Source organism: Suncus etruscus, chromosome 12 (genome assembly GCF_024139225.1).
Source record: "Suncus etruscus isolate mSunEtr1 chromosome 12, mSunEtr1.pri.cur, whole genome shotgun sequence".
Classification (NCBI taxonomy): Eukaryota; Metazoa; Chordata; class Mammalia; order Eulipotyphla; family Soricidae; genus Suncus; species Suncus etruscus.
The window spans coordinates 71,860,557-72,105,556 of NC_064859.1; the positions used below are offsets into that span (position 1 = coordinate 71,860,557).

The 245,000-nt window shown below is 38.7% G+C and overlaps 3 protein-coding genes and 1 non-coding gene across 4 annotated transcripts; 2 read left to right on the top strand and 2 right to left on the bottom strand.

Annotated features, from left to right (window-relative positions):
• Positions 1–3,644: 3,644 nt before the first annotated feature.
• On the bottom strand, positions 3,645–19,682 carry CMPK2 (cytidine/uridine monophosphate kinase 2). Its single transcript, XM_049784528.1, is given in 6 exon segments — positions 3,645–3,823; positions 5,570–5,803; positions 11,893–12,094; positions 16,821–16,935; positions 18,644–18,682; positions 18,684–19,682. Coding segments are annotated over 6 exon segments (1,356 nt in total). The 5' UTR covers positions 19,332–19,682; the 3' UTR covers positions 3,645–3,705.
• Positions 19,683–27,115: 7,433 nt separating this feature from the next.
• RSAD2 (radical S-adenosyl methionine domain containing 2) lies at positions 27,116–48,126 on the top strand. Its single transcript, XM_049784534.1, has 6 exons — positions 27,116–27,458; positions 35,985–36,146; positions 41,758–41,987; positions 45,245–45,394; positions 46,695–46,727; positions 47,841–48,126. Exons 1-6 carry the CDS (start codon positions 27,116–27,118, stop codon positions 48,003–48,005), a joined length of 1,083 nt encoding a protein of 360 aa, XP_049640491.1. The 3' UTR covers positions 48,006–48,126.
• LOC126024857 (small nucleolar RNA SNORA51) lies at positions 32,523–32,653 on the bottom strand. The gene has a single exon (XR_007500955.1). It is a non-coding gene; the product is annotated as a small nucleolar RNA SNORA51 (small nucleolar RNA).
• An 18,735-nt stretch (positions 48,127–66,861) lies between the features above and the next one.
• Positions 66,862–204,985, top strand: RNF144A (ring finger protein 144A). Its single transcript, XM_049784555.1, has 9 exons — positions 66,862–67,011; positions 97,649–97,851; positions 162,590–162,735; positions 173,930–174,034; positions 174,181–174,241; positions 180,787–180,994; positions 187,125–187,272; positions 192,841–192,930; positions 204,620–204,985. Exons 3-9 carry the CDS (start codon positions 162,601–162,603, stop codon positions 204,749–204,751), a joined length of 879 nt encoding a protein of 292 aa, XP_049640512.1. The 5' UTR covers positions 66,862–67,011; positions 97,649–97,851; positions 162,590–162,600; the 3' UTR covers positions 204,752–204,985.
• Positions 204,986–245,000: the final 40,015 nt, after the last annotated feature.

The following is a 245,000-nucleotide window of genomic DNA, read 5'->3' on the forward strand; positions in this document are numbered from 1 at the left end:
AGGCGTAAACCCCTGAGCGTTACCGGGTGTGGCCAAAAACCAAAAAAAAAAAAAAAAGAGTGGAATATGGAAGGTACAAAGAAATATTACAAACAATCAGAGCACTTTCCATGTATACACCCCAACCCAGGATGGATCCTTGTCGTTCTGTTGGGCACCCAACTGCCAAGGTGCAATTCCTTGAGCATCACTGTGTGTGGCTCAAGAAAAATAACAAAAAAGAGGAAAAGGTATAAAGGGAGAGTTGGAATGAGAAATGTCATAGACTGTTGGAAGGAAAATGACTAATTTGTGGTTTTGATGTCGCTAACATACACTTTAACAAGGTATAAAATTGTACCTCTACAATTATATGCATTTCCTGTGATATAAAATAGATCTATGCTTTAACTTTTAAAAATAGATATATGTTACCATTTTTGAGCAACAACAAATAGATATTTGAGGTTTTATAAACTCAATATTTTTTTGAATCCTCCAAATTTTCAAACACCTCTTTTCCATTGTTACTAACACTTTAAAATGCCTACTGAACCCAGGGCCTGAGAAATAGTACATAGGGTATATAAGTAGGGCATTTGTATGAGGTTGACTGGGGTCTCAATTCCTGACAAGCAATATGGTCCTAGAGTTCATCAGAGGTCGTATGGCTGTGGTCCCAAACAATAAGTAAATGATAATGTACACTAAAAATATAATAAACAGACAAGAACTAAAAGAGGGAGAAGATCACAAACCCTTTCAATAAATAAACTTGTGACATTTTTCATGACTCTTCTCACAAAACTGTGGTTTATATTCTGCTTTAGAAATGGCATATTGGGCTGGAGAGAATGTGCCAGAGTAGAATACCTCTACCTTGCCATATAGAAAACTGAGTTTGGTCTCCAGCACCTTATGGTCCGTAATGTACTGCTAGGAGTAACTCTAAGCATATACACAGGAGTAAATACTAAAGCACTGTCATTTGTTTCCCCAAATCCCCCAAAATAAAATATACCTCATTACATGACTATGTATCTTTACTTTTGCATGGAACTATATATATATATATATATATATATATATATATATATATATATATATATATCAGTATACAACCACAATAAAATCATTACATTAAATGTTGGAGACTGAAGAGCATCTAGCCTTTCATGTGGCCAACCTGACTCAATATCTGACACCCCATAGGGTCCATGAAGCATCACCAGGTGTGGTCCCTGAGAAAAGAACCAAAAGTAAAATTCTGAGCACTACCAGGGGTGTGGGCCCTCCCTCCAAAAGATATCATATTTGATTCTTTGAAAATTAAAGAATAACTCATTATTTATATTATTCTAATAAACAGTTAAAATTAGGTACTGCTTAACATAGGTTCACATATTTCTAAATGGGATGTGTGAATGCCTATATTGATGAAATTCAACTACTTGTTATGCACATGTTCTGACATCAAAGATGCAATGACAGTCTTGACGGAGCCTAAGATCAATGACTTTGGGGCCATTGAAACTGCATGGCAGCTGTGGAAGTCTACAAATCAAGTATAGAACATGTCCTTCTTATTTCTAAAAAAATTAATTGGTTATTAGCTAGCAGTTTTTATTAAAATATGTATTAGGATCATTCAATGTACCTTGTTAGAACACAATTGTAAAGATTTAACAATAAGGAACAAGATCAGAACATACACCTCACATGTTGCTGATTCCAACTTGATCCCCTGTGTACCACATAGTCCCCTGAGTATCATCATGAAGATCCCTAAGCACTAATTGGTCAATACATCCCCCCCCCCCCAAGTACCACAGAAATGGTCTGGGAAGTCGCTGGCACTGCAAGGCCTGAACAATACCACATCCTTGGGTCCCTTGAATTGAATACCAGGCACAGGTGTCCAAGGTACGTCACTTGTAATAGAATAAAGTCAAGTAGGTGCTTTTCTTAAATAGGAACAGATGTCTTATCTCATACTCAGATCTTAGAACTACCAGAATATGAAAAGTCCCAGTGCTAAGCAGGAAAATTCATGCTGGCTTAGGGAAAAAGGTCTACCACTGAGAAAGAGACTGGTAAAGTGATGTTTGACACTCCCCTTCCTCTGAAAGTACTTTGTCCACAAATTCCATTGTTCCAACAAACATTATCGCTAATTTCCAAAATATCCTTCTGTTTTAACGAATCAAGCTGGAAGGACACTTTTTTAGGAGAAAAAAATACACAGAAACACAGTAATATTAGAAAATCAAAATATTTTATTTATCCATGAGGTATTTTTTAAAAAGCATTAAGTTGTTTTTATTAAGCTGCCAAATAAGAATTTTAAAAGACTTGAAGTATATAACAACCAAAAATAATGCGATCTCACATTTTAAGGGAATCCTAACAATTAGCTTTTAAAATACTGTCAAATGAAACCAAATAGTTATTAATATGCAGATATTTATTTATAAATTAGACATAGTATTTTTAAATTAGTATTCTATAGTTGACAGCAAGCAATAATATTATTTAATATACCATATAATAATATGCTCAAGAAATTAAATTTATTTGGAGAGGAGAACATATTGGTGAGGAGAACAAATAAAGGGTAGACAAGAAGAAAATAATTCATAGATTTATCTTAGAACTAAAGAGTAATTTGTTCAAACAACTCCTCAAGAAGAATATATAGGGTCACATTTTCAGATAAAGCAAACAACTTATGTGGAATGACTCACCTAAGGTCACATAGCTAGTAAATTCCATCTTTTCTCAGCTTTTTTTTTTCTAGCCCACAACAGAAATTCAAAGATGGTTTTCTTTACAATCATAAGACCATTCACATACAAAATAATTTTACTTAGCAATCCCATTCCATGATCCACTTATTTAAATAAGATAAATTTGTGGGCTGGAAATGCCACAACCATTACATTTAGCTTCTTGACTTCCATTTCATTAGGGATTCAAATTCCCCTATATTAAGGAAGAATATAAAGTAAATATCCATATGAATAAATTTCTGAACTAGCTAAGTTCAGCATTATTTTTATCTAGCTGGATCATTCATTGTATCCAAAGTCATGGTTTCAAAGAAAAAATATATAAATAAGCAGAAAATAATCCAAGACTGATACATTTCTATTCATAACATTTTAGGTTGCCTATCTCTATATCTGACTCTCAAGGGTTAAAAGAGGTAACTCCCTTTATGCCTCAGATACAAGGCAGACATGTCTTATTTGTAGAAGTCCATTCTCTGTAGGGATGCCTGGGGCACAAAGGATACATAAATTCCAACTATAAGACAGCTTGGTTCTGAAATATTAAGACTGAGTGCATGATGATAAAATACAGATGAACTGGATCAAGAAGTCAGCTCCATGCATAACGAAGTCTCATCCATGAACCAGGCTTGCAGGGCCGAAGGTTAGAGGGCCTTTGGTTGGTTAGAAAATCTAACAGTGTCTACATTATCTCATGATTCTGGATATGACACACTTTGGAGAGATTTTGGAGGATGGAGTCAAAAACACGTCCTAAACAGTGGTAAAAGAATCTGATGTCCAATTTTCTGCTGTCTTATGTACCTATCCAATCGACATCTAAGGAAGTGTCATGACCAATAAAAGCTTTCATGTATCAAACAACAAAAAGTAAAACATGTCACCTGGTTTGGGTAACTCTATTACAATTACAATTACTGTTGCAATGTAATAATTAGTCACAATTATTTTGGATTATGTTTAATACATTCTGTAGAACTTTTTCTCTTGCAGGGCTGGCATCGACCACATGGCAGGCAGGGTTTTCCATCCGCCTGTAGGAGATTTCTACCCTGGGGATGGGCAGAATAAAGAGAACGGATACTTTTTAACATAGTTATTCAAGCAAATGTTATTTTTGTACAACAATATAAACATAATGAAGCCACATCTCCATTAAGTATGTCTTCTTGCTACCTTAGGAGGCAGCTTTGTTCTCAGGAGACCTTTAATACATTTTGTTTAATAAATGATAAACTAGAAATAGCATATAAGAGCTAACACTTATTGAATACCTGTTATGTGCCAAGCATTAATATTCTCTATGATTCCTCTCCTTTCTATTCAGAGAAACTTAGGAAGAGAGCCATTACATTATGTGTGTGTGTGTGTGTGTGTGTGTGTGTGTGTGTGTGTGTGTGTGTGTGTTAGGAAAAAAAAACAGCTGAAACCTAAAGACTAAAAAATAATTGCCAATGGTGAATTTCTCTCTTCTCTTTTCTAATGCAATATTTTTTCAACCTTTTTCTGACAGTGTCCATTTCTGACCTTGTTTTCTTCCTGTGTGCCTCTGCCCTGTCCTACTGGTCATTCCCCTACCCTAGTGCCATGACTCCTCATTTATGTGATTTTTCACCAGTGGACCTCTTGAATACCCTTGGGATCATAAGGGTGCAAAATAGTTGATTTGATCCCCAGATAGCAAACACTTCTCTATAAAGATTTGATATATTGCTTTCACTTAAGAATCTTAAAAAATCTCTCTGGGGGGCCGGAGAGATAGCATGGAGGTAAGGCATTTGCCTTTCATGCAGAAGGTCATCGGTTCGAATCCCGGCGTCCCATATGGTCCCCTGTGCTTGCCAGGAGCAATTTCTGAGCATGGAGCCAGGAGTAACCCCTGAGCACAGCCGGGTGAGACCTAAAAACCAAAAAAAAAAAAAAAATCTCTCTGGAATTCAACCTTTCCTTTACTTTCAAAAATTTTATTTTTATTGAAATTTACATTAGAACATCATATCACCTGAGTATTAGGTGTACCACATTATACTTTAATGTTTGCAGATAACATAATATGTTGATCATCAAGAGTCCAGTATCCTGAATCTCATTTAGAGTTACCAAACAGAAGTAATGCCAGGTGCTTATTTCATAATAAAAGCATTATGACACTGTGACCAAATTAGGAGACTGGGTATGTGGGCTTGATATATCAATACATTGCTTGCTAATTTCTTGATATATCAATACATAGAAGAGATGTCATATCATTATTTATATCCTAACAATTTTAGGATATGATAATAGTAGTGTCATTGTATAACTATCTTGCATTATTTCACAACCAAAAAGATCATAAATTTAATCATATACTATTTAGAAGCCATGTAAATTTAGATAAATCACTCAATTCTTTGAACCTCATTTTCTATACACTGTAAAATATGGTTAATGTCATCCTGGCAAGAATTAACAAAGCTTGCATGTGCGGACAGAGTATAACTTCATCAGACCATCCTCTGTGACCCTTATGTCAGATTAAGGAATCAGACCCAAGTTATTTCTGGCACAGTCAGACTAGAAGCAAGATGAGATCAGTGAGAGAGCATCCCTCCCACCCCCAACTTTTGAAAATAACATTGCTGCAGCCACTGAGGAATAAATCCATCACAAAGTTGACTAATTGAAGCATGCGGCTTCTTGGATTAGCAAAACAAGAAAGAGTCATTTTCTTCACATTCCTAAATTCATCAATGCTGATCTTTGTTGGCCAACATGGCCATGACCCTACCTACTCAAGTCACATCAGAGATACCTACTTTTGCCGAAATATGCTGTTGGTCTCCAGTTCAGCTTCCTCTTTGGTCTTCTCCATGCCTCGGCCCTCTAGCCTCTGCAATCGCTCCTCAGGACTCACAGTGAGCAATAGCACCAGGTCAGGTTTGAGTAGGTCTCTGGGCCATTGGTATATTGGGTGATGGGGTGGAGGCAGGTGCTGGACACCTCCACTCACCTCAGTGGCAATGGCATAAGTGGCTGTGCTATGCCAATACCTGCAAAGAACAACAGTGAGTCAAATCCCCAGCCTCAAAAGAGTTCTAAAGCAGCACCTGAGGAACAGCTAGAAGACACAAAACTAGAGCAGATTCTATTAAAGCTTTCTTATTATTGTACAAATTAGGAAGTTAATGGTTAGAGCAATAGTACAGAGGGTATTGTCTTGTCTTGCCTGTCTTGCACACAGTCAACCCATGTTGACTTGTTAATACTTGACACCATACACATTGCCCCTGACCTTTGCTCTGAATGACTCCTGAGTGCAAAGGCCTGGGCAACAAAAAATGTGACCCCCTACCAAACACAAAACAAATTACATTTTAAAAATTATATTGAATAGATTCTTGTAAAATTAAAAAAAAGGTATGAATTCAGTGAGTACTTCATGAAGCTACATTTGTTCATTTTAAACATTTTATCTTGAGATTATACTGTCATCTATTTTTGCCCACAAAGTATCTGCCTTTTTTATATTTTCCTCTTGTTTTATTTTGGTCCCACATCCTGAAGTACTTAAGCCTTACTCCAGTTTCTGCACTCAGGGAATCTCTCTTGACATGGTCATAGGGACCATTTGAGTTGCTGGAAATCAAACCCCAGTTGGCCAACTGAAAGGCAAATACCTTCTCTCTACTCCTAGATTCTTTCTCTCTTTCTCTCTCACTACTTCTCTCTCTCTCTCTCTCTCTCTCTCTCTCTCTCTCTCTCTCTCTCTCACTCACAAACATACACAAAGATGTTGACATAAATGATAGATGTGTTTATGAGCCATAATATGGTTTATTTATATTTAATGCTGTGTCTTACACAAGTTTAAAAAAGTATGTAAACTCAATTGTCACATGATTCAAAACTGAACTTGCTAACAACTTTCTGGGAACTGGTGAGGAGGCCTCTTGGTCAATGCCAACTTTCCCATCCTCTAATTATGCTTGGCAATCAAGTCAGAGAACAGAAAACCCCACACTTTACTGAAACAGTTCCTCCAGGTCTTGACATGTTGTATCCTTTTTTGGGAGAACAGCTCAAGTGAGATTTTTGCCTGCAAAATTTCACTTCTTCCTTCTAAGTTCAATACCTATGAAACCCTGAGGAAATGCATGATTTCCTCCTCTACGTCTCAATGCTTTTCATAGTTATTTTACAGATAAATTATAACTAACATATTTGATTTTTGCCTTATCTTTTAGATATTTAACTCAGTTTAGTCATATATGACTACTGAAACACAAAATGTAAGCCCTGTGAATTATCTATATATGTGAATATGTAAAATAACTGATCAAACTATTTTGCTTTTTATTGTGATCTAAAGTGTCTAAGCACTGAACATTAAATCCACAATAAAAGGATTAAAATCTACACCAAATATTTATAAAAGAATTACAATATTCCAAAGTAGGAAGGTGCCCATGGACTCATTGTTGTCTGAATTTTCAATTTATTGAAATTATTCAAATTATTTCAACTCATAAAAGCTTAAAAATCTTAAATTCTTCAACGTTTTTTTCTTTTTTTTTCCCTTCTTTTTTCTAAGCCACAATGCTAAGCAAAACTCAGGGGTTATTGCCGGCTCTGCACTCGGAAGTTACTCCTGGTGATGTTCAAGATTGCAGGGAGATAGAACCAAGGTCAGCCGCATGCAAAACAAGCCCCCTAACCTGATATACTATCTCTTCAGCCTTTTAAAACTAATTTTCATAGTGAAAATGTAATGCAGGTATTTAATTAATAAATTCAATGTGCTCTCTGGACTGCGTATTGTTTTATCTCCTGTTATGTACTTTCTTGATGGATATAGATAGGTAAGTCATTTAACTCAGTACTGCTCCAATTATTTCATCTAAAAACTAAAAAATAATAATCAAGCTTCCTCTCTCTTCTTTAAGTTAAAAAATACACTGACAAGCACTTTAAAAAACTGTCTCACAGTTAGTGACCAAGGAAGACCAAGTTAAGAAAGGAAAGAATTAAATATCCAAGCTACAGCAACAATAAACTCATGAGACCAAAATGGGCCTGTTATGATGGCTGGCTGGGTCAGGGGGTGATGGCATGGAATGGACTCTGCGATCATTGGTGGAGGAAGGTTGTCACTGGTGATGGGATTGGTGATGGGATCGGTGCTAAAACATTATTGTCCAAAACCGAAGTATGAATAATCTTGTAAATCACAATTATTTAGATTAAAAAATAGAAACTTTTCACAGTCTTTATATGACAACCTTTAATTCTTCTTCCATTGTTAATAAGTAAACCTACATGGCTCCAAAGTACAACACAATTGAGACAGTACTGAAAATGACTAATATCAGAAATTACTTTGGGATTTAGTTATAATACTGAGTTATAATGCTAATATAAGCTCTCCTTCATAGTCCTTTGCCCCTCTAAAAGTGATCATTGGAAACTGCAGATAAGTACTCGGTTAGTTCCTTGGATTAAGCCTGTTATCATTGCTATATCGTTCCATGCCATCACTAACAAGCCTGAATTTTTACTTTCCCATTCAGATATATCTTGTCACTCAAGCTCAGAAATACATGGGGGAATCTATATTTTCTTTCTTTATTTTTTTAGCAGTCAATTTGCAGAACCTTCCCAAGTAATCCCTGTTTGGAGCAGAAACTAAACTCATCTTTTTTTTTTTTCTCCTTTTCCCCATTGTAAAAGAACCAAAAGCAAGAATAGACTTTTAAAAGTAAAGAGTGTGATTAAGCTGCCACCTCACCCACAGTTACCATCACAAATTACTGTCTCCTTCTTTCTCTCAGTTAGATGATGGTGTTGTCTAAAATGGATTTCATTAAAAATCTTTAAACATGAACAAAACCCACCCAGACAACAAATAACCCCTCTTTCTCCTCATCTGACGAGGTGATACAGTGTCTCTTTAAAGAACAAAATTGCAGACAATTCACAAACACAAAGAAGAAAAATCAAGGGAAAAATTAGGGCTCTATTTTCAATAGTTTTCATTGACAACACTGTGGCTCATTTTAAATAATCATACCCTCTGGCCATCAATTTCAGACTCTTTCCACTACTTAGTACTCTCCAATCCTGCCATCAGAGAAACCACATTAGTCCAAAGCAAATGTAATTTCCCAACACATTATTCACAGCTTATATAATGATGCTTTATTATTTTAACAGCCAATTGTGATATTCAAAGCATTTTCATTTGCTTCAAACCATTGGCTATTCTTCACAAGTTTTGCTGGCAGGCAGAGCAAAAAAAGTGAATATCCCCATTTTACAGATTAGATCTCTGGAAAGGATAAGCTAGAGCTGCTACAGAAATTTTGTACTTCTTGGCAAATAAGGTGCCTCATGACATTAGACTCTATTGGAAAAACAAGTCTATTCTCTTTAAAAATAAATGGACTGAATACAAAAAAAGATGCAGACATCTCAGTAGTGGGGCAAAGCATCCCAGAGGGTAAGTGCCATAAAGGAATGTGATTTCCTATCCTTTTCTAGCTGTCTTTATAACTTGCAAGTTTCGAAATAACTTTCCTGAAACCCCATCAATAAAATTACCAGCAGGTTAATAGTGTAGGTGAGAATCCCAGCTTTCTAATAAACTTCTAATCTTTCCATCGTGCTTATTCCCCTCAATCCTTACTTTTGATAACAAAACACATGAGTTCTTTGTGGGATATTTCAGATCAATAGAGAAAAAGACCCAAATAAAGGGTATTAATTTTATATAGGTATTTGAAGAGAAGATATTCTGTTTCTAGGTAATGGCAAACTTGCTTTTAACTGGCCATCTTAATCACTGGGAATAAGGGGGATGAGCACAGAGAAGCTGGAATGGGTAAAATTAAAGGCTGGTAATGCTGTATCTTGGCTAGGACATGCATCTAAGGGATTCTTCAAACACTACTGGAGTGAAGGATAGGGATGGTAAACATCAGAATATGTTTTGACAACTTCGGAAAACTTTGCAATAACTACAAAACAGAACACCTTTCAGGTATGTGTTTCCCAACATCTGCTCCCAGGAAGTGAGGCAATTGAAGTGCATTCATATTTAATAAGAGTTAAACAAAGAGAAGTTCATAAAATAAGAACTAAATCTCAAATACACAATGTAACACAGAGTAATTCGGATGCTTAACTGCATGTAGAAGAGTTCAAGAACAGGAAGGACTAAACAATGGTGACCAAAGGGGCAGGAATGCCTGGAAGGATTGATAATGCTTAAGAATGAGGAGGCTGATTTTTTTCCCCAGCTCAGTCAGGTTCTAAATTTTCATCTGAAGCAGTTTAAACTTGGTTCAAAATTTTAAAAAACTTTTTGAAATTCCTTTAGATTTATATCTATAATTTCTTCTTTTCTGATGTCATCATATTTCAAAAGAATGACTTCCCTTTCCAAATATATAACATTACATAAAAGAACAACACAATTGACACTGGAGAATTCAAAAAACTCCTCTGGCAACAACAACAAAATGTACCAGTACTCCCGATCAATGGCATTTCTCTCATCCTAAAGCAGAACACACTATTAAATGAGAATTTTAATATCCTCGAATTCATCCTCTATACTCAGCAGCAAGAATTCTATTGAACATCTCTCTAAAACTTGGCCTTTTTCATTCAAAAGAGTAGCTTCATTACTGATCCACATTGATGCATTGCCCCAACTTAGACTATGGGTTGCTGCTCCATTTATAAAATGTGGTAGGACTCATTTTCCTGTTCTTCTATGAATGGCATTTTAGGTTTACAATTTTTCAGTACTACAAACAAAGATAAACAATCCTATTTTCTTCAATACAGTGTCCATTCAATATATCATAGTCCATAAAGAAAATCTTTTTCTTCAGTATAATGTGTAGAAAGCTTCACTATTTCTACCTGCTTTCAGATTGTCTTTTGTATCAGTGGGTTAGTGTTTCTGCCACCTAGCACCATGGAATGAGAGTTTCTGTTCATCCTTAGCATTTCCACTCTATTAAGATATTTTAGGTTAGTTTTCACCAATGTGATGAACAAATTTACATTCTGATTAATTTCCTTATCATAAAGCTATATTGATGATCATGAACCTTCGTCTAACTTGCTTGCCAAAATCATCCTATACTACTGTAGGATTTACATGTATTTCATATATGTGGAACTTCAAGAATCAGCTTATGACACTCTATATCCCAAAGCCTTCCAATGGCTCCCTGCTGAGCTCAGAATAATGTCTGAGCTTTTTCTACTTCAAAAAGAAGCACATGTCAGTTCTGGGCTTTCTCTGTTCAGTGAACAAGAAAGTATTCTCTCATCTTCCAGGTTTTTCATAAACAGACCAGGTCTGTTTCAGTTCCTTGAACATGTTAATCTCTTTCTGTCTCTAGATTTTCTATTGCTGAGCCCTCACTCCATAATGGTGTTAATGTAAGTTTCATGTCTGTCTCATTTTGTCATCCAAAGCTCCAATCAATGGTACCTCCTTAAATAAGTCTTCCAAATCTATTGACTGGAAGCTTTGCCATTCTTTATTATACCTAGATTTATTAACTTCAAAGTAGTTTTTATTCTCTGATATCATCAGATGGATTTATGCACTTGATTATCCTATTCTTCAATATTAAATTTAATTCATAAAAGCAGACCACTGTCTACTTCACTTAGGACTATATCCCCTAAATTGAAAATAGTCTTAATCACACACTAGATATTCAATAAATGTATATTGATTAAGCCAATGAATAAATGAGCACTGAAAGCATCACTTTGAAGCAGACTTTCACTCATATGTTCAATATTCCATTTTTTACATCAGTCACTTTGACAACTTACTTCATTTTTTAAAGACCTGTGTTTCTCATTAGCAAATTAGAGATAACATTAGAGTCCATGTAGCCAAGTAATTGTTTTAGATATTAAGATAATATATGCAATGTTCTTAGTAAAGTGCTAGTGTGGGTAACTATAAACCACAGAGGCATAACTCTCATGCCATTATAGAACAGTATTACTTAATACACAATTATATACTTGCAAAAAAGAGCACACATTAATGTACACACATTAATATATTAGGAAGAAAATGCCAAAGTCTAGACATTTTTATACTTACCTGTCTACAATCACAGGAGATTTGGTAGATGCTTTAGCTATTTCAGAAGCCACAATATAATTGCCCAATGAGTAGAAAGCTCTTCTAATGATTGTTGGCTCATCATCAAAGATTTTCCTCCACTGGCCAATGTAAGCCGGTGGTGACTTTAGGAGAACAGCCTTGAGTGAATCTGAAACTGACTGGGTTACAGTGGTTTTACCTGTGGATTATAGACAAACTACAGCACATCTTAACACAGCAGCCATATCACTCCCCCAAATAATTACTGATTCAAAACCAGAAAATTCACTTCTTCATTATGTGAACTAAAGAAGTTTATTAAACAGCTTGATCCCTTTTATTCAAAAATAAGTTGTAGACTCTTAGGAAGTTTACATACTAGCCTGAGATCAAAATATATAAAAGAAAAATGGAAGGATCCACTTCGGTTTTAAAATTAATGAGCAACTTTAGTATTGGGCCTCCACACTCTATGATAAGTTCGGCATCATACCTCAGGGTATTTTTCAATTAACAGGAAAAGTAAGCTTCTAAATCATGTGATCCTGAATCAACTTTGTCCTTAGATCTCTCCTGCAGCCTTCAGGGCTGCAATTCCACTCTGTGTTTTGGCAAAGTATGGGCATCTTCCTGGTATAATATCTTCTGAGTGTGGATATGTTTGGGTATGTTGTCCACCATTGGGCAACCTGAAAGACTTCTCTCCATTTTGGCTTTATTTTGTTCCTAAAGGCACCAGAATGGCTGAGTCTCCACATCTTGTCCACTGCTGTCTCCTGTATATGGAGATTTGGCCCCACTTCCTCGTCTGACTAGTTTCTGTCTGTACAGGACACTGAAGTCAGAAGTTATCTCTTTCAGAGCTGTCCTTGACCATGAGCTCAAACCTGCGGCCTCTCTGGCCAAGGCTCCACACAATACCTGCTGCATTCACTGCATTTGCCTGAGACACCAGCTCTTCTTAAAACTATTTCCTGACTATTGTACTGTACAAGATACAGCCTTTTCTATGAGTCATACCTTTGCTTTCAGGCTTCTCTGAGTCAAAAAACTGTCGATCTGGATCCTGTGGCCATAGGCCCAATAGATATCCATTGTATCTGTGTTTAACCAGCAGTGGGTGTCTGAGGAGATATTGTATCTTGCAGGCAAGAGTAAGAGGCCCAACATGTGTGCAGAATTTGGCATATGTGATGACATTGCTCCTCAGCATTCCCATCCCTGTGGATGTCTTTGCATCAGAGTAAATTGCACAGAGAGGAATTCTGGTGGGGAAAGTGCTCAAATTCACCTTTGAAAAATCTACCAAAAGCTTGAAATCTATTCAAATTACATGGGATGTATTGATTGGAAATGAGAGATGAAACAAAGGGAGGCAACTGAAGAGGAATAGACAATTATGTCAAAGAATGCAAGCTGCCACTCCAAACCAAGAAATGTCATTCTGCCAGACCCTCAGTCATATGGTGACATTCAGTAAATTGAAGGCCCAGGAGGTCCATAACTTCTAGGGAAGCCAGACAACTTCTGGGAAGAAGAAGAACAGATTCCTTCCTCTGCCCTGCTCCCAGAGACCTATTGGGTATAGTCTACCCTCTGTGATCAGAAGTTCCAAGGAACAGGCTTCAATCAGTAGTGTGGAGAGGGTGAGACATGGAGGGCAGGGGCAGCTGACACCACTATATCTACATCACAGGTCCAGATCCAAAGTATCACCCCCTTATGCTTTTTTTTGTGAGGATTAAGAGGCAGGATAGCATAGTATCTCCAACTACAATGTCCAAATATACTTGAGGGCTTTATTTTTGGAGGGTGGGTTCTTTTCCAGCAGTCTATATCTCCATTTTCCACATTTTAACTTATAAAAATGCTCTGGACACAGTTTTTATTTTAAAAATATTTATATAAAGACCTTTAAAAACTGTGTACTGTAGTGGTTAGGGCATTTGTCTTGCAATCGAAATAACAGCAAAAGTTTGGATCCCAAGCATTGCACACGACTCACTGAACACTTCCAGGGGGTTTTATGACCTTGATTAAAGCCTATGTACATTCCTATCACCCTCCCAAAGAAAGGCTATGAGATAGAAGGCCAGAGAAATAGGCCAGATGATGCAGTCCCACAAGGCTGAGTACCACCAGGAGCAACCCCAGAGCACAGAATAAGAAGTAACCCATAGCTATGCTGGTTGTGGTCTCCCAAAGACCCTGAAAACAAAAACATGCACCAAAAAAAATAACCCCCCAAAATAATGAGGCTCTGCCTCATTTCATCTCCCTATATCACTCTTGGGATAAGGTCTACTGAAAACTGTCCCAAACAATAGATTGTGATGAAAGACAGTAAGGTTGCAGTTGGGATCACATAATGCTCTACTCCCAAGTTTGTGTCCCATTCTGGACCAATAAAATCATTTTGCTCCCTTAGATAATTGCAACTTGATTTCCAACCTTTAATTAATTTAGTTTGGTTCGAAGGCCATGCTTGGTGGTACTCAGGGCTCAGTTTTAGATCCTCACCCAGGATCACTGCTGGCAGGCTCAGAGAACCATTTAGCATGTTGGAAATCAAATCTGGGTCCCTTTCTAATATGTGTAGCATATTTTTTTATTTTTCTTATTTTTATCTAAGTCCTCATTCCTCATCAGGAATATACATTGGCAGCAGCTCAGGTCTGTGTAGCAAAAACATTTTATTGTTTTATGGTGGTTGATGGTTGAGGAAGAGGGTCCTCTGTAGTGTGTAGCCTATTGAACTACCCTATTTTCCGGCATATAAGACGATTCCCTAATTTTGCAGTTAAAACATAGGTTTAGGCCTATATTCGCTATATCAGGCAGAACATTCCTGGGCTGCATGAGCTGCATGTGTTCCTGTGCTCATGTACCACAGTGAGCCAATCACAACAAGCAAAGGTTCAAAGGTTATACTGTAATAGACTTCCTCTCTAACTCTCGCCAATCTGAGCAGGCTTTTTACAGTGTAGATTCAGGTCCAGAACATTGTCTAATAATTTGCATGCATAAAAAGCCTGCTTGGACTGGATGAGTCAGAGAGGCAGTCCGAGCAGCCTTGCAGTGATTGGTGCAGGATCAAGTTGGAAAATTCGTTTTGTGGCAATATTCAGACAATTTTTGTTTAGTGGCATATTGAAACATTTTTCGGGATATACTCGGCATATATGACGACCCCCGATTTTCGGTTGACTTTTTTTTTTTTGTTTCAAAAGTCGTCTTATATGCCGGAAAATATGATACCTCCTTTTTGTCAATTTTCTACTATTAAAACCCCTTTTCCTTGAATGATGTTGTAGGAGACTAGGCTTTAGAAGATGGGAAATTGCTCTGAACAGAAAAACAGTGCAGAGAGGTTAGGAGAAAGACACTGAGAAAGAGATGAAAGGCACAAGAGGAAGATTTTTGTTTGTTTTTGCATACATCCCAGCAGTGCCCAAGGCTTGCTCCTGGCTCTGTATGCAGGGATCACTCCAGCAGGCTCAGGAGATCATCCCTGGTGCTGGGGATTAAATCTGGGTTGGTTTTGTATAAGACAAGTGCCCTACCCAGAAGTCCTACTCAGATCTTTTGTCACTTAATCTTCTACCATTTCTTCAGTTTCTCTCATATGTCCTTGACTCTCCTGGCACCCACTCAAAGCCCTTACAGAAGTTTGTGGTGTGTCTCCACAAATCTTGAAATAAATATTTCCCAAAAAATATTTTTAGAAGTTGAATATAATCTATTTGTCGTTTCCAATCTTCATAATGAGGACTATCACTTGTTATTTTCCACAACAAACATAAACTTGATGTTATTATTTTAATTTTATTCCTATCATAGAAATAAAGAAAAGGGGAGCTGGAGCAGTGGCGTGGAGCAGTAAGGCATCTGCCTTGCCTGCACTAGCCTAGGACAGACCACGGTTCAATTCCCTGGCATCCCATATGTTCCCCCAAGCCAGGAGCAATTTCTAAGCACATAGAGTAACCCCTGAGCATCACTGGGTGTGGTCAATGACCAAAAAGAAAAAATAAAATAAATTAAAAAAAAAAATAAAGAGAAAGATGGAAAAGGAAAAGAAAAAGGGAACTTCCAAATGGGATAGGAGACCAAGAAATGGAAAATGAAAGCAGATTCAAGCCATTCAGGTTCCCCTTAATTTTTTTTTTTTTTTTACAAATGAAAGGAACTTAAGTTAAAGCAACATAAGATTATTCAATGAGAGACAGATAAATGAAACTACATCATTCCTGCTAGAAACAAGAGCTTTATGTGAAAACTTTAATTTATAAGAAAGTATGGAAGGAGGACAGGAGAGTAAGAAACCACATGCCTGCAGTTCTTTCCCTACTGTCCTCCCCTCATTCCTGAATTTCCAAGGACTAGAGACCCCTTGGACTACGATGCTCTCATCACTCAGAAATATTCATTTGATGGTTGATTTTACTGTGTTGAGTATTTTATTTCACATTTGCAATCATTTTGTTTTACACATGCTGAGTCTTTTTCCATTCCTTCTATTTCCCCTGGGAAAATGTGTGAATAAATACTTACTGGTACTGGGAATACAAAAAGCTCCTTCATTTCTGTGTGTGCCAAAGTTTGTGTTACAGGTGTCTGCATATGTTAGAAACTCACATGAAACTTATGAATTGAGAATAAATGAAGTTTGATTTATCAATATTGGAGCTCAAGTCAAAGAAGTGGAATGTGTGACTTACATGCTAGAGACCCAGTTTCTTTTCCCCATTTCATATAGTCTGCTGAGTACAGTCTATGCACTATACCAACGGTATTCCTAGACCATTACCTGGTCTGACACCCACCACACAAATCTCGAGTTCAAAGTGGCACCTTAGCCCGTTCTTGCAAGTGATTAAGTAATAAGTGTCTTTGCTTGCAACTAAAAGGAGATATTTTCATACCTGTGGCATCCAGTCCTTCGATAACAATGACAGGGAACCTTCCTTTCTGGGTCTGATCTGGGCACATATCCACCAGGTCAAGCACAGCTCGAGCTTCAGGAATGAAGGATGTGCACTGTAAGACAGGGCTGTGTATATAAGCAAGAAGCAATGGATCCTTCACAAAAGCCATACACATTTACTAAGAACAAGATTTCCCAGAGTGACTTGAGTACCCTGCCACAATTCATCTGAACTAGAGAAAGGTTGGATTGCTCTCATTAATGCTGTGTTTTTAGACTCCAAAATCCAGTAGCCTGCACTCTTCACGAACTGACTAGCCCGAGAGGAAAAATAAAAATAGTCAAGATACATTACAGCGTCTTGCAACACAGCAGCAACAAAATTATGCACCAAAAGTGTCAGTAAATTAAGAGTTGGAGGGATTATACAGCAGGTAAAGCTTTTGCCTCCCATGTGCATTACTTGGGTCTGATCCTAGCACCACATATACTGCCCGAGCACTGACAGGAGTGATCCAAGAGCACAGAGCCAGGAGTAAACCATGAGCACCACTGGGTGAGACCTAAAAGCAAAGCAAAAAATGGAAGTAAATCAGCTATACTTTATACTCTAAAAAGAGCAGTCTGCTTCCTGTTTTATTATTTTGTTTCGTCTTTTTTCCCAGATGGCTCCAGTGGCAGAGAGAGGACAGATGAAAATGCTAAGGACTGTATAAACGCAATAGCAAAGCCAGGGCTTCCTGGGAATTCAAAGTTCTTAACTCTGCAATAAATACTTTCTGCCTGCTTGCTCACGACACAGCCACAGGGAGGCTCAGACTCTAAGTGCTTTTCATCTTCATGGTAATCCAGTGAAGGTTGTACTATTAGTTCCAATTTACGAAGCAAGAAAACTGAAGTGCAAAAACCACTTAAGATACTTAGTGAAAGAAACACTACTAATGGATACTAGGCTTTGTCTCTCTAGTTTTTATTTGTTTGCTTGCTTTGGGGCCACACTCAGCTGTACTCAGAGCTTACTCCTGGCTCTGTGTTCAATTTACTGCTAGCAGGCTAGAAGAACTATATGAAGTGACAGGGATTGAACCTATGCCAGTTGAGGGCAAGGTCTTGCCTTGCCAGCTGTACTATCTTTCCAGTCCCAAATTCCAGAAGGCTGATTGGATGTTTTAGCCAGTTCTGAATAGTATGCTCTTAAGTTTGTAAACTGTATCTGAATCCAAAGTATGGGGACAGTGAATACCCACCCCCCATGTCCCCTTTTCCCCTTAGAGCCCCCTCCCTCACTGAGCATCTGTGCTTCCTTTAGCATGATACCCTTGTACAACAGGAGATCTTGGGGCTAAAAAAAAAGAATGAGGAGCACAGAAGTAGATAGGCACTGTTTAAGCCTGTTTCTAGGTACACCACGAAACGATGATGCCCCTTTTTCTACACCCCATCTCTCCAATCAGGTGTCTTTTTTCTAATGTAGCAATATCTCCAACCATTACTAAGTGGCCTCTTTTTCTTGCACTGTGGCACCTTCGTTTCCAGCTGCCATTGCTGGAATCTCAGTACTGAGGTATCAGTGCCCACAGTAGGTTGAAAATTCCAGAAAAGCAAAAGTTCAAAACAAAGTTGGTTGGGGGGCAGGTGAGTACAAATTGTCCAGCTTATCCTTGCCTCCTTCAGCATTCATCTTGCTAATTAGTTTCTCAACTATCCGGGCAAGTAAGTTCTCAATGGTCAGGTTTAGAACCATTTCAGTAAACTGGGGGGGTGGGGTGGAGAGGAGGGGGGTGTTCATCCCTGAATGCTGGGCAGAGAGGGGACGCTTACCGCCTCCAAAACGGCACACGCGGCTTCACGGTCGGGAAAAAACCCCCGAACTGGGCAGGTCGGGCACCACGGGGTGCAGCGCGGGCTCCGGGACAGGCAGGACACGTTGGCCATCCGCCAGATGCCAGCCCTGGCCATCCCGCAGCTCCCACAGGCGCTGCCACACTTGATGGCTTGAATCACCAGTGAATTCTCCCAGGCGAGGAGGGCTGGGGGCCTCCTGGCACGTGTCCAAGAGCGCGTGGAGCGCACGCCGGGTGTCGGGACTGTCGCGTGGGTCGTGCAGTAGGACTCCGTGCTGCACGCCGCCGCCCTCCGGGCAGTAGCCCAGCAGCCGGCGCAGTTGGCACCGCTGGAAGGGTCCGTCGTGGCGCAGCTGGTGCAGCAGGCGCTGGTGCAATTTGGCCGCCCGCACCCGGGCCGCGCAACTCCCGTCCGGTGCCACCGGGACGCACAGCGAGTAGCTGCGCCCGGGAGGCTCCAGGAGCGCGGCCAAGCGGGGGTCACCGCGCGAGTCCTGGACGTTGGAGAGGTGGGGGGCGACGTCCCCGCCCAAGGCAAAGTGAGCCAGCGTGCACCCGGGAAGCTCCAGCACGAAGCAGGGGAGCGCCATGGTTCGAGAGCAGACCCGGCGCAGCGGTCCCGAGTCGCGTCCGAGCAGGCAGCCGGGGCGGCGGGCGAAGGCCATGGGCACCTCCTGGGCCCGCCCTCCGAGACAGCCAGAGCGAAACCACCTTGGAGAGGCCGGGTAGGGCGATCAGGAAACGAAAGCTAAGCGGCGGGCTTGGCCCTGGCATTCGGGGTGGGGGGACTCCTCGACCTCCTTATCTTCCTGCTCCTTCCCCTCCTGCGCCTTCTACAGCTCCAGCGCGCCGAGGTCAGCGCCGTAAACAGGCGGCGGCTTGGAGGAGGAGGAACCGCCCGCAGGTGCGCGCCAACGCCGCCGGCCTGCGCGGTCCCCAAGGCGCACCAAGGCGAGCCCCACCGGGATGCTCTGAGTCTATTCAAATGACAACCAAGCGGATCAAACGTTGATTACTCGAGGAGAGGGGTTCAACCTGCAGAATTTCTCTACCCGTATAAAAGTGAAAGTGCGCACATTTTACGCTTTATTTATTTATTTATTTATTTATTTATTTATTTATTTATTTAGGTTTTGGGGCCACACCCGGTGACGCTCAGGGATTACTAATGGCTATGCGCTCAAAAATCGCACCTGGCTTGGGGAGGGGACACCATATGGGACGCCGGGGAGATAGCACCGCCGGTCCGTCCGGTTGTATTGTCCAGTTCAGCTGTAGAATTTGTTGAGTTGGAGGATCTAAACAATTTTTTGTTTGTTTGTTTGTTTTGGGGTCACACCCGGCAGCTTTCAGGGCTTATTCCTGGCTCTACGCTCAGAAATCGCTCCTGGCAGGCTCCTGGTACCATATGGGATGTCGGAATTCGAACCAATGTCCTTCTGCATGCAAGGCAAACGGCCTACCTCCATGCTATCTCTCCCCCCCCCCAACTTTTTTGATCTAGACAAATTTTTAGGGATTGCTGTCTTCTGGGTTGTAGAGCAGAATCAGTTTCATCCTCTCAATAGAGTGCAAAGCACAGAGTTGGAGAGAGTCCTGTGGGTCTGTGATAGCACTTGCCCCACTTGGTCCCTCAATGTGGCCAGGCAGAGACCCTGGACCTACAACAATCCACTCCCAGTATAGGGAAAGGAATAGTTATCAGCACTGCTGGGTGTGTCTATCTCCTGAGCACTGCATGGTGTGGCCCCCAAAATAATCATGGATAGATGAAAATTAATTAATTGAGTGAGTGAAAAGCCAGCTGAGAGTCATTTCATTTTGGGACATTTTTAGTTTACAGTGTGGTGAAATAGTCTGCTTAATTGCTTCATAATTCAGCACAAGGTGCATCTTCTCATAAGCGCTTTCTGCCTTTCTCTCCATGACCCATCACATACTGTTATTAGTCAGCGAAGGCTGACACAGCCAAATATTACAGCTCAGATTTCAACAACAATTAATTTTATTAATGCCCATAAACTCAAATAAGGCTTTCTTTGAGGTATCGCTCATTGGCAATAGGCCCCCTTTCTCTGTGTCTTCAGTTGACCTTCCATTTGGGTAGGCATTTCTGGGTGTCTTCTAGGTATACAAATATTCTTTTCTGATAGGGACACTAGTTAGATTAGAATCTACCATAACTTGGATTATTTTTTTTACCTTAATCACCTTAATAAAGAACCAAAGATAGTGAAATTCTGAAATACAGTAGATTAGATCTTCAACATGTAATTGGGAGATCCAATTTAACCCATAACCCTTCACCCCAAATATCTGAACAGCTGTCTGTCCTCTAATTGCCAGGTTATTCTTTTTATACTATGATACTCACATTCCATCATGCCCATTCATACATGGATCAATGTTCCTCCACTGATATTTAAGTGCACATGCATAACAATAACAACTCTGCAAATGAGTCAAACAGTATTAATTAAATAAATTATTTTACATTCAATGAACCAATCACTGAAGAAGAAAACCAAAGATAGACATTTACAGTCAATGTAACAAAAAAAAAGTGTGTGATATATAAATTATTGTTAGCAATTAAAAATGAAAATGCAAATCTAAAAATACAAAAATGGGCAAGGGTTTGAATAGGCATTTTACAAAAAGACTATCCAAGACTGGAGTGATAGTACATTATTTGTCTTGCATAGAGTCAACATATATTATGTAGGTCCACACTCTTTTTGACCTCTGCGTACCCATCAGGGATACTTGTGATCACAGAGCCATTAGTTTTCTCACACAACCTCTCACCACCCCCCAAATTAAAGTGATCAATAATCACATAAAAATAACATCACTAGACATCAGGCAACTGGAAATTTAAAACAGAGTGAGAACATGGTACAGTGGGTAGTGGATTTGCCTTGCATGCCTCAAAAATGGTTGGATTCCCCAGCATTCTCCATAGCATAGAGCCAAGAGTAACCTCTGATCATTGTTGGGTGCGTCCCCAAATTAAATTGTAATAATAATAAATTTAGATAAATAAAACCAGAGTGAGGTATCACTGTACATCTACTGGGATTACTAAAATTAAACAATACAAAAATTTAAAGTGGCAACACTATTTGAGAAGAAAAATATGGAGATAATACAAGATCCCGCAAGGAATGTGAATTGATTCAGTCATTATTGGAAAATCTAAATATATACATTTAAGGAAGCAGAAATTCCACTCCTGGGTACAGACTTAACATATATGTAACCAGAGGCCACAAGAAAACCCACATCATAATAACAAAATAATACCCCATATCCTAAGAATAGGGTCATTTAAAAACCATAGTATATTAAATTAATGGAATGTTATATAAGTATGAAAATGAACTAATGGCAGTATACAGAAGAGTAGTATCTCAGTATATAATTAGAACAGTAGAGAAAAAAAAAAACTAGAGACAGAAGTCCCTGCATACAAGATTTGAAAGATAATTTAAAGGACTAAACAAAGCACATCATTTGCAAGCAAGAAAACAAAGTTAGATACCTATAGCATCAAGGCAAGTACCACATATGATTCAATAAGATAAAAAGAAAAGTTGTGAAGGAATGTATCTATGTTCAAAAAACACCAGTCCTTTTTGACTCTGTGAATTCATTGTTAGAAGGGACTTTGACTTTTTTTTTTTCATCTTATTTTACTTATATTAATGTTTACACAAGAGGTTCTCAATAAAAATAACTCATGGAAAAAGGAAAACAAAGAATACCCAAATGAAGATTATTTAGAAGAATATAAAGAAATAACATAAGAGGGTCAGAACAATATTCCTACAGGTAGGGTGCTTGCCTTTCACAAGGTTAATTTAAGTTCAATACTTGCCAAGTGGGGCAAGTGATAGCACAGACCCACAGGACTCTCTCCAACTCTGTGCTTTGCACTCTATTGAGAGAATGAAACAGATTCTGCTCTCTACAACCCAGAAGACAGCAATCCCTAAAAATTTGTCTAGATCAAAATGACTTATCAGGTTTGGCCCAAAAATAACAAAAGAAAAAAAAAAAGAAAATGACTTTTTAAATGCCATGAAAAAAAGATTTGGGAAACAGTAATAAAATTAAGTGATATAAAATAAAGACCAATTATTGGGCAGTATCGTAAATGTCTCAATTCCAGTTCAACTTATCATTTGTTATGCAACAAAGTTTTTTCAGCAATAAAATAAGGTAATCCATGCCAAGTTTCATATGGCACCTGGCACAGTCTTATCTACTGGTTAGACATTTCAGATTTATTATGCCAAGTACAGCTCCCAGCAATTAACATAAAATGTTTCTTTCTCTTTCTTTCTTTCTTTCTTTCTTTCTTTCTTTCTTCTTTCTTTCTCTTTCTTTCTTCTTTCTTTCTCTTTCTTTCTTTCTTTCTTTCTTTCTTTCTTTCTCTCTCTCTCTCTTTCTTTCTTCTTTCTTTCTTTCGTTCGTTCTTTCTTTCTTTCTTTTCTTTCTTTCTTTCTCTCTCTTTCTTTCTTTCTTTCTTTCTTTCTTTCTCTTTCTTTTTCTTTCTTCTTTCTTTCTCTTTCTTTCTTCTTTCTTTCTTCTTTCTTTCTCTTTCTTTCTTCTTTCTTTCTTATTTCTCTCTCTCTTTCTTTCTCTCTCTCTTTCTTTCTTTCTTCTTTCTTTCTTTCTTTCTTTCTTTCTTTCTTTCTTTCTTTCTTTCTTTCTTTCTTTCTTTCTTTCTTTTTTTCTTTCTTTGTTGCACAGAAGTTACTTCAGCTCTGCAGTCAGGAATTACTCATAGTAGCTCAGAGGAATTATTAAGAAAATAACAAGTCAGTAAAATGAAATTTGTGAAAATTGTTATATCTCAATGGTGTTATTCAAGTTATATTCTGAGGATTCACTTAGCTATTTGCTGTTTGTTGAGTTTTCTCTTACTGAGTTTACTTGGCTTCTACTTTCCCCTCTTGTTTGTTGTGTTCCTACTGGGCTGTCAGTATTGTGGAATTTGGAGGTGTTGAACAGACACATATATGGCTTCACAATCAAGGATCTCCAACATCTATAGAATTGGGACAATTTATGGTTTTCCCCACTCCTATGGGTGCACCAGAGTTTTGGCCAAAAGAACATGTACCTATGAGTTTCATTGTCTTGGTGTCTCTTTAGAGATTAATCATGAAGCTGTGAAGCTAGATCATTTACATGGCAGAAATTGTGGGATAAGGGTATGGCTTCATTATGTTTCTTAATCCTTAAAAAAAAAAGTGTGTGTGTGTGTGTGTGTGGTGTGTGTGTGTGTGTGTGCGTGTGTGTGTGTGTGTGTGTGTGTGTGTAAGTGATAGCACAGCTGGTAGGGTATTTGCTTTGCATGCAGCCAACTTGGGTTTGATACCTGACAACTCATATGGTTCCCCAAGCCTGCCAGGAGTGATTTCTGAGTGCAGAGGCAGGATTAATTCCTGAGAACATTCAATGATGGCCTAAAAAATGTATGTAGGATAGACATTAATAAAAAAAAATTCGTAGTTAATAAGATCAGGTAAAAATGACCAACAATTACATAATTTTGGCTGAATAAGTACTTAAATCATAAAATGTTTGATTTCAAAAACCTCCATTGTTAACTTTTTGAAATGTAAACTGACTTTATTTTCGATTCTTCATACACTGATGACATTTTTTAATGAGTCAGATGCTGGTGAAAGTTTAAAATGCTCTGTCAAAGATTTCAAGGACTTGAATCATCTCCAATTACTACGTGATTGGTAATTATTAAACAATACTATTTGTTTGAATTTGCTTTCAGTTTCCTTTCTAAGTGAAATGAAAACCAGGGTGTTTTCCATTTCCATATAAAAATAGATGACCCTAACTGAACACATCAAGTATTCCAGGCACTATTCCAAAAGATTCACTTAAATTAGATTTTTAAGTTCACAAAAATTCCATGAGATAGCCTGTTTCACAGATGAGGAAATGAGGATCCAGAAAAGTAAGATAACTTACCCAGCTCAACACAACATGTACAAGTGAGGTAAATGGCTCCAGAGATATAACCACTAGGCTCTTTCAATTTTCTCTAAATCTCCTGAAAACATAAAACCACACATTCAAAACACAACTATGTTTAAGGAGGGAAAAAAATCAAGTTCTCTCTTCTTCCTCATGCAATGAAAATTGCCTCTTTTGGGCCAGTGCCAGCCATATCCCTGGCATAACAAATTTGGCCTTATTAGGCTTCTGGCTCCTGGATCTGCTTTGAACTTGGCAGAGTGGAAACTGGCAATCGATAATCCTATCTTTGACCTCAACTACATAGCCTACATGGTCCAGTATGATTTCATTCATGGCAAGTTTAATGGGATAGTCAAGAGGAAGCTGAGAACGGGCAACTTGTCATCAAGTGGAACTCATGAGTTAGAACCCTTGGCAGGTACAAAATCCTGAAAGGTTTAAATGCAGTAATATTGGTACTAAATATGTCCTGTTGTCTTCACTCCTATAGAGATGCTTAGAGCTTATCTGAAAAAGTAGCACCAAAAAGTAGTACTTTACCTCCACCCTTACAGGTAAAGTCTCCATGTTAGTGATTGGCATGAACTCTGAGAAGTATGGCAATACTCTTAAAATAGTCAGCAATTATTTCTGTATTAACAGCTATTTGGTCCCTCAGCCAAAGTCTCCCAGGACAACTTTGGCATTATGCCCACAGACCATGCCATCCCCTTCAACTCTATTCTGTGGATGGCCCCTCAGGGTATGATGTCCAAAGGTGGCCCAGAATATAATCCCTGTTATCATTGCACTGCCAAAGCTATGAGCAAAGTCATCTCAGACCTGAAAAAAGAAAATTATTGGTATGGCCTTCATGTCCCCAGAATCTCTTAAAAAAAAAAAGAAGTTTATCATTGTATAAAGTCTAATTTTGTCATAAAAAATGCACCCTATACTAAAAATGCACACTATACTGCTAAAATAAATGGAAGAAATAAGTATAAAATTTAATGATTCCAAGACAACTGCAGAAATATATATCAAACTCTAGTAGTTCAATAGCTTTTTTCTTTTTATACTAATATCTTTATTTAAACACCTTGATTACAAATATGATTGTAGTTGGGTTTCAGTCATGTAAAGAACAGCCCCCTTCACCAGTGCAACATTTCCATTACCACCGTCCCAAATCTCCTTCCTCCCCACCTCGCCCTCGCCTGTACTCTATAGCTTTTTTTTTTTGAGGGAGGTGGGTTTAGACTGTACCAAGGCTACTCCCAGTGGTGCTTAGGGGAACATGTAGTGTCAAGAGTCAACTGCATGAAATGCAAGTACTTTAACTCCTGGTCATCCCTGTTGTAATTCTTGCTAGTAAAGAAGCATGTTAGTAAAACATTTGACTTTTCTATATCCTATTAAAAATCTTACAGATTTTACTCACATATGGTAGATAAACAAATAAACTAGACAAGAAGATTTTCAGGGGTAAGGTGTCTGACATACAAGGGCTAGTCTAGGACAAACTGCAGTTTGATCCCCTGGTGTTCCATATGGTCCTCCCAAGCCAGGAGCAATTTTTGAGCACATAACCAGGAGTAAGCCCTGAATGCCAATGGGTGTGGCCACACACACAAAAAAAGAAAAGATACTCTCAGGAGTAAGGAGGTTAAAGGGGCAAGGTGAAACATGCTTTTGGCGGAGAACATACTATAGTATACATAGATGTGTGAACTCATAATAATTAATCATATTCACCAAAAGTTGTATAACAGTATGACTGTTAAAAATACATATCCATTGTTTAAAATGGTATAGATATTTAGAAAAATATATCCAAATGGCAGCATTACCATAATGCATAAAGCAAAATGAACAAGTAAAGGATGCAGGTGGATCAATATGTAAATATTACTATGCACTTAAAATTGTTTTGCATACCTGAACCAAGCCAAGGTCTTAGATTTGTGCAGCAAGTGCTTTGCCAGTCCCATACCTCAAGAATTTAACTGGGATCTGAGTAGGCTTTGAGGCTGGTGGGCTCTGCCCTCAACCCAGGAGCCATCCTTCTAGTTATTGACTTTTGTGACAAGTGTGGAAAGAATGCCACAAAGGGGAATGAAGAGGAGCAGAAGCATTTTCTACCTGTGATGTCACAAGTGTCCAGAATAGCCCTTGAGGCTGTAGCTATACCTCTTTTCTACCTAGACACTTTGAAAGGTTTCACTCTGTATCAGCATTCGCAAAGACTACACAAACACACCGAGGGCAGTAGCTAAGCAGAGGCATGAAACTTGCACTTTTGTTTTGGCTCTCTTCCAACTTTCATTTCCTTGAAAACAAAAAATCGAAACTCGAGCTCAGCTGAGAGATCGTCAAAGACGGTGTGTCTGTGCTCCTGTGACAGGTTGCTCAGGCACATATAAGGCGAGTTGCAAGGCACCGGCAAGCTGCTGCCAACATGTTGGTGCTCATGCCTGTAGTCCTTGCTGGGAAGCTGCTGGGAGTTCTGGAACAGCTAATGAGCTTCGTGTGGAGCAGCCTGATTTCTCTTTGCTTCCAGCTCAGAGCCACCCTTTGGCTGATAGGGACCAAGAGTAGAAAACAACAGTTGAGAAGGAGAAAAGAAGACACTGGAGAGGAAGAATGCTCACTTGCTGAGCCCATCACTCCCACCAGCGTCAATTATCACTTCACCCGCCAATGCAACTATAAATGTGGATTCTGCTTCCACACAGCCAAAACATCCTTTGTGCTGCCCCTGGAGGAGGCCAAGAGAGGGCTGACGCTGCTCAAAGAAGCAGGTGAGTCCCGGTCCCAAGCTGACCATGATGCTCAGCCACAGGGAGGTGGGATTCAGTGACTGAATTTTGGAGTAGCGGGGGAAGGAGAAGCCCTGCATTTCTCCAGGATGCAGTGATGACTTTTTTTGTGCTAGAAAATGTTGAAGTGGATGTGATGATGGAGGTTGTGACCCTGCAAAGTCAGATTATTTTGGCACAGTGGTAAGCAGGAAAGACCCATCCCTCCCCTGCTGCCTTTTGTCAGTGAACAAATGCCAACCATTTCATACAGAATTTGGACAGATAAAATTTAGTAAGTTTGTGCTGCTTTGGGGATGTGTGTGAAGCACTTGTTAAGTCTAGAACTCAGTATCTGCCACCCAAAAGACTACCAGGGAGACAGGCAGTAATGTACATACAAGGAAGTTTATTCCAGCATGCTGGGGTCCAACATCTCCTAAGATGCAAGGACCCCGAGAGTGGCTCACAGACCAAATTTAAAGGGTACCTAGAGCTCAGTTCAGGGGATTCCCACCTCTGGTTACTGATCTTTTAAAATTATTGGTCCTTAGTACAAGGTTGAGCTAGGATTGGTTGTAGTTCAACTGTAGCAGCATATAGCTTGGTGGGCTGCCCAGGGTGGTGCCATTTGGTTATAAGTCCATTGCTGTAAACCAAGGTGCAGTTACCATCTAGCCTTCTGTCAGCTGTTGTTTAGCCTTATATGAATGTATTTCCTGGCATTTACCCCAAGGATCTGTTTTTAGAACTGGCTTTTCTTATAGGCCCAGTCTTTTAATCTTGAAACTAGAGCCTGTTATGGCTGTACTTAGGCTCACAGTAAAGCCAGGTTTATAGCGGTTAACTTTCTTAAACAAGCAGGTTACAGAAGCAAAAGTAATGCTATCTCTAAGCAAGGGCACACCATATTCTAACATCAACATTTAGGTTACAGTTAATCTTTGATCCTAACACACTCAGGAGATGAAATCTTCCAGAAACCATAATTGATGGACTCTGAAAATAAATGGACTGAGGTACAAAGTGATAGGACAGTGGTTAGGGTGCTTACCTTACATGTGGCAGACCCTGGTTCAATTCTTAGCATCCCAGAGGCTCCCCTCAGCTTTGCTAGGAATTATTTCTGTCTGCAGAGCCAGAGTAATAGTTGAGTATGTCAGAATATGGCCTGCAAACAAGAATTAAAAAAATAATAACTTGGTCTGGGGGCCTGTAATATTTGAATTCCTTTTAGACCATGTCTGTGTGTTTCACAAAAAATTTTAAGTAGACCATGAGCAACACAGATATATTAATAACTTTGCACTGGAGTCTTGCTGACTGAACTTCACCATACCAGTGACTTGCAGGCACCTCAGAGACAATTCAGCACATTAATTCCAACACCAATAGTTTTCCCTTATTCTTGCCTTCCTTCCATGTCTTTGTATGATCAACACCTTCAAATCATGTGCCTGTAGCACTATGACTACCTTCCCCCTCACCTTATTTAACATGTTTGTGGAAGTATAGCTTATTATTATCATACATCTTGTGTAGCTTGTGTATTTCACATTGTGAGGATGTTTAGGTAAAGCATCATTTGGTTCAGAATGAAAACACCAACACACCCATAGCTACATGCTTTCATTAACCTATCACCTTCTTCCATTAGTTTGACCACTCCCTGTTTCCTGACACACAGATAAGTTTTGCCTAACTATGTACCTTCTAGCATGAAACATTATAGTATGCATCGTATTAGAAATGCCTCTTCTTGCTAGGATATTGGCTCAGTCATTCCCAGCTGAGGCCTTGCCTCTATTGGTGAGGTCTAGAGCACTTCATTTTTTATCAGAAATATTGCATTTTATCAGATTATCTTTGCTGTCGCTACTAAAAATATATGCTCAGACCAAAACATAGAGTTCATTACTTTTCCTCCCAAGTGATCTCTGCTGTATGGCAGACAGTGTTAGCCTTGTTAGCATGGCCCTCAAACCCAGTCCGACCATGTGGTGCCAAGGAGTGGACCCAGGCCTTCTTTATTCAGTGCTCAGCGACTTGTATTTCTCTCCTTTAAATAGAGACAATTGAATAACATTTTTTATTTTGTTTTGTTTTTGTTTGGGGGTGCCACATTCAGGGGTGCTCAGGAGTTACTTCTATCTGTGTTCAGAAATTAGTACTGGCAGGCTTGGGGGGACCATATGGAATACCAGAAATCGAACCTGGGTCCATCTGGGTCGGCTGCATGCAAGGCAAATGCCCTACCGCTGTGTTATCTCTCCAGCCCCAGAATTTTATATTTTTGTTTTGCTTTACAATCGGACTCAGTCATGTTCAGGGGCTATTCCTGGTTGGATGTTAAGGAGTCCTTTTGGCAGTGCTTCAGAGGATCTTATGGTGCTACAGATTAATCTCAGGCCTCCTGCTACAAAGCATGCACACCAATCCACTAAACTATCTTTCTGACACCAATAATTTTGCAATTCAGGGAACAGATTGTAAATTTAGTCTGTACTGTAATCCTTAGTCCATTTAGCATTATTGTGTACATTGCTTCTCATCTAAGTTCTTATTTGTTTCTTAAGCTGTTCATTTATTCAGTGTTTGGTGCTTTCATCACTACTAAACCTGCTCCTCAAACTCTTCCAGGGTGGAGCCATTGGCTAATATGCCATCTTCCTAACCTCACTCTTGAAGAAAAATGTTTTATATACTTATGATTATCACACAAGGTTTCTTACATGATAACTTATGAATAGTGAGTTATTTTATCAGTGTCTAATGGTAAACACATCTAAACATGAACAAAGTGCTAAAAAAGATTAGGAAATGTTTGGTGTGCCATAAGTAGGACTTTGTCTGGGCAAGGGAGGGGAAGGAAAGAGACACTGCCAGATTTACAAAGACCAAAGACTTTGGCGTTCGACCACATATGCTAGTGTTTTTCCTAGGTTTATGATCTCGAATAAGTCACTACTCATTGTTTTTACTGCTCAATTCAAGCAAATAGAAACAGAGTAATAATTTCTTCTTGCTATATTATTTTAAGAAATATGTGAGAATGTTTATCACCTTGTCTTAAGTGAAATATGGGAGGTCAAATGCAGATCAAGAAAAAAATGTAAAGAATTTCACAATTTTCTTACTGACAGTTTTTGGTCACACAAAAACATTCAAGGGATGTCAGCCAGCCACTAGATAGAAATGGGAATGGACTCTGCAGTTTACAAACCTTACTGTTATTTCCAAGGGGAGGAAAAAAACAGAGCAGAGCAAGTTGGAGACGTCTGGGTTTGTTCGAATAATTTCATAAAATTCTGGATAGAGCTCTTCCTCATTGTCCAGGATAATGTATGGTGGCCTAGAGAAATGCCTGGGTTTACACATGATTGAGACTTAAGAAGAGGAACTGAGCAGTCTCTAACTAGAACCTAAAAATTGGGTCCAAACAGCATTTTAGGCAGGGAGATTGTATAGAGATTAACACTCAAGTCTTATTAATGGCATTTTACAAACATGCCTTCTTGCTGTCAATCAGGAATGACTCCAGCCAAACATAGCTGTAAAGGGTAAATAGGACAAAACAATAATGCTGTTTCAGAAAGCCCAGCCAGTCCTCAATACAACCGCCAATATCACTCCAACCAATCATCTAATAACTCCACCAACCACTCTTCCCCAATTCTGCACAACCCTTATTCCCAGTATCCCAGCAAGGTGTTCTTATGTGTCCAGAGTAACTGCTTCTTTGTTTGTTTGGGGGCCACATCCTGCGGCGCTCAGGGGTTACTTCTGGCTCTACACTCAGAAATCGTTCCTGTCTCAGGGGACCATATGGGATGCAGGATTGAACCTGAGTCTGTCCTAGGTCAGCTGGGTGCAAGCACCCTACTGCTGTGCTACCACTCCTCCCTGCCCCACCAGTGCTTCTTAATTTGACACAGGAGTTTTTAATTGAGAGGATCCTTTGATCTTAAAGTGATAGACCTCTTTTTTGGGGGATTTGTCTCCATGAGTGGCCAACCCTGGTTTGATTCCTAGTGTCATATGTGACACTCTGAGCACAGAGCCAGGAGTAAACCCAGAGTACCACTGTATGTGGCCCACAAATAATAGCAGCAATAAAAAGATCAGAAAATTGACTGATATCTTAGAAAGCACTAAGACACATTTGTTTCTTACTAATCACACAGTTATTCCTTTGTGAGATGAAAAGAGCAGCAGAGAAATTCTCAGAGAAGATTGTGGCAGGTGTGTCTAAGACCTTTATCCCTTGGACTTCTTGCTGTTCACCTGATGTTTCTAATTATTTTTCCACTTGGTGGTTCTAATTACTTTATTCCTATGACCAACTCCCCTTGTAACTCTTGCTGGGACTAGTATGTGCTCCTCAGAGCACTGAATTGAGCATCCTTCCATTTCTCTGGCTTGCACCCCTTCCTCTTCATGTGTAAACAGGCTATGACTCTGCTTCCAGTCTGATCATACAGTTTGATGTGCTGATTCTTAGCATCATCAGGACATTAGAAGTGGGCATTTATATTTAGTGAAAACTGCTTATTAATTAAAGGCCTCTTCTGGAATCAGAAACACTAGCCTAGAGCAAGCAATAAAGATTCTTATTAAAGAGAATTGAATTTAACAAATAAATTTCTATTGTGATAAGTGCATCCATTGTCTCTGAGATAACCGGGGTCTACTAACCTAATCACAGTCTTTTTTAAAATCTTATTATCTCTGATCTTTCCTCTTTCCACTGCACCAAAAGGACTAAAACAAGATGGTATTGAGGAACCAACACTGAACTCTAACTGATGTAATGGTACCTAGATTGCTTCAGACCATGGGATATAAGAGACAGGAAGGACTTTATGGGGAAACACAGTAGAGTATCTCATGGGAGGAAAAACCTCTCAGACATGGGACTTATGGGTGTGGCAGAAATTAGACACGAAGTGGGAAGCAAGTGGCAGTTAATCCTGAAGACAGAAAGAGAAAGTTCCTCTCCACTGATGGCCCAAAGAGGCACTACTATAATCACTACTATAAGTCCATGTCTAAAGGTTGTTTTTTTTTTGTTGTCCCCCAAGTCATAATACAGACCAGGCAAAGGGCCTGGTTGAGGTGTATATGGGGTGCATTTACTGTACTCCTCTTTCTATACAGTCAGTGTAAAGAACACAGTCTGTGGTAAGAATTGGGAGGCCCTATCTTTTCTTTTTTAATATATATGTATGTGTATACACACACACACACACACACAAAATATCCTTCACCAGTGCAACATTCCCATGACCAATATTCAAGTGTCCTTCCTCCCACCCCACACAGGCCTGTACTCTAGACAGGCTTTCTACTTCCCTCATTTTCCAAAAGCTGGAAGTTGAGCTCCCATACAATCCAGCTATACCACTCCTAGGGATATATCCTAGGAACACAAAAATACAATACAAAAATCCCTTTCTCACACCTATATTCATTGCAGTGTTGTTTACAATAGCCAGACTCTGGAAACAGCCTAGATGCCCTTCAATAGATGAATGGTTAAAGAAACTATGGTACATATACACAATGGAATATTATGCAGTCATCAGAAGAGATGGTCATGAAATTTTCCTATAATGGATGTATATGGAATCTATTATGCTGAGTGAAATAAGTCAGAGGGAGAGAGATAAAGACAGAATGATCTCACTCATCTATGGGTTTTGAGAAAAAATGAAAAACATTTGTGTAATGATTCTCAGAGACAAAATAGAGGAGAACTGGAGGGTCCAGCTCCTGACATGAAGCTTACCACAGGGATCATTTATTGCAGTCACAGAAATAATTACACTGAGAACTATCATAACAAAATGTGACTAATGAGGGAACTTAAGGTTTATTATTCTACAGGATATAGGTTCAAGTGTTGTGTACTCAAGGACACAGAAAAGAAAGAAGAAGAAGAAAGTGCAATTTGTCCTATAAATTTGAAAACCCATTTCTGGATGAAGGCAGCTAGTGTATGTCCCAGAGGAAGAGAAAAGATTAATGCCTAGGAAAATAAAATACCCCAGAGGAAAGGCCAAGGACACTAAAATTTGAGTGCATTCTATAATGAATAAACTATTTGATCCTTCTGCCACTCAGTAGTGAATCTTCCATTTAGTCAATTATTTCTTTAACCAAAAAATTACCATCAGGTCTTTGTGCCTTATACAAATATGAATGAACTCATAGACACTCCAAAACAAAATGGCAGATGCCAAACAGAGAATACAGGGGAAAAAAATTAAAACCTGTTTAATAAATTTATAAATAAGAGAATTTAAAAAGATAAAATGAGGATAGAATTCTGCAAGAATAGCCTTTTGGCCGGAACCGCCATCTTCCAGTTTTTCTAGTAAATCACAGTCATGACGAAAGAGGAGGGGTACCCGCTACATGCTTTCTAGACTCTTTAGAAAAGGAATGGGCACTGTTCAAAAAGGAATGCCCCACAAATGTTACCATGGAAAAACTGGAAGAGTCTACAATGTTACCAACCATGCTGTTGGCATTGTTGTAAATAAACAAGTCAAAGGCAAGATTCTTTTTGTTTTTGTTTTTGTTTTTTTGTTTTTTGGGCCACACCTGGCGGTGCGCAGGGGTTACTCCTGGCTGTCTGCTCAGAAATAGCTCCTGGCAGGCACGGGGGACCATATGGGACACCGGGATTCGAACCAACCACCTTTGGTCCTGGATCGGCTGCTTGCAAGGCAAACCCAGCTGTGCTATCTCTCCGGGCCCCAAAGGCAAGATTCTTGCCAAGAGAAATAATGTTCGTATTGAACATATTAAGCACTCTAAAAGTCAAGACAGCTTCCTGAAGCGGGTGAAGGAAAATGATCAGAAAAAGAAAGAAGCCAAAGAGAAAGGAACTTGGGTTCAGTTGAAGCGCCAGCCTGCTCCACCCAGAGAAGCACACTTTGTGAGAACCAATGGAAAGGAACCTGAGCTGCTGGAACCCATTCCTTATGAATTCATGACATGTGAGACATTTTTTAAAAATAAAAGATCTCTGAACTATCAAAAAAAAAAAAAGAATTCTGCAAGAATAGATTATGAGAGTTTGGAAATCTAAATATCGATTTTTTTTTTTTTTTTTTTTTTTTGGTTTTTGGGTCACACCCGGCAGCACTCAGAGGTTACTCCTGGTTCCATTATCAGAAATCACTCCTGGCAGGCTCGGGGGACCATATGGGATGCCGGGATTCTAACCAATGACCTTCTGCATAAAAGGCAAACGCCTTACCTCCATGCTATCTCTCTGGCCCAAGAAAACTAAAAATGTATTTATATTGTTTAAAAATTTTACAGTACAAAACTTAGTCTTAAATAAATAAGACATGCAATAGAAATAGCAGCTAGACGTTAAATCCAGAAAGTTCAGCATGAAAATAACAGCGCACACACACACACATACACACACACACGCACATGCACACACACACACACACACACACACGAAACTTTTAGCTAGTTAAAAAGAGTTCCATTTTTTATATCAAATACCTTTAAGTGGTCAGAAAAATGACTTAAAAGAAATGCCCACTTGGATGTATTCATTTAAAATGTCAGGTTTTTAGAATCATTTTGCAAATGAAGAAAACTTTTGGAAGGGAAAACCACACACTCACAAAATACATAATGGGTCATAATTCTTTATAATCCTAGTCATCAAACAGAAAACAACAGATAATTTCCTAAAATTTAAGAGAGAATTCAAGTAAAATTCAAGTAAATCTGACCTAGAATATTAATTCTTGCCAAACTAATGTAGCCTGGCAAATAAAAATCCAAACTTTAATTCACATTTCACATTTGTTTAAGAAATCAATTTCCCTCCCCCAAATAAGGCATAAACGAATAGAATGGAAGGAAAACTTTTTAGGCAAGAGGTATCAGTGGAGAGTGAAAGGGAAATTGCAGGACTATGTATAATGAGATCTAGGGTTAAGAATTACCCAAGAAGGGGCCGGGCGGTGGCGCTAAAGGTAAGGTGCCTGCCTTACCTGCGCTACCCTAGGACGGACCACGGTTCGATCCCCCGGCGTCCCATATGGTCCCCCAAGCCAGGAGCGACTTCTGAGCGCATAGCCAGGAGTAACCCCTGAGCGTCACCGGGTGTGGCCCAAAAACCAAAAAAAAAAAAAAAAAAAAAAAGAATTACCCAAGAAAAACCTTCTAGGTTAGGTAAAAAGCAGTTTCCTGTTGTGCAAATCTCTAGGCCATTTTGTTGCTCCTTTGACTTCCTAGCAAGACTATTTATAATTTATACAATCAACCTTCTGCATTAAAGTACCTCTATTCTTAAAATTCTAATGAAAAGAAAATACTTCCAGTTTTGTATTTTTCTGATTAGAACCTGGAATACCCAGATCCATGGTTAATCTATAAAATATAGATGATGAGAAAACTCAGACTAAGAGGATAATGAAAGGCTTTTGCTTCTTTTCTGTTGTGTCTATTAAGATAATGAGAGATAACCATGTGCACACACCTTTCCTCTCACAGGTATGGAAAAGATTAACTTTTCTGGTGGAGAGCCATTTATTCATGATCGAGGGGAATATCTGGGTAAACTGGTGAAATTCTGCAAAGAGGAGCTTCAATTGCCCAGTGTGAGCATCGTAAGCAATGGGAGCCTGATCCGGGAAAAGTGGTTCAAGGACTACGGTGAGCTGCTTAACAGAATTTTCATTGCTACCACTGTAACTGTTGTGCATGCACTCCCTTCTGATCTGAGTGGTAGGCAAGACATGCTGGGGCCCGAACAGTTGGGGGCTGGATGTGAGGGGGAAGAATTGCTTTTTCTATTGTCTGTTCAAGAAGTGCATAAAGTTGTGGCAGTTTGAAATCCATAGTCTCTAAGTAACAAGAGAGGTAAAATAGCAGACACCATTAGTTAGAATAATTTTTGAAGTCACTGGTTAGAATAACTATTTCTAGTTATCTCATTGAGGCCTAAGATTATATTTTTAGCTTAACCACTAGCGGGGAACCTGGACAAGTTTGTAGTTTGACAAACCTAACATATTGTTTGCTTCCTGCTGTTTACTTTTTCAAAGGATATTAGAAGTAGAAATTTTTACAAGTCATACAAATTGAGGAATTTCACACCAATGATTTGTTAACCCATCTTATGTTTGCCCTGTGTTAAATACATCAGAAACTCATGGCACATGAACAAGACAATTTGATGGAGAGAATAGAGAGGATTTCAAGGAATTGAATTATTATGAATCATTGGATCCTAAGGTTATTAAGGTCCTTTTATAACCAAGTTTTAAATATATATAACAACCTTTTAGAGCTACATGACATTAGACATTATTACTCCCATCATCTCAGGAAGCAGTTATAATATGACTTTCAATCCACAATTTGCTTTACTTTTTTGCATTGTGTCAGGGTGTATTTTTGTGGGGTGTTTTGTTTTTTTTTTTTGTACTTTTTTTGTTTCTCTCATCAAAATCATTGCATAGCCAAGAGGAGTACCATACTTCAAGGTTTAAAGTTTTAGTGCATGTATGAGAAAGGAGGCTAAAGTAACAAATTTTTTTAAATTTTTTTTTATTTTTAATTATGAGAACAAAGATGCAAAGAAAGAGGACAAGGTAAAGTTACAGTGGAAGGACAATCACTCATAACATAATTCTCAGAAGAAGTCCCCTTGCTGATATCTTAACTTTGAACTTTCAGCCAAAGAACATTAAGATAAATAAAACAGAATCCATGTACAATTACTTTGTCCCTCAAGTCCCAGATTGTAACACATTATAATATTTCTTAACAGCACACAAGGCAATCTAAAGCCATAAAACTTATGTAACTCCTTAAACATTAGAGGCATAGTAATTTTTACATTTCCATGTACATGCATATTAGCTTAAGTTAACTTCAAATTTTAAGTGGTTTTTTTTTTAAGGATTAGAGTCAAATGAGCACAGTAAAAACGGTGTTAGAGTGGCAATTGTTGTTTGCATAGGCCCACCAAAATATGAGGGGAATGGAAAGGAATAACCTTGGCCTGAATACAAAGAGACCTGACCCCTGAAGTTTCCTGTCATAAGACCAACTCTAGGCTCCAGGCAAGCTAGATCATCCAATCCAAGACATTGTCTGTAGTACCAACACACTTATTTTTCACACAGTCTCTGTTGTTGGTATCATGTTTCTGTATTAAATATCCTGGAATCTGCATATCCTACATTGAAGTCAGGATGTGGAGCGTCCTCTCGTTTCACCTCACCATTAAAGGGCAATGCAGAGAGCCCTGTCCTGTAAGCAGGTCGTTGTTGTTAAGTCTTCTCAGTGTTAAGGGAAGTCTCTTTTGAGCAGGTCGATGTCTGAGCAGTGGTAGGGTCTTCCGTGGTAGAGAATTGCTTCCAGGTGATGTTATAGACAAACCTGGATGTTTCGTGGATGGCTTCCCTGGTTTAGGGGTGAATGGAAAATGCCCTTTCTTCTGAGGCCTGTGCCAGGTTGTTATGTCAATGTTCAGGGTGTAAGGTCCCTTTGCACTACAAGATTTGTGTGTTCCAATCTCTATTAGATAGGATCTTATTAGTATGCATAGTATTTTCCCATTTTAATGTGCCTATGCAAAAAAGGAGCAATGCCACATGGCGTTATTGGCACATATGGGGGCCATAAGAACAAGTCCAGCAATCCCCATGACATGGTTCAATCATAAGCATTAAACTGGGGGACTCTTTCAACAAAATTCCTTGTTGAACAGCTCATAAAGAGAAGATAAAATGTGGTTAGAATCGTCACTGTATAAGAGAATATTTAGTAAGACTTATAGCTGTCAGAGAAAAAAACACAAAATATTCTAAAGAAACACGTGTCCATTTTATGTCTTTTGAAACAGTTTGGGGTTGTCACACACAATGCATGGCTTTGGTCTGTGATTAGGATTGTGCAGTACTAAAGTTAAAAAGAGTAATGTGGGTTAGTGATGTTTGGGGGGGGGTGAGAGAGTTAAGGAGTAAAAATGAGCTTTGTAGGGGTGTGGGAAAGGGAAGAATACAAAATGGATATTCTGGATACGAAAAACAAACATAAAGATAAGGGATACTCTTAATACATGCAGTGCGCGCGGGGGCGCTATTCCCCGGGTGGTTTTCCATATGTGGACTAGTCAGAAATTGCCAGTGACAAACAGCGCAACCCAGCAAATCTCAGCATACCCCAAGTTAAGACCCACCATTTCTGGCCTCCTGGGCTGGAATCCCAGAAGGCCTGGAGGCTGAGGCAGAAGAGGGGAAGGCTGGGGGCCTATCAAGGCTCCCAGCACACCCAAGTTAGGGAGAAGGCCTTCCACATGGGTTCTCCCCCAACCCCATGTGGCTAGAGCTAGCCTCCAGCTCAAGAGAGGATGGATAGAGAGCCGGAAGCCAGCATCTGCCCGCCCTACACCCTGTGCCCTTCCCACCCTAGAGCTGGGGGAAGGGCGGGGAAAGCTTGAGACCCCATCCAGGAGGGACAACCCGACACCCACCTTGTCTGGCCGCCTGGGCTGCCACCCCAGAAGGCGTGGAGGCCAGGGGCAGAAAAGGGGAAGGCTGAGGGGCTATCAAGGCTCCCAACGCACCCAAGTTAGGGAGAAGGCCTTCCACATGGGGTCTCCCCCAACCCCATGAGGCTAGAGCTGAAGTAACAAATTTGAAAGTGTAGAATATACAGTGTGGAGGGAAAAAATGTGAAATCAGTGAAGATTAGGAAATCTCACAGTGGACAAGTAGACTACCAACAGTGAGTATCTCCTAATTTTATTCTACATGAGAATTGGGGGATAGTGTTGTAAATCCTTATAACTGTTTCAAGAATGTGCATTCTATATTAAAAATATTTTTAAAGTATTTGTAATACTTGGTGCAGGAGTGATAACGTGGCAGTAGGGCATTTGCCTTGCACATGCTGACCTAGGACAGACCTCAGTTTGATCTTTGACATGTCATATGGTTCCCCAAACCAGGGGCGATTTCTGAGTGCATAGCCAAGAGTAACCCCTTAGCTTCAATGACTGTGGCCCAAAAACAAACAAACAAAAAGTATTTTTAATACTTAAACAATTGAAAAATATTAGCAAATAAGTTAAAATGTTTTAGACATAATGAGAAACAGTTATCTACATGGTCCCTAGGCCTCTGGTTTTCCATTTCTTATGGATAGGATGAAAGTTGGTTTAAGGTTTTTGAGTGGATGATGGTCACTCTTTCAAAACTCCCAATACTGCTTGGGGTTTCGATATCAAGGAATAGTCTTAAGATTCAATTATTATTATACCCAGAGGTGAGATTTGGTAGAGTGACAGTCATAGGATGCAATATCAGGAAAATAAAATGCATTGCTAGTTAGAATGTGGAGCTATCTAGGCTCCACAGCACACATACTTAGGCACATCTGTTCAGGCATACAGTGAGCATTTTCTCTCTGAACTATGTTTGGAGTGTCTTCGTCCCAGAGAATCATTTTAAGCTGAAAGTCTAAAGATACTATGCTGAAATGATTACTTCTAGTTATGTAATCAGCCATAGAAAATTAAATTCAAGATCCCCAATAATGAAACCTGATACAACCAAAATTCTTGCCAGACAAATCTGACAAAACTTTACAGGCTGATTTGATATATTCTGTTACTTCAGCCACATACAGTATCAACTAGTAAAATCTAGCACATTGTGACTCAGGGGTAGGCCAGGTTTCCATTATGATTCCAGGATCTCTGTAGACAAACATGCAAGAAATGAATAATTGGTTCTGCTCTATTAAGCCTCTTTTTGTGAGACCACTGTTAAGAAAATCCAAGATCAGGAGTTATCAAAGTAAAACAGAAAATGTTAGAGAGGTGACAGAATAAAGCATATAATATAGAGTGTCAACTATCTTGAAAATCAACTAGTGCTTGAATATAACTAATAGGTTCCTGTGTTCCTGATCTTGAACTTCTATTTTGGTTTGATCAGAAGCTACTTACTCAAAAGGAGTATTAAGACTTTTTTCTCTCAATATGTTATGCCATTAGAAATTTACTAGAGATTAATTATTAGAACATTTTCAGTTGTTTTACATAATGGTCAATTTTCTTAATCTGGCTCCAATTGGTGTTAGATGCTTTGGAGTTTGTAAAGACAGGATTATGTGCTTATCCTTGAGAGAGCATGGAGACTATTGAAAACACTGGGATACCAAGTAATCTGTGAGCAGGTAACAAATGGCAACTAAGTAGAAGTGCATTAATATATAGTTCAGAACATGATGCATCAGTGTTTCTCCAGTTTCTATTGAGATGCACAAGTTATTTGCATGTCTAATATCGTTTTTGCCTCAGAGATTAAAATTATTCTTTAATTATAAAATTAGAAAAGTAATATAAAGAAGTTTTAGAATCCATGACATGGATATCTGAGTCATGACAATGTTACAGAAACCGATAGGAGAGAAAGCAAAATGAAGCTCTTTTATCACCATCTTCAGTGACAAATTCACTATCACAGTTCAAAATAAGTTCCATTACAAGGAGGAGCTGTTTCTCCACTAGCTGAGCAGCCAAATTTCTGCTTATCTTGGCTTTCTCTGCCTCTTATACAGTTATGCCTGACATCGAGTCTATAAATGTTTAGATGATGAATCAAACATGCAGATGTTATCATAAAGCAGCCAAAGAATTTGGCAAAAAATAGTATCGGGCTTTCTCTACAGAGTAATTTGATTTATACGATAAGAAATGAAGTAAATCTAAAAATGCTCCCAAATATGTTTGAGGCAGAAAAATATCCTCCTGCCTCAGATGTTTAGGATTCTATTCAAGAAATTAATTAAAAATGCAAATGTATTGACATAAAAACCACACACATATAGAATTTTGGAAAAGTCAATTGGTACTATTACATGATGATCAATTTTTTTCAGAATAATTTATACAAATATCAAATCCAATTCACAATTCAGTGACCTTGTGGGTCTTTTTAAAAACTTGTTTTAAGAAGCATGCCTCTTTATTTGTTTGTTTGTTTTTGGGTCACACCCTGCCATGCTCAGGGGTTACTCCTGGCTGGCTCCAGGGGACCATATGAAATTCAAACCACCATTCGTCCTGGGTCTGCTGCATGCAAGGCAAATGCCCTACCTCTGTGCTATCTCTTACGCCCCAAGAAACATGTTTTTTTTAAGCACAGAAACAGAGATAATAAAAGATGTTGCACCCTAAAGAGGAGCAAATGACTGTAAGTGCTAAGTGCTTGGGTGGTAAGATTAAAAGTTGGTCCTTTTCATTCAGGTGAATATTTGGATATTCTTGCCATCTCCTGTGACAGCTTTGATGAGCAAGTCAATATCCTGATTGGCCGTGCTCAAGGAAAGAAGAACCACGTGGAAAAACTTCAAAAACTGAGAAAGTGGTGTAGGGATTATAAAGTGGCTTTCAAAATTAATTCTGTCATTAACCGCTTTAATGTGGATGAGGATATGAATGAACACATCAAAGTCCTGAACCCTGTACGCTGGAAAGTAAGTATAGTGTACTTTTTCACACTACAATTAGAAAAGCCTGTGGGAGAGAGCTGCTGTAGTGAACCTTCATGAGATAAAAAAACAGAACACCATTTCTCGCTCCTTTCAACTCTATATATCTTTAAGTAACATGAAGTGACTTAAACAGTAATTGGTATTCATTATATAAGACTAAACTTTAGTTTTAGGAAAGAAAATACACATGCATATCTGTATATGATTTTACATATAATAGAGTCACTTATGATATAGATTTCATCTCTCATTTTTTTAAAATCTTTTTGGACCACACCTGGCAATATTCAGGGCATTGTATATTCACTGGCTCTGCATTCAGGAATCTCTCCTGGCAGGCTCTGGGAACCATATGGGAAACTGGGGATTGAACCCAGGTGGGCCACTTGCAAGGCAAGTGTCCAACCCACTGTACTAGCTGCTCCTGCCCCTACATTTCTTTGGGAAAGTTTTGTCTTATTTATAAATGTATGTTGGTTCTTTATAACTTCCATTATCAGTGAATTCTTCATTGAAATTTTTCATGAAATTTGATAGCAAAGCCATCCCCAGGTTGAAGCAAATTTTCTTTACCTAGACCCATTCACAAAGATCCTGCTTTGTGACAGACTCCACCACCAGTCACCAGATTCTGTAAGGTTTTAATATATACTTGCAGCTCAAGATATATTTATATATATATATGCTTGTGATAGTTATACAATTTTCAACCTTTGGCTATCCTTCAGAATTTTAGGGGACTGCTTAAAAGCAGCTCCTTGGACCTCCTTCCAGATTATTTTTCTGAAGCAGGACATGGCAAGAGAGGAAATCATCAGCAGAAGAAACTGCAAAACCATGCATTCTTAAAAAAAACTGATAGGGCCCGGAGAGATAGCACAGCAGTGTTTGCCTTGCAAGCAGCGGATCCAGGACCAAAGGTGGTTGGTTCGAATCCCAGTGTCCCATATGGTCCCCGTGCCTGCCAGGAGCTATTTCTGAGCAGACAACCAGGAGTAACCCCTGCGCACCACCGGGTGTGGCCCAAAAACAAAACAAAAAACAAACAAACAAACAAAAAAACTGACTGATAGCACCTCTGTCACTACCTAAAATTCTGAGTCAGGGCCCCAGGAAAGATGTAAACTCAATTTTATTAATAGTAAGACTTGTGTATATATACATGCATGAAATTTTCATATAATGTAATCACTGCATAGTATACTTGAAAAATAAGATAGTGAAACTTCATAATGCCAGAGAGCCTGGAAAGCTTCCTAGAAGAAGTAGACTTTCTGCTCTTACAGAAAGAGAGAACTCCATGGCTAGGAAGTGTCTGATGGAAAAGCATGCCACATAAATGTTTTAGATCCCATGTCATCATTTCAAATAGTTAGGGAGATCAAGCTTCTTATGAGTTGTGCTATTTTCCTGAAGATATATTTTAGTGTGTGGAATTAGGTGAAAAGCTAGAAATGTTAGTTGCTTAAAAATCCAGTTGCTTATTGACTTGCACATTTATTGAATATATAAAAAACTATAATATGAACATCAAGATTAGAAGTAGCTGAAAGAATAAATGTTAAAGAAAGAAGGTTAAAAGGAAGAACAGAAAATTTGACCCACTAGAAAAAGCAGACCATGACAAACTAGCTAAGCTCTCAGTTCTTAGAATTTCTCTCTAGGGCTACCTGCCTTCTCTCTCTTTTTTTCTGCAGTTCCATTCTTTTTCTTTACTTTTGCAATAGGTTTACTTCTTTCTGTCTTTTCCCCATGTTATTCTTGTTGATTTGGGGGTCACACCCAACAGTGTTCAGTGATCAATTTTAGCAGGACTCAGAAGACTATATGTATTGCTGAGGATCAAACCCAGTTCAAATGTGTGCAAAGGCAAGCCTCTTGCACACTATACTCTTTCTGACCCTTCTAAGTATATATTTTCACAGTATTTATCTTTTCTCATCATTTCTCGTCAATTCTGGTTTTTATCCAATTTTTCAACTCCTGCTCTGATATTCATTTACCAAATGCTTCTGAAATTACCTTTTTAAAATTCTGACTTCCTTAAAAGAAGAGAAATACTGAAGTCTACTTGGAAAATGTTTTCCTCATTAGCTCCTTGAGCTTGCAGATCATATATTAATGTAAAATGATGCTCCTTGATCAAATACTCCTTCTTCCTCTTTGTTTGATTACTCATATCTCTGCAAACACAATTCCTCCAGGCCATTTCCTTTCTGAGAGGCTACAGGTTTCCAAGTATCTTTAACAGTATCATTTTCAGAACACAGACCTGGACTAACAATTAAGAAACCACATAAGGGTTATCGATATAACTAAGAAGCAAATCAGTGTGCATTTTAAAGAAAGAAAAATAAAGAGGAAAACAAAGAAGGAAAGAATTGGAAGGAAGGAGGAGGAGAAGGAAGGAAGGAAGGAAGGAAGGAAGGAAGGAAGGAAGGAAGGAAGGAAGGAAGGAAGGAAGGAAGGAAGGAAGGAAGGAAGGGAGGGAGGGAGGGAGGGAGGAAGGAAGGAAGGAAGGAAGGGAGGGAGGGAGGGAGGGAGGGAGGGAGGGAGGGAGGGAGGGAGGGAGGGAGGGAGGGAGGGAGGAAACATTGAAGAAATATGGAAGGAAGGGACCCAATTGGCATCTGTCAACAGGGGAGTTTGCTTGGGATCCTGCTTCAAAGGGAGCAGAGTGGATGCTATCTCAGTCACTATATCTAAGCACATATCTCCCCTTCTTCGCCTCCTCCCAGTACTCCTTCATTTCCTCTCACACAGCTTTTTCAAGAGGTCCTGTCATACAAGCTAGAAAATTCTGGGATCAAAAGGAATGAGGGTAAAGCCCATGTGTCCTTCACTTGTCTGATATGAGAGTTAGTTTGTACAAAACCTCCTGAAAAATACCCTGGAAGAAAGTATTGAAAAGATCTTGTGACTGGATATGACTAGGCTGTATGTGAAGGATTTAAAGCAGCCAATGGGGCCAGGCCGGGGCACAGGTGAACTTTATATAAATGGAGTTCATAGTGTGAGATTTTCTAAAGAGCCCAGGGACAGAACAGGGAACCACAGAAAATGTAATATATAAATATATAATAATATGATATAATATATAATTATATATATATATATAATTTGAGAAATGCTTCTCCAAAGTCTTTTTTGCTTAAAAAGGAGAAATCTTGGCAAGAGGACAACAAGGGATCAGTAGACTAGGATTTTCTTCCAACACAGTGCCCTCACTTTTCTTCCAGGTCTTCCAGTGCCTCATCATTGAAGGGGAGAACTCTGGTGCAGATGCTCTGCGGGAAGTAGAAAGATTCCTCATCAGCGATGATGAATTTAAAGACTTCCTAGAGCGCCACAAAGACTTATCCTGTTTGGTGCCCGAATCTAACCAGAAGGTTGGTGAAAACTTCAAGTTGTTTTTTCCATTATTCCCCATTTAAATTGATCTAAGTGAGGCCTCTGTCAACTCAGGGCTCCAAACAATTAGACCAAATTCTAGATAGTAACTGACCTCCCCATTTCAGAAGTGGAGTCCAGAAGCAGGGACAGGTTTGAGGATACCTTACTCAGGACTTTTCTATCTTCCATGTGCCTATGTGCAGATTCGGATTCTGGTGCTGAGAAGGTCCCACAATTCTGCATCTTTAAAAAGCTCTCAAGAGAGTTTCAGTGCCTCTAGCTCACCTCTGTTACAGATTATCTGTTGCAGGCTGAAGACATGCCTGTCACAGAAATCAACAAACTATAACCAGAGGGACAAATTTAAAATGTAAACTATGAAGGGGATGTACACAGGAATAATATTCTTGACCAATACAAATAATTCACAATTTGAATTTTGGAATCATTCAAGCTTTAGTGGTACAAAATATAACCACTTTGTAAGATTTGGTGGCTTTAGGAGTAAATATATGGAGTGCATTAGGTGAAAGATATTCTCTAGCCTTTGACAAAATATAAGGTTGCAGATCTTTATCTATAGGGGAAGTTAAAATTGGTACGACTACCTGTAGAGAGTAAAGGCTTATCTTCTATATATTATAGAGGGTGTGACTTGATATTTGCTGTTAATAGAGTAGGAATAAAGTTCTTTGAGAAATTCCCAAAGTAGCATTAAAGTAGACTGTTTCTTTTTTTTTTTTTTTTTTGTGATTTTTGGGTCACACCCGGCAGTGCTCAGGGGTTATTCCTGGCTCCAGGCTCAGAAATTGCTCCTGGCAGGCACGGGAGGACCATATATGGGACGCCGGGATTCGAACCGATGACCTCCTGCATGAGAGGCAAACGCCTTACCTCCATGCTATCTCTCCGGCCCCAAAGTAGACTGTTTCTTATATTAAAAGGAATGCATGGATGGCAAACACAACCCTTGAGAAAACTAAATAATAAAAAAGAGCTCTCCTTAGCTTGACAAAAGAAGGAAATTGGTGAACATCATTGTTAGGAGAAGCTTTCAAAATGAACCTTTTAGTCTAAAGTAAAGAAGCACAGTAGCAGGGATTTGAATCTAGTTCCAGTGAATGTCTACTGGGTGTGTTGAAGAAGATAAATGCCTTTTAAGGGACATAAGGGACACAGGAATACAAGAAATGTAGAATTCACTATTGAAAGAACACAAATGCATCAATATTTTTTGTCATGCATATGAAAAAAATAAACTTTAAATTAAACTTGATTTTATTTCTTTCTCTGCAGATGAAAGATTCCTACCTTATTCTAGATGAATATGTGAGTATTTAAAATGATTCATAAAATTATAACTAAAAATAATTAAATAGTAATGTAGGGTTGAATTACTATGAACACAATGACAATATTTGTTTCTCTTTCATATTTTGTTTTCTGGTTGGGTTTTTTTTTTGTCATCAGAAGGGGTCACATCCAGTGATGCTTAGGTCTTAATCTTGCCCTGAGTACAGGGATAAATGTGATCATATTGTTACTGGTTAGCACTGTTGTAAAGCTATTACTTCACGGGTCAAATTCCCAGCTAAGCCTTTAGAAAAGTAATAGTATTTGCACATTTGTACTATAGCTCTTCCACCCTACCCCCCAGAACTGGATGGCTCTCCCCTGGTGACTAAGAATATCTGGAGGTGGCAATGAGGCTCAACTTACACAAAAAGATCCTCTATTAAACTATCTTGGTCTAAAAACCAGAGTAGGCAATGTATTTTAGAAGGTTACCAGGCTTTATATTAGCTTTTAGCTTTACTAATTCTAATGGCACAGGAGCCGCAGTGGTTTTGGTGAAGAGAGTTTCAGTCCCTTTCCAAAAGTCTTATATTAGCCCTTTGTTGTTTCCTTGCAAAGGAAAAGGAAAATCCACCCTTTTAAAAAATTTGAAAACTTAATTACTATTCTCTTCCACTGACTCCTCATAGTTTAGATTCATAACCCTTTGCCAATATTTGTGAACTGAACAATTCCACTCTAAATTCTATGGTAAAGACAGAAGCTCCAATAAGAATCATGAATTCAATATTTACTTTAGATCTGATGTTGTGCCCCTATTCTGAAATCTTATGGTGCAATACAGTTTATAATTTCAAAACATAACTTTGGTGTAAATATTTTTTTTATATCTTTCTCTCCTATCACTGCTTTGTCCCCCTCCATACCCATAGAATTATACGTACCTCATTATGTTGATCAAACAATCTAATATGGTATGTCAGAAAGAGAAGCTATTTGAGTAGAGAGAGGGGGCGGAAGTCAGTACTTTCTATGGGATGTGGCTCAGTTCTCAGAACATTACTGCCAAAACATCAAAAGTCATTGTGGAAGAATCTCCCCATAAAATGTGTGAAAACTTGCTAACTTTTGTATTGAATTTCCTAGATGCGCTTTCTCAACTGTCAAAATGGACGGAAGGATCCTTCTAAATCTATCCTGGATGTTGGAGTAGAAGAAGCTATAAAATTTAGTGGCTTTGATGAAAAGATGTTTCTGAAACGAGGAGGGAAATATGTATGGAGCAAGGCAGACCTGAAGCTGGATTGGTGATGCTGAAAGTGGAACACACCTTTAATACACCCTGGTGCTGACCTACTCAAAGGGTGGCACCTCTGTCAACCATGATTCCTGTTGTCATTTCTCTGGAAAGCAAAACCTGATGTTTCTATGACCATAACATCAATCTATGCTATAACTAAAGACAGTAGAACTTGGAGAGATAAACTCCAAAAAATAAGGCAAAAACTATTAACATTAGTGAATTTTTTTAATTTGGCATATTAGTTTTAAGTCATTTTCCATGGTTTCTGCACTTGCATTTTGAAGTTTTTTTTCCTAGTTCTTTTTTGCACTATATCAGGATGCCCAGGGGCTAATCTGGTAAAATTCCTAAATATCTCCCATATATCCCCCCTCCTTTGTGGTTGCATTTTTTTAAATTATCTACCTTTATACTATTGCAACCATTATAATCACAAGTTCAGAAGTAGGCAGTGAATGTTTAGAAGAATAAGAAATGATTATCTTACTAGTAAAAAAAAAAAATAGGAGATAATACTTCTTTTTTTTTTTTTTTTTGGTTTTTGGGCCACACCCTGTGACGCTCAGGGGTTACTCCTGGCTATGCGCTCAGAAGTTGCTCCTGGCTTCTTAGGGGACCATATGGGACACCGGGGGATCGAACCGTGGTCCGTCCTAGGCTAGCGCAGGCAAGGCAGGCACCTTACCTCCAGCGCCACCGCCCGGCCCCGGAGATAATACTTCTATTGAGAGTTTCACCTGGTCCCTGCCCTATGATTACTCCATGAATGTCAACTATTACCAGAACTTTCCATATTCTTCCTGAATCATCACAGCAAAACTAAGCTATGTTTTACATTTCACAACAAAGTTGACATGAAGTCAGTGCTTGGGTCATATAGTGACATTGTTATTCAGTCATTCATGTTATACACATGCATATATCAAACAAAAATGCCTGCATTTCTTTGAGTTTGTCTGAAAAGTGGCCCCTTGTTTGATTTTCATATGCTGTGATTTTTCATGTTTGAAAAAGGACTAGACTTTGTATGTAGTAGAGAGACAAAGAGTAGTTTAACTTAAAGGTAAAATTTCTGTAAGTAAAATTGTAGCATAAAAATATATTTTTCAGTAACTTTGAATCTCTTGAAACAAGGATTTTTACAAAATAGGTCAACACGAGGTCATTATGATCCTTTTTTTAGCACTAACAAAGAACTTGAGGAATTGTCACTAAAATTGGATCAAGCACAAAACCTTATCCTTGTCGACTTATCACATACAGTTTGTTTTTAACCTCGACAGTATTTCATTGTCTGGAAAATAATAATTTCCTATCATTGTTATTTCCAAAACGCAAAATTCATGGAAAATTTTTCTCTCTCCAGTCTAATCTAACTGCAATTCTAATGTAAGTCACTAGATGGCATTTCAATGTTGCCTGATTTCCGATTCCATTACCAACTGCAGTTATTTCATTTCATAATCTATTTTGTCAATTGTTGGTGCTTTTGAAAGGTTTGTTTTTTGGTGATTTTTCCTCAGAAAGTATTTTCTTTTTTTTTCTTTTTTTTTGTTTTTTTGAGTTGAAATAGTTTATTGCCCTAAAAATCACATTCTGTGCATAGAAAGTACCACACACAGCGTCTATTCAACATTTTAGTAGCTAAAAGTAGCTTGCAATACATAGAAGGGTACCAAATATGGGGTCACAGACTAAACTTGGGTTGGTCACAAACAAGAAAATATCTTACATTGTGTACTTATTTCTCTGACCTTTATACATTCATTCTTTTATCCCTAAAATACAGATGACAAATATTGGGTTCAGAGAAGTTTCAAAATTTGACAAAATGATATAACTAGTAAATCGTAAAATTTTTATTCATAATTTTTATATAATTACTCAAGATATATTCTAAAGGCAAACAGAATAAAAATACAGAATAAAATAAAAATGCAAAATTCAAAAGTTGTAAATAATAGGTATTTTTAAAAGACAGTCCCTATTTTCTAAATATTCAGACATGAATTATATGATTTAACACTATTTTTTAAAAATTTTCTTATCATTGGACCAATAAACAGTCAAACAATTGAAAATTTAAATATTTACTGATTTTTGGGGCCCAATTTTTCACTATATAGAGAGAAAATATTTTCTTAATTAAAATTTTAGATCACTATACTTCAACTGAAAAATATTTGAGCCCTATCTAAAACAGAACAGCGTCCTCTATTTTCTCGTTTTATTTTGTAAAAGCTTTTAAGAGAAAATAAAGTATCCTTATATATGGTTTTTGAGAAGATTTTAAGTGATTCTGATATCCAGATAATAAGAATAATCATAAATCATGTTTTCAATTCTTTTTAACCTCCATGAGCATATTTTGTGGATCTTTACATTGTCCAACAAGAAAAAGTTCAGAAAAGAAAGATCAATTATATAAAGGCTCTGAGTGCTGTATTCTCAACCACTGTTATTTCAAGAAAATCTAATTCTGAGCAAGAGTCACTGAATTAAAATGAATTTTTCTTCAAATGAGGAAAATCCATTTCCATTTCCCCAAAGAGAAATATAAAAATGAACAAAAACTTGAGTTATAAGCAAACTACGTTTGCTTGCTTTTGACTGCACTGGAAGTGTTCAGAGGCTTTTCCTAGCAATACTGGGGACCATATGCTATCAGGGATTAAACCTGGGCCTCACACATGCACTGAGCTATCTCTACTACCTAACATAAGCTATTTTAAATACATAGTTTAAACCTGATTTTATATTTCTTCCCATTGTCCTTCTATGTTATAAAATTGTGAAAAATCTTGATGTTTAAACTACTAAAATTTTTATTTGAGAAGCAAAGCAGGAAGTTTCAGCATTAAAGTAAAATTAAATTTAGTTGATATATTAATTTGATTTAGCTTTCTTTGGTTTAACTATGAGTGTCCATTTTATCAAATAATTTCCTTTTCATCAGGAAATCATGCAATCATGAAAATCAGGTATATCAATTTTAGGGTAAAAGGCAAATATCTTACGGTCTTTTATTATTTATTAAAATTTTATTTTATTAATAATATTTTATCATGAGACTAGAAAAGTTAAACATATAGAGATAGTATGTCTATGTATGAAATATCTATTGCCTAGTGATACATACTATAAAAATTACCTATTTTCTCTTACGTTTGAAGTAAGACCATTTTTCTGAATCATCTGAAGTTTTGAATTCATAGCTATTGATGAATAGAGAATCATGATACTAAAACAAGAAAACAAATAAGCAATAATGGTCTGTTAGTAATAATTCTTCTTGCATCTCACCTCTTATTTGGGAAGATATGTTTAATCAGCTGCAATTCTACAACGATTAATTGTGTTATAAAATTGTACGACTTTGTGTTGACTGTGTGTAGAAGAAGTTTCTCAGAGACTATGTATATTTTTTATATGTAATGCTCCTGAGCATTGATGTGATATAGAATTATATGATGATGTGATATATTAAAATGTCTTTTGTGCATTCATCTGACAGTGAGTCAATGTACTTGAGTCTCTCCTGGGTGTGTGTTTAAAATAATTGTGTGCATTTATGAACTGCCATTGCCAAAGGCAAGTACACTTTAAAAATCAACAAATTTATCAATTATTAATCAGCATGTTTCAGACAACTCACAGGGCACCATGATGCAGGGCAATTAGTCACAGGGGAAGATCCTCCGTGTTTTCAAACACAAAATCAGACATTTCTAAAACAATATTACTTTGCCCAAGTGAGAGATGGTTTGAATGTTAAAGCTCTTGCCTGCTTCTGAACCCGGTTTAACTCCTGTTACCACATAGTCCCCTGAGTGCTGCTGGGAATAAATACACAAGCACAGACCATGGAGTAACCACCAAGCACTGCAGGATTTGGATCATCACTACCACGTCCTCAAAAATAAAAGAATGAATTCTACTACTGGGAAAAGAGATAGTCCCTTTCTTCCATATAGCTGACTCAGCACCACAGCTCTTCTGGGTATAATCTGGCCAGCTGTTTAAGGGTAAAACTCTGGCATCACAGAATACCACGCATGAGCGAAACCATCCCCAGCTCCCTAATTGTAAGCTGTCCATTCTATTCCACCAACACAGATGTTTCAAACTCACCCTACATCTGTTCTACAACTTTAGAGTAAGTATGCCCAGACACTCAGAAAACAAAGGTTTTTACTGCCCTGGCCCCCTTGTCTACCTCAGTCTCTATAATTCTATTTTCCCCCTCATGACATGCAGCACTCTTTCAAGCATGTTCATTTACCTCATCTCCCTTAAAAGCAGATATTTCTGCAAAAGTTAGTAGTTTCATTATGTTTCATATCCTACTGCCTGACAACCTAAAATTCTAGCCCAGAAGAAAGGAATCAGAACCAGGGCCTCAAATATAATAAAAGAGACTCATATGGGCAACATCACGTGGGAATGGGCACAGTGAAGAGTGGACCATAGACAGACATAGCTGTAGTATGCAACTCAATTTCACATCCATTCTGACAAGTACCCCATTCAATCAAATAGGAAATACACCGAACAAGCTCCCTTCCTAAGCCAGCAAGATGAACATGAGATATCAAAATATTGGAAGATGAAAAATACTACCTTTTTGGAGTGGGCCTGGATAATAAAATATAGATTAAATTTTTTAAATGGCCCATAGTTGTATCACCCAGAGGTAACTGATAGCTTGTGTCCTCTCTACTCTTACATATTTTTAAAAGTTAATATGTATTTATTTATTGAGCTAATACTTTATTTCTTGCATAGTATCTTCCAGAGACTTTAAAATCAATTACATTATTATAGTTTCATGAGAACAGCCAGTTCTTAACAATTCACACTAATAAATGAGAAAGGTTTTTCTTTTAAAAAATAGTTAATTTTTAAAGTATTCCTTGATTTGCTTATTGAGTTGTTTCTTTATTCACTTGTATAGCTCACATTCTGGGAATTTATAGAAAATACACATTAATAACAAAATTTTTTGGATGAGCTTATTCTCCAGGAATCTGCCTCCAAATTGATTCTTTTTTAACTTCAATCATCAGCCTAGATTGCCTTCTTGATTCTCATCACTGAATACAAAAAAAGGTCCCAATGACCACCACCTCCTGGATTCAATTAATTGTTATAAGATTTCAGAGAACTAAAGAGAAAGCATTTTACTTCTTAGATTGCAAATTTATTTTAAAAATAACTTTTCCTCCAGGTGTCTATGAAATACACACATGAACACACATATCTTTTTAATGGGTAAGGATGATTTCTTTTTTCCTTCATTCAAAAGAAGAAAACTTTCTAAGCAAATTCCTTGAGCACGAAAGGGCTAAGGACTCTGCACTCTACCACCCTTCTACTTTACAGTAACTGCCCCACCCCATGGTGAACTATTTCTGGAGAATAAGCTGGAAATTAGTAACTGGGCCTTGGGATTTATTTAAAATATCTAATTGATGTTAGAATTCTTATCTTTTAAAAGATTTGCCTTTTACTTAGATGTAGGGTAAATTCCCCCAGTCCTGGGAAATGTAAACACAGACTTTGATCAACCAGAATTTTGGAATTAGCAGAAAACCAATGAAAGATAAATATTTTTTCTCTTACTTTTAAGTGTAAGTTTCCAATCTAATACAATTCAAGAGATCAGATCTTCAGCATTCAAAACATAAATTCAGCCCATAAAGCTATTTCTTCAGCCTGAATGCTCCTTCTTTTGGTCACAGTAAAGTTATTTATTATCTGAAATAATGTAAGTTGACCAGGGAAGGACTTTGAGCTCCCAATCCCTCTCTGAGAAGCCATTTTCTTAAATCTCAATGAGCTAAAAAGCACTCTGGAACTGGTCTTAGATTTTATGGAGAATTTAGTCTTGGTGTACTCACTCATTGGCCACCAATGTTGGATCTAACTTCCTGTTCCTAAACTCTTCAATGAGACTGAAACTATAGGACCCTCTAATCAAAGGTCTGCCCTCCCAGGCTTTCATCCCCCATTCCTAGGAATGTAGAGACATCCTAAAATTCTCCTGTTTAACATAACACAAAGGAATCCTTCCTAATTATTAAATCACCCTGTCACATCTGAAACTGTCTTCATTCAAATTGGAATAGACTGGGCCAAAGATGTTACACTGAGTAGGGCACTTACATTGCACTCAGTCGATTCAGGTTTGATCCCCAGCACTTCTTTTTTTATCTCCAGTACTTCTTGAGATACTACAAGCCCTTCCAGGAGTGATTCCTAAGTGCAGAGCTAGAAGTAAGCCCTGAATGTAGAATCCCTCTCAAAACAACAACAAAACAAATTGGAATAGACTGATCCCTCAGTTCTCTCTTGGTATTTAGATTTAGTCACCTTTTATGGGGGATTCACCTACAAGTGCTGGGCACTTGTATTTTTGGCTTCTAGGGATGTTCAAAAATTTATGTGTTGCCAGGGACTGACCTCCCCAAGCAAACCATGGGCTCAGTTCATTCATCTGTCTCTCCTAATCCTTGTAAGGAACTTTTAAGGAACTTTTGCCTACTCATTCATTGTTACTAAGGGTCCAGAGAGCTTGTGCCTTCCTGAAGTGGGGGCTGTGTGTTTTCATAAGGAAAATATAATTGATTACTCTTCTCTCAAATCATAGAGGTTATGAAACCTGACTGATAGTTGATCCTCAGATGCAAGTATGTTGAACTGTGTATAAATTCAGAAGAGCAGGGTGATATGGATTTTGACTATTTGTTAAAAAAAAAAAAAGATAGTCTTAAGCTAGAGAGATCATACAGGCTTTAAGAAGATTGCCTTTTATCACTCCCATCCGAATTCAGTTCCTGAACATCATATATTGCTCCCTGAGTACCATCAGAAGTCACTCCTGAGGACAAAGTCAGAAGTAGGCACTCACCATACCAGATGTGGCCATCACAAACAAAAAATAGCAGAATTAAAAAAAAAAACAAAAACAAAAATCTTGTGTCTCAGTTCTAAAATCTGGGAGTTAGGCATCAAGATGCTGGTAGATTCAGTTCTGGGCAGTGAATTTTGGCCAATGTCCAGTAATTGCAGAGATCAATATTCATGTCATCCTTCAGGAGAAAGGATTTGACCATGACCAATAAGCCTGGGTGAGAATAAGTTCATAGAAACATAGCCAAGTGAGGACATTTCAACAAAAATCAGAAATGAGACAGAAAAGAGGGCAGATATGTCAGTACAGATCTTTCTACAGGTACCTAGGGGAGTGCTTCTAAAAGTACCAGTAGAGGATGAGGATTAAAGTAATGGTGAAATTTACCAGACATTAAGGTAAGAGGCATTTATGTGTGTTGGCTATTTTGTGTATTTGCTTTTTCATTTTTGGTTTTTGGGTCATACTCAGATATGTTCAGGGCTCACTCTTGGTGGTGCTGGGGTAGGAAATAGAGCATATGTTAGGGGGACTGAACCCATGTCTTATACTTTTAACACCTGTGCTTACCTCATACTAGCCATTTATTTGGCCTGGAACAGATTTTAAGAGGATGGAATAATGCAAAATTAATATATTTAAATAAAAGCCAAATAAAAGTTTAATACAAACAAAACAAAACAAAACGTTCTTAGAAACAAAAGCAAAGACTAATGGGTTCTCCCATTAATTAATGGTTAATCCCACAAAGAATTTCTGTAGTAGCCCCCCCCCCCACACACACACACTTTGTTTCGTTTTGTTTTGGGCCACAACCAGCAATGCTCAGGGTTTACTTCTGACTCTGCATTCAGGAATTACTTCTGGGCATGCTTAGGAGACTGTAGAGTATTTTGTATTTATTTTATGTATTGCATTTATTTTGTATTTAGAAATAAAGGAGCTTGGAGGGGAGGCCAAAGGAGACAGTTGGGCAGAGGCAGTTGGTGAGAGGCAGTTGGACAGAGAGGATAAAAGAGGGAGAAGAGAGAAAGAGAGGGGGACACAGAAACAAAAGGACAGACAGAAGGACACACGGGGAGACACAGAAACAGAAGAGAAAGGGGACACACAGAAGGACACACACGAAGAGACACAGAAACAGAAAAGAAAGGGAGACACACAGAAGAAGAAGAAGAAGAAGAAGAAGAAGAAGAAGAAAGAAGAAGAGAAGAAGAAGAAGAAGAAGAAGAAGAAGAGAAGAAGAAGAAGAAGAAGAAAAAAGAAAGAAGAAAAGAAGAAGAAGAAGAAGAAGAAGAAGAAGAAGAAGAAGAAGAGAAGAAGAAAAGAAGAGAAGAAGAAGAAGGAAAAGAAGAAGAAGAAGAAGGAAGAAGAAGAAGAAGAAGAAGAAGAAGAAGAAGAAGAAGAAGAAAGAAGAAGAAGAAGAAGAAAAAGAAGAAGAAGAAGAAAGAAAAGAAGAAGAAAGAAGAAGAAGAAGAGAAGAAGAAGAAGAAGAAGAAGAAGAAGAAGAAGAAGAAGAAGAAGAAGAAGAGAGACACACAGAGGGAGCAGAGAGAGAAAGAGAGACACAAAGGAAGAAAGATAGAGGAGAAAGACAGAAAAGAAGACAGACAGAGAGAAGGACAGAAAAAGACAAGAGACACAGAGAGAGAAGACAGGAGAGAAAGACAGAGATACAGAGAGAGACAGGGAGACACAGAGAAAGAGACAGAGACGGAAAGAGAGGGAAACACAGAGAGGGACAAAGAGACAGAGAGAGACAGAGACAGAGAGAGAAGAGACAGGAGAGGAGAGGAGAGAAATCGTACCAGGGAGGATTAGGCTCTTTTGGCCAAACCTTTTGTCCCTCAAAACCTCTTTGTTTGGATCATTTATTGCGGACGATTATTGCCAAGGTCTCCCCAAGAATGGGAGTTCGTCTCTCAATTTGGGAGATATTTGGGGACCCTGGATATATCAGTAGTGGACTCAACTTCGTGTCACAGGAGACTAGACGGAATACGGTGATTGAATCCTGGTCTGCTAAGTGCAAGACGAGTGCTCTATCATCTATAGTATCTCTCCAGCTATGGTTCTATCTGTAGCCTTAAATTCATATTATCCTGCAGGTGGTATTTTAGGCCTGACAAAAACTGCTGCCCTCCTGAGAAGCTGCCCATAAAACCAAATGCCCATAGTCAGGTGTCATTCCTGATTCACTTCTTTGCAATGTTGATGAGGCACCTTTCTCTTCATCACTTTTTCTCCTATGGGCTCCTGGAAAACAAACCTTGAGGTGAATGTTTACATATTGTTGATACTCTGGGGAATACATCTTCAGAGAGTGTATATGGGAAGATGAAGGGCAGCAGGATCAGAGGAACTGGAAACTTTTTATTCCAATCACCACTGATGGAACTATAGGATTGGGTCCATGTAGAGACTAACTTCAAGCAAATGAAATAATGTCAAAATATCATTCCTGGTGGTAGTGTCAGAGATAGAACTTGGATTGGTGCAGGCAAGGTAAATGTATTAACCCTTTGATCCTTGCCTTCTTGGCTTAAAGTGCCCAATTATTGTAAGCAACTATCTCCAGAGAGAAAAGGAAATATAAACTTGCATCATTCCTTGGGCTAAGTATAAATCATGGAAGATGAGTCTTCACTACCACCAGCCTACTTCCTACAGTGAGATTTGTGTGAGGACCCAGTACCTTAGCTGTAAAGTGAGTCTGCATCGAGCATTCTTTCATCCTCTATGATTATTACTTAAACCTTTAAAACATTATATGGCCAATTCTATGAGGAATGAGAGCTGAGCACTTCCTATCCAGTACTAGTTCACTCCTGGTTTCTTTCTTTGTTTTCTTCTTGTTTATCCGACACCCTCATTCCTTCTAGATTTCTACATTCTCCTAACTCTTTGCTACCTGTCTCAATCGTGCTCTTATCTCTAAAACTTGAAGAGTTATTTCACTTACAGGCACAATGAAGTGCTTCTTTTAGAGATGCAGTATATATGAATTACTGCTACTCAAACCAAGCTATCGTGGAGGTCCACAACGATATCAGGCCACTACAAAATGTACTGAAGTAGCATATTAATTGCATCAAATGAAAGAAATAGTCAGTGATAAATGTTATCTGGAATTTTCTCTTACCCTCATTCTCTACATATCCTAAAGTGGGAAATAAATCTTTGTGACAAGGACAGGAAGCTATGTAAATAGCTTGCTTAGTGCCACAGGTTAGCCTCCAAACTTAAATTTTCCAGAATTTCTTTGCTTTATTCTTCTTAGATATCTGGCTTCTTTTTCTAAAAGTTACATAAACTTGGGACTAGAATTATAAAGCATTTGCCTTGCATGCATTGCTTTGATCACAATTTTAGTTTGATCCCAGAGCTCTGTAGGGAACTTTATGTCCAGGAATCTCTTGATCGCAAACGAGAATAGAATAACCCCTGAGCACCACTAGTGTGATCCAAAGATGCCCCCAAATTTTATGCAAATGTGTAATATATTTTTATAATTATAACAATTATAACATGTATATTATTTTATATAAAACTGATGTTAGTCATTAATGAATTTCTATATGTATAGGCCACCATGAACAAGATATTAAATTAGTCTCTACTGCGGCTAATCTCTTATGCGTCAAGTTATTGAGGGTCAAACAAAATGATCCAGAGATGGCATATAAAAGTTTGTATGCTTTTTTGAATTTTCCTTCCAACAGGCAGCACAAAGATGCAAAGATGTGTTTTCAGTCGGGCCCAGCCAGGTCTGTTCTGCAACTTAGGTAATTATTGTGATGACAGCAGGTTAAAATTCTTGAAGATGAGCCTGTCTCAGCTTAGAAGTGACACTGTAGCCACAGTCTCTCCTGGGGGCAGAGGGAAGAAGCATGTAGACGTTTTGTAAGCATTGGATGTCCGTCCACAACTCAATCCACCTGCTCGATGTAATTGAATCCTTTCCTTGGAACTAAAAGTACCTTTCAAAGTTCTGCCAAGTCACTTGGGACATATTCTACTGATGGCCTATAGAAAAACAATGTGGTAAGTCCAATAAGAATTCTGAATCAGCCAAGAGCCTGCATTAGAGCACCATTTATGTCACTAGCAGAAATTCTGGAAGTGGTACAAGGCCCTTTAAACCTCTCTTTCCATTTGCAAAATGAGACTCATTTTCTCTCTGATCGAAATGTCTAGTTAAAATTATGACATTAGCATTTGTAGACCAGTTAGTGAAGAGTGATAAGGACAAGATTAATATAAATCATTCAACAAGTATTTCTAAGTTTCAGATATTCTTTCTGTGCCAAGAATAATGGGGGGGGGGGGGGCAGAGTGATAGCACAATGGTAAAGAATTTGCCTTGCATGGTATCAACCCGGGAGGACTTAGATTCCATCACCAGCATCCTATATGGTCCCCTGAGCCAGCCATGAGAGATTTCTGAGCACAGAGCCAGAAGTGACCCCTGAGAAGCACTGGGTGTGGCACAAAACAAACAAAAATAATAATAAAAATGGAAACAGAATGGTGGTGACAGGAAAGACAATGTCCTAACTTTCTGGGAGAATGACAAAGGCATATTTTTACTTTTGTGTTAAAAAACTAAATATATTGTTATTTTTCTATCATAAGTATGGTATTTACTATTTATTATGACACATTATTTAAACTATAATCATACATGTAAGACTTCTAGTTGTACAAGTTTGCTAGGGCTTTTAGAACAAAGTACTATGGACTGTGTGATTTAAGCAAAAAAGAAAAAAAGAAAATATTGTCTCCTACATATAAAGGCTTGAGGCTGAGATTAAGGCAGGGCTGATCCTCTTTGAAAGTAGGGAAGGGAAACTGTTTCATTCAGTCTCTCAACTTCTGGCAGTTATATGGCAATTTTATCTGTGAAAACACCATTTATTTCTATTTTCATGTTCACATAGAAACTAGCTGTGCTCCTGTGGGGCTGCAAATTTGTTCTCATGTTAGAAATTCTTATATTGAATTATGGTCTACACTATCTGATGTGATTTGATTTGAACAATTACACATGCAATGACTATTTCTATATGTCATTTTGAAGGACAATGGGAGAGAGAACTTCAATGTCTGATTTTAGCAGAAGGTGGTGGGCAAGTGATGAGGATACAATTCAACCCAGTACTGGGCTACGTAAGGCAATAATTAAAATTTAAATCTTTCATCTTCTGAAAAGATTTGCTTTTCCTCCTTAAAGTAATGCTTTCCCTTTGACCATACTCCTTCGATCACACTTTGTTGTTGTTGCCATTGTTGTTTTATTTTTGAGCCATACCCAGCAGAGCTCAGAGGTTTTTCCTGGTCTGCACTCAGAAATCACTCCTGGCAGGCTTGTGGGACCATATGGATACCAGAGATCAAACCAGGGTCTGTCCCAGATCAGCCGTGTGCAAGGTAAATGCCCTACTGTTTCTAACCTGACCACACATTTTTTTTGGTGATAATCAGGTAGGCTTGCTTTAATCTGTGTTTCTCTCCAAATATTACAGAAAAAGAGCAAAGATATGCTAGTTCCAGGATGATCATGTGTAAAAGAGAATTTAAGATGACATATGGAAGAAAGAGAGGAGACAGTTGAGGGAATCAAAAGTGAACATAACTCTGGAAACAACCAAGATGCCCTTCAACAGACGAATGGCTAAAGAAACTGTGGTACATATACACAATGGAATATTATGCAGCTGTCAGGAGAGATGAAGTCATGAAATTTTCCTATACATGGATGTACACAGAATCTATTATGTTGAGTGAAATAAGTCAGAGAGAGAGAGAGAAAAACGCAGAATGGTCTCACTCATCTATGGGTTTTAAGAAAAATGAAAGACATTCTTGCAATAATAAATTTCAGACACAAAAGAGAAAAGAGCTGGAAGTTCCAGCTCACCTCAGGAAGCTCACCACAAAGAGTGATGAGTTTAGTTAGAGAAATAACTACATTTTGAACTGTCCTAATATTGAGAATGTATGAGGGAAATGCAGAGCCTGTTTAGAGTACAGGCAGGGGTCGGGTGGGGAGGAGGTAGATTTGGGACATGGGTGATGGGAATGTTGCACTGGTGATGGGTGGTGTTCCTTTTATGACTGAAACCCAAACACAATCATGTATGTAATCAAGGTGTTTAAATAAAAAAAAAAAAGAAAAAAAAAGTGAACATAAGAGAAGGTTCTTTTTTTTTTCCAGATGTGACCAGGGACAGGGAACTAGCTAAACCCAAGGAGCCTTGGAGAGCCCTGCAGGCCTTTTGGCCTACCTGAGGAGCTTTGTGAAGTCTAGAGAAGCTATAAGCAGTCTGTTTAGAGGGTTTGAAGTAGAACCACAGAGTGCACATTTGAGAGTCTGAAGATGTAGGTTATACATCCCCAGAAATATGGACACCCTCAGAGTGTTCCTGAGAGAACCAGAACAATTGAACTAAATTGTCCACTAATCTCAGGAAGCAAGAAGTTGAATTTCAGTCAGTTAAATATTCTTTTTCACATGAATTTTTTAACAATACATATGTAGAACTACAAACCCAGAATCCCTACTGTCTGAAAGTATTGAAACTGTGAGTATGTTGGGTAAAATCCTCAGTGCTATCCACAAAATGAGTTATTAAGTATGCTAGTCCCTCTACTATCACAAGGACTCTTTTTCTGCCTTTTTTTTTTTTTATCAACTAGCCTAGAACATTGCCCAATGCAGGTAATCAGAAAAAGAAAACTTGTTTGAATAGTTTTTAATAACTCAGGCATGAACCTAACAACAAAGGACTTTGTTTTGTTTTCCTTTGTTTGGGGACCAATTTCAGTGGTGTTCAAGGATTACTCTTTGCTCTGCACTCAAGAATCATTCCTGGTAGGCTCAGGGGACCATATAGGATCAGGGAAATTAAACCAGATTTGAAGTATGTAAGGCAAGCACTATCTCTCTGGCCCCAATAAGGAACTTAACAAAATAAACACGAAGGGCCCCATTGGTCCAGTGATGCTCAGCCTGATGCCGTGGGTCTGAAGGTCCTAAGTGGTGTACATTCTTGCTGTTCTAGACAGTGGTGTTCAGGAGATATTAATGCCACCATGGCAGTTCTGGGTGGGGTGGGAAATTGCTAAGGACTAATATTGGGACATGTGTCTACCTCATGTGTTGTCAATATTTGTTTATTTGTTTTACTAAAAAAAAAGAGGTAAGGGGAATATTTGGGTCACACTGAGAAGCGCTATGGAACTATTTCTGGCTCAGGAATGAACCTGATGGTCCTCAGAAGACCATATTTGATGCCAGGCATTTGACCCAGCTCTGGAAGGGTAGAAGTTTAACCCCTTAACACCTATATCCTTTTCAGTTCTCAATGGATATTGTACAGGTAAATTTAATGGGGGGGGACCCTATATCTTGGTGAGCCATTTAACAAAGTAAACTCCAATTATTTTTTTAATTTTAGTTTGTTTATTTTTTATTTTTTTCATTCTTTTTGTTCTCTGGCATATTTTTATTTCAGGACTGAGGCTATTATGTGGTTCCTGTCTTAATTGCTGTAGTGCTCACTGGATATTTTATTTGATATTTCTTTTTGTATTGTGGGGGTGTTTCAATTCTTTTTTTTTTTCCTTTTCTCTCTCAAACTAAGGTTGAGAGCCTCTAGAAGGACTCTGCCCATTTTCAGTTTATTTGATTCTTACCCCATTTTACTGCTTTTCTTTTCTTCAAACAAAGCCACATAACTTGAACTATCTAGTTCTGCCTCTCAAATAGAGGGGGAAATAAGGGAGAGTACTAGGACCAAACAGATGTATGATCACTAAGAAGTAAGCTAGACACAGAGGGGACGACTTATTCTAGCAGCAAGGGGGGTGAGAGTGGGGGATATGGGATGCAAGTTGGGAACGGGGGTGGAGGAAGGAAACATTTGGTGATGGGAATTCCCCTGACTCAATGTTAATATGTACCTAAAATGTTACTGTGAAAGATATGTAAGCCAAATATGGTTCAAAAATAAAATTTATCAAAAAAAATCATGACCTCAGCAAAAAGTTGGAATGAAACCCAAATAGTTATGGATAAAAATGCCCTTGAACAACAACAAGCTTCAAGGGACAGTTTCCATAGTAGCATAACACAGAGCATGTGATTTCACCATAACTACTGAGTACTGAATTTGTATGTTCAAAGATAAAACATAGAAAAAAGACTTAACCCTTCTATAAACTCCTTTTGTTTTTGTTTTTGGGCCACACCCAGTGATGCTTAGGTTACTCCTGGCTCTGAGTTCAGAAATCACTCCTGGCAGGAATGGGAGACCAGATGGAATGCAGAAATCAAACCCAGGTCAGCCACATCCAAGGCAAACACCCTACCCACTGTGCTATCATTCTAGCCTTCTTTTTTGTTTGTTTGTTTGTTTGTTTTTGTTTTGTTTTTGTGGGTCACACCCGGCAGCGCTCAGGGGTTACTTCTGGCTCCACACTCAGAAATCGCTCCTGGCAGGCTCAGGGGACTATATGGGATGCTGGGATTCGAACCAATGACCTTCTTTTTTTTTAATATAATTTTTATTTTGATCATAGTGGCTTACATATTGTTGGCAATATTTTGGATACATATTTACATAAAATTAGGGGGGATTCCCATCACCAATTTGTCCTCCCTACACCTCCGTTTTTGTCCTACCTCCCATATCCTCTTCCCTCACCCCCAGGGCTGCTAGAATATGTGGTCCCCTCTGTACCTAGCCTACTACTTAGTAGTCTTGCACCTGTTTAGTCTTGGTGCCTCCCTTTTTTCCCCCTCTAACTGGGAGGCAGGACTAGCTAGTTCAAGTTACGTGGTTTTGTTTGAAGAAGAGAAAAGTAATAAACTGGGGTAAAAGTCTAATACGCCGAAAATGGGCGGAATCCTTCTAGAGACTCTCATCATCCACTGAAGAGATGAAGGAGAAAAAGAAGGTGAAAGACTCCACCAGTACAAAAAGAAGTGTCAAATATCCAGTGAGGACTCCAACATTAATGATAAGCACCACAAAAAAAAAAAACAAAAAAAAACGCCATGGTCTTGAGATAAGAAACATGGCATAGCACATAAAGAAAGAAAAGAAAAGAAGAGAAAAAAATAAGTATAACTGGGGACAACTTCAATAACCACACCCAAGTAAAGAAATTGACCAAAAATAAATAGGTAAATAATAATAATAATTGAAGATAAAAAATAATATATAAAAATAAACAATGTTTCGTGCTTTTTTTTTCCTCCTGCTCTGGCACAGTAAATATTGGGGTCATTCGAAAAGGAATTCACTTGGCCTAAGAGATATGGGGTTTCTCCGTCCTTGGAGTATATTGTCATGGGATTAACTTTAGACTCTGTTCAGGATCATTTACTTCCCGGTGGTGCTTTTGTGGTGTTTGGAAGACTTCTGCTCCGTCCTGGGTGCTACAATCAGACCTCTGTATCTAGAGATCTCAGTATCTGCACAGGTCCAGGGGTGGGACTTATGATGAAGTCAGTCTTTGTGTCGAACCAATGACCTTCTGCTATCTCTCTGGCCCCTCATTCCAGCCTTCTATAGAATCTTAATATAGATTGTAAATATAATACAAACAGAGTGTAAATATCTCAAGCATGACATATACCACCAAATACACAATCAACATGAAAAGAAACTATACACAAGCTCAGATGTTTGGGGCTGTGGCAAGTGGTGATGGGCTGGGAAATTTCAAAGAAAAGAGTGACATCTGAGATTCACTGTATGGTCAGCTGACAACTGTATTATCTATGATGTTGTCTTTATTCTTCATCTCCACCACAAGCATGATATTAGCAAAGACAAGGAACACAGACGTGGGAATGAGGTCACACACCGTCACTACATAAACACTTAAAAGCCACAATTGCACAGTTGAGTAAGTTGCTGGTTTGCCCTCCTTTTTATCCCTGTCAGCTCTGACGTTTCTCCCCTCTCTTCTCATTGCCTCCAGTTAGATTCTTAGGTCCTGAGATACCAGTTTACCTAATGTCTGCAGCTCAGTGTGCACTACCACTTCACAAAGCACACCAAGCTACTTCTATCTGCATTCACTGTGTGAGTGCAGCCACCATCTTTCACATCCAGAATCAGACTAGCACTTCCTGGGGCTGCTATAGTCTCTGAATCTCAGGCTTTTGTGTAGAAGTATTTTCATCTCCCTAGTGAAAGACTGAAGTCATCACATTTTGTTAGAATTCTATTCTGTGCCTTTTTCTTGAATGATGACATTTTTATGAATAATTTGGTGGAAACATGCATCAGAAGGCAAATGCTCATTCATATCTTTGATGGAAAATATTTACCCAAATATGGTAATGCCTCAATGTAGATGAGACAGATTTGTGAATTTAAGAAAAACAGTGTATGTAGAGAGGATGACAAAGTGTGCAGAGTCAAGAGAGCTAAGACTTTGGAAGTCTCAAAAAGTGACAAAAAAAACTGCTAAGAATTATGGAATCTTAACAATTTTCAAGTTCTGTCAATATATTCTTCAGATCTCACCTAAGCTTGCTGAGCAATGCATAATATTACCACCTGCATTTTCTAGTTTAAGCAAAAAAAGTTATAATTATTGGGCCCGAGAGACAGTATAAAAATTAAGGTGCTTGCCTAGCAGATGGCATTAACATCTATTCTAGTGCCACATATAATTAATTAAACACTGCCAGGAATGGTTCCTGAGCACAGAGGATCCCGATCCTTGAGGACCACCACAGAGTTTGGCCTCAGGAAGAAAAGACAAGGAAAAAGAAGAAAAAAAAATTTAAAGCAAAAAGAATCAAATTCTTTTATTGGTCACAAGCTGATGGGTGATGACAGAGGTCAGATGAGCATTTATACAGCACAGAGGATCAAGTATTATGGAAAAGAATGTGTGATCAGTAAGTTTTGCTCAGATACACACGACTGACATAATTTATCATCTAGAGGAAGAGGCAAAAGGAAACCTTACAGGAATTCTTGCCTTCCCAGGTCTGACAAACAGGGTCTCCACCTCTGCTCCACATCTTCAAATCAACCAAACAGAAAAATGAAAACACTTTCAAAGCAGAGAGCAGTGCCCCCCCCACCACCAAATTTTTCTGATTTCCAATGCTAGTACAGGGTGCCCGGATTCAGAGAAAGGAACTTCTAAATGCTGATAGTTGAAGTCTGGTGGGGAGAAGAAAATTCCACCTTCTACTGAGAATAGGGCTAAGCATGGATTGATCATCTGGTGAAAAACAAGACTAAAAAATAACCTTTTATTATTATTTTTTCTAATTTTATTGTGGTTGAAGTGAATTACAAATCTTTCACAGTAGTATTAAGGTACATAGTGAAAATGAATCAGGGGCATTCCCATTGACCTCCCTCCACCCCTGTTGGCAGCATGCGTCCCATATCTCCCTCCTTTACCCCCAGAATACTAGTATAACTGGTCCCCACTTGCACAGCTTGCTGTGAATTGAGTATAGATTCTCTTGTCGTTGACTTTGGGTTTGATGTTCAGGTCCGATCTTTATATATATATATAGAAATAACTAATTTGAAGAGGATCAATATTTCCCAGCTGCAACTAGAAACTGGGGCATTACAACTCCAAAGTCTTAAAGACATCCTGATGCATCCCAATTCCGGGACCTTCCTATCTCCTTGTCTCAGAGCGTGCTGGCAGTCTGTCTCCTATTTTAATCCCTTCTTCTCTCTCATTGGAACCCAAGGGGTACACTCTCCTGGGGTCATCAGAACCAAGAACCCAGAATGACCCGCATCCCTTTTTCCCCAGCCAGTGCGTGCATTGGCCTGAGGGCGGGGCGCTGCACCGGCGACGGGCTGGCAGTAGGGGGCGCTACGAGCCGGGTTGGGGCGCTGGGGGCCGAGCCTTGGCGCCCCGAGTCTTTGTGCTGCTCGGCCGCCGCCGCCCACTCTCCCCCACCGTGGGGCCGTGCGTCCCGGCTAGAGGGCGGGCAGGGAATAAAGGGCGGGACAGAGGACACCGAGCGGCGAGCACTGGGCGGTGGGGCCGGGATCTGCACCCACCTCCGAGCCAGCGCCCGGGCGGCCGAGCAGGACCAGGTAGGTGACGCGCGCGCGTCTCTTTGTGTTGGCATCACAATCGCGGGGCGCGGCGGCCGCGGGAAAAGCTGGATGTGTTGGCCCGGCCTGATCCAGGGGTGCTCGAGCCCTGGGAGTGAGGGCGGCTGGTTGCTTCTTGCAAGCGCGCCCCTGCACCCTGCTCCCCTGGCACTACTTGGGTGGCCCTGGTAGAAGCATGGCCACTTGGGAAGCCCAGGACCTAATGCCCTCTGTAGCCGCTCTGCGTGTTTGCAGGGAGTCCCTCTGGGTTGGGGGGGTTTTGGGGGGCCGCATTGAGACCCGGAACAGAGCAAGCCTAGGAAAGGGGGGACCAACCGTTGGGGCGCTGGGAGGCTGCTGGAAGGTCAGCCTGGAGCGACTTGGCCCGGTGCCTTTCCAACCAACAGCTCCTGGGGTAACTGCTTTGCTTGCCTCTCCTCTTTTTCCTGCTAAGGGGTGCTGTGCAGGTGTGTGTGTGTGTGGGGTGCTGTGCAGGTGTGTGTGTGTGTGTGTGTGTGTGTGTGTGTGTGTGTGTGTGTGTGTGTGTGTGTAGAGTTCATTTCGGATCCCCCATTCTGTCCCTGGAGCAATGAGCTGGGACTTCCCAGCTGCATGGCACTGTGAGCCCAGCTTCAGTCTCTTGTGCAAGCCCTGGAGGCTGGCTGCTCAGTGGCCACTGCAAAAAAAAAAAAAAAAGCCTGGAGGATCCTAGTGGGAGGAAAGCCAGGGATTACTTTTGGTACCTTAATGATCTCTACAAACCGTTCTCAGTGGTCACTCTAGAAGTTTCTTGCCTGTTTTGCTCACCACCCCCTTATGGCTAATAATAATAACAAAAATTATTATGATTAATTATAATGCATTTAAATTCAAGGCTACTCCTAGTTTGGTTCATCTTAGGCCTAACCAAGGGATGAAATCAAGCCCCAGGGAATGTCTCTCAGTAGTCCTTGCTCCTCCTCACTTGCTTCCTCACAGAAGCTCCTTGCTTCTGGTTTGCACATTGGAGGGACCAGATCAAAACCAGCAGGGGATACTTTCCAGGGAAGGCCAACACATCACTGTGGCCCAACCAGCTAGTGGGTGGCAGAGATATCTGTGGTGCTTGGAGTGTGGAGGCAGAAGGGGAAGCTAGATGTCTGGAGTGCTTTAGGAGGGAGAAGTATTGAGTACAGGTTTGAGGTTGTTTGGAGATGGGGAGTCCTATGCCTGAAGAAACTGCTCAATCTAGCCAGAGGGGACCTTAAAGTGTACTTGGGGAACTTTCCCACAAGACTGTGGTCCAAATGGTCCTTTTGGGTTAATTCCTTCCACAAGTTCTTCTGAGAGACCTTGTCTAATTGATATCATCAACATCTTATTAATTCTCTTTCAATTATCATTTTAGAGAACGCAAAAAAATATATCTAGTGAGGTCAGTTTGGGACAAATAATGACAATTGTGATTTCTAGGCTAAGACTCTCTGATAGTAGGGAGTGATGATTGGGGAGGAGGATAATGAATGAGGAAATGCTGCTGTACAGGGATTAAGGGGTTTTCTGGGAAGAGGGAGTATGGTGTTTGGAGTTAGACACCCCCTTCCTTTCTTTCCCGATGGGTTTGTACCACCTTCTGCTTAGCAAAGGATTAAGCATGGATTGAGCATCTGGTGAGAGAATGGACTGCAAATAACTAATTTGAATGGGACCAACATTTCCCAGATGCAGCAAAACTGAACATTAAAGTTCATGTCTAAAAGGCCCTGATGCTAGTCAATTGTCTTGAACTGGGAACAAAGTGGGGATATTTTAAAAGCGTGGGGAGCAGAGATTTGTAGCCTGGTGCCTGAAATCAGCCAGACTCCCTGGGGTGGATTTTTGAACACTCAGGGACCACACTGAAATCCATTCACTTTATAAGAGTAAACAAGTACTCTGGTTGACTGGAGTGTGATCCCTCTGCCCAAATCTTCCCTGCATTGGGGTGCATCATTTCAAAGACCCCACACATTGTTCAGAGAAGCTGTTGACATACACAGGGTGACCACACTACCATCAGAGACAGCCACACAGAGGTGGCAGCCACGTCAGTACCCCCCTCCACCCCAGCCCTGTGGTTCATAATTAAACCCTTTTGCGTTCTTCGGTTGAAAATTGCTTCTCTCGAGAGAGATTTTTATCTCTGGAAGGAGACGGGGAGGTCTGTTTGTAGAAAACTAAAAATCACATGGTCATCATAGCTCACCTCCCTCCCCCCACCCCCAGCATTGTGACCTCAAGGACATTGTGGGCTCTGAAGAGAGAGAGGTCAGAGGTGCTAGGCACTTGGGGGGCCTGAAGCTGCTGGCCTGGCCTTGGTTCTTTCAAGGCCTGCCCTTCTCTTTCCACTGCTGTGCACAGGAACTAGAGAACATGGATTTGTCAGTTGTCCTGTTGTCTTATATTCTGGGACCCTTCAGGATGATGCTGGGACCTCAGACTCTTTTAGGACATCTGATCAAATGGAGGAACCCTTTGGATTCCAGGGGTGCTTTCCATCAAAGACAGCTCAGAGGCTATGAATAGAATGGAATGCTGTTCAGGAAGAGGGATCCTTTCCATATTCGCCTGGGGAGCTTCCCTACGGGGCAGAGTGAAGAGCTGAGTTAAAGGTGCCTTTCTTTAAGACGAGAAAGTCATTTGAGGTCATCACTTTCTGTACCAGTCTCCCCTTTGTTTCTGCATTACTGACACACACGAATACCTTTTCTTAATTAGATGAAGAAATTAAATTGAAGCAACTGTTCACTGGGGATGATATACCCACTGGGGATTAAGGCTGAAAGACAGTTTGTACAATGTGCAGTCCCCACTCTGTGACCTTGGATTGGCCTAAAAGACCTCCAAATTCCTGAAATTTAAAAAGGAATGTGCTGCTTTTATGGTATTTTCCAGGAAACTCGTCATTAGGGACTACTCATCAAATGCAAACGTGGTAATGATTTAAAAAATTTAGTCTTTACAAACTTTCCAAAGAGTAGCTTTCCTCAAAGATGATATCTTGAGTATTGAAGCTTTGAAGCAGGTGGTTCATTTTCTGCAAGTCCTAGGATCTAAGAGCTGAATTGAGTCCTGCTTCCCCAGAGGCTTATAAACAAGTGGAGCAGCACTTTCTTTTAGGAGTAAATTGACAAACTGAATGCACTGTTTGAGAAATAAGTTCCTGGGTGGCTCGAAGAAGTTGTCAACCCATATTTTATAGTCTCCTTTGGCAATGGTGAGTGGATACCTCTGTTAGCATTCACTTAGCATTTCTCCTCAGGAGATGCTGAGAGGATATGGGCCTGAGTAGCGCCTGTCCATGGATGGCTACACATGGCAGATAATGCCACTGCCTCCAACTTCCCAAGGAAGGTGAACCAAAAAAAATTACATTGTATGAGACCATGCGTGTGATGCATGATGAAACCTGCTGTTGAACTCACAGTCTCATAGAAGCGAATTTAGTCCATGATCTTGAAGAAGCTCTAAGCTGGGATAAAAGGAAGTTCATTCACGAGTGGTTCATATAGTGGGGTGTCTGTGCAAAGTAGGTCAGCAAAGGTGAGCAGTTGTACTGCTAAAGCAAACAAGGCACTTTTAGGTTGATTCTGAATTATCCAAGCAAATTGAAAAGTTAAGGTCAGATTTGGAGCAATTGTTCCCAAGGTGTGTATGGAGTTGCCAGTCAGCCCAGTTCTGCTGAGCCTATTCTTGCAGTTGGGTGATCCAACTGTCTTTACTTTGTTCTTACCACGATTCTGGGATATAACATAGTTGTTTTCAATTTTACTATTTCCTAAAGTTCCAGCAGTGACAGAGGTTTCATTGTGTTTTGGGTGAGACTGTCTATAAATATTCCCTTCACTACATCACTCATTACCTGCTTGGTAGAGGGATGATGGAAGGAAGTAGTCCTGTGTGGCAACCATTGATTTTGCCATCTAGGAAGGTCTTCAAAGTCTTATAAACTAGACTGGTAAATCCCCAGCTGACAGTAACCCACAACTTACAGTTGAGAAGTTCTGAGCTAGAAGCTAGGCCAAAGAGGGATGAGCTAGCACTATGTTTTCTAGTTTTTGTTCCCACAGGAAAGCTCTGTGGGTAAAAATTGGAATGCAGGGACATTGTGGCTTGGGATTGGACTCCTAATCCGGAAAGTGAAGACTGGCAGAATGTCTCCAAAGGGCAATTGGTTCAACGGGATTTTGTATCTGTCAAGAGAAGAGTTTCTAAAACATAGTTTGCCTAGGATGATTCTGGCTTCTCAGGATCCTCTTTTCAAGAAATCATTTGGAGTACCTTTGATTTGGGGAACACTGTCACTTTAAGGTGAGCTAGGAAGAGGAGGTAGTGTCTTTAGGAAGAAGTCTTTTTTAATGGTGAACTTGGAATGGAGTAGCTGCTATGTGGGTCCCTTGACTGGCCCAGAAGGGCTGGTTTACTTGCTCCTCTGAAGAAAAGACAGTCTACTGGCCCAATGTTCCCTGGCTTGAGGGTGGTGGACAGAGTCTCTCCACAGAAATAGATGCTATATAAAGAGACCTTTTGTCCTCAAGTTCAGATATTTTCTTGCACAGGTTTTATTATAAAGCCAAAATGAATGCAAATAAAAGCCAGAGTTTTCATAGGACACTTTTAATTCATTTATTTTTGATTTTAGGAGCCACCACCCTGCAATGTTCAGGAAATATACCCGGTTCTGCATTCAAGTATCTTTCCTAGCAGTGCTTGGGGACTGCATAAGATGCTGTGGATCAAGCCAGGGTCAGCTGCATGCAAGATAAATGCCTTTGTCTTGCTGTATTATTGCTCCAGCCCTTTCAAAGGACAATCCGGGCTCCTCATGTCTCTCACCGTTCTACCCACTGACCTTGTCCCTTCTGTACTGAGACACCAAGCTAAGGCAGAAGGGAAGGTGGGTGGGTGGGCTTTGAGCTTTCAAGAGCTTCATCCCTTGGCTCCAGCCTGTCTTTCCAGTGCTGATCTCTATAAACAATCTCTAAATTATGCCCTGCATCATACTCCCATCATCTCAGTGTGCCAAGTTCTTAATGATCCTTCCAGGCGCCACACAGATGTTGCCTTTGTCTTAAAGCTATAGGATCCTAAATGTGGGGATTGTGGAGGTCACCTTGCCTGGTGCTGGCGTCTTTGTTACAGATGAGCAAAGGAGACATGTGAAGGAAGGAGACAGGAAAGTACAACCTTGGCAGGCACTCCTCCTCAATGGCTGTGCTCTCTCTCTGTTCTCTCTAGGTAGAAAAGGATCTCTATAATGTGCTTCTCTTTTAGCTTTTCAAAACCTGCCATTCCATGTCAATGCTCCAATTTTAGTGATTTATGAACTGAATAATTTCCTCTTCTTAATTATAAGCACTACAAGGGCAGGAATGTGTTCATTTTTGTGTTCCCTCTGTGCATATCATGCTCTTGTTAAATGAAGTTTTGTTCAGTGGTTGAATATAAGAGGAAATATGGAGCAGGTTGTCATTAAGGAAATAGGAGTAGAGTTTAAACCTCACTTCTCCAGTGAGGTCAAGCACAGCCAAAGACACAAGTCTTGCTTTACAGGGTAAGATCATGGAGCAGTGCCATATGGAAATATAAGGTGTTGGATAAAAGGGATTGATGATGCTAGCTGGGCCTGGATTCTGGCTGGGGCTGGGGTGATAAAGACTGGTGTCTAAAGCCCAGGTGGCTTGGAAGAAGACCCTAACAGTTTGGGGTGGGAGTGAAGGATATGTACTCATAGTAGACCTGCTTTATGACAACTGGCTAGTGTGGTCATGAGATTGGGATGAAGCAGGAGAAGTGGACCTTGCATAGAGGTAATAATCAGGTATAGCAAGGGGTCTAATGGTAAGAAGCCATGTGGCAAAGTGTCCATCCAGCTGTTGTTATGACTCTGTTGAAAAAATGATATGAGCAAATGGAAAGACTTTGAAGATGATGCTGAGCCAGGAAGAGGAATCTAAGTGTGATGGAGAAGACAGACAGACACTGGCCAGCAGGAGTTCTTGGGGTGACTAAGGCTTAGGTTGGTGGTTTGGAGTGAAGTGAGCTAGCTCAGCCTTATGAATCTGGATTACTTTAGCAGCAATAAGACTAAGTTGTTCTAGCTAGGGAGGCTATCAGAACTTCTTGAATGAGTGTTTGCCGGGTAAGCACTTTGATACCATTGATTCAGGTGTATCGTATGTGGGAATTAAATAGTAGTTTCCAGGATACTACAACACACATGTTGAATAACTCATAGTGATTTGCATCTTCTCTATCTCTGAAAAATTGGGGACTTGAGAGATGGTACAAGGGCTAAGTCACTACCTAGAGTATAATGGTCCTTGTCCCCCAAACATTATCAGGTATGGCTCCCAGCAAGTCCTTAGTAGGATCTAAGTGATAGACAATGAAGGGAAGGGTTTCCAGTCCTCCTGAGATGTATTTGGGAAACCTCCTCGCCTGTCAGCAACCCCCACAAAATTTGTTAGAAGTGAGCAAAACTTGGGATCAAAGAGATAATACAGTTGGTAGTACATTTACCTTGCATTTGATTGACCTGGGCTCTATCCTCTGCACTTTATATGATTTCCAAACCGTTTTAAGTAGTCATCTCAAGTGCAGAACTAGAAACCGGTTCTGAACACCACAATATATGTCTCTAAAGCTCCCCATCCCCAAACCCACTGTTTGAGTACCTAGCACTCAGAGATGTTGGTTTGTATCATTAAAAAGCATCAATTAGGGCAAGTTTCCAAACTGTTTTGACCTACTACTCTCTTAAACATTTACTTTTCTCTAAGTGACCAAACAGAAAGGATCCCCAATTGCAACCACCAATTGCTACTACTACCACTCTTGATATTACTAGCACCAGGGAGCCTGTATCATTCTCTTTGGAAAACAATCATCTAATTGTCTGTTGTGTGAGCAGCAGACTTGCAGAGACCTGAGGGACTGGCTGTTTGCTGTTGAGTAAGTATGTCAAGAGACAAATAGTCCCATCACTCCATTTTTCTAGGTGGCCCCAGTGCTTTCAAAAGCTCATGCACTGGCAAATAATGCTCCCAGGACAATGAACTATAATAGCTTCCAGAAGACTTTCAGGATTTGAATTTGCAGGCTGAATGGTGTCTATTTCTTTCTCATCACTTACAGCCATTGAGAAGCTCCTTGGCCTGGCAGGGAGGACACAGAGCTGGCTCTGTGGTCCAGCTCAAAGCGCTACTTTCTTTGTGTGTGTCAATGATGAGTGAGCCCCAGGCTGTGAGAGCTAATGCAGTTTGGTGACTAGAAGCCACAGAAAATAGAGGCTGATGTAGGAGAAAAAAAAAGAAAAAATATAAGATATAGTTATATCTTTATTTTATCAGCAAGGGGGACTCTGAATCACCACGGTAAGATTTTTGTCTGCTTTTTCCCCTTGTCTGATCTTGTACCCTGATAACTTCACTTCCCTGTTCTTTTCTTGCTGATGTTATAGGCTGCACGTTTGTGTCTCTGGAAATCTTGTGTAATAATCAAATCTCTAAGAAGTTGTGGCCTTTTGGAGGTGACTAGATCACAAAGGGAAGGGAATTTGCCAAAATGAAGGATACCCGGAAAATCCCTTGCCCCTCTTTCCATGAGAGGAGACAGTGATGAATTTTATGGACCAGGAATCAGGCTTTCCCTACACACACAATCTGTTATTTTTTGTTGGCTTTAATTTGGGGGCCATACCTGGTAGTAGTAGTGTTACTCCTGACCAGATTTTCAGTTTTTCAGCATCACTGTTGGCTGTGCTCAGGGGAACAAACAATGCCAGAGATTGAAGCCAGTTATCTGGCATGCAAGGCACAGGTTTCAGCCTGTTGTGCTAGCTCAGTGGCTGCAAAAGTCTTGATCTTAGACTTTCTCCGTCTTAAAAAACAGTGATTCATGTTTGAATTTATAAGCCACCTAATCTATGCATTTTGGTCACATGTCTCAGTTGATTAAGAAAGGGTAAAAATGGTCTTTAACCACTTGATCATCTGAAAAATTCCTAATAAAGGATTAAATAAATTCCCATTCATGATTATGGGAATTAAGAGTTTAGCATAGTTTTTTTTGGGGGGATAGTTCACTCCACGGTGCATATCAGTGGTCCTGTGTATATCTTTTTATGTCACTGCATATTTGAGCCGGAACAGATGATGTGAAAAAGTCAACTTGGGAAATCAGCAGTGGGGAGAACTTTTGCTTCAGCTACTCTGAGATGTTCATATCTTGTAGGTATTGCCTCAGCACCCCAGGGACAATTCTCAATCAGCCAAAGTTAGGAATTTAATGCAGCTGTTGAGGCTATAGTCCTGGTTTGAATCCCCAATATCTCCACTGGGGTCATGCCTGAACATAGAGCTAGGAATATTCCTTGAGTACCACTGGTTCTATCCCTTGAACTTCTTCTAAAACTCAAATCTACTCCTATTTCACAAATAATGCATAGGTTCAAGGATGTGATTCTCCAGCCCTGTGGGACTGATAATTAACTGGGTCATTCCTGTGATGCTTAGAATTCCCCAGAGCTGACCCTAAAGATGCTCAAAGAGACATGTGGTGCTGATATAGTGAACCAAAATGGGTCACATGTAGCCATTCACCTTGACCCCTATTCTATTTCTTTGAGACTCTACCTGTACTTTGAGAGAAAAGAATTCTTGCAGGATGAGATCTACAACATTGTGCATGTGGTTTATATATTCTTTTTGTGGTGGTGATGTAATGTAAGCATAGCAGCACCTTCCTGAACCTTAGTAAGTTTGGGAGTGGTGAGAGGAAGTCACAATGCTGTTTTGCTCATGTTTTTAATCACTTGAGCACCTGGGATAGGGTGAAGCCCACAGTAGGTGTGTGATGAATGTTTGTTGAATTTAACTGCTATCTTTTTCTTTCAAAGACATTCAAATTCAGAAATGTCTCATCTGTTCACTTTTGTTCACTTATTAGTTTGTTTGCCACCATCCATTGGGTGAGGGAGTGAGGACATGGAAAGAGACAAAGAAGGTAGGTTGGAGAGTTCTAATATGACAAGGTAATGCCATGTTAAGGACAAGTATTAATCTTGGAGACTTGGTTCTTGAAATATGCATACATACTTTATTCTGGTCAAAAGCCTAAGTTGGAACAGAAAAATCCCTTTCATTCCAACAATATGGCTTACTTTCAGTTTCATCTGTTTGTAAAATAACTCACAATTTAAAGCACAGACATACTTAGGAGAGTTGGTTTGATCTCATCCTGTAGCACAATAAAGCACATCACATAATATTTTTCTGTTTCCCAGTGCGTGTAAAAATTATATGTACATGATTCTGTAATCTGTTAGGTGCGCAATAACTGTCGACAAAAACCAGCACTAATGCATATGCCTTAATTAAATGTAATAGAGACAAACAGGGACACATGCCTTTGGAAAAATGGCACCAAAGAAACACAGGCTTGCCACAGTTCTCAAATTTATAAACAGACACAGTGCATTTGAAAAGCACAATAAAGCAAATCACAGCCAAGCAAGCTATGTCTGCCCAACATTTTTCATATGCTGAATGGTGATTTATGGGGCTCCTACTCAGCCAGGTACCAGGCTATGGCATATGTAGTGGTGAATAAAAGTCTCAGGAGAAAGTGTTTTCACTCTTTTCAGTGAACATGCTATGCTGGCAGCCATGTGGCCATGACCAAACAGGTCTTTTCTGTGAAGACTATAATCGCTCCTGGGGACAATTTCCCTTTGGCCTGCAGCCCTGCTTCTTTGACAGTGACCTTGTTTTCCCTCAGTCTCTGGTTATGTGCAAGTGAATGAGCCCAGCCCATCTGCAAGAGGATTTGAAGGCCATGAATTTAGTCCTTGGGTTCTGTTCTGGCTTGGCTGATAAGACCTTTATTTCAAGGATTGTTTTATCTTCAGGAGCAGGATCAACTCCTTGCACTGCAGAAGCAGAGAGGACTGGGGTTCAGAGCTTGGCTGTCAGGAGATAATTCCTGCCCTACAGGGCTCATAAACCCTTGAACTACTGGTCTCCAGTGAGCACTGCTCGTAATGTAGAAAGCTTTGGGTTTTAAGGCTCCAGAACCCTCTTTTTGCAACTATATAGTGTCAGCCCTGAATTAAATTCAGTGCGATATTCTCAATGTGCTTACATGTTTTAGGAAGGTGCCTCTTGGATGTTCTTAGTAGGTCCAGAGGTCTGTGGGAGGGTGCTAGTCCCAGTGATACTCAGTGAGATGGACTGGATAGTTCAAGGGTAGGGCTCAGAGATAAGGTGTTGCTGGGTCTAGCAATGCTAGAGGGCCCTAGAGATGCCCTGGTGCTACTCAGAGGGCAACAGGATCATACTCAGTATTATCTGGAAGCTCCAAAGCTTTACTTGGGGGTACTGAGGCACATCTAGTATTGGGGACCTAACCAGATCTTTTGCATAGAAGGTATGCAGAATGTGGCATTTCCCCACTTGCCTTTGAAGATTAGTCGTATGTGTCCCTTTAATCATCTACACATCATGATTGGGTGAGACTCTGTGGCTATGCACTCTGTACCTGCATGCTGCTGCTCTGAGTCATCTGGTCTTGGTGGGGTCTGAGAACACTCACAAATTCATATCCAACTAGTCAGCCTCTTCGATTTTTCTAGCTCTCAAGTATTTTTGCTGCTCTTGTGAGAGTTTTATATATATATATATATAGTGTTTTGGTCCCTCCTGGTGGTGCTCGAGGGTTATTATTGGTTTCTGCCCAGGAATACCCTTGGTGGTGCTAAGGGGACATTATGCAGTGCTAGGAATTGAACTGGTATTAGCTGCATGCAAAACTAGTGCTTAGCTTCTTGCACTATCTTTCTGGCTCTTCATTCTTGAGCTTGACTAAGGCTATTTGTATCATTTATTTGTATTACCTACAGTCCTTGGTTCCCTCTTCTTAAGGTAGTTCTGGTTACCATTAACTGCATTCTAACCTCTGCTCAGTTTTTCTTGCGGGAATATAGCTATCTATGGCTCCTTATGCAACATTCCCTATATGGCCACTTACTTACCTGAGCTCTAAGTAATCTCTTCACCCTGTCCCTGGTCTGCTCTGGCATTTTGCAGATGATAAAGTGATGAAGCCAACATTCTTGTCCTCCCTGGACATACAGGCACAGTGCCTGGGCTTGTGGACTTGCCCAAGAGAGTGATTTCAAAATCCAGAGAAAAGCATCAGTGTTAAAGTCTTAAAAAACTGGAATTGATTTTAATTCATGGATCCTATTTTGTGTTGTGTAACCAGCTATCTAATTATATAGGAATGGAGTTTTATTAGCATAACATATAATCATATCCATTTCTCACTAATGTGTGATCTGATTTGTTATAACCTGAAATGTTTTTAAGTCTTTAACTACTTTTTGAAGAAAAGGGATGTGAAATAGATGGCAAACTGACTCTTGAAGAAAAGAGGCATGTGTTGTTCATTTTTGACTTCCCAATGCATGGAGCTTCTTGAGGAGAAGGGGCTTTGTAGTAGTGTTGAGCACCACTACAGATCAGTAGTAGACACATGGGGTCTTCATGTGGTGCTGAAGAGAGCCCAGTGCCCTGAATGCCAGGCACTATTGCCACATCTTGAGCCATCTCTCCAGCTTAGAAACATGGAACTGAATTCACTGCAATTTTGTTTTGCCTTGTTTTGGGGCCACAATCATGGTGCTCAGGGGTTATTCCTGGTGGGTTTTAGGGGCTGTATGGGATACTGGGGATTAAACTTGGGTTGGCCACATGCAAAGCAAGCACCCTACCCACTATGCTTTCTACTCCGGGCCCTGAATTAACTACAGCTTGAATGAAATAAAAAACATATATTAGATTGTGCCTGAAGTCTGATGCATTCATTTTCTGGAAGACCACCATATGGTAATTTTAAATATCACTGACATCTATAAACTGACCCCCATTTAAGTTTTTGACTTAAATGCTTTGCTCGGCTACTAAAAAGTCAAGTGTCTGGAAGTTATGTGCAGTTTGCACAATTTTAGCTTAAATTATATTCACATCATTCTTTATATTGACTTTATATGGCAGTGACAACACTCTTATCTAGAAACCATTCTGGTTGCTCCATAACTACCATTAAGTGATACTAAGTGTGTTGGGTGGTAAAGATAAAGATTTTCTCACCAGAAAGAAATTATTATGTTTTTTCTCCAAGAGAAATTAGTTAAGGAAGCATTTTCAAACATAATGAGATGGATTCTGCTACAGAATAGACAGCATTTAAATATAAACCATGTTGGTGCAGCAGGAGAGATGAGTAGCCATGAATTGTTTGGAGGTGGGAATGTGGGGGATGGTGTTTTAGGAAAAATGCATTATTTTTACATTCAACTGTGTGATTATTTCAGACAGTCTCACTTTGGGACTCTAGCTCAAGGATATGATGCTAAATGTGGAGGAAAAGTAATGTTTTATGCTCAAATGCTTTTCTTCATTAACAAAAAACCCTAATGGCCACATGGAAAACATCTAAATATGGTTAAGTAAATATGATGCTCTAATTAGATAAGATATTTGGAGACTGTGGGCATGGAAAATGTTTATAATACAACATTAAGTGAAAACAATTATGGTACAAAATTATAGTACAATATGGGTATAAACATGAAAAACATGTTGAGGAAAATAATTCTCACAAGGCTTGGGTCTTTTTCTTTGAATTTTTTATTGTGGTTATATATTTTTTATTGAAATAAATGTTTTTGTTTTAAAATTATAGTTGTAAATTCTACCCTTCAGACTTGACATTTTATTATTTCATCATACTGGATAAGCATCATCAAATTAATTAGAACCACCTGTGTCTCAAGTGAACATTTTGCTGTAGTGTGTTTGAAGAGAAATGCATGATGAGCAAGGAAACATTATCCTGTTATTAATAAACAAAACAAAATAATACATATATTTACTCCAAAGAAGTGCTCTTTCTGGTTTACTTTATTTCTGCAGATCTGAACAGTGCCAGAGAATGCCAGGATGGTGTTAGAATGTCCTGTAAAAAAATTTTTTTTAACCATGTCAGCCACCTTTTTCAAATTTGGTGAGCTGAATGCAGTCACCCTGCAGAGATAAGGGCTGGAATCCTGATTTAGACTTAGAGACCACCTGACATTTTTCTATACCTGTTTCTATTCTATTAATTCTAGACCATGAGAGCAGTAATGGGGTCACTTCCTTGGGGGAGGATTCTTGAGGATTAAATTAACCATGTCATAAGATGCTTTGACATTAAAACACTCAAGACCCACCCAAAAGGCAGATCCATAAATAACCCTATGGAATTGGCTAGGCAGGCAGCAGGTGTGAGCTGTGACCAAGTGGGGAGGGATCTAAAAACTGGGCCAAACACTGGGTGATGCACTCCAAGTCTGTCTTGAAATCATTTCCTACTGAATAAAAAAAAATTGGCTTTTCTGATCCACAAAAATGAGATGTGCTTGACTCTTCAGAGTTGTTATGCTTTTCTTAGATTCCAGATAAAGCACAACCTTAGTGAAATAATATTCTATATCCTCTTTTCCTTTCTTGTTTGATTGCAGTTTTGTTTTCAGTTGTCAGGGGAAATGCTAGCAAACTCAGCTATTGGACACAGTGCTTCACAGTTTGCAGTCTTTTGCTACATCTTATGTTCTGTTCTATGAGTACATCTTAACTTTCACAATTTTAAACTAACTGCATGTTTGTCAATTGTATTGAACTTTTAGAGAGCCACTTTTGTTGTTTTTGTTGTTTTTCAGTTTATGATTTTATTGGTTTCTCTCCCAGTTTGTGCCTTTTTTTCTGTATGATTCAGGCTTCAATGGCTCTTTTTCTTTTAGTTTCTGAATGAAGTTGAGTGCTAATTTTAACTCAGTTCCAATTATGTATTTATTGCTACACATTTTCTTCTGGGCAATGCTTTTAAATCTGCACATCTTAAATTGTTTAGAAGAATATTCTATTTATTTATGTATTTTGGGGTCTTCTTGTTCATTGTTAAACTTGTTTTGTTTTGTTTTATTTAGAACCATGATGTTTAATCTATAGATATTTGAGAATTTTCCAGTGATATTTCTGGTATTGAATTCTGGTTTGATCCAAATTTAACGTGAACGCATACTTTGTAAATTTTTCTATTTTGTATTTTATATTAATTGAGTTTTAAGACTTAGAAAGACCCATTGAAACTAGAGGACTCCCTTTATGTTGAATGGAATATTTCGCTTGCTAAGTAAGTATATCAAGTTGATTGTAATTGAGTCAGGCTACAACACAATTTTCTGCTTGCTGAATCTGTCATATTGAAAAGAGTGATGAAATACCCAGCTATAATTGTGCAGTTTGTTTATTTATTCACCAGATTTGTCAGTTTTACTTTCATATTTTTTTGAGGATAGAAAGTTTGGGCCACAGTAGACAGTATAGGGGTGCTTCAGGGACCAGCCATATGCAGTACTAGGGATCTAACTTGAGTTGTGTAAATACAAGAAAGCAAGTAGTGCTTTCCTCTCTGTGCTCTCTCCAGCCTCTGCTTCTGAATTTTGATGCTCTGTTGTTAGGCTTAAACACATTTATGAATTCAGGGGCCAGAGCAGTGGTGCAGTGGTAGGGCGTTTGCCTTGCATACAGCTGACCCAGGACGGACCTCCATTCGATCCCAGCATCACCAAAATTCCCCCCTAGTCAGGAGGGACTTCTGAGTGCATAGCCAGGAGTAAACCTAATCGTCACAGGGTATGCCCCCCAAAAAAAAATAATCAAAAAAAAAAAAAAAACCACCAAACCCCCCCAAAACACAAAAATAAACCCAACACAATATGAATTCTGCAGTCAAATGCTCTACCACTGAGCTATAACCCCTCTGGCAGATTTATGAATTCTGTATCTTTTTGGAGAGTTGTCCTGTTGTCTCTGTTATCACTCATCTTTTGTGAGTATATGTGGGTGGGTGGGAACATACTGTATGGTGAGTATGGATCTTCCTGTTCTGCATTCTGGGTTTGCTTTTTTTTTTTTTTTCTTTTTTTTTTTTTTTTGGTTTTTGGGCCACACCCGGCGGTGCTCAGGGGTTACTCCTGGCTGTCTGCTCAGAAATAGCTCCTGGCAGGCACAGGGGACCATATGGGACACCGGGATTCGAACCAACCACCTTAGGTCCTGGATCGACTGCTTGCAAGGCTAGCACCGCTGTGCTATCTCTCCGGGCCCTGGGTTTGCTTTTGATAGTGGTCAGGGGATCATGTGCCAAGGATTGAATTCTGGCCGCCTGCATGCAAAGCATGTGCTCCAGCCCATTGAGTTATCTCTCTATCTCTTTGGCTGTGCTTATTCTTTTGTGAGGGGAGGTCACACCGGCCGTGCTCAAGGGTTACTCCTGGCTCTATGCTCAGAAGTCACTCCTGGCAGGCTCGGGGGACTATATGGGATACCGGGATTCAAATCATCGACCTTCTTCATGCAAGACAAACACCTTACCTCCAAGCTATCTTTCTGGCCCCTGGCTGTGCTTATTTATATCTTTTAATTAACTAAGACCACTTTGAAGGAATGCAAGACTGCTTGTCATGTAAAATGTAACCTTTGAAGAGAGTATTTCCAATTCTGTCTTCCTTTCCTTGTTTTGTATGCTATTTTACCCAGTACATTTTCTGATTTAAACCATTTTCTTTTAAACCAGTATAAAGCAAGAACAAAATATTGTATTTAACACTTACCTCTAGTTTCTCTAATTAGCTTATCATGTTTACATTGAGGCGAATAAGAAAATAATTCACACCACGTCCCCTTTGCTTCATGATTGTTCATATTGTCGTGGTAAGTGGGGGTAGAACAAGTACCTAGTTGTGGCACACACCTTTTTTGTATCTGTGGGGGTCAGAGATCAGGTTGTGCTTATACACTGAGACCTTGCTCACCAAGGTTGGCACTGCCTTGTTGTGGTACTTGCACATATGCTTGCCAGAGATCATACTATTTATTTGGGGCAGACTGTTTTGACCATAGTGCTCACCAAGAGTCTTGCCTCTGACTTTGGTATTGTTATTCACACGTATTTTTGGACCTGCCAATGCTCAGATTTTATTTCTGGCTCTGTGCTCAGGGATCATTCCTGACGGTGACCAAGACACAATATACAGTGCCAGGGATCAAATCTGGTTGGGAACATGGAAGCAAGCCCCTACCCTGATGTCCTATTTCTCCAGTGGCCTCTAAAATACTTTTGGAAAAGAAATTTATGAATGATCTTGATGACATTTTGCCAGAAAATGGTTTAAAAAATTTAAGTTTAAACCGTTATTTTAAAATTTAAGTCATTTTAGTTTTTGTAAATAAAGTATAAAATAAGAAAGACACAAAAGGACACATTATATTGCAGTCATTAGATTAGGTAAAAACCATATAAATATGCCAAGGGGTACTGTTGGGAGGGTAACCGGATGTGTTCAACACATTAAAACTCTTAGGGAATCCCTGAGTACAGAGCCAAGAGTAAGCTCTGAGCACTATTGGATATTGTCCCCGAACAAACAAAAATAAAAAAAAAATGAAGATTGCTGGATTTTAGACACATAGAGTTGGTAAAACAAGATGAATGCCTTAATAAATAACAATTTTCTTTCCAGGTATTTAGGTATGTTTTAAAATGAGATAGAGTTGTAATTGAAAACATAGTGAATATACTAAATATGACTGAATGTTCTTTTATTGTGTGCACTTAACCTTAATGGAAAACCTATGCTGGAGAGGATTAGAGTGAGAGATAGTGGATAGGGTGCTTATCTTGCATGCAGCCAACTCAATCTTGGTTCCTGGCACCACATATGATTCTCTGAGTACTGCCAGGAATGACCCTTGATTTTAGAGGCAGGAATAAGCCCTGTGTACCATCATGTATTGCCCTAAACCCAAGGAAAAAAATGCAAGCTAAAGATACCCTTGGTAGGGGCTATGGAGATATCTCAAAGAGCTGGAGCATAGGCTTGGCATGTAGGAGGCTAATATCACAACCAACACCACTAAGGATGGCTTGTACGCATGATTAAAAAAAAACTCTTCTTTATTCCTTCCCTTTAAAGACTTTACAAAGAAATTGTTTTCTAAGTTGTTTGTTTATTAAATATGTTACATTTATTAAGTCTATTAATATGTCTATAAATTGTATGTTTCTTCTATTTCCACTATTCTAAGTAAACTAATAAATAATAAATAAATATTTGCTTCTTCTTTCCCAGGTTGTTCATTTCAGTGCTTCTTCCTGTATGCACAGTTAGGCAAATCAATTGACTCTTTGTGAGCAAGGTTGAGCCCAAGAATCAACTTCATTTTCATGAGTTATTTCTTAGAATTAAGAATGATGTTGGAATTAGCCAAATGACTTTTAATCAAGTAGCAGTTCATGAATGGATTTTCTTCTTGTCTATAATTTGAGGAATATCTCTTTGGCTGAAAAATGAATCTTAGTTTTCTGTTGAGAAGACAAATGTGAAATAAGTAACAGCAGGATAACTTTAAAGTGATGTCCACAGGGCTCTCTGTCCTCCAGTGTTCTGGATGATTAGTAGACAATAACTAAACAGAGATTGCTTTATGGAAGCTAGACAAGACCCCTATTCATATTAAAGTCAAGCAAGTCACACATGCAGAAAGACTCCTCCTAGAATGGCTGCAGAAGCCTCAATGCATGGAGCTATTTTGATGTATTAAATGACAACTTACAATTTCAGCAGGAACTCAAAGACAATTCTCCATTGGAAATAGAAAGATTGGGGAGAAGCAGTTTGCCTTTTGTACCCTTTTGAGTTCATGTGTGTAAAGTAATTATAGGTAAGTGGGTGGTTCTGTTCTGTTCTTTTTTTTTTAATAATATATTTAACACCTTGATTACAGACATGATTATTGTTGGGTTTCAGTCAAATAAAGAACACCCCCCCTTCACTACTGCAACATTTCCATCACCAATGCCCCCAATCTCCCTCCCCCTGCCTGTATTTGAGACAGACATTCTACTTCTCTCACTCATTGACATTGTTCTGCTTTGATAAGCAGTATTTTGCGTTCTTTACTTGACAGAGTGAATACCCATTCATTTGGAGGAGAGAGGCAAGGATATAGAGAAAACAGCAAAAGTCTCCACTAATCCTGTTTCTAAATGTATGTCATAGTAGGCCTTACTATAGGAATTGTCTTAAAGAAATAAAAAGCCATGGGACCTTTCTGTGAATTTTTAATTCAGAGTTGCAATCTATTTTTATGAGATTATTTTTGAACCAAAAGACTATCTATCTACATATATATATAGTTTTATGTCAATGTTTCTCATGAATGAAGTATATTACATCAAAATTTTGACAGTTCAGTTATAAAGTTATAATTGCAGAAATAAAAAAAAAGCAGTAAAGGAATAAGTAATCAGAAAAATGAAGTGATTATAGTGTATTATGTTTTACACTTGCCTAGAAAACTTGTGTTTTAGGGCTGACAGATTACAGAGGTCAGACTATTTGCCTTACACACAACCCACCTGAGTTAGAGCTCCAGCACTCTGTATATTCCCCTAAGCATCACCAGGAGTAATCTCTGAGTGAAGAGATAGGAGTAAGTCCTGAACACTGCTGTGTGTTTTCCAAAAACCAGAAAGTAAAAAGAAAAGAAAACAAGTGAGTTTATAAATTGTGTGTTTACAAATATAACTTGTGTGTTCTATACACTCTTTTGTCCAGGTCTTTATTTGCTCTTTTTTTTTTTTTTTTTTTGCACCCATCTCATTTTTTTTTTTTTTACTTGTTTGAATGGCACGATATTGTTTATTTAGCTAGCCTCCACATTAACATTTCTTAACTTTTCTCTGACTGTGGCCCTCTTCAAATCTTGATTTCTTTCTGTGGCCACTCTTTCCTACTGGTTCACCCCATTGTATTGTGCCATGGCCCCGACTTTTGCAGTTTGACCTGTGGCACCCTTGGATTATTCTGGATGACCGTATGGCATGTGGATGAGAAATACAGCTCTAACAGGACATATCAATAACTTTTTAGGTTTTACAAAGGATGGTGTTATGATTTTACATACATCCAAAATATATTCCCAACTAGTTTGTAAGTATTTAGGATAGCAGAGATGTCCACATTTTACTTTTCAGTCTATTCCCAAATCATTTTCTAAAATGTCCTCCATCATGATAAACACTAAAATAATAAATGAAGTTGCAGTCTTTACTGTGCAGGATCCAGAGTTGGGTTTTCAGCACTTTGTGTGTAGTTCTGGAAACCCTGAGACTAACGGCTGACTCTAGTGACACCAGTATTGCTGAACCCAACTATCTGCAGGAGTGACCATACTTTATTGAGAATTATGTGGGAGTGACTTCCATCCTGCATACCTTTAGTAAGTGAGACTTCTACAACTCTCAACCAGTTTTCAGGGTTTGTTTCAATTTTGTATTTTTTTGCACCATGTTCAGTAGTGTTCAAGGTGTAAGCTTGACTCAGAGTTCAAGGTTGTACCTCAGGTACTCCGTGAAAGCAAATTAGGTCCTCCTGCACACAGAACATGTATTCCAACCTCTTGATCTCTCTCAGCTCCAAGATATAATGATTTTCTTCTCAGTAGTATTTAATATTTAACTATTGCTGATAAAGATGAGAAAATGCTTTTTTTTTTTTTTGGTTTTTGGGTCACCTGGTAATAGTCCAGTGTTACTCCTAACTATGCACTCAGGAATCACTTCTGGCAATGCTCAGGGATATGGGATTTCAGGTATCTAATCTGGGTCAGTCATGTGCAAGACAAGTGCCTTATCCACTGTGCTATGTCTCTGGCATCTAGATTTTTTTCTTTTTTTATATATTTTTTCTTTATTTAAACATATTGATTACAAATATGATTGTGATTAGGTTTCAGTCATGTAAAGAACACCCCTCTTCACCAGTGCAACATTCCCACCACCAATGTCCCAAATCTCCCTCTATCCCACCCCACCCCCACCTGTACTCCAGACAGGCTTTTTAGTTCTCCATGTAGTATAACTGCACTCACCATTCTTTGTGGTGAGCTTCATGAAGTGAGCTGGAAGTTCCAGCCCTCCTCTCATTGTCTCTGAGGATTGTTGCAAAAATGACTTTTATTTTCTTAAAACCCATAGATGAGTGAGACTATTCTGCATCTCTCTCTCCCCCTCTGACTTATTTCACTCAGCATGATAGGTTCCATGTACATCCATGTATAGGAAAATGTTATGACTTCATCTCTCCTGATGGCTGCATTATATTCCATTGTGTATATGTACCACAGTTTCTTTAGCCATTCGTCTGTTGAAGGGCATCTTGTTTGTTTCCAGAGCCTGGCTATTGTGAATAGTGCTGCAATAAATATAGGTGTGAGGAAGGGTTTTTTGTGTTGTATTCTTGTGTTCTTAGGGTATGACCCTAGGAGTGGAATTGCTGGGTCTGATGGGAGCTCAATTTCCAGATTTTGGAGGAATCTCCATATCGCTTTCCATAGAGTTTGGACTAGATGGCATTCCCACCAGCAATGGATAAGGCATCTTTTACTCCATTTCCTTAATTTAAAGTGAGAGACAATGTTTTTTATATGTTAATTGTGATAGTCACATCATTTACCAATTTTACTACTGCAGATTTTCTTTTTAGATTAAATATTTAATCACACATTAGAGTTATTCAGTTATTCATTATTAAATTTCAAACTTAAAATGCCTTCAACAGTGTCCACTTCACTCAATCAATGTACCCAATTTCCCTCCCACCCCCAGCCTGCTTCTTGAATGGGCATTTTCCCCTCCATCATTGTACTGGTTTTCCCTTTCCTAATGTCTCTCCCCCCATCTCTAATCCAGTGGCAAGCTTTCCCCTGAAGAACAGTTCTTCTGCACTTTGTTTAGATTGCTTTTGATCTTTGTTATTCTCTTATGAAGTTTCTTTACATCCCACATAAGAAAGAGATCATTCTGTGTCCATCCCTTTCTCTCTGAATAGTTTCACTCAAATATGATACTCTCCTGATATATCCATATAATAGAAAATTACATGACTTTTTTTTCTTACTGTCCAGTAGTATTCCATTGTGTATATGTATTATAATTTCTTTATCCAGTCATCTGTTCTTAGGCACTTGACTAATTGACTTAACTACTGTGACTAGTGCTATAATGCATGTAAGAGTGTAGATGTCTTTTCTTTATAGTACTTATGGATCATAATAATATAATATGAAGAATGGGATTGCAGGGTTTTAATGGACTTCAACAAAAGGCTGAATTAGTTGACATTCCCACCAACAGTGAATGGGACACCCCTTTACCTGTCATCCTTGCTAACACTGGTTTTTATTGTCCTTTCTGATGAGTGTAAGGTTATTTAATTGTTTTGATTTTTATTTCCCTGATGATTTGTAATATAGAGTATTTTTAATGTACCTTGTTTTTTTTCTTTGAGGAAATTATGTTCATGTCTTTTACCCATTTTTTTTTGATGAGGCTAAGAGAAAGTTCTACCAGTGCTTTATGAATCTTGGTTGGTAATCCAGTTTAATGGATGGGTGGTGGCCAATAATTTCCCTAAATTTATGTGTTCATGTATTCTGGATTTTGCTTCCTTTGCGTTAACTCAGTGGGATTTTTTGGTTGTTATTTTGTTTGTTTTGGGGGGGCCCACATTTGGCATGCTCAGGGATTCCTCCTGTCTCTGCACTCAGGAATCATTCTTTGTGGCTTGGGAACCATATAGGTTGCCAGGGATTGAACCTGGCCAACACTCTGCTCCCTTCCCCCTGGTTCTATTCCTTTGGCCTGGTGTCACAGTATTTTATATTGATTTGTCCTATTTCAATTAGAGATACCGGTACTCTTTCTATTCTTTTTTTTTTTTTTTTTTTGAGGAGAGTTGGTAAATTAGCCACGAAATATCAGGAATTGAACATAAGTTGGCAACATGGAAGCCAAATCCCTCATCACCTTTATTATTCTTCCACCCGCCCGTTCATTCCACTCCTGTTTCTTCCTTGAGCTGCTTCTTTTTAATCATCTTGAATGTCTAGTTTTCATTCCCAGACTAAATTATCCCAGTTATTCTGAAGGTGGGATTGAAACACCCACCCTGTGGGCTCTTCTTTCTCAGGGTGGCCATCTCCCTCTGCTGGTTCCCCTCTAAACTTCTCTAAACCTCTACACTTCTCATTTGTGCTGACACACACTCTTCTTCCTGGAATATAGCCCCTTTTCCTCCCATCATTCCCACTTGGAGGAACCCAGGGCCAACTTAATCCAGCTTACACTGTGCACAGCCTTTGAGTGTGTATAGTTCCTTTTGGCCCTTCAATGACTGCCTGGTTTTAGGGTTTCCACGGTTGTCTGGCAAGCCATTATGCCCTAGGCTTTGAAAAAGCACATCTTGGGATTTATTTCTATCACTCACCTCTCACTCCCTGGACTGAGCCTGTGTATGCAGATGCTGAGATAGGCAAAGTATGAGGCCTAACACTTTATCATTGGTTCCCCTTTTTTGGCACCACACCCAGTTGTGTTCATATGTTCTTTAGACTGTTACCTGCTTGTATACACAGATGGCTTCTCACAATGTCACTCGATTATCTCCTGTGAATCCCTGTGGTCAGCAGAGCAGTATGTGCTGGGAGGCTGAGACATCTGTTACAGGAACAAACAACCTGGAAGCATCTTTTCTATTTTCTTCTCTCCTCTGTCCAGTTCCCTTTCATTCTGCCCCCAGATGCTTTGGAATCTCTGAAATGTAACTTCTTACTGAGATTGTCCCTGCTCCCCTTGACTGAGTCAGGCCCATTTCATTTCTTCTCCTCATTAGATTTCACTTAAATGTCACCTCTTCAGAGGAGGCTTGCTGAGCATGCCAAGATCATAGCATCTTTTAATTTTATTTTAGTGTTTACCTCTGATACATACATATCATATATGTGGATAAATACACAAAATTTGTCACAAAATGTGTCACAAAATTTGTAGTATTGTACATACTTAACCCTAATATTTTTTTCTCCTAACATATTTTAGTGAATCCAGATACTTTTAGTTTATTGAATTTATCAAGGATTAATCTTATCTAGGATTCACTGGTAGAAACTATCTTTGAATTGTTGTATATATAATTGTTGAAAACATCTTAGTACTTTTTATTGTTTGTTTTTGGATCATACTTGGTGGCACTCAGGAGTGACTTCTGACTCTCAGAAGTCACTCCTGGCAGCTTTAGAAAAGACCATATGGGATGTTGGGATTCAAACCGGGGTCCATCTTGTATTGGTCGAGTGCAAGGCAAAAACTCCTTACTGCTGTGCTATCGCTCTGGCCCCTTAGTAAATTTTTAATGTATTTTTTGCAATAGTTTAGCTTTTTTAGGTTACTGCAAATGATAGGAAACTGTATTAGTAATTGGATGTTATATTGCATCCTTGTTTATATAAGGTAATGAATTAATTAAATCACATTGAAATGGAATAAAAATTGATACTGAGGTATAGGTATAGGCTGATTAAACAAGAAACATCTCTGATACTTGAATATCATAATGATCAATAGTACTTTAAGAAATTACTCAAAGAGTGGGCCCGGAGAGATAGCACAGCGGCGTTTGCCTTGCAAGCAGCCGATCCAGGACCAAAGGTGGTTGGTTCGAATCCCGGTGTCCCATATGGTCCCCCGTGCCTGCCAGGAGCTATTTCTGAGCAGACAGCCAGGAGTAACCCCTGAGCACCGCCGGGTGTGGCCCAAAAATCCCCCCCCCCCAAAAAAGAAATTACTCAAAAAGTTTTGTGAAGCTGATGCATTTTTACTTAGTCTGGACGCCTTGAGAGCAGGTAGGTCCCAGTCTAGTTTTCTCTGTCACACTCAGCAACTGCTGGGTAGTGCAGAAAAGGGTTGGTTCAGGGAAGAATCATTGCTACAGATGTTTCTGCTAAAATCCAATACATGAATTCCAAAGCTCTGCAAAAAATACCAGACAGGGAACTGCACTGACTCTGCACAGCAGCCCATGCACTTTGTTTATGAGAGCACTCCCAAGTTTGGTGCTCAGTCCATCAAAAATGACTAGCAGCTGCCACAGCTTATGTGGAATATATAGATTTAAAAATCTCCTCGGAAATGCTGTCATACTTTATTCCTGTGTGTTTATGGTGCGGAGGCATTGCACATCAAAAATAGCTCCCTGATAGCGGGGCTCTGGGAAGGGGGCTCTGCAGACACACACAAAGCACACCCCCTCTGGAAGAGTTCTCTTTCTGTCTTTTTATAAAGCAGCTAAAAATGCTTCCTGTGGTCAGCGCACCAGCTGAGCAGAGAATTTTTCTTTCCTGTTAAAGATTATAATTCTATTCAGAGGCTCTTAATACCTGGGGGAAATGACAGAAGTATGTATTAAGGTAGACTATACTGTATTTGTCTTTTGTTTGAAGCCCCTAAATGTATTGCCAACAAAAAAATGGCAGAATAGATTGCAAAACGGAAAAACAAATGGATTGCATTTTCTAGCCTCTGAATCTTAATGCAGTCAGCATCCAAAAGGAGTTGCCTTCTGCAGGCAAAGAGGCTTGCTTTGGAGTGGGATCAAGATTTTCTCTCTGCCTTTCCATGAATCTCAGCTGCTGCCTTAAGAGCATTGCATGAGATGGAAACTTTCTCAACTGCACATAGCCAACACTTTCAAATTGATATGTGTGTTTATCCACCATAATCTCCGAGGTCTACTTGGATCTAAACAGTTTTTGCTCCCTTTGAAATATCTAAAGAGAATAATTGATTTTTTTTTTTTTTTTTTTTTTTTGCTCTCCAACCAGAGGCACTGGAAAAGCAGCTGATTGAGATGCTAGTGCCTGTGTCCCTGAGGACGAGATGCTGCATTCTAGAAAAGAGAAAATTGGGAAAATAATTATCCTTTTACTTTTTAGTTGCTATCATTTTTAGTAACAGATTTATTGAGATTCAATTCACAAATTAAAAATTCACTAATACACAGTGTATAGAGTTTAATTTTTTTGTTACCCTCACCAAGATGTGCGAATGCATTTCATTTCCAGAAATCTCTCTCTGGCACTCCTTATTCTCATCTGAAACCTACTAATTTACAGTATGTTTCCTTAGATTTGCCTTTTGTGCAGAGTACATATACATGCTTTTATGTCTTAAGTTTTCATGGCTAGTATGGTATGATGTGTAAGGTTTCTGCATGTAATAGCATGTAGCGATGCAATTTATTTTTAATTCCAAATTCATTGCATGAATAAACCATATTTTTTCACACTCATGAGTTAATAGCCATTCAGATTATTCTGTGGGATTCTTTTTTTCAGTAGCCATTTGGAATAATGCTTTTGTGACCAGTCAGGTGTGGTATTTTGTGTAGACATTATATTAGATCTATTGGACATACTCTTAAGTGAATTATTTGGGGGTCAAAATGGCCACTCTTCATTTAATATGTTGGAAAGTGCTAAATTATTTTCCAAAGCAGCAGCATCCTTTTATATTCACAGCAGCAATGTGTAAGGGTTCAAGTCAAAGGTCTATATTTTAACTCACTCTTGCTATTATCTTGCTATTATCTCCTTTTTTGATCCTATTATTTTAATGAGTGTGAAGTGGTATCTTGTGGCTCTATTTGCATTTCCTAATTTTATAATTGTGAATATTTTAATATGAATGTGTTTTGGAGCAATGTGCTTCAAATACCTTGCCCAGTTTTAAATGTTAATCTTTTAATTATTGACTTGCCAGTTTTCTTTATCTAGATCTAAGATACTCTCATGTTATTTTCAGTTTATTGATTGGAAACATTGGCTACGTAAAAACTTTAAATTTTTACAGAATCCTATTTCATGTGATTTTTTTAAATTTTTGTAACTTAGTGAAGAAGCTGGCATCTGATTTACAGTGATAAGGATTTCCTCGTTCTTTTTCAGGAGTTTTATCATTTTAATTTCTTTTTTTGTTGCTGTTGATTTTTGGGCCACACCCAGTGACACTCAGGGGCTACTTCTGGCTATGTGCTCAGAAATTGCTCCTGGCTTTGGGGACCATATGGGACACCAGCTCATAGAAATTCGTCCTAGGTCAGAGTGTGCAAGGCAAATGCCCTATGACTTGTGCCCTTGGAATTTTATAGTTTTATTTTAGTGATTCATTTTGTGCTCTGGTGCATTTGTGTATGTGTGTCACTTGCAAGATTTGTGTTGATGTTTATGATTTGATATAAGTACTGTTTGATAATAAAACTCATTTACTCATTGTATTGTGATAGCATCACTGTCAAGAAGCCATTAACTGTAAATATAAAGCACTATATAGTTCTTATTATTAGTTGGTGAATAGTACTATATTAATAGTATTAAGTCACCTAGTCCATGAACCCAAGACAACTATTTAGTTTAGATTTTTAGTATTTTTTTTGGGCCACACCCGGTAACGCTCAGGGGTTACTCCTGGCTATGTGCTCAGAAGTTGCTCCTGGCTTGGGGGACCATATGGGACACCGGGGGATCGAACCGCGGTCCGTCCAAGGCTAGTGCAGGCAAGGCAGGCACCTTACCTTTAGCGCCACTTCCCGGCCCCAGATTTTTAGTATTTTTGTTTTGTTTTGTTTTGAGTCACACCTGGTGATGCTCAGGGGTTACTCCTGGCTATGTGCTCAGAAATTGCGCTTGGCTTGGGGGACCTAATGGGATGCTGGGGATCAAACCCAGGTCTGCCATGAGTCAGCCACATGCAAGGCAAACGCCCTACTGCCATGCTATCACTCTAGCCCAATTTTTAGTTATTTTTTATAATAATGTTTTGGTATATTTCAACATACTAAAATTGCATATCTTTTGTTACACTTTATTCCTAAGTATTTTATTATTTTGGATGAAATCCTAAAGTGTGTATTTTCTAATAATATGAATTTTGCTAATTTCTGCCTTCCAATTAGAATCGTTATCTTCTTAGTATAGTGATAAGGTAGACTTTTTACCTGCCATTATCCTGAGTCTAGCAGCGTTGCTTCTCTATAATCCTCCATTTTGTTTTCTTTTACATTAATGTTTCTGCCATAGCTTGCTAATTTCATTGCATTTATTTTATAGCCATACCTTGGAGATATTTTAGATTTGGTTCCATACTATCACAGTCAAAAGAATATTATAGTAAAGTGATTCACATAATTATTTTGTTTTCCCATTGCATATAGAAATTATCTTTATACTACACTCAAGCTTTTACTTTTGTAATGACAGTTTATCTAATAAGAAACAAATTGCAGAACTATTCACACCATCATTTGAGGCTTCAGTGGGTAATAATAATTTTTTTCCATAGTGGAGGTTCTTGCTTTAGTGTGGTGGTTGCTAAAGTCTGGATGATGGTAACAGCTTCTTCAAATAAGACTTATGAAGATTGCTTTACTTATTGACTTCAGTTGCACAAAAGAGATTTCAGTTGCATATGTTTCTGTTTGATAACATCTACTCCCACCAGAAGAACTCTCAAACTTTGAATCAGTTCTCTCAAAAATTAGCCCTTTTTAGCATTTAAATTTATGTAATAGTTTGCATCCTTTATAGTCATTTTAACAATATTTGCAGCATATTTATCAGGAGTAGATTGAATGTCATGGATCCACTTTGTTGTTCATTTATGAGAAGCAGCTCTTCATTAAAATTTTAGCATGAAATTGCAGCAATTCACCCAAATGTTCAGACTCCACTTGTGATTAGAGTTTTCTTGCTATGTCTACCACATCTGCACTTCCTTCCCCCCATGAAGTCTTGAACCCATCAAACTCATTCATTTGTTTGGAATCATCTTTTCTCAAGCTCCTAATAACGTTAGTATATTATTGATTTCCTCTCACAAATTATGGAAGTTTTTTTTTTTAATAATTATTTTAGGGGCCAGAGCGATAGTGCCTTTGTCTTGCATGCTGCTGATCCAGGACGGACCTGGGTTCAATCCCCAGCATCCCATATAGTTCCCTAGGAATGATTTCTGAGCGAATAGCTAGGAGTAACCCCTGGGCATTACTGGGTGTGGTCCAAAAAAAAACCCCAAAAATTAATTATTTTATATTAAATTAAAATTTAACCCATATGATTTTTCATAGCTATACATAGTTGAACTTCAGGAGTCAATATTCTAACACAAATTTTACCACCAATGTCAACTTCCCTCCACCAACATCTCTGGGTTCCAAACCCCATATTATAGATGTTCTTAATAGCAACTGAAAATGTTGAAATATTTCCTAACGGTTTTCCACTTACTTGTCTAGAACTACTAGAGGGATTTCAATCTGCGGTAGCTGTGAAATACTGAGAAATATATTTCTTTTTCACCAATTTCTCCCCTGGTATTTTAGTTGTAATTGGGGGTTTCACACATTTGATTAGTACTCAAATTTGGTATCAGAGTGCTGGAGATCATTTGTGGCTCCTGAAGTACAAAGAACAAAGTCATTGGAATTTCATTATATGGAAATCAAACTTTCAGTTCTCATCTGTACTGAGTTATATTCAGGTGCCCCAAACTTTATGTCTTAAATATTCAGACTTAAAAGTCAGAAAATATCATCTCATCCATGGGCTATAGAATGGATGATATACTAGCAGGTGTGAACATAATAACATGAATCTCCTTGTCCATATTCATACTAGAGCTCCTGGCTGATCAGGTAAATTGTCAGAAAGCAATAATATTTTATTTCTGAAAATATTTTTTCTAATTAGTATTAAATTATGGGCTTTAAGCCCAACAGTGTGCTGAAACTATTCAGAAAACCTTACTATAAACCAAAGTAGTGTTCTGTTAAAAAATAGATTTATCTTTATTCTTGAGAATTCTATAGTGTTCAGGATGATAAACAAGCCTTAATTTCAACCTAAAGAAATCAGTTATATTAGATTTTAACAAGAGGCATCCTGCTATTTAGCACTCTGATTCATTTATAATTTCTCTTTATAAAGGTCTGAGATAGTATCTTTTACTAATATAACAGTTTCATCTCTTTTTTTTTTTTTGTGTGTGTGTGTACGTGTGTGTGTGTGTTAAAGGGGGACATTTTGGTACAAATCTACACCACTCAGGGACTGTTTTTTAATTGTGAGTTAGAATCAGGAAACCATATTTGTACCAACAATGATCGGCAACAGCAAGGCAAGCATCCCATGTACTACTGTCTCTTTAACCCCTATTTTGTCTATTTGAAATTATTTTATTTAGCACATTATATTTTAATAATTTTCTTAGATCTTCTGGATCACCTGCTGCAACTTTTTCATTAGCACTTGCTGATTCAACTTAACAGCTTTTTGTTATGAATTTGGGTGGTTCCTTAGTCTCATGTAATAAACTCTATTAACTTCAACTTTCAACTTTTTCTCACCTTCCTAAACCATCATAGAAGTGAAGAAATTTGGGCTTTGCTCTGAATTAGGTTTGGGTTTCAAAAAGTGCTTGTCGGGTCAATTTTTTTAGACCAATTACTATGAAAGGAGTAAGGCATTTATTTTCTCATTATTTCTGCATTACTGGGGTCCCCTTTCCATTTCCTCCAAGAACTTATCCTTACATATAAAACTTGACTAACTGGTATAAGAAACCTAACATTGGGCTTGTCCACTTTCCAGATGCCATCTCATTAAACCAAGCTCTTTTTTAGCTTTTGTTGTGAAGAAAAGTCATGCTACACTTCCTTTCCCTTGAACATTCAGAGATCATTGCAGGTTTACACATTAACCTAATTTCAACATTGCTGTGTCTCAATCTTGAGGAAAGAGAAAAAAATGGAGAAATGATTGATCAGTAAAATTGTCAGAAGAGAACTCCCACAACAGATATCCAGGCAAATTTTTTTCTTTTAATAAAGATGATTTGTCACTTCCAAACATTATAAAAGTAACATGAATGATAACTGATCATAGATCAAGATAAAGGGTATAACATCTACAGAACAGTATGAAGCATTAGAGAATTAACCAGAATGTGACATAACCATGACATTAACATGTAGCTGGGGAAATAGTACCAAGATTTTTGTTCGAGAAAGTTCTACTACAAACCTTTTATTCATAAAACATGCAGTATCTGTGAAATGTATCAAATAAAAGTACAATGCATATAGGTATGCCTGCCTCTTTTTCTTAGTAGTAGTTGTAGGGATTACAACTACTAATGTGCTGTTTTTAATAAGTTGAAATAGCAAGATTAGGAGACAGGCTTGAAAATCAATAATCTTCTGTGGACCTCATCTCTTGCTGGATTAAGTGGGAACAATATAGCATAGAATTGGAAAAGGAGGCAGAAAGGAGTCCTAAGAACACTTTTTGGAATTGTCAATGTTGGTGGGTTTATTTGTCAGCTTCTTGGGGGATTTTGATAGTTTATGAAGTAAATATGAGATTCTTCTCCAGTGAACTATGATTCATTTTAACTACTTGATCTACTAAGATATTTAGCTGTTGTGTCAATGATCTTTTTGACTCGAAGGTTTGAGAGATCAAAGCTTGGAAGAGGTTTAAGTTAGCATGATGATCTTGCCATTCTCTCCCTGCTGACCCTTTCATCAACATTCATGTATCTTTTTTCATCTTTCCAGGCATTGAGTCCCTTGCTACATCAAATACTCTCCCTGGCCATCCTCCAGATCCCAGGAAACAAAAAGCCAGAGTGTGTCCCCCACTTTCCAACATGGACAGCCTGCAATGAAGGCAGGAGCCAGCTGAGTGCACCCAACCTTCTCCTGAAGATTCAGAATTAGCCAGAAGACAATCTCCCTCTTCCCATCAGAATTTCTCAGAGGTAAATTTGAATTTGAAGAGAATTTGTATTTGAGAGCAAATGAAGGTTTGAAATCCTTCAAGTGTGTCTTCCTTTTGGACTCTCAGCATACTGTTGAAAAGAACTAGAGGCCTACCTGGAAAAATTTGTCTATAGTTCAAAGTCATATCATAAAAACTTACCTAGAATGTATACCAGATTGATTCTTAGGGGTGTTTCTCATTAAATTATATTAAAACATACTAGTCATTAATACTTTATATAGCTTTTTACATAGATCCTAATGTGCTGCTTTTCATAAGTTTAAATAGATTAGAAGACAGGCTTGAAGATCTAGGTGACATGGTAAAATTGTTAATAAATGGTGATCAGAGATATGCACACCTGTGCTGTGTCAGATGCTTTTCTAACTGGGACACACACTGACCACAGAGACATAAGCCCCTGTTCTTATTAGTATCCTACTTTCATGTGTTGTGAGTGACATTGGGCAGAGACAGGCACAGAAACAGACTACATGTGGTCTCTACAGGATGAGGAAATAAATGGACATATTTCAATACAAGACATATATGTGGAGGGGAGAAAGACATACTTTGAAAATGAGATCAGATTGCAGTGTTTATTGAAGTTGTAGGGGACATTTCATTTAGGAGAGGTTATTTGCACATGGATTTGAGGAACTGTAAGAATAGCACTTGAACTTCTGTGTTAAGAGCAATATAGTTAGCATAAAATGGGAGTGCAGAAGCTCTTCAACTAGCCCATACATGTAAACACATTGGAGAAAACAAAGAAGGTAGGTGTTTGGAACAGGGCCAGCAAAGACCACTGATTCATGAGTGAGGGGGCAGTAGGGAATAGGAGGAAGCCTACAGTGCCTGACATCACCGGATGTTGGAATAATCTGGTTTTTATGATGGGAAATCAGGGTGAGATTTTAAGGAGAGGAGACATAAGATCTACATTCCATCATAATAAGATCGTTCTTGTTTTTATATTAAGGATAGATATTAAAGGGATGGTGGATGAAGGAGAATCCAGAAGACAAGAGAAAGGCCATTAGAGGAAATATCTTGTTAGTAATTTAGGAAAGAGATGATTGCTGAATGGGAGCAGTGGAAAGTGGTCACACTTTGCACATATTTTGAAGATACGTTAAGATCACCTGATAGTGACATATACAGTAGAATGTAATAAAACTACACAGTCAAAGTAGCAGGCTACAAAATAAATGCATAGAAGTCTATTGTAATTTTACATGAAAACAATGAAGTGACTGAGAAAAAGAAATGTCATTTATAATATGTCCAAAAACATTATATACTAGGGAATCAGCTTAACAAAAGAATGAAAGACTTATTCAAAAAATGACAAGTTTTTCATTATTCTATTTAAGCAAATAAATAGAAGATACTTGGAACTATAACAGTATTTCTTGCTCATAGATTGGAAAATTTAACATAATTAAAATGATGATCTTACCTAAAACACTATTACATATGCAGTGTAATTCCATCAAAATCCTCGTGACCTTCCTCAAGGACATGAAATATATACTGTTAAAATTAATACAGAATGATAAAAATCCTTGGCAAACCAAAGTAACTGAGGGAAAAAGTTGAGAATCATTCATTCCCTAACATTATACTTCTAACTGTAAACCTATAATGATCGCTGTTATACTAGAATGAAGGCAGGCTCTCAAAAAGAAAGAATAGAATTCAGTTGCATAGATACACCCTTGGTTATTTGGACAGTTATTTTTCTATAAAGGAATAGGTATATGAAATAGAGGAAAGAAAACCTCTTCAGCAAATGTTAGTAGAAAACTGGTTGACTACATGCCAGAAAATTGAATCTGGGTCCCTACCACACACCATATATATGAGTTAATTTAAAATGAGTCTAAGATCTGTATTTATAAAATACACTCGGGAAAACACAGAGAAAATTCTCGGACATTAACTTCAGAGGATATTTAGGGGTCAATTTATTTGGTAAAGAAAACAAGCAAAAATAAACAAATAAGATTATCAAACAAATATTTTATATTACAAGAGGTAAGAGATAAAAATATATAAGAAGATACCTTACAAAATGAAGAGAACGTTTGATCAATGGACCAAATATTCATGATACATAAAGTACTCACAAAACAAAAATATGAAATCCAAAGACTCTATCCATAAATGGAAAGAGGGGTAAACAGACATTTCCCCAAAGAAGGAATATAGGTAACCAACAGACATATAAAAAGTGTTCAATATCACTGATTAATAGGGAAATAATAGTCAACACAATAGTCAGGTATCACTTTAAATGATCTGAAACTAGATAATACTGTCAGGGATGTAATGAAAAGGAACACTCATTTACAGAGTAGGGAGTTTTTACCTAACACAACCTCAACGAAAAACAGTATAGAGACTTTTCATAAGATTAAAATAGAAATTCCATTTTACCCAGTGGGCCTAATCTTTACAATATTTAGCATCTTTTTCATGAACACAAAAAGACTTATTCATAAAGATATACTCACACTAGGTTCATGCACTACTCTTTAGAATGGCCAAGGGATGGAAAAGCCTAATAGCTCTACTAAAAATTAGTGAGTGGATAAAAGCATGTGTGTATATGTATATATCTGTGTATATATATAATTTTTACTCAACTGTAAGAAAAGAAAAAACTCTGAGAAAAGTTCTGCATAAGTGTATATATATTGAACATAAATAAAGTGGGAAGGGGAGATAGCACAGCGATAGGGCCTATGCCTTGCAAGCTGCCTATCCGGGACAGACGGTGGTTCAAATCCTGACATCCCATATGGTCCCCATGCCTACCAGGAGTGATTTCTGAGTTCAGAGTTAGGAGTAACCCTGAGCACTGCTGAGTGTGACCCCGCAAAAAATAAAAACAAAAATAAAAAAAAATAAACAAAGTGAAAGACAATTGAATCTAAGCACCATACAGAGCAACCCTCAAGCACAGAACTGGGAGTAGACTTCAGCACTGTCTGGTGGCTGTCACCTTGAAAAATAGGAAGGGACCTGCAGGTAGTGATAGAGGGTATTGGCAATATAATGGTGGATGTGATGCAGTGACATGATATGCTTAACATATGATTGTAAATCACTGTAAATTAATTTTTAAAATGTAGCTCCTTATAGAATAGTTGGCAGGGATGGAGTAGAGGGAAATGCTTAGATGAGGCCAGGGACATGATATACCTAAATATAGTTGTCACCAATGGAAATGGGAAGGCTGAAGGTAAAGGAAGTTCCATTGCAGGTACAATAAGAATCCTAAGATGGTTAACTTTGAGTAAGTTGAGTTTGTGATCATAAGAATCCTAAATGAAAATGCTGAGTAGCCAGTATTGCCCAGATATGACAGTTTACTGTGGCGATCTGTGTGTTGATGTTATAGAAAATAATTGCCTAAGTTTGGTATTTAAAATAATAAGGTAGAGTTGAGCCTAGAATATTGGAGTGTTTTAGAGGTTGGGTTCTATGTGGAACAAGAGAAGAAAAGGAGCAAAGGATACAGAGGGAACAAACAGAGAGGTACAAATCCAATTGGAACTTTTAAAAGCTGCATGGAATTATTTTAGAAAATGAGAGTGAGGACCATGCCCATTGTAGTAATGCAGCAGCTGATATGAGAACTATGAATGGACGCCTTGGTCACTATCACTCAGGTCAGTAGTGCCATTGGTCAAAACAGGAAGGGATCTGGCTTTGTCGACAAAAACTTGGTTGGAGTGGAAGGAGTTTGGAGAAGAAGTTGTTGACAACTCCTTTTGAGAAGATTTTCTGAAAAGAGGACGAAATATATAGAAGGGTTAGTAGCTGTTGGGGCAAATGTAGTCTACTAAATTAGTTTTTCATTTGTGAGCATTCATATTTCTATGCTGATGGAAGTGATTCAGTGGAGAATTAAATCTTAATATGCAGGGCAGAGACTTGCTTAAATCATTTATTAGATAGCTAAGAGATGAATGTTTGTGTACAAGAAGAATGATTTACTTTAGGAAGAGTGCAGGTAATTACTTGTGGGGATAGATTATATGGTAGATACGTGGGTGTCAGGGTGATAGCTCTGAGAAGAGGAAGCACTTCATTGCTTCTATTTTTTTCGTCAAATTAAAAACTTAGTCACTAGCTGATATTGCCAGTGTGGAGGAGGAGGAATGGAAAGTTTAGCAATAAAAGGCAGGAATGAGGAGTTTGTAGGAATTTGTAAGAATGGTGGGATATTCGCTAGTGTTAAGGGTCCACTTAAAACTTGTCCCCATATGGGGCCAGAGCAATAGCACAGTGGATAGGGCATTTGCCTTTGATGTAGCCTACCCAGGTTTAATCCCTGGTATCCCATATGATCACCTAAGGAGTAATTTTGGAGTGCAGAACGAGGAATCCCTGAGTTGGGCCCACTATGGCCCCAAAAGAAACAAAAAACAAACAAACAAAAATAATAATGAAAGGTCATGCCCACAGATTGAAAGGCCCTGATCAGTGTGATTAATAGAGTGTTTTACTAAATTTAGCTTAGCAGGGGAGCTAGAGGTAGCACACAGGATGTCAAGAATTGATGTTCCTTTGACCAGCCTGGGAAAGAAGCAGAAAGAGCAAATGGTATAAGTTGACTTAAGGTGTGCACGAGAGAGATGACACCATGTTATGTTCACGTTCAGACAATGTGCCAGAGAGAGGACATCTCTAGGGAAGGAAGCAGGCATGAACAATAGAAGTAGATTTTAGGTTCATTGGCATGCTGTCCAGGTAGAGAAATTGAACAGAGACTGAAGCACAGAGGTGGTCCAGAGAACCTGAAATAAGGGACACTTGGGGGGACCTGAATTCTCAAGTTCTTTTCCCTGAGCCCTTGATGCTTATCATTTCCTTTGTCTTTTCTCTCTCTGCACTTATAAAGGGCCCTTGTAACATTGTACTGAACCCCTAACTGTAATCCAAAATTACTCATGTGACCTTTTGGTAATACAAAGATTTGGCCCACGTCATTGATGAGCGAAGGAGAAAGGTGAAAATTAATAGTTGAATGACCTTCCTTTCTCCACATGCATCGCAAACTAGATGCATTATAATAGTTCTTTTTAAGCCTTAATTTTGAATTATCACAACATTTTCTCTGTGCTTCAGATATAGTCTCCTCAGGTAGGTGGAACAATATCATAGCACCCTGGGAACAATGCACTGTATGGCCAGGGAACTACATTCTTTCTGGCATCAGCCCACACCCTCTCCCAGGACTTTCTGTTTGAGAATCTGTCTCTAGCAAATTCCAAGAACTGTGAAATGGCTTTAGAGTTACAAAAGATTCATACTGAAGAGGCCAAAATACCAGAAAATGACATTCTAACACCAGCCAAGATATTTTTTGAAAGTTTAGGCTTCATAAAGAGAAACACTCTTTATGAAATAATCCCCCTCCCTCATTCACACTTATGTGATTGAAAGAGCTAAATCTGAATGGCCATTTAGTTGAATTTTGTGTTGCAATGGAGAATGCCATTGGCTTAAAAAAAATCAATCTTTGGTGAAGAAACGTGAACTTGGCCTTGGCCTTGATTCTGTTTTGGGAATAGCTGGCATTTGGAAAGCTACAGCTGTCGATTTCTTTGCTCATTGCAGCTCAACTTCTGGCTGGTGAAGCTTTCAGGCAAAGGTCACTTTAAAACCCTAACTAGGATTGAAAATAACAGTACCCTACTTCACTTCTCATGGTTTCAGAGTGGCTAATGTGGTTAAATGAGATATTTTTAGAAATAAAAAAAACCAAAAAACCACAGAGATGCTGTTCTGAGATGTTAGGCTGAAGTTTCTATAAAAATGAATTATAACAACTGCATTTTCCACAATTATTTCCATTGCAATTTTGTTCTGTTCCTTTCCTTTCTCTTTGCCAGAGAGGAATTTGGGTCATTTTATATGTATCCTCTAAGCTCTAAGGAAATCTCCTGAAAAAGGATGTTAGTATCTCTTTAACAAAATTAAGTGGCTGTGGTAGTTCTTGATCAAGTCAGGAAGCTCCTGTTCTCTAGGACATTCAAGGTTTCTTTAGACAGATTAGGCAGATTGTTACATGCAAGGCCATGTCTTGAATTGTGAGTGAAGAAATAGGCAGGGTTTATGCCTATAGAAATAGGTTTTGCATTGACTGATATTAGTTGAGAACTCCATCTGATTCTTATTGCAGATACACCTTCCTTCAATGAGGACTGTGCAAATAAGTTCATGCATCCTGAAAATGCCCCCAAACCCCATATTTGCTATATTTTCCCAGTGTATACATACTTATGATGAACTTTCAGTTTATAAAATAGTCAGTGTTTAAAACATAATAAATAATAAAATGGGAACAATTATAACAATCTACCGTGATGAACGTTATGTGAATGTAGTTTTTTTTCTCAAACTATCTTATTGTGTGTAATCTGTGTGTATGTGTGTGTGTGGGGGGTATATTTTGACCTCAGTGATATTCAGAATACCTGGGTCCACTTCCAGTGATTTCCAGCTAAACTGGATCAAAAATGGACTGAGTGCAGTATTGCTCAGGCCTGTAGTTCTAGAGATTACTGGACCCACTCCCTTGATGCCTGGACCCTCTCCACGGGTCCTCAAACTTTTTAAACAGGGGGCCAGTTCACTGTCCCTCAGACCATTGGGGGGTCTGACTATAGTAAAAACAAAACTTATGAACGAATTCTTATGCACATTGCATATATCTTATTTTGCAATGAAGAAACAAAACAGATACAAATACAATATGTGGCCCGCGGGCCATAGTTTGAGGACTACTGCTAGACCCTCCAGGATTATACCCTGTGGTGCTGGGTTGGAATTGGAGCTCTAGAGCTGAAGGCAGTGCTGCTTAGGGGACATGTGATGCTGAGGCTCAAACTGGGGTCTCCTGCATACAAGGCACATATATATGTATATATGTACATATATGTATATATGTGTATATATATAACTGCTACAATCTCTCTGTGACCTATTTAAAAATTGTTACATGATTAATTAAAACAAATATAAACTGGAGTGCACAACTGATCTGGATGAGGCCCCACACCCCGAAATAGATAAATAAATAAAACCAATGAAAGTGAAATCAAAGTTAAAGGGGAGAATACTGTATTAGAAGAACAGCTCAAAATCAAGGAATCTTAGCCTGCAGTATATATGTGTGTGTGTGTATATATGTATGTACCACATAAATAATTTGCTTCTGCTTTTACACGGGCACTGTGCTTTACCATACTGTTAATAGTGATGTTTTAGGGATACTGTGCTTCAACACCACACCCATCACCATAGTGTCAGTATCCCTCCACTACTGTCCCGAGACCCCCTCTCACCTTCCTCCCAATCTATTTAGCAAAGTCTGTTCTGTAGGCTGCCTCACAGTCTGGCACCACTGACCTTTCTAAGTTCCTTACTATGTTTCTTTATTCTCCACAAGAGAGAGATCATTCTGTATTTGTCTCTTCCCTTCTGACTGCTTTCATTCATCATGGCACCCTCTATTTCTAACTCTGTAGCAGTGAATTGCATGATTTCATTTTTTCTTATTGCTGAATAGTTTTCCATTAGGTATATAGACTGTTATACTTGCATCAGTTCTTAGACACCTTGATTCTTTTTCCAGGTATATATATATATATATATATATATATATATATATATATATATATATATATATATATATATATATGTACATTGGGAGGGCATACCCAGTGATGCTCAGGGGCTACTCCTGGTTATTCTCTCAGAAATAGCTCCTGGCTTGGGGGACCATATGAGACACCAGGGATTGTACTGCTCTATGTCCTAGGCTAGCATGTGCAAGGCAGATGCCTTACAGCTTGCACCACTGCTCTGGCCCCGCCAGATATTATTTTATTGTGAATAGTGATGCAATGAATATAGGGGTGCAAATGTCTGTTTTAAATTATTGTTTTTGGGCAAGAGACTTATTTCACTACCACAATGTATTTTTTCAGTCTCACTACTATAATCACAAATATGAAAGTTCCTTTTTCTAAAAATAATAATTCAGTATATAATATGCATATCTGTAGCTAAACATGCAGAGCACACATTCTGCTTTCCCCCAGACATTCCCCTAGCTTTCTTGCACTCCTTTTGAGATGTTTAGACCCACCTGACTTGATTAGAAAGAGATAAGTACTTTTGTCTGTGAACTACTTCGCTTCGCCCCTCCCTCACCGCCCCCATGTGAATTGACTCTGAACAATAAAGATCATAGGAGGAGAGTCAGCTTTCAATACACGAAGATAGAAGTCTCCTCAACCCATACTTTTCTCGATTCTGTCTTGTTTTTTTGTTTTGTTTTGTTTTTCTGGGCCAGCGGTGCTCAGGGGTTACTCCTGGCTCTGTGCTCACAAATTAATCCTGGCAGGCTCGGGGATCATATGGGATGCTGATAATCAAACCCGGATCAACCGCATGCATGGCAAATGCCTTACCCACTGTGCTATTTCTTGACCCCTCTCATCGTTTTCTTAATCCTGTTGTGCCCCTGCTTTAGACCTCCTTCACCCAGAGCTGGATTCCGGCTAGTGAAACCTCTGCATATGTCTTTATATTTATAGATACCATATTTTATTTATGAATCTGTTGATGGATGCATAAGTTATTTCCCACATGGACTACATGGACATTTGTAAATAATGCTGAGAATATGGGAATGCAGCTGTTAGAGTTTAGAATACAGTTTCCTTTGTGTATATACCCAGAAGAGAAATGACTTGAATCATATGGAAGTTAACTTTTTTTGAGAAAACTCTATACTGTTTTACAGAGTGGCCCTTGCATATTACATTCCTACCAGTATAACACAAGAGCTTCCTTTTCTCTTTATTTTCTATGTATGTTATCTATTATATTTTGATAGTAGCAATTAAAACACGTGTGAGGTGATATCATTGTGGTACTGATTTCTGGGTATTAAAGAAATTGAGCACATTTTTTTTAGGGAGAAGTTGGCCATGTCTTCTTTATAAAACTATTCAAGCTCTTTGTTTTAAAATTGAATTATTTGGTTCTTTATATTGTTGAATTGTTTGAATCATTCGTATGTTTGTTTATTAATTCCATATTGGACAGACAGCTTGCATCTTTATTCTCACTCTATAGTTATAGTTTGACTTTCTATTTTGTTTGATGACTTTCTTTGTTTTGTAGAATTTTTTTGTTGTGTGTGTGTGTGTGGAACTCAACCAGTGTTACTTAGGGATTAGTCCTGGCTCTGTTCTCAGGGATCACTCCTGGCAGTACTGGGGGACCATAAGTGGTTCCAGAGACTGAAATGTGGTCAGCTGTATGCTAAAGTGTCAATTCCTATAATACCTCTCTGGACCTTTGCACATATTTATTAATTTCATATCCTCTCAACTAGTTTACTTTTCTTTTGTTGTTTTGCTTTTGGCATTAAATTAATAAAGTATTGTTAAGACTACTGTCAAGGAGCTTACCAGTTATAGTTTCTTTTAGGACATTTACTTAAAATCTTTTCAAAATATATTAATTTATAATAGTATTAATATCTCTACCTCTCCCTTATTTTAAGTCTTTAATTAATTTTAAATTGCTGATATCTAATTTTTCTTGCACTGTTCACTGAAAAGACAGGTTATTTTGCTATTATTTACTGGAGTCCTTTGTCAAAAATTAATGGACCATATATATGTGGATTTCCTCCTGGGTTTTGTACTATATTCTATTGATCTATGTTTACTTTTATGTCACTGCCATGCTGTTTTGATTACATTTATGTTGTAATATTGTTTGAAAACAGGAAATACTCAGCTTTGTTCTTTCTCAGAATTGTTCTGCTGCCTATTCATGCATACTTAAAAAGATAAATGATATACTTGAAATGATATTTTTAGCCATTGCTTTAGTTTTTAATGATTTTATTTCCAGTAGGCCAGAAGTTACAGCTTTTCTAACTACTTAAAAATCTCTATATAATTTTTAGATGGCTATTGAGGAATGTGCTAAGGTCCTGTGTGTGCTTCAAAACAATATTTTTAGCTGTAGCCAAGTCAAAAACAACAAAAGAAGCAACAACAAAATAACTGGGAAAGTTTCTCTTTTGGGAGTCAACATTTGAGTCTAAAGTGCAGTAGGATGATATTGACAGAGTGAAAGGCAGTCCAGGAACTGCAACTTCCTGTGCAGCTTATCTTAGAAAGTCACTTAGCTTTCGGACTCTGAATTTCATCACTGTCAAATAGAATGACTGTAGTGCTTTCCTCTCCTCTCAAAAGTGTCAGTTGTGAGGATTAGGTGTGCATAGATAAGGAATGGAAATATTTTTCATAAAATATAAAGAGCAATCGTATATTAGTTATGCAGGTATTAACTACTAGTTTTGAACTAAATGGAAATAAAACTATCCCCTGCAGACTATCTGGACCTGGGAAGGTAAAAGGAGTTAAGTGTGTGTATAGGTGTGTTACACCTAGACTCAACCTGGAGCCACAAAAGTTACAAGTAAGCTGACAGGAAGAAGCATCTGTGCTCACAGTGGTGAGATAGCCTAGACATTTTGATGGTCATAAATCTTTCTCTGATTGTGAAGGAGGATTAGAGAATTTGGGGGCAGCTGGCTTGGAATATATTCTATCATAGAGAGAAAAGGAAGCCTTAGAAAAGTTTGGTTCCAATCCCAATTTGCTGAAACCGTGTCCAGACATCTAGAGAGAAATGAAATAACCAATGGCATCTGCTGTGTTATTTGCATATCACTTTGGAGCTACAAAAGAACTACCATATGCTCTGTGCATTGTGATTTTATTGGCATATGCAATGTGCCTGTGATTTTAACTATTGCTCTTCTTATTTAGTTGAGAAAACCATGGTAGAAAATTATCTTGTTCAAGGCCATATAACTGGAGTTGATAGCAATGTTAAAAAACTGGGATACCAAGTTCTTTCTACCTCAAGAATTTGGAAAGACTCTTTAAGAGGTGACCAAATATTTGGAAAGCTGGCAGGACAATTTTGGAAAGTGGCTTGGTTCAGAATGGAAACTACTTAGATAGCATGATCATAAGAAGAGCCAGATGGACAGGGGGTGGTGGTAGTTGGGTGGGGTAGTTTCTGGAGTTTGCAGTTTTTGTAAGAATCTTTTTTAGTTTGGTTTTATTGGGGGCCACATCTGGTGGTACTAGGATCTACTCTGGGATCTGTGCGAAGAGTGTATTCCTGCTGGTAGTCAATGTACTATATGGCACTGGATTTTTCAACCTGAGCATTCTGCATGGAAACCACATGTTCAGCCTTTGTGACATTTCTTCATACCTAGTAAGAGCCTGTTTATAGAACTATAGAGCATTCAGGTTGGCCACCTAGCTCTTTGTAATTTTGTTCTCAATTTTGTTCGCCCAAATTAAAATCAGTGCTATGACAAAAGTTGAAGTGTATGTTACAGAACACAATCTCATCAACAATACTGCTGAAAATGTAAGTCGAGTACAATCTGGAGTTTTTAAAAATCAGAAGAAAGAACATATTATGGTTTTTTGATTCTACAAGTAAGTGAACTAAATTCAAGGATTAACAAGAACCAGGATGTTTTGTGTATAAATTGCTTCAAGATGAAATAAATCATATTTCATAATCTTTGAAGAGTTGTCTGGTAAAAGGATTTCCCATTACTTTTAGATATTTATTTATTTATTTGGTGGAGGGACTCAAAACACTTCCAATGGAACAGAGACTAAATAAAAATAATGTGGCTTAAGGAAGGGACTTGGTTTTTATTTTATTTATTTTTTTAATAGGAACAGACTTGAAAGATGTTTTCTCTTTTCAGGGTGGAGAGAAAGCTTAAAGGGTTGAGGACATAGTTTGTATATAATGCATCCCTGACACTTAATGTAGTTTCCCCAAGCACTATATGACATGATCCTCAAATGCAAAATGAGGAAGGATTAGCCTTCAATAGCCTAAATTGTTTCTCAAAAATAGTTAAACAAGAGAGTCCATACTCTAAAACTGGTATTGGAGCTAAATCTGGATCAATGTTGACTCTCTGGGAAAGGAGATGGAGGTATGTGGAAGGGGTGGATGTGGTCCAAGATTTTCATTCAAAGACCTGGCGGACAATTCGGTTACACCATCTGTATTTTCTTTAAATTCATTGTTAAAAAAATCAGCAATGCTCTTTTTGAATCTGTTGAGGACCTATCTTTGCTCTTAACCTCTGAAACTCAATTTCTAAATTTTACCTCCTGTGCTGCATTCCTTCATATTAAACAGACACATTGTGATATTAAAACTGCAGATAGAATATTAAGTATAAATTTTAATTCTCTGTCTTTCTTAGAGAAAACCACATCAATTTTTTTTCTTGGATGGAGCATCTCTCAGCAATATACAGGGTGTGGCTGGAGGGTACAGTCTTGGTGATTCTTGGCTTACTGAGCCAGGGTTTAAATGTGAGAGTACTAGTATGCAGTGATGGTCAGACCCTAAAATGCTTAGATTTATCTGAGCACATTGGTGATGGATGGGGGAGATACAGGACTAACCCAGTGTACCCTGGAGACCTCACTGTGCTATGAATGAACCAAGGTTGGTCACATACAATGTATGCTCTTTAGCCTACAAATGAGCTCTCCAAATCCAATCTTTTGTTTCTTTGGGTTATACACCCCAGATATTTACTACACATAAAAATTGGCCATTTTGAAAATCTAAAGCATATCATACTAAGGTGCTGTGTCTATAGAAATAAGTTAAGTAGAATCTGATACATAGAAAATATCTATTTGAGGGGCTGGAGAGATAGCATGGAGGTAGAGCATTTGCTTGATTGCTGAAGGACGATGGTTCTAATCCTTGCATCCCATATGGCCCCCCCCTCCCCCGAGCCTGCCAGGAGCAATTTCTTAGTGTAGACCCACTAAGTGCTGCTGGGTGTGACCCAAAAAACAAAAAAAAAAGAGAGAGAAATAAAATATCTATTTGAGATATAAAGCATAATTAATAAATACTTTAAATTTTATTTAATTAAAATATCATGTTTTACAAAGTTAGTGTTTGATTTTTTTAATTAGATGAAGTTTTATAATATTGACAAAGTTCTTCAAAGTTGGGTTTCAGGCATACAATGTATCAGGGCCAATCCTACCACCAATGTCTACCTCCCTCCACCATTGCTTTCATATAGGCCCATATTTCAACACCAGTTCCACTACCAGCGTCTACTTTCCTTCACCATCTTACCTACTTTTAGGTTATTGCACTGTAAATATATATCACATATCTGTTCCCATAAATCTTTTTTCCCTTCTACTTTCTACCTTCTAATTTTCTCACTAATTTAGGTACTATAAGTACCTCTTTCAAAACACTGTATACATTTAATCATTGAAATTGTTAGGTGACATGTTTAATTTGTTATTAATTTCATTATTTCATAGACTGATTGACATTGTGTCATGTAGGTATATATATTTTACTATCATATGATATTTATTAAGTTAACATTAAGCAATTAAACATATCCTCCTGTCAGTTTATGTTTGGGTTCTAATTTCCTATCGCAAAACATTGTTATTGATATTCTTATTCATGTTACTATATTATTGTCTTGGCTTTATACCAGAAGAGCATCAAAGCTCTTCAGAAGAGCATCAGAGCTAGTTAATGATAAATTTACCAAAAATGGATTTCCAATGAGGTTATGCCAAGTCCTATTATGATTAGTAACTAGTAAACATTTTGCTTTAAATTTCATGTCTAAAATCTTATATTTGACATTATTAGGATTCCTGACTTTTGCCAAATTCAGAGTGAAGTAAATTAAATAATGTTTACTTTCTTTTTCATATGTTCAATCTCCATCTGTTTCATCGGTTGTGCAAAAACTGTTTATTTACTTTTTTAAAGTGCATATTTTTATTGCATTGATTTTAAATCTCTATATATTCTGAGGAGTAGTGTTGTTGGTTTATGTGCTTAAAAGCATTACCTTTCAATCTGTATCATATGTTTTCATAAGGCATCTTACTGATTTGAGTGTATCAACTTAAACCGTTTGTATTTAGGTCCATTTATTTTAGATATTTTTTTTTATTCTGAAACCTTAACTTATCTCTTTATATTTTCTTTTAAGTATTTTGAAATGATTTAGAGCTAATTTTTTAGTGTGATGTAGGAAATTAATGTGATTGAGGACGATTTGAGCCATCTTCAGCAATAAAAGCAACAGATTAGGAACTAGAGCAATCATTACTACAGTGATTCTATTTCTGGCACCCCATACAGTACCATGAGCCCAACAGGAGTGGATAGACTACAGAACAAGTAGAGTAAGCTCTGAGCATGACCTAGTGTGGCCCCAAACAGAAACAAAGCAGACAGAAAGTAAACAGAATGCATTATTAAAATTTTGCCCATATTGCATGAAGTCTGTAGGTTAATATAGAAAGTATACTTGTTTTGGTTGGATCAGTTAAGCCAGAGAGACAGAAATAGATTGATTTAATTGATCTGTGATATTTAGAATAACTGGGCAAGGAAATATAATGTAATAGAGGGAGGTTCTCTAAATCACCCTTGACTAGAATATAGGAAGAAAGAAAAAGAAGGAAAGAAATCAAGGAGGGAAACTAAAGGAGGATAAAAGGAAGTAATGGGGAAACAGAGTTCAGGGAACTCAGGTATATTGTGATGTTAGAGAGTGGTATAGCAATAGACCCAACAACATGATAACATAAGACTTAATTTATAACCACCAAACTTTAACGTATGCCTGTAAAAGGGCAGATGGGGTTGGGCTGAGGTGGAGGTGCAAGAGAGACAGAACTGGTGGTGGTGATGGGGAGAATGGAAGAGAGACTGAAGGAGAACATGAACTCAGGTGAAATGAAGATGACTATGGTCATGGAATTAATTGGTGTTGGAATATTGTAAGCCTAAAATTTATTATCAATAACTTAGTAATTCAAGACTCTTAATTAAAAAAAATGAAACTCTTCCTGCACAAAAAAAGGACACATGTTCTTAGTGAGTCTTTCAGCCATGAACATTGTGTTACTATTCCTAGTTTCATCTTCATAATAGTTCATTGGTAAAGATTTATACTTTTTTTTTTGGCGGGGGGGCTACATGTTGGTAATGTTCAAGACTTAAGCTGTGCTCAGGAATCATTCTTGAAGCTGCTTGGGGGACTATTTGCAGTACCAAGAATTTGAAAAAGCTTCTTCTGCATGCAACTCAAGCAAGTAACCTCCCATACTCTCTTCTGCCCCAGTTTTATATGTGTTCTTATAGATAGGTCTACTAATCTTTGTATTTTCATAGATACATAAAATACTTGTTACTAGGCATCTTAGGTTAGGATGGTTAGTTTTAGAGGTGACATCTTTGTTACAGAACAAAAATATATATTATATAGAGAGCTCACATTTAGTTCTCAGAAAATGTTTGGTTATTTGTAGTAATTTATCTATAGATTCATTTATATATAGTCATTTTTTAATAAAATACTATAACACTTTTCAAATTTGGGGGGAGTTCTTTACCCAGTAAAGGTCAGGTCTCACACAAGACTTTGTGGTTCCTGGTTGGGATTGGAAGAACGCATGGAGATACTGGGAATTGAATCTGAGTTGACCACACCTAATGCAAGCAAGCAAGAGTCTTATGCACTGCACTATCTCTCTAGCCTTCCCTTTTCAGATTTTATACTTCCTTGTCTTCTTTTCCTGTCTGAAGGAATTGTAATATAATGTTGAATAAAAACAATTGAAGATATTTTAATGGTTCCTATTTTGTGTAAGGTATATCTTGATTATGAATGATAGTTTCTCTCATTATCCCCCAAATGTTCCAAGTTAATGGTAGTTCTATTTATGCTATTTCTGTTTTGCAGGTTTTTTTTTTTACATTTTAATAAATTTATGTTGAGTTTTTTCAAAACCACTTCTACATCGCACCATATTTCTCTTGTTATGTTAAATTACTGTTATGACTTATTCCAATGGTAAACTCCCTGTACTAGAATAAATCTAGCTTGTTGACTTTATATTATATATTTATATTTTCCCCTAAATACATGTCTGATGCACATCTGCATTTAATTTGTTCTTGCTTTGTTTTACATTTTTGCTTCTTTACTCATGAAGGAGTTTGGCTCTATATTTTCCATTTTTTAATTGCTTTGTATAATTTACAGTTTCCCCACCCCCTTTTTCTTTTTCTCCTAGTCTCTGCAAAAATTTCCATATGATTTTAATTAATTTGCTTTTGTAAATTTTGTTAGTAGCCACTTGCAAATTGTAGTCTTTTTTCTTTTTATAAATTACCAATTTCTATTTTCAAGGTTTATAAAATTACTTAGACTTATTTTTGAGTCGGTTTCCTTAAATTATATATTTCTGGGAAGATATTCAGACATTGCTAATTTGTAAGCTAAATTAGTGTAAATTTATTCACTCAGCCACACATTTCTACTACTAATTATAATTGAAGTTGATTTGGGACAGACTTCATTTTTCTTCCTGGACTAGCTGCATATGCTCTTTTATTATTATTATTATAGTGTTTATCATCATCCTCCTCAACAACAACCATAAATTTTGTTAAAAATTTTAACTATATTCTGTATTTTATATGATATTTTAAAAATCTATAATAAGTCTTGGTGATTTCAATAAAAATCACTTCTATTATTTTCATTGGTTTTTAGGTTTAATTAATGTATTTTTTAAAATGGTCTATATATTTGGACATTCTTCCCTAAATTATGTTATATACTCTTTACATTTTTGTCTTTAATAAGTGCATGCTTTTAAAGAATTTTGATTCCACTTGTTTTCTTTCTATTACTTGTCACGAATATATCCTACCTCTCTTCTGCCTCTGAAATTTTACCATAGATGCATAAAGTGTAAAAACCTCAACTCCTTGATTCTCAAAAATAAAAAACCTTAGAGCACTGCAAAATAATGTAAAGCCTTAAAAGCTTCATATCATAGTTATTACTATTTTTGGTTCAATGTATTTTAACTGGCTTTGCTTTCCAGTATGAAGGTCATTTCTCAGATAGAATGCCTTATATTGAGGAAAGCAGTTAGCTCCTATTTTTTTTGTTTGTTTGTTTTAAAGTGGCTACATCTTTGTTGCTACTGAAGCCAGAGATTGTGAAGTATGGTCCTTTGGGTTCAAAGCCCATTTCACATTTCATAACCTTCAAGAGGATGATAACTTTTTCACTGCTAAGAAGTTTTCATGACCTTTATAAAAGTCCAGGAAGTAGATACATAAATTACTGTAGGAGTATATGCATTGGATAAATGGTCCAAATTGAATCTGTGTGTAAGTAAGTAGAGAGTATCTTCATGCATTTTATAAAGACAGTAAGGAAACATAACATTAAAATGAGTTAATATTAATGTGGCATTTCAGAGTGTTTAGAGCTTTAAATTCACTTTATAGTCACTTCCTGTAATGCATTGATAGTTGCACGAAAAAATATTTTCACTCTTTAAATAAGTTGGGTAGTGATCTTTTAAGTCATTTTTGCTTTTTAAAAAATGTACTTGTGTGAGGCTGGAGCAATAGAACAGTGCCTTGCGCATTTGCCTTGCGCATGGCCAACCTGGGTTCGATCCCTAGCATCTTGTATGGTCCCCCCGAACATACCAAGAGTAATTTCTGAGTGCAGAGCCATGAGTAACATTTGAGCACCACTGGGTGTGCCCCCCCCCCAAATTTACTTGTGTGTGGGGAAGGACATAGTCAAAGATGCTCCATACTTACTCCAGTCTCTGTGTTCAAAGGCCACTCCTGGTGGTGGTTGAATGATCGATCACATGTGGCAAACACCATACTTTCTGCACTATCTCTCTGGGCTTTTATTTTCCATTTAGAAGGAAAACCTCACTATTCCATGTTTTATTTAATGGATTGAAATTATGGTATACATTAAGATGTCTCTATTAAATGTGCTTATTAGGTATCCGTAGCATTGCGCAACATCTAAGGCAAGAGTAGAAATCCCCTTTTTTCCTAAATTCCACTTGATAAGTTAGCACCAATATGTATATATTGAGAATTATAGGATATTTGGCTTAAAGGAAAACATCTTGCTCATGTAGTTCAGTGACGTATGGAAGTTGATACCTTGAAAGCAAGTTGAAATAAGTCAGTGCAGGTATAGTTTGGTTGATATCTTGAAAGTTGATATCTTGAACACAAGGTGAAATAAGTTAGTGCAGATATAGTTTGGGTCAAAGTTGGGTACTTGTGACTGTTATAACCATGCATCTCTGCTGAGAACTCAGGTAAGTGGTCGAACAGCTTTTGCATTTAGCCTATCATTGTAGCTAAGGAGAAACTGGAAGCTTTTAGGGTTGCCATGTAGCTGTGAAGACTGTTGACTTTAAACCAACTTTTGTTTTTAACTATTTCTAGTGCCAGTCAGCACCAATAACTCATTTCTACAATCAGGTTGGGTTGCTGCATCGTGCAAAGCCAACTAGGAAATGATCTACACATTCCAACTATTAATTATTTTCTTTAATTCAGTTCATGTCTAGACACTTTTTTGGATAATCAAAAATTTCCAACTAGTCTTGCCAAATTTTCTTAGGTCCCCCACTCTAGACCTGCAATTGGCTTCTTTAAAGGGTTCCCCAGACTATGGAAAGGCCTGTCAAGTGTCCAGTATCAGCACTATTGGTGACAAAAGACCTTCCTTTATTCCCTGCCTTTTGTTTGCTTGAAGCCTTTTCTCACTGCTGGCCACAGAGGGCCTAATTCTTTCAAGCAGACAAACCACATGCTATTTCTGTGCTGTAAATTTCCAAAGCATCTTTCCAGTCCACCTCTCCAACCACACACTGGAATAAGAAGTGTGTTTGCAGCTATAATCAGCACACTTAAATACTAGTTAAATTCAAAAGGAGTGCAACATTTGTACAGCTCCTGACTCCAAGAGAAGCTGTAAAAATATCACATGGTTATAAGCTCTGTGGGACTTTTCACAATAAGGTAATCCTTCCTAAACTTTTTAAGGCTAATGGGGTGTTCCAAAATAGCCCAGATTACATGTTTAAGGGGTCTGATTCATAGAAGATTGTGCCTGACACCAGGGAGTTCTAGCTGCGGACTAGCTAGTTCCCTTCTAATGCCTCTTTCCTGGGAGAAGAGGCACAGTAAGTAAGACATCATGTTTCCTGCCAATGCCTTGAGGAGGGCCCTTTGGTATTATGTGTCTGGTACATGACATATACCTGAAATAATTGCAAAGGGTCTGCATAAAAGTCACGTGCTGAATGTGATGGAGCCACTCATTTTCTTCTTAACATTCTCTCTCTACATTTCCAGTGTCATGTGAGTATGTCATCTCAGCCACCCCGTGAATTTCTTGTATGCGAATGGCTGTTATCTACTCTAATAGCCAAATGGAGGTTTCTTCCATTGACCTTTATTGCAGAGCTTATTAATTTAACTTTAAGGTGGATATTGAATCTGCATCTCCTGAAGTTTTGACCATTTTTTCTATTTACTATTATCTTCAGATCTACTCAAAGATGATTGTTTTTAATAATCTGGTATCCCAGGGTTCTGCTCAAATACAATGTAAATCTGGAAGGTCTGGGTGATTTAGATTCCACTTCTCAACTATTATTATCTTATTGCTTTTCCCACATACATACCTGGTGAGGTAATTGTTCTAAAAGGACATTTATCTTCAAAGGAAAGCATCCCTGTTGAAAATGTCAGCGTTTTCAAAAGTGGCTCCAAATGGACAAGCTAAGCCCCATTTTTTGTATCCCTGATGAGTCTGCCAATGTGTTCTTTGCCTCTTCTACTCAGGTATCAACAGATAATACTCTTGACTGGAATCCAAGGATTGACTTCTCACTGGATACTTTCTCCTCTTGATACAGTCTGCAGGAAGTTTCTCCTGAGAGCAAGCAAATCTTATGGAGAAATCTCTCCTGTCTTTGGCTCTTGCTTTTTTTGGATTCTAGACTCCTCCACCGTGTAATCATGGATTTACTCGGCTGTGACTGGACTGTGAGCTCAGAAGGGAAGCATGCATTTGCTGAGGCTTTGGAAGTGTCTGGATGTTGGAGAGCACTTCACAAATGTTTACTGAATGAAGAAACTACACTGAAAACTTCTGACTTCCCTTATATATGTACACAGTCTGAACATTCAAAGGGGAGGCAGGGGAATTTGATAGGGAGAAAATTGTTATAATTTCTTGGAGGAAGTTGGTCTATCAGTGGATCACCTTGGTACTGATGTTCCTGGGTTTCAAAGTACTCACATTATAGAGTGTGTTGTGAATTTGAGGAGTAGGTGTCTTTTCCTTATTCACCCTCTGTTTCTCAAGAAACTGCACACTCTCACCTAATTCTAGATTTAGTGCTGTGGGGTTGACTACTGCTGTTATTTCTCTAAATAAATGACTCTCTGAGCCTTCTGGGTTTGGAATTGAGTCTCTTCTAACATTTTGGAGGACAGCTAATGACACATGTTTTGGGAGCTGGCATGCCTATATTTCTCCCATTGCTTTCCCAGACTTTGAACGATGTTCCTGGTTGGTAATATCTCTAACTCCCCTTCCCTAACAGATCCCCATTTATGTGTTTTGCAGTAGCCCTTTGTTTGCAGCCTTCCATTCTGGAGGCAGCCTCTCTTGGATGCTCTATTGGGCACTGATGGACTGGGTGGGCAGACAGGATAAAATTTCAGGAGGCATATGATTCAGTGGAGAGTTTATGTATCATGGCTCCTCAAGTTGATAGATACTTGCAGCAGTCATAAGCAATGGTTGTTGTGAATATGGGTTATTAGGGTGTATACCCAAGGATCTGAAATTCATCACCTCTCTGTCTTATATCACATCTTACTCTGCTTTTGATGCCTTAGTGGAACTTTGGGGAAAGATCTAGAAAATACAGAGGAATGATTTAAAGACAAAGTCAGCAAATATACTATACAGACAACAAAAAGAAATATCCTTTGCTTTCTTCCCACCATTTTGCCATAACTTGGTGGTAAAGGAAAATACAAGGAGATATTTTAGGCAGTGCAACTATGTTTTAAGGAAAAGAAAAGAAATTTTAGACCTAAATTACTTAGTGATCCCCAGTCTTTTCAGAATATCGCTGGGGAAGATGACCATTTATAGAAACTCTGTGGGGACCCCCCCCCCTACTGAGAATTTGGCAAGATGAACTGTGACTTGAACATCAGCTCATCCTGAATCATAGTGGTGAGTTCCTGATGCTTTGATGTGGATATTTTTGGTGCCAGGCCACAACCTCAGTGTCTACTGTTCTAGGATAATGCACGTGGCATAATTCTCAGAATTCTGCACTGGTTGAATATTCCCAGTCATTGGCTTCTGAGATCTTTTGTGAAGAAGGGTTCTAAAGGAGCCTTTGAAACCTTGGCAAAAATGGAGTCTACCCATAAATTGTTACATGTGCAGTCACAACATTGAGAGGGACACAGTTCCTGTCATCTGTTTTTATCACTACATAGTTGACATTGCTGTTTCTAGATCTCTAGATTCTCAGGCAGAGAAGCATTCAGTTATTTCAGTAGGTCTTTTCTGAAACAATGAAAAGCCATTATGATATGGTGAGGCACATGGACTGGGGTTTCAAACAAAGGGTAGAAATGGTTTGCTAATGGGTGGTACCTGTGCCCATTGGTTGGGTGGTTACTGGGCAGTAAAATGCTTCTCCTCTCTGGGCAGTTGTTAAGGCTCCATTATCTCATTTCAGTGACAGTGGAAGTGCAAGCTCTCTCTCTTGACTAAATTCTCTCCTATATGCATGAAAGTAATTCTTCCAGCCTCTTCAATGTGTTTTAAAGTGGTTTCTCTGCTTTTATGTTCACACAGAATATATAGCCCCAGAGCCTGTCCACCGTGTAGGTTATAGAGCATGTCAGACTTTCAAAGACCTTTTGCAACTAGTGTGGGCAACCAGTGCAAAGATTGCTTTGGTTTGAGAAGAATGTTCCAAATCAAACACAGTGTGTACTGTGAGCAGGGTTGGACGATGCAGAATCTCTTCATGAGTCCTCACAGCCTCCGGGGCCCCTTCCTGGTCCTGGGCCAGCATGTCTCCTGGCACAGGTAGAGACACAAGTCTGGACCTGAAAAGTTCAACAGACTGTGTACACACATGCTCAATTCGCAATTTGGGGTTCCTAGTGAACATTTTGACAACTTTACTTTGGACTTTAACTCTGATGTCCTGGGAGCCCTTTGGAATCTGGCCCTAAGCCTATCTTTCTGGACAGCCTTTGCTGACTTCCCTAGCCTGAAAGGGCTGATTTTTGTCAGCATCTAGGGAAGAGTGACTTACTCCACCTCAATCACATTTTTAAAGCACTTGAAATTAGAATGTAATGTGTTTCTATAAAACATTAAAGAGCTCCATGATTGCTTTTCCTTATGAATATCCATCCAAGCCATTTGACTGTTGGTTTGTATTGCCTTTATAAAGATCCACATGATTGAAGTAGATAGATTTTCTGAGGTTTTGCTTTGGCTAGATCTTGCTTGGCATTTTGCACAGAAACTCTGATTCGTTCTTCACAGCACTCTTCTGAGGTAGACTGTTTTCCTGTTCTATACAGAATACAAACACAGATTAGGGTTGATCTGTGATATTGTCAGGTAGCTGACCCTCATGTGACATCTAGTTTGGTTTGAATATGGGCCTGCCAGTTGTCCCCATTAACCCCATGCCACTCAGTGCAAAGGCTGTGCTTGTCTTTCTTAATTTTTTTCTTTAGTCGTTAACATTTTGCTCTATTTCCTTTTGCATATTTTAGTTTTGCATTGTGTTTTGGAATAAAATACCTTTTCTAAAAAAATGTAGAAACAGTGGTTTATAGAAATGTAGATGTTTATGTAGAAACAATGGTTTATAGGAATGTAGAAACAATGGTTTATAGAAATGTAGATGTTTATGCTTTAGTGGCATAATGTTACCCTACCACATTCACTACCTAAAGACAAATATTAACTACTATAGTCCATGGGACCCCCCCCCCCCAGTCCACCCTTATTCCTCCCTTACTATCGCTATTTGTCTGTTCTCAAAATCTGAGAGCTTGATCACATTGACCTTCTTTGCTTTGTTTCTTTGCATACTATTTATGAATGCAATTGCCAGTATCTTTCTGTTTTGATTTATTTTTCACTTAACATGATGCCCTCCTGTTCTGCGCATGTTGTAACAAACTAAAAGATGCCATCTATTCTCATAGCTGAGTAGTATTGAGTAGACACCATAGTTTTTTGATCCATTCCTCTGTTGATGAGGATTTATGTTGTTTACAGTGCTTGGCTTTTGTAAATGCTGCACTTTTTCTTGGAGGCCAGAAAACGTATGTGTGTATGTATGTATGTATCTTCTTCTCAATGAAATTTAAAATGTCAGATATATTGATAAAATATCTTCTCAGTGAAATTAAAAATATCAGATGGCTTGATAAAATATTTATTAAAGGAAAAAATGAAAGAGAGAACGCAGCAAAATTCTGCCATAGAGGCAGACTAGGTGGAGATGCAGGATAGAAACTTGGGAAATTGGTGGTAGGAAATGTGTACTGGTGAAGGGATGATTATTGAAACATTATATATAGACGGAAACTCAATCATAAACCATTTTGTGTATCTCATGGTGATTCACTGAAAAATACTTTAGTAAAAATTGCCACTTTTTTCAGAAGACAATCTGGGAGATACAGAGGCCAGCTATGCCAAATGTAACTTGGCAGACTGTAAAAATAAAGGCCAAGAGCAAAGTCCAGCTGCAAGGACCTTGAATGCCAAACTAAAAGCAATAAATCTTTTTCTGTCATTTTTCTTTTTTATTGAATGACTGATTTACAAAATTACCAAGTTATTTATAATTGAGTTTAAGACATACTATATTCCAACATCAATCTTTCACTGGTATCCACTTCTCTTTTTCATTGTCTCCAGTTATCATCCTTCCTTTATATTTGGAACTTTCTGTCTTTTTTTCAGCACTTCATTTTTCATTCACTCAAGAATTTTTTTTTTCTGAATTTTGCCTTTTGGGCATTTGTTTCTTTATGTCCCCCCTATGAGAGAGATCATTCTATTTCTGCCCCTCTCCCCTGACTAACTTCTCTCGACATGATTTTTTTTTATATCCATCCATGTAGTATTAAATTGTATGATTTTATATTTTCTTATTACTTAACAGAATTCCATTCTGTACCATAGTTTCTCTACCCAGTCATTTGTTCTTGAAGAGTTGATTTGTTTCCAGATTTTGGCTATTGTGAGTAATGGTGCAATGAACATAAAAAAATGCAGATTTTCTTCATTGTGTTTTGAATCATTTGGGTTATATTCATGAGAATGAAATAGTTGGGTCATATGGAAGCAAATTTTTATTTAACAATGTCTATATTGTTTTCTCAAAAGGCTGGATTAGTCGACATTCCTACCAGCGATAAATGAAGTTTCCTTCTCCCTCCCCGGGTATCTACATTGACACAAGTACTTGTTCTATGTAATTTGTGCCAGTCTCTTTGCTGTGAGGTGATAAATTACTGGTGTTTTTATTTGCATTTTCCTGATGGTTAGTGGTAGAGCGCATCTTGACCATTTATTTCTTTTTTGAGGAATTTTCTGTCCATCTTTTTTTCTCCATTTTTGATGGGTTGGAAATTTTTTCTCTTATAATAACCTACCAGAGCCTTATATATTGTAACTAGTACAATATATACATTATACGTATGTGTATGTATATATGTGTATATGTTTATATACATATGTATATATTTGTAGATAAACCATTGATAAGTGTTTATATAAATAGCAAAACAAATAGTTTCAAATAGTCTGTATTCCTGTTATTATTTCCTTTGAGGTGCAGAAGCCTTTTAATATAATGTAATTCCATTTGTATTTCTTTAATTCTACTTTCTTGGTCAGTGGCATTTTATCCTTGAAAGTACTTTTTAGCTTTAACGTCATGGAAAATTTGGCCTACATGTTCCTCTATCTATCTTATTATTTGAGTCTGATATCAAGGTCTTTAGTTTATTTTAATTTCAATTCTGTATGGTAATGGAAAGAGAAAATTGAGTTCATTTTTTACATGTGACTGATCATTTTCACCAGTTCTACATGTTAAGGAGATTTTCTTTGTTCTATTTCATATTTTTAAAGCAATGAGTCTTACGTAATATTCAAACTCTTTAGTCACAGTTTTGTTGAGACGATTTGGCTTGTTCAACAACAGTGTTGGAACTCTTCTAACATTTTTTTTCTTTTAGTTTCCTTTAGAACAGATGACAGGTGGTACTCCTTATGCAATTCCCCACTTACTTATCTCAAATAACCCTCCAGCTCCTGGAAGAGAACCAATCTTTTGAGTTCTTGGTTAAAGTGCAGCTTCGGTCCACATATTGGCTCTGGACATTTACAGTCAGTCTGTAGCTCTGGGATGTTCTCTGTCTTACACCACTGGAATCTTATGAGGACCTATAACTTTTCCAATCATCTTTCTCTATGGAAGGACTGAAAGTTGCCAGGAGTTAGAAAGGTTGATAGTGAGCAGAAGAACTGAGAGATGGCAAGGGAAATTGAAAAATAAATCCAGAATATTTACCAACATATTTAATATTTGTTAATTGAGGGGAAAAAAAAAGAGCTCCTTAGGACTGTTGGCAAAATGGCTTTTGGGCAGGAAAGCTGTGTCTGAGCACCAGGTGGAGTTCTGAAGTCTCTTGAACTCCCCTGGGGTGTCTGGTCTAAAACAGGTGTGTTTATCTCCCACACCTGCTCTCCTGGGAGATTATATTTTTTTGGCTCCAAGTCACTTCCTTTCCCTGGCCTTTTGTTTCCTAAGACCTCCTGAGCCTTCACATTCTACAATCTAAGACTTCAGTTTTCTTTAAAATTGTTCTGATTTTCCCTAATATTGAAGATATCATTTTATAATGGCAGAAGCCATTGGAAAAATAAATGGAAAAATGGTAGGAAGAAGAATAAACTGTTTTGTTTTGGTTGTTTTGCTCATTGAAATCCTTGATTTCTTCTTTATTTTCTTTTTTAGCTCCCCGGGAAGGGCTTAGGGTTGATGGACAGTGTGGATGTTTGTGCCTTTGGAATGGAATCTTTACAGCCGAGCCAAGCTCGCTGAAAGCTTCCAGGTCAATGCTGAGAATCTGGCCGACTTCCTTATTTTTTTACATTTTGCCAAAGTTTGCTTCTGATGCTGGGAAGATAGACCACAAAGGGATCCTTCATTTGATTTTCGTTAAAGAAGTCAAGTCAGGGCAAGTGTAGTGTTACCCCTAGATGCTCTGCTATCAATGAGTCAATGAAAATGGCCAGAAAGTGCCAACTATCAAACACAGAACTAAAGTCATTTTAATCAAAAATTTTGGGGGAGGATATGATTTGAGCCACACTCAGCAGTGCTCTGAATTTGCTCCTGGTGTTGGTTCTTGGGGTACTATAGAAGGCAGGTTAGAATCCAGAGTTGGCACTGTGCAAGGCAATTGTCCTATTTGTCATACTCGGATCCCTTTAACTCAATCTTGAGTGTGGTGAGAGAGTAATTATGGGGCAGAAGCAGAGGAAAGATTATCAATGTCAAGGGATCCTTTCTTGTGCTTCCTCTGCCCTGGACTGACAGATCTGTTGGCTGTTTTTGGGTGCATTCACATTCACAAGTGGTTTGTTTACTTCCTTCCTTATGAAGGAATAAATGGAAAAAGTACTGGCTTGCATTTTATTTTGAATTTGGCAGTGAAGGGATTATGTGAAGTCATTAGACAATGTGAAGCCAATTTAAGGTGTGTGTGTGTGTGTGTGTGTGTGTGTGTGTGTGTGTGTGAGAGAGAGAGAGAGAGAGAGAGAGAGAGAGAGAGAGAGAGAGAGGAGAGAGAGAGAATTGTTTGAAATAATTCTTGGCTCATTAATTTATTATTTCTCTTTTTTATGCATTGCTTTGTTTTATCTAAAAGACCATATGAGACATGCAGTTAGAAAAGCAATACTGAATGCTTTCCCCCAATTTACTCATCCTCAGTATGACATGAAATTAGGTCAGGGTTCTCTAAAGGCTTTTATTGCATCACAAAATGGTCTACTGCTTCCTGGTATTTGATTTTTGTTCAAATCTTGTTTTCTTTCTTTAGTTGTACTCAGATGCTAAAATGATAATCAAACCCAGATCTTTCTAAAATTCACCAATTATTTTCTGAGGGTGTTTTTCCTAAATTTTTACATTACATTTCTACAAGAGTATGATTTCTGTCTTAAAATGCAAACTATTTAAGATCAAACTTAAAAGTCCATTTGACTCAAGGCTTATGGGTGTAGTCTTTAGGATCCAAAATAAAAAAAAAAGTTATCTAGAAAGAGAATCTAATATGAGTGGATGGGGTGAAACTTACAATAATGTCATAATAAATACTTACTTCAAGAAAAACAGAACACTAAGAAACAGGGATCTCCACATTGCCCAGTAAAACCCCACTTCCTTTTTTTTTTTTTTTTAGCACAAGGATTATGACTTTCATTACTCTTCTTGCAGAGAATGGGATCTCTTCCCTTTCTTAGAGCAACATCCATTGGCTCTCTTAAACTGTAATACAGCATATCTTCCAGAAGGATTTCTATGAAACTCCTTGACATTCTTTCTTGGAACTCCTAACAGTTGATGTGAAAATGGACATTTTGCAATGATTTCTTATTGGCAGCTGTAAATTTTATTATTTATTAAATCCATGTAAGATTTCATGTAAATTCTTTAACCTTTTGACTTTTAGTAAAGTCTAGATTCTTCATCTATAAAATGTTAGGAAAATAAAATACCATATGACCCTGATTATAATTAAGTATATATATCCTAATATCTATCACAAAGTCACTAAACCATTATTTGGTTTTACCTTTGTTTTGTGTATTTATTTTGCATTTGTATTATTATTATGTGTATCATATATTGTGATATCTCTAAGTCAGAGATGCTGCTGTTTATAATGGCCAACAGTTACCCTAACATATGGGGCATGTCTTCAGTTAGTGACTACACATCCCTTTACTCACTTTCTGTCAGAAATTCTGAAAGAGAAACACTGAATGTGGGGGTCAAAAGTGTTCTTTTGTGCTGTAGCAGGGACTTCTGCCATATAATGCCAGAATTCACTGCATTAGCACCAAAGTATAGAAGTACCATTAAAAGTTGGCAAATAAATGGACTATGTTTCATATGGTGAAACAAAATGCAGGAAAAGTTTACACATGAATTGTGGTCAGGATGACATGTGACAATGAGTGTCTGGCAGCTAGATGAAAGGCATGGTTCCAATAGACTGTAACATATGTACCCTGGTAACAGATGGAAGCTAACTCAGGAATATACCTGATTAAGTGTAGAGGAACAGTTTGGTTAAGAAAGTCAGATATCTTGAGACATTTCCGTCTGACCTGTGCCTTCTACAATGAGGCAATAGAATTTACATGGAAGTGGTGAAAGTAAAATTACAATTTATCAAATCATACAAACATCTTAAATATTAAAAAAAAAAACAGGGGGGCCGGAGAGATAGCATGGAGGTAAGGTGTTTGCCTTTCATGCAGGAGGTCATTGGTTCGAATCCCGGCGCCCCATATGGTCCCCCATGCCTGCCAGGAGCAATTTCTGAGCCTGGAGCCAGGAATAACCCCTGAGCACTGCCGGGTGTGACCCAAAAACCAAAAAAAAAAAAAAAAAAAAAAAAAAACAACAGGCCTGAATTTTGGGTATGTTCCCACCCACACTGACTAGATACAGAGTTCTGGATTTATATTACTTCTAAGCTTCTTACTTTCCTCCTTCTCTCTCCCTTTTTGACTTTTTTCTAGTTGATAAATAAACAGTTTTCTAGCTCAGGACATCTTAAACTTTTTCCATTCGTAACCCTTTTTCCCAAATATTTTTTTATCTGAACCTGGCTATATGTGTGTATAAAATAGTTATAATAAACAAGTTTTTTGTTTATTTCTAAAACATATATTTTAAAACATTTTAAAGATCTTTTCTTACAACCACAATAATTTATGACATCCACAAAATATAGACTCTAGCTAGTCTAGGAGTAGAATTTATGGTATCCTACTTCTACAATTTATTTTTTGATTTTGGGCATCACCCAAAGGTACTGAGGGATTACTCCTGAATCTGTACTTGGGTGACCATAAGTAGCACCTGAGATTGAATCATGGTAGTCTGCATGCCAGGTAAGCATCTTAATTATTTTTACTATATTTGGGATCTGATTCATATATACGTGGGGTGGTGCGGAGCCACACCCAGCTATGCTCTGGGGTTACTTCTGGCTCTTCATTCAGACTACTCATGGTGATTTTAAAGGAACTGAATGAGATGCCAGCGATCAAACTGGGGTTGTCTGGGTACAAGGCAAATTGTCCTACCTGCTCTAATATTGTTCTAGCCCCACATTTTATGTCACTCAGTGGAGAAAGAAATCAGATTAAGTGAATGTAATCTAATGACTATTCCCAGGGAGCCCCTAAAATAGAAAAATATATGGCATCCAGCATAAAAGTTTTCCTCCTGAAGAAGGGACAAGCTTTGGTGTTTGTGTTGGGAATCAGTTGCTCTGTCTCATCTTCTTATTTACCTGCTGGAACTTTATACCAGCTTCTGGGCAGAGCTGTACAGAAACAGATGAAGTGACTGTAGAAAAGGGAGTAAAGTTAAAGAAAATCTGCCAAGAACAGAGAAAGGTAAAGGAACAACCCAGAACAATGGCAAGGCAACAATTCGACTATGGAATGAGTTTCACATTCTTTGTCTGAGTTCTCATTGTTTGGAGGAGTACTTAACGTTTGAGATCAGTGATATGACTGGGAGATTAAATATAAGTTTGCCTTGTTGACTCTAAAAGAATGCTGCATTTGCATTTTTGTAGGATGCTTTCTTGGAATCTTCCAACTTGCAGGGATGTAATGAGAATGCAGCATCCCAGAGAATTTGAAATTTTCATTATTTTTTGAAGGTAAAACAGATTTTACTTAGAAATTCTTAGGAATGGAAGAAAGAGGGCAAGAAACAGAGAGAATATTATTCCTGAGCGAGAACATGGGCTTCTCTGAAAGCGGAGACAGCCCTTACACATCTTAGCACTAACGTATGAAAATAAACATTTCAGGAGGGGAAATGTGGGCCATATGTGCTCAGGCACCATGGACCCAGGCAACACATATGTGGGAATTTGATATTATGCACAGGCAGATGCCTTGTTATAATGCTAATGGGGGAAATTAGACACACCCCTGGTTGTGTAAGGAGTGTCCTGGAAGTGGTTACGTGGAATCCTGTTTTCTGATTCTGTGTGGGGAGACTGAGGACCTTTGTAGTATAGTTACCAGAGATAATTTCTCAGTTTCTCACCAAGTTTGCTAAGGATTATGGACATGCTAGGATCACTGGGTGAGCAACACTAGATTTTTTTTTCCCATGAAAAATCAATAACCAATTAAAAGTGACCTGAATATGTAAGGCCTTTAGGGAGTTTGGGAAGCTGTTGTTTTAAATAAAATATAACGTCTAAAGTCCTAGTGTTGGCTGAGGCCTTCCTGGGCATGCGCCTCTAGATCTTTCAGCAGAAGGGTCTGAAAATGCAAGATAAAGGCAGAGAAATAATCACAAGCAGTCAGTTAAAGTTACATTAGAGACAGCTCGGTTTATTCTATGGCCTATCTGCCATGTCTATTTTCTCACATGGCTTCTATGTTCAGCTTATTCCAAGCAGCTTCTTTTAAGCTGCTTCTCCTCTGGCTCTCTGCCTCTGTCTCGCCTCTCTTCCCCCCAGCCAAACTCGATTCTTCTTTATTTAAGATACCTTTGCCCATCCCAGATGTGGGCTGGTCTGACCATCAACAGAAAGCTTAGGTTATTATGGGTAGGGAACCTTGCCATGTCATATAGAGAAACTCTAAGAAGACTTAGATGTATAGTTAAAGCACATATCTGTATATGCGTTTGACTTTTTGGGAAGTATAAACCATTGGCAAATGTTTTAAATAACAACATAGGAGTATAGCTTCAGGAGTTTATACAGGGGAAGATACATTTTTTATTGCACTATTTTTGGCAAGTAATTATAATGTTAAAAGGAAATCTTTCTTTTCCTAATGAGTATATATTTATGGGAGATTTTATGTAATTATGTCTTTGGTGTTTAAGTAGTATATACCTTTTAGTTTTAGAGGCAAACGTTTACTCTTTTTTTTAAGGAAACAAAAATTATTTTATTTTTTCTGAAACAAGTGTTTTATTGCTTGTACAATACAAATACAAGGATGGGAAATGCCAGGGGATGGGGGAGAGACAGGAGAATGATTAGCTAAATGACATACACAAACAGAAAGAGAAAATACCTTCCCCTAGCGACTCCCTATTTCCTGCCCCTGCCTGGCATCGAGAAAGACACACCAAGAGGCTTAGACCTTGGACATTATTCCTTTCTTGCCAATGGGATAGGCATCGTGCCCCGCAAGGCAGGGTGCAGAGCAGGGTGGCCCTGCCCTGCTTGGCCTTTCACCAAGTCTATGCTGAAGAAACCTGGAATCTTCAACCATCTGCTTTTTTTTTTTTTGGTGTTTGGGCCACACCCGGCGATGCTCAGGGGTTACTCCTGGCTGTCTGCTCAGAAATAGCTCCTGGCAGGCACGGGGGACCATATGGGACACCGGGATTCGAACCAACCACCTTTGGTCCTGGATCGGCTGCTTGCAAGGCAAACGTCACTGTGCTATCTCTCCGGGCCCCAACCATCTGCTTTTGGGGTGGGCAGATGCATCTCCCCAATTCTGGTGTGGAAACAGGTGGTGCCACTGGGACTGCAGAGGGTTTAGGAAAGCTGCAGAGAACAGAAGTGGGGCTGAGTAAGTGAGGAGTCTAGAAAGAGAGCACTAGAAGCAGAGGACTTGTCTGCATGTGGCTGCTTCAGCAGATCCTGGCACGAACTTGACATTACATATGGTCTCCTGAGCACCATAGGAGTCAGTTTTGAGCACTACTGACGTGGCTCCAAAACCTCTAATTGATATGAAAGGAAAGTAATATGAGAAAGGAAATAGAATAAAAAGAATCCCTCTCATGGGGCCGGAGAGATAACACAGAGGTAGAGCATTTGCCTTGCATGCAGTGGGTCCAGTATTAACGTTCGAATCCTGCCATCCCATATGTTCCTCCGAGCCTGCCAGGAGTGATTTCTGAGTGCAGAGCCAGGAATAACCCCTGAGCATCACCAGGTGTGACCCCACCCCCAAAATAAAGAATCCCTTCCGGAACTCAAATAATACATGAAATATGGAGGTCATTCTCTTGGCAAGCATTTGTATACCTGATCTTGTAAGAAATTGACTCCCTGATTTCTTAAGACAATTATCAGAGACATAGGTCAATAAATTCAACGTTTCTTAACTATGGGGCCATATGCATCTCCCTTTATGCTTTGAGACTAGGGGGCCAACCGATAAGAACTTGTAGGTGGGGGGGGGGCACAAGCACAGGTAGGAACAAGGTCAGGAGAAGACCAGTATCGTAAAAGATTGAGAAACACTCACTTAATTGACATAGTGAGTATAATAGTGACAAATTGGCCAGAAGGACCCTGTAGTCATTTACAACTGGGATTATTTTCCCAACTGGATGTTTTCCTCATCATCTTGCTTGGCTAGAGAATCAGGAACAGGAAGGGCAACACAAAGACAGAGCATGTCCTGTGACCCACTCTGGTCTTCTCAGAACCTGAAAAGGATTGTGCTTGGAGATTTGTTTTGAAAGAAGGATAAGTTGCCACTAGCAAAGTTCTGACTGAACAAAACATTCACAAGATTAATTATCAAAAGGATCCTTGAAGGTAGTCTTAAATAGCTGTCCTGATCTCCTCCTCCCCTCAGTGAAACATTGTCTGATTGACTGTCACTAATTTAGAGGCTATTTTGAAATGCTCCAAAGAGTCTCAGTTTGCTTAATAATCACAGAGGATGGGGCCAGAGCAATAGTACTGTGGGTAGAGCACTTGGCTTACATGTGGCTGACAAACCATGTGGTCCCCTTTGCCCACCAGGTATGATTCCTGAGTTCAGAGTACAGAACCAGCAACAGCTTTGTTTTCAACCATACAAAGCAAAACTAAAAAAAGTCAATAATCTCCAAGGGATGATGTGTTAAAAAGAACGACAAGGGAGCTGGTGGGGAAGGCCCAGTGCAAGTTTCTACATTCTTGATGTTGCTCAGTCAACAACACTGAAATGATCTGGTGCCATCTCTGTTGCAAGACCTCTAATGAGACTCTAAGCCCTGCTGCTGGAAGTCCTATGTCCCTTGCATGTCTGTATTTCTACTGTATGACAGGTTCCCCCCCCCCCAAATTGACTCTACTTCACTTTTGTTAATGGTGCTCTGCGTTTTTATAACTGTCTATGGGGACACTTTGGAGACATTCTTGTCTCTTTCATCCTGCACTATCTCTTTTCACCACAACCTCATGACATTGGTCCTAAAGAGACTCTTCCTTTCATTTGTGACTTCATCCACTGCTGATCACTCTCTTAATTAAGTATTAAACATGGACTATTAAACATACTTAACGTAAGCACTGGTTTAGGTTGCTCTTCCTCCAATTATTGTCTAATTGATCAGACAAATTACAACAAAGCAAACATTGAAAATGTTGCATGAAATATTTAATTGCTCATCTGCACAAAGATTCAGTTCATTTGTCATCCTCCCTAGGAAAAAAATACAGAAAATGTAGAACTTGGAAACTTCATAATTGAAGGTGAAGAAGGTGGACAAAAATGTTGAAACAGACCTATGGTCTCTTGAGACTGTCTATAGCCAAGTCTGTTGTGCCTCACCAGACCCCACCCTTGTCACTGCAGTGCCCCGCCATCTGTAGACACCTATATCTCCTATATAAGAACTTTCTCTGAGTTGCTTCCTTGCCTTTATTTCAGGTGTGTGTGTGTGTGTGTGGTGTGTGTGTGTGTGTGTGTGTGTGTGTGTGTGTGTGTGTGTGTGTGATTAAGGAGTATCAGTAGCTCTGAATTTTCCATACGTACTTCTTGACTTCAAATTTTTCTTACTTGGTATATTTACTCATCTCTGAAACTATGTTTCTTCATTCATGTTCCAAATAGATAATGTACATGTACATGAACATGAACATGGACAAAATTCCAGTGGGTTCATTCCAATGGCAAAGCCAAGCTCCATTAGATTTAATATTTTCTTTTTCTCTTGATTTTATCTGGGAAACAGGGTGGGATCATTTTCATTCTCCTAACCTGAACTCAGGAGACCCAGCCACTCCACCCCCATTCCAGTGATACCAGTAAACCAGATTGATGATTTATTGTGAGGTCCTAAGAATGTGGTGCTACACGAGTTCTAAAATTTTGGGAATTATGAGAACCATCCTCATGGCACTTGGGGTCTACCAGGGCCACAACTGGGAGTGCTTTAGTTCTCCTAGGATTGTACCCAGTAATGTCCAGACCATATGTTGCTAGAGATTGAATCTCACCATGATTGAGACCTCTCTGTGGCCCCTGATTTCAGCCTTTCTGACTTAAAATGAAAGCCTTAAGGAGTTTGTTGAAAGAACTAGCTGAATTAAAGGACATGGACAGATGTACTGTTCAAGCATTGACCTATTTAGTCTTAGAATCCATATTTTGGTGGCGCTCCTATTAGTCTTTCAAATAGCACTGAAGTGGAAACTGTTCTCTCTTGGGAGGAGTCTAATTCCATGCTTTGCTAGTAGCTTTCAACTAAAGTACCCCTCATACTCTGCTACTGCTATTCCCTAAGGCTTTGTAGCTCTCACACAGAACAAAGTGAATTTATTTTTGCAAACTGTCCTAGACTGAGAAAGAACAGTGCAAGGACAGCACAGTCTGAGTAAGAAGCACAGGTCTGAGGTAGCCTCCATTCTTCCCAACCTTAAGTCTATCCCTACATCTCACTCCTCTCTGGACTATGTTTGAGAATGGTAATAGAGATAGTTTCTCCAATTTCCCTTTTTTTACTTAAATAAGTAAATAGAAAATATGAATTTCATCCATCATGACTCACTTAAAATATGTTGGCAGAGTCCACTTTTATTGTATGTTGGTTGGAGGAGGACAGGACAGGGAACATTTAGGACACAGAGCAGCCAGGTCAGAATGAAGGCCAGAACAAACTCTGTTAGTATTTCCAGTTCAGCCCATTGCTGTCTATTTCCTTAGCAGAAGCAAACCAGTGATTTATTTTAGGGAATATAGACAGCTTCTGCAGAAATTGGCATATGCCCTGTGGAAGAAATAAGCCTGTGCTTACCAGAAGCTCCTGGTGTGGCAGACCCATCTCCAAACCCCTGTCTCCAGGTCAGTATGTACTTGTCTCAAGGAACAAACACACTGGAGAAAATGATCATTTCCTCCAACCACCCAAAAAGCATCCAAAATTACCTTTAAATTTGTATTTTACAAATCAGTGTAGTCACAATGTCTAAAAAAATATACCAACTCGTCTTCAAGACAGAGGAGCTATTTGAAATCTGGTGGGACTGTTGGCAGTACTGCTGTAGTTTTTTTTTAAACAACCAGATGGACAGGAACTGCTGTGCTACTTTCTTGGCACTGTCCTTCTGGAACATTCTGACCCTTTTTCCCTCCCTTCACGATGAAGGTGTGGGTTTTGTGAAACTTGGCATACACCTGTCAGTCAAATGTCAGGTTCAGGGTCTCCCTTCTTGGGGGTCTCCCTTCTGTGCTTCCAGTTTGGGAGCACTGCTTCTGGGGGCAGACCTTCAGTTGGTGGTATGATGACAAGGATCATCATTACTGGCAGCAGGCAGACTGCTTTAGGGCTCCATGAGCAACATGAGACACTTGTGCATGCATCAGTCCTCCCAAAGACACACCAAATAAGCACAACCATAGGCTTTGTAGTGTCCCTCCAGGATTCATTTACTGGGGTCCTGATCCTGGCACCTCCACCTGGATGGAGAGAGGAAATAACATTTAAAATGAGGCCTTTGGGGGTTATAGTCAGTATCACAGGTGTGATCAAGGGGGAAGTTTTGAAAAAGAGGTAAGCAACAGATGATGATGGGAAGACATACAGGGGAAAGGAAGTTGGCATCTACCCAAGTCATAAAGAGCAAGGCCTGGGAAAAAATCTCTGTTCCCAGCAGAAAGAATCACCCTGGCATTCTTGGTTTAGGACTCCAGCTTCCAGATGTCAGAGATAAGTTATTGTTGCACAGAAGAGAGCTCAAGGGAACAGAGCACATGCTCTGCATAGGGGCAGCAGGAGCTCCATTCCTGTCACTGCAAGTTCCCAGGAGCAATCCCTGAATACACTACTGGGTGTGCCCTGCCACAAACAATTGCACAGAAACAATTGTTGCTCTAGTATCCATATGGAGACACTTAGTTCTGGAGGAACTAGTAGCAAACTAATGCAAATAGCAAGATCTATAGTTTATAGCTGTGGTGACTAAGATTGCCCTGGTGATAGCATTGGGCACTGCTCCCTTATAGCAGGGTTTGCCCTCCATTACCTCTGTGATCTTAATTGAGATCTAGAAGGCAGCAGAGAACATCTCTCTGCACAACTCCTGGCTTTTCCTTCTCTGCACTGATGTCTCAACTGTACCATGTTCTCCATTCCTTTACAAATGCCCTGTCCTTTTGAAAAATTTTGAATGGCAGAGATCTGGAATTTATGTTGTGCATGTACACGACCCTGACTCTCTTTAGTATTGCATGAATCCCGGTACACTATTATAGGAGGGGTGTTTCCCCTTTCCCAAATTAAATCATAGAACTAAATGAAATATAAAATAAAGCAATTTCAGTAGGTTGGTCCAAAGAATGGTCTGCGGAGAATTCAATGTGCAAAACATCTGTAAAACAAGGAAACAAAAACCAAATACAACAAAGCAACCATTTTTGAATGTGCACATAGAATATGAATTATGCGCACTCAAATCATTCCATAGTGCCTTAGTTTCCTAAGCACCTGTTTTATATCCCCCTCACCCCTTTTCTGTTTTATTTTAAATACACATGTGGAAGATTTTGCATCAGACATACTGTTGACAATTTTGTTTCCTCTTATTATTTATGTTGTTTGTTGGAGGAGGCTCCCTAGAGGGGCTCAGGAATCCAGGGACCACTCTGAGCAACTATTGGTTGACTGGGCCATTTAGTCAATACTTGTGCCTTGCAGAACTGGGGCCATTGGGATCATCCAGTGGTGCCCAGGAACATCCAGGGCCAGACCAGTGATGCTGAGGTAGGGGATTGAACCTCTATACTTTTCTCCCTGCTCCACCTTTATTGTTAACAAATACTGGTCTCTCCACCTTCTGTGTGTTGCCCTCTGATGCAGAAGCTCCAGTAGGCTGGGGTCACAACTAGGAAGGTCTGGCAGCACTCCCCCCATTTCTCCACTTCCGAGTCTGGGAACCATAGCTTTGTCGAGTGTTCCTCCAGAAGGCAGCTTGCAGGAGTTGGCTGTTTTTTGTTTGTTTGTTTGTTTGTTTGCTTGTTTTCTTTTTTTGTCATAGTGAAGCCTGGGTGGTAGGCAGGAGATAAGGAGATCCCACCTACTGACATGTCTGGTATATATGGTAATTTCAAACTTGTGTGGTCTAGGTGTCAGAAAGGTCAAAGTTATTGCAAAATTTAAAAATGGAATTGTCCTGTAATGTGATGGTTAAGACTGATAAACTGAATTCTTGAGTGGGATCTGACCAAGAGCAAGATATTGTTTTAAAATTGCTGACATTTTTCCTTAGCCTTTTCTCTTTTGTACACTCCTTGCCTTCCATGAGGAATATATTCCCCCCCAAATTGGGCAGCAGTTTTCCAGATGCAGACAATCTGGGCTACAAGTGGATTTGAATATTAGGAGCCTTAGTCTTCAGTCCCTTCTTCTACTCACACCTGTGCCCTTGGAAGTCACTTGTTCAAGTGACTTGTTCAAGTGATTGAACAAGGCATCAATTTTCAGTATTCTCTTTAACCTCTGATCTTTATTTTATTTTTGTCCATATTTTTAGTTATGCAGCTTTTTGAATGAGGCCTTGAATATTCCTATTCTAGGATAATGGTTGTATGTTTCTTGATTTCTGTTTTGATTCTATTAAACTTTATAGAGTTTTCTTAATCTGGTCTTTTCTTACTAGTTTGCAGACATGAAAAAATTACAGATTACTTCTTGCACAGTCTCCTGGGATATTTGTTCCTTCAGGTTCCAACATTGCTCACTACCTTAGAGGTGTAACAAAAATTCAAGAGAGTCCAGCTGAGCTGCTCTATTCCACTTCTCTACATCTACCCCAACACACAGTTCTTGGACCCCTGAGAAATAACACTAACACAGTGGTGGATGCTTTCTAAAAGAATGGTCCTCCTCTTTGATTTCATCCCAGTTCTAGTTTAGGGACACACACACACACACACACACACACACACACACACACACCCTTTACATGGCAGTATTACAGCATGACTGAGTGGCAGCCTGAAGAGTTCCATGCTGCTTTATTCATTTGCCTAATTGGAGATAACTCTTTCCCCAACCAACAAAATGTTTATTATATCACTCCTGATGCCCCTTCCTCTTCTTCTTAAACCACATGTGTTTTCATGTTTTTAACTTCTTTCCACTCCCAGAAGTATTTTTCAAGTGGGTAGGACTGAACAGCAATGGCCCCAGGTGGTTTTTGTTTGGGGGCAATCTGAGGGCTGACTTTCCTGAAAGAAGAATGAAAGAGAGCTCCTGGCAACTTTTTCTCTGTATAGGAATTCTCCCTTTCTGAACTTGGACTGATGAATCTTCTTACCTGAGTGATTATTTGCAGATGTTTTTTTACTATCAGAGTATATACAAGGTAGCTATTATGTCTCCTTGTTTTACCAACTTGACTGAGGACATAGTATACATGAATTTCTAAAGTCAGTCCTATTTCTTAGAGTGGCTCAAATTCCCATATGATAGATGCTTGTAGCTGACAGAGCAGTGAAGGTACAGGTGTAAACAGGCAAGATCAATTTCCAACATAAATTAGTGGAAAAGTTCCCATTCTGTTCCTATGGCAAGAAAAGATACCTTCCTCACTGCAATTACCACAATTTAGACTTATTTTTGGAAAAGGAAGATTCTGAAGACATTTTGATTTGAAACTACATTCTGACTTTTAAAGTTGTACAAGTTGTGGGAAAATCAATGCCTCCAATTTATTCTGTCATCAAACTGTGAAGGTAGCAATGTCAGGGCATCTTACATTTGTGTCATAGTAACCATGAACTAATTCCAAGTGATTTACACAGTTTCATGATTGGTTGACATAGTTCACCTCTGGTCCCGAGGAGCCTTTATTTTCCATCAAATAAAATATTAGGAGGGTGGAGCAGTGGCACAAGCACAGGGCATTTACCTTGCACTTGACTGATCTAGGATGGTTCAATCCCCTGGCATCCCATATGGTCCCTCAAGCCAGGAGCGATTTCTGAGTACATAGCCAGGAGTAACCCCTGAGCGTCACCAGGTGTGGCCCCAAAACAAAACAAAAAAAAACAAAAAAACAAAAAAAATTAGGTTCATTCACATAGTTTAAGCCCCCTGGGTAAAGAACTATGAGTGCTTACATACAGTTTTGCTTTGCACAATTTTAACCACAGACCAGCTGAGTTAGTTTTATTACACAGCCTTAGCTACTCTGATCTAAGTTTCCCTGGAACAATCACCTGAGTGCCATAAACCACCAGAATTACTGATACCTTAGGGTCAGGAGCATGAGGAATGATGGTATATTTTTTTCCCTGAAAAAATGTATATACTGAGGCCAGAGAGATAGCACATCAGTAAGGCATTTGCTTTGCAGGCAGAAGGATGGTGGTTCGAATCCCAGCATCCCATATGATCCCCCGAGCCTGCCAGGCATGATTTCTGAGCATAGAGCCAGGAGTAGCCCCTGAGCACTGCCAGGTGTGACTCAAAAAAAAGTATATATATATATATATACTTAATGTGGAGCTAAGAATTACTATGTGATTCTCAAATGTGGTAGATGTACTATGGACTGGGGTCTGCAGGAATTCAGGGAAGGGAAGTATTCCCATACTTTTTGCATGGGAGTCCAACTGAGCTGCCCTATTCCAGCTGCGTCCATGTGTCCATGTATATGTAACTTAAGGAAGGATGCAAAGTTAGTAGTTAGAAAAAAAAGCAAAGTGCCACAGTGTCAGCCAAGAGGTGGAGAGATGGTGGTGGAAAGACATAGAACTTCTTTTTGAAATTAGCAGTAGAGTATGTGACTAGAAGGTTCTTTCCTTCCCTTATTACTTATTGAGTCCTTGTCCTGCGTAAGATCACACAACAATACAGGAGGGCATGGTTACACAGAGGATCAGCTTAGAAAATGTCTTCACAACCCACTTAGGTATTTGAAGTGGAAATGAGTTCTTAGAAAAATGCTCACATTGGGCCAGAACAATAGCACAGTAGGTAGAGTGTTTGCCTTGCATGCAGGTGATCCAAGTTCGATCCCCATTGTCCCATATGATCACTTGAGCACTCTAGAAATGAGCCTTGAAGGCAGATCTAGTAGTAAACCCTGAGCATTGTCAACCCCCCTCCCCCCCCAAAAAAAAAGCAAGAGAAAGAAAAATGTCTGCATTCCAGGATTTTGTTTTATTTAGGGAAGGGAAAAGATCCAATTGGTGGACTGGAGGCCCATATTAGCTTTTCCAGCAGGATCCACATAAGAGTTGCATATGGTTCATGGTTTCATTAGGCCACAGCCTCACCCTGGATTTAGGTGTTTCTGACTGCTTTAACTTCTCCAACATGGAGACTATGTGGTCAACAAAGCCTAACACACTTCCTATTTGGACTTCACAGATAACTGTCACTCTCTACTCTTCACCTTGATCCTCTGGAGAAGGAAGGGCTGGGTGACATTTCTGGAGTCTATAGATTTTAACCCTTAGTTATATGCCAGTAATTGTGGTAAATAGCTCATCTATCAGTTCCTTGTCAGTTCATCATCTGTAAATAGGATGGTGAAGCTTGCATATCCTTCACCAGGAGGACTATAATGGAAAAATAATTCATAGTAAGCAAGATGGGTAGTGAAGCACCATTCTGCATATTATTAAGATTATAGCTGCTTTATGACAGCGGTGCTCAGTGGAGTCTAATTTTATTCTAGAAAAAAAGCTGACTATAGCATCATGGTTAAAGAACATGGGACTGGATCCAGACTGCAAAGTCGTGCTGTCTCCATCTCTTAGCAGAGCATGGCTTCAAATGCATATTCTGCATCTCTTGCTTTTCTCACACAGCTGCTGATAAAATTGAGTAGCTACTGATTATTTCAAACTCTTAAGTTTTCATTCTGATTTTTTAGTACTCATCTTAATTGCCATTGCTTTGGTGTTTTTGTTCCCCCTGCATAAAAATTAAAAACCTCCTTTAAGGGGTGGTACTGAAAGCTTTTACTTTCAGTCACTGGGCACTTGTTTGATATCTTCACTCTGACAAGGCTCTGATGAGAGGTTGAACCTTTCTGACAATAAAAGAAATGTCAGGGTTTAAAATCAAGAGATGTGTGGGAAAGCAGATAGAAACTGACATTTTTGGAACTCTGAGTCAACTCAGTGAAGAAAAAAAATACTATTACAGTATCATTTGGAACTTCTTTTCTTAAGTCAACCAATATTGAAACATACCTTCAATATACAGCCATAGGCTGGACATATATGCGTGGAATGAATAGACACCATCACTTGATTGAAACAAAGTCAGAAGAGAAACCTTCTACTTGTTTTTAAATACAATAGCAATGATTTGTAACTTTATTTTATTAAAATCACTGTGATTTGAAGACCAAAGAAATAATACAATGGGAAGGGCACATACATACTTTGCACAAGGCTGGCCCAGGTTCTACATATAGTCCCCTAAGCATTACTAGGCATGATCCTTGAGGACAGAGATGAGTAAGTCCTAAGCACTGCTAGATGTGCTCCCAAATCCAAATAAATAACTAAAATATTTATGATTTTGAGTATTAGTTATCCAAATGGTTTACCACCATATTTGCTTAAAGGCAAATATCTACAAATTGTGTCTGCCCCTGTGCTGGGTTCTTACATAATTTGGCTTTCCCTACTCTAGTAGGACAATTTTTATTCAGATCTTGGATATTTGTCCAGTGTTTCTTTATGCAAAGTGAGCTCAACTACTCTCAGAGTGTGACTAGCTCTTATTGTTTAATTCATTTAAAAATTTTAATTATTTCTTTGGATTCGGGGTCATAGCAAGAAGTACTCAATAGATGATTCAATGCTCAAGGGCCACTTCTGATATTGCTTAGGGAACCAAATTTGGTGCTGGAAATTGAATCAAGGCCTCTTCCATATAAAACTGGTGCTCAGAACTTTATATTATTTTTTCAGTCCTATATTTCTAATTTAACGTGTTGGCTTTCTTGTCCTCTTGTTCTTCTTTTTATCCTTTTATGCTAAACTATTGTTATTTCTTTCTCAATTTTCAAAACTGTCAAGGAGAATTTTTTGGGGTAAGTTCTACAATTTTCATTTTGATAGTTTCACTTTCCTTGTTTAGTTTTTCAAGTGGGAAGGTTACATAAATATTCATATATGCACAAACATATAAAGGAATATTGTAGGAAGATAAAGAATTTCTTCCTATTCTATTCAAACAGTGACTTTACATGTGTCAGTGTAATTATTCTTTTGTATGCAGTGGCTATATAATAAGTATATAATTTTTATGCTTACTTTCCACCCACAAAAATTATGTCATAAAGCCATTGTTTAATATTGCAAAATGTCATTCTGTGGCCCATACTTTACTATTCTGCTTTTGCTATTTCTATAGTATTTTAAAATTATTTATGAAATTATAGCTCTTTAATATCCTATATATACCATTATGCACAATTTTCATTCCATGGAAGAATTCCTAGAAATGAGATTGCTTTTTATCAAAAATTTAAACATTTTAACGTCCCTAAAAATACTACTTTAAAACGCTTATCCACTGCTGGTGAGAATGCCGTCTAGTCCAACCTTTATGGAAAGCAATATGGTGATTCCGCCAAAAACTGGAAATTGAGCTCCCATATGATCCAGCTATACCACTCCTAGGAATATACCTTAAGAACACAAAAATACAATACAAAAATCCCTTCCTTATACCTATATTCATTGCAGCACTATTTACCATAGCAAGACTCTGGAAACAACCAAGATGCCTCTCAACAGATGAATGGCTAAAAAACTGTGGTACATATATACAATGGAATATTTTGCAGCCATCAGGAGAGACGAAGTCATGAAATTTTTCTATACATGGATGTACATGGGATCTATTATGCTGAGCGAAATAAGTCAGAGAGAGAGAGAGAGAAAGACGCAGAACGGTCTCACTCATCTATGAGTTTTAAGAAAAATGAAAGACACTCTTGCAATAATTTTCAGAGACAAAAGAGAGGAGGGCTGGAAATTCCAGCTCACGACATGAAGCTCATCACAAGGAGTGATGAGTTTAGATAGAAAAATAACTACATTGAGAACTATCCTAACAAAGAGAATATATGAGGGAAATAGAAAGCCTATCTAGTGTACAGGCAGGGGTGGGGTGGGGAGCAGGGATATTTGGGACATTGGTGATGGGAATTGCACTGGTGATGAGGGGGTGTTCTTTACATGACTGAAACCCAACCACAATCATGTTTTTAATCAATATGTTTAAATAAAATATTATTTTAAAAATCACAGTCACTCACTACAAATGACAAATGTAAAGTGATCGTTGGCACTCCAAAGTCTAGCTTTATTAAACATTTACTGTTAACCTTTAAAAAAAATACTGTCTTTAACCTACCCAAAATTGTCCACCATCATTTGTATATCTATCCTCCTATTTTTATGACAAGTTATATTTATTATTAGTTTTTTCCACTACTCTATCCAAATTGTTAATTCAAATTTATGTTCAGTTTATTTTAGGAGGAAAGAAATTATCATTTTCCCCATTGAAAACTAGGACTCAGATGCAAAGCAGTGAGATTTGACAAGACCATAGACCAGCTAAAGGCAGATGTGGCTTTGGAAGCCAAAGGCTTCTACACATATGAAGCCGGTGACTGTGCATGATTATTTGAGTAGTCATATCTAGTGTTGGACCAAAATGAACTTTTTAATTTTATTGCAAATAAAATCACATATAACTGATAGTAGATTTTGGGATATCTCCTCTATCATTATTTTTGATATATGCATTGCATTATACCAGGTGTAATGCAGAATATTTCACTATGTAGTTGAATTTATAGAGACCAGAGATTCTCTGTTATCTGGAAGCTTTTAGTATGTTGGAGTCATTCATTTATTTATTTGGTCATATCCAGAGATTCTCTGGGCTTACTCTTGGCTTTGCACTCTGCACTAATAGCAGGGCTTAGGAGGGTATTTGGATATGGCCAGGGATAGAACCCTGGTGAGCTGTGTGCATGGCAAGTGCCAATTAGTCTTTTAAAAACAGTCACCGTGGCCTCTTCCCAGTGGTGAGATTTGGAGCATCAAATAATTCCTTGGGGGCATCTCTTCTATGTCAGTGCTATTTTAAGTTGTACACAAGAGTGAGGAAAGCAAATGCAAATTACTGCTAGCATGGAGAGTACCTTCTGGAAATGGAGACAGAGAACAAGCCAGATAGTAAGTTAAACAACAGTCAGTGGAAATGTGGAGGAGGTATAAAGGACCAAGAGGTGCTGAGTAAGGGTGTTGAGATATTTGCATCAAATAGGCATCACTGAGGAGTCATTGAATATTTTAGAGCATGAGAAACTTTATAAAAGAGTACCCTTGTAGGCAACCCAGAACCCACCTGTCATCACAGGTACACCAAGACTAGAAATCTGGATAACAGCAAATGAGGATGCCTGTACTTCATAGCCTAGAAACAGGATCATGCCACTTTCTGGAGGGCAAAGAAGCTCTTAAAGCTCCCTAGAAATGGTCATTGGCCTGTGGGAATGCTGAATGAGGAAAACATGAATTGGACGTAACAGAACATATTATATTTGGTGCAGATTCTAAACTAATGACTCTCAATTGACTAAGGAGTCCTTACATCCTTAAGAGAATACAATCCCATTAGGCCCATTATCAAGTCAACAATTTCATCCTTCATGAAACTGACTTCAGAGGCTGCTGCACATCTGTTCTCCATGAACTCAGACTCCACTCACAGGGACACTATCAGTCCTAGGAGTAAAAGCCCAGTTCTAATTTCATACTGGAAACACATTGGCTTTCTAGACTTTCATTATTGTGGGTATTCCCAATAGGATGCTCCTTGCCTTGAAAGATAGTTATCCAGGTTTTGGGGGTGTTTTCTTGGGAATAATTTGAAGTTGGTAACTCTTTCCCTTCAGGAAAGGTTGCATCAGTTTATTTGATTATGTTAAATTCCCTTGGGGGTGGTTTGGAACTGTGTTTAATGTTCAGGAGACTAATGAGCTGATTTTGCAGTTAGACATTGAGACTGCATGTTCTCCTTCCTTCCTTCCTTCCTTCCTTCCTTCCTTCCTTCCTTCCTTCCTTCCTTCCTTCCTTCCTCCTTCCTTCCTTCCTTCCTTCCTTCCTTCCTTCCTTCCTTCCTTCCTTCCTTCCTTCCTTCCTTCCTTCCTTTCCTTCCTTCCTTCCTTCCTTCCTTTCCTTCCTTCCTTCTTTCCATTCCTTTTTTCCTTCCTCCCTTTCTTTCTGACTTCCTTCCATCTTTTCATTTATCTTTTCCACTTGTTCATCAGAGGAGGATCCTTTCACCATGTCAGAACTAATTTTGAGTGAGTTTAACTATGTGTTTTCATACTTATATTTTTATATAGTGTATTTAAATTGTGTAATTGAAAAGTGTAGTAGATAGCAGCACAGGGATGAAGGTGGTGGAGACAATAGGGGTTGGCAAAATCAGCACAGTCACTTCACTCTCATAGAACTGTGGCTGTTCTGTCTCATCTGGTGAGTTCATATGTAATTGGATCAGCAAAAAGGGAGCTTATCGTCTTTCAAGATGCCCCATTAAAATAGCAATGGGTGGTAAAAGAGCCTGTAGTGGGCTGAGACAGGTATCTATTATCGGGTTTAAGTGACTCTCTTGGTTGCATGGTGCTTCATAGAATTATCCCTTTTAGACCTTCTGGCTTTGACCATGACCTTTCACCTGTGGTTTCAATATAATCCAGGCACATACAGAGAACTCACCCTCCTTATGGAGACTATCTTACATAGATTATTTACTTTTCCCCTTGTTATTAGGACATTAAATCTCTGGCACCAGCCATGGAGGTAGGCTGAGGTGCCTTGTGTGTGGTTATGACTCATCATTCTCATTTGGAAAGCTGGGTGCTGGAGTGATTTCTGTGTATTAGCTTGCTAAATGGTTTGTCATTACCATCATTAAGCTAAAAATGCCTTTTTAATGTTGGAAGCTACTTTTCTTCCCTATTAAGACTGGAAAAACAGCAGTGATTTGCTGCTGCTGTTGTCGCTGTTTTGTTTTGCTTTTTAGTGCTGAGTCTTTTTTGTCTTGTATATGATATTGGACAGCCTGATGAGTATTCATTATTTTATAGGATTAGAGGACCATAAACTTGTATGCAGACTTGTATGTAGAGATAGAAGGTAAACTTGGTATGTATGAAGGAAATTTCCTAACAGCTCAGGAGGATTCCACTGCTCTTTCAGAAATCTAGGGGGGGTATTATGATGTAGTTGTGTATGTCAGTGTTTGTGATCTGAGCAGTATATCCCCTGGCAGTATTATGATATGAGCCCTGGTAGATTTGATATATTGGGAGTACATGGAATAGGAAGCAAACATGTGCTTCAGAATTTGTGAGCCTGGGATTAGAATTATGCATTTGCTACTTAGATATTTGGAGACATGGACAAATGATTTTTCCTTCTTTGTTCTCAGTGCTTCAGCTGGAGATTATGGAGCTGACCTCTATCTCAGTAGTGTTGGTTGATGAACTGTTGCATAGAAGTTGACATACCAATATTAGAAAATATTGCCACTGATCAATGATTGATACAAGGTGCTTTTCAGCATTATTTGACTAAAAAACAAGTACTTGGATGATTCCTAGATTATAAAAGTAGTAGGGGGTATATTCTGGATATACTTGGTGTTGAAGAAAGACATTATCTACTCAAACTCAATGAGACATTAACCTACTGAGACTTTGTTTTTCTACTTAATGAACTGAGCAGTAAAAGAGAAAAAATATATTGTTTTCCTTTTTAGGGGTTTTAAACCCTATTTATTAGCTGGTAACATTTAATGAACCTATATTTCTGATGGGGAAGAAAACAAAAAGCTAATCAAGTATAGATAGCATATGCCAGGAAGTTGTGGGAAATGGTAGAGGGACAGGTACAGAGATGTGCTGGGGTTAAAAGGTCCTGGTAATAAAGAGAACTGGCTGTTTTTCTGTATGCTCACATAAAAAAGCACTTGACAGTTAATTATGGTATGGGAAATATGCTGTTTAGTGAGTGACGTGAAATTGCAAAAACCGATATCTCATGCTTCTTGCCTCTATTAGCCAAAGTCAATATGTTACTGCTTGGAAGCAGTCAAAAAGACCTGACTGTGGCTCAGACTTCCTGGAGATTTGCAGTTCTTCTTTGTCAGGGTTTATGTGAGCTTCTTGTACTCTTCTGTTAGTAAAAGGGACCTTTAAAATCTTCTTTGACTTCTCAGAAGTCCCACTAGAGCTAAATGAATGATGTCAGCATCTGTCTAGAACAAATTCAGAAGAGCCTATGTCCTAGAACCATAGTACAACTTGATTTATATGTGGCCAACCAAGGTTCAATTCCCTAGCACCAAAAAGGGGTCTCTGTGCCCTGCCAGGAGTGATCCCGGAGTGTCAGAGTTAGGAGTAAGTAGTGAGAACCTCTTGTGTATTTTCTTTCATCTTCAACACACTCACACACACACACACACACACACACACACACACACCTTCAATGTGCTCTGACAAGGATAATAATTGTATTATCTATCCTATATTTATGACAAGTTATATTTATTATTAGTTTTTTCAAATCAGTGTCACATTGATCACTTGAATGGGGCACTGAAAAGGCATCTCCAACTGCCACTTTTGTAAGCACAGAAGATGGGGGAGTGGGCCGCTGCTGAAGATTTTCTCATTGTTAATTGACCTTTTCAAATTAGGAGCTGTTCAAATCCTTGTCTTCATATTGACTTGCAGTGCTCTAGCAATGTTTGCTTAGGCTGAGTGAGCCTCATTTGGGGAAATCTCTGTGGACGCCATGCATGGAATCCTGGGTGGAAAACACCAGAAGTTAATAAAAAATAATGGGCAGCCAGATAGTATGTATTTTAGGCTTCTGTGATCTACATTTCTTTGATTCTATCCTTTAAAAATGTCAAAATCATTCTTAGTTTGAAGACTATACAAAGACGAGCCAAGTTCATGATTCCCAGCCACTATTCTCCAGGCTAAAGAGTTCTGTCTGGTCTGAGCCTACCTTATCTGTCCATCATGCTATACTGTCTATGTCTATTCTACCACAACAGGAAGAGGGTGCTGTGCTCAGAAGAATTCATTGATTTCCCCAGAGATGAGTAGGGGATTATGGGAAAATACTCCATATTTGTCTAGAATTTTTCTAACTTGAATTTCCTTTTGTATCTACCTGCCTCTTGTTTGCTTTGTTCAAAAGCTTTGGGGTTATCCTTGACTGTTGTCTTCCACACTCATACCAGAACAGAGCACCTTTTTTTAAAGTAATTTTGGAGCATGACCCTTATATGTCATCACATTGTTTGGCAGTCTAATCTCTGACTTGGATTATGGTAGTTATCCCCCCCAAATCATCTTTTCTCTACCATATTATTACCATATCACCCCCATATTATTTCAATCCCCCCAAATACACATAGCTTTCCCCACTTCACCATCCATGCTTAACTTGAATATCTTTTTCTCTGTTTTACTGATTCATCTTATTTGTGTCCTGCCCTCCGCACAGGGGTTCAAATTTAGGGCAGATGGATAGCAGGGAGCTATGTGAACTCTGATCACTGTTAATTTTTCCAATGGCTAGAATAGTGCTGAGAAGAGATATATTCCAACATAACTGTTTCTAAGTCTTTCAGCTTCAGAATGTAGGTACCACTGATGCCAGAGACTGGGGCCATTGATGTCTCTTTGTTATCTCAAATCCCCCATTGCACCCGTAAGAGTCACCTGCTAAGTTTTGACTTAATGCCAAGACTACTTTGGAAGCTTAAGTCAGTTCTCTTCATACCCCATCTGTTTCATCTTTTAATTCTCATCTTTTTAATTCATCTGCCTCAGCCTTTTAATTGTGGAATTCACCATTCCTTTTATTTTTAAAATAATTTCTTTATTTAGTACCTTGGTACAGAAATGTTTATAGTTGGGTTTTAGTCATCGAGTGTACATCATCAAATGGACACCACCCTTCACCAGTTTAACTTTTCCACCACCAATGTTCCCCATTTCACTCCTACTCCACTCCCTGCTTATCTTCCAGACAGGTAGTCTACTCTATCTACTCTCACTATGGGAGCTGTCAGTGCACTTAGTACTCTAACTGTGCTCACTGTTCTTTGTGTTATATTTCTCTGTGTTATGTTCCCCATTCCTCTGGTATTTTTCAAATCCAGCTCTTAGCAAACAAAGGTGGACCAATATTTGATATATTTAGATCTTGGGATATCAGTGCAGTATGAAATCTGATTTTCATTTAAAAAAATGCAAAGTTTCATAAGGTTTTCTGCCTGAAGTGAGAAGCACAGACTTAATCTTGTTTCAAGAAAGGTGGTTGCTCTAAACTTTGAGTTGAACAGTTCCTCTGTTGCTTTCTATTGTTTATTTGACCCCTTTTCTTTTATAATTTAATATTCAGAATCAGCCACTCTTACCTGAGGAGAAAAGACTCATTTTTATTATCAGAATTCTTATTTCATTCTCTTTGTAGTTAGATTCCAGTAGGTTTGTCACTTTGAAAAACCTGAAGACTGGCTCTGTAAATACTAGTGATGGAGAGGAAAGATTGTGATGTGTAATCATAGGACTGTGAATAGGGAGGGACTTATAGTGATGGAAAGGCCTAAAGATTCTTATGGCGGGAGAGTAAGGAATGTTCATCTTATGTTGGGACCACAGCAATACTCAGAGTCACACGTGTGTCCTGTACTTGGATCAGGATTTACTAAACAGGAGTATATCATCTAAAACCATAATTGATCAGTATCCAAGTTTTACTTTGAGATCTATTCTCTACCTCTTGGGAGAAACTTAGGCTTTACCTTGTAGCTACAACTCTTCAGGAGGGTGCAGGAAGTGAGAATTCCATGGACTCAGAGGAATCCTGAAGATCAGCTCTCCCAGCCAGAGTTGCAAATGAGACCATTAATCCAGGAAGGTCATTGTCAGACCATGACCAGAAGAAGAAAGATTTCATTGCACTTCCTGCTCCCTACTCCTTTAAGAGTTATTCTATTAATTTAAGGATTGACAAGCACCCAGCCCTTGGGTTTCTCAGGCTATTTGTTGAACTAGCAAGAGGCTTTTGTTTGATGCCTTGAAGGAATCACAGCCACTGTACCTTCCCCTAATGCTCACTTTCCCTCCCAAATCCATCTGAGCTGACCAAAGGCATGCTCCCAAACCATCCTTGGCATCCAACAGCACTGACTTAAAGGAGCAGAAAATACCCTGGATGACAGCAGTAACCAATCTTTTCCACCCTACAGAGAGTTCTTTGTTAGGCAGAGCTTGATTAAGATCAATTTAGAGCAGGGAACTGGGGCAGCCTCCAGCTACTCAAAAGATCAACATAGGCTGCTGGCTTTTTTCTCCTTGCTTTCTTATTTGGAAAGAGAAGAAGACAATAATTCTGTCACTGATAAGGTTAAGCAAGAATATATTAAGGGTGGTTCATTGTGTGATAAATGGAAGTGGAGATGGGTTGTAATAAGATTGCTATGTTCCCTCTTAGGAAATTTCTAAACAACTCAACAGCTCTGAGTTGGGGAAATCATCTCTAAAGGCACAAATGATCCAAAGGTCCCTACAGCCTTAAAAAATAATGACTTTATGATTCAATTTTGACGTGTCATTTGTTGGTAGCCAAAGTATAGTGTTTATGTGGGTAAACTGGAGTTGAATTAATAGGCCCTTTGTAACTTCCTCTGCTTTTCATTCCTGGACAGAGGTCAGAAAGCGAGGCTTGTCTGGGCAGCCTGTGGGAAGCAGACTGCAATGTGGAAGCTACTGAGATATTTTAAGCTTGCATGCAGATTATTTTATCAGAGTTCTGGGAAAGGGTTGCTCCGACTGTCTCAGTCTCAGTCTCAGATATGAAAGGGTGAGCTCTCAGCATGAGTGCCAGTTGTTTCCCCGACATGCAGTCTGCAAGAGAGGCAGCTTCCTGTGGCAAATCTGCAGGTGGACCTGAAGGAAGAGTCTCAAGGTCATAGCCCTGGCTCGTTGGAAATTTCTCTAAGGCCCTTTCAGAAGGATTTAGTTCTATCCACGTGGATTTCTCTTTCATCACACCCCAGCAGTGGCAGGAGCCCTGGGGCTTGCTGCAGGGAGCTTTGCTCTGTTGGCCTCTCTCACCAGCAGAGACTTGTTTTTGGCACAGGAAGTGCAGACTGAGGAGGGCCCTTTGATGGGATGAAGTGAGTAGAGGGGGTGGCTGCTGTGTGAAGGAATTGCACCTGTAAGTCATTCCTCCCAGACCACCCTGTGCATTTTAGCTGCCAGTTACTACTGCTCTATGATAGGCTCCAGATGCTCTAGCGAGCCAAATCCCATTCAGGTGTATCTGAAAATTATAAGCTCTGACAAATCTCCACCTGACATGACTGACTGCCTCTCCTATGAGTCCATAAGGAACACACAGTTTCTGTGTTAAATGAGAACTCTACAAGCCAGGGGCATCCCTTAGGTCCTGGCCTTTTTTTAAATTATTATTGATCCCCTGCCTTATTGCAAAATATGAGCATAAAGAATTCAATTACAGTGAAATGATGAAGAAAGCTTTCTCTTCATTTTCACTCTCTAGATGAAAGTTTTAACAAAAAAAATGGATAGAATCACTTTGAGATATGGAGGTATAGAGGTAAGAAATGATGATTGAGTTTTAGAATGTATCAACAACCATCCCATCACTTCACCAGTGTTCATTTCCTTCCACCAATTTCCCCAGTTTCCCTCCTGCCTCTCTGTCTCTCTGTCTCTCTCTGTATCTTTATCTATCTATCTATCTATCTATCTATCTATCTATCTATCTATCTATCTATCTATCTATCTACCTATCTATCTTTATCTATCTACCTACCTATCTATCATCTATCTATCTCTACCTACCTACCTACCTACCTACCTACCTACCTACCTACCTATCTATCTATCTATCTATCTATCTATCTATCTATCTATCATCTATCTATCTCACTCTGTCTTGTCTCTTTGTCTCTGTCTCTCTCTCTCACTCACTCTGTTCCCATTTTTCATTTTAGGCACCATGGTTTGCAATAATGTTATTGAAAGAGTATCATGCATATCAATTTACTCCTTTTAGCTCCCAGTTTTTGTATCTAGAGTGATCATTACCAACTATTATTTTAATAGCATCCCTTCTCTGTTCTAATTATACTCTCCTTTCATTTCTATTTCTTTGGGTATTAGTCTCATATTATGTTTTTTAAACTTTCTGCAAATGATTGTGATAATTCTATGTCTTCTATGTCTGACTCATTTCACTCACTTGATATTTTTCATATACACATATAAGCAAATTTCATGATGTCATCTTTCCTAACAGCTGTGTGGTATTCCATTGTGTAGAGGTACCATAGTTTCTTTATTCACTCATATGTTCTCAGGCACTTGGGTTTTTCTAGATTCTGGTTATTGTGAATAGTGCTGCAATGAACATAGGAGTGCATAGGGCTTTGTTTGCATTTTGATTTTGGGGTCCTAGCATTTATTCTCAGGAGCAGTATCTCCGGGTCATATGGAAGCACAATTTCTAATTATTATTTTTTTTGCTTGTTTTTTGGCCACCCCCGGTGACGCTCAGGGCTTACTCCTTGCTATGCACTCAGAAATTGCTCCTGGCTTGGGGGACCATATGGGACGATCATATAGGGGATCGAACCACAGTTTGTTCTAGGCTAGCATGCTCAAGGCAGATGCCTTACCATGCCACTGCTCTGGCCCCTCAATTTCTAATTTTTAAAAAAGCTTTCTTTGTCCTTTTGTTTTCTTTTGGAGCCTTAGTGAGCTGTCATTGTGCTTCAGATGTTCTGTGGAAGAGTCCTACTTTCCCTGATATACTTTCAAGAGTTATACTGCTCATTAGCATATCAAAAGCTGAGAATTTTCTGTTTCAAGATAATCAAACCTGTTAAATTCTATTTAAAATGCAAATCTCACATCTTCAGTATTAAAATTAATAGTATTGTTTGATAAAAAGGCTCAGGCCACTCAGTTTGGACATTTTTAAGGGCCCATACATACATATTATGGGGGCTTTAGCACCTATTTTGTAATTAAATGGACCTGGATGGAAATATTGCCAAATGTGGAGGTATAGACCAGTGACTTTCAGCCTTCATTACTAAAGTGAATCCCTTTAAAGGTTAGTGAAAATACAGATGGCCATGAAGCTACAGCCCTCAGGGTTTCACATTTAATAGGTCCCAGTCAAACGCTTTGAGAAATTTCTCAAGTAATGTTCTTCTGTTTTGGAAGCATTTGTTGAAAAATACTACAAGACGACACCGGCCCAGTGGGGCTCAGCTGTGAAAGACTGTGAGTGTGACCTGTCTATGTCTGTCTACTGTCCTCTTGCGTGAAACTCTTGCGAGTGGGGCAAAAAGAGCCTCCAGAAACCTCGCTCGCCCAGACGCCATTTTCAGGGAGGGACTTCAGAGCATAAAAACCGGCTAACCTTTGCAAAAGCTGGCTCCCTGTGTGTGACACCAGGCGGGGAAAATCCGCGAAAGTACACCGGCCCAGTGGGGCTCAGCTGTGAAAGACTGTGAGTGTGACCTGTCTATGTCTGTCTACTGTCCTCTTGCGTGAAACTCTTGCGAGTGGGGCAAAAAGAGCCTCCAGAAACCTCGCTCGCCCAGACGCCATTTTCAGGGAGGGACTTCAGAGCATAAAAACCGGCTAACCTTTGCAAAAGCTGGCTCCCTGTGTGTGACACCAGGCGGGGAAAATCCGCGAAAGTACACCGGCCCAGTGGGGCTCAGCTGTGAAAGACTGTGAGTGTGACCTGTCTATGTCTGTCTACTGTCCTCTTGCGTGAAACTCTTGCGAGTGGGGCAAAAAGAGGCTCAGAGGAGCACGGCCGCTCCGCTACACGGCCGTGCACTCTTTCTAAGGAAAGAACTCCATTGCAACAAGAAGGAAAAATCACACTAAGAACGGCGCTATATCACAGAAGCAAACATTTCTCTCTGGACTGTCTTCTCTGTTGCATGCTCGGGCCTAAGATTTGACCCAGTGTGAGGCCTCATCCACGGAGGACTCCCCTCCCTTAGAGGCAAGTCAGCCCATCCAGAAAGGGAGGAGCCAGAGGAGTGTGCTGCCTACACCATATAGACAATGAATACCACCACAACACGTAGAAAAACCCACAATACAAGTGTGACAATGGGGAAACAACGCAGGCCAGCATCAGACATAGAGAATGAAGATGACAATTCTGAGGACCAGATAATGACTGAACAACTAATCAACCTCTCAGATAAGGACTTTAGACTAGCAATATGGAAGGTGCTCAACAGACTCCAAGAAACCATGGATCGAGTTGAACAGAACACTAATAAGAACCAAGAAAATATGAAGGCAGAAATGACAAAACTCCAAACTGAAATAACATGTCAACTAATAGGACTGAAAAAGTCAGTAAACGAAGTGAATGACAAAATGGATAAGCTCTGGGACAGGGTATCAGAAGCTGAGAATAGACTTGGTGCTGTGGAAGATGAGATACATAACAATTCCATACAGCAGGAAAGATTGGAGAAAAAACTTAAAGCAAATGAGCAGACAATGGAAAAATTAGTCAAAGAATGGGAACAGACGAAAATAGAAGTCTATGATAAGATCAACAGAAACAACTTAAGAATCATTGGAGTCCCAGAGACCCAGGAAGAAAATTTCCAGGAAGAATCAATGGTCAAGAACATCATTAAAGAGAAACTTCCAGAGCTAAAGAATATATGTGATCAAATTCTGCATGCCCGAAGAGTACCAACCAAAAGAGACCCCAGAAAAACCACCCCAAGACACATCCTAGTCACAATGACAAATCCCACAGATAGAGACAGAATTCTGAAAACAGCAAGATCAAAAGGGGAAATCATGTTCAAGCAAGCTTCCCTGAGATTTACAGCAGACCTGTCACCAGAAACGCTCAATGCCAGAAAGCAGTGGTGGGATATTGTGACAAGACTGAATGAAATGAATGCTTCACCCAGAATACTATACCCAGCAAAACTCACTTTCCGGTTTGATGGAAGAATACATGGTTTCACAGACAAAAAACAGCTCAGAAACTTCACAGACACAAAACCAGTCTTAAGAGAAAAACTGAAAGACCTAATCTAAGACAAGACTACCCAAAAGACACACCAAATTTTGAAATAAAGATGGCATTAAATCCCAGGACAATTCTTTCTCTCAACGTCAATGGACTAAATGCACCAGTTAAGAGACACAGAGTGGCTAAATGGATCAAAAAACTCAATCCAACCTTCTGCTGCCTACAAGAAACGCACCTGAATAGTCAGAACAAACATAGACTCAAAATAAAAGGCTGGAGAAAAGTTATCCAAGCAAACAACACCCATAAAAAAGCTGGAGTGGCCATACTAATATCAGATAATGCAAACTTTATACTCAGGAAGGTTGTAAGGGACAAAGACGGACATTTTATATTAATCAAGGGGTACGTAGAGCAGGAAGAATTCACTCTCCTAAACATATATGCACCGAATGAGGGGCCAGCAAAATATTTAATACAACTGTTGACAAATCTGAAAAATAATATCAACAACAACACAATAATTGTGGGGGACCTTAACACGGCTTTGTCAACACTGGACAGGTCAACCAGACTGAAACCCAACAAGAATATACTAGACCTGAGGAGAGAAATGGAAGAAAGAGGCCTAGTGGATATATATAGGACACTCCATCCCCAGAAACCTGGATACACATTCTTCTCCAATGTACATGGGACATTCTCCAGGATAGACTACATGCTGGCACATAAAACATACCTCCATAAGATCAAGAGGATAGAAATTTTGCAGACTACCTTCGCTGACCACAAGGCTCTGAAATTATTTGTGAACTCCAAAGGGACTCAGAAGAAACACTTTAACACCTGGAAGTTAAACAGCCTCATGCTCAATAACCAGTGGGTCCGAGATGAAATCAAGGAGGAAATAAAAAGGTTCCTGGAAACAAATGACAATAAAGACACAAACTCTCAGAACTTATGGGACACAGCAAAAGCAGTACTGAGAGGAAAATTTATAGCTTTGCAAGCACACATCAGGAAGGAAGAAGGAGCTTACCTGAGTAGCTTAATGACACAGCTAATAGAACTAGAAAATGCTCAACAAAAGGACCCAAGAATAGGAAGACAGAAGGAAATAACAAAGCTGAGAGCAGAAATCAACGAAGTGGAAACTCAAAAAACAATCCGAAAGATCAACAAAAGCAGAAGTTGGTTCTTTGAAAAAATAAACAAGATTGATAGACCACTGGCAAACCTAACAAAGAAAGAGAGAGAGAGAAACTTGATAACTCGTATCAGGAATGAAAAAGGAGAGATCACTACTGATATGACAGAGATTCAAAGGGTAATCAGAAACTACTTTGAAAAACTCTACGCCACTAAAAATGAGAACCTGGAAGAAATGGATAAATTCTTGGACTCTTATAATCTTCCACGGTTGAAGGAAGAGGATGTAGCATATCTAAACACCCCCATCACCATTGATGAAATTAAAACAGTAATCAAATGTCTGCCGAAAAACAAAAGCCCAGGTCAGATGGATTCACTAATGAATTCTATCAAACTTTCCAAGAGGAACTACTGCCAATCTTGGCAAGACTCTTTCATGAAATTGAACAAACAGAAACACTTCCAAATAGCTTTTATGAAGCCAACATCACCTTGATACCTAAACCAGACAGAGACGCTACCAAAAAAGAAAATTACAGACCAATATCACTGATGAATGCAGATGCAAAGATCCTCAACAAAATCCTGGCAAATAGGATTCAATGCCTCGTTAAGAAGATCATCCACTACGATCAAGTAGGTTTCATCCCAGGAATGCAAGGCTGGTTTAACATCCGTAAATCTATCAACATAATACACAACATCAATAACAAGAAAAATAAAAACCACATGATCATATCAATAGATGCAGAGAAAGCATTTGATAAGGTCCAACACCCATTCTTGATCAAAACTCTCAGCAAGATGGGAATGGAGGGAACCTTTCTCAATATAGTGAAGGCCATCTACCACAAGCCAGTGGCAAATATTATCCTCAATGGAGAAAAACTGAAAGCCTTCCCTCTAAATTCTGGCACAAGACAAGGCTGTCCTCTCTCACCACTCCTATTCAACATAGCACTGGAAGTACTTGCTATAGCGATTAGGCAAGAAAAGGATATCAAGGGAATCCAGATAGGAAAGGAAGAAGTCAAGCTCTCACTGTTTGCAGATGACATGATACTCTACTTAGAAAACCCTAAAGACTCTATCAAAAAGCTTCTAGAAACAATAGACTCATATAGCAAGGTGGCAGGCTACAAAATTAACACACAAAAATCAATGGCCTTTCTATATACCAATAGTAATAAGGATGAAATGGACATTAAGAAAACAACCCCATTCACAATAGTACCACACAAACTCAAATATCTTGGAATCAACTTGACTAAATATGTGAAGGACCTATACAAAGAAAACTATAAAACTCTGCTCCAAGAAATAAGAGAGGACACACGGAAATGGAAACACATACCCTGCTCATGGATTGGCAGGATTAACATCATCAAAATGGCAATACTCCCCAAAGCATTATACAGATTTAATGCCATCCCTCTAAAGATACCCATGACATTCTTCAAAGAAGTGGATCAGACACTTTTGAAATTCATTTGGAACAATAAACACCCTCGAATAGCTAAAGCAATCATTGGGAAAAAGAATATGGGAGGAATTACTTTTCCCAACTTTAAACTGTACTACAAAGCAACAGTTATCAAAACAGCATGGTATTGGAATAAGGATAGGTCCTCAGATCAGTGGAATAGGCTTGAATACTCAGAAAATGTTCCCCAGAGATACAACCATCTAATTTTTGATAAAGGAGCAGGAAATCCTAAATGGAGCAGGGAAAGCCTCTTCAACAAGTGGTGTTGGCACAATTGGATAGCCACTTGCAAAAAATTAAACTTAGACCCCCAGCTAACATCATGTACAAAGGTAAAATCCAAATGGATTAAAGACCTCGATATCAGCCCCAAAACCATAAGATATATAGAACAGCACATAGGCAAAACACTACAGGACATTACAGGCATCTTCAAGGAGGAAACTGCACTCTCCAAGCAAGTGAAAGCAGAGATTAACAGATGGGAATATATTAAGCTGAGAAGCTTCTGCACCTCAAAGGAAATAGTGCCCAGGATACAAGAGCCACCCACTGAGTGGGAGAAACTATTCACCCAATACCCATCAGATAAGGGGCTAATCTCCAAAATATGCAAGGCACTGACAGAACTTTACAAGAAAAAAACATCTAACCCCATCAAAAAATGGGGAGAAGAAATGAACAGACACTTTGACAAAGAAGAAATACGCATGGCCAAAAGACACATGAAAAAATGTTCCACATCACTAATCATCAGGGAGATGCAAATCAAAACAACGATGAGATACCACCTCACACCCCAGAGAATGGCACACATCACAAAGAATGAGAATAAACAGTGTTGGCGGGGATGTGGAGAGAAAGGAACTCTTATCCACTGCTGGTGGGAATGCTGTCTAGTTCAACCTTTATGGAAAGCGATATGGAGATTCCTCCAAAAACTGGAAATCGAGCTCCCATACGATCCAGCTATACCACTCCTAGGAATATACCCTAGGAACACAAAAATACAATACAAAAACCCCTTCCTTACACCTATATTCATTGCAGCTCTATTTACCATAGCAAGACTCTGGAAACAACCAAGATGCCCTTCAACAGACGAATGGCTAAAGAAACTGTGGTACATATACACAATGGAATATTATGCAGCTGTCAGGAGAGATGAAGTCATGAAATTTTCCTATACATGGATGTACATGGAATCTATTATGCTGAGTGAAATAAGTCAGAGAGAGAGAGAAAAACGCAGAATGGTCTCACTCATCTATGGGTTTTAAGAAAAATGAAAGACACCCTTGTAATAATAATTTTCAGACACAAAAGAGAAAAGAGCTGGAAGTTCCAGCTCACCTCAGGAAGCTCACCACAAAGAGTGATGAGTTTAGTTAGAGAAATAACTACATTTTGAACTGTCCTAATATTGAGAATGTATGAGGGAAATGTAGAGCCTGTTTAGGGTACAGGCGGGGGTTGGGTGGGGAGGAGGGAGATTTGGGACTTGGGTGATGGGAATGTTGCACTGGTGATGGGTGGTGTTCCTTTTATGACTGAAACCCAAACACAATCATGTATGTAATCAAGGTGTTTAAATAAAAAAAAATATGCAAAAAAAAAAAAAAAAAAAAAAGAAAAATACTACAAGACATTTTCACAGACTCTGGAAGAGAAGAGATTCTTAAGGGTTCAGAGAAACCATGGGTTTATTTCACCAGGGATTAGGTTTGGCATGAAGGGTGGGCAGCAGGATGAGAAGTGGTAAAAAATGAGAAAGAGATTGATTGGGAAGAGAGTAGAGTTTGTTGAAGGAAGGACTGTTAGAGTGAAAGGTATCTGACTCATAGCTGCCTTTCCTTCCCTACTTTCTTTGAAGAGGGAAGGCAGGGCAAACCTGTCCCTTTGATAGTCTAAGAACTTAGGATGGGGTGATTCTACCCAAATAACTACATTTTGCTTTTGGGTTATAAGCCGACTCTTCCTACATGGACTTTTTCCTCTGCCAACTCTTTTTCATCCAGTCTTCATATTTCTGTCTCAACAAAAAACTCTGCTCAACCCTAGCAGCCGTGCTTAATAAGTGACTTGCCTTATAAACATTTCAAATTGCTTAGATTGAATAATACTTATAATTGACCAGATGTTCTTAAAGTAGTTTGTTGTTTCATCTAACTTGACATTCACATTAGAGAAACAAAGACTGTTTTTGCTTTTATTGTCCATTCTCTTAGAAAATTTCTGCTTCAAGCTTGCAGCTGTTCAGTGTGTGCAAAATCATATTTATCTTATCCTGTGTGTAAGGAAAGTTTGCAATGGCCTTTTACAGTCTGTATTATATCTAGTTTTTGTGGGGGGATGGGGGAAGATATGTTTTGCTGTCACTATTTTGAGGGAGTAGTCATAGCTCAGGATGCTGAAGGATTACTCTTTGCTCTGCACTCAAGAATTACTTCTAGTGATGCTCGGGAATGAGAGGGATTGATTCCAGGCAGATCACATGCAATGAAAACACCCTGTTTGCTGTACTATCTCTCTAGCCCTTGCTGTTTCTATTTGAATCAGAATTTGGAGCAAACCTCACAGGACATTACTGTAGAGGGGGCAGTGCCAGGAAACTAGAATTTGATCTGTTTTAAGAGCAGTTCTTGGAGCTAAAAAGAGGTGAAGAGCTATGGCTGACATGAGCCAGGATAGTGGTGGCCACACCTAGAGATCAAGTGGAAATCATGGTCTTGGAAGAAAAAAAAAAAGGATATGCCAGAGGTTCTGCAAGTTATGCTTAGGTTTATGTCTTCTGAAAGTCTGTAAGCTGGAAAATATGCCAAGTTCATGAGCTGAGAAGAGTAGAACCTGCCTGAAAAGTAAACAAGATGGGCTAAGGAAAATGGTCTGATGAACAGCAATGGTTGTGAACAGAAATGTGTTCTCAGATGCTATTGTGTCCAGGATTAATGGTAAGGATCAGCTCTAGCTCCAAGGACTCTGTGTTGAAGCAGTAAATTCTCAATTTCTGACAATCTGAAATACATGTTGGAGTGATGATCAACACAATAGATCACACACTGTACAGCTGAAAATAGAGCAGGTTTCTAGAGGTTACGGTATTCCGTTCTCCCCAGTACAAAAGCCATCTGCTTGAATTTCATCAAAGACTAAATTAGGATCATATTATTTCTCTGCTCACCAGTAGAGGTAAAGTGATCCCCCCCAAAATGCATGCCCAAATAACAAGTTTGAACTCAGGTTTGCTTGATGGCAAAATGTCATTATTTATTTTCAGATTTGTTTGGATGCACCAAATCTGGAATGCCAGACTGTACCTCTATTAGAGAGACTTCTCCCCACTCTAGTTTTTCACTGTGTGAAAAACTTGTGTACACTTGTGTACACAGTGTCTTCCACACTCACACCATTGACCCTTAAGGAACAGCTCAGCATTGATTTCTTTAGCCAGTTTCCAGTTCAAAATCATTCTAGGAAAAGTCTACCTAATAAAAGTTTATCCGGTAAAAGTCTAGCTAGTCTTTTAGGACTAGCAAACATTCTTCATCAAAGAACAGTTGTCACATTTTGCAATTTTAAGAGCTTTAAGTGATGTTACTGGAGGAACATGAGAGATGGGACATGGGTTAGTTACTTGTATTGCGAGCACTGATATTCATTGATTTGGTCAGCCAAGCACTACTAGAAGTGATTCTGGATCATAGAGATGAGAGTAGCTCCTGAACAATGGCAGACACGACAGTACCACAGCCACCAAAGGAAGATGTATCTTGAAGAGAAAAAAGATTAAGGAATAAATGGGAAAAAAATGCAGACAGACCTAAAAAAAATTCTGACCCATAATATTAAGATCTAGAAAACTCCTATTTAAAATGGTTATAGTCATTTGTTCAAGGAGTAAAAAAAAAAACAATAACTTAAGTGAAAATAAACTCTAGGAGGTGTTTTTATTCTTGTACCTTCTCCATACCCAGATAACTTGTGACCTCTGGATCATCTCAGAGTTTTGATTTCTAAAAGGCTTTGGGTCAAATTATACTTTTCAAGTTTCTCTCACTGATCCAAATGGTACTTGAATTGTGTCAAAGTGTTTGTGTTTTAAGAATATTCACTTGAGCTGTACTGACTCAGTGACACCAATTTTTATTGGGAGAGGTCACATTCACCCTTACAATCTCCTTGCTTTACTCTGAATGTTTTTGCTCATCTCCATGAGTATGGAGTAATGTTGGCTTTCTGAGACTCTCCTCTGCTTGAGCACTGATTGGTCAGGGTGTCTATTCCTTATCTATTATATTTGTATCATTTTTAAATGTACTTTGTAGAATTATGTCTGTATAATTTCAAACCCTGTCATCTCTTCTTTCCTTCTAAGTCATATATCCTTTCCGTTCTAAATCTTAGGTGTCCTCAATGATTCATTTAATATATACATATTATATATTCATAAATAAGGTACATACTCAACTTTCTAATATTACAGACTCAACTCTGTGATCCTAAGAGTAACTTGCATAAATGATGGTGCATTTATGACCTAATTGCAGAACTTAGGGAGCATCAGCCTTTCTCACAACTTGATAAATTCACAGCTAAGTGTGACATAATGGCAAGGGGTAAATGGGTTTTTAGTTTGCATTTCATAAGTGAGGCAATTCCTTGTGGGATCTTTCCTATTCCTTTTAACAACCATGTGTGAAAACTGAAGCTGGAGAACACTGCTGGTTGCAGACATCTGCCTGTCTGGCCTCAAAGCCCCTCTGACTGTTTCAAAGTTATTGACTATTTCAGTATTCTGCCTTGCTGTTTACCAACTTATCATCTATGTGAAGGGTAACTTACCCTCAAAACCTAATATTCATCTCTTATTAAGCTTTTCTCTGCAATAAGTGGGATAGTTTTATTCTCAACTTCCCAAGTATTCTAAGTACTGTTTTCATGCATAATTATATACTTGTGTTATTATCTTTATTTTTTTAATCCAGCCAATGATGTCTCCATATTGACTCTGTAGATGCAAGGTGGGTGGGACCTGTGTCTCACATATCTTTGAAATTCTCTCAAACTTTTCTGTACATATTCTGGTCATTGTTTGGTGTGTTGGGTTTTGAGTGCCCCTTGCCATGTCTTTATTGTTTTGCATATAACCATCTTCTGTAAATATAAAGTTGGACAAGAAAAAAATATTTTCATGACCTCAGATCTTACAGAGAATATGGTTACCTCCTGATAGTCAAATTATTTTGACTATCCTCCATTCAGAATGAGATTAGATAGAGCTGAAAACATATAATATAAATAATTTGGGGTCTTGAGATTATGGGAGTTCAGATGACCAGAGAAAAACACTTACTACTAAAATACATACTTATAATAAAATACATACTTCCCCATCATATCTGTACAATGAGTGTTAAAAGGCCCAAATCAAGTGCAAAGGATCTAATCCCTATCCCTACATGTGTTAATATCAGTGGGCAGTTGTTGAGAAGTCATAATGGATCAGACAGTGAGCCATCAGCTGAAGAGGCCCTTCATTACTATGTTCCCTGTATAGAAATCACTGATAAATTCTACAGTAGGAAAGTACATGTCCTCTGGGTAGGATAACCTGTGAGTGGAAGAAGCCAGCACATTTTGGCTGAGAGAAAGGTGGATTATTTTAGACTGTTTTCATTAATGTTTATTAAGTGTCTATTACACTTTTAGATATATTTGACCTACATAAGGGAACAAATCTGCCAAAGGCCCTGGCCTTTCTGAAGCATACATTCTAGAAAATTAACCAGTGTTAAGGAGACACCAATGCTTTTCTTGAAGTGTCAGATAACAGTTGGACTCTGTGTATGGATGAGAGCCAGTTGTGAAAAGGCACCTTTTGCTTAGAAGGCACTGAGGTAACAGATTTCACAGATGGGATTCTCTGAAATGATTCTGTAGCAAAAAGATAAGAAACATTTGGCTTTACTTAAGAACGATTAAACCAAAGCTTCTCTTTCCAGGGTGCCAAAGGTTTGACCTCCTGATGAGGTGACTGTTTGGGTTTCTTACTCAATGCTTATTAGAGGGAAGGAATAGGCTGAGTAGGTTATCTGCAATGCTGAAAGTAGATTTGGATGTTATCATCAAAAGGGAAAGGATTTACCCACAGATACAAGTCAAGAGACTCCTGGTCAAAGCTTTTCAGAGCTCTCACGTAAGTGCTCTGAAAACTGTCCCCAGTTGGCCTCACTTTGCAGAGGCCCAGTTGCAGCCAGGAGAAAGAAGCTCTGTTGGTTCTTGTGGAGATGCCAGCCAGCCTGACCGTTTGTGTTTCTCTCCTTTTAGACTGTTCTGCCATGACCACTGCACGCTACCGGCCCACCTGGGACCTCGCCCTCGACCCACTGGTGTCCTGCAAGCTCTGTCTCGGGGAGTACCCGGTGGAGCAGATGACGACTATTGCCCAGTGCCAGTGCATCTTCTGTACTCTGGTTGGTCTTTTTGGAGGAAACATCTATGTCAAAGAATTTCAGTATGAGCTCTTTGCGTTCAGTTTAGAGAGACCACACAAACTTTTGACCTCTACGACTTTTGGTCGTATTGGGATATTGAAGTATTTTGCATGATCTTTAGGCCTAATTCATTTGTATTGTTTTAATCATCAGAAAAAGAAAACAAAAAGGATATAGACTTTACATTTCAAAAATCTCTAATTTAATTTTACTATTAAATGCAGAAACAAAGTTCAGAAAGGAAAATTTAAACTTTACTTTCTTTAAGTAATAATTAAAAAAAGTTTTGAGTTTAGCTATATTACTTATGGCCCATATGGATGGCCTGCCAGTGTACTTAAAAATGTCTGTTCTGTGTTCTTTTCTGCTATTTTTACACTGGTCATGTTCTTCCTTCTTGTCTATATTTTAAATATCACATTTTATTTGTCTTATAATCTTGAGGTAAGGGCAACCACCCATATTTCCCATTTTATAGATAAGGAAATGGACCACTAATATTATGTATTTGTCTTGTGACTTCTTTTTTATGCCAGGCTCTGGCATTCAGAAGAACAGAATTCTCTCCCCAAAATGCCTGGTTTCTTGCAGGCCTCATAATAGGTAATCAATAAAGGCGCACCAGATTGAATCTCAGTGAGTCTGTCTTAGAGCTCTAGTTGACAGCCAAGAAATGTGCCTCATTAAAGCTGAAGGAAAGTGACTTCAACCTGGAGGACAGGAAATTGCTCTTGACATTTTTCTGAGCTGGCAGAGAACAGGAGAGAGAGCTGGAGAGACAGATTTCCATCCAATTGACACAATGAATTTGACTCATTTTCATTTTGAAACGATGCGGTAGGATAGTTGAGCATGTCAGGGTGGATTAAATAATTAGCTTTGTGAAAATTGCCTTCCTCTTGCCTGAGGAAAAGTTTTCCACTGTCTGTCAATTGGATAGACTCTTCTTTTTTCTTTGCCCAGTGATGCCTTTGGGCCCGTCATCTGCATCTTTTGAATCTCATCTCCTGAATCTCATCATCTGCTTATCTTTCAAGGGGAGGGCCTCTGAGATCAGGGCTTATTTTCTTTCCCTTAAAGTAGATCATTCATCTTTTCATTCTTACCCACTCCTTCATTTTGTTGTTGTTTTAGCTTTCTATTTCTAGATAATTGTAATAAAAACAAACAAGCTACTAGCAGCTCTAATGCTAATCAAACACATTTCAAGCCCGTCTGTGACTATGGGAGGAAACGTACACCATTTTCTCAGAGAGAGACTTCTTGGAGGACCAAGCAACCCTATAGTCATTGAGATAGTTTTTGGACAATCATTAATTAAAAATTAAGCCTTTGGACCAGAGTGACAGTATAATAGGAAAGCTTACATGTGACTGACCGGATCCCAGACACCCAGTGTGTTTGCCTGAAACATCAGGAATGATCCATTAGCACAGAGCCAGGAGTAATCTCTGAGCTCCACTGGGTGTGGCCCCAAAACAAACAAATAAGAAATAAAATGTTGATAAGAGTTATTCTTTTTTTTTTTTTTTGGGCCACACCCTGTGACGCTCAGGGGTTACTCCTGGCTATGCACTCAGAAGTTGCTCCTGGCTTCTTGGGGGACCATATGGGACGCCAGGGGATCGAACCGCGGTCCGTCCTAGGCTAGCGCAGGCAAGGCAGGCACCTTACCTCCAGCGCCACCGCCCGGCCCCGATAAGAGTTATTCTTACATCTATTGCTTATTGGAGTGTGGAATCAAGGAAACACCTAGGTATGTGGTGAGAACGCCTTACCTGTTGTCACATGATGCTGTGGCTACCCTTCAGCATCTGCCTCAAGTTTCCATCCTATTCAGATACTTGGGAATCCTAAACAAATGACTAAGGAGAGAAACCTGAGCCTATGGGCAAAAGAGTTGTGGCTTTGCTTTTCTTGAAAAAAAAAAAACCTGGGGAGGGAGCAATGATTGAAGAGAGAAAATCATGTTTCAGCAATACAAACTTATGTATTTTTGCTGACACAGCTGTGTCTAGTCTGACAGATACCAGCATTTAGGAGAAAGTCTTTTTCCAATGACGGGAAAAAGACTTAAAAAAAAAGATAAGCTGGACTTATAAAAGTGACATGCTTGTCCCACCTCAAGATATTAGGTCCCCAATAGTTTGAGAAGGGAATTATTGCTTTTCTAATTGTCTTTAAAGAAAAGAAAGTCATGAAAATTATTGTTTTAGCCTTGGGAAGAGGAAATAAGCTAAATAAAATGCACACATATGCATTTTTACTTTCCTATATATCTTTCTCAATATTCATTATTGAGATTATTGGTGATTTCTGGGAATTTTGCCTTTAGGACCAAATGGATAGTTTTGATAAATAAGCTTGGGAAATTCATACTTTAAAAGATAGCTTTTAGTAGACAATAACTTTGCCCATGGAATGTGAAGGAGTAACCGCATTAAAAATAATTAAAATGTAGCTACCCATAGCTCTTTTAAAAGGAAGTTTTATATTGGATTTAATTGGAATTTTTGATTGAACACAAATTTTGAATTTATGCCAAAATCTTTGTTCTCTTGTTCTCATATATACATATATACAGAACATATATGTGGTCTATGATATATACAAACTTCTTAATTTCTCAAAATCTTTGTCTTCCTGTTTACTGTTTGTTCAACTTCATGAACAAATTGAATGAGTACATATATATAAACCACTGAGCTGCAGCCTGCCTGGTTATAAGTAATACAGACATCATTTCTTTCTCTTCCAAACCATAGTCATAGCTGCTCAGGATGTTGAGAGATCTTACTAAGACCCCCATACTTGCAAGTGCTTGTTTTAATTATGGTTCTTCACTTTGCACTGAAGTTCAAGATATGAGTCCTTAATGGGCATGTCTTCTCACCACTTTTTTCTTTGTATTATGAACAGTGGGTTTATTCACTTCCTTTTTTTTTTTTTTTTTTTGTCTTTGGGTCATACCCAGCAGCACTCAGGGCTTACTCCTAGCTCTACGCTCAGAAATCGTTCCTGGCAGGCTTGGGGGACCATATGGGATGCCGGAATTTGAACCAATGACCTTCTGCATGCACCTTACCTCCATGCTATCTCTCCAGCCCCTCACTTTCATTTTCTAATCATCTTTGAATATCTGTCTTGTGCCAAGTGTCCTGATTAAAATTTGAATCAAAGATTAAAAAAGATAGACCCTAAAATCCCAGACCCCATTATCAAGAAGAGAGAAAAGTCTAATTGTTGCCATTCAGGTGGGATTGGCTGAACTTTCAGTCTCTATCAAGGTATGGGACATCCTGGGAAGGGAATAATGAATAATAAATGACCATATTCAGGAGGCCATTTGAAACAGCTTTCAAAGAAATCAGGAAGTATGGACTATTAAAGAAGCTAAAAATAGAATGTGATGGGACAAGATTGGGTTGGTTTTGTCAAGATTTCCTCTAGTTTCTCAGGAAAACCTGATTATCTCGACAGCAAGGCAAAGTCTTAGATGTTGAGTGATATTTGTATGATGCTGTACAGAGAAGAGTTTCAGTCTCTGTTCCCATAAACTGATCACTCAAAACAAGCCAGCTGTCTTTCCCCTTCTGAGTCAGATAAGAACAGAAAGGGAACCAGAGAACCATTTCTTCCCCCCAGTAGACCAACTTTTATTCATGCTATTATTTGTCTTAATAGCTGAGTTTAAATTGTACCTTAAATATCCTTGGCTCTTTCTAAAGTAGCTGTATATTTTGTAAAGATCACAACCTAATCAATGGGCTAGACTCCAATGAGTTTTCTATAAACATTTCTCTTTAAAGTTTATATAGCCATAGGGTGGATTCCTGGCTTATTATGATACAGATACCTTTCAGCAGTAGCCAGTAGGAAACAAAAAAATATAGAGATTAATTATAAGATCTACCCAACACATCAGGGAATAGCGAGGTCATGTGGAGAGGCATAGATAAAGGAATTTTTTGTGTGTTTATATATATACATGTGTATATATATGTGTGTGTGTATATACACATATATTTAAAGTTTGGAATAGAAAAAAGAAATAAAAGGGAAGATGTCCAGCTTATGAGTTATCTAAATCAAATATGATCCGTGAAACAATGGTACCTTCATGGAAGAAGTAAGTCTGGCTCCTCTTTAGTGCCCTGGCCGGTGATGTGTTTATTCAAGTTGGCCTGCTTTGAAGTGGATGTCTTGGCCTCAAAATTTAAGTTTGGCTCTTGCACTACAGAAAAAATGTTCAGTGGTCAAAGTGCTCATTATGTTCAGTTCTTCACTAATGAGAAACCTTGGGCTAATCATTGAACCTCCTGTCTCCTCTTGTTTCCTTATTCAGAAAAGGAACAGGACACTTCAATTTCTGAACCCCAGATTACTGCCATAAATGAGCCAAGTCCCTTCTTCCCCTTCAACAAATGTCTAAAGTACTGAGGGAATTTTATGCACTGCAGTTTACATGTGTATATATAAAAGTTGGCATTTCTATGGCATCTTTGACCCATCTGTTTCCAAGTTCATCTCTGGCAATCCATACTTAGCAACAGAGCCCAGAATCTTGAATTCATTGGGACAGTGAATTATTGCATTAATTGACCAAGTTCCTGGACTGGCCATTGACACAGGACTTTTCTTTGAGCCTGTGGATGTGTTACTTAGAATTTGTTAAAACCTGAAACATTAGCTCCTGAGTCTGCTTAACAAAATACCAGAATTGGGGACTTGCAACAATACATTTATTCCATCTCTTTACTGATATAGAAGGATATAAAAATCTGAAATCAAGTTGTTGGTAGGCTAGAATTCTCTCAAGTACCTTTAAGAGAGGATCTTTCCCATTCTCTTCCTAGCTGCTGGGGTTTCCCTCAATTCTTGGTGTCCCTTGGCCTGGAGGAGAAGTAGCATTACAGTGTGTCAATATCTCAGCCTGTCAGTACTAGCTTTCCCAGTATATCTCTGTCTCTCTTCTTCTTGCAAAGACATTTTCATATTGTGATAGGAACTGCTCTGCTTTGATATGCCTTCATCTTAATCAGATCTGTTTCTAAATAAAGTCAAATTCTGAGGTTTAGAGGGAGAGGCAGATAGGACTTTATACATTTTGGGGAGCAAAGACAATTCAAAACACCTTCTATGCATTGTCTAAATTGATGGTGTGAGAATTGCTGCAAATATAGTTGATGATGCTTTTGAGTACAAGTCACAAAAACTAACACTTCACAATCTCACAGCAGAGGTAAATGTCATCATAACAGTACCTTGTTTCTGCACGACAGAAGTTCCAACCGTACAGTGCTACTGTCTGTCATGAGTACAAAGATGTCAAGAAGTGTCCACACAGTGAGCTTTTGATGCTGCCATCACTTTACCCTGTGGTTTCATATACAACTGGACAGTGCTCTGTGAGACCTAGCATGCAACTGTTTTTCTGCTGGTCCCGCCTCTTTCCACAGTCACCTATCAAAGCCACCATCCTCTCCTCCAGGCCCGCTGCCTTTCTGTCCCAGCAACACTCCCCAAATTAGTCCATTCTACCAGGTTATGATATGAGACAGGAAGTGACTTGAGCCATGGTGAGATACTCTAATTCCTCTGGAAATTCTTCATGTTACAGTAAAGGTAGATTTAAAGAAAAGTTGACTTCTGGTATAGGCCACACTGGGAAGAAGCTGAAGCGCTGCCCTGAAGACATTATTGCACAATGACTATCACACCTACTGTGTAACTTTAAGTCCCCCCTCCCACAGCTTTTTCATCAATTCACACTCAGCCCACAATGGAGAAATGGACTCATTCTCTCTAGAAGCCTTTCCTTCTCTCAGCTAGCCAACACTTTCCCCAGGGGAATGCTGGATCTCAGTGAAAGAGAAAACAAAAATACGACTTTAATTCTGAGTTTTTCCTCTGTGGGTGGAGAGTGCACAAGAAGACACTGACTTGGGACTGGAGTGATGGCTTGGAGTGGTAAGGCATCTACCTTACTAGCGCTAGCCTAGGATGGACTGTGGTTCAATCCCTTGGCATCCCATATGGTTCCCCAAGCCAAGAACGATTTCTGAGCGCATAGCCAGGAGTAACCCCTGAGTGTCACCAGGTGTGGCTGAAAAAACAAAAACAAAAAAAAAGGACACCAACTCACCTACTGAAGCTCAGTGAGTACTCCAGGTCTTTAGAGCAGGACCTAATTTTCTTTTGATCTTCACATTATCTCTGTCTCACTCTTGTGCCCAAACTTTTGGATTCATTCATCATCAGATTATGTCACAATCACTATGGCCTTGGCCCAGTTGGCAACATAATGGTTCTCCAGTTGTGTTTTCTTGAGAGCCTGACAGCACTAACAGGACGTTGTAGTTGGAGATGAAGTTACAGGCCAGGATATGAGTTGCACCAGGTCACCTGCTTTACAATAGTGGCATGTAGTAGAGCATGTCTCTGGGATCTCCAGAATCTCTGCCAGATCACAAGGATGTACATTATTAGCCAAGCATTTGATAAAATGTGTATGTTCTAGTCGTTTTTCTGTTGATCAGCTGCCAGATATTGATCAACCCTCAGGCACAGGGATTAGGAAAATAAATGATACTTTTTCCTTCAAAAGATTTTGCCTGGGCCAGAAAGATAGCACAGCAGATAGTACTTAGCCCAAGTTTAATTGCTGATTTCTTGAGCCACCAGGAGTGATTCCTGAGTGCATTGCTAGAAGTAACTCCTGAAAACTGCTGGGTATGACTTCAAGAAAGAAAATAAAAAAATAAATAAAGACTGCTTTCTAATACATAGGATATATAAAGAAATTATTGATTATTGATGGCCATAGATACCAAGAAAATACAATTGGTTATGATAGCACCTCTCTATTTCTAGGGAACTATCTATAGCGATAGAGCAATCATGTTGATATATTCATATCTCCCATGGCTGTTATTTCCCACTATGAGAAAATAGAAGTTCATAAAACTGAATTGCTTTGCTCAAGTAAGGGTCCAAATTAGGTAGTGACTCCAGGAACTTGCTCTTTAAATACTTACTTAGGCTCCCAAGGTTATTGTTTGGCCCTATTTATGCATAATGTTTACAAATAGTAATTCACTGTAAAGCCTAAGCAACTCAGGAGCCTTTAATCACAGTTTTTTGTAGTTTTACTCCTGGTGTCATCAATAGCCAACTGACTAGACTAGCCAACTTGCAAGTGGGAAATTGACAAAATGCAGACATGTCATTTTGGGCAAGAGAGATTTGTCTCTGTGGCCGACTTCTCCTTGGCAGGAAACTTCTAACACTAGGAGGCAGATTAGCAAATCAGCACTACTGTCTCCCTCTCTGACTCTTCATGGACCATGATTTCAAAGAGTTGGAAAACAAAATGGAAAATGAAATGCCTGGAACATTCTGTGGTTCCTGCCACTATCCCTCCTTCTTGCCACTCCCCTCCCTTCTCCTTCCCCTTTATAGAGGGTATGCTCTTCTTCCAGGAATGTCTTTGTCACTGTGGCCACATCTTCATCTCTGGAAAGCCTTTCTGATCCAGCCCAATTGGACCCTTGCAGTAATCTGCCTCGACCCCACCCCCTTCCCTGGAGGGTAGAACAGAGTGTGTCATAATACTCTGTGTCTTCTGCCCCCACTTATGTCCTAAGGTGCTTGGTGTCCTGCACTGCCTTTGTATCTATGAGTCAAGAACAAACCAGGATGTACCCTGGGTTGGCTCAGATTTTACATTAAAATACGAAGAATTTTTCATTCTAAGAAAAAATATGAGGAAATGGAAAATACTTAGCAAATAATAACTTATGAAAGAGATCTTAATTGAGAAGGAAGAAGCAAACAATAATAAGACACTGGAACTGGGGAAATAGCTCAAGTGGTAAAGTACATGCCTAGTATTTGTGAAAAGCCTTGAGTTTGGGCCCGGAGAGATAGCACAGTGGCGTTTGCCTTGCAAGCAGGCGATCCAGGACCAAAGGTGGTTGGTTCAAATCCCGGTGTCCCATATGGTCCCCCGTGCCTGCCAGGAGCTATTTCTGAGCAGACAGCCAGGAGTAACCCCTGAGCAATGCCGGGTGTGGGCGAAAAACCAAAAACCAAAAAAAGAAAAAAAAAAAAAGCCTTGAGTTTAATCCAGGCACCACACTGGTCACTGAACAGATGTAGCCCTGGTAGTTCTTGAATACCAGAGAATTGGAACACACATAGACAATTCTCAGAGACAAGCTAAATTATCAGGAACACCATTACCCCACAGGTACAGGCTCCTGAACACCACCTGTCGCCCTTATTTTGAAAAGAAATTTTTGTTGTTGATGTTAAGGCAACGTGAGTTTGAAACCTCTCTAAGAAGACTGTGGCTGTGAATCCATTGGTAATTTCACCAAATCTTTGCTTTCTTGGCCAGAAAAAAAAAAAAAAAAGGCTAACACTTCCAAGACTTGTCCACATTATGGACCAACATAGGCAAAATAATTAACACAGTGCTGATACTGGAAAGTCGTTTGGTTAAGGAGAGCTGTAATTAATATAGCAGTTAGGAAAAATATCAGTCTCTACAATTGTGCTATGTTTCTTCTTATTTATTTTGTTTGTTTGTTTTTGGGCCATACCTGGTGACGCTCAGGGGTTACTCCTGGCTATGTGCTCAGAAATTGCTCCTTGATTGGGGGACATATGGGACACCGAAATCGAACTATGGTCCATCCTAGGCTAGCTCGAGCAAGATAGACACCTTACTGCTTGCGCCACCACTCCAGCCCCTCTTTTTTTTTACTTTTAACAGAAGCTTTTCTATTTGCTCAGTTTTATGCTCATGTCAAGAGAGATTTTAGCTAGCAAAACCTAATCAGGCTTTCCCAACATGGACAATATCATTACCTCCTACCCCTTGCCAGGCAGATCCAAGATCCCTTGCTAAACTGATTTAAGGATTGGTAGATATGGGTGAAAACTGGGGACATTTTATGTTTGTTTACTTTAAAGAAGGTGGATTTCCAGGATGGCAGTAAGTGCTTATTTTTTTTTTTTATTAAAGGACAGGAGGTCAAATAAGTTAAGGAATCTCCATATTAGATTAAGATATAGTTTATGAGTCTTGAGCCACTTATCGAAACTAGTTTTAGATGGATGCATGATCAGATATTTGTACATATTTTATTTGATTTGATTCTAATGTGTATTTTATATAATGAACAAGTGGATGCTCCCAGAAAGAGTCATTTGGGGAAATCACAGACACATTCTACTCTTGTAGAGCTGTCTGGGAGCAAGACATTATTCACAGCTTCTTATCTGATGCAAGGTCCTTAAGCATGCAAGGTCCTGAAGCACAAGGTGGAGAGGCTCTGGCTCTCCACTGTGTTATTTCATACTGGCTGTACTTGTATTTTGCTTCTTAGGGAGGATCAACAGCCTCCCATTATGTGCTGCTGTTTTTGGCATTTTATCATATTGTGGCATCAGTGTTCTCCAGAGATCCTACTTAGACAAACTTGATTATAAAAAGAAAAATAATGATCTAGCTCTTAAGGTTTGGGTTTTATCTTACCATCTGATGATGGTGAGACAATTATTACTCATAAACCACAGATAACCACAATTATTCTAATATTTTAACTTTGCAACTGCCCAAAGACAGAAATTGTGCTGGGTGCTGTTTTTGGTTTGTTTTGCTTTCTTTGAGAGCCACACCCATTGATGCTCTGGGTTTACTCTTGGTTTTGCATTCGTAGATCACCACCCTATTTTTGACAGTACTTGGGGGATCATCTGGGGATCGAAACTGGTGTCTGGGTACAAAGCAGTTGACTTACCTGCTATGCTATCATTCTGGCTCAGTGCTGGGTGCTTTTATATATGTTTTTCTTAACATAAACATAACAAACATACCATCATCATAAACTACATAAACAAACATATCAAATTATCTAAGATAGGCCTTTACTCTACTATTGTCCAGAAAGCTGTGACTCAAGCTCATCAAGGTTCAGGACCCTTTCTAAAGTTCAGGATTCCATATATCTGCCTAGCTGCAAAGTGAAGAGTTTTATATCCACACCCCCTCTACCCTACACGTCATACAGCCAAAACCAAACATTCCAATGCCTCCTGACTATAACCAGATTATTGTTATAATGTCAGCAAACCATAGTTCTCTCTCTCTCTCTCTCCCTCTCTCTCTCTCTCTCTCTCTCTCTCTCTCTCTCTCTCTCTCTCTCTCTCTCTCTCTCTCTCTCTCTCTCTCTCAGATTTTTCCAGTGCTGCCAGAGCCAGTTGCAGAATAATGGAGACTTTGTAGTCCCCAACCTTCCTGCCCCTCTTTCACCTGGATGTTGGTTTTGATGAGTTTGTGAAATTCCTACTGTCTTAGGTTTTAAAGATCCATGACTGGCCTCACCCATACTAAGTCCTCTGCCATCAAGATTTGGTTGTAGTTAATCATGAGAACCTCTTGCTAAACATGGATTTAGCAGGGATTGGCCACCCAGTTTGGGTTTGAATATGGGCCTTACTTACTTTTACTCTTTAACTAAGGAGGAGGTCCCTTCTTTAACAAATTGCTCTTCACTTCAAATAGAACATTCTTCTTTCTGTAAGACTGTTCCAATGAGTACACTATGAGGTCACTTAGTGTTCTCACAAGATTCTTGGATATTGTAAATTGAAGTAATTAAGGAAAGCAGATTGGGAACTAATTACAGAGATTATCCAGGATTCTTGTTTTTTCTACCATAAATATAATGAAAGAGCCAAATGGGACAGTTTTCTTTGGGAATTTATAATATGTAAAACAATGGAATACTAAGGCCTAGGCACACACACACACACACACACACACACACACACACACACACACAACACACATTTTCCTTGCTGACTTTATCAACTTTGTCAGACTTACTGAATTTTGTTTTTCCTGAGGTACTCACAGGGATTCTATTTACAACCTTTGCTTTGTGAACCAACATACAGACTTCCTCATAGAAGGTGCACTCCATAAATATTTGTTAAGTGAATTAAAACTCCAATTTGGTGTTTGCTATGGGTTACACAGTGAAAATACAAAACCATAAAGGAAAGGAGCAATGTGCCTGATTTATCATTTTCTTCTACCCCATTGCTTCTTTAACCTTAAGGAAGTAATGATGTTTACAGATACTTCTCTATTTTCTTTCAGTGCCTGAAACAGTATGTCGAACTCTTGATCAAAGAAGGATTAGAGACGGCAATTAGCTGTCCTGATGCTGCCTGCCCCAAGCAGGGTCACCTGCAGGAAAATGAGGCATGTGAAGATGAAGAAATGGGAGTGTAATGTGTGCATGCATGTCTTGCTCATTTGCCTATGATGTCTTATATTCTCTGTCTTGATCTTGCATTATGAATCTCAGCTTCATCTTATATTCACATTGTGTTTGCTTTCTTCCTTAGATTGAATGCATGGTTGCAGCTGAAATTATGCAAAGATATAAAAAACTACAATTTGAAAGAGGTACATTTCCCTTATGATTTCCTGTGACAGAAATCCAAATAACTATGGGGGATAATTTTGATAGCTAGGATGTACATGGTTTGGCTTATTGTAGATAAGCTGGTTTCTGAAATCCAGTTCACAGTTCCAGTGATCTAGTTGGTGCTCATAATGATTCCTGAAACACAATTTATTCAGAGGGGTTTGGGCTTATAGGATAGTGCTATGGTTTAAGGAGATACACCCTTACTGGATTCATTATTCTTCCACTAGGTTAAAGCCTAATATTGACCAAATATAAACCAGCACTGAAATTAAAAACACAGAAGCACACAAAGAAGCCCTAAATCTAGATATCAGAGCATCTAGACATCAGAGCAAAATAACAATGGTCAAAATGAACCTGTTTGTCTGCATTCACTTTTTACCTAGTGCATGCTCCACTAGTAAGGGTTGAGTGAATAACTGAGTTCCTTTTCTCAGAAAGCATTACAAGACTTTTGCAAGGTTATCATTGCTTCTTAACCTGATGGGAGAGTTTTAGCTGCTCTCCACCTGTAGTGGTGTCATTGAGGGCATGGATCAGCTTCTCTGTTCCCAAGTTCTGTTAGCTGCAGGCTCTTGGATTCCCTAAGAGTAAGGTGTGGAAGCATGCGTGGAGCAACCATTTTCAGTGCTGTTGCAAAGAATTCAAACATGTTGAATGTCCAGAACTAATCTTTATCTTTGATGTCCTCTGATGTATTCATAATTTTGAAAAGATGTTTTAGAGATTGTGGGGATTCTGGTTAAGCTCTGGCCTCAGGCTTATCTGAGTAGGAACAGATAACAGTCAGATCTAGATGACAACCCTTAAGGAAAACTTTATGGTTACTAGAGCATATCCAAATTCTAAATTTTTTAATTTAAGCTATAGTCAGGTTTTTGTATGAATCAGGCAGTCATACTGAAATGTAATCCTGCATTATCCTTTCTTAGTAAATAATGTCAAAATGGGGGTGGGAGGCAGAGTAGGCCAGAAGAAAATATCAGGAGACTACTATACTAGTTCAAAGTGGAGAGGGTTACTATTATTATTGAGGGTGGTGATAATGATGTTTTTAAGAAATGCTAATAGTAATTATCCCCTTTTGAGTTTTACTTCTAAAAAAAAAATAAGAAAGTGTGGCCAATTTCAAAGAAAGAGGAATTTGGTGGTATTGAAATTTGTTTTAAATAGTTTATTTAAAAGCCATATATTATTTTATTTGGGGATGGTTTATAGGTTAAATATAAGGCATGATATGAAAGTCAATATGTGGAATTATAAAACTGATTAACTTGGATTTTGGAGACTTTTACTTCCTAAAAATATTTTCCAGAGAGAATTTTGACAGAAACTGATAGTTATTTGAATTGCAAGAAACTGAACTTTCTATGACATTGAATTTTAAAATGTAGCTGAGTAATGTTCCTACCTAATAATTTAATTATTGTTATTCCTTCAGGACTTTGGCTTAGTCAAAGAATAAAGTTTCCTTTTGCATAGAAATGAAGCCAAGTTGACTTAGGTTAAAAGAAAATCTCTCAAAACTATCACTTTAAAACATCTGTCCTTAAAAAAAGAAATTCTGAATATAACAAAAAAGTTAACTATGTCAGGACTGAAACCTAACTTTTCAACTATGAACCATAAGTTTGGAGAGACAAATGGCACATTTTAACTTGTTTTGTCCCTCTGGAATATAATCAGGGACACATTTGGAATATGTCTAGAAGAAAACTCTGTTCTATGACATTCTGAAATTATTGATTTACTAAAAAAGCCCCTGGTTCAAGTTGCAAACACCATCTGTATTTGTAAATACATTTGATATCACCCATTTGATAGAACAGCCTGGATACATTTAATTTAGATCTCCTATAAGTGCAGTCAGGGGTCTTTAACCAACAGGAAACAGGCAAGGTGCATTTTTTTCTCCCTAAATGACTGATAGGTGTGTGGTAATAGGCTTTCCCAGGAGAGGGTAAGCACCCTACTTGTAGGCTCTGTTCCACAATCCCATGATCCTATTTGCAGCATTCATCATGCCACGCCTATAGACTTTGCAGGCCGCCTAGATATAGGCCTATGGCTTCCTGGATTCTATTTGCCCTCCAACCACAGAGTAATTCTTCCCATGAGTCCTGGAGTCTAATCTTGTATTATGGCATTTATAAAAAACAAACAAACAAACAAACAACAACAACAACAAAAACAAAGCTCCAAGCTGAAATAACCTTAGTTTACCTAGCTGCAAACAGGCCTGGATTGGGCCAAAGACTCTGTCTACGGCCATGAATAGTTGCAACCCAACTTTTGGAGCCAGTGTACCAGGTGGTGACTGTGTAGAGACAGGTAGAACCCACAAGTTTGTGAAGTGCTACTACATATACACCTGCTTCCCAAAGGAAAAACATGCTTCAAAAAGAGAAGCACCCTTGTTTCAGCAGGGTGGAGTTTAGGCCACACCCTACAATGCTCAAGAGCTCTTCTTGGCTTCTTGATCAGAATTCAGATTATTTCTAGTGGTATGTGAGGGACAGTGTATGTACCAGAGATCAAATTGGGGCTAGCCACATACAAGACATTTATCTTATCTTTCTGGCACCAAGCAAATACCCTATTTTTTGTGTTTTATTTTTAATTTGGCCACATTGATGGTGTTCAAGGCTTGCTCCTGGCTCTACACTCAAGGATGACTGATGGTGAGGCTCAGGGAACCCTTTCGGGGTACTGGAGATCAAATCCTAGTTAGCTTCACATGCAAGGAAAGCACCTAACCTGCTGTACATGTCACTGCCCCTGAAATGCACCTTTGAAAAAAATGGTTTTGGATTTAGAGAGTAAGAGCTACTAGGAACCTATAGTATTAATTTGGGGGGGGAGGTTGGGAATTAAGATTAAATTTTGTGAGGTGTCATCATACATGATATGGCCTTGTTTTAAAATATATGGTATACATTTATAGCTGCATAAATATATATTTTATATATTTTATGACATGTGTCAAATATAATTAGTAGATATTCATGTAGATATACTGGGATAGAGCAAGAGAGAAACTTATACATATATAAATTCTGAAAAGAAATAACGATAACTGCCCAGGGTGGAATTTCTTGCTGATCCTTCCCTTCTTGGATACCAGCTGGTAGAATTTGGCCAAGGGGATGCTGCTGTGGAATATTAATAGAAGTCCACACCAATGCCTGAGGCCGGTTCACAGTTGGATGTGCCCTGGCAGCAGGGAGAGGTGTTGGCATTCAACACACTGGACAGATTTTTATTTTCACTCTACCTCTCTGATAGGGAATCTTCCCAAAGGGTCATGCAGGATCCTGTCATGGATCCACTGGGACAAAAGTCAGAAGAAAATTTAAGCCGTTTCCATGGAAACCTTAACTAGGTCTGCTCTACCCTGTGGTTCATAATGGAATGAAGGGAGCCTTGGGCTATAAGGTGGACCAGTAGCTCCATTTGTTGTGCAAGAATGAAGCTGGCATGTGGCCTGAAAAAGGGAGGCCAGGCAAGTCTGGGCTAAACTGGCCTCTTTCTGATATCACAGTTTTCTTGTGCAAAGGAAGAGGGGCCAAAGAGAGTGCTGTGGGAACTAGCAGGGTTTAAACCCAGCTATGTGCAGTCATGGAGTCTCTGAGTACAGCATTTACCCAGGGAAACAAAATAGCAAGGAAGCCGAGGCTACCTTTCCTTGTGACCCGTGATCCTTCCTCAGCTGATTATTAGGAGACCTCAGTATCAAGGTGGAATTAAGTTGCTCCCACCCTCAGGAGGCCTCAGTGTGCAGTGGAAAGAAGGAGTAATAGAATGGAATTGGGGCCAGCAGGGAGGATAGCACATACGGCATAGGAAAACCCTGCAAGTTTCTTCAATATTTTCATATGCACATCCTGCCAGGATTTCTGAATGTTTTGGAGGACCCCCAGTTCTGTGTACTCCCTTTTCTCCTTTTCTCCTGACCCCACCACTTAGGACACAGAACATGTCCCCACCCATGTAACTCCAGGGTAAACCACTATTTCCCCACAAAGCCACTACAGTACAACTGACAGCCAGAAACTTCTTAGAAAAGCAAACACTGAAATTTCCATTAGAGACTAGAACAAAGTTCACTTGACTCGCTTTTAGGACCATCCTGAATATTTTATGTGAACATTTTGATTATGTGGGGGCAGGGGATAAAATGAAGTGCGTTTTCCTGAATTTCCAAATTTCTTCAACCTTTTCTCTTGCAGCCAAATCTTCCCCATTTGATAGTTTTGTGTACTGATTGATTTACTTTCAAGAATTGGGCTAAGGAAAGGGTGTTGGGTAGATTGGTCCACCTACTGGGGCACATGTTTCCAAGAGGAGCTGGTATCTGATCCCTGGCACAGAGTCAGCCAATCTGGCCATTGAGCCTGGTGCAATCCAGCGGTATACGTTGTCTTTCTGGGACATTTATGCACAGATCAGGTCTTACTGATTTTGTACTATTCCAATTGGTAACGACCTGCTCACCCACAAAGACAGAAATGCTCATGCTTGGCCTCTTTAGAAAAAAAAAATCTTAGTTTATCTCAGAGGTTCCCAAAATTATTTGACCTACTGTATCCTTTTTTGAAGGAAAAAGGGAAAACTCAATGTCCCCATAGATATCTATCTCCCTTAAAAGAATAAACAGAAAGCAACCCTTCATTTCCTGCATTGCCAGGAAGACTTCTAAAGTTTCCTGCATCAGTTTAGCACCCCAGGGGGTGTTGGTATTTGTTATTTTGAGGGAAATTGGAGTCAAGAATTATATTCTTGTTTGACTTGAGCTTGTACCTAGAAGGCTGATGACATTAACGTCCCCTTTTAATCGGCAACACACAAACACACACACTTACACTCATAGTTTCTCCCACACACTCTCTCATATATACACTTACACATATACATACACATTTACACACATACAGCCCGTTGGAGTTTTTGGGTGGTGCTGGACTCCCATAGTTCATATCTAGCCCCCCCACCCCCCAGTGAGTATAGATCTTGTTTGGAATGTCAGTAAACTGAATCGTCCCTGGCTGCTGGTCATCACAGGACCTTGAAGCTGGCAAATGCCTTTCATTGCCAAGTTTCCTCAGCAAAATTCAGTGTCTCAGATTACTGCTGAGCAGCTTCAAAATCAGTGGCCTACTTGAAGGCTTTGAAAAGAGCCTCATCAGCCTTTGGCCTCCAGTAGCTTTTTGGCAGAATATCTGCATTCCAAGGTAGCCAGGCAGTTTCTCTATCCCTTCACTGAGAAGTCTCTGTCACCCTGGGCAAAGGGTCAATGAATCCAGGTTCATGAAGAAGGACCACTGGGACCAGTGATTTCAAGATAAGCAAATTTTGAACAAGAATGTGATGGAAAGGGGGTGCCAAGTTGTCCTATTTTCAAAACAAGCTTACTGAGTCATTTCACTAAATCATGCTACCCAACACCCAACAGGGTGCCTCCTGGAATGAAAGCCCTTGGCCATTGATGTCTCAGCTTCACGTGGTATTTAACTGCTGTCATAGATTTGAATTGGGAAGGGTCAGCAGTTTATGACAGATGAAACTTAAAGAGAAGAATAGGGCCCGGAGAGATAGCACAGCAGTGTTTGCCTTGCAAGCAGCCGATCCAGGACCAAAGGTGGTTGGTTCAAATCCCGGTGTCCCATATGGTCCCCCGTGCCTGCCAGGAGCTATTTCTGAGCAGACAGCCTGGAGTAACCCCTGAGCACCGCCGGGTGTGGCCCAAAAAAAACAAAAAATAAAAATAAAAAAATAAAGAGAAGAATAATTTCTTCTTGGTTCCTTTTGCTTTCTTTTTTCCCCTTTATTCCTTGAGTGGACTTTTCTGATTCTGAGTGTTCGCTGCATGCCTTGAATTACGGAGTTAGATCTGACTTGAGGGAACTGTGTCCTGAGGAAGACAGGAGAGGAAATGATGGAAATGTGTGTGGGCATTCATGGATCCAACCAGGCTTTCACTGAAAGCTTTCAGTCTGTGAAAGTATACCAGCCTCAGGCAAAAGCAGAGTAGTGCAAGCAATTTAGGTAGCAAAGTCTTCAATGGACTCTGGTATATGGAGACTTCTTTTTTTCTCAAGTGGGGAAGGAATTAGGAACTGGCCAGAAAGGAGGAGACCCATATTGTGTCCCTCTGCACCAACAGGACATTCTCCTGTCTGTTGAAATGGGACTGGGGATGACTCAAATTCCTGGAGCATGTGCTGTGAAGGCAGTAGCCCCACTTTGGTTCCCATCCCAGCATGGTCTCTCAGGCTTCACTAGGGGAGCCCTGGTGGCCCCTTAGTACTACCAGATCCATGCAGCACTTAGCCAGCAGTCCTAGCTTTAAATTTTCTGGTTCACACACAAGACAACTATTCCTGAACACCCTCAGTACTGAATGAGAACCCCTCCTCCCATATTGAGGGAAAATGTTAGTGAAGAAATGATTCCTTACAATTCATTGTTCCCCCAGCTCCTTTGCTAGCATTTTGATTTGCTGTTTTTTCTTTTGTCTCAGAGGTGCTCCTGGACCCCTGTCGGACTTGGTGCCCTGCATCTGCCTGTCAGGCTGTTTGCCAGCTGCAAGAACTTGGGCCACAGACCCCTCAGTTGGTGCAATGCAAAGCCTGTGACACGGAATTCTGCTCTGCCTGCAAAGCAAGCTGGCACCCTGGCCAAGGATGTCCAGAGACTATGCCCATTTCCTTCTTGCCCGGGGAGACCAGGTACTATGACAGGGTTCTCCTTCACTGTGCTCTGTTGCAATATACATGCCGTCCAGACCTAAGCCCAGTTTCTTTCTTTTGCATATCATTTGTTCATGAGTTTGAATGTTATGTTTGACAAATGATTTTGTGCCAGATCTTGGTGGGCCTAGAAGTTCTACACCAGGAACAAAATACTCTCTGCAGATCAAGGAAGACAAACACATGAACTTTTCATGCCTATCACGTATTTCAATCCTCAAAACCCTGAAGTTTCCCTAGGCTCCATTGTGTTGAGGATGATAGAAGCAGGGGTTACAAAACAGGAAGCAAAGCAGGTTGGCAGTAGTTATAAATATCAAAAGGTCACCAGAAAAATAAGAGCAGGGGTTCTGAGTGCCTGAGGCCACATGACTGCCTTTCCCTAACAGGGGGGCAAGTAAGCTGGAAATGGCAGATCACATATGTCCACCCACCTTTGCTCAGTCCGATGCACATGGTCTATGTAACATGAAATGTGCAGGTTTAAACATGCCATCTTGCTAGTGCTCAGCCCTTCACTGTCCTACAGTGTCTTCTGTGGCTTATGCTTCCACTTATTGTTCCCATGTTTCTTAGACTCCATTTCTGAGTCAGAAATTCTGATATATCTCCAATTCCATGATCACTAGCTATGCCTCCCACCTCCTTTTCTTCTCCTGTCATGATTCCACCTTCTCCTTTCTCAGAGGTTCCTAAACACTTTTGCTCACTCCCTCTTTTTTTCAAACGGTCCAGTTTCCACTGTCTATCTCCACTGGACATAAGGTCTTAGTAAATCTGTGTATGTGGTTATTTCATACATTAAACTGTGCTTCTGATGTTACAGCCTAACTTTTTTGAACCTGTTTTTTTTTAACTTTGTCATCCAGACCTTAGCTTCCAACAGGTACTCAAATGTTGGAATGGGTTATAGGGCTTATAGAATGGCCCTAATTTATACATAGAGTGGTAATGCCTTGTGACTTTGCAAGAGGAAGCATGCTTCCTGTATGCTCAGATTACCAGTGGACTATTATCTGTACTGAGACTCCCTCCTACCCATGCATGACTTTTTTTGCATAAAATTTTCTAAAGATGGAAGATAATAAATGCTGTAGCCTACGGACTTAATCTTGCTCCATCCTGTTGTTCGGGTCTCTTTAATCTTATACAGGATGTTTGGCCAGCATTTCACACACACACACACACACACACACACACACACACACACACACACACACACACACACACATACACACACACACATGCAAATACATATAGTAAATCATCATGTTATTTACTTAAAAAAGAACAAAAACACACCTCAATCACCAGATTAAGTTAATACCATTGAAAGTATAGAAACAAAACAATTTAGTTACAGGGTCATGACACATAGAAGTTAGGCAGGGGTACATGTTTTGTCTGAACAGAACCTAGCATGAATTCCTGATTCCAACATCACATGCCCTTCCCATCTCTACATCACCAGTCATATCCTCAAAGTTCCCTGAGCAGTTTTAGGGTAGCCATACTCTAGCACCAACAAGGCTCAAACAGCATGGTATTTTCAAGTTTGAACATAGAATCATGCAGCCCGGTTTTCTGATCAGTGGTTGTTAGGGAAAGGAGCAAGGGAGAGAAGGGAAGAGGAAAGAAAGAAGGTAGACTTAAATAGTAGTTCTCGTTTTGTGGATATTTGAAAATCAAAATATTTCACATGGAGGCCAGAGAGATAGCATGGAAGTAATTTGCCTTTCATGCAGAAGGACAGAGGTTCGAATCCCAGCATCCCATATGGTCCCCCGAGCCTGCCAGGAGCGATTTCTGAGCATAAAGCCAGGAGTAACCCCTGAGCGCTGCCGGATGTGACAAAAACCAAAAAAAAAAAAAAAAAAATTCACATGGAAATCTGGGTGCCTAGCAATATAAGTAAGCTCAAATTCTCACTTGCTGACAATCATCTAGAGTTAATGGATTATACTAGCTTTACTCTGTGTTGGTTCTCGCCATTCCTTCTTATATCCCTGATCCCGAGCTAGACTAGAGGTTCTTCAGAACTGAGGGCACACAGATATTTTCATATGAAAAAGTTTGATTTTGATTTTGAGTTTAATCTTTTCTTATTCCAAGTTTCCATTCATCCCTTGATTTGTTTCACTGTTATATTGGGTATTTGCCCTTAAAAGACATGACAGGATTGTCATTTAGACTCATATTGTCAAAGACTTCCATTTTCCTTCATAAATGTGAGTTTATGGTAAGAATTATTACTGCCAGTATTTGAACGTCTAATTCAAATACCAGAAAATATTTGAAAACCATGGTTTAGGTCATACAAATTTCTCTGCATGCCGCAATGCATCCAGACCTTACTTTTTATTATTGTTTCAACTGTTTCCATTTTGAAAAGTCTCCCTCAGAGAGACTCTTCACTTTCCACTAATGTTGTCCCTGTTCGTGGAATTTCCTTAAAAATTAGCATATGAGTCATAAGAGAAAATTAGTTTCATTACTTTGAGGTTTCTCCTGGCTTTTATACCAAAACAATGCTGTCTGACCCCAGAGCCAAACCTTAAACACTGTATTTGTGCCTCATGACTTTCTGGCTCTTGCAGAAATGAAAATGCTTTCAGCAAGAGGCCATGAGTAGTATCTGTGTAGAACAGAACTATGAACAGAACATAATAGCCAATGCCTATTGTGGGGCACTTCACCATTTTTTTTTTTTTTTTGCTGCTGCTCTGAACATAGGAATGCAGAGGGCATCTTGTATTTTTATGGTCCTAGGATATATCCCTAGGAGTGTTATTGCTGGATCATATGGGAGCTCAATGTCCAGTTTTTTAAGGAATATCCATATTGTTTTCCAAAAAGGCTGGACTAGACTGCATTCCTACCAGCAGTGAATGAGAGTTCCTTTCTCCCCATATCCACACCATAGTGATTGTTCTTGTTCTTGTTCATGTTCTTGTTCTTTGCGACGTTTGCATCTCCCTGATGATTATTGATGTGGAGCATTTTTTCATGTGCCTTTTGGCTATCTGTATTTCTTCTAAAAGGAAATGTCTGTTCATTTCTTCTGTTCTTTCCCCATGTTCTTATTCTCCCTGTGACCACCCTGGTTCTTTTTTAAATTCCATTCTCTGTGGCCATTGCTGGTCTATAGTTTCCTTTTAAATTGAAGATAAATTTAAGCTTGAGACAGTTTTGCTATCCTTCAGCAATAATAGTAATAAAAACCACCATCTATTGATTACTTACTAATGCATGTTTAATCTTTATATCTCTCTAAAAGGGATGCAGTCAACCTCATTTTTGTAGAAAAAGAGACCAAGAATGGATAATACAGAATGAGCACAGCAAGGACTTGTTAATATCTGAACTCCAAATTATAAAATACAAGTCTTTGTGCTTTCTTCCAGAGTGTCTTAACTACTTACTTTCTGCCAGTTATGAAAACAAAACCACATTCAGAAAGAACAGGGGTGGGGAACCATTTTACCCCCAAAGACCATTTGTATATTTAAAAAAAAACATAATCCATGGGTTATACAGTCTAGGCAGATGGGCTGCAGAGAAGTTCATGAGAAGCATGTGTCTGTCCCAACATGTACCAGGGCCAGACCTTGTGATTTCCTAGGTCTGTTAACCCATGGACTGGAGTTCCCACCCTTTGGCTCAGATGCAAGGGACAGTGTTTTCAGAAAATCATTTGGTCATGTGGAAAGTTCACTATGACACATCAGAAAACTTATACTTAAAGATCAAATCAAAACATTTGAACATTCTTCCATTTTCTGTAATGCTTGTGACGATTTTTCAGTCAGAACACACTCAAAATGGCAGAATTTTCCCAGATTCAATGAGTATACAGTGAAAATGCAGCAAATTCTGAATGGCTACTCATCCGTCTCCTACAGATATTGAAAAATGCAGTGAGCCTGAACAGGAAATAGAAAAATGAACCTCATAATCTTTGATAGTTTTCCCAAGGCATTTCTGCTCATTTGCCATTTTTTAAAATATTAATAATAGCATAGGATGGGCACCCTTCCATAGTCATTGTCAATTATGTTATTTTCCATAATTAGCTACCTAGCATAGATACTGCTTATTGGCTACATTACAATGTTCGTTATTGAACTAGACTCCTTTCAAGCAATAATATTTCCTCAGGCTCACAATGATGATAAGACTGCACTCAAGGAAATAGAGAGAGAAGTGGTTTGTAAAAGAGTCAGCCCTGGAATACTTAATGCTTATCAAGATTAACCACTACAAACCAGTTTATTCAGACTAAGTCATTAGTATCTTAGTGCTGTAAGTGCTTGGAACATTTATTTAATTCTTAGTATACTCTCAACTTACTTCCTTCCTTCCTTCCTTCCTTCCTTCCTTCCTTCCTTCCTTCCTTCCTTCCTTCCTTCCTTCTTCCTTCCTTCCATCCTTCCTTCCATCCTTCCTTCCTTTCTTCCATCCTTCCTTTCATTCTTCCTTCCTTCCATTCTTCCTTCCTTCCATCCTTCTTTCCTTCCATCCTTCCTTCCATTCTTCCTTCCTTCCATCCTTCCTTCCTTCCATCCTTTCTTCCATTCTTCCTTCCTTCCATTCTTCCTTCCTTCCATCCTTCCTTCCTAATATCCTTCCTTCTCTTTTTTCCTTCCTTCATTCCTTCCTTCCTTCCTTCCTACCTTCCCTCCTTCCTTCTTTCCTTCCTTCCATCCATCCTTCCTTCCTTCCATCCTTCCTTCCATCCTTCCTTCCTTCCTTCCTACCTTCCCTCCTTCCTTCCTTCCTTCCATTTTCCTTCCATTCTTCCTTCCTTCCATTCTTCCTTCCTTCCATCCTTCCTTCCTTCCTTCCATCCTTTCTTCCTTCCATCCTACCTTCCTTCCTTCCATCCTTCCTTTCATCCTTCCTTCCTTCCTTCCATCCTACCTTCCCTCCCTCCTTCCTTCCTTCCTTCCTTCCTTCCTTCCTTCCTTCCTTCCTTCCTTCCTTCCTTCCTTCCTTCCTTCCATTCTTCCTTCTTTTCTTCCTTCCTTCCTTCCTACCTTCCTTCCTCCCTTCCCTCCTTCCTTCCTTCCTCTCTCTTTCTTTCTCTCTTCTTCCTCCCTCCCTCCCTCCCTCCTTCCCTCCCTCCCTCCCTCCCTCCCTCCCTCCCTCCCTCCCTCCCTTCCTTCCTTCCTTCCTTCCTTCCTTCCTTCCTTCCTTCCTTCCTTCCTTCCTTCCTTCCTTCCTTCCTTCCTTCCTTCCTTCCTTTTCTTTCTTGGCCACACTCAATAGTGTCCATAGGTTACTCCTGGCAATCACAAAGTTGTTGGGAATTGAATCCAGATCTGTGATTTGCAAGACAAGAGACTTAGAAGATCCATTATCACTCTGGCTCCTAAAAAGCTTAATTTTGATTCAACCTTTTTTATTTAGGTACTGTGATATATAGTAATTTCAGACAGATAGTGTTCTAACCCCACACCTTCAGAATGTCAGCATCTCTCCATCACTGTCTCAAGATTCAATCTTATCCTTCTCCCCATGGCTCACCCTATTTGAAAATTATTTTTTTAATTCACTTATTATAGCTTAGGGTCAAAAGTTTACAAAAGTGTTAATGTTTAAGGTATTACTATGCAGCTATTGCACATCACCACCTTCAGAGTACTCAAGTTCCTCCGCTACATCCTTCCATATGTTTCATCTAATACACATTTTTATTTATTTTTGATAATATCAAAGTGCATAACATTTTTGGTACTTTGGAATATAAGAAAATATATTCAGAAGTATATAGCATTATCATAATTGTATTATTCAGCTTCTCTGTTATAAAATGTAGATCTGGCTTAATTTTGGTGGATTTTGATATTCTTCATTCTTCAACCCCTTATAAATTTGGTGCCAGTAATCTAATCCAGGGTGTCATGTGTACAAGACACATTCTCTACCACTGAGCCACAACCTGGCCCCAATGTCATTCATCCCACATTCACCCTTCAATCAAAATGACAGTCACACTTTTTATGATCCTTTCTCCTGAGATTAAGTTTCTTCCAATTTGTTTTATTTGATAACATGTGATCCAACTTTTGCAGTCCCTCCAATCACCATGATGGACTCTTTCCCACAGCTCTTCCTTTAAGCTGGAGGAGGATGATGCACCCATCAAGCGTTGCCCCCAATGTCGGGTTTATATCGAGAGAGACGAGGGCTGTGCACAGATGATGTGCAGGAGCTGCAAGCATGCCTTCTGCTGGTATTGCCTCGAATCTCTAGACGTGAGTAGAGTTTTGAACTTGACCGTGTTCAAGTCTGTGATTTTGGGGTTTTGACTTGGAGTGGGAAACAAGACTTGCCATTTCCTACTAAACTTAGAGAATGTTCTGTGAAACTGAAACACATTATTCAGTGTGTTTTCTATACTTATGAGGATACAAATTTGTGAAGTACAGTGGTTGGTTGCTTAGAAGACAATCATTAATATGGGAGTCACTAGGAGTGAAAGGCCAGCTCAGGCTTGGGAATTAGTCTGTGATCCTAAGTATGTTGGATCTATAGGGATATTTAATGTTTCCCTGGCTAGGCCAGAAGCCATAGACTGGGAACTGGCATTCCAGACACAGGCACATTTTTTCTTCACTTTTCTGGAGGCTGATGTCTGAGATCAGGGATACTGGTTTATAGAAGCTACCTTCTCTCTGTGTTCTTATATGTGGAAGGAAAGAAAATCTGACCAGTCTCCTCCTTCATATGGACACTAATAATAACTCCACCATCGAGATTTCACCTCATAGATGGGGACCTTAAATTACCAACACTGAGTGGATCAGAAATTTAACATGTATAAGTGGGGTGGTGACAAGAAGGGATGACACATAAGCCTCAGTCCACAGCCATGACTGTTAGTAAAGATCAGCCAGAAATGAAAGCAGAATGTTAGGTTGCACCATTAGGCTTGGGGTCAATTTCTGCTGTGATGTCCATGTCATCTGCAGTGATGAATAACAGACGCACTTGCTGCTATTTGGCTAAATGGAAATTTCTAGCCTCTGATAGTCTCCTTTTCCACAGCAGCTGAGTGTTCTTCAAGCATTCAGCTCCCAGGTGTCTCTGGGTTCAGCCCTGCTCAGTGTTGGCCTCTCCTTTGAGTGCTCCTGACATTCATTATTTTCTGGAGCATCAAGTTATGATGCATCTAATGCTGCTTTTCTATTTCCAGTTCTCCTTTTTCACCCATGCAAAGATTTCATTTTGACTTTGCTCTTAGGAGAGTGTGTTTGTTAGAGAAGTCTTTGTAAATAGGTGCTGTGGAGTAAAAACAGAACTGGTGATGTATCAAATTATTTATTCATGTGTTGGCACCTGTCTCTGGTATAATAAAGGTGGGAGTATCCGGTACCTCCTGTGTTATAATGGTTTGTAAGGCTCCTCTTGCTGTAATCCAACCCCAGGAGAATGGGCTTGGAGCAACATTGGAGTGAAGAATTAATAATCCAAGCCAGGCTTGAGGGTGAAAAATTTAGGATTGGAAGGTCTGAAGCCCACCAAAACAATACATTTTTATTCCCCTTCAATCCAACCCAGGCCAGGGAAGGGTCTAGTAACAGACAAAGTACCTCACCACTCTTTTTGGTAAGCTTCATATTGTGAGTTGGTCCTTTCAGCCTCATCTCTATTATCTCTAGATATTATTGCAATACTGTTTTTTATTTTTCTTAAACTCCACAGGTAAGACCATTCTGTATCTATCTCTCTCTCTGTCTTATTCACTCAGCAAAATAGTTTTCATGTCCATCCATGTATAGGAAAATGAGTGGTGAGTGTAGTTAGAGAAATAACTACACTAACAACTATCATGAAAATGGTAGTGAGTGAGAGAAATAGAATGCCATGAAGACAGGCAGGGGGATGGGGAGGAGGAAGATGGGGGGGCATTGTTGGTGGGAAGGTTGCTCTAGTGAAGGGGGTGTACTTTATATGACTGAAACACATGTTTGTAACCATGGTGCTTAAATAAATATATTTATTAGGAAAAAAAGTACCAATATGGAGTTAATGCAGTCTAGGTGGTTTGTTTTTTTTACATTTCAAAAATCTTGATGAAGTGCTAAGGAAAAGTTGGACTTGTATTGGAATAAAATAAGGTGTGACCTAACAATGTTCTAATTAAAATAAAGTGGCTTTGGGGCAAAACCATTTTGACCTTTACAGGCGTTTCTATTTGTTAACTGTCTGAAATAGAAAACCCATGTCTGGATGTTTCTAAAGAAGCATCCTCTGAGTGCCTTGCAGATCAGCTCAATTTAGCTAAAAGCATGAACTCTGACTAGGGAGAAGAAGAAAGTACTCCCAGCCCAGGGTGAAGTGGGAGAACTGGGAAGGACAGGCCTGCAGTGTCATTGATGATGAGTGTCTCCTTGAAATGGAATATTAAGTAAATTGCAAGTTTGTGATCTAAAGGCCTCTTTCAAAGAGCTGAATAGAAGGTTTCTTTGGGGTTTATTTATTTTGCAAAGCCCCTTGTTTCTTTATTAACATTAAGAAATTAAATTAACAGGGATTTGACTTTGTGTCTCTGAACAAATGTCTGGGAAATGCTACCATTTTTCTTCTGTGGTCATTTTTATCTTAGCAAGCTTAGTAAGTTGTTTTGACAAAGTTAACTCTTTTTCTTAACCTAAGTCCAGTTCAGCTCATTTTCTGACCTTAGGTCATAGGAAGCCAATCATCAAAAAGATGATTTCTGAAGCTTTACGAAGTCCTTCAAAGCCTGATTGCATATATGTAGGAATGTTTTTCCCTTACAATATCCCAACTATTTTTGAAAGCAGTGACAGCCTACTATCAAATGTTCAGACAGTGACATTTCCCTGTCTTCCCAAAGGGGAAGAAAACATGGTACCAAGTTCAATTCATACATTCTCAAATTCAGAGCCAGGAGATGGCTCTGAGCACAGCCCATTGCAGTCTAAAAACATAAAAGAGAAAAAAAGGTTGACAAGAGGGGCTGATTTCTGTAATCAGTGTGCCTCTCCATGGCATGAGAGGGAAACTCCACTGCCTATTTTCTGGCACATAGAGCAGTTTTCATGCTCTGATCTCTAAAGAACTCTATCTGGCTCACTGAATTCTAAAACTGGGTCCCCTGCCTATGGCTTAGCTGCCAGACCCAAAATCCTCTCTGTATTCTCTTTCTGAAAGGCTTAGACTGTTCTGATTTGCTTCCTAATGGAAGACTTTTAGAAAACGATGCCCTGGCTCTCTATGGTACTTTCTGAAGCAAAGGGGATTTCTTCTTGGGCAGTTCATCAAAGATAACAGTGGTCATGATTTTAGACCAGGTTTAAGACAAGGCTAGAAATGCCTTTCTGGGAGAGGAAGATATTTTATTTGTTTTCCTCTGCTACAAGTTTCCCTGCCTGAGATAATCTCCTACCTAGGTTGGCATGGGAAGTGCCAGCTATTTAGAGAGCATCCTTCTTGGGTCTGTCCTGCTTTGTGTCTGTCCTTATAGAATCAGAAATCCAGATTTTCCTCTGCTTCTGAACTAGTAATAAAACATATTCATGGCATATAATTGTGAGAGACACTTTCTCCAGTCAATTACTGATGATTCATTTTGCCTAATACAACCCATAATTTTTGCCCAATGGTTTTCTTATTCTCCCCCCCCCCAAGAATAAGCCCAGAAGGTTCAACTATCATTCCCCTCAAATATCCCAGAATAATAAGCAAACATTCTTCTGATTTGTCAGACTCTCAAATTCAGGTCTTTCTGTTAGGCCAGGCTATTTCAAGTTAATTTTACACTTAAGCTCAAACCTTCACTCAAACATTCCTGAGTAGAATTGTTCATAGAAATTTATTTTTATCATGGGATATCTCAGTTGATTGTAATGATTGCTGATTTCTACCTGCTGGTTCTATTGTTTCTGTTTCCACCCAGGGGATTAATGAAACTTCTCTGAACAATAGAAGGGAAAATGGTCTGGTCTAAGAAATGCATTAAAGATCCATTGAAGGTCTATTGTCTAGACCTTCAGCAATGTACATGCCATCATGATTCAATTCTGGGTACCCTGTCCATAAAAACAGGAGAGTAGTTTTCCAGGGAGAAAGAAGGTGCTGCTGAAAAAAGGTTTCATTATGGGCAAGATGAGTTATGGGTCTGAGTTATCCTAGTTCTGCAATCGGGGTGATATCCAGGGCAGTTTTAGCAATCAAGCAGTGTCTATGACCTTGAAAGCCTGGGGCCCAATGCCCTGTGAAATTTGCCCAGTTTGTAGTTCAGAAATTAAATTCAAAAAGTAACTTTGAGAGCCTAGGTTGTTGAGAAATCTGAAAAAAATGAGGCCTAGCCATGCAGTCAGGAATCTCAGTGAAGAGAACAAGTAAGTTTCAATGTTTAGAAAATGGAGGAGAGAATTCACCAAAGACTAAAGATCCAGGAAGCCCTTCCTAAAAGTCAGAGTTCAGCCTGAATTACACTGGGCCCAGGTCACTTGTGATATCATCTTACCAAAGAGAGTTGACTAAAGGGAGACAGATCCAAACACCTTCCCATAAGATTTCTTGCTCCTACACAGTAAAAACCTTTCCTGAGGTTCTGCTGTATGTTCAGACACCCAGAGGTCTCACCTGTGAAAGCAGCAGTGCCTTTCTGTGCTCCAGGCTGATTTTAAGGGCCAGTCAATAGCCCCTCTGTCCTGCCCTCTCTGCTGAAACAGTGGACTCTGAACTTATTTACTCTTTCATTATAAAGTGATTATTTACAGTTATACTCATGAATTTGGTGCCTCCCCTCCTTTGTGCATTTCACCAACAACAGAAAAGAGGTACTGTCAGTTTTAGGAAAAAGGACAATTTGTAGAAAAACTCTATTTCTGGGCTGGTCACATAACTCAGAGCACATGTTTTCTTAGTGGAAGCCCTAGGTTTGATCCCTGGCACCTTAGAGTTCCCCAACACTACTATGTGAATTACCTCAATAAAAATGAACAGAAGTCTAGTCCTGCAAGAAGAATAGATCCTTAGTGAGGATGTGGGTGCCAATCCTGAACCAAGAAACTTGGGAAAAGATATGAACTTTTGTGGGAGATCCCAGTTCCAGGACGCTGACAATGTATGAGGATAGGTTGTCTTGGGTAAGTGGTTGCATGTCAAAGGCCACTAAGTACTGGAGGGCACAGAATTGGGCTGTTTTCTGGGAGTTGACAGGAAAGTATAGGAAACAATGCTTTCTTCCAAGATTGTTTGAAGGAATGAAAACATTCATTGATCTGCCAAGAGAAGGCACTTTACAGTAAAAACAAAACAACAACAACAACAACAAACTGCTGGTGAAGGATTGACCAGAATTAAAGCAAACTGTCCAATTCAGGAATCGTACTGCCAGGCAACAGGAAGGGGCAAGAAAACAAGGATTCTGGCAAAACAACCACAGGGCCAGCAGTATAGAGTATAAACAGAACTTCTGACCTACTTGTGTAAAAGCCCTGCATCAGCACAAGATCCTCTGTCCTAGGAATCCTGAGCCAGCCTCTTCTGCGCCTAGAAGCTCATGACGAGCCTTTCAAGCTCATGACGAGCCCGGGAGCAGCGCTCCCTCTAGTGTCCAAGATGGATATGGACACTCCAGGAGCAGGAACTGGGTCTGAGCAGCACCAGCTGGCTGGCAGGAGAAGCAATGGGGTGGCCTGTTGTCCCTTGTGTTCCTGTTACATTTACTGTCTCATGTCCTCATTCACAACCCTTGCCAAAAAGAAAAAAAAAATTTGGTTCAGGCAGGAATGATTCACTAAACTGGAAGAAATTTCTCATCAATGTTTCTTTCTCTTCCTTCCCAGGATGATTTCCTCTTGATCCATTATGACAAAGGTCCCTGCCGGAACAAGCTGGGTCACTCCCGAGCATCTGTGATCTGGCATAGGACACAGGTAGGAGTCAGCTCACTTAGATTTTGATCTGAGAGAAAGTGAACGAGAGAGAGAGAGAGAGAGAGAGAGAGAGAGAAAGGGAGAGAGAGTATGATTGTGTGTATATGCATATTTTATAGAGGCTGATTTTTTTTTCTTTTTTTTTTTTTTTTTTTTTTTTTTGGTTTTTGGGCCACACCCGGTAACGCTCAGGGGTTACTCCTGGCTATGTGCTCAGAAGTTTGCTCCTGGCTTGGGGGACCATATGGGACACCGGGGGATCGAACCGCGGTCCGTCCAAGGTTAGCGCAGGCAAGGCAGGCACCTTACCTCTAGCGCCACCGCCCGGCCCCTATAGAGGCTGATTTTTAAACAGCAGGTTTTAGATGCATGCACTTCACTTGTGGCACTGGTAATGCTTTAGAGATAAGCCTTCCATAACCTGATTGAAGAGAGCTTTTATAGAGGCCCCGAGGTCAGCACAGGAAAGGCACAAAAGGAGTTGTAGAAGGGGGTGGAAGAAAAAGGGTCCATGCACAGTACCATGGTGTATTCAGAATTCACAGGCCATATGTGGTAATATTGACACTTTCAACATCTATGCATCTCTTAATGTGTACCGGAGTCTATTCTAGACCTAGTTTGGTGAATAAAGTAGAGGTGTTATTTTTTCTTCTGGAAAATTTCATGCAGCAGCAGAGATAGTACATCAGCAGCAAATGCCTTTATGAAGTCAGGCAGCTGTGTGATGGGACCTCTCAGTGTGAGGCCTGACTGGCCACTGGAGATGGTACTTGTGCTGAGTACCATGTGGCAGAGGAGTTGACTGTGCAGGGAAGTGGGATGAGCAGAGAGGATAATCCTGCAGAGTGAGGCACAGAAAAGTGAGAAAATTCTGCATATATTCAGAGAGAGAACACAGTCCAGAGGGTGAGTAGGACCTTGAGCAGAGATCCACAAGGCAGCAGGAGTGAGAAGAGTTCATGTCAGCTCTCTGGGCTTCACTTTGGCTCAGTGGCAGCCAAGAGCACATTAGCAGGAAGAGCCTTAGAGCTACAGTAAGAAAGAGTCTGTTTGTTTGTTTGTTTGTTTGTGCTCAGAGGTTACTCCTGGTTATCTGCTCAGTAATAGCTCCTGGCAGGCTTGGTGGACCATGTGGGACGCCAGGATTCGAACCAACCACCTTAGGTCCTGGGTCAGCTGCTTGCAAGGCAAACGCCACTTTTCTATCTCTCTGGCAAGAAAGAGTCTTGAAGTTCCTTGTAACCTATCCTGTCTCAATGCTCAAAAGGTGCTGAGGAATAGGGGCAAATTTACTTATACTACTTACCCACAAACTCTAGCCCAGTGAATTGTGCATTTTCAATGGACTGAATTGTAGTGTATCTAAATTGTATGTCAACAAAGCAAAACAAAGCCAATTTGAGGACCAGAGTGAACCAAAGGCGTATTTGCTGACCTTGGCTTGAAGATTTGATTTTGACACATTCACTATCTTTTTCCTCTCTGCTGGCTCCCTGTCCTCTGTGCTAGCCTCCTAATTTTAAATTTAGTTCCTAAGTCAGCTGTAACAAAGTACCCTTAATTGGGTGGAACAGATTAAGCAGTTTTCTCATAGTTCTGGAGGCAAGAAGTCAGAATAAGGGTGTTGGTGAGGCCTGTGTCCAATGGAAGACTCTGAAGAGCCTTCCTGCCCAGAGCTCTACTCAAACCTGCAGCTTTGCCTGCAAGTCTTGCTGATCCAGGGCTTACAGATGTATTGTCTAGTCCTCCTTCTGTCCAGGTTGTCTTTCCTCAACATAGGTTCATATCTGAATCCATGTGTGCCATTTGATGAAGATACCAGATGATGATTCACCCAAATAATTCCATTTAAGCTTAAAGTCCTTTACTTCAAGTTCAAGACACTATTTATAAAGGACCAAGAGTGTGGACTCCGGCATGCACTCTTGGAAAGAGAAATTTTAAACTATAACAACATCTGCCCCACCCTTCTTACAGCATAGATCACAAGGCCAAGTGCCCATTGGTGCTTGTTACTCTCATGCTAATAGGGAGGAAGTCAATTATTTCATGAAGCAGTTTCCTTTGCATTGCTACTGCATGCATGCAAGTCACTGTACATAACTGCACTAAAGGTGAGAGCCATGTGGAACATGAAATCACTCTGTCTCACCTGGGCCTTTTCTAGGATATTATGACTTATAACCCACCATCACATGCATAGATTTATATTGTTATGTTGGTTTATGTCTCATCAGAGACAGATCATCTCAACCCATTAGGCATCAGCTGAGGTGGACATTTTGTGAAGACTTTCTTCTCTCCCAGCATCATGATCATTGATTCGCAGCTGTTCCACTGGTCCTAATAAGCAGGAGCATCCACTGGAAATCCTTATGTGTCCTTTCTTGTGGCTTGTGCTGCTTAACAACATGGTGTCTGGTGCCAAGGCTAACTCTATAGGAGAGAGTGGGAACAAAGAAGAAATTATGTCACACTTTCTGAGATTCCTGAGCTGCCTGATTTCTGTCTTAGTTACCATGCAGATTTATATATCAGGGTCAAGACATTTGTTTCCAGGGATCTTTGCAACCCTGAGTTCTGGTCATTGCCATTGAGAAATCAGAAATATTGAGATAAGGATTCATATACTCTTTATATATTGAAGATGTACCCTGGAAACACTTGTTCACTGCTTCCTGTATTATCAGGTGGCAAGATTGAAAAGCTGCTTGCCAAATGCAGGGTATTGAGCTAGAATCTGAAACCCTTGGTATAAGACACTCTGGTCACAGGTGGCTCTCACTGGTAACAGGATTGAACAAGTGCAGGTCATCATCACAAAGTGCATGGATTTCTGGAGATAAAGACAAAGCTTTTACACAATGCAATATTGGATTTCGGGCTAGCAGTGAAATATGAGAGATTCATCAGTAACTAAGGCAAAATGAAGGGTATTGCATGACCTAGAAAAGCCTGTGAAGTCCACAGCAAAGCAGGCACAATGTTGCTACAAGAAACTCTCTCACAGCTTCACTTTGGATGGTTCAGAACCAATTTCCAGCACAAGAGAATAAAGGTCCATCACCCAAAGGCACTTCCATTGTGTATCATAATTAGTTTTCCATCCGAATCACCAGAATAGCTGTTAGAAGTATTCATTTCCCCTGTGAGTCTTCTTACTTTTAGATCAAACTGGCATCCTCCTCCCTCATCAATCTACAAATGGGCTTGTTGTTTGGGATCTGCTTATGATCTGACTGCTGAATGATTTTGTACATGACATTCACTTTGTATTTACTCCAAAGCCTCTTAAGCAGCGAGGCTGATGCTATTATCTCCCATCTATTTACTTATGAATCTGAGTGTCTTTGTGAACTCAGAAATCTATCCTGGTAGAAGCTAGAGTTCAGCACATGATCTGGAACAGGGAGAGCCTGATTCTATGGCCTGGTTGTCTATTTCAACAGCCAGTACCTCTTTTCTCCTCTTGGGGGCCAGAAACTCCAGCTGGGATGCCCCCGCTCTGTTCTCCTCTGGCTATTACTTACCCTTCCACTGGCAGCTCAGCCCATCCGCATTCTCTCTTCTCTACTGTCAAGTTATGGGTATAACATTCTTTCTATGCAAAGTTTTTCCAGGTTGCTACCAGAGAATAGTTTCCTCATACATCATCAGAATTTAAACAGTTTTTTCTGCCTCTTAACACATTTTTTGATATTTCACTTAAAAAAATATAATGCCCTTGAGTCTGTTTTATCTCTTGTACCAGATAAACACAGCTTTATTTTTTTTCTCATCATTGTACATTTTACCGGGTCCTGTGCTTGAGACAAAAAAAAAGGCAACCTCATAAATAATACTTGTATATGAGGATAAATGCTCAATTTATCAATTTAGCTTCTCCTCTTACTGTTTTGCTGCTTCCTCTGCAGATATGTGTTCTTGCAAGGCCCCCCTCATTCTTGGTTCTTGAATGAATTTTTACACTTCTGTAGGGATAGAAGGAAAAGAGGGCTGCTTTGTGGGACCACCTTCTCCTGGGGTTTTGTGCAAGTTACTCACGCTTTGGTTTGGTTCCTTGCAGTGCACAATGAGACTCAGTGGCCAGCAAAGAACAGGCAGCAGGGTTTAGTTAAAGGGGAACTACTCATTCACTCAATAGGGGAAACATTTATAACCTAGTTAAAAAATAAAAAAAACAAAACTCTTTAGACCTTGAGCAATTGTGTTTTATACCAGGGAAGTATATAAGCATGGCAAAGTGTGATAGGTGATTATTTGAGGCAGATTTGATGGAGGCTTACTCTATTTAAGCCCCCTGAACTTATTTGGCCTCAGATTTGTCTGGTGCTTAGAAATGGCGACAAGAAAGAGGTTATTTGGGGAGTATACCTGGTTTTGTGGTTTCTCAAGTGTACCCTGCCACCTTGTACATTCTCCAGCTACTACTGGATGGCATTTTGCTCCCAAGGGCAGCAATTTGAATGAAAACCAACAGAGAGCAAGCAAACATTGTCCTGTTCTGGGGAGCTTTTTAGTGAAACAATAGAAGCATTTGTTCAAAGAAGAAACTTTGAGACGTTTTCTCAAGACTGGCCATAAAATATCACCATGAAGTTTCTGAAATTAGAGATCACAGAGAAGACATTTGAGGCAGGCACAGCATAAACAGAGACCAGAATGTAATTCCAGGATTCAAAATGGAAGATTTTGAGGTACCATGCAGAGTATGCACAACAAGGGTTAGTATTATGTTTAGACTCGGAGAGAGTGTAGTGTGCCAGACTGTGTATAGAAGGCATCTTGTGGTACTAGGAGCTGAAGGAAGTTTTTTGAGAAACAATTAATGCATAGGCAGACACAGCCTGGATGTTCTACTTGGCCATTCTTTCTTTCCAAGAATCAGGCCTCAACCCTCATTTTGCTTCATCATCATCTATCTATGAAGCAAAGTCACAAACTTAGTGTCCTCTGTGAAGAACCTATTCAAGAATCTCTTTTCTTTCTTTCTTTCTTTCTTTTTTCTCTTTCTTTCTTTCTTTCTTCTTTCTTCTTTCTTTCTTTCTTTCTTTCTTCTTTCTTTTCTTTCTTTCTTTCTTTCTTTCTTTCTTTCTTTCTTTCTTTCTTTCTTTCTTTCTTTCTTTCTTTCTTTCTTTCTTCCTTCCTTCCTCCTTCTTTCCTTTCCTTCCTGCCTTCCTTCCTTCTTTCCTTCCTTCCTTCCTTCCTTCCTTCCTTCCTTCCTTCCTTCCTTTCTTCCTTCCTTCTTTGTTCTTCTTCCTCCCCCTTCTTGCTACACTTTTTTCCTTTTCCTTCTCTTCTCAGGGTTTTCAAGCAACATTTAAGGCTCTGTACAATCCCGCAACCTCCACCTCCATGCAACCTAATCCTTTAAAAGCTTTGAGCAGTGGCATCTCAATTTGCTTGAAGTAGAAATGCAGAGTGCCATGTATCCTATGCAAAACCATGCACACTCATAGTATGTCTTCTCCCTCTGTCACTACCACATACATATATGTCAACCTTATGGCTTCTTTTCTTCGATTTCTGTTCTGTATGCTAAGTCTTTGGTCTTGACCCACCAGGTTAGTTGGTAACCCTACAAATGAGTGAAATTAATGAATTTTCTAAACAAATAGCATATAAGTTACATTCCAATCAGTTTCAGGTTTTACAACCCTTGGAAATGCTTCTCCATTGTCTGCTAAAGGATTTGACCAACTCAGCCTCAACCCATACAGAAAGGGCTCTGAATTTGGGATTCTTATGACACACAAACTTTTGGGGGTTGTTTTAATCCAGTTTGTTTATTATCCAAACTTTCTACTTATTCATCACTGAAGTAATGAAGTTTGATTTAAATCATTTTAAGAGCTTTTTCAGAAGTGTAGCACAAGTCCTTCAGAGTACTGTAGGCTGCTTTCAATATGTTAATGAGAGTAATAATATTATTTTAATATTATCAATGAATCATTGTCATTAATCTTATAATATTTTTTCTTCTTAACCTTTCAAATGAACTTTTCTAATCTGAGAGCTTATCAGGAAGAGACATGTTTTCTCCATCATATAAAGACATTTTGCTATTCAATTGTGTCCTACAAGAGACTGCTGGGGGTTGTAGGGGAGAAGAATGGCTTTTGCTGAGGCTAGTAACAAATACTCTGGAAACTGGATACTTCCTGAGGCCTCCAGGTATGAACTCAGCCCAGTCTTAGCTCAGGGTGGGCACAGTTCCATTCTCTAGAGTGCCTATATAGATGTAACAGGCTGGCTGACTATTTCCCAGTAGGGAAATGGGCTGAAAGGACAAAAGAAAATGTGTTTTTTCCTTTGCAGTGCAAAAGGAAGAAGGCAGTGTGGGTAAAATTCACTCTAGTCATGGGTAGATACACTTAAAACTAAAGGAAGTTCCCAGGGCTCTGATGCATGATGACTGGTTTTCTGGAATAGTCACAGCAGTACTATCAAGAGGAGTGTGCAGAAAAGTCAGGGCCAATACATTCCACCATGGTGACTCTGCAGGTATTATTAAATGACACACGGTCCACACTGCACAGTCAGAGCCTGCCAAACAAACACACACTACCTCTCAGTCCCACTGTTCCATCTCTTAATAGCACGCTGCCTTGCTTATGAGCCAACACAGAAAAGGTCAGTGCCAGGAGTTTAGATGCCAGGAGTTTTGCTGATTTTCTTTCATGGGTATTTTTAAAATCCTGTTAGCTAAAAATTACCAGTAGTGTTAGTATCTATGATTTTGATGTACGAAGTTAATACATTTGTTTTTCACAACCATACATTCTGTTCACATGCTGTTGCTCTTGACTTCATCTCCATCTCACCTTTGGTGAGTTCCTAGAATGGGTGCAATTCTGTGTTCAGTACCAGCTCGTCATCCACAAGGCCTCTAGGACCCATTTTTAACACAGGACCCTTCTCCCTGACTGTGGTCTTTCTCTATTTCATGCTCACATTCCCTTGTTTGATTGACAGTCCTCAGGCCTGATTTTCCCCTACCTCCTGCATGCCCAGATACGCATTTTTTTCTCCATTCTGCTCTTGCCCCCTTCCCTTGAATTTCTACACTTTAATTCTAACATATTTGTGGCTTTTATTTTGCTTTTGTTGGACAACCACTGCCCATGCTGAAGAAGTCAGGTTGGCCGCATGGCAAGGGAAGTGCCATTCCCGCTGTACTATACCTCCAGCCCCTGTGTTCTCATCTGTGTCTCTGCTACATTCCCACTAGCTGAATTTCTGCTGGATAAGATGCCTCCATCAGTATGTTATCCTGAATTTCCAAGATTTGGTTTGTGTGTGTCTCTGTGTATATGTGTTAATGTGTATGTATTAAATCTGTATTTGTACGAAATTTTATCTCTGCTTCATTACAGGTCTGTCTTTCTTCAACTCTCCAAGGAATAAAATATATTCTTGGTTTTCCTTTTGTTGTTGTATTTTTTGGGCCACACCCATTTGATGCTCAGGGGGGTTACTCCTGGCTAAGCACTCAGAAATTTCCCCTGCTTGGGGGGACCATATGGGACACTGGGGGATCGAACCATGGTCCTTCCTTAGCTAGCGCTTGCAAAAAAGGCAGACACCTTACCCTAGCCCTCCACAGCAGGCCTACCTCAACAGGCCCCCCCGTTTTTTGTTTTTTAAAATTTTTTTTGGCTCATACCCAGCATTGATCAGGTGTTACTCCTGACTCTGTGTGCTTTTTCAGAAAATTGCGTCCTGGCAGGCTCGGCAGGGACCATATGGGAGTCAAGATTCAAACCTGGGATTCATCCTGGGGTCAGCAGCATGCAAGACCCTACCACCTCATTAATGCTATCACTCCAGCCCTATTATTCTTGTTTTTTTTTTTCCTAAGATGTGTGTGCTACAATTCAATAAAAGAAAATCATCCATTTGGCAGAAAAAGGGAGAACTATATAAGAAGAATGAGTCAACCAGTGAATATTTAATGTAAACTAGCAACTGCTTAATAGTTAAGCTATTGAGTTTTTTAATCTAACACAATGTTTACTGGCATCAGAGTTCTAGTTCACAAAGACTTTGCCTTAGACACAAATGCGTCTTCATGCACACACACTCTTACAAACACAGAGACATGTGATAGCTTGTGTTTAATAATCAGCCATGGTCTGGTAGGATGGAAGCTTTTTCGGTAGTGTTGATCGTTGGTGATGTGAACTCTCTGATCCTGATTTTCTAGCTGCCAATGTGATGCCACTGAATGGAGAATTGATGAGGCATGAGGGCTGCTCAGAGCATGCATACTGCTACCCCCCCATTCTTACCCTCCTCCTCCTCATCCCAGCCTCTGCCTCATGTACTCATGTGCTTGATCAGTGCCATGGCCATAGTTCCATGGCAGCTTCAGTTCCCCTTACATGGTTGTTATGGGTCTCCTTATGAACATATATTTGACATTGACTCTAAGACCAATGTTAGTTTGTGGATGAGACTCATAGAGATTCCCAAACTGTGCTGTGCCCTAAAGTTGTTTACAACTTTAAAGTTCGGAAAAATCAGCCTAAAGTATTTCCTGTTACTTTAATAAGCCTCCTAATTTATTGCCATGTTGCATCATGATTTCCTCTGAAGCCTGGAATTCTTCCAGCTCTCTCTCTCTTTCTCTCTCTTTCTCTCTCTCTTCTCTCTTTCTCCTCTCTCTCTCTCTTTCTCTCTCACTCTCTTACTCTCTTACTCTTATGTCCATAATCAGCTTTTGATCCTAACATACTCAGTGATTATATTTGTTATGTGAGATGTGTTTTTTATTCTTTTCTTTACTGGTGGATGTCTAACTTCCAGCACTATCAGTGACCTCTCATAACCAAAGGCAATGGGTTGGACAATCTGTGTACTAAGACAAGATATCAAGAGGGCTGTGTTGTGAATCAGAGATGATGTCTTACTCTATGACTAAGCCAGTCTAAGACTGGCTTCAAGGACTTAGCTGTTTTGACTGCACAAAATCCCTGACTTCTTCAGCATGGACAGTGCTGTTTAAGTAGTCTGAGATTACATTAGAGTGCAGCTGAGATAAGTAACACATTTCTGCATGTTTTATATATTCTGAAATACCAGTGTGCCTGTGATTTTAACAAAGCATGATCTGAATTCACACTGAAAAACTCTACCACTGACATTATGTGCAGACAAATGGACTTAGCCATCTGGGCAGCAACCATGGATCCTTAGTATTAGCACAACTAATTAAAAATGCAGCATGATGTGAGTGTGTTTCTGAAAACTAAAAAAACTAGAAAACTCAAAATATTCTGGTCCATCTGGGTTGCTGTAAAAATGGAAAAGGATAACATTTTTTTTTCTCCGTCTGCATAGGGAAAGTCCAATTCTTATGTCCTGTGTATTTCTCACCTGCATTCCTCCATCCAGATACTTCAGTTGGGTCCCCAGCATGTAGTAGAGCTTCACCACAAGTGACTCCATAGTGCTCATAAATTGGGTGTTGTTTTTTTTGTTTTTGTTTTTGTTTTGTTTTGTTTTTTTTTGCTGGACTCTGATATTTTCTATTTGGCAGAAGCATAGGAGATTTCTGAGGTTAAGGATTATGTCTAATAGTCTTCTCGCATACTAGGGGCCTCAACATAAGCCTAGACTGTCACCTGGACTTCTGACTGGTGGGCTATATAAATAAGAGGTACCTGTGGCCACCTCCTTAAGTTTGACCTGTTGCAAGAACAGCTCACAGGATTCAGCAATGCTTTATTTACTGATTTAATGGTCTGTTATTAAAGGAATTAAGGCACTTGCAACTGACACCAGTTCAATCCTCAAAAGCTCCATATGTTCCTCCTGGGCATCACCAGGATTGATTCCTCAACAGACAAAAGTAAGGTCTTATTATATCTAGATATGGCTCCAAAACTAAAAGTATTGAGAAAAAACAAAGCAAAATGTGAATAAGGATATCGATGGGAGGGCAAAAATGGCTAGGTGTGAGGAAAGAATGTGACAACTCCATGGCCTTTCTGTGCTGGCAAACTTTCCAAAACTCCATATTTTTATCAAATGGGATGTTCTCTGAATTTTGTACTTGATTATTATTGTATGATGATGCTGGCCATTGAACAAGGCAAGTCCTCTATTGTTGGGCACAGTTTTAGCCTTGAACCTTGTACTTTTAGGTTATGTGGAGAGCTTTATCATGAAGCTCTGATGATCATGAACTTCATTTTCCCATCAGTCCTTCTCCCTACTCGAAAGAATGGGGACAAGAGTATAAATATAAGCTTGCCATTATGGCATGATCTTCATGGTGAGCATGACTAGCAGACAACCCACAGAAGCCTCACAGTTGGATCAATGAAACTCAATAACTCAGGATATGACAAGGATTTCAGAAGCCCATGTGAGGAGGGCGACAGAGATCAATTTGGTTGTTCAATCATTTTACCAAAGTAGCAGCTTAATGATTACTAAATTTTATATCTGATGTTGAACCCTTAGAGATACTTTTTTCTCTCTTGTCTTTGATTTACCACTGGGAAAAAACAAGATAAAGAGCAGAGACTTTTTCAAAATTGATTTCTGATATGAATTCCCTGAGCAGCTTTAAAGGTCCCTGATGCCTTTCGAATATTCCTAATGACATGACTGAGTTCCAGACCATATCCATGACAATGACATCAAAAAGAGCCTCTGAGAATAGGGTCGAGGCCTTAGTTTCTTGAAGTGCAGTCAACTTTGAAAACGCCTGCTCTGGAGTAAGACACCAGAGTTAGAATTAAAATCATTTCCCAGCATATTCATCTAAGTTAGACTGAGAATCATGTGCTTAGAACCTTCATGTGTTTATCATTCTGGTCACTAGGTGGGAGTCTAACTCCATCTTTAGAAGTTAATGCTGCTTTGGACTCAAGTTAGTAGGGGAGCAGGCATATTGAGCAGCAAACTCTCTACACCTTTTATTAGCCTGTATTTACTACTTTATTAAACATCATAATTTTAGACAAAACTAAAATGTGCAACTGTCTGGATTTTGGACTTAACCTTCAGGAATGGCATGTGGCAGGCCACTCTTCAATGTACCACACCTTTTCAATGTTCCTTACTTTGCAAATACTTATCCCAGCCTTTCCTAGACACGTTATCGACCTAATATCAGTCAACTTCCTGCTGAAAATGTAATCTCTTCCTCTTTGGGCTCATTTTTACCTGGAACCTGATGGCAATTCCTGTAAAATATATTGTTTTGGGAACACACTTGTAGATACTCGGGGCTTACTCATGTCTCTGTGTTCAGGGATTAAAGGTTGGCAGTATGCAAGGCAAACAACTATATTTGTTGCCTGTTGAAAATATGTTGTTCGTTAAGCAAACCAAACTGGATGCCTGTTAAGGGCAAAGTTTTGTGTTTCTGTGTTTACACACCAACTTGTTATCTAATGCAGGAGATACCTGTTGATTGATGTATAATTGGGTGAATGATTTGGTGCTTAGATGTAAGAGAAAAAAAGAAGAAAAGAGAAAGAAAATAAATATAGGGGAGTGGGAAACGGAAGGAAATGGGTATGGCTGATGGGTGGGTGATGAATAAAGGGATGGATGGAATGAAGCATGACAGGATGAATGCTAGATGGATGATGGATTGAGGGTTTGCACTTCAGTAATAGAATCTATATACATCTCCCTTACTTTCTCCTCCCATGTTTTCTTCTTGCAGGTCGTGGGAATTTTTGCTGGATTCGGGCTCCTGCTCTTGGTGGCCTCACCTTTCCTGCTCCTGGCCACTCCCTTTGTACTTTGCTGCAAATGCAAGTGCAGTAAAGGTGATGATGACCCATTACCCACCTAGAATCAGGCATGATGCTGGAACAAGACCCCTGTTTCTGGGAAGCGTGGCTCACCCCCACCCCACCCCACTGTCTCTCTCACTAAACATCTTTCTTGCCTTATGTGCCCCATTGAGCTTCACAGTGTCACGCCAGATGTCGTGATTTCAGGGACTGATGTCAGAACATTTGTCAAGGCTCCCAGTGCAGTCCACAAGTCATGGGGAAGGCAAGCTGGTGTGGGTAGGGCATTTCCCTCGAAGAATTGGTTCCTGCACCCTTAACAAGGGAGGTCCTGCAAGAAGTACAACAGACAGTTTTCTCCAGGAGGTGATAACTATGAGTGACTGGGGGTTGCTTACGGAACCTTCTGCAGAATGTCATCCTTGTTCTCTATGGCTTCAAGATGGTATCATTTTGCTGAGAGAAGAAGTCTTTTAAGAATTTCAACTCACTTCAGACAGAATCCGATTATTCCTACTTGAGAAAAGCACTCTGTTTATGACAACTGTTTTTTATTACTAATGGCATTTAGTAAAAAAAAATAATCCTTTTTAGATGGCATTTTTCTTTTCTTTTTCCAACCTAGTAGTGTAAATCAACAAGGTGCATCTAACCATCCAATGCCTTTCTTGAAATGTGCATTTTAAGGAGTAATTGCTAAACAACTTTTCTGGCTTGGCCACTTTTCAGGAGATTAAGAAAGCCTTATGCTCTCTTTGTGTGTGTGTGTGTGTGTGTGTGTGTGTGTGTGTGTGTGTGTGCGCGCGCACGCGTGCATGTGGTGTGTGTGTGTGTGTGTTTTCTTGAAACTTATTGTAATGACTATTTGAGCGCTGTAAGTTATGTGCTATTCTACATGTGGTTGTTCTATGGTTGCATCTTTGACTATCCTGTTGTGCTTAGAGAAGCCTTCCATTACTAAACTTGCCTTTTCTCTGTCTCTCTCTCTCATTGTGATTCAGCTAAGCTCCCAGAGCCTACTCATTTTCATGTAGGCATCAGCAAATATTTCCTTAATGTGGTCAGTGACCAAATATTTTATTCAGAAATCATTCTACTGGGAATCAGTATAGTTTGAATGCTTTCTTCAGTTTCCCCAACTAGACGATTAAAAAGACATGATCTCTACTAATCTCTAGAGGCAGGGCCTTCGGACAGGATCCCGGAGGAACTTTATGGATATTCATAGTTTTTAATGGCTGAGTTATCTTTGAGAAATTATGCATTACACAGTCCCAAGTTCTATTACTAACCGTTTTTGCCCTTGTTCAAAAATCTTTCTTTTTGTCTTATTTTGAAGGGAACGTTTTATCACTGGATCTTTCATTGGTCAGATGTGACTGTCAAACCATGGCAACAGAATTTAAAGCTCATTGAGAACACACACATCACTCTACAAGTTAAGTTTGAAAAATGAGAAAGTATACTCTTTAAAGAAAGTTGATTTTGATATGGCTTAAAGCCACTTGTGTTTTTAGAACCAAAGTGATAACATTGAACTCAAGACTTCTAAATGAAGGACATTCAAATGTGGAAGATTGTAATACTAATAAAAATATGCATTCCACAAAGGAATGAAGGCCAAACAGAATCTTTATCATTATTTGCTTGTTGCCAACACATTTGTAAAATGTGATCGATTTTGTGCCATTGATTTCTATATCTGAGTATCATTCTCCAATCTGTTTTACTTTACTATGTAGAAATGTCTTTGTATTTTAAAAAAAAAATAGGTCAAATGAAACAGGACCACCTCATTCTTTACCTCCAGTGTTTATTTACATTATGAAGCTGAAGCCATTTAGAAAACTAGTCTATGTCAAAACTGTGTTGGAAATCTTCTTTGCAATCTTAATGCAGTTTAAAAAATTAGCCACTGAGAGCTTCATTCTGGAGGAAACCTGGACTGTGAGACTCTGTCACTAGAGATGTTTTCACATGATCTAGTAGTTTCCTGGTTTTTCTGGAGAGTGCTCACCACTCTGAATACTGAATTTGAAATTGATGGTCTAGATATTAGAGGTCAGCTTGGATTTGTGAACCCAGTTATCTGGACAGCATTTGTGAGAAACCTCATTTAGAACAGCTGACTCAGGGCTATTTCTAGTGGTCCTTGGGTTAGGCTTGCCCATGACCCAACTGATCGGGTCGTTTTGAGCCACTACCCATTGTACTTTGCACAAGTCCATGCAGTGGTAGTGCCTATTTCCTTGGTGGTACAGGAGCATCAGAGCCTATAGAAAGGTGCATGCCCTGAGTTACATAGCTCAGACCTCGGTGTTTCCAGTGGCTCAGGCCATCCCTGGGAGGAACTTCATGGGCAAATCATGCATATGCACATTGTAGACTGCCATCTTTGTGCCTTCCCTCCAATGCATTTCACCAGCACACAGTGGACCCAGGCAGGAACAACAGAGAATCTGGGGCTAGCCAGGGCCAAAGTAGCACCAAAATACTCTGAGATATTGCATTTTGCGTGCCTCACTTTCCACAATTGAATTTCATAACAACAGCTCAGAAGTTGTGCATTTCTGAGAAAGATAGCAGTAGGGTTGTACTGAGATGCTTACATAAACTTGTTTCTCTGACTCCTTATATTTTAATAAAAATACATCCCCATACCTCATGGTACAATGTAGATTATGGGAAATGGCTGGCATTTCTGGTTTTAATCTTTTTATCATTATCTAGTTAAACTTGACATTTTTTTACACTTTGTAGATGGATTCATTTCTCTTATTCAGATCAGTTTGTCTTAATAAAAATGACATTCACTTTACAGATAGTTTTCACACTGACACTCTGTAAGCACATGTAGGACTATTTCCTGAGCAGCCTTTAAATTGGACCAGAAGGGGAAGGAACACCTCAGATAATTACTGCAATGCTGTTTGATTTGGGTGCTGATAGGGAACACAGCTGGTCCATAAGTTGTCTGAGTCATGTTTGTAAATGCCCACATTGTGAGGTCTTAGTGCATTTGAATTATCTCCCAGTTTGACTGTTGGGTATCCTATAGTCAACCAGCAGAGCTTCCCAATCATTACTATAGACTAGTATGTCCATAGAAGGAGTAACTGGGTATATGTGCATAACACTGACTGACTGAAGATCAGAGCATAAACCAAACCTGTAGTTTCATGAATTGCTGTCCATACTCAGTTCCAGTTCCTCAGCCCTCCTAGATAGCTGCAATCTAGGTACCAATATCTGCCAACTCTGGCATTTGTTTAAATAAGAACACATTCTATAGCATATTACTCTGTTAGAAATCGGAATTGGAACCATCGGAAATCAGAATTTCTGGTAGAAACACAGGCCTCTTGGAAAAAAGAGATGATCAGATATGCAAAAAATAAACTTTCAAGATGTCATTTCCCCCCCCTCAATTATATTACAGAAGTTGAGAATTATTTAACAAATTAGAGGAACATTTCCCTTGGTAGACTTTAAAAATTAAGATTTTGGAAAGAACAAGAGTGAGTTTTTGTATATTTCTCATATTCTCATTTATTAATAAATATCGATGTATATATCTATATAGAGAGAAAGAAATCACAGTGACATCAAGGGAAAACATTTTGCATGTATAAAGCTTCATAAAGGTCTCTTTGAAAAAATACCAAAGCTTGTTTGTTCCTTATGATTAATCCAATCCCCTATAAAACTAAAACAAAGAGATAGTGATTGGTATTGTGAAAAATGCCAAATGGAGCAAAGGGGCCTGTATTCACATATAATTGCTAATGCATCCCAACTTGGAGAGCATGCTCTGTGGATATTTGAGGCTGTGCTCTCCCTTCTTCCTTTGATTTGTTTGATCCTGTCTTCCACAATTGGGGAAACTTTCGGCAAGGGTTAGGTACCTGCCTCATGCCTGCTCTTTCTTTGTATTCTTTGCTCCTTTTAACTTGGGTGTATTTCAATCTTGTGTACAAACATGCATGGACAAGTCATGCACACGTATACATTATGTATTTGACAAGTGGTGGTAAAACAAAAACAAACAAATTTGGTTTGTGTTTTTGAAATGTCAGTACATTTTGTGCCACTAACACTGTGATGTATAAAAGAGCTGTTTGAATGCCTTTTAATGTTGTGTTTTGTACTTTGGGATAATATGGAAGAGTTTGATTTGTAATCTCAATACATATTTTAAATGTATTGTATCTTATGTAGTCTGCCCCTCCCCCTTAGAAGGGATTTGTTTTTAAAGATATTTTGGCTAGAATACAGGTTACTTTTGTAAATCCTGCCTGACTCCATCTTTTTTACGTGTATAATTGACTCGAGATTGAAAAGAATATGTGCACTGGCGGTGAAGGGAGGATGTGGGTTCAAGAGAGATCATATAACATTGGACACTGGGTCATATAGCACAGGAGCTTCTGTAAGCAGTTTTCTCTTTTTAGATGTGTTCTCCAGTCTTCACACCAAAATTATCTGGATGGTTTGGTAAGTCAGTTCACTCATACAATACCTATCTCCTCCTCAAGTTACCAACCCAGAAACACAATCTCAGAAAACATGTCTTGCATTGATGTCTGTGGCCCATCAGGAAGACAAGTCCTTACTTTCCCATCACATTTATGGGGGCAGCACAAATTTCAGTGAGTAGGCTCTGCAAGAGGAAATCAAAATAAAGTAAACCTGGAAGAAATATTAATGCATTCTATGATTTGATTATTTCACTTCAAATTTTATTCGTTACACTAAACATCATAAAATACACTATACATTGTTAATGGAAAGTAAAAGGATAGAAATAAACAATACTGTCTTATGATAATTTTTCTAAAGCATTGTTAGTAGTGATTAGGGGACACAGAGGACACTCATGGGGACACTCAGCCAACCAGGTTGAATAATGCAATCCCACATAGGTCCTGAATCTGCAGCACTGCTAGAGTGCCAAGCTATCCCAGAGCCACTCCAGCAATGCTCTAGGCAGTGATGGCTAATCTTTTTGAGCCCGAGTGCCCAAAGTGCCGCACAAAACCAAAGGATTTCCTCAAAGTGCCAGCACGTCAACTTAACCTTAATAACAAGATTTTAGTATCTAAAAACTCTTTATAAATTTTATAAATTTATTAATTGTGGACCTTCCCGCATGCCAGCTGCAAGGCCTTTGCGTGCCACAGCTGGCACGTGTGCTATAGGATCACCATCACTGCTCTAGGGCCTTGAGGAATGCACTTCAAGGTATTCTGGGGCACTTGGGTCAAACTAGGTACCTGTGTATGCAAAGTATGTGCCCTTGACTCATGTTATCTCTCCTGCCACATAAACCATCCATATAGATCATAAAGTATAGTTTGAGAAAATTGTGCTTTTGATAACTGGTGAGATTCATCACTGGCACAAAAAAGTCAATATACCTGGCTCCTTGGAATATATGTTTGTGGTAATCAGTTAAGGTTCCAATTACAGATGAAAAAATTAAGAAGTTATTGTATATGTAACATTTGCAGTTCAAAGAAAGAACAAAACCATGCAATTCCAGCATGAATCAAACTGAGGATATCATGCTGAGTGGAAAAAAAAAGAAGAAAAAGAGAGATACAAAGGATCTCATATGTGGCACTTAAAGACACACAAGTCATAACAAAGGTCCATAGACTAAATAAAGAGAGAATTCACACAATTGAGTTGGGGCAGTGAGGTGGAAGGTATGTGGTACCCTTAGGAGAGGGAGGGGGTAGACTGGTAATTGGTGTAGTATTGGAGTTACTTGCAGGAGAAACCATTATTGATAACATTGTAAACCAGAAAATTGCAATTAAAATTTTAATTAAAAATATTTTCTGAGTTCATGCATAGAAGGCTTTGGGGAAATAGTAGAGAGGGGCTCTACAGATTGGATGGGTTTTGAAAAATTAAGCATGAGGATTGGATTTTTCAGGTTAGTAAACATTAGTCAAGCAGAAATGAGAGAGTGTTGAAGGGAAAGGCCTAATCCAACAAGTACAAGAGGGATAATTTGACTAACATGTTGGAGTCATTCAAGTATCACACCTTTGCGTTTTGTACATCGACCCTGGGAACATGATCTTTCAAAAATTTATGGAGGATAGGCAGAGTGATAGAGCAGGTAGAGCATAGGCCTTGCATGTAGCCAACCCAGATTTTGTCTCTGACATCTTGTATCATCCCATGAGCACATCCAGGAGTGATTGCTGAATGCAGAGGCAGAAAGAGTCTTGTGCATTGCTAGGCAATGTATTGACAGCCCCTGCAAAACGAAATTTACTAGAGGAATGCGTTAGGTGAAAATTGACATGGAGGGGAAGGGGGTTTAATCAGAGAAGTGTATTTTTATAGGTAAGGAGGCAAAATCTGTGATCAAGGTGTTAATTGACAGACTCCTTCTAACACTGAGGGAGGAATTATTCCTGGTCTCTCCCCTTCAAATTAGTCTTGGCAATCAGTGGTGGTTCTTGAATTGTAGAAACAATGCTCAATAATTCTACTTGAATCTCAGTTCTTCATTTTCATAAAGCATTCTCCATGTCTATGCTCAAATCTCTTTTTATAAGGACAAAGTCAATAGATTAGGGCCCTTTTACTTTGTTTTCATCTTATTTTTTTATCTCAAGAGTTCCATTTTCAGAGAAAGGCACAGTCACAGGTACTGGGGTGAGAGGTAGCCTGATTCATGGGTGAGTGGGCAAGACTGCTCGAGTAAAGTTAATCGAGTTTAGTAAGTGCAAATTTGGGAGGAAGGCTCTACCCATAATGAGGAAGGTCTTTTTTTGAACTTTTCTCCCACTGAGAAAGTTTTTCTTCAACCTGACTGTGCCTCAATGCTTTGAATTAATTTGGAAATAATCCTCAAAAACAATTACTCTTCCTCAAAATAAATTTGTTTTTATACAACAGCACACCAATTGGTACCAAGCTCACAAAATCTTTCTATATCAGGAGTTAATAACTTTAAAGTTTTAAAGAAATATAAATTACCAGACTGAGGGGCGGTGGCACTAGAGGTAAGGTGCCTGCCTTGCTGGCGCTAGCCTTGGACGGACCGCGGTTCGATCCCCCGGCGTCCCATATGGTCCCCCAAGCCAGGAGCAACTTCTGAGTGCATAGCCAGAAGTAAGCCCTGAGCGTTACCCGGTGTGGGCCAAAAAAAAAAAAAAAAAAAAAAAGAAAGAAAAAAAATTACCAGACTGAAATGTGGGATCACCATTGACTTAGTGTGTGTGTGTGTGTTTGTGTTTGTGTGTGTGCATGCAAAGGCACATAAGACTATTGTGAAAGTTGATCTTAATGTGTACAGACATTATTAGGGAAGAACGTAATGTGGATGGGGCTAGAGACAGTCTAAACACTTCTAACTGGTTTCTCTCTAAATCAGTGAGCAACGCAGCCTTTTTTAAAATAGTCATCTTTGGTTTTCACAGCCTCTTCATCCAGTCCCAAGTTGAATCAGGGTGTGTGATTTAGGTATGGAGCTGACACATAATGAGGGGCAGAATAATATAGATCAATCTGGCAGCACTGGTTCGAATGGACTGAAATAAAGTCCTAATTAGGCAAGTCTTGGGCATGTGAAGCCTAAGTGTATCAGTTTTCTTGTTTGAAAATGAAAGAAAAATACCTTGCAACATCTTTCTAAGGATCAACCAGCAATTGCAAATAATGTGAGTGTGGGGCATTTGCCTTGCACGAAACCAACACTTAACGGATTCCAGGTGTGGGTAAGGGGCTGCAATACAGGTAGACAGGAATAAGAAACGACAAACAGTATCTACATTTTTAGGCAATTTGTGTAGAAATCCAGCATAGTTTGTGCTCATTTAAAGTTTTCTCTCTGAAGGGGCACAAATTCTTCATTTCTAGAATGTCCAGAGATTGTGCTAAAATTGGCACAATATAACTTATTAAACAATGACAAGAACAATAAACAATAATAATTGATAACAACTAATATTTCTCTTAAAAAAACAATACCCCCAAGCCCAAATTGATACTTGGGGTTCACAAAAGGAAAAAGGACAAAAATTCAACTGCACTCAGATGTTTGAGGAATTTTTCAGGGACAAGAAATGAGGGTGCAGTCAGCAGGATCTATTTCTCTATTCTGCACAACTCCTAATTTGTTGTTGGTGCACAATGAATGTTAAATAATAATTTAATGTTTTTATTAACGACAAAAGAGAAATCAGCATGTTAATGAAACTTGCAGAGGATACTAAACTGGGAGTTATTCAAACACCAATTAGGAGAAGTAGACAATGAAGAGGGACAAAGAAAATGGAAAGTTACAACAAAGCAAACTTCCGTTTTGCAGAAAGCAAGCAAAGGCACCTGCACAAAATGCAGACTGTGGGGAGCTGCAGAGAGCGAAGTCCCAGGAGATTGAGAATTTCTAGTGAATCAATTTGGAAATCCCTAGACCCACAGAGTTTTACTAAAAGTCCTAATGGAGGGGCTGGAGCAGTGGTGCAGTGGTAGGGCATTTGCCTTGCACACAGCTATCCTAGGACAGCCCGTGGTTTGATCCCCAGGCATTCCATATGGTCCCCCAAGCCAGGAGCGATTTCTGAGCTCAAAACCAGGAGTAACCCCTGAGTGTCATAGAGTGTCCCCCGCACCAAATAAAAGAGTGAACTTCCCTGCTTTTCCAGGTGAAATTATCTTCATACATTTAATACTCAGTCCCTCAATTTTTGGTGATATTTTATTTATTTTGTTTTAATTTTTTTGCACACTCTACTGTGCTCAGGGATTACTTCCGGCTTTGCATCCAGGGATCACTCCTGAGCTCATGATAACTCCTGATGGTGCTTAGTGAACCATTGTGAAGTTGGGAATCAAATCCTGGTTATCCTTTTGTAAAATTAAGCATCCTACCCATTCTCTGTAACTATCATCTCTCCTACCCTACAATCCTTATTTTTTAAAATAATATTTTATTTAAACACTTTGATTACAGACATGATTGTGGTTGGGTTTCACCTAAAATCCTTTTGAAGTAGAGTACTTGGCCTTGGGCTGAAATTTCCTGCTTATCAAAATTTTTTCTAGTTTTATCTCCTCATTTGTTTCCATGTTGGTCTCTTCAGTTTCTTTCTTTGAACAGTTTAGAAAAAATTTTATCTTGTCTTTTTGCCCCCTTCCCCTTTCACTATGGCCAGAGAATGCTTTGTTTTGCCATCACACAATGTTTCTGTTAAAAAAAATCACTGAGAACTCTTCGTTAGCTCTGATTTAATCCAAGGTCTTAACTGTTGTCCAAAAATTTCTCATCACCTAACCCCACCTACTTATCTTCTCCTCAACTAGAATCCTCACAAGTTAGCCTTAGTCCTGATCTGGTGAAGGTCTCTGTATATTTCCCAATATTGCTTTCTTTTAATAGTCAGGATTTTAGATTCAGCTGTATAAGCATGTATTTGTGTAACCAGAGTGAAGTGAAGACCTTTCGTGTGTCCCAGGATCCTGAGTGGTGACTATGGAAAAAAGGTATAAAAATTTGGAGGATGTGTGGCCATGAGGTGGCATTAGAGGTAAGGTGTCTGCCTTGCAAGCTCTAGCCAAGGAAGGACCACGGTTTGATCCCCTGGCATCCCATATGGTCCCCCCAAGCCAGGGGCAATTTCTGAGTGCTTAGCCAAGAGTAACCCCTGAGCATCAAACAGGTGTGACTTAAAAAAAAAAATTTGGAGGATGGAGTGCTATATCCTTCCTCAACCCCAGTCTTATAAGTATCTGTAAGAACTGGAATTTTTGAGTCACTATTAATCTATGGCCTTCGTTGTTTCAAAAAAAAAGCAATTGGTGGGGTTGGAGAGATAGCATGGAGGTAAGGCGTTTGTCTTTCATGCAGAAGGTCATTGGTTCGAATCCCGAAGTCCCGTATGGTCCCCTGAACCTGCCAGGAGTGATTTATGAGTGTGGAGCCAGAAGTAACACCCCTGAGTGCCGCCAGGTGTGACCCCCCCCCCAAAAAAAAGCAATTGGTTAAATTTCCAAAGAAAACTAGACTGTAAGGAGAGTTCTGCCTCATTTTTCCTTGTTTGTTGTTGGATGCTTCTGCAGGCTTTCTTTGCCAGGCTAAGTCTAGCTCGGGTTTTTTTTCCTTGTATTTCCCTTTGACTGTATAACATTTCCTTTTGTCTTTCTTTCCAACTTCAATTTGTCTGTCATTTTTCATTCCTTTCAACATCTCAATAAATCTCTATTTTCCACAGCTCCTGAATAGAGAATGAAAATAATAGTCATTACCAAAAAAAAAAAAAAAAAAAAAAACCCTCATATATAAATCTTAATCTCTGCTCTTTAAGAGTAGTTAAAGATAGAATCTTTACCAAGAGAATTTAGTAAAAGGAAAATATATATTGATATGGACCATAATCTAACCTGACTGCTGTCCTAGTTAAAAAAAATTGTATAAGGTATAAGGGTATTGTCTCAGAGATTCTCATAAGAGATTCTCACAGATAAAAGACCATATGAGGATATAGGAAGGTGATCATCTGTTTATTGAGAAACAAAGTTCTAGATAGATATCAAAACTGCTGAAAATCATAGACTTTATTTTAAAAATTATAGAAAACAAAAGGAGCTTTTTTTTTTTTTGGTTTATGGCAGTGCTGGTAGACTGATACAGTGACTCTATGCCCAATTCCCCTCTCATTATTTAGTCTAACCACATCCATCTCTCTTCCTCATTCTACTCTACACTTGTCTACATATGTTTTTTTATATTGTATATATAGTTGCCTGCTCAGACTTCCTGCTCATCATATTCTTTTGGAAGCATTAGTTTCCACACTTTTAAGTTATCTTTCCATAAAGAGATTCTATTGAAACTTTTAAAACTTCAGTATATAATCTTTAAGTGCTTAATGTCAGATTCCATAATTTTCCCTTCTGTTTGCTGTCCTGTCTTCTCTCTCTTCAATACCTCTTTGATGTAATCTATTGTGCCTGTGTGTACTTTAATTTCTCTTGAATAACATAATAAATTACACACAGGGTTGGATGTGTTTCCTTAAATTCTAAAAGATTTATATAGACTAATACTCCAATGCCCTCCACAGACTTTTCTTCTTACTAATACATAGCCAGAGTAAAACCACAATGAAATAGAAGGGTCAACCTATTTCTCTGGGGTTCAAAATCACTGCTCCAAATTTAGTTCTGATTTTCCTATCACATGCATCCAACCACAACGTCATTTCTTCACTGTTTTCCAAACCAAGACAGATTACCTAAAATTTTCCTATCTCTGTTCAACCTGGTAGATTTCTTAGACCTTGCTTAGATGTTCCTCCTGTTTAAAGTTCTGTCATTTAATTATAACTGCCATTCAACCCAATCATCTGTTCAGCATCTGTATTCTGCTTCCTCTTACCCCCAACTTTAATCAAGTTGCAATCTTGGTACTCAAGATCAATAGGAATGGCTTGTATGTGTGTACAAAAGTGTTTGTACACCTTTGGAGAATGTAGTTTTCTTAAGGTAATATGTTGTATGAATCTAATGCTTTATTTTTCTTAGTGTCTAGAAGAGACATGAAGTGATTTATAAAATGATGGATGGAAATTGTAGACTTAAAAGCCCAACATAACTCAATTTTTATGATCTCTCTGCTAAGGTAGGAGCCTGAGAAGTTCCACTGTTTCACCTTTAGTATTTGTATGAGCTAGTCACAGCTAACACTTCTGGATTAAGCTTCGATTACATCTCAGTTATGCTCAATCTTCAATCAAAAGCATATTACCAAGATTATTATGTAATTGTTTTTCTGCACATTTTAATTTCTCTGATTTGGGAATCTGACTTTCAGTATCAGCACGGAGTTCTGAGGGAAGCATAAATTTCCCTTTAGGCTTCAGTTGAATAAATATCAATATTCTTTTAGTAGTCATCTTCTATTGTTCCTGGAAGTCTTTTATTAATTAATCATATTCTAAGAAAAATGAAGGAGTCAAAACTCCATGGTGAAGTCTGTGATGCTTTTACTTTTCAGATAAGCAAAAAAGCAATGGCAATCAGAGCTTTCTCCCAATGAATTGCATGTCACATGTATGGATCTGTAAACATGTCCAAAAACCAAAGTGTGAGTCCATTACTAGGCAGGTGGCTGAACTCATATCTGACTGTGGTGGTGAATCTTGCTGTCTTTAGTATACTTGCTCTTCTATTCTTTTGGTTTCTTTCCTTTTTCCCTTTTCTCCTGTCTACCTTCCTTCCCTGTTTCCTTCCTTCCTTTTTACTTCCTCGTAAAATAATGGTCTCTGAAAATTAATGAAGGTGAGAAGAAATATAGAAATAAGAACCATTAAGATGAGTATTTTCTATATTATCTAATTCAAATACACTCCTGGAAAGTGCATAGCTTTACCAAATTTTAAAGATGTGGATAAACTCAGACATGAAATAAGACAACTTAATCTCTTGGAAATTCAAATAAAATTATCTGCTGTTCTGGACAGCAGATGATTTGCCTTTTTGTGTGTGTTTATTTTAAGTTACTCCTGGCAGTGCTCAGGGCTTACTCTTGGCTCCAGACTCAGGGATCACTCCTGGTGTGCTTGCAGAACTATATAGACTGAACTCATGCTGAATATGTGTAAGACAAGTTCCCTGATACCTGTACTATCACTTCGGCTCTAGGATAGCTGTTTCGTTTTTGTTTGTTTGTTTGTTTGTTCTTTTAAAGAACAGGTGTTAAGAAATGGGCATACTTGCACACTGTTGGTGAGAAATCAAGATGATGCAGCCATTCTGGAAACAGTATAGAGTTACCTTAAACAAATAAAAACAGATCTATCATGGGATGGTAACACAGCTGGGTCCCACTGGTTAAGTAGAAATGACATGGAGAAATTTTACCTCAGGAGCTTACTAAAAAAATGATCAGAAATGAGAAAATGGTCTTTAGTTGGCATTTTCCAATTTTAGCCCTAGCACATATGGCTTCAATCTTCTAGCAACCCCAAAAGAGTTACTATGTTCACCTCACAGATGAAAGACTCTGGGAAAATTAATTAATTTTCATTAATTAAAATTAATTAATTTACTCTAGAGCTACAACAGTACAACAAGCAACCTATGCAACTCATTTAGCCTTCTAAGCCTCTGATTTCAGTTGGGGCTCTTCCAGCTGAATCTAGTAGATTTTGGGCCACAGGAATGGTGTTAACCTGGAATAAACACATCTGAAAACAGCCTAGAATTAAATCTCAGCCACACTCAAGCCAGAAAGATATTTTGTTCAGGCCAGCAGGACTTCCCCCAACCTACAATGCCAACTATCTGTATAGATAGTAGGCACTATTTACAATTAAAGCAAAAATTTAGTACTCTTGAAACAAGTTTGAAAACTAAAGGGCTGTTGGTTAGGAATTTTAAAAATCTGGTATGTTGGGGCCAGAGAGATAGAATAGAGGTAAGGCGTTTGCCTTTCATGCAGAAGGTCATTGGTTCAAATCCCAGCATCCCATATGGTCCCCTGAGCCTGCCAGGAGCTATTTTTGAGTATAGAGCCAGGAATAACCCCTGAGCACTGACGGGCGTGACCCAAAAACCAAAACCAAAACAAAACAAAACAAAAAAAATCTGGTATGTTTATTTTTCTTTTTCTTTTTTTTTTTTTTTTTTTTGGTTTTTGGGCCACACCCGTTTGACGCTCAGGGGTTACTCCTGGCTATGTGCTCAGAAATCGCCCCTGGCTTGGGGGGACCATATGGGACGCCGGGGGATCGAACCGCGGTCCGTTCCTTGGTAGAGCTTACAAGGCAGACACCTTATCTCTAGCGCCACCTTCCCGGCCCCATGTTTATTTTTCTATAGTGTTCTAAAAATAACCCTTTATTTATTCTACAATCTTTCTTTGTTTATACTGTAATCTTTTTCTTTCTCTGCCCTCATAATTTTATGAATGATCAGTTTTGAAATTTTATTACTTTCTACTTTTTCTCATATAGCCATTTCTATCACTTGCTATCTTATTCTTTCTTTATTGTTTTACTTTTTATTTTAGTAACAAAATAGAATTATATGATTGTAATGGTTTTCCATGTGTTAATAAAAATATCTAAGTGCTAGTTATTTTCCCTACCCCAAAATTTGGAAGGATGAGTCAAAAGGGGATTTGAGTTGAAAGATGAGAGCTTCTCATCAACAACTGTTGAAGACAGACTTCCTATCCACCACTCTGGACTTTACTCTGCTTACCAAAGATTAGCTCCCATAACTATTTTGAAGATTTTGTTTTAGAGGCCGGAGCAATGGGTCATCAGTAGAGTGTTTGCCTTGCATGCAGCTGACCCAGGACAGACTGTGGTTTGATCTCCTGATGCCCCACATGGTCCCCCAAGCCAGGAGTGATTTCTGAGTGCATATCCTAAAGTAACCCCTCAGCGTCACCGGTGTGGCTCCAAATGAAAATAATTTAAAAAAAAAAGATTTTGTTTTAATGATAAGAAACAGCTTAGCTTTCAATATTGTCAGCTGTTCTTGTACTTTTCAGCGATTCCTTTTCTCTGATAACTTTAAGCATAAATGTGCTAAAATCTGACTTTGGCTAAATTGGGGATTATTGAGAAGGTCCAGTGTGCTTTACACTAGCAAGTATGTTCCAGTATGAACTGGACTCATTTTGAGGATTTAGAATTATAAAGACTACAGCAAAGGTAGAAAGAGAAAGTGTGATTTGTTAGAGTGGCTCTAAGAAACAAATACAGGTAGGCATTTCTTACTGTGCTTAAGAGTCAAAAATGTTTTTAAAAGTTTTGTTCTAAATTGTTCATTTTTTAAATCACCTATAATGACTGATTCAGCCTGATGATGGACATTGATGTCCTATTGTTTTATATATATATATATATATATGTATGTATATATATACATATATACATATATAGTGTTTAGGACCAACCCCAGATACCCTCAGGGGTTACTCCTAGCTATGGTCTCAGAAATTGCTCCTGGCTTGGGGGACCATAATGGACGCTGGGAGATCGAACCGCAGTCTGTCCTAAGTCAGAGCATGCAAGGCAGATGCCCTACCTCTTGCGCCAGCACTCCAGCTCCCAGTTGTTCTATATTTTATAAAGGATTCTGCAGGGAGTCTCCAATTTTGTATTTCTGTGCATGTGAGGAACTTACACAGGAAGGCAAGCCTTTAACCAGAGTTTACTAGGGATATATGACCAAAAACATTAGGACATTTATTTATGCTAAGACCCCTGGAGATTCCTCAGAGGGATGATGGAGAACCGCAGAATCGTTGATATGTCTCAGGTAAAATCTGACACCTCAGGGCTGGGATATCACTGCATCCTTAGACTCTATTATTGAATTACTAACCAAATACCCTAGAATTTATGGGAGACAATCATGAATTCTTCAATGGCTTTTCACATGAAAACTTCTCCATCCCAAGCACTAATGGTCACTTTGTGATTTTGACTAATAAGATTTTTTTTGTAAATGTAGCATGTCTTTTCTATGCTTGAATTATAGATGATCCTGCAGGAATAGTTCAGCCCTGGTGCACCTAATTATGTCCTTAGGCTCTTCATAGAAGGAGAACAAATGGTTCAGGAGAGATTGGAAACAAAAGGCTCTTGGGTCATATTGCAAATTTGTAGGGTGCTTTTTTTTTTCCAGTCAGATGACAAGGACAAAATTAACCTTGGAACCCAATAAGATGGATAGATCGAGTGTTCCTAAAGATATTTAGAGTGTCATTAATACAAAGTGATAGTAGAGTAGTTCCTAAGCCAGATTCTAAACAAAGTGTATTAACAGCTACTATAAAATTCCTGTGCAGACTCACAGCTGTTGGTAACACCATTAACCACTCTTTCTGATGCCACCATCTTCTGTGTCACCATATCCAGACACAACTCCAGAATTTCACACAAATCAGTTTGCAAATTCTTGGTCTTTGGTGTCCTATCATATCTGCTGGGAGACGTGCCTCCCTCAGAGACTTCCTAGACAGAGGCAGTCTACAGACTAAAGTGTTGTTCATATAATGTCACATGGATCTGAAGATGCACCTTCCTCCAGTGTGTAGACTGCTGCAAGAAACATAATCTTCTGCCGTTCATAGCATCTATTGAACACAGTTTCTCCTTCACTTTTTGAGCACTTTAGTGCCAGAGATCTTAAACTGACCTCTTTGCAGAAAGGTTTAGATAGGCATCTGAATCAGAATGGTTCAAGTATCTTGGAGTATAAAGCCTAGTCCTTGTGCAATAAGGACAGTGAGAAGAAGGGGCGATTCTCAAAGAAATTAACATTTACGTTGGGTCTTGAAGGATGAGGAATTCACCAGAAAGAGTAAGAGAGATGCTTCAGAGAGGAAGAGACACTTGGTGAACAAAGGTACTTTGTCATTGGGGAATATTGGAAAATGACCTGGTGCTCAAGGGAAGCAACATACAGTGCCTTTAGAACAAAGAAGCAGGGAGCTAAATGAGAATTTACATGTAGGGATATTTTGTGCAAATGTATAGTCATGAAGTAAAAGTGTGAGAACTTTCAAAGTACTTTTATTCCAGACCTTTGTTACATTTCTCCAAGTATTTAATTCCTGATCTATATTTCTGCTTACAAGAGTCCCCTTTTTTGGAGATATCTGACTGGTTTTGATTTCTTTGCTGCTGTTGTGTAGAGCTTGAGGCTAAGAGAGTGGAAAATTAGGCATCCAGTCCCTGACTTCAGAGAATCTAGGTCCATCCCTACTTACTGAAAACTCTCTGAGGTAAGGTTGGGCAGCGTTTTGCCCATTACAGAACTAATAGGGATATGCTGTCCCTTTCCCTGTCTTTTGGAAATATCCAGGGAGCCAACATGGAGAAGGAAGCCAATCTAGGCCTGTGCCCTGCTTTGCCTTGACCCAGGGACCATCTGCCACTGGACAGTAAGGGGATTGTCTCTCCCCACAGAATAAACAACATCTCAGACACATTAATCTCCATAATTAGTATAATATGACTAATAAAACTAAGTGCTTCATTTGTGACAGAATTCGGCTGTGTGTTTTCATCACAACACTTCACCATTGTGCGCCTACAGAAACAGCTGTGCTGGGTAGGGGGCTGAACACACATACTTGGAATATTCCACTTTTTACAACTCTGCTTTCTGATGATTGTCCTGTGCAACAAATAAAAACCCTCTGCTGCAGGACAGTTGATTGCTGTGCTTCCAGCTGGCCTTACATACATCAGCAATGCCATTGTCTTGACGCCAGGACCAAATACCTTGCCTTGAAATTTCTTCTCAAAACATTGGATTTTGACTACTGAATGCTTTATTTTTGGAGGTGAGAAGCTATCAGAATCATTGCAGATGACATTTGTGGTAGAAATTACACAAAGTAGTGGGTCATAAAAAGCTGCAGCTTTGGGTGGGATTACTCAAGGGTCTAAACACTCAGGCATGACCAAGCCAACAAGTGATCAAGTCAACAGAGGCCAAGCATGCGAATATGTGGAGAAAGCCTTAAATTCTTCTTGGTGTTTCCCTTCATTCTTTTCTCCATGGGATGCTGGGGAAAAATCCTTACTGAATGCTTATAATGGCTCCTTGATTCTGGAAACCCTCAAAAGATATGAAGTGGAATTTTTATTTCCATTGCTTGTGTTGGCAAGAAGTTTATAAAAGAACTCTGCTCTTCTAGCTTGCTCTCCTATATCTAGAAAAATGGTGGTAAAAGTCCTTAGAATTTTCAGTGCTATAGAGTACCAAGCCTAGATTTCTTTACCACTTGTGCCTGAAATCCAATATGATAATGGTCTATCTGCCAGGTAAACATACGCTATTATTTTTTTTTTCATTCTTTCTTTTCCTTTTGGGTGGTGCCTTGTGAGGGAGGTAGTATTGTGTCATGCTTGGTAGTTTAGATACTACTCCTGGCTCTGTGCTCAAAAGTGATACCTGGTGGTACTCAGCGAACAATATGCATTGCTATTGATTAAATCATGGTCTGGAGTTTACAAGACATGTGCTTTAGCACTTGCTCTATCTTATATTTTTCTCATTTTATTTTTCCTGTCATTTATTTTTCAAGAACAGAGTCAGCAAAGAAATAATTCTCTCATTACCAAAATTGGTAGTGAGGTTACTTCACATTGCTGAGGCCTGATGGTCAAGCCGTTGCACTAACAAGGCTGCTAACTAGATATAAACAAGCTGACCCTTCAATCCATCTAAATGTAACAAAGAAAATGCAATTCCTTGTGCAGACAATGCATGAAAATCCCAGATGGCTTTAAGTACGTTATCAAAAATTAGTTTTTAATCAACATTATAGTCATATGTAAATGAGCTGTCTGTAACTTTTGGATGAGCCTTCTTCCTCTTTATTATTAGTACTTTATTTATGTTTTCAGAAAAAACTTAATTTCTTAGGAAAATTAGAAGAAGACATAGAAACTTCATATTTCCTGATCCTGACACATTCACAGCTCCTTACCATCAACATTCTTCACCCACAGTGGTCATTAGTACACATTAACTACCCAAAGTTTACATGTATGATAAGACTCAATCATAGAGTTTCAACTGGCCAAATGTGTGACATAGATCCATTGTATCTTAGTTTCAATGCCTTGAAAATGTGCTGTCTGCACCTTCGTGTCCCTCTCCATTTTTACTTTTACTAAATAATAATAAAAAAGAGAAACAAAGTTTGATAATTCATAAGAGATAAAAAGAATTCTCTAGAAAACTACATTAAGGAAGATGCTATTTGCTAGTTAGCAATCGGAAAGACCAGAAATTGGAAAACTAACTGGAGATCAAATGTGGTTCATTGCCTGGTGTTGCATACAAAGAGGTTTTTTTGCTTTTTTAGAAGTCTGAAAAATGATCAGAATTTTTTTTTTGATTAGCACAAATGATGGATATTTTAAACCTCAATGTCTATTATGAAGGTTTCCCTGGAATTTAGCCACCCTCATTTATTTGTATTCTCTGTTTTCACACCACATGATTAGAAGTGAATATTGTAACAGAGACTAAACCAGCTGAGAAACCTAAAATATTCTCTGGCTCTTTATAGAACAATGTGCATATCCCTGAATAAATAGAGCGAAAGAGCAGATAAAGAGTCCCAGACTTAAATCTACATTCATGTGATAAACAGGGAACAAAAATTCCTCTATTATTTAGTGGTGAAAGTTTTTCCATAAAAAGGTTACTCTGAGTAAGCACATAAAAGATTTGAATCTCATTGCCATATTCCAGGGACATTTTTTGGTGTCAGGAAACTTTTCTCTAGGTTGTGGATGAGAAAATCAGGCCTCTGTAGCTAGCAATCTTGGTATTTGAGGAGGTCCTAGGAACAAGGCCTAGGATAGAATCTTTACAGTTCTAGAGATTCTGTTCCATCATTGTTGGTGTTCAGTTTTCTGTATCATGTGCTCCATGTTTTTGCTTGTTCCCTAAACTGAAGTCTAGGCAATGAATATGTGAGTATGTATGGAGCCAGTGGTTGTTCCTATGACAATATGCTTCTAGAGTGGAGAAACCCTGAATCTCTTAGGCCATGGGGATTTCCTTCCTTTCCCAATACTTACTGTGCCTATGCAAAAAAAAAAAAAAAAAAAAAAAAGTGGGGGGAAACACCAAACCCTGCCACTCCAGCACTTTTTCTGGTTTTGTTTTGTTTTGTTTGTTTTTGATATTATTTTCCTTCTCTTTTTTCTTCCACTTTTTTTCTTTCTTTTTCACTCTTTTAGATATTATTTGGTGATTTTTTTTAGTAGTTGATACCAAATTTTTCTTCTCTTTTCCTTAACCTTTTTATCTCCAACAGAATTGCATAACTTGAATCATTCAGCCTCATAAATTGAGGGGGGGGGGGAATGATGATACCAGGACCAGTCACACAAACATGTAGTGAAAATAAAATATGACCGGACTGGAATACCAAACCCAAATTCAATGACAACACTACAACAAGCTGTAAAATGGAGACCAGTTACACTAGTATTCTAGGGGGTAAAGGAGGGAGATATGGGGACATGATGGGAACAGGAGTGGAGGGAATACAATATTGGTGGTGGAAATGCCCTTCATTCATTGTCACTATGTACCATAAATAATTTTGTGTAATGCACTTCAGTCACAATAAAAATTAAAAAAAAAGAGAATGATGATAACACTGAGAACAAAATGAATTAAACAGTTTATTTGAGACTTGTAGGAAGAAGTTTAAAAACCACATATTCAGTATTTGTATTTACCCCAAAGATAATACATCCTTCAAATAGCAATACATTTTTTGGGACTTAACTATCGACTAATATAAATCTGATCTTTCATCTGTGACACCTAATAACTCATATTCGTTTTTAAGGGATAACTGAGAGATTGTTGCTTTTTAGGATAAAAATTGTGATTGGCTTAGATTATTCTCAACTGAAACTGTGTCACATTCGTCCCTAACCTTATTACTTAACTAGTAGCTCTGCAAACACACAGTAGTGTATTTACACCTGACATATGTATTGACCTTATATAACTGTGTATATTTGTAAATTGTTTTGCCAAATAAATACTGTGAAAGAAATCTCTTAATTAAAAAAAAGATTTGAACCTCTATAACTTCCTCATACCCTGTACATAAATTTTTTTGTCTTTTATCATAGATTCAACATAAAACTATAGAAGAAAATATAGAAACCTCTTTATGTGACTTTGAAATAAAGTTATTTTTGGAAGAGAGAAAGCAATAACCATGAAAGAATAAAATAGATAATTTGGTTTTATAAACATTTAATTAAAGTTTTAGAAGAGATGTTAAAAAACATAAGTTCAGCATCAAAGAAATAATATGGAGGGTTGGGTGCTTACCCTGGAAGTCTTTGGTCAGGTTCAACTCCCACTACGGCAAATAGTTATGAATATGTCAGGCTCAGAGGAAGTGATTGCTCAGCCCTATATGACCCTGAAAGTAAAATAAACAACGATAAAATGAAAAAGTGTAGAAGAAACATAAACTAAGGAGAAAATATTCACAAATAGATCTGATAATGGAATTTTAGCCAAAATGTGTAAGTTTTACAAATTAACTTATAAGATAGAATATGGGGTAACCAGCCTAATTTTAAAAGGTAGGCAACAGATTTATTTAGTTATGATGAAATAACATAAATGTCAATAAACTTTCAGCTTTATTAATCTTCTAAAATATACAGATGAAAACTTCAAAGGGGAAAATTCTTAATGAAATACTATTATCTACCTCTAAATAATGGGTAGTTACTAAAGAATAGGTCAAATAAAGACCAGTGATAATACTAAAATTTATCTATCATCAAGAGCTGTAGAAAAATACATCAACAATAAACAAAGAAATATGTACCAAAACCAAAATGTCTAAGGCACCCAACTTTTGGCGGAAAATGTGCACTGATGAAGGGTTAGGTGTTGGAATATTCTATGACTGAAACTCAGTCATGAACAACTTTGACACTATATCTCACAGTGATTATATTAAAACATTTAATTAAAAATTATCTCCAATTTCAATCATTTTATTTTGTGATTAAAATAGTGTATTATTGCTGTATTCAAGAGCATAATAAAGTTTCAAAAATAACATTTTTGGATCTGAAAAACTAGGCACCAAAGGCTATGTGCTGCATAATTCTATTTAATTAAAAATAAGAAAGTCAAACTAATCTATAAGATTAGTTTTCAAATAAGATTTCTTCAGGTTATGCATGTTTTAGAATGGGGACAGGAGAGACTTTGGCATCAGAGCATGTGTATCTTGAGCTTTAGATACATTTTACAAATAAATAAAAACCTATATTTGGGTTAAGATGAAGCTTAGTGAAAGAAATCATGTTTTGCCTGTATGAGATCCTTGGTTTTGATACCCAGCTCAAAAAAACAAAACAAAACTCCTATCATCTTTACTGTTATTTTATATACTTTTATATAATATATTTATAGTTAATATATAATATATACTTACTTTTACTATATATACATGTATATAATACTTTATATTTTAGTATAACTTGATAAAGATATATTAAATATATATTTTATTCACTATGCATATATAAAATACGTTATGTATATAGATAAAGACAAAATACTTGGCAATAGCAATTGAGGGTGCTTCAATCTCCTAAAACAATAGGTTACTATTAACATTGTATTATAAATTGATTTAATAAGAATCAATATGGTAAAAATTTATTAGGGACTAAATACTCCTTTACCCTCTTCCTTAGTTTATCTATTAAAATGTTAAACTTTAGCAGGATTTGTCCTGGAGTCAGGGCCTTTCTGGAGGTATTGGAAAAGTTGGGAGAGTAAGTAATTGAAATTTGGGATTTTATAGTCTATTGCACTCTCTCTGTAGTTGTAATGGAAGAACAATAGAATAATTCAGTGGGAGTAGCTATGTTTCGGTGCTATCATCATCTCCAGAATGATTGCATTGGGTTCCTGGGAGGCTGAATTTAGTGGGTGAATTGATCTCTGACCAATAATACTGCATCTGAATCAATAATAATGCATTTGATCAAATAATGCATTTGAAAGGCTAGTTATGGTTCAATGTGGTCAGCAGTAGGGGATAGATATACACTACGATCTTGCTTGAAGGTTGAATGAATAGGAAATAGGATCAGGGAACCATCAATGGGTGAAGAATTCAGATTGTGCATGGACCTCTGCGTTTAGTGATATTTCATGGAGAAACTCAGGAGAGAGAAGGTGAACAGGAGCAAGACCACTGGTGAACGTATGGTTTCCATGCTCCTGAAATTTCCAGTGCTGGGTGATATCAAAGCAGAAAGGTATTTACCTAGATTTAATTAGGTTCTTGACATCAAAAAGGAGAGGTTTGTTCTTTTAGTCTGATTTGAAGTTTTGCGAAAGTTCAAGCATTGAGTTTCAAGGATTCACTTGTTCCTTGAGAGCATATATATTGTTGGCAAGTGGGAAAAAAAAATTAGCAAAGAAATCCTGGGGAAACAATAGTTCAGAATACATTCTCGGTGGAGCTGTTGTCAGTGTGATCAATTGAACATTTCTCTCCTGCTGCGACAACCTCCAGGATAGAAATCACAGACAGTTCTCCCTAATTCCAAATTCCCAAAAACCTTCATTCCTGCAGAACTGGGTTTACTAAGATTCAGGAGAGAAATTCTCACAGGTCCACTGGCAGAACCTTAAGCAGAAGGTAGAACACAAGACTCTCTTCATCACTTTGCTTTGAAAGAAAATCAAGCATAAAATGTTCTGTATTCTTAGTTTTAGATTAAGAGAATTTAACCCAAGTAGAAAGGCCAACATTTTCTATACAAATGAAAATTTACTAGCAAACATTAAGGAGTCAAATGCTAATTCAAAGACTTGGGGTGGAAACCTCTGATGTTTCAGGCCCTGAAACTTTCCTTTCAGGACAAATAAGAAAGAAGGTTCTTAGAAGGATGGAATGGGTGTTGATATAGAAAAGAGTAAATAAGTGTCAGACCTGGAGCCTAGAGAAAGGAGTGCAGTTTTGGGGCATACTGGAGGAAAAATGAAAGAGTGCTTGCTTTCTAGATGCAAAGGGAGAAAAGGAGAAAAGAACTTAACTAAGAGTGGACAGAAAAATGGGAGCAGATGGGGTTGGAGCAGTGGCACAAGCAGTAAGGCGTCTGCTTTGCCCGCTACCCCTGGCGTCCAATATGGTCCCCCAAGCCAGGAGCGATATCTGAGCGCATAGCCGGGAATAACCCCCCGGATGTCACCAGGTATGACCCCAAAACAAAACAAAACAAAAAAACCACTTGAAGAATGTTAACGTAGGAAGAACAGTAAAGTTTTATCTTTTAAAAACATTCCGTAAATGGATTGAAGGACAGGTATTGAAATCTATATGCTCACTCTGCTGGGTAAATTGAAATCTTTGTGAGTTTTTTGTTTGTTTGTTTGCTTTTTTTTGGGGGGGGGGGGAGAGTGAGGTGGACAGCACCTGGCCATGCTCAGGGGTTACTCCTGGCTCTGAGCTTAGAAATAGCTCCCGTAAGATTCTGGGGATTATATGGGATGCTAAGAATAGAACCGGGTCTATCCTGGAGATGCCCTGTACAAGGCAAATGCCCTGCCGCTATGCTAATACTCCGGCTTCCGAATTTAAATCTTTGATACCTGGTTGGGTATGAGATGACAGAGGAAAAGCTAGTCACTGTGTATTGGCAGTAAATGACCAGCAGATGGCACCCAAGCACTTTATTTATCTAGTTTCCAGAGGGCATTGCATTTTGTTGTCTTTGTTACTGTATTTTATTTTGATAGTTTATTTTTGTATGCTCATAAAGGAGTTTTGTATTTTCTTGCATTATATTTGACTTTCAACTTGTCTCATCCACAGCCTTCGACTTTATTTAGAATAGCATGCCCCCCTATATCCCTACCCCCAATTACCTAGAACCAGAATGAAAGTGTACAAGGAAAGAGAAAACTTTTCAAGAGTAAAGTGATTTTGGAGGCTGTCCAAGTCAACTACAAAAAAACAGTACATTTTTTCTCTGCCTTCTAAGGTGTGTCAACTCCCTGTTCTAAGACATTCTCTTTCAACATGGCTTTTCTGTGACTTATCTGAATAGTTCTTTCTCCCATAAATCTCTTTAGTTATCTTTATAGTCAAAAGAGAAAGACCCCAGTCCTCCCAACTCATACCACAACATGGGGTTTCTGGCACCTGCTTTGCATGTCACTTCATCTGCATGCAACCCAGGGCTTGATACTCAAAATCCCTTTTCCAAGTCCCCTTTCCAGGAAGATAAAGCATCAGCTATGATCTAGTCCTAAGGTGGGGGAGAACAAAAGAAATGATGTCACCATCTTTTCTGGAAAAGACTTCTCAGTTATTTATACTATTTCACCTTAAAAAGCATTGACCCTCTCTTCCCTGCTTTTCATTTCTATGGGAGACTGTTCTTTGTTTTTCCCCTGGAAGACCCCTTATTTAGTCTCCAACCATAAACTTAGGAACAGGAATACAAATCCATTGACTAGGAAAAAAATAGTCATACAGATTTGGGCTTAGTGTTTGCAGTGTGTAGTGCCTTCTACTTTAAACTTCAACAAAGTACCTAAATTTTTTTATTTATTAACAACCAGAGTTGTTTAAGGCATCAGGAACTTTGTCTTATTTATCTTAACAATGTTTGAATTGAAAAGCAAACATTAAATTTGCTGGGGGTTTTGTTTGTTTCTAATTTTTAAGGAATAAATAAAAAAGTTTTTACTTATTTACTTTTTAAATTAAAACACTGGGTTTACAAGGTTATTTATATTTCAGTTTCAGGTATACAATGTTCCAACGTGAGTTTCACTACCAATGGAATTTCAGTCTACCAATGTCCTCACCTGATCCCACCCATTCCCTAGCTTGCTCACTGCTATTCTCATTCACTGAGGGAGGGGTCAAGCTTGTCTAGGTTATAAATAGATGACTTATTTATTGACTAAATGACATTTTAGAATAGAAGGAGCGTGAGAAAAACCACTTTCTACTTCTGGTTGTCAACCAGTAAACTGTATATGATTAAAAGCAGCTCACTTCCTGTTTTGGGCTTCCTATCTTTGAAGTTGAATTTGCTCTTCCTCAAATGTAGATTAAAGTTGTTTAGAAGATCAGGTGGAGATGGAAAGTGACAAAATGCTCCCAATTCATAGAGATCTCTGCAAATTAAGTTGTTACTAGTGGATCAATTAATTCCCAACAATGTGTAAGCCTTCTTTGTCCTGGTATTATACCAAAACTGGTGCAGTAGTCAAAGTGGACCTGTGACTTGGGAAGTAAATGAGGCACAATTCTTTGTCAAGTTTCTTAGAGAGAAATCCCTCAATATGGAGAAAATGAAAACCTTTTTCTTTTAATGATGAACTTCAGTCTTTGTGTTAAACAGTATGGAAATTTTTCAAAAACACTAAGAATAAAGCTTCCACATGTGTCATTGAGTCCACTTCTTGGAATCTATCAAGAACACGCAAAAATTCCAATACTTAAAACAGTTGTAGGACATGGAGACAATACAAATGGCTAATAACAGATGAATGAATAAAGAAGTTGTGGTACATAGAGGCAAAATAAAGTAATGGACAATATTCCCTTCTTATAGTAAGTGGCTGAATGACAAGTTCTTATCTGTGAGTAAAGAAACAGGTGGACTATTAGTGAAAAAAGAACTAAAATGGAGGGCACTAGTTCTTTTTTTATCTGTTATACTTATTGAAAAATTATAGGTTATGAAATATGCTATCTTAAAATTCTGGAAACATCCTAAGCATCTAGTGAAAACAGGAGTCTAATGCACATAAAGCATCCATGAGTTCATGATTTGTTTCCATTTCTTAGGCATTATTTACATGTTATTTTATCTATTCTTTGCCTAAAAATGTTCCCAGTTTTCATAGTTTTATCCTATATGCAGGAAAAAATTTTTAATATTCTAAGCTTTATTTAAAATTACTATTTCTTTCATTCTCTTTATCATTATAACTAATAAAGTTCTTTTGAAAAACTTGTATTACTGCTTTATGGATAAAACATGAGGTTTATACAGTTGTAAACCATTTCAAATCTAGCCAACATTCTACATCAGACCTGGGCTTAGGAGCAGCACTTACCCCAGATCCATGTCATAGCTGATACTCTTGATTCCCAATTGCATGCCCATTAGAGCCTGTAGGATTTTGCACCAATGATAGCTTTCACTAAGCCTTAGAATGCTACTGGATTATTATTTTTAAATAATTAAGCTTCTTCAGATTATTATGACTTTCACTGAAGCACTTTGCTTTCAGATAGCAAACCCTATTAAAGTAATATTCACTTTAATTAATTTTACATCTTGAATTTTCTTTTTCTTTTTATATGAAAATTTTAATGAAATTTTAAAATGTGGAAAATCAGTAAAAACTTTCCTTTATACTTGTTAATTAGTATAAAATTTGTAGTTAATAATATGTCCTCTGAATGCCTTTATACTCTTTGGTTTCCGTTTTCTTAAAGTTTCATTGTTTATGTCTAGGTAATGAATATTTTGAATACTGGGGTTTCGGTTTACAGTTTAACAGAAATGACATTAAATAGAAGTTAAAGAAATTATAAAACAAAACTAATTATAAATGCCTTTCATAAAAAGTTATTTTATAATATTTCAAGTTATAGATAGCCTTTTATTCTCTTTTGTTTTTAGTAAAAGTTTTTTATAACTGGTACATGGACACTTGATGATGCATATTTTTTGTTTCTATGATATAAAAATAAACATTGTTTTCAAAAAATATTTATGCTATTTAGATTTAGTTTTTAAAAAATTGTATTGAGACCACTGTGAATTACAATTTTTATCGTTGTATTTCACACATACAGTGATAGTAAGTTAGGGTCATTCCCACCGCCACTGTTGATGTCCCTCCACTATAGATCCCAGCATGTATTCTTTACCTTCACCCTTAGCCCTGGGTCTACCAGTGTAACAGGTCTATTTTTGTGTTTAGCTTTTTATTACTTGTATCTCCTGATTATATTGTAGTTGACTTTGGCTTAGTTCTGACCATTTTTTTTCTCCATCTAATGCACCTGAGACCACTTAATCCCTGAGCCCCATCCACTTTTTATTTCTTTTCTCAATTTGTAGAAAGATGTAAACTATGAGGTAAAACAAAGTGATTCATGTTCCAAGGTGCTATAAAAAAGGTGGGTGCCCCTATCTAGAGGGTACAAATAAAATTAAAAAAAGGGGGGCGGTGTGACAGGGTTGTTGTTGTTGTCCTTTTTTTGGCATAGGTTCAGTAAATGTTGGGGAAATTAGAAATGATATACCTATGGTCTAAAAACAAAACAAAATACTCAGGGTGTCTCTACCCATGAAAGATACTATCATAAGACTGACTACATGCTCTGAACATGCTAATTGTCCAACCCCAACCTGTCTATCTTCCCAGGAAAAATTCTACTCATAGTAGTCATAGTCAGTCTTCTGTAATTAGAAATCTTGGGTTTTGCACAGATCTGTAGGGAACCCCTTAGAAAAGGCAGAATACTTAGTTAAAATGAAGGGCCTTGTGAAGGCACAGAACTATGATCAAAGCAGGTAGCCTCAAGAATTAAATGTAAACATTTAAGGTCACCTTATTTGTATATTGCACTTGCTGGAGATAGGTTCCATTATCAGTACATCCTGACCTGATAGAGACAGATCTCATTATCCACACATTCCAACTCACTTGCTAATGGGTCCTATTATTTGAACAATGGCCTGTTCTATAGATACTAGCGGAACTATGCCCACAAAAGGTATATAAGTTGGGCCTTGAGTTTCAATAAATTGGAATTGGAATAAATTGGAAAAATAAATTGAAATTTTCTTTTCCAACTTTTGTTTGTCTTTGTCTGTCTCCATGTCTGTCTTTGTGTCTTTGTGTTTGCATGATCTCCCTCCAAGAAAGAATAACCACATCTTAATTGATGCCCTGCAGGCTGGGGCACCCACACAGATTCTGAGACAAAGCCAGGTATCACCGAGTATCTTCTGATTTCAACTCACTGTTAAGTAGCAAGACAGGGAAACCTGCCCTCAGAACAAGTTGTTGCTGTTTCCTCATCATCAGGGTGTCATTATGAACTACCCTGGAGCAGGTTGGTGCCAGGGTGGCATTTGGGCCTCCCCTATAGGAAATTTGAAAACTGGTGTAGAAAACTATGCCAGTTCCAATGTTGAGATTCAAGGTTGGGGCTGGATGGTGAATGTTTGATCAATTGATGCCTAAGTCAAGTCCCCATGACAAATGTTCAGGGTGAAAGGCACCCCTACACTATAAAATCTATGGTTCTTATCCTTATTAGATAAGAACTTCTTTCTATACATTAGATTTCCCCCATTTTAGTGTGCCTATAGAAAAAGGAACAATGCTATATGATACTTCTGATGTATATGGGTGTAAAAATAACCAGCTAAGCATAGATTTAATTTGTATGCTGTGTTTTGTCTTTTATTTCTGTAGTAGTGAGGTGGGTGACTTGATATTCTGTATTGATATTTATCCATGTGATGTCTTTTGTTCTTGCTCGTGAATGTTGATTTCAAGGCATTTGAAGCATAATTAATTTATTCTAGCTTAAGTTCAAATCCCTGCTCTACTATTAATAAGAGTTAGTTCTTAGTTCAATAATTTTGCTTAGCTGAGTTTTCATCTGCAAATTGGGGTCATAATTCATAGATTTTAGAACATTAATACATTTTATAAATAATATCTTTAAAGTTCCAGGTCTTGGTAATAACAAGAAATTATTTTTACTTTAATCATTATTGCAATTACATTATATTATTTTATAAAATATAATTGTTAGCCTGAGAAATAAAGTTCCAATTAGAAACTCTCTTGTCTAATGGTTTCTTAATTTTTGCTACAAGGACTAGGATTAATTAAAGTTACTTATATGTTGCACTGGTTCTCAGATGATCCTAGTTCTTTTTTAGTTTGGTAGTTTGGAATTTTTGTCCACATTTTCTCAGAGCTTACCCCTGCCCAGAACTCAAGGAATCACTCCTGGTAGAGTTTTAGGGAACACAAATATCTTAGTGTTAGCATTTAATTTTGTGCAAGACAAGTTGGCTTTGTACAAATAGGTGCATTCCAAGTTGGCTTTGTGTAAGTGACTTGCCTTCTGTACCATCAATCCAGCCACTGCTATAAGTTCTTTACTATACAACATGTGCTATTGCTTCTCCTTTTACTACTTCTAATACTTCAATAAGTATGTTTTTACCACTTATTCTACTATTAATGTGTTTTTTGCTCAACTATATTACTAAATATATTGCAATTGCTGTTAATTATAACCAGGTATTTTAGTACCTGGTACTTTGAGATACTAACGACTTTGGGGCTGAAAGTTAGAGATCAAGGCATGGTTAATGTTTTGCTACATCTCTGGAGTAACTAGCTTTTTCTCAACATGCCCCCTCCACTAATTGCTCAGATCTTCACAGAGTTGTCATAAAATTAAAACAGATCCTACAAGAACTAGGTATTACTCAGTGTTTGAGAGAATTGAGTGAGATAGGGAAGAGAAAGATACTCAAGAGTATAGTCTAAGTGCATCAGCTTCCAATTTATGGTCCTATGTGTAGAGAGAAAATCAAACCACCTGAGATAGAAGTACTGGGGTCAAACTAGTTCTGTTTTCTCAGACAGAAAGGAGGTATGCAGAGGAGAAAATGTCAGTTTTCTTTACCCTTTAGAAGACTGAACTTCAAATTGTCATTATTAATCCAAGTAAAACACATACAATCAACTCGCTCATGCTCCAGGATATGTGATCTCATAACTGAGACCAAGATGATGGTTCTCCCTCACCCCTTCTAAAATACACACCAGAGGGACAGTTTTCTTGCAAGAACTTGCATGTGGCTTTCATTAGGATGGGGGAGTTCTGACATCACTGACAAACCTATTATTACCCAGGGAAAAGTGCATTTACAAAATGTTGAAGCCTTTCAAGTCACAGAATAAGTGACCCTATTATATGTCTTTTAGTAGCCAATTAGAGCCCAGGAGTAGAGTTATGAATGAGTTGTGGGCTTCAGTTCTGGGGGAACCACCACTTTATCTGGGCTTCCTGACTCACTCATGCCTCCCTAAGCTTTCTTTCCTGGCTTGTGGTTTAAAAATAGTGAATGCCCAGAGTAAACATTCAACACATGTTTTTATTATGAAAATAAAGACGATAAACTCAGTCCTTCAGGGGACATGGCTATTAATAGAAGTTATTCAAGTACTTGGCATATTTCAGGTATTTTATAAAAGATATATTTTTCTCTTTGATGTTCCATGAGGAGAAAAGAAGACTGAGCATAAAAAGAGAAGATATACATGGTTGTGATAAAAAAAAATCACCCATAAATTAGGATTTTGGAGGAGTAATTAAAACCGGAAAGTCATTATTTATATTTACACAATACAGAATGATATTAGAATGACACTTGAATTAGTTGCATATGAGAAGTAGGCATCCTGGTTGCCTGTGTGCTTTCTCATAAATAGCACCTATCTGAATGTTGACATACGCAGAGGGATTCATCTGGAACAAGAGTCCTGTAGGCACCTCTTACCTGTTTGATGAGTCCACTCAAGAAGCATCATGTAAAGGAGCTTTGATATTTGGATATATTTTTATAAGTTGTTGGCAATTAGAGAACTGTAGCTATGAGGTAGCAAGTGCAAGAAAGAAATTGGAGAAATTTCTGAGCTAAGGTGTGTAAGCTAGGGTTTTCTCAGAAGCCCAAATCCTGAGATGTTGGTTGTAGTACCTCATGATCAATCTGGACAGAGATCAGAAAGTCCTACAAACCCCATCAGGGTTCTCTCTGGAAATATGCTTTCCTATTGAGTACTTTGTGGATGCCAACCTCTAGAGAGATTTGTTGGGATAGGTCAGTGGATGGTTCAAGTCACTCTGTGCAAGTGTAGTTCCATATGTTAAGGTGAATCAGAGGATATAGCACCTTGATCCAAGTGAGAAACTCAGAGGAGAGCTGGCTAACTGATTCCAGAAAGCAAGCCAATCTTGGACCTTTCATGAAATTAAATAGGAAATGGTGAGGTTAAATAGTGATTATAAAGTATGGGTACATTATTTTAACTTGTATGATCCTTGGGCAGTTAGAAGTATTTTGACAGGATCCATCATCTTTTAAGAAATAGAAGTTTTTTTGTTATATCCACACCACTATTTATTTAAGCTATCAGTATCATGATAAGATTTGAAATCAACCTAAATGTTCAAGAACAGGTAAATGGATCATGAAGATATAGTATATATACAATGGGATATTATGCAACTATAAGGAATGATATAATCATTCATTTTGCTGTAACATGTATGGAACTGTAATGCATCATGTTAAACGAAGTAAGCCAGAAGAAAAAATAAAGTATTAGATCACTTATACATGATATTTAGAATGCACAAGGAAAAGCAATGGTTTAAAGGGGGGAATAAAGGAGAAGGAAGGGGGAGACAGATGTGAAATAACAGGAATGGGTGAACAACCCAAAGAATAGGTCAAGGGATGGATCAAAACAGTGGGTACATTGGTGCTGTTAAGAAAGGAAAGAGAACTGGGGCTAAAGTGGTGGCACAAGAGGTAAGGCTGGTAAGGCCTGAGCTAGCCTAGGACAGACCACAGTTAGATCCCCGAGCAGCCCATATGGTCTTCCAAGCCAGGAGTGATTTCTGATCACATAGCACACCGCTGAATGTCACAAGTGTACCCCCCCCCAAAAAAAAAGAAAAGAAAAGAAAAGAAAAGAAAGAAAGAAAGAAAGAAAGAAAGAAAGAAAGAAAGAAAGAAAGAAAGAAAGAAAGAAAGAAAGAAAGAAAAGAAAGAAAGAAAGAAAGAAAGAAAGAAAAAAAAAGAAAAAAGAACGAGAGAAAGAAAGAAGAAACAAAGAAATAAAAAGAAAAAAGAGAGGTAGAAAGAAATAAAGAAAGAAAGACAAAAAGAAGATAAAGAAAGAAAGAAAGAAAGAGAAGAAAGAAAGAAAGAAAGAAAGAAAGAAAAAGAAAGAAAGAAAGAAAGAAAGAAAGAAAGAAAGAAAGAAAGAAAGAAAGAAAGAAAGAAAGAAAGAAAGAAAGAAAGAAAGAAAGAAAGAAGAAAGAAAGAAAGAAACAAAGAAAGAAATAAAGAAAGAAAGAAAGAAAGAAAGAAAGAAAGAAAGAAGAGAACTAAGTATCCGGAGCATAGAGTCAACAAGACTATTTTAGCAAGCAAAATTCAAAAGCTCCCTGTTATGATGATAGGCAGGAAAGATATGGTATGGGAAGGACTCTGGAAATTTTGGTAAAGGGGATAATTGGATTGGTACTGACATTATATGTCTAAATTTTGACTATCAACAACTTTGTAAGTCATCGTGTTTTAATTAATTAAATTTAAAAAATATTATAAAATGTAGTTTATACCATATTAAATCTATAAATAAATTTGTTAGGTCTTTGCATATTTAATCATCAAAAACTATAGATAATAGAAAATGGAATATCAAGAAAAATTATGTACCCAATTGCCCAGAAGCAAGGTGATTGCTCCTTGAAAGGTCATTTAAGGAAGGGTACTTATTCAATCTGTTGCAATGCAGATGGTGGTGTGTGGGACACACCCTGTGTAAGTAATTTGTGAGTATGTGATTGTTTTAGCTGAGGGCACCTGACTTTACTTAAGTCAAACTAAGGCCATTGCCGTGGAGCTTATCCAAACACACAGTGAGGTTGCTTTGGCTGTTTTATATAGCATGTGACTATAGCAAGCTTGGTTCTTTGGTATGATAGTGCATAATTCCCTTTCATTAAACCTTGGAAACATCTGTTTCTCTTCAACCTGTTTAAGGGTTTCAGTTTATTAGAAATTGGTTAATGATCACAAAGTCATTTGCCATTAAACACAGGTGGTTGCTTCCAGAGAACTGGTATCCAGGGCTAGTGAGAAGGATCGAGGTCATGAACAAAGTGTGGGCGTCCAGCAGAGAAGCTGACAGCACTGATGCAACAGGGTAGCAGAGAAATCAATCTAAGAGCCCTGTCTATGGCTTGCAGCCATACCTCCCAGTACCAATCCTAGTTTGATTCACAATCATTAATTTTGTCTCTTTCGGTAAGGTTGTAGCACTGTGGAATATCCTCTTTAGATATATGAAAGCTCAAGTATTTTGGACTCTGATGCATCTGCCCTGTGAATCTTATCTTTCTTTCTTTTTTCTTTTCTTTCTAAAATTTAAGGAATGATTTTTTTTTTACATCTGACAAAATGTTTTGTATAGAATACAACAGACATCATACATAATAAATTCTACCAATATCACAAATGCAGTTCTCGTTTTTATAACAAAGATATGGGCATTGCAGAAAGCTATGATTCAATAGAGTCAAGGAAAGGTGCGACCTTAAATTTTATTCCTTAGGCAGACTTAGAGCATAGGATTGAAATTAATTAGGAATTAATTAAGAAGTTAATTAGGAAACTAGTAGTTTCCTAATACTAGTGATTCTCAATTTGGTTTATAATAATCCCAGGTATTTATTGAAAGGAAATCTCAATAAGTAGACTGTACCTCTGACAGAGTCTTTGGAGGTGAGCACCAAAATATGCATTTAAGCTTCCTAGGTGATTTCAGTATGCATCTAGGGTAGAATACCATTGCTGTAGAGGCAGGAAAGTGAAATTTACTGAACATTGTCATATCTCATTGGTCCTAGCATTCACTTCAACCAAGAATACCATATATCACCTGCTTGGAATTAAATTTTTGAACCATACAACATGCCTTCATGATGTTTTTTGTTCATTTTGAACCACATCTGATGGTGTTCAAGGGTTACTCCTGGCTCTGCATTCAAAGATCACTCCTGGAAGTGCTTGGGGACTATATATGCTAGGAATTGAACCTTGGTTGGCTGTGTGCAAGTCAAAAATCCTATCTGCTCTGCAAGTGCTTCAGTCCCTGATTTTTTTGGTTTTGTTTTGTTATGGAGTCACAGCCAATGGTGCTCAGGGTTTACTGGTGGCTCTGTGCTCAGGAATGCCTCTCATATTATATTAACACATCTGCCTAAACTTGAGTGCTAAAAAATGAGGAACTGGGGAGATTAGTAGTTGAATGCCTGACTCAACAGGAATAGTATACCTGAATATTGTCTAAGTCAGGCTCCTGACCTTGTAGTAAAATTGCAACTAACCACCAACACCAGTAAAAATTTCTTACTCTGTAAGACAAGGAAGTTTCCTTCAATTTTGCTATGCAATGTTAGTAAATTTCTAGCAATGCCACAAACCCACAATGCTGGGTCTGAGAGAAGTTTCTTCTCTGTTTATGGTCTCATCCAATTTTACAGGAAATATTGCACATGGCACAGATATTTAACAAAAATCATGATTCTTTGATCTTGATCATTTTAATTCTGCAAACAGAAAATGTTCTACTACAAATCAACTTTCCCAAGAAATATAGTGTTAAGATACAATTTACATAACAAAATTAAAGCAGTTTTAGATCATTATTCAGGAATTCAATTTGTATCTTCATGATTTGGACCACCATCTTCATTCTAACACAATTTATCTAAGGGGAAAGTTTTAAGTTCTTCGGTGTGCTAGAACAAATGGATAGAATGTATTTATCTATTATTCAACCAAAGATAGTGAAGACTTTGTACAATGATTTCAGTTATGGTTTTACATCAATGCGAAGGGATAAGAATATTGGGACCAAAACCCAGAGAAGCCAGAACCCCTGGGACTGAGATATAGGAGGCAATATCTGTTCCTCTCTCTCTCTCTTTCTCTCTCTCTCTCTCTCTCTCTCTCTCTCTCTCTCCTCTCTCTCTCTCTCTTTCTCTTTGTGCACAACCAGTGGTTCTTAGGGTTTACTCTTTGCTCTGAGTTCAGAGATCACTCTTGGTGTTACTCGGGATTCTGAGGATTGATCCCAGGTTGGCTGCGTGCAAGGCAAGTTCCCTACTCATTGTACTACCCCTCTGACTTTTTCAGCTCTTGAAGATATTCATGTGCAACCTTTGGAGAGAATTAGCATACCAGTATTTAGAGAAAACAACATGCATATCATACTAGAAAAATAAAACACTTTATTTCATTCTGTTACTGCCAAGTTCCTTCCTTCCTTCCTTCCTTCCTTCCTTCCTCCCTTCCTTCCTTCCTTCCTTCCTTTTTTCCTTCCTTCTTTCCTTCCTTATTTCTATTTAAAATCACACAGTGGTGTTGAGGGCTTTTTTCTATATCTGCTCTTAAGAATCACTCTTTGGAATCTTAAGAGATCATATGAGGTGTGTCAGAAACTGAACCCAGGTTGAAATTATGCAAGGCAAATACCCTATCAGCTTTATTATTGCTCTGCTCCAATTTATCTACTTTTAAAAACTTTATTAGCTGTGGCATGTTACTTTTGGATTTTCATTATTCATCAATAATAAATTACTTGAACTTGAATAATCCAAAATACATGATAAGATTGAATTTCACATAATGCCTCATTTACCAGGTATTTATTAACTATTGACAAGTTTTATTTTTTGGTATACATTATTTTGGACACAGAAGACATAGCTTACCCTATTTCAGGTAGTGAAATAGTTAGAGAGAAGCATGTAAGCAAGAACCCCAGCTCAGTGTCACTGAAAGGAAGTGCCTGTCAGAGCAATGGTCTGTCCGTTTTGGTCTTACCAGGTGAAACCAGAAATCCACACTATGCCAATGTGTGTCTGCTTCCACCAATGACACTCTGTACTGCTCTTTGTACCTTGCATATGCTAAGTATAAGTATAAGTGTACTCTGATACACATTTATATACTGTGTTCTTTGGCCTCTCTACACTTGACAAAGTGCAATTTCATTGTTGCATGCAAATAAAAGTTCATAACTAGGTCATAAATTTATTTCATTGACAAAATATTTGGGAGCTGGAGATATAGAATAGTCAATAAGGTACTTGTCCTTAATGTCTCAACCCAGAATTAATTCCTAGAACCACATGTGGTCCCACAAGCAGCAAAAGTAATCTCCCAAGACTTCCAATTATGACTTCTAAAGCAACAAATCATAATTAAGTTTGGTTTATTAGTTCTCAACCTTGTTCATTATCCTTATTTGGATGGAAATGTTTCATTTGCTGCTGATATTATAGAATTGCATAAACTTGACTCTGGAGTCCTTTTAAAAAGTTTTAATTGAAGTATCATCATTTTTAAGATTATGTTTCAGATTTACCCACTTATAAATCAGTACCAGTACATACTATAATGAAACTCATGATTACAGTTCATTGTCATATGTGTCCATCTGAACTGTGTTCTTCCTTTCTTCTAGTAATTATTATTTTGCTACTGAGGTCTAGGAGTTTGGGTTGGTCTTGTTTTGCTTATTCATCTGTTTTTGTTAACTTGTCTACTACCTAGGAATTAAATCCTATAAGAATTATTTGTTGTGTATGTAAATATTTTATGGGGTTATATTACTGACCCTACCCTGATCGGTGATTATGCCCTACCCTAGGGTGTGACCTGGCATTCTGCCCCCATCCTACCTGATTCTGCTTCCACTATTGGGTGGTATGTGATCCCACCATTGGGTGGTACCTGATTCTGGGGGATAAAAAGAAGGGTCTGTGGAAGGCGAGAGGCTTTTGGTTGGAACTTATGCTAAGTCTTTGGACATCAGTCTTGTCCACCGAATAATGCTAATATTTCTACAAGCCTGACTGCGAGCTGTTTACCCGCCGTTTCACATCAGAACCATCGGCTGGACAGGGTGGCAGACACGTGCTCCGAGCTGGAGGGGAAAGACCTCATCCTCCATCCCTCCATCAATCAACCTCTTCAGGGGCTGCCTTGCAAAAATTATCTTTCTTAGCCTGATTTACTTCACTCAGCCTAGTGTCCTCTATCCATCTGTTTTTGCATTTGGCAGGAATTGAGATCTTTAAATATATACATATATTTTTATTATTGAGCAATAGTTTATTGTGTATATAAAATTATTTGCTGTATGTAATAGAGTTCACTTAATCAAGCACACTAAATCTGTAAGGCATAGAAGCAAGAAAATTTCATTAGTTAATATAAATAAATGAACCACAAACAGGTAATTGCCTAAAATTATAGCTCCAAGCAGAAGGAGTACAAGACCATTTAATCTAGGAAATTATCAGATAGTATACAAGCTTGTGGGACAAAGGGAAAATAAACAAAAAAAATGGAGCTTCTTCTTTGGTTGCTTCACAACATTATATCCAGACAGGAAGGAATCACATGGGACTTAGAGAGGGGTCTTTGTTGCTAGGAATCTTTGTGTTTAGTACATTCTGTCTAAATTCCATATAGTCATCTATTAATTGCCTCTGTGGCCCTGTTCTCTTCCTCCCCAGGCAAATAGGTCACTCTGGATCTTTTGTTCCAGTCATTATTTATGTGATTTATGAACTATTCAGCTTTGTCTAGTTCCTAGAATGAATCAATCAGAGGTCCCACTTCTAGTAACTCACTTAGTTACCTAACTTTCCCACTAAACTCCCAAGTTAGTGATTTTAGACCAATAGTACATAAAGATAAAGCATTTCTTAAGCCAAAAGAATATTTCAGGTGCAAGGAAATGCAAGTAAAAAGAATCTATGAAGAGAAAAATGAAAATTTAAACTATGCAGATAACATTTTAAATATGGGTTAATGGAAAATAATATTTAACTTTTTCAAATTCTTGATAATTTTAAACAATGCAAACAATCTATAATATAATACAATACATTTTTGGTAATAATGTTTTGGTAAAGAAGATCTCATAAGAAAAATTACCTAAAGGTAAGTGATTCCTGGGCTAGAGCTATAATACGGATGGTAGGACAATTAGTCTTACATGTGATAGACTCAAGTTTGGTCCCTGGTCCCACATATGGTCCTTCCAGCCAAGCCAAGTGTTATCCCTGAGTGCAGAACCAGGAGTAAGTCTTGTTCACTACTAAATGTGGAGCACTGCAGTCACTTAAAAAATGTGTGTTTAGGGGCTGAAGAGATAGCATGACAGTAAGGTGTTTGTCTTGCATGCTGAAGGATGGTGGTTCAAATCCCAGTATCTCATATGGTTTCCCGAGCCTGCCAGGAGCAATTTCTGAGCATAAAGCCAGGAGTAACCCCTGAGTGCTGCTAAGTGTGAGCCCCCCCCCAAAAAAGGAACAAACAAAAAAGTGTCTTTATTGAAAGATTGAGTCCTCCTTCTTACTATTCCTCAGGTATTGGGTGAGCTAAGATCACCTTATTTGGATTCTAAGTCTTTAAAGGTCATAATTTTCAGACAACAGAATAGAAATTGAAGCTCTGTCCTAGCACTAAATTTTTGAACTCTATGTAGAATATTATGTAAAGCTATTAAACTTAAATCGTGAGACCCAAAGTTTAACAATCAAGCTTAAAAAGGTGCCTGTCTAAATGGCAAGTTGGGGGCTAAGAGAAAGTATGAAAGGAACCTAGGAATATTGGTGGAGAGAGGAAGCACTGGTGGTATTGATGCTGGAACACTGTATGTTTACAACTCAACTGTTAATAATAACCATGGTTCTTTGATCAAAACATAAAATAATCAGAACCATCAAAGTCTGCTAAACATATTTGAAAAAAAAAACAATCAAGTAGCTTATCTGGACAACTTGTAGGGTTTTAGGTAATGTCACAGCTCTCTCCATGATGATGAGTAACTCTTAACTCAGTATTAATTAGCGCATGACACAGAATTCTTTAATTTCTGCCACCTAAGTATTTTATGGTGACTTAATCACCATCATGAGTGCAGACCATAGTGGTTGCCTATAATGTGATTAAAGCTACTTCACTTTTTCATAGTCCCAACTGATAGATATATCGAAAAAGTGGACTTTCAGAATGGTGTTACAGAGGCATCTAAACTTTTAAGGTAGAATGTTTTAGCAGAGTTGGCTTTCTCTTAGTGGTAGGTAGTAGATACTTGCACTAGTTCAGTGGCTAAGCCACACTGTTAGATGTGTGTTAGCTTTAAGGAATGGGGAGAGAGAGAGGAGGGCATTTAGACTTTTTTCTTTTTAGTTTTTTGGCTGGATGCTTCCTACTTCATAAATCTAGAAGAGGAAGCAAGGGAATTAGCTGGCTGCTCTAGTCCCCAATCTGTGAGGTGAGGGGGTTAGCCACAGCACCTCTCTGGCCAGCTGCTGGGCCCATCTGCAGCTGGGGTGGCTCCATGATCAACAGCCAGAGTGCTGCACTGGGAAGCCTTTATTGCTATTTTATGGCAGCTGGTGCGACTGGGAGTAGAATAATAAAGCCTCTCTTCTCCAATTTTAGGAGAAAATTTCCTAATCACTCATATGCATGTGTGAGCGTGTGCTCATGCACACACACACAAACACACTTTCACAAAAAGTGCTCAGATTCTTGTTTGCAGGTTTGCAATTCTCAGATGATATGAGCCCTGCCTTGGCATTCCACTTTTGAAGATATTCGTAGTTGGCAATAGACTGAAGCCCAAAAGATACCACTGAGTTATTTGGTATTCAAGCTTCTATCTCCAAGGGACTTAGTAGTCCCAGAAGAAAGAATTTTTTCTTGAGTCAAGAGGAAAACCACTCTCGTTTTAATTTACTATGGGTTTTAAATTCAATATTCTTTGAAATTACATTGCAAATTTATATTCTGTTAGTTCTTAGAAGCTTTGTGTTTGACTAAACTAGTATAACTC

Bases quoted from the DNA above. Each gene is read 5' to 3' on its own strand.
- RSAD2 (XM_049784534.1), top strand. From the start codon at position 27,116: ATGTTGGTGCTCATGCCTGTAGTCCTTGCTGGGAAGCTGCTGGGAGTT. The intron at 36,147-41,757 runs GTGAGCTGCTTA...CTTTTCATTCAG, and splicing joins AAAGTGGTTCAAGGACTACG to GTGAATATTTGGATATTCTT. The intron at 41,988-45,244 runs GTAAGTATAGTG...CTTTTCTTCCAG, and splicing joins TGAACCCTGTACGCTGGAAA to GTCTTCCAGTGCCTCATCAT.
- RNF144A (XM_049784555.1), top strand. From the start codon at position 162,601: ATGACCACTGCACGCTACCGGCCCACCTGGGACCTCGCCCTCGACCCA. The intron at 174,242-180,786 runs GTACATTTCCCT...CTTTTGTCTCAG, and splicing joins AAAACTACAATTTGAAAGAG to AGGTGCTCCTGGACCCCTGT. The intron at 187,273-192,840 runs GTGAGTAGAGTT...CTTCCTTCCCAG, and splicing joins ATTGCCTCGAATCTCTAGAC to GATGATTTCCTCTTGATCCA.